Source organism: Camarhynchus parvulus, chromosome 12, assembly GCF_901933205.1.
Source record: "Camarhynchus parvulus chromosome 12, STF_HiC, whole genome shotgun sequence".
NCBI lineage: Eukaryota > Metazoa > Chordata > Aves > Passeriformes > Thraupidae > Camarhynchus > Camarhynchus parvulus.
The window spans coordinates 5,875,631-6,148,145 of NC_044582.1; the positions used below are offsets into that span (position 1 = coordinate 5,875,631).

Here is a 272,515-nt window from a genome sequence, read left to right on the forward strand (position 1 = left end):
GTGGTCAAACCTCAGCAAGTCCAAGGACTGTTAAAGCTCTGCACGTCCTTCAAACAGGCTGAATTATTTTGTGTGCATTTATTTTTGTCTGATTTAGTTAATTGTTTCTTTTCTCAGAGTCCTTGCCCTCGCTGTTTGCTTGCTGGAGCTCCCTCTTACATGTTTAAAGATCTCATACTTCTGTGAGTTTGGCTCTCAGAATGATTTACCTTTTTTACTTTGAAACAAAGTCAAGACTTTCACAGGGGAGTCCGGGGATACCAGAACACACCCTCATTCCTCCCGAGGGTCTCGGGGTCAGCTGCCCCTTTGTTAGGCCAGTTCAAAACCCACAACTGATTTATTTTCCTGTGATAAGAGGTTTTAGAAGAGCTGGGAATGTCGTGCCTCCTGCACACTCTAAATTGCAGGATCAGAGCCTGGATTATCTCCTGCAGGCCCGGAGGTGACTCACCAATAACATCATAAGACAATTTACTTCAAAACACCTACAATACTTAGCTAAGTTTTAGAGTTGTATAACACCGTGGGTTGTTGATTTGATATTTTGTCACTTCCTTTTTATTCTTCTGCCTTTCTTCCTAATCGTTGGAACTTAGTTTGTCAGTTTATACCAAGCTGGAATTTAGCTGGCAGGATAATTGGATCTCCTAGAAGAATGTCATATTAAGTAGGAATTATGGATAATGCCCCTGCAAAATTAGTTAATGGAAAAAATGTTTAATTGCTGCTTGAATAATATCGATCAAATGCAGTTATTCTACCTATGCATTTCTGTATTAGATACCATGGAACCTGCACAACACAGGCACTTGTGCTTGCTCAGCACCAAAATTCACACTTCTCCCTGCTGAGTGCCCTGAGGTTTCTGTGGGCCCCAACCTTGAGTTGATCCCAGTTCCTCTGGAAGGTGCCTCCATCGGCAGTACCCCAAACTCTGTGCTGCTCTCTGGGTCACTAATGAAGCTGTGGGCCAGCACAAACACCAGCAGAGTCCCTGTTGATTACCAGCTGTCAGCTGGACCCCGAGCCACTGCTTTCTGCCCTCTGAGCCCCGTGGTCAGGCTGCTTTCCAGCTGTGACTGCCCAGCCCACCCTCCAGCGTGCTCGCAGGAATGATGTCAAAAACCTCAGCAAAGTCCAGGCAGTTCACATCTGCTGCTTTCCACCTTCCCCACAGCCTCTTGTCTCAGCCCAGAGGGCAGCTCTAATTGTCATCCTGTGACTGATTAAGATTCCTGGCTCTTTCTCCTCTTATGTTATTTCCAGCTGAGGAGCTCATAATTTTCTGCTATTAATCCCAAAGACCATGACCTTGTATTTCGCAGCACTGAATTTCAACCCCTTTCTACTATTCCAGTCCTCAAGGCTCGCAGCTTTTCATCTTCTCTAGAATACTGTGATCCTTCCCTGGATTTTAAATGACTCTCATCTTTGATGGCAAGTTGACTCAGAATAGGGAGCTTGAGAAATTACAGCATGAAAGGAAGTAGACTTGGCATGGGCTTGGCTTCAGGGTAGTAATGTTCTGTGTTGAGCTACAGAAGAATTTTTACTGAAAATTTTTTCTTCCTTGCAATCCCCAGAGCATGGGAAAATCATTTCCAAAAGGTATATAGGGAGTGAAGGGAGTGTGACCTAGAAAAACTAGTAAGATGCATATGTCAAATCCAGTTAATTTTTTTTTGCTAATGATACTGATCTATATATATAAAATGCTGAATAGAACACTTATCTTCCCTGTGTTTGGCCTTAAGCCACATTCCCCATCAAAGGCAAAGAAACCCTGTTGACACTTTCCTGGTGAGTAAATCAGTCATGAGAGCAACATATTTCTTTTCCAAGCACCATATAGAAAGCCATGTACTGGAAACTAGGACTCCTGGGTTTCCCAGAGCTCAGCATATTCTTAAAACAAAGGTATCCAGGCTCCATCCTACTTTCTCCCTTGCCTGCCTGGCAAACCCTCTGGTCTCGTCATACTGCTGCTGACCACCCTGATACTGTTTCCCACTTCTGGATGCAGGAGCACTGCAGTGAGAGGGGGCAAAGGGCCCCTCACCCTGTCCCTGCACACCCACTCGTGCACTGGACCCTTCATAGCTGCCCATCCTTGCTGCAGACATTTTCTCTTTTGCCAAATGTGAATGAGGCAGTGCAGTAATTTTATGCAAATCCATGTGCAGATTAAAAAATTAATCAAATTCTGAAATTTTCATTTAAAGAGATTAGTCTTGAAAAATCCCCCATCTAATCCTCCCAGAATAGTCACTTGGAACAAGCCTTCAGTGTGTTGTTTCCCTCCTGGGTTTAGTGCATCTCCTGGAAAATTTTCTTGTAATGCTTTTGGGACCATGTGGAGCAGCAAGCTTGGGTTTGAGCAGGGCTCACCAGGCGAATTAAAGTTGATACATCAAATGATAGAGGAGATGTGTCAGTAGGTAGGAACGGGGGAGTTTAAGGCAGTGAAATCTCCACTTTGTTGTACTTCATAGGTAAATTCCCCTGGTGATGCAGGAGAAATAGAAGCAGGGAGCCTTGGTGAGTCTGTCAGTAATTTACATGCCGAGAGGCCAGAAAAAAGTCACGCAGCAAGAAAAACGAGGAACAAGAGACATTGCTAAAATTGCTGTGTCTGGGAGTTTACTACTGTAATCTATCTTTTAGAGCTTGAGCTCAAAATTATCCTCCAACAACTGGGGTTTGATCCAGTGCTATCTCAAATATTTTCCTAACCCCTCAGGGATTTTGAAGCTGACCCTGTACAAGGTGTGCCAGCCACCAGTCCTGGGGGAAATCCAGAGGCATCCTGACAGCATTGAAACTAAAGTAACTTAGGTCCCTAAAGTTCTCAGTTAAATCATGTATTCTGGCACAGCATCCTCTGATCTCACAGCACCTGAAATACTCAGGATGTCTGTATGGTTAGGTTGGCCTGCAATAAGCTCAATTGTCCCAAGTTCACAAAAACCACAAGCCCAAGATGCAAATCCTTGAACAAACCTCCAACCACAGCACCTGGAATAGCTCAGCTCTGCCCAGTGATGGCAGACTGGCCCCTAGAAAGGAGTATTTTTCTCGCTTTCAAGTACCTGCCATGGAGTGAGGTGCTGGCTCATTTTTCTCACTGCATGGGCATGGCCAGCTCATTTGTTCACTGTTTTCTTCCCCAGCATGCCTCCAAGTTTATGGCTCAGACTCTGCCCTGCTATGTCCATGCTTTTGGTCTCTTGCCACCATCCAATTTACTTGGCAGCTTTACCACATTTCTGCCCCTACTGCTGGATTCTTTCTGTCTCCCTCTGACTTTGGCTCCTTGCCTGCAGAATTGCTTTAATTAAAAAGTTAATGAAAGGTAATGCAAACGAGCGTTTTGCCTGTATTTTATCACAGTCCAGCTCCTTCCCCTCCCTCTTTCCCAGAGAAGGTGAAAATGAGAAGCTGGGGTTTTGCTGCAGTTTGGTGTGAGAGCTAACAGTGGAAATTTCTACAGGCTTAGGAGGAGCCCTCTGAAGAAAGAGCTTATAATAGTGTGTGTAGATTATTATAAGTGCGTAGATTATTCATGAATGAAAGCTGAGGAAGTTTTCATTTAAAGGGGATTAATATAAACCCCTTACAATCCTCCAGCTCTCTTTGGAACAGGCAATTCTTAGCATCATTTTCATCCTAAGCTTAGTACAAACTTACAGGAAACTTTTCAAAAGACTGTCTATATCCCAACTCCAAATTATCCCAACCAGGGACAAAGGGAAGGTGTGAAACCTGAACCTCACTTGTGCCTCTAGCTTGTCACCTTATATCCATATAGAAGAGGGTTCATTCATCCTTAAGTGATTTTCCTGAGAAACTGGGAAACTAAGATTAGTGCATGAAGTAATATGAGTCACATCATCAGCCCTTTCTCCCAGCCCAGATTCCTCACAGCCAGCAGTGGGAAGAGGAAAACGCAGGGATGTGAGGGTGTAATTTCCCCTCGTGCAATATGTAGCAGTTAACAGGCAATTACACCACTTCCAAACCCACCATCTGGGGAGGGAGCATGAGACCTGCCATTTGGGTTATTTTTCTTTCCGCTACTGCCTGTGTTTTGGGGTGATATTCAGTTCTCTTGATCTTGTTTTTAAAGCCTTAGTAAAATGAGTAGGAGTTTTATTTTTTGTTAATATCTACAGTGGATTTCATAGCACTGATTTATAGCTGTTCCCTGATGACATTTAGTACCCAGTGCCTGAGACTGTATAAATAAATTACATAAAAAGGGATTTGTGGTATCATTAACAGCACCCCCATTCCAAGGGGAGCCTCCAGTGAGCCTGTGTGTCTAATCAGAGCTGACAAGGAGCAGAGTCACACACTGAGACATCCAAAGCAAATGGATCTGTGCCAAATTCAGCTCTCTGTTGCACTGGTATGAAGTTGGATAACCTGAGTGCAAGGGGGTTTTACACTGTATTTACTCTGCCTTTACACCTGTGCTCTGAGATCAGTGTCAGGCAGCGAACCCCAAAATCCTGAGATGCAGTAGAAAGGCGCTTGCTGGCTCCCACAGACTCTGGATCAGGCCTCGATGGTTAAAATATAATCTGAGTTCAGAGTGCAGAAAACAGATTACATGCCTGCTATTGTACTGAAATGCTTTCCAGAGTAAGCATTAGCAGAATGTACACAAGTGCCAGATGAATTAAGCTGGCATTTAGTTTTTCCACATCCAGTAGGAGAGGATTGCCTTTAAAGAACTCCTGCCTGCTGTGTGGTATCTGGAGCTGGAGCTGCCAGGAGGGCACGTGTGACAGGAGCCACGGCTGCAGGTCTGCTTGTGCTCAATTTCCCCGGGCTTCAGGGTCAGCGGCGCACAGAAACATCAAGGCAGAGACAAAGCCTGTTAAAAACTTTGGGGCTTTATTTTCTTAAACTCTCCTGGCTCCCTTTAAGCTTTTCTTCTCCAGCCTTTCCTGCAAACCCTGTATTGCAGCTCAGACGAGGTGACCTGGGGTGTGATGCACCTCTGCTTTGTAGCACCTTCCTCTGATTGCACTGTGCCCAGGGCCAGGTGAATCAGGGACCTGCTGGGAGCAGAGACGCTTATCTCAGTTCCTGAGAGGTGCAGGGCTGACTTCCCTGCGGTCAGCACAGTTACTCTGGCCCTCATTGAAGTGGGGTCAGTGGCAGCATCAGCTGCCATGAAGTTTTAAGAGTCTAGTAACAAAGTGGTCAGAGCACCCTGTCTTTTGTTCTCCTGTCTGCTAGTGGTTGAAAAGCCAGTTCTTCTGACAGCACCTAGAGGGAGTACACATCGGTAGTTAATCTGCCTTGGCTTTTGGCTTTAAAATCTGTTCTCCTAAGCAATGAATCGTTTACTGCTAGCCTCGTTCTTAAGGGTCTTTTCCCACTTCAGTGGGAGATTCTTGGGGCTCTTTCTCTGACAAACTTTTGATTCTCTGTAGAGCCTTACCTATAAGTCCCTTGTCCCAATATATCAGTGTTCCCAAGTTTCAATGCCTAAGAAGGTGTGTAGAGGTTTTCTCTGTAGATCTTTTGGGTCCCTGCAGCAAAATAAGGCAGATTTAGACCCAGAGGAGCTGTTGAAAAGCTTGTCCAGCTTAATGATTAACACCTTGCAATGCTAGGGAGTGTCAGGACAAAGAGACCTCTGGACTCCTGAGCTCTCCTAAAAGAAGCCCTTGCACAAAACACATTCGTTTACTTGAGAGAGGATTAACTCTCTCTCAGGGAATTTCAATGGGTCTGTGATCAAGTGTGTTGCCCTTGCTGCTTCAGCCTCCTGGCACCCTGCCTTAAGTGCCATGAGCAGGAGAGATGCAGATCACAAGGATCTTTGATCCTCAGAAACCAGCAGTGAACTTGCTGCCAGTTAACAGAAGGAAGGAGAAATGCTGGGAGGGAATAGATGTGTGTGTGCTGGCAGGGGCCACCTTTCCTCTGTCAAGACAAGTATCTGCCCTTGAGCAGCTGAGATCTTTTGGTCCATGCACAGATCTGTTGCAGATAATGCTAATGCTCAGTGGAGAGCAGCTCAAATGGGCTTTCACAGACACGGCTTCCACAGACACTTTGCCTGGATATGAAGTCTTATTTGGGCTCTAAATGTGTTTTTAATGGATAATGAGGAGTGAAAGAGAAAGGTAAATTAAGCCTTGTGTTAATTTGCTGTTTGGTGAGGAAACCTCATTACTGGTCTCTCTGTGGCCACGAGCAGCAAGGGATGAGGCAGCCAGCAAGGCTTGTTTCTCCTCAGTCTGTGTCTGATGCTGCAGGGACACATGGGGCAATGCACAGCCAGAGGATGACATCAGCATTTGGCTGGCATGGGAAGGGAGTTAATGTAGTGAAAAGCTGTTCCACCCAGATGCCCTGCTCTCTCCAGGACAGAGAGCAGCTTCCACAGTTTGGAAAGGTGTCAAACGCTAAGCAAATAGAAATGATGGCTTGCCAGTGGCAAATCTACAGTGATGGAAAAGCTGGCTGGCAGAGATCACCTTCCCTGCAGGAGGTGATGAGATTGCAGGGGAATCACAAACTGACAGATAGTTTGAATGTGACACTGTCCTTCCCTTCCTCCTGCCTGGGGAAAAGTTAGAAAATGCTGCTTGGATGGCACCTTAATCTAGGGGAAACAGGAGCTAGAGTTCCACAGTTCATGTTTTGACCTCTCTGTTCTTTCTGTGACAGCCCTGTCTCTTCTACTAGCAAAAATGGTCACTTTCCCTTGCAGGTTGGAGGCTGCTGGCTGTTTCAGCCCTTGATGCCTTGCTAGTGCTGGCAGGGAGTGCAGAAGCCCCCCCACAAGGCAGAGTGGCTCAGCCCTGGCAGCCTGTGCACCATGTCCCTCCGCGAGCACGCGCTGTCCCTGTTCCGTGGCGCTCTGGGCACCGTCCGCCCAGCTCCCATGCTGAGGAGGGCTCTGAAGCTCCAGGGAGATGGGAGCCCTCAGCTGCTGGTGAAGGACCAGGCCTTTCCACTGAAGAGGGACCTGTACCTGGTGGGTTTTGGAAAAGCTGTGCTGGGGATGGCTGCAGCAGCAGAAGAGATCCTGGGAGACCACCTCACTCGGGGGATTGTCAATGTGCCGCTGGGGATCCAGGAGAGCCTGCAGCGAGCAGGAATGCAGTAAGGACTGTTTCTGGACAATTTTGGGGAGCAGGGAGGAAGGGTATAGGCTGCCAGATTTTTGTCTGTGGGATGTTGCTGTGAACTCCTTAAGTCCTTTTGAGCTGCCCATACTTTGCTGCCCACCCCATCCACCCCACTGTTCTCATCTTCAACCACCATCACATCCCAGTGACACCAGTGATGCAGCCCACCTCTTGTGCTGGGTGTGCTGCCTCCTTGGCTGTGGGGAAGAGACACTCAGCAAAGGCCATGTGCCTGTCCTGGTCACTCACTGTATGCCACTGGTACACCAGGGAGCTGCAGGTGACAGCCCGGCTGCCTGTGTGGGTGCACAGATCTGTGGTGTAATTGCCTCTCTTACCTCACCAGGGAGATGCTGCTGAAGCCACACAGCAGGATCAAGGTCATTGAAGGTGCCAAGAACAACCTCCCAGATGCAGAGGCTCTGAAGGGAGCAGTTGCCATCCAGGAGCTGGCTGAGGGTCTGACTGCAGATGACCTGCTCCTTGTGCTCATCTCAGGTAGTGTGGGGATCCCAGGGAATGGCATCTGCTGAGGGCCCCCAGCTGCCTGCCCACCCCTGACCCTGCAGCAAGGGAGTGCTGTGCTGTGCCAGCCCCTTCAGCACAGATACTTGCACCTCTGATTTTTTCCTCTCCCTTCTGCCATCCTTTCTCCAGGCATGCAGCAAGGGAGAGCACAGGGCTTCCTGCTGCTGCCTCCCAGCACTGGAAAGAGGCTGAGCTGCACAGGCTGGGTCCTGCAGCTGTGCCACCACAGTGAAGTGGCACCTCTGGGCACAGCCTGGCAGCTGCTCCCACCTCTTGACAAGGAGACACTTTCTTCCTGCCCCCTCCTTACCTTTGGGGACGCAGACTTGGAGAAGCAAGCACTTGGTAGATTTGCATGCTCAGCCTTTGTGCAGGAGCGTGAGTCTGAAAGCTGAGATCTGGGACTGACCTTTCCCAGGGCTTGGCTCCTTCCCAGCTAGTGGAAATGAGGCCTCCAGGTACCACACAGTAAGCTGCATGCCTTGCAGGGGCAGCCCTGCACACCCCCAGGGCCTGGCTGGTGGCCCCCAGGCTGTCCCCAGACCCAGGGCTGTGTAAGAAGATGCATCAGAAGGATGCAGTGACATCACCTCATCCTGAGCTCAGTGGGTGCCACAGGGCAGAAGCATGCAGGGGCTGGGAGCAGCTCTGCAGAACGGCCTTGTTCTCCTCTGCTCAGTGTTTATTCCTCTGTGGATGCTGAAGCCTGATCCAGTACAGAGAGAGCAGTGCCATTAGGCAAACACCCAAGTGACTGGAAGCTAGCTGTGCTTTCTGGGGATTCCCCTGGGCTTCCTCCTGTCTTTTGGCTCCAGGGATCTCCAAGAGACTCCTCAGCTCTTCAGGGAGCCTGTACAGGATCTCCCCGTGGCTGTGACTCCCTATGCATGTGCACTCCCACACAGCAGCCGGTCCCCAACTGCTCCTGCCTCTCAGCTAGATCCCTGGCTATTGACTGAAACACAGGCATTTGCATTTGTTTTTCTTGCTCATCATGTTTTATTGATGCTGATTTGTCTCAAACCTCTGAGCAGGCTTTGCATTTTGACAGTAGCATTCAGCTGTACTTCTGTGCACGTTCACTCTGTGCACAGACCTTGCTCTTTTCTCCTCTGTATTTTCAATCCATTCCACTTTTCCATTAGAACATGGCCTTCTTTTCCACATTTCTAGAATTCCCAGAAGTGAAGCTATCACCCTGGACTCAGAGTGTGCTTTGTCCTTTGCATTACTGTCCCCCCTTTTCTTTCCTCCCAGACCTAGATGAGTGCAGTTCAGCAGTTTCCAATCTTGCTGTATCCCTAGCCAGTGTTTTTGCACACTGTCCTGAATAAACAGAGCCACCAGAGCAGGCAGTGTCCCCATGTGCACAGCACTGGCTGCTGTGTGAGCCATGGAGGCCATGCTCCCTGCTCACCCAGCCAGGTAACCCCTGAATATCAGTGTGAGGAGCCAGCTGCAGCCCAGTGCAGAGGTGAGGGTGGCTGCTGTCCCTCTTCTGTCATCCCCACCACACTGCAGGCTTGTGGTGCCCCCATCCAGCCAGGCTCACACTGCCTGGGTGAAGTGTAGCTGACTGCAGAGAGTGCAGCACAGCAGTGATTCAAACCCATTGTTGAAGAGCACTGAATTCTCCAGAGATGTTAGCTTAGGTCCCCAATCACCCCTGCCCTCCCTCCAGACACCTGTGAGGGAAAAGGCTAAAGCCTTGCATCTTACATCCTTTGTCCTCCTTCTCCTGCTATCCTGATGTCCTTGCCATCTCTTCTGCATCCTAGGGGGTGGATCAGCCCTACTGCCTGCTCCCATCCCTCCCATCCTCCTCGAGGAGAAGGAGAAGCTCACAAAGCTGTTGGCTTCCCGAGGAGCTGCCATACAGGAGCTGAACATTGTCCGGAAGACTCTGTCCGTGCTGAAGGGTGGAGGGCTGGCCCAGCTGGCACATCCTGCACGGGTAACCAAGGGAAAGCTCCTGTTTGCCCAGAGAGCACCCATCTGCCCTCAAAACACAGGTTTAATCAACTTGCCAGGTTTTTGTCCAGACTGAGTGAACAGCTTTGCACACTGTTTTGGGGCTCTCTGGCTGAGATTTCACTTTGGACCAAAATTCTCAGGGAGACAGAGCTGGGAGAGTGGGAATTCAGACTTGGGAAACATCAGCCATCCCATCACGCCACTCTGCAGACCCTAGCCCACAGCCAGCAGGCACTTCCAGGTGTTGGTGCTTCAGCACAGTGCTTTCAAGGCTGGCCCTGACCCTTGGCTCCTCTGGGAGCTGTTCTCAGCGTGTCCCATTGCTGAACCCACACTAGGTTGGGCCTGACAAGTGCAGTGTCACAGGTTACATCTTCCAGCATGACAGTCCAGCTTCAAAGGGGACTGTAAATCTGTGGGTTTGAGAAGGGCAAGGTGACACTCACAGGTCCATAAATTGAAAATGGGTGACCTACCCTGTTTCCATCTGCTTTGATGTGGGGGTGGCACTCAGAGCAGTGCTTATGCCAGGGCTCTTTTGTGGTCACCAATCTTTGCCTCCTGCAATAATCTGTGGGCATTTCTTTCCATAGGTGGTGAGTCTCATCCTGTCTGATGTGATAGGTGACCCCCTGGACATCATAGCAAGTGGGCCCACTGCTCCCAGCTCCCACAGTGTCCAAGACTGCCTTCAGATACTCACCAAGTACAACCTGCTGCACAGCCTGCCCAAGTCAGTGGAAATGGTCCTCTCCAGCTCTCCCACCAAACCCACTGCTCCAGAAAACTACTCCCACGTTTCCAACATCATCCTTGGCTCCAACAGGCTGGCTTTGGAGGAGGCCAGGCGCCAGGCTGAGGGCCTGGGCTATGCAGCCCTGGTGCTGAGCGCAGCAGTGCAGGGGGAAGTGGGCCGTGTTGCCACCCTGTACTGCCAGCTGATCCAGCTGCTCTGCCTGGGCTTCAGCAGCCTCGCAGAAGGGCCCCTGGGGGACGAGCTGAGGGGCAATCTCCTGCAGCTGGCAGCAGAGCTGCAGATCCCAGGCTTGCACCTGGAGGAGTTTCTACAGGCCCTGCAAGGACTAGGGCCCGACAGACCAGTCTGCATCCTGGCTGGTGGAGAAACCACGGTCCAGCTCCAAGGAACGGGCAAGGGAGGGAGAAACCAGGAGCTGGCCCTGCGTGTGGGGCTGGGGCTGCACAGGGCCCAGGCCACAGGAGCCAGCAGCCCCCAAGGGAGGTGTGAGATCCTCTTCCTCAGCGGGGGAACAGATGGGCAGGATGGGCCAACGGAGGCAGCAGGAGCCTTCTGCAGCCCAGGGCTGGTGGCTGAGGCACTTCAGGAGGGCCTGGATGTGGAGGCCTTTCTCAGGAACAATGACTCCTACACGTTCTTCAGCCAGTTCCAAGGTGGGCATCACCTCCTGGTGACAGGCTTGACAGGCACCAATGTCATGGACATCCAGGCCATTTTAATTAGAGCCATGGAGAGATCATGAGACCTCCCTCTGCAGACACCCAGATGCTCTTAATTAAGAGCAGGAGTAAATGAAAGCACCAATGCTGTGGACAAATGCAAACTACTTAAAACAGGGCTCACTGTTGAGGCTGCTAGTGTCTTTGACAGAAAGAATCCACTAATTAGACACATGAGTGGACATCCACAGCAAAAACAAGCACTTGTAATTGGTGGGATCAGAGGAAGGTAAGAGGTCATATTACAGACAAGGAAACGATTTAAGGCTTGTGACTGCTCCAGCTATAGTTAATTTAAGGGATGTAGGGAAGTTGAGGCCATGGCAGGGCTACCACAGAGAGCCCCTTGCTGCACTGTTGCACTTCCAGTGCCCCCAGCTGAAGAGCAGCTCAGCAGAGGGGTTTTAGGGGTCCACTGGAGCAAATTACAGTGACTGAAGGATGTAAAGCAGTTACAGCAAGGCCTGCTCACCTGAAGCATGGAGCTGCTGAGGGGATGTGCTGGGAAGGGGACACCCAGCACCTGCTCCACAAGCCAGCACAGTGCCTGACAGCTCTTCCCACACCAGGGTACTGAGATGACAGAGACCCCAGGCCCAGCAGGATGCACACCCAGGAGTGTGGCTAAGAAGCACATTGGCTTCTTAGGTACTGGCTGGGTGACACAAGCAGTGCACAGTGACAAAGAGGACAACATACCTTCACTGTACAGTGTAAGGATGGGGATGGACGAAGTGCAGTGACAAGCCAGCTGCGTGGAGTCCTCCTCCAGCCTCCTTCCCTCCACAGCAACATCTTCCCCGCTGGTCCCTGTTGGGAGAGCCTGTGTGCCAGCAGCATGTATGCTGTGAGCTTTCATGGTGTTGTTTTCCAACTGTCTAGAAAACTGTCGTGCATCCAGCCTGAGCCACTGACCTTTCCTCTGCACTGAGGCAGAAGTTGCTGTCATTCTGATTAACTCTGCTAATTCCACAGAACAAAAGACAAGGAAACCTTCGTGCTCAGCTCTCCTGACCCATACTGCTGAGCTGATCAAAGGGCAGATCTGCCAGAGCTGTGCTCTGACAGGGAGCTGCTCCCCCAACATGCACGAGGACACTGGTTATCACATTTTTGTCACCTACTGCAGTGTGGTATGTGGGAGAGCAGAGATGAGCTTGGTTTCCCAGGATGTGGAGCTCACAGTGGGGCAGGATTTCAGGAGGGCTATGCCTGCAGCAACAGGCACACTGACGGTTTGGCTGGGTATTCAAAGGGCTTTAGCTCAGCAGCCAGTATGACCCAGCACGTCCAACTCCTTTTGAATATCCATCTGTTTGTTACAGAGCCTAAGTGGGAGCTGAGCTCCTTTGAAAATCCAGCTCTAATGTAATAGGACACGCTTGACTCAGACTCTTTCCAGACAGACCGACCTACTCCGTGTGGCTGATCTCATCTCGTGACATAAATACACCCTTGTGCCAACACCCTGTGGTGTCTCACTGAACAGTCACTTGTTCTGCACCCCACTTCAAGGTGGATCAGAGGGTGGGGTTTTGAGGAGGATGCAAAACCTTCTATTTTGGTTTTGAAGCCAGTATCTAACAAGTAGGGATATCAGCAGGACCATCGTGGGGCCTGGTGTCAATGCCAGGCTGGCAGCTGGACTGTTTGGGCTACAGCCCAGGCTCAGAATAAGGCACAACCCTGGGAATTTGAAAATCCCAGCCTTGTCCGGTGGTTTAAACTCATCCACGCATCTCATTTGTCCTCAGAGTCTGAAGGTCTTTTGTAACATGCCTGAACTTGCTCACAGTGGCAAACAGCTCCCAGATCTGCTGGGGAAAATCTGCCAAGCGTTACAGAGCTCGCTGTGCCCCCTGTAATGTCAGGGGGTGGTTGTGCAGGAGAAGCTGCTTTGTGCCCTGTGTTTTTCTCCAGAGGTCGCTGGCAGGTCGCCTGCTCCGTGCCCAGCAGGGCAGTTCCATGGGGCACTAACATGGGCAGCCACACAGCCACGAGTGTGGGCTGCAGCCAGGACAGCTGGGTGAGGCTGGCTCCACACTGCTGGGTGCTCCCTGGGCCATTCTGCTGGCTCCACACTGCTGGGTGCTCCCTGGGCCATTCTGCTGGCTCCACAGGGTGCTGGGTGCTCCCTGGGCCATTCTGCTGGCTCCACAGGGTGCTGGGTGCTCCCTGGGCCATTCTGCTGGCTCCACACTGCTGGGTGCTCCCTGGGCCATTCTGCTGGCTCCACAGGGTGCTGGGTGCTCCCTGGGCCATTCTGCTGGCTCCACACTGCTGGGTGCTCCCTGGGCCATTCTGCTGGCTCCACAGGGTGCTGGGTGCTCCCTGGGCCATTCTGCTCCAGCAGAATGCAGACTGACTCTGCCTTGGGGCTGGGGTGCCTGGCAGAAGGGTCACTTCAGCTGCAGACCAGTGTGCCAGCCTGGGCGCACTGCCACAGGGCCACCACAACCCCCTGCCCACAGCTCTGCCACACTGCTGAGCACCACCCTGGACTCGGAGCTGCTGCTTGTGCTGCCTCCCAGTCAATTCCAGAGGACCTTGGGCTACTGCTGGCTGGCTTCTCCTGGGAAATGCCTGCTCCAGGTAGCCTGAGCAGTGTCCTTGCTTCCTGAATGGTGGCTTTTCATAACGATTAAAGAGTGTGTGTTGGGGAGAAGTCTAATAAAAGGTTTGTTGAAAGGATGGAGCTGTTTGAAGTGCATTTCCCATCTACCTTTGCTTGGCTGCCATATATGGATTTTTGTTCTTGTCCTTTCTTTCCTAATGAGGAGATAACAGGCCAGGGGGAGGTTCAGCAAGAACACCCAGGCTACAGAAATACTTCTCTGGTGCTTCTACCTGAATAACTCAAAGCTCCATTTCCAAGGGGTTGCTTTGCAGGACCCTGTGCAACTGCCTAGGGACAAAAGGAGCATTGGAGTGTGCTCAGCCCTCACAGACAAAGCAGCATCTTATTTCTCTGGACAGTGCTCAGCAGGGAATTGTCTGCTATCACTCCAGCCCAAGGCCAGCTCCCTCTGACCTGCAGTGCCTTCACAAAAGGTCAAAAGGCCCCATGCATGAGCCAACATACCTTTGGGCCCCACTGGCCAGGTTTAACAGGATTTGTGAGATAACACAAATCTTACACACGGGAGAGAGCATCGCTTACCTGACTGGTAGTGATTTGCCTCTGGGCTGGCAGGGCTTGGCAGGAGCAATGACTTTCCCATTGGGAACTCAAGTGAGTCACCACAGCTGAGCAGGCTTTGCAGCTTGTCCTTGCTGTCCTGGATGGGATATTGGCCTCATGGGAGTAAAGCTGTGCAAATGAAGACAAGAGAGGGTGGCTGCAGTCACACCGAGCAACCCCAGTGTGTGGGCTGTGCTGGGACCAGCTCCACACCCCCTGGATCTGGGTGCTTGTGCCTAAGGAGAAAAGTCACAGAGAGAGTGAGACAGTAAGAGACACTGGGGCTTGATGCTCACAGTCCTTTCCCTTTTTATCAGAAAAGCAAAACTTTCTACACCAGCCAGCCTTCAGGAAGGAGTCAGGTGGGTGAAGATGGCCAGCAGCTCCCCGGCCATATCCCTACACATGGGCAGGGGACAGTGGGACAGTGGGTGGGGAAAACGTGCTCAGATGCTGTGTGAGGAGCAGGTGAGCAAAGTCTGGGTATGTTCAGGGTTGATTTGCTCTCCTAGGTCGGCAGCTCATAGCCAAACAGTGCTAACGGGCGGGGGAAGTAACAGCATTATTAACAGCACGAGCTTCTGGCAGTAAATTAAAAATCTTGGCTGCCGCCCTTGGCTCTGCTCTTGCCTCTTAGAAGACATTAATATCACAGCTCCCCAGCATTCCCATTATCACTTCATTAAGGATCCAATAATGATAAATGTGGATGGTTTTATTTTGCACAGAGCCTGATTAATGGCCAATAATTCACTAGGTGTTAATGGGGCCCTTCCTTTATGGAGGCATTGGAAGGGGCTGCCTTTCATCTCCTCCACAAGCCACAATTTTCACCATTTTCACTAATGTGACAGATATAACACAAACCTTGAAAGAATGGCTGAGGCCTCTTGAGAAACCTTGAAGAGCATCGTGCCTGGGGCAGCCCTTGCTGTTGTGGCCATTCCTCAGCATCTTTTTCCTCTTCTTCCTCCCCTGTGCTGCTGGCAGTGCCTGCACACAGATGCTGCATATCCCAGGATAGTTGGGGACAAAAGCAGAGCAGCAGATTCCCCAGGGAGGAGCCCACCAGTGCAGTCACTGGGGCTCTCCACACAGATGTGGTGCAGAACCAGGCCCACCCTTGCAAAGGGGTGCAATGCAAGGAGTGGGCTTGTGCCGGCCTCACCCCAAAGCAGCCTGGCACCCCTCACCTGCATCCCAAGAGGGCTGGGGAGCCTGGGATGCAGGATGGAGCCCAGGCTGAGGCCAGCAGTCCTCCTCCAGCCCCCGGGGGACAGCTCTGGTGGCTCCTCCAAGGCCGGCTCCCGGGGCACAGGGGCTGCTCTCTGCCGCAGGAGCCCGGCGTAGTGCACGGCTTCAATCCCTATATGAAGTGGGATGTATAATCACATAGGAATAAAAAGCCATACAAGACAGCAGGCTGGGAGATGCTCTGTGCTGGAGGATGATTGGACAGTCCCTCTGCCCGGGCTGCCACGGCCCTGCTGGGATGGAGCCGGACCCCAGGGAGCCCCCAGGATTCCCCCCAGCCCCTGTATGGGGTCTGTGGGGACACACAGGAGCCCTGCATCAAACAGAGGAGAGAGGCGATGTGTCAGCCAGGAGAAAGCTTGGGAGGCCCCAGAGCTGCTGCAAAGGGAGCCCCAGGAGGTGTCAGCACTTGCTCCCAGCTCTCCCAGCAAACAAGGGCCTCCCATCCCAGCTCCCTGCTAGGAGCTGCGACAAGACTTGCTCTGTGCAACACTCAGACCTCCTTCCCTCTCACAGTGCCCATCTGGGAGCACCACCCTGCAGGAGCTCCTCCAGCCTGGCATCCCTCTGCTTGTACCACCATTGTCCCCCAAGGCTTTACCAGCCCCACCAGGGCAGTGGGTACCACAACCCTCCAGCACCATCACAAACACCTGGTGAAGGGAGAAAAAGGAGCCAGCCTCCTCCCTGTGGTGGTTAGAGCATCCTTCTCCATCTTACCAGGGAGAGGAGCGCTCAGCAGCTGGAGCGAGCAGTTGCAGGGAGCTGTCAGCACCCAGCTGTCAGATCCCAAATCCCCTGGCAGCCCATTAGGAGCAGCTCCTGGCTGCCTGCAGGAGCTCTTGACAGGGGACCAGGCACTAACGTGAACAGTGTGGATCCTCCTCTCAGGAGGTGGATGTGGGTGGAGGGAAAGCAGGGAGCTGTTCCTCAGTGAACACTCAGAGCAGCACTGGCACAACCCCATGCTCAGGGGTGGGGGGCAACCAGGGCAGGCAGCCCACCCAAGCAGTGCTGGGGATGAAGCCAAGTGGTGGCCAGCAGAAAGGGCTGTTTGTGCCACCTCCTCTCCCCGTGCCTTTCTGCTCACATCCCAGCAGCGATTCTGGCATCCACGGCATGGGAGAGCTGGAGCAGCGCCTGGGGCAGGAGAGAATGGGTGGTGGGTGCAGGCTCATGCAGTAGAGCCCAGACTGAGAAGGGAAAGGTCTTCTAGCTAAAAAAAAAAAAAAAAAAGAAAAAAACTCCAAGCCAAACAAAAAACCCCCAAAACCAAACCAAACAAATAAAAAATCCACACCAACCCCCTGCAAAAAAACCAAACAACAAATCCCCCCCCAGCAAAGCACCAATACACTCTTTTGTTGCCATACAGCACCAAAAAACTCTTTGCTGGCCCAAGACAGCAGAGCCAGCCAGCAGCCTCCAGCTGAGCACTATGGTGTTGTCCTCAGCAGCTCCAGAGGGCCTCAGCCACTCCAGAGCCATCACCCTGGGCTCCCCTTAAGCCAGCAGGAGGAATTCCAAGCCTCAGGCTGCCTTTCCGTGCCACAGGGTAGCACTGGGAACATCCACACTCTTCAAAACACTCCCAGAAGCCCTCCTCCACCCCAGTGCCCTGGTTTCTCCAGGGGCTGGAGCTGTGCAGAAGGGTGAGCTCTGCACATCATCCCTCGTGGGATGTCCCTGCCCATGCTGGATGGGCAGAGTCCTGAGGCAAGGCTCTCCACCTGTCCTTTCCCTGGGCAGTGCAGGCAGAGGGCTGCCAGACCCCAAGGAAGGGGGAATCCATCCCCACAGAAGCTTTTTTCAGTGCAGCACCTGGGGGGTTTGGCTTTCCACATCAGTATTCCAAGGGTGTCACCAAGAGCTGTGAAGAGGTGAGAGTCAAACCACATCTGTGCCACTTTTTTGGAGGATGGACAGGTCATTCCCACTGCAGGGGGGACAGCCCTGGCTTTCCCTCGGCCAGGCTGTGCCACGGAATTTGCCAGATTAGACACTGTGACTCTTTCAAAAGCACAAATCCCACAGTTTGAGGGGCTTGGCCCAGCCAAAATGCCCAGCAAAACCCCTCCAGGAAGGGAATGGTGCCGGGCATTAGGGCAGCAGGGAGGGGACACTCCCAGGGGACCCAACACCGGAGGGAACCCAACACCTGGGGGCAGCGCCGGGTCCGCGACCGCTCCTTAACTGCTCCAAAGCGAGTCCGCAATTACGGGATCATCAGCTGATGAATTGTAGGAAAAGATGCGTTTGTGAATCACTGCACCCCGGCTGGGTACGAACACTGCCAGCGCTGTATTTGGGAGCAATTACTCTCCCCGAGCATGTGAATCATTAGGTATAATTACCCTAATAAATAAAAGGAAGATAACTCCAGTCTCTAGCCTAATCTAGAACAAGCGATTTTCGAGGAGAGCTGTATGAAATAAAAGCAGGAGCACGAGGCAGAGGGAAAGCAGGGAGAGGAGAGCTTCAAAACCTGGATGTGCTGTTACTCCTTCCCACAGGAACCAAAGCCAGCCGGCAGCAGTGGAGTCTCTCCCACAGGTCCTCCCTGGAGTTTGGTGGCAGAGAATTTGCCATAGAGGGCTCAGGTTTGGATGCAGCAGGGTTGTCCCTTCCCAAGGCAGCATCCCACCGGAGCACAACTTCTCTTGGCAAAAGTTTCCCTGCTACAAAAATGCAAACAGGTTAAAAAAAAAAATCCAAACATTTATTTTGGAAATGATGGGGGGCAACCGTTACTCAGTCTAATGAAACCATTTTGCTTTTCCCTTGGGAAACACCAGAATGAAAAAAAAGAAAAAAACCCAACAAAACTCTAAGCCCACCCCACTCAAAGTTGACATTTTGAAACGAAGCAGCAATTTTCTTCTCCACTTAAAATGTCATCACAGACTTTTGCTGTAAAAAAAGGCAGCTTTCCCTGAGTGACATTTTGAGGGGAAATGTTGACTTAAAACCAGAAGGAAACCCCTAGTCCATGCAATGAAATGTTTCAAGCTGAAGTGAGACTCCTTGCAGGGGAATTGATATTTTTTGCAGGGAAAAACAAAAAAAACCCACCCCCAGCTACACATATTTAGTGGTTTGAATTTCCCACAGGAAAAACCCATCTCAAGGAGGCAAGACTTTGGGAAAGGATGGAGCAACATCACTACCCTGATCTGGAAGAAACAGCAAACAGCATCCCTGATTCTGGGCAAGTTTCCTCAAAAGCTTTGCAAAGCAAAGTAAAAAACCAGCAGTAGAGTCTGTGTTTGTCTTAGCAGGTGCCAGGCAGGTGGAGCTGGCTCTGTCCTGTCCCTGCAAAATGCCAGTGCAGGAGCAGTGGGGAAGATGCCAAGGCCAGGGGGTTCTGCATTGGAGAGCCCTGGTGAGCAATAGCAGGGTTTACCCCACAGCCTTTGAGAGGAGCAATTAGATTTAGTCTGTGACTCATGGGAATCCTGCTTGTTCGCTAGGGAGAAAGAGGATTGTGGCTCACTCCTCCTGTGCTCGCAAGAGGGGCTGGGCTCTGCCTAGAGATGCTTCAGGAGATGGGGCTGGGCCTGCACTCTCCTGTTAGGTGGGGTTTGACCAGGAACAATCTGTGCTCAGGCTCTCCCTGGGGCCACAGTTATTGCTGCCTGGGTTCTGTTTTTTTTAATAAACCTGTAATATGAGAAGCCTGCCCAGGAGAGCACAGGGATTATTGGCAAATATCAGTTCCCATTTGCCAGGCTTGGAGGGGCTTTAGCCACACGGATTAGCCAGGAACAGAGGGAGGGACACAAAGCTCCAGGATGGGACAGAGCAGAACTGACTCCTTTGAACACAGGGCTGCAGCAAAATCCTGCAGACAAGTATCCTCCAGCCTCCAAAAGAGAGGGCTGGGTGGGAAGGGCTGTGGAATCCTAATTAGCTTTTTGATATTAATGACTTGGCACAGAAGCAAACAAGGCAGTAACAGTGCCTGGCACAGCTCCTGCTGCCACATCCCAGTCCCGGCACTGGGCAGCCTGCACGAGGAGCCTGGGTGGCACAGCCAGGGACATGGGCACCCAAAGAAACAGCGGCAGAGGGGGGCACATGCCACTGTGGGACAGGAACTGCTCTGGGATGATGGCACAGAGAGGGTGCAAAGCATGCAGGATGTGAGGGTACACAGCAGGACATGCCGTGGTTTCAGCCTCCATCACCACAGCTGACACCAGGACACACCACCACTTTCACAGGGTCACCTCTCCTGCCAGGGGCTTTCTGCAAGGCCAAGGCTGAGTCACTTCATCCCCAGCAGCCCAAGGACAGGGCACCCATCACCAGCTGTGCCAACAGGTGCCTGCTGCCTTGGAAACACAAGGTGTGCAAATAAGTCTTTATGCTGGATGTGTATGTCTGAGCCCCTTTTTAGGGGCTCCAAAAGCTTTTGGGGCAGCCAGCAGGCCAGCCAAGAGGAGCCATGGGGTGCAGGCCAAGGGCCCATGCCAGGGGTGCTGGGGACATTCTATTATATTATTGAGAGCTATTAATTTTTAAATGCTGCTGGGCAGGGAGGAGAAGGAGCCTCCCTCTTGCTCAGGAACAGTCAGTGACCAACAACTTCTTGTGTCCAAGGCTGACAGCTGCTCAAGGAGGTGAAGGGGCTCCCCACACATCACCTCCAGCACTCTGGGTGCAAACCTAAGAGCCATCCACCAGCAGCTGCTGAATGCACAACCCAGCCACAGTCCCACCACAAGCCACCCCTGAGCTCAGTGTGATGCCAAAAACAAGCAACACAAGCATTTCTGTGCTGAAGCGCCACTTCAAGCACAGCCTTTGAGTCCGGCTCACCTCTCCTCTGCCTTTACCACAATGTCCAGCAACAAGCCCAACTGGGAGGACGCAAGGTCTGCCCCCATACTTGACTAACTTAACTCTACTTATCAGCACAACCCCACAAACAACACCACACCCTCCCCTTTACTGCTTTAACCTCTTCTAAACCCTCCTGGAAAGGCAGGAATCACTGTGTGCTGTGCTGAGCCACCAGAAGTTGATTAAGCCCTAATTAATTGCATTAAGGTCAGCCAATGTACTCTGTTGAGGAAGAAAGCCAATAATTAAACTCCACGTGTGGTGTGCTTCTGCCATTAGCTCCCCAGGCTGCGGCAGCGGCGGCAGGCTCGGCGGGGTCACAGCCAGCGCCGCTCGCCAGCACATGGCCTGGCACTCGGGCAAATAATGAAGTGCTGGGCATAAAACCATCAGCACTTTAGCGGCCGGGTGACACAGCCCACCCAGCAGGGCTGGGGACAGCAGGGGGACACGGGCTGCACGGGGAGCATCCTCTGCGGGGCACCCAGGGGAGGAGGTGGCCGTGCCCGGCTGAGCCATTGCCCAGCAGGGCTGGGGCTGGCACGGGCCCTGCCCGGGGAGGGAAAATCTCGGGAAAGCCTCGGGAAAGCCGACAATGGGGTTTTGTGTAGTCCCGACAGGAGCACCTGCCCCGCGCTGGGAGCCGGCCAGGGGCGCCATATGGAGGGAGCTGGCCCTGGCTTGAGGCCAGGCCGGGTGGGACACAGCCCCCAAGCCCGGGATGGGACCCTGGGAGCCATCACCCCTCCGGCCTGGAAATGTGACCAGGGGCACAGAGATGGTGGGCACCAGGTGGGTGTGAGCACCACTTTGGTCCTGGCCACGCCAGCCCCAGGTGCAACGTGGCCTGAGACACTGCAGGAGAGCCCAGCCTTGAGGAAAAACCTTGCCTTGCCCTGGGGCTTGGCAGCAGAGCAGGGAGTGACCGGACAGCACGAGGGATGGGAAATGGGGTCCCGGCATCTGGGGAGAGGAAGGAGTGCAGGGCACTGGGGGCTCTGCCCCGTCAATCCCTCCCTGGCAGCAAGCTCATTTAAGGCTTTTCTTTGCTCCCAGCTGAAAAAATAAAGGCCAAGGTAATCTGCCTGCCTGTCCCTCTTTGTCTCGGGGATAATAGCAGCCAGCGCAGTGTGGAGCCCCCCAGGGCTTTGCAGATTAGAGCTTTCAGAGATGTCTACAGTGAGTGCCTGGACAAAAACGAGAGGTGGTGGAGCAGAGCAGGACGAAGGGGACCTCACAAGGTCACCCACTCCCTGCCTGACAGAGATCTCCCCTCTCCGTCCCCTGCCACTGGCCAGTGGGTGATGGGATGGTGGCCAGGAGATGGGACAGTGGCAGAGTGCTCCTCTGGGCCTCCCAGCTCCAAAGGCTGACCTCACTGAGGGCAGTTATGACCATGTCACAGCAGCTTTTTGTTTTATAATTTACATTTTGATGATCCTGATTGTTACACATCTGAACTGGTGAGGGGAGGAAATAGACAAAACCATGTAACCTGCCACAGAAACCACAACAGTGTGAGCTGCTGCTCCTGCACTCACAAGGACTTCTTTGCAAGCCACCTACAGACCCAAAATGACTGGCTGGAGACATGGGAATCTCAGTGCTGGGCTGAACTGCAGCTGGCTTTTCAATAACTCAAAGGGTCAAGACACCAGAGAAAAAATCCCAAACCAGTTCCCCTATTTCTCATGAGTTTCATCTGGCAGGAGGCGTTCCAGCCCCGGCAACGAATATCCACTCAGGAATGTCTCATGTCTAAAAGCACAAAAAAAAAAAAAATTGGGGGGAGGTGGGAGGAAACCCTACGCCCGGCCTTCTTTCCCTGTGGCCGAGTTCAAACGGCTTGGAGAGGGCAGGCCGGGGCAGGCAGGGGCTCGCAGCAGTGGTGCAGGGCCCAGCAGCGCGGAGGGCCGAGCAGAGCAGACGCCATGCCTTGCTCATCCCCCTCCCCACTCTCTGCTCGTGCTGTGGATGTCCACGCGAGCCCCAGGATGCGGCCAGGCTCCCGATCGTGCCCTGCTCGCCCTCCCTCTCTCCCTCCCGTCACCGCGCACGTCATTGCTCCAAACACAGCCCATGGAGCCGGCGCGGCCGTGCCGACACCGGGGAGCCGAGGGGCCCGGCCAGCGCTCCCCACGGGGCTCGGAGCCCTCACACTCCGCTCCCGCTCCGCCCGGGTTTATTCAGCTGATCAAAGCCCTCGGGTGCCCAAAGCCACGGCAGCATCCTGTACAAACTTCCTGGGGACAAGGGAGCGGGCGCTTTGTGCGCGTACCCCGAAACGCCCCGCATGCCCTCTGTGTGCTGCCCACCGAGCATCACCCCCTCCCTGCCTGCCAGAGGCAGCCTAGGGATGGAGAAGGAACCAGACAGAGCAGAGGGGAGACACAGACACCAGACAATAAATCCATAGCTAAACCCGTGGTCCTCAAGAGCCCAGCTCCGGGCTGAGCAGAGCCCATCGCTGCTCTGCCCCCTCGGGGTGCCCACACCTTCCCCCGGGCGCAGCACCCACGCCGGCTGCCGCCCGGGGTGATCCACGGCATCCCACTGAAATTTTAGCTCCGGCCTCCGTAGCAGATGGAGATAAGGACAAAACTACTCCCTCGCTTATAAACAAGGGGCCAGATTCTGCCGCCAGCATCCGGCAGGCGATACCCGAGCCGGCGAGGCCAAAGCCAGCCACAAAGCGGCTCCATGCCGGGATCGCAGCCGGATCCGGCAGCCTGCCCGCGGTACGGGCACAGAGCAGCCCTGGCTTCTCCCTTTACCTGGGGCTGCTCTGAATCCCAGCAGCGCAGGAGGAGCAAAGGCGGCTCGGGGAAATGGGATCCCCGCCTGGGGACGGTATCAAAGACACATGCAAAAGGGAAAATAAAAGACCAACCCCCCCCACCGCGTCCCTCATCCCCGTCCCTGCTCCAAACAAAGGCAAACCTGGGCATAGCAGCACACACCTGAAACACAAGCCCCTGAGACCCCAAGCCCCTTGAGACCCCAGGCCGGCTGAGGGGCCCCCAGCCCCACGGGACCGCCGGGGACCAGCAGCACACACAGACCTGAGTGACAGAGATGCCCAAACCGAGACACGGGGCCCGTGATCAAAATCATGCCGGGAGGAAAACCCGCCCTGGGGAAAGCAGCTCCGTGGAGGTACCTGTGTCAGACCGGCAGTGCCCCCCAACCGCGGGCCATCCCAACACCGCCCTGCCCGGGAGGTTGCAGGTATTTATTGGGGCGAGCGGCTGTCCCCCCGCGCTGGGCACCGCGGCTCCGGGGCGGCAGGGGCTGCCATTGGCTCCCGCGCCACCCGGGCAGCATCGCTCTCCAGGGGCTCGCTCTGCCAGGGCCAACTTTACAAGGGAAGCAATTTTTTTTTTCCCCCTGCTGAAACAAAGACGAGGGCTCCAGCAAGCGAGAGCACGGATGAGAAAACAGGAGAGGCGGGGGGGGGGGGGGGAGAGTGGGCTGGAAAAAAAAGTCCACACAAACCCACGGATCTTGAAACAAGAGGGAAGGATAAAAAAGAAACCAGAGGCTGCAGAGGTAGACGTGGAGATGGGAGGATGAAAAATTGCAGAGGGAAGAGGCGGCAGCCGGGAAAGGAGCAGGGAGCTCAGCCGTGTCACATGTATCACATCCCCGGAGAGCCACCGGCCACCCCGGCAGCCCACCGAGGCCACCCGGGACGATGCAGGGAACCTACAGGGAGTCAGTCTCTCGCGGGCCGGGGCTCTGCGGGGAGAGCAGACAAGGGCTCGGCCCCTCCGGACACGACTCCTGTCTCCTAGAGTGCTCCCCGCTCGAGTGGGCTCTCCCCCCGGCCCCACCGAGGTGGCCAGAGCAGTGACCGCTGGGGAAATGGGGGCCACAGCGAGCGGCCGAGGGGTCCCCCCGAGGTGTCCCTCCCCCGGATCCACCTGCCGCCAGGCAGCCGGAGCCGGAGCCCGACCCACGCCCACGCCAGCCCCTGCCATCCCCCGGCCTCGCTCTCCGGGGGCACCCGAGAAGCCCCATCACCCCGAGCGGTCCCCAGGACCACCGATCCTCCATCCCGGAGCATTTCCGCCCCGGCCGGCCAGGCAGCCGCCTCCCTCCCGGCAGGATCCAGCCCCGGCTCCGGCCCAGCGCCCCCGGGCAGCGGCAGCAGCGGGAACACCCCCGCGCCGCTCCCATCGCCGGGCCGGTACCGGCCGGGCAGCCCCCGGCGCCGCTCCCGCCGCTCCCGCCGAGCCGGGGCCGGCGCACCTGCCCCGCCGCCCGCTCCTGCCCCGCACCGAGCTCCCTCCCCCTGGAGCGGCCGCGCTGCCGCTGCCGCTGCCGGTCCTACCTGCGCGGCGCCGCCGTCCCCGTCTGCAGCCGCCGCCGACTCGCGCTGCCGCGGGGGCGGGCAGCGGGAAGGGGGGGCGAGCGCCCCCTCCCCGCCCCCCGGCCCTGCACGGCACCGGCCCCCAGTCCGGCCGGGGCTCCCCGCCCCCTCCGCAGCCTCCCCTGCCCGACATCCCCTCGGGACCCCCACGGGCTCTGAGCGCAGGAGGAGCCCAGCCCGGGATGGGGACACGGCCCGCCATGGAGGTCACGGCCCACATGTGGGCAGAGGGAGCCCGGGACAGGGATGCCCACCCTGGAGACAGACCAGAACATCCCGGGCAGGATGGAGCATCGCCACCGTCCTCTTTCCCACTGGCTTCCCACTGAGCAGCGGCAGGTGCAGGGAAGGGCTGTGACTGTCCCCACACACATGGCAGTGGGGTGCTGCAGGTGCATGCTGTGCTGATGATGCAGCTCTGGGCCCCAACACGCACTCAGTCCCACAATCCACACACACATGAACACCCCTCTGTCCTCCAGCTGGCTACTGCCACCCCTGCCAAATGCTCCCAGGCAAGGTGGCTGTCACCCACCATCCTGGGTGACACCAACTCAGAGGGGACATTGGGGATGGTGTTACACCCCATCCACATACACACATCCCCCTCTGATGCCTCGCAGCTGATTTGGCTCCCTCTTCATCTCTGAGGGCTGGCACCAAGAAAAATCCAAGGGGAAAGTGCAGGTGGCACCCAGGCTTGGTCCCATTCATCCCCTGCTCACTCCCAGCCCCACAGTGCTGCTGGCTGGAGCGTGGCACAGATGCCAGGCTCTGAACCATGGTGGCAGAGGTGGCCCTGGGGCTTGCCCTGGAAAAGGAGGGGATGGCAGTGTGTAGGAGCTGCATCCCACCAGTACCAACTCCCCGGGACAGCTTCAGGCTCTACCTTAGCAGCTTGGATTCACCCAAGCTCCCCTGCCCCTCATGCCCCCTGTCCCAAGCCATGCCATTCCTCTAGCATTAATTAAGCCATTAATTAGTAGATTGGAGATATGGCTCAGAAATGCCACTTTGGAGCAAGCTGGAAGTGCTGCAATTGGGATCACAGCGATAAGCAGGTTCAAGGAGGCAGAAGATAAGTTAATACCAGGGCCAGTGTTTAATACAGGCAGTTCCTCCCCAGGCCATTCTGGAGCCCCGAGCCCGCGAAGACGAGCAGGGCTGGGCTGGCCTGGGTCCCTCGGGAGAGCCGCCGGAGCGGGGAGAGCGGGGCCGCGGCTGCCGCGCCGAGCACGGAGCACCGACCACAGAGCACCGAGCACAGAGCACCGAGCACAGAGCACCGAGCACAGAGCCGCCTTTCATTACAAAGGGCCGGGAAGCGGCTCGGAGCTGCCAGCAGCACTGACACCGTGCAAGACGGGATTTTTCAGGCTGATGCAGCAACAAAGGCAGTTAAATCTAGCCAGGTAAGAGGCTTTCGAGGTTAGCTGGCTGTTCCCACAGCACAGGCTTTATTTTCTTTTTTTTTTTCCCCTTCCCGCCCCCCCTTTCCTCCCTCCTTTTCTAGGGGGAATTATTTTTGGTAATCCATGTGTTGCTGCTCGTTGGGCGCTGGAGCAGAAGTAAGCAGGTAAGCGGCACTTTTATCCCCAGCCCAGCTTCCCACCACGGCCAGGACTCCAGTGAGGGGCTCTGAGCTCAAAGAAAAGCAGCAAGGCTGGGCCAAGGCAGCTGGAGCGGAGCTAAGCTCACAGCAGCTGGGAATTCCTTCTCTTTTTTCCATTGAAATGATGGCAGGGGGAGGCTACCTGGAGAGGAGCAGTTTCCACAAGAAGCACCTGCTGCACTGCTGGAGCTGTGTGTGCTGAGGGGGGTTTGGGGTGCTGGCAGCCACCTGGAGTCCCTTTCTACCTGGCCCTCCTGGCAGGGCACAGGGGTGTTGGGCATGGAAAGGACCCATGACACCCACGTCCGTCCTAGGGCAGGAGGATGCTCCCATCACTGGCTCTGCAGGGAGTCCAGGAGGTTCAAGCATCTCAGTGGGACATTGTGGAGATAGATCAGGATGAAGCCCAGACCCTGGAGCCTGTTGAAAGCCGGGAGGGTGTTTCTGAAGGGATTTGTATTTCTGGAGACCTGCATGCCAGCCCCAGTGCTCCCTAGGGAAACACCCTGGGCTGCCCCGGGCAGCTGCCTTCCCACCAGCCCTGCCAGGTGGAGGATGCTCCAGTGGCCTGTGACTCATGCCCTCCTCCAGTGCCTCACACCAGCAGGTGGGATGTGACAGGACCCCGGAGGCTGCAGTGAGCCGTGGCAGTGATCAGTGAGCTGTGCTGCCATGCAGGGACCCACGGCCCCCTGCCATCCCCACCCGTGACAGGGTGGCCACAACTCACCTCCCTGATGGAGCTCATCATCTCATCCTCTTCTGGTGGCAGCTCCTCACACATCAGCCTGCTGAGCCCAGGAGCCCCTGTGTTGATCCAGCTGGGGCAATGGTGTTGCTCCATTCCCTCAGGATGCCTTTGCATCACCCTGGGCTGTGTGCCATGGTGGTGTCATGTAGTGCTGGCTGCCTCCTGAAGCTTGTGCCCACACTGTGCTCTGGTTAATGGTGCAGCCACCACCACCGAGGTGCCCAGCACCCTGCCCAGAGCTTGAACCCTGCCTTGGTGTGGGGTGAAGGCAGTTGAAAATCCCTCTTCCTCCCCATCATTCTCCTCTTCTCCCTGCCCAGCCAGCGTCCACCACTGCAACAAGATTAAACCAATTGCACCATTATTTGTTCCATATTTAATAAGGGTTTGAGGAGCAGATCTCCCAGCAAGGCCCTGCTATCAATCAAACCCGCACAGAGTCCCCCTTCGTGCCTGCCTTTCCAAGAAGAAAGAAAACAAAATTGGTCTAATTTATTATTCATTTGTTCATTAAGTCTGTATTAACCAGATATATTATAAAGGAAAACAGGATTGCGCCTTTTGATCAGCAAACCCTCTGCTCATGAATATCCATGAGGCTCCCCCCTGCCCCAGCACCTCTCCCGTGTGTGGAGCAGCCGATGGAGGGGGCAGTGGCGGGTGCTGGCACCGGGCTGGCTCCTGGCACTGCACAGGGCTGGGAAGCTGCTCTCAGCTCTCAGCTCTCAGCTCTCAGCTCGCTCTGCTTGCAGAGCACTGGGGATCAGCTGTGCCATCCCGGCACTGCAGAGCTCAGGCCACTCAGAGCATCCACAGCTGGGAGGGAGAGGCCAAGCCCTGCTGGGTGCAGGAGGCTGTGGGGACGTGCTGGGGGGCACTGGGGTGATGGGCTCCCCTCCCTCCCTGCCTGGGGCTGAGCAGGAAGCCGAGCAGGTGGTGTTTCCTCGGCGTGAAAAAGCAGCATATGTGCCTGGATCCCCGGCGCGTGGCGGCGGCGCCGATGCCCGCGACTCCCCCGGCGCTGGGGAGGCACACAGGGACCCCCAGTGCCAGCGATGCCCTGCAGGACCAGCACAGGACTGCAGCAGCACGTGCCCCTGCTCCCTGGGCCATCCTCCATGCACCTCTAGGGAGGATTGGAACCCCAGGAGATGTTGCAGGGACTGGCTGGCACCAGGTCATCAGCTCACGGTGACATTCACCCAGAGCCAGCAGCAGGGTGTGGAGAGCCATGTCCCAGCCCAGCAGGATGGTGGATCCCAGCCCTGCCCAGGAACTGTTGCACCCTGCAGCAGCAGTGGGCGTACACAGAGAAATGCCACATCCTCATGGATGTCCATGCACCCATGCAGTCCAGCCAGACCTGAAAATAGGTTGGTTTAAAAAATGCATCACTTTGAAGTTATGTAAATGAAAGGCAGCGGCAAACAGAGCTTGCTGGCAAAAGGGTTTCCAATTTTTTTTTCCTCCTCACCAGCTTCCTCCAGTTAAAATTGGGTTGCAATTCATTAATAAAGGAACAGTTGTACTGAATAAGCTCCCGTGCTTAAATCAGGACAGAGAAGCGTAATTAACCCAGCTCCAGTCTGATGTGATGGAAGAGGAAAATGCTCTTCTGTTTTGGTCCCTTCCCTTAAAAGCCCGCTGCGTTCTCCCGGCCTCTGGGGAACGGAGCTGAGCTTCTTATTTAAAAATGAAGCTCGCAGCCTGACAGAGCGGGTTCATGTATATATATATAAAAGCTGTCATGATGATATTTTATTCATACCCCTCTTCCCCTTCCCTTTGCTTGGAAAATCCAGGAGCAGCCAGCAGGCAGTGTGGAGAGAGAGAGAAAGCAAGAATCCCCTTTTAAAAGTAAATTACAGATGCAAGTCACATTAGTTGAAGCCCCACGAGGCGGCAGATTCCTGAGTACCAGGGCTGGCCCCGGCGGCTTGGCCAGCCCAGCCCTGGCACGGCAGCTTCCCACCGCGAACGCCACCCGTGAGAGAGCAGGAGGGCACGGGGGGGTGGCACCGGCTGCACTCCACTGATTTGTACAGGATTTGTCCTCGCTCCTCTAAACGGAGCGACCACCTAAATTACAGCCTCATTAAGGGCCACAAAGGGCTCCCGCTGGCAGTTCCTATAGGTGGGATTCAGCCCATTGTCCTGGGCTCAAGGTGAGAGGATTCCTTCTCCACCATTATTTCTGGGGCTGAATCGCCACCTTTCCCCACAGCAGTGTGTCTGGATGAGCCAGACGCTGTCCGGCCACCGCGGAACCGGCACGTGGCTCTGCATGTTGATGGAGCATCCCTGCGGCTCGGCTCGGCTCTGCCGGGCCCTGCTCCCCCCTTCCCCCGCCGCCGCTGCCTCACCTGCTGGAAAAATAGCTGGCTAGGGGCATGGGAAGGCAAACTGGATTTTGGGTGGTCTTTGGGTGGGGAAGAGCTGCCCACAACAAGGGTGCTGGGTTTGCTGTACAGGGCAGCGAGTCTGGTGCGGCAGAGCAGGACGGAGCGGTCCATTGAAACTGGGGGTGCTGCAGGACTGGCTTGAGGTGAGAGGCAGATGCTGAATTCCACCGGGGAACAGCCACAGACCCATCAGCACCTCCTGTGCCCCTGCTGAAGCCACACTGTGTCACCTGTCAGTGTTCCGGTGTCACCTGGGGTGGAGTGAGGTGAATGCCCAGAGGGACGCAGCCAGTGAGCACCAGGGCTGTGGGAGCGCCCCAGAGGAGCAGCCCTGAGATGGGCACAGGCAGAAGGAGCTCTGCCATGGGCAGGTGCAGCAGTACCCCTGTGCCACAGGGCTGCCCAATTACCCCTGGGTATGGAGCTGGGGCAGGGGTGGCATTGCTCCATGGCACCACTCCCCCCACTCCATCAGGGACCTTCTCCATATTCCTTCTGCTTCACTCCCAATGCCTGCCCATGTCCACCCCTTGTAACTCTACCCCAGGGGATTCTGAGGCTTTAATACTTTTATTAAAACTAACAGGTTGGTTCCCAGAGCCCGGGGATGCTGGGCCCTGCCATGAACCCCTCATACCCCCCCATGGGCACTGCCAGGGTTCATCCTGCCCTGCACACACCAGCATGCCTGGAAAGCCTTGATGGGGCAGACTGAATCCCTGGGGATGAAGATGTGGGTGATGCCAGCCAGCCCTTTTGTAGCAGATTTGCTTCTGGTGAGGAGAAAAAAAAAGAAAAATCAGTGTTTGTTTCTTTCTGAGAAGATTGCTCTCTGCGCGCTCCTTGTATTTAGTTATTATTAAAGGGTTGTTTTGCTGTCAGTGAAAGCCTGCAATTACGGACTCTCTCTTCTTTTCCTGGCTGTCACTATTCCCCATGAAAGCATTGCCCACAATTTTAGCATTTCTGCATTTCAATGTAAAGAAAAAGAAATTGGGATTTGGGCTGACACTTTCCATGTGCGCACGGCTGGTTTCAAACTCCTCTGATTGTCCCCCCACCAAAAACCATCATTCTGGGGGCTCAGACCAGAGCAGAATGTAGCTGTGCACTAGCAGAGGCTCTTTGGTCTTTACCCCCTTGCTTGTTCAACCCATATCCAGGCAAAAAGCTCACAGGAATCCTACCAATGCCGATGCTGTGGTCAGGAAGCCAACACCACCTCACACCCTTCTCCCATAAGTGTGCTGCGCAGGAAAAAATATACTATTTTCACTGAAGGTCCTTATAAATTTCTCTTGGTCAAATAATTCGTGGCTGATGGCTGGAAACACACTTGGTGCCCTGTATCTGTCTGTGCCAGCCCCACATTGTGCCTGCCACACCATAAATCCCTTCCCTGACCCCGTGAAACATGGGATATCCCCAGCCAGACCCAGCATCCTTGTGGAGCCAGCGATGCAGCAGATGGGGCAGACTTGGCTCTGCTGGACCCCAAATCCTCAACATTCCTAGAGGAATCCTCCTAAAGTTCATGGGGACGCTTCTCCTCTCTCTGAACCCTCCTCCCCGGCTGTATCACCACTAATCTAATGTGGCTAATTTTAAACGAAGCTGCCCTCCCTTGACATGCATCTCCCCGTGGCATTGAAATTAAATGTAGGCTGTAATTTGGCATTTGAGAAGCGAAAGGGATGGTGGCCCTAAGGGAAAAGATAACAGCTTGGCTGTTTGTGTTAAATAGCTGTCTGCGAGCTTCAAACTGCAGCCGGAGATTCAGCTCACGGCGGGCAGGCTGCCAGCGCCCGGCCTGCTTTGGCTGCAGCTCCTTCACAGCAGGAAGCTCAGAGGGGGGATCTCAGCCCCGACCCCCCCAGTGCATCTCACAGGGCATCTGCTGCTCCCCACCCTCCGTGGCTCCTGCTAGAACTGTCTGGCAGGCTCCTTGCTCCAGCTCCAGGGGCCACCGCGAGAGCAGCAGGGATGCATGCACAGCCACGGGGAGGGAGGAGTGCAGGGCTCTGGGCATTCTGAACCTGGCAGGGCCATCCCAAGTCCATGCTGCACCTTGTGAGGTGATGACATCCCTGCCAAGTGCAGTGCCAGTGTGGATTTGCAGCTGGCATGCTGGGATTTGGCCTCAGCATGGCACAGAGGTCTCTAGATTGGCTCCAGGCCCCAGCTCTCCTTGCAGGTGAAAGCTCTGTGCTACCCGGAGGACTTTGCTTTAAATAAAAGTTTGCTTCGCTCAAATCCAATGTTTCTCATGGCCTGAAACAGAAATTAATTTTAATTTCAAGCTCGCTTTTTTTTTGGTATTTTAATGGATGCTGTTAATAAAAGGGAGACTTTGAGATAGCAATTTCCAGCAGCAGAACATGCCTGTTTTGGGGGCAGTTTGTTTTAAACTGGAAAAATTTGCCAAGGCAGGGGGAATTTGCCTGTGCTCCTGGGTTCCCCCCAGTCACCTGTGCAGGGGGCACGGGGGCAGGCAGGGGATGGAAGGGGCAGATGTCCCCGTGGCCAGGGCCAGCTGCAGCCCAGGGATGGGGCTCCCCTGCGGGATGGTTACCTGGGGCACCCCCCAGCCCTTCTCCATCCCAGCCCACCCACCTCCATCCCTCTGCCCTCCTCCTTGCCCACACCCAGTTCCCATTTCCCAGGAGCTGCTCGTCTCTCCCAGCCCTTTGTACCGCTTGTCTCCATCCTCCCCTTTGTTTAGCATTTTAATTATTTTAATTACCTTGTTTGCCAGCTTATCGCGGCGCTCAAACCCATCTGTGTGCGAACGAGCAGACACAGACTTTTATCTGCAGCCCGCCGTCAGCCCCATTAGCATTTTTTACTCCGGCTTTGGTGGAGGAAAGGAGAAATTTGCATTTCTGCCTGGGCCGGTGGGGCTGGCACGGCCGTCCCTCGCCTCGCAGGGTCACCTCATTCTTCCCAGAAGAATGGGACTAATTTATCTCTCCCCCCTCCTTGTATCCATTTCAAATGAGAGATTAATACAATGACAAACATGGAGCCCGAGTGGGGGCGATGCCTGAGCCCTGCCATGGGGTTTTCCCTCTCCAGGGAGACAGGCAGTGGTGCTCAGGTGAGGTGGGTGCTGTCCCCAGGGAGCACCCTTGGCTCGCCAGGAGCAAGGTGTCTTTGGGAAAAAGCTTCTTTCTGTTGAGTTTGGGTGCTAAAATGCTGCTTGGTGGCAGGCACAGGGGTCAAAGGCAGGGATGCTGGATCGAGCTGCAAATGGGAGGGGATGGGGACACGGCTGGGGCTTCAGGCTGTGGTTAAACAGCAATGCTGCTGCAGTGGCAGCTGCCTTCCAGGTGGGCTGCATGGCTGGAGCCCCCCACTGTACTTTAGGGACAAATGAGAGATGTCACTGCTGGAAACCTTCTCCCAGCATCCTTTTAGCAGTACTTAAATGCCCTCCCAAAGAAGCCCAACCACCAATAAACCTGTATCAGCTCACCTTCAAACACACTTCGGTGCCCTATTTTCTCTGCACAACAACAAATTAACAGCTCCAGTTTTGGGAATGACTGCCAGTCCCCCAGCAGGGCTCCCCTGAGTGGCCCAAGACCCCTTTTTACTGCCCCAAAGCATTGCTGTAATCCAGCTGTGAGCTGCACCTGGAGCCCTGCCCGTGGGGAGGGCAAGGCTGGGTGAGCAGTGGTCCCCTAGGGAAAGCTGGGTGGCCAGGGGTGTTCATGGATACCCAGCTGTGCCATGGTGTGAGCAAGGTGGAAAACATCCCTTGGAGTTGGGCTGGGCAGCCAGGAGCTCCTCCTCAGACAGGACACCTCACGGAGAAAGAGCAGTGGAGACGAACTGTTCCATGGAACCAGAAACCCTTCTGGAGAGAGGACATGCACCCAGGTCAGGACAACCCTTGGGGACAGGATGATCCTTAGGCAGGGGACCTCAATTTAGGACAGGGTGTTCTTTGGGAACAGGACCCCATCCATGACAGGGCATCCCTTGGGAACAGGATCCCCTGTTCCAGGATAAGAATGTTTCTTTGGGACAAGAGTCCCATCCAGGGCAGGATGTTCCTTTGGGACAGAAATCCCCTTCAGGACAGACAGGATGCCCTCAGAGGACAGGCCAGGCCCTTTGCTGCCAGACCCTCAGATCCCCCTCAACATCTGCTTCTAAACTCTCCTTTAAACACTCAACACACTTCAGTGTATGAATAAAGGGTCTCACACTTCTGATTGGAGTCACCAGGAAAAATGGAGTGAATTCACCGAATTCCAGAGCAGAAGAATCTCCTCAAAGCCTGCACACCTTTCCTGAACCCAGCAAAGTCCTTTAAGACCCAGGAAAGCCAATAGAGGCCAATTCACTGGTTCCAAATCTGTTAAGCAAAGGAGTCAGAGACAAAAGGATCCATCAGCCCAGAGGGTCTTGTGGGAGACATGGAGGACAGTGACCCCAGCAGCCAGGAGCCCACCATGTCTCTCCACCACAGCCTGCCCTGGGAAAGCAACAGGCCAGTGTTTTACTGAGGTCTGGGCTGCTAAACTTAACAAGGAAGGAGCTCAAAAGAGAAACTTTACTAAAATAGCTTTAGGAAACCATCTCACCAAAGGGATGGGATGAAGAACAAAGGAAGGCAGAGGGACCAAACCCAAGGGAAGGGAATATCAGGACATGGCACCATTCACTGAGTCTGATAAGTTGATGAGGAGGAGGAGGAGAAGGAGGAAGGACTGCTCAGCTGCCTCAGCACAGCCCAGTGCCACTTGCTGGCAAGGCCAGGCTTGGCTGTGTGATGTTGATGGTGGTATTGAAAGGCAGGTGAGACAAGAGCAGCAGCCCCACAGTGCCAGCCACTGCTGCTCCACTGCTGCTGGAAAGCATGGCAGACTCCATCTATAATTTACAGGCATATCCATCTGGGAAGTGGCTTGACAGGCCTGGGAGAGCAGCACTGCTCTCCTGGCTCCTGCTCTTCTTTTAATTTAAAAATTCTTTACATTGAGGCATGGTATGAGTAAGGGCCAGTGGCAGGCACCATCCCCTCCCTCCCCTGTCACTGCCTCCTTGCCTTGCCACAGCAGGTCCCTGCAGCCTCCCCAGGACACAGTTTGGAGGTGAATCCCACACCTTTAACTCAGATGCTCGGGACAGGCTTCCTTGGGAAGCCCCCAGAGATGCTGCAGCTACAGGGCCGGGCTGGAGGATGCTGGTTGCTGTGGAAACAGCAGGGCCAGATCCAGGGACCGCAGCATTTCCCTGCACCTGGGACCAGCTCCTCTCACTGAGTTTGCAGCTGGAGAGCACAGGATGCAGGAGAGCTGTTCTGGTGGCACTGGGCTGTTCCCAGCCCCAGTCTGTCTGCTACCAGTCCCATTTTCCCTAGGGATCAATGGATTTACCCCCTGTCACCCTGTGTATGTCATGCACAGGGTGTTTCATTGCACAGGGGTGGAACAAAATGCTTTGGACCTGGGCCACCACGTCTCCTCCAGCCACCTGGGGGCCAGAGCCAGCCATCCCCCAGGAACTGCATGGCACAGCCTGGCAGCTGCAGGCCACCACAGGAAAGCCTTTTGCACCAGCACCACAACACCACTCAACCAGTGCACCACCCAGGCTCTCCTAAATGTCACCCAGACCTGCGGGAGCTGGGACACAGTGGGACAAGCCACACAGTGTAGCCAAACCCTGCCATCAGCCAGGCAGGGGCCACGGTGTGCAGGCTGCCAGGCACCCCAGGCTCATCCCTGCTCCACTCTGGGGCAGCTCAGCTCCTTGCAGGAATGCCGGGATGATGGAGTATCCTGCCGGAGTAGAGGAAGCCAGGTAAACCTCTCCATCCATCAGGGCCCCCACTTTCTGCTAAGCACATTAGGGGATAATTAAGTAAAAATAGGCCTTCCGACCAGTGTAGCTCATTAAGGGCTAATTAAGTTAATTAGTGCCAGGTGTGGATTGCAGCGCTTGCGCGTGTGGCTGTTGTTTGCTGTAATTGCATTTTCTCAGCAGCTTCCTCCGCCGGGCTGGAGCGCTGCCAACAAGGAAGGGATTCAGTGCCCGCTGTTGGTGCAACACGGGGCAGCTGATGGGCACCCAGCGATGGCACCGCACCAGGCACAGTTAACCCTTCTCTCCCCGTGCCCCCCGAGCGCCTCTCCCACCCCAAAGCCAGGCCCTGACCGTGCCTGTCCCTCTGGTGTGCTCCTCCTGCCTGCACGCAGGGGATGGACAAGAGCCTGTCCCACAGCAGCCCCCAAAAGCAGCCAGGAAGGCAGGGGACAGCCTCCCAGGGACCCAGCACTGAGACCAAGAGCTCTGAAGGTGTGTGAAGGTGATAGGCAGGGATGGAGCAGTGAACACAGCCACGTATGCTGGTCATTTTGGTGCTGAAAGATGAAAGAGGGATGGCGGAGAAAAGGGTGGGGAGGAAGAGAAAAAGGCAAGAGGGAAGCATGAGAGGGTGAGGAGAGATGCTGGGCTCTGATCTCTGCTTCCCGCACCTGGGAGCAATTAGAGCTCCTCTGCCTGTGCCCCGCAGAGACACTGGAGGGATGAAGATGTGACAAAGACCAGGCTATTTTTTGCTGAGGTTACTGTCACTAATAAATGGAAACTCTCCCTTGACACGTGTTCCTGTTCCTTCCAGCATCTGGGCATTTTGCATCCTCCTGCAAGCGCAGCCTTGGCGGTGGCAGCCTCACTTGGAGCTGACCCACACTCCCTCCAGGGAGGCAAGAATTGTAAACAATTCTGTGAAATACAGCTGAAAGGCGCTGAGGGGATGGAGAGGCTGTGCAGGCATCCCATCCTTCTCCCCACACTTTAATCCACCTCCAGTGAGGCAGGAGCAAGGCAGGGAGCTCCATCCATAACCCGGGATGGAGGCTGGGGAGCACAGCCAGCTGGGGCTGCCTTTCCTGCAGCCTCTATCCATGGAAAGTTCCTGCTGCCTGCACCACTGTGGCAAGGAGATGGGGAAAAGGGAGCTGAAGGGGAGGCAGGGAGAGAGCTGGGTCCTTGCATGCCCACGGTGATCTCTCAGCACTGAGATAATTGTCTGCTGGTGACAGCTGAGGTCAGGCATGACAGATACCTTGGGAAGAGCTCCTGAGGCCACCCTGCAGCAGCCCGGTTCAATACTGGGGCTGAGAGGTAATTTTCCCACTCTTCCCTAGCACAGGTGGATCCAGGTTCAGGTGGTGAATCTTCCATCATCCCTGCCTTCAAAGGGCACAGGGTCCCATCAAACAGCTCCACACGTGGGCTGTGATCCCTGGGGAGGGACAGGGAGTAGCTGGGTATCCAGCCTGAAGGCTTGGAGCTCCCATGGGGTGTGATGAGAGCACCCAGGCAGGAGCAGTGCCCACCTGGGGGTCAGTGGGGTGCAGCTGGATCTGCCTCTGCCCTCTATCCTCCATGACCAAAGGAGGCTTTTTCACCTTCCTCTGATGCACCAGGGATGCCTGGAGCACCAGGCAGCCCCACTTCATCTGCCATGGGAAAGGGGCTGGGGTGGGGGGTCCTGCAGCCCCTCGGATGGCTGGGAGGCCGGTGGGCACATCCTGGGGCTGGTAACTCATCCCCCATTCCCTCTGCACTGGCCTTGCTGCAGTGGGGCTTGGCTCACCTGACCCCTGCTGCAGTGCTGAGAGTGGGGCAGGGCAGGAGAGCTGAATGTTGGGCATGGAGAGGCCAGGATAAGACATGGAGCCTGATGCCACCGACTTGTCACCTGCAGCAGAGAGCTGTGGCCAGGCAGGGAGTGAGGCAGGGTAGGAAGCAGGTAGGCAGGCAGGGCAGCAGGCAGGGAAGGCAGCAGGCAGGCAGCGCACAGCGGCCGCTCTGCAGCACCCTCGGCTCCCGTCCCCGCGGTGCCGGGGCGGCTGACAGGATCATTACAGCCGCTATCTGGGCTCACGGGCTCATCCCTCTCCCTTTCGCCTTTTGCATAATGGATAGGCTGTGAGTAATGGGAAATGGCAGCCCAGCCGCGCTTGCTGGCAGCCCCTTAATGAAGAATATGGAAATCTCATCAGTCCAATCAGGCCAGCAAATGAAACTGCTTTCCCCCGCCGATGTGAGCAGAAGGCTAACGACCCGCGCTCCCCGGCTCCATCCCGCTCCCAGGAAGCCCCCCCTTCCCTTGTCCATGTTGACAAGTGAGCTGTGAACTTCATTTTTTCTGGCAAGCAGAGCCCCAGCTCATCTTCCCTGCTCCCCTTCCCCAGGCTTGGGCCAGCAGGTGTACCTGTCCTGAGCCTTCCTCTTGCTCCTCAAGGGCATCGCTCCTCACTCGTGGTGGAGTCACCAGCTGGGTAGAACCATCTGCAGGTGTCACCCATCCCCAGCTCCTGGTCCTCCCTTGCATCCTCCTGCTGTGCCCGAGCCTCTCAACACCAGCTTTGCCACAGGTGCAAGTCAGTATCCCGTGGTGGGGATGTGGGACATGGGTGGTCCCCCAGCTGCAGTCACCTGGTACCACTGTGTCCCTGCAAGCACTGAGGTCTGTTGGGCTCATGTCCATAGAATCCCAGCACAACTGAGCTTGGTGGACTTGTGTCTTCTCCTGGAGTGACACCTGCAAAGAGCTACAGTGTGAAGAAACCACTGTTTCCTCTCTTGTCTCCCTTGTCTGTCACCCACAGCCTTGGGCCTGGTATAGAGCACAGGTCCATCTCCACTCACCTCCTGCAGCATGCACCACCTCTGAGCAAGACCTTCAGTCATGGCACCTGCACAGTGACACCCCTGGTTGTGCCAGAACTGGTGCATCTTCTAAGGAACTCCAAGCCACAGTGACACAGGGGCCACCCTGCTGAGCTGGCACCAGCACCCTCCACTTTAGTGTCATCTGCAGACTTGATGATGTACCTTTTGTCTCCTCTTCCCCATAAGCACTGTCCTGGTCCTGAGCAACCTAGAAGTGCCTCCACTTCAGGTGCCACAGGTTTTGCTGTTGCTCTAGGCTTCTGAGCTGTTGTCTCCATGGAGCTATGAAACGCTGTCAACTTGGCTACCATGGTGGCCTAGAACTTTGAATTGTGTGTCTGAGAAAGCCTGACCTTGTCCATAGTGGGGCACAAGACATGGTCAGTGCTGGGCTCTCAGTCCACACTGGGATCTGTACAAGGATGGTCACCTTGGATAAGGACTTGAGGGATGCAGGTTCAGCTGTGCCTCAGACTCACTGCACAGGCTGTTTGCTCCAATCTGCAACAACACTTCATAGCTGGACTTGCCGAGTCCAAAATGCGGCAAAAGCTGGATGTTTGCACAGCAGGTCCTGACCTCCTGGGCAGCATCCTCTGGCCTTTGCAGTACTTCAGGCAGGGGAGAGCAGCAGCATCCTCCCCTGCATCTGTCTGCTCCGTGGGCAAAGGCAGGAGGCTGGCAGGGAACCGGCCGCTCGCTGGTTTGGGGGAATGTTTAATTATTGCTTTTCACAGGCAGTGTGTGGCTCCTAAACTGACGGTGTGAATTTGCCCAGAAACACCGAGGTGGGTTTAGGCTTTAATAAAATCCCCAGCTCTGTGTACACCCAGGGCATTCAGCCATGCATAAATACCTTCCGTAGCATATGCTTGTGCTACAGCAGAGGATGCTAGCTCAGGGCTGGAGGAAGCCATTCGTTTCCATGAGTTATAAGATCATATCTGGAAACAACTCTAGCAAGCCAAGATCAGCGCAGCAGCGGAGCTGGCGCTGGTCCCCGGCGCGGGCTGTTTGCACACACCAGTAATGATGTGAACGAGCGGCTGTTCAAGGGGCTGATCAACATCAAACCATTGAAATTAAAGGCTGAGGAGAAGCAGAGCCATAAACATTTATTGCAACACTCTGCATATCATCAGCTGCTGATTTGGAGGCAGTGGGAATGTGCGGCTGAAATAATAGGATTTATTGGAGTCTGAGATGAACTGTCCTTGATGGATGGTTGGAGAAGGGAAACAATGCGCCATCTCCAGCACAAGGCCATTCCTAAAATACAGCAAGGCGGGGGCGTTGCCTTTATTTACACCAATCTCTCTCCATTTTAGAGCCCACACCAGCCATCAGACCCAACTGCAGCTGAATGAGGAAGCCAGCTTGAAGACAATGCAGTGGAATATCCCAGAGGACTGGAAATCAGAGTTCTGGTCTCTGAATGCTGTGTGTGTAATTTGCTGGAAAGTTGACACCCTTTCTGCTTTGTCTTGATGCCTTTTCCATTTGTTTGATCCCTTTTACATTTTTGTCTCTGTTCTTCAGACAGAAAAAGCAAATCTAGGAATTTCTTCAGCTGTTCTCTCTTTGCTTCCCATTTTTTTTTCTGTTGCTTCGCTAACACAACTCAAGTCCATTAGTAATGACACCAACAGTTTGCCTTTTAAAGCAAACTCCATCTCCTGTCACCCACCAATGCAATGGAACCCCACCTTTGGAGGGGAAACACAGCTGCTGTGCTCCCCCCAAACAGCAGGGTAAGGCAGGAGCCGATGGCACTCAGAGCTCAGCTGCTGTAATCAAATCATCTCCTGTCACCTTGAGCACCCTGTAATGCTCCTACAGCTAACAGGCTGGGAGGAGGAGAGGGCTGAGAAAAGCAGTGTCAGAAGAATGTAGGAAGAGAATAATTTGATAGATTTTTTTTAGTTTAGTGCGGGTTTTTTTTTTGTTTGTTTTTTTTTTACATTGATCTGAAAATTGAAGTTATGGATTGTTTTTTAAAAGGGAACTTCAGAAAAAATCTCTCTTCCTCCCCCTCTCTTTCTCTCTCTCTCTTCTAGAAGTGATCCCAGGGAAGTATTTCCAGGCAAAATTCTCTGACTTACAGATCATTCAAGGTGTTTAGGCACATCAAAGTACCTAATATTTGAAACAGGAGAAAACCCCAACTTGACTTAATCAGATTTACAAACAAGTTAGCTTTGGCTGCATTGAACATCTGCTGCAGGCCCCATGGAGAGGAACTGTCTTGTACCTCTCCTGGGACCTTTTGGGCAAGGCTGGATGCAGAAAGTTTACTGCTGTGACAAACGGGCCCTAATTTGCCCTCTAAAAAGAGGGGGGCAGCATTACAGCTAACCTTTTGTCAACATTCTGTGGCACTGACAGGACAAACCCATCTGGATCAAGGCAAGAGGAAATGCAACGCTGTCACTGTCCCATCTGAGACATCCCTGAGAGCCCCAAATTTAGAGCACCATTCATACTTCACTGGTCTCTATACTACCCCCTCAGCACCAGCATCTCTGATAAAACAAGCCTCCCCAGGAGCCTCTAACTCATTTTTCTTGCTCAAATGGGTTGCAGAAGGGACTTGCTTTTGTTTCCACCAACACAAAGCCGAAAAAAACCCTCAAAGCTACATCCGTATGGAATGTGGGTGGTTGGAGAAAAATGGGTTTCCTGCTGCTTTGTATGTCCTAAAGCCTATTAACTGGTACTCTGTCTCTACCACTTCTTGTTTTGCCTGACAGGTTAAGGCCGCGTTGGCTTGATGAGACATTAGTGGCAGAACTTTTCCTGTGCCAGCCTGACACAATTCCCACTCCCACAGTTCCAGTGTCCCCCAGTAGCTGCTCTTGAAGGCACCATTTGAGGATGTTGCACCACATCTTCTCACTGAGACCTCGAAGGGAGCCTGTAGCCCTCTGAAGATTGCTGTGAACTGTGCAGAAACAGAACTGGTTTCCTCAGGGTTGGTGCAGCAAGTGAAGAAGGCGGAGTGGGGGAGCAGGGACACCTAAGCAGAGATTTTTCTCCCTGTTCAGCTGCTTTGGGCATTTGGCTTCTTGTTGCCCAAGTTCCTCTATCCTCAGTAGTGAGAACTGCAGTCCTCATTCCTGCTTGTGGTCCACAAGCAGCTTTCTTCTGCTGCGCCTCCTGACAGAGATTGTTTGTAAGTGCACCTAAGCCTGCTTCCCCTACCTGCACTCATCTTCTGTGTCCCATGGCACAGAAACATTAAAAACATGAATGCTAACACTCCTGCAAATGCAAGAAAAGGGACCTTTTCATGTGGCTTCACATCTCAGGGTTGCTCAGGAGCCATTTTCAGCACTTCAAGCTGGAGTGCGTTCGAAAAGGAAAATCAATGCTGAGGCAATGTGCCCAAAAATGAGGGGTCAGTAGGCTGGATTGGGGGAGGTGCAGGTGATGGAGGAGCAATGGGAGAGTGCCTCCAGTGTGTGATCCCTCATGGTGGCTGAATCACTAACCCTAAACACATAAATCAAGCCCAGCTTGGGGATCACGCCTGCAGGCACACTCTGTTTGATCCAGGAAGGCTCACTTCAGCAGCAGCTTTTGGAAAGACTGTGCCAAGGCTGCACAATGGGAAGGGCTGCTGTGTGTTTCTGTTAGCATTGACACATTTGCCCCATTATTCATGGCTGGTCTGCATTTTGCTTCCTCTTGGTTCCCAGCCTACTTTTTCACTGGGTTTTCATGCCTTTGAGGCAAGCAGCACTGAAATGGTGCCAGTCCTTTGTCAAGAGCCAACTGGGCATACCCCGGGCTTTAGTTTTTGCTGGCGACAGTCCCGGGAGAAGGTGTCTTGTGGTCCTCCATCACATGTGTCACCTCTCCTCTCTGCTGTCCAGCTCACTAATCAATTTTTAAATCTATTAGCTGATTTTATTTTATTTTTAAGTAGACATGATGGAAGAGTAGGGGTCTCAAAGACAAGTGTTAGGAAAACTGGTGTCTGGACCTTTTTCCTCCATCTTCTTGCAGCGCCAGCTGAAGTGAAAGGCTATGATGTATGAGCTCACTTTTAATCAGGTAATCCAGCTGGGAGAGAGCAATACCATAACAATCCGTTCAGGATTAAAGAAAAGCTTCTGGCAGTTCCCCTCACCATCCACAAGACATCCATTGTCTCTGCTACGAGCTGCAGGCTCTTCTCTGCTGGGCAGAGTCCCCCAGGATGGCCAAGCACTGGGACACTGCCCATAGCAGGAGCCACTCACTTCTCAAGGGGTCCTTATCCACTCAAACAACACCAATTTGGCCTTTATCTTCTGTTTATGCCCCCAGCAGAACTGAACAAAAGCCAGTGGCCATCCTTCCCAGCATCCCATCTCTGCCCATGCCTTTGGCTTTGCTCAGGTGCCCTGAAAGCAGAGCAGAGTGGGGCAGAGTGAGTGGGAAACACAACTGCCTTGCCAGGAACGGGTCCTCAGAGTCTTCTGCCCAAATTGTGGGTTGATTTGAGTTTTCCCAAGACACTATGAAGTCTGAAGGCCAGGAGGAGAGTGGTGCTATGGGGTTCTCCTCTGAAATGAGCTACCTGAACCCAGGCACACATCTAGTCGAGTCAGGCTAGAATTTCTCCAGGGTTGTTTGGCCACTGCTGAAGCTGCTAGCTGTGCAGGGGGACAAAGGGAAAGATTTGCTCGTCTTTCCTCCATAAAGGCACCACTTGGTCTGTGTCCACATTGCTTCTTCCCTGAAATGCAGTGCTAGGAAGGTGCTGCTGCCCTCCCAGTCACTGGCACGAGGAAAGCAAACTGGCTGTCCTTGGCATTTGATATAAGGCTTTCCACAAACACCAGCTAATGGGAATTCCTCACTGGTGTCCCTGGGAGTTTCAATATTGGATGTCAAGGCAGACTTTTGTCTTCTCAGCAGGCAGTTGGACCTGATGTGCTTAACCCTTTGCAGCCCAAAGCAGAGGGCGAGGTGCTGAGCCTGGCAGGGCCTCAGAGTGGGCTCCAGCTCCCTGCTGTGCTTGGCTGCTCCATGCCCTGGCCTCAGCTGCACAGCGCTCCTGCAAACTCAGTGCACGTCCAGCTTTGTTTTATTGTCAAGGTGCCTCGGAGGACAGGGATCCAGGAGGATTACTGAATGCCTTGCAACTCAGAGCTGGCAGGCACACGGGGAGCGCTGAAGGGTTTTGTTTGTGCCTGGTGAGAGCAGCTGTGGGCAGGAGTGGGTGAGCAGGGAAGTTACCAAAAGAGAAATAAGGAAACAAAAGGCGAGTTGGAGCAGGGGGGGTATGTTTGCATGGGGGAGGGCAGGAATTTCTTTTCTTTGTCGGAAAGTCTAAAGTGCCTTTCTTTAGTGCCTCGGTCGCTGCATGGGGCCTTGGTCAATAACATTCCTCCCTCACCCTGCGGAAGGAGACGGGCCAAGCAAGACACGGCTGAATGAAATTCCTCTCACCTCACCCCGTAAACATCCCAAGAGTCTGGCCCCATTATGGCTGGGTACAAAAGTCTGGGTCCGAGGCCGAACAAAAGGATGGGGAAGAAAGTGCAGGTTGCCAGGGCAACGCTGTCCAGGCTGCCTGGTTTTATCAGCAAGGGGCCTGGGTTTTCTGCCTGAGTTACGGGAATATGAGGCAATTTATTTCCACCGCAAGACAGAGGCTTTGGAGGGCAGCCTGGTGAGGTCTGGCTTTGCTTTTGGTGCTCGCAGCAGGGTAGGTGAGGTGGGAGCAGCCAGGGCAGTCTCCAGGGTACCCTGACAGCAAACAGCATCCTGGGAGCACAGCAACGCCCAGGGAGTGTCCTGCAAAGGTTAACACACAGTGGTGACCCTCCAGGGGCTCTGTCCAGGCTGCCCCTTACAGGGTGTGGGCTCTGTCCCAGCCTCCTCTACAACACAGGGGGTCTGCTCATGCCTCTGAGGATGGACTTCTCCCTACTTGGGAATCCCAGTAGCCTGGCAGGCTGCGTTAAATTGGGGGAAACTGGTTTTTTAGTAGCTTGACAGAGAAGGTTTTACAGTTTAATTCAGACAGGCTTTGCTATTTGCCTTCCAGATGAAGGCATGGAAAACATGCCTTATTTCTAGGCCTACTTGTCTGCACTAGAGAGGATCTGGTCCATGCCCAGAGAGCATCAAAGTTGCCTCTGACAGGTCTGGATTGCAGTGGGAATATCTGGACCCAGTGCCTGAGGGTCAGAGGAAGCAGAACTGCCAGGTCCCCCGGCACAGCATTTAGCAAAGCTAATGCAAAGCCTTGAAGCTCCCTGTGCCCATGAGGAATGGACCTGGGATGTGTTGGCCTCACGTTGAAAAGGATGAGTTCAGCTCTGGGAAATTCAGTTCTAACTGGATTCATGTCCTCCCCTACCAGTTTTGAAACAGAACACCCAAGAAAAAGAATACTCTAGAGACCAGGAAGCAGTGTGGACAACATAGCAAACTGGCTGACCTAAATCTTAACAAAGGGTGTTGTGACACTAGGGAAAATATAATTCAGGCATCCACTCATTACAGTGGCTCTATTGGATAGCAAAGGTGTTCCTGATGCGGCTCCCAGTCAGTCTGAAGAGGATGATAATGCTGGGTGTAGGGTCAACATGCAAGGTAATGACAGTACAAAGCCTGAACGGAATAACAAAATAAGATACAACAGTCAGACTCATTGATGTGTTACAGCCAGAACAAGCAGGTATTTGCTTGGTTTCCAAACAAACCAAAATGCCAAAATGCAGATGTGATGACAAGGTTTCCAGAGGCAGGACCTCTTGCAGAAGAGAAAACCACACTGAATGTTATGAACATAGTAGCCATTCCTGGTTTGCTTGATGTTTTTACTGTGGGGCTTGGGGAGTGTGTAGGATGGGTCAGCAGCATGCAAAGACCTGGAACAAAACTTGCAGGCCGGCTCGGTTAAAGGGCTGGAGCAGAACCAGCTCGGCAGGCCGTGGAAAGCATTCGGCCGAGACTGCCTGCTCATCTCAATTCATCTCGACAAATTTCTAGACAAATGCACCAAGCTGTGCTCAATGGAGTGACAGGGAAATTACTAATTAAACTGAAGATGATGGGATTAGTGGGAAGAAATAGAAGTCGGGCACAGAAGCTGTACCTCTGGACAGAGGCAGTAGCAGGCTGGACAGAGTTCACCACTGGAGTTTCTCCGGAATCGATCCTGGGATTGATCTTGTTTATTCTCTCCATGAATGATGTTGTCATAAGAAGTGGAAGCGCTTAGGTTAAGCCAGCTGATGACGCAGAAGGGGGAGGCATTGTGAATGCAGAGGAGACAGCAGATCAAACAGAAAGCAGCAGACAACCTTGAGCACGGAGACGCAGGAACGAATTGAAATTCAAGAGCACGAAATGCAAGACTAATCACAGGGTTGGGGTTTTTTGTGCTAGACAGGGAGTGTGTCAGTTGGACATGACTGAGGAGGAGGTGAACTTTGTTGTAGCAGTCATGGGTGATTATGAACCACCAATGAGCTAAAGGCACAAAAAGGCGAACGAGACCTGAGGGGTTTGGGATATTGCCAGTAGAAGCAGGAAATTATTAATAGCATTTGCAAAGTACTGACAAGACCTCATCTAGCATTGGGTAGGAGTCCTGGACAGGTAGGCTGAAATGTTGCCAGAAGCAGTGCAGAAAAATTCTCTGAATACGATCAAGAGAGTGGAGATCCTGTTTCACAAATAAAACAAAAGATGGAAGGAGTTATCTTCTCCATCAGTTTGCTAGTGATATCCAAGCACACCAGAAAACCTCAGCAATTAGAAAGCAAAGATCCTGACAACCCCAGACACGCCATGTCCCTGTGTGTCCTACCCATCTGAAACCACCTGAGCTCTTGCCTTCCATAGGATCTCTTTTGCAGAGAGACCCTTTGCACGCTGCTCCTTCCCCCTCCTCGCCTTCATGCCTGGAAACTGATCCCCACTTCAACTCTAAATAGGTAAAAAGAAAAGGAAAGCCAGCAGACTGGGGCTTTTGTACAGCAAGGCAGATTAGGGGCCTCCCAGGGACTTGCAGCTTGTAAGAGGGAAGGGCTGGGAAATGGAGGGAGGTAGGGGGGTGGCCCTGCTCTCCTCCACAGACAGCGAAACTCAGACCTGCCTTTGGTCTGCTCCTTGCAAAGTCTTTTTTGTCCACCTTCCTTCCTTTCCCCCCCTGCCTGACATTGTGGATCAGCTTTTGGAGGACTAGGATCTTTTCAGTTCCTGCAATGGATTTAATTCCTGAAACGTGTGTCCTGTTCCTCACTCCCACGCTGAATCAGCAAAGCATTCACCCAAACAAAAGCCAAATCTCCCTCCTAGGGGCAATCAGGAAAAGGGGTCCCTGCAGTGGTCTCTGGTTTGAAGACAAAAGGTTCCTTGGACTATAGACAAGCGGGTTAGTGCCACCATGGATTATAGAAACAGCTGTGGAAGAAGGATTAGCCACCACCTGTGTGACAAAGGCTACAGGTCTCCAGTCCTGGGCCAGCAGGACCCAGGCAGATGCTTTGTGCTACCTGTCTGCCTGAGCTTGACTCTCAAGGTGCTTTCTTTATTCTCAGCTTGCCCCTCTCGAATGCAAAGTGCTTAGGCTAGGATGAGCCAGACTTGCCTAGACCCAGGTTTGGACAATCTCAGCCGCTTTTAATTTGACTTGACCCATTCCCTCTTTCCTATAGCCCAAGGCCTCTTTCCCTGTGGGCTGTAGGAAATGCCTTGGTGTGCTGAGATCTATTAAAGCCTTTTGACCTGAAGGGAAGTTGCCACACCTTTTAAGTTCTCCGTAATGTCCTACCTGTTGGTGTGTCCATGCAGCACCCCATCCCTTCTGGGCTCGAGCTTTGTGCCCTGTAAAACATTGACCCATCCTCTGGTAGGGAACTTGCAAAGCTAAAATCATTACCAGTTTTGAAACATTCAGCTATTTCACTGAACTCAATTGAAAAGCTTTTTAGGAGACTAATAATCCTACCTCCCTAGCAGAGATTGAATAATGTGCAGTAAATCCTGCCTCAGGCTTCGTGCACTGAACAACACTGTGGAAAAGCCTTGTGAGACTTTTTGCTAACAGTGAAAAGTCTGTCCTGTGTGTGGGATGGACATGGGTCCTCTGGAAAATAGCTCAGCTGTGGAATTGACACTAAACTTGCTGCAACCAGATTGTTTTGGGCAATTTCATGTGTATATGCATGTTGTGTTCTATAACAGTCACTTATACAGTCCTTTTTGTCAAAGAGTGTTTGAGCTAAACTTTAAACAAAAAAACTTCACCAGAAGAGTAATCCAGCACTGGAACTGTCTGCCCAGGGAGGCTGAGAGGTCTCCATCCTTGGAGATACTCAAAACCTGATGAGATGTGGTACAAATCAACCTGCTTGAGCTGGCTCTGCTTTGAGCCAGGTGGTCGGATGAGGTCTCCAGAGGCTCCTGCCAACTTCAACTGTTCCTTAATTTTTAAAAAGAAGGATGATTTAGCCTCTAAATTTCAGGACACAAAGTTTGCCATGGGAACTGACCATCCAGATGCAAAAGCACAGAGCCTGCAACCCCTTGAGCTGAGGGCAAGGAGACACCCTACTACCCACAGAGCATGAAAAGCCCCTTCTCTTTGCTTCTTCCTTTCAGCCAAGAGAAAAAGACAGCAGTGGTGGCCTGAATTATGGCACTTGTGGGTTTTTCCTGTTGCTGACAATAATGAGGGGCAGCATTAGTTTCCAGGCAACTGATTTGGTGTCTTTCCAAAGGCCTCTGGCAGTGGGGTTTCTCACTGAGGACCCTGTTTTCTTCCCTTCCCTTTGTAAGTATTACACTTTCACCTAAATTGCACTCCTCTCTTCTGGTTGCAGGTTTTTTGACATCCTTGCCTTCAATTTTCAGATCCTCACAGTTCTTTTTTAAACACAGGCTCTCCTCGTGGAAACCCCCAAAGTGGGTGGATCTGCAAGGGCAGCAAGTGAGTGTGGCAGAGATGAAAAACTGGGCTGGTGAGGGTGGCAGAAGGCACAGTGGTAAGGCACAGCCACAGGGAAGGGCACATGAACTTGGTGCTTCTTGTAATCTGGAATGACAAGACTAAAGGAGAAAGACTGGGAAACTGGGATCAGCACACAACTTTGGCAGACCTTCATGTCTACAAACCTAAAAATGCTACAAACCACTCAAAACAGCTTTATCTGAACTTAACCAAGTCCTCACCTTGGATCATGGTGCTACTGCAGCAGGACCTAAGACAAGAGGCACCCATGAAGCTGCTAAATGCCACAGCATATTCCTTACTAAAAATGGGGCTACCTCACTGCTGAGCCTGAGACTCCTGAAGGAGAATAAAAACACTGGTCTTTACCAGATAAATCTCAATAAAGCTGGGTATTTCCAAGAACAAAGGAAATTAAATTCTCCAGACTGTACTGTAGAAGTGACCCCCAATGTTCTGTGGCCCAAACCCATGTAGAATCGTAGATATAATTATTTTAGGCATTGAGACTTGACTTTTTAGAATCAGAATATTTTTCCTGGAATTTTACTTTTCGTTTTTGAAATTGAATATCCCAGAAGAGAAGGAGAAGATACAGGTTTCTAGGAAAATCAGGGATCAACTGTTTTCTAGCAGAAGGCAAGCCAGGAGCCAAAGGTGACCCCAGTGCAGGCTCTGCCCTCATCAGCCAGGGGTTACATCCTGGGAAGAGGGGGAACTGGAGCTGGGAATCAGAAAGCTCAGACCAAAACAGGGAAGCAGCAAACATGCCATTTCATACAAAATGAAATGAGATCCAACAGGGAAGAGGAGAGGGAAGGTGGAGGGGGATCCATTATTCATGAAGGCAACAGTAGTACAACAGAGCTTGCACAGACCCATGCAGAGCTGGATAAGGTTACTGCAGAAACAAGGGTTGGTAATGGTATGCCAAAGCTCTGCTTCTTGGGTGTAGAAAGAGAGAGGCATTGAGTCCTTCCTTTTCCTCTCATTTCCCTCCCTTTCTCTTTCCCTTCCCTTCCTTTCCCAGCAGATAACGCTCTCCTGGGGTATATGACATCAGAAACAAGTTTCCTTGGAAAGCTCTACTCATGGTCCTTTGAGGAAGACTTGGGAAGTTAGAAACCTGTAGAGCACAGGAGGAGGGAGAAGCAGACGCCAGAGAGCTGGCAGGCAAGTGAGATCAAGGTTCTCTGCCTCCCCCCAAGGCTGATCCTGATTTCCTCAACGGGGAAACCTACCAGGGCTTGGTGCTTGTCTCAAATGACAGCACGTGTTTGCTATGGCTCTGTGGTTTCCCACAAAGCAACGATTTTTTTCTTTTTTTCCTGTTTGCTGCTTTTTCTTTTTTCTCCTTGCAACCAGAGCTGCTGGCTCCTGTCTGGCAGGCTGGCTGTGGGACACCATTTGCAGATGGATGGGTGAGCAGGTACCTGTGTCATGCTGACTTACAACATGGAGAACATATCCCAGCAGCTGTCCTGAGGAATTAAACATCCCTGGCTGGTTGGACAGGAAACTGGGCTCTGGCTTTGCTCTGCTTGCCTTGGAAGCATCCTGAGAGTGAAAAGGAGGGTGAGCCACAGGGCTGGATTGGTTTGCAGAGGAAGGGCTGTAGCCTTTATAGCTTGTAATGGCATCACCTGCACAGGTTTCTGGGGCTACTTAAACTGTGTATGATGGGCTAACTCTAGCCCTTCTTTCAGGCAACAGTGGTGGCTGTTACCTGCATCACTGTTACTGTTGGAACTCAATCAGGTGTGTGGGGCCAAGAGGGGATTGTTTCCTGGGCACTGGGTGGTGTGTATATACAACACAGGTGGTGGGTAGGACAAGCAATGGGGGCATTTTGCTTAAACTGGTATGTTCCTGCTCTCCTTTTGGTTGATGTGTAGGGGAGAGGCAATGGGGAGAGGATTGTCTATTAAAAACACAATCAGATGTGGAACGTGAATATGGACTGTGGGCTATGATCCAGGGGGAAAAAATCCACCACTCACTGCAATGCTTTTGTTTTGCCTTGAGTAGAAGCAGATCTGAAATCCTGGAGGTGGTAGAAAATTAAGTATTTCCTACCCTGGGCAGCTTGTGGAAGGCAGGAATGTGTGCAGCTTGTGCAGTGAAGGTGATGCCTCCACTCAGCAGCTGCGGAGGCAGCAGCAGCTGTAAGCTCCCACCAGCAGCGTGGTGGCCCCGGGATTGTGGCACCCTTGTAGGGGCCACCTTGACGGACTAGAGCATGGGCTGAATCAGGCCCTTGTGCAAAAAGAGCTCTTCCTCAGCTGAGGGAGGCTTTGCAGGATCAGACCCTGCCGGTGCTGCAGGAGGTGCTGACACCAAATCAGTGCATGTCATCACCAGGCTGTGCCTGGAGGGATGTATGGCTTGAGCACACTGCCTTGGATCGTGTCCCATGCATGGTACTAGGGCTGCCAGGCACTGCAGCCAGAACATTTAGTGCTCACCTGGAATACATTGCATGATATATTTAGAAAGCCTTTTTTTTTCCCCATTGTTTTTAATTGCATTCAGCTTTTTTGATATTTCTGCCGGTGGTCGGCCACATGGTTTTGCAAAAAAAAAAAAAAAACCACTGAGCAGCGTGTGGGCCCTGTGTCTGCCTGTGAGCCAGGTCCCATCTGGCTGTAATTACTAGCTTCACATCAGCAGAAGTGTGTAATATTTAAACACAAATGTTTGATGTTTGCATAGCAAACCTCAGGATGGAAAGCTCTTGATAATCAGCCTGCAGGGAGGAGGTGGGCTTGCTGCAGGTGAGCACTGAGGTGTGTGGGATGCAGCAAGGCTTTGTGGGGTTTTATGGCGATAGAGAGAAGAGCAGAATTGAATTCAGAAGCCCTTCATGCCTCACTCTGGGCAGAAGTTCCACACAGCATTGCACTCCTCGTTTCTAGGCCTTTGGGCTATGAGCCATGCGGAGCAGAGTGGTGCAGGGCAGATGACCCTGCCAGGGATCTCCCATCTCCATCCTCTCAGAACATGTCAGGAGGTTACTGAAGCCTGCAAAATGGTAGAAGAGCTCCTGAAATCAATACAGGCTCCTTGACCTGAGTAGAAGCCATCAGGATGGATAACAACCCTTGTTAGGTTTCAGCAGCTCAGGCACCAGCTATGCCTGGAGAGCAGGGAGCTGGAGCCAAACTCATAGAAACATGGACAATCTATTGCACTGGCCCCCAAAAATTAGGATTGAGACCACAGCAAGCATTAGCCACCTTCTCTGGCAGAGATAAGATCCAACCCACAGTACCCTTCCAAAGAACCTTCCTTCCCCTGCTTGTAGTGGACACAGCATGAGATCTCGTGTGTGTGGCACTTTGCTTCCCTGCCCTTCAATCCCAATCCCTGGGGAAGGAAAACAACAAGCTTGTACTTCACCCTGCTCCAACTGGGACGACAAGTGAGAAAACGGCTTCGTCTGCTCCCAGGCACCTCTGGAAGGTGACAGACACATGTGCTGCCTGCAGCATCCTCTGTTTAGCATTAAGGTCCAAGCACGACCGTGCACACCCAGCCAAATGAGAGTCCTGGAGCTGCTGGCCTCTGTGCCACCTCCTGTAGGGTACACAGCACCCTGGCTTTGTTCCTGACAGAGAAGAAAACCCATGCTTGCAGATGGCTTTCATCCATAATGCCATCGTGGGGCTAGCAGCTGGCTCTTCCTGAGCTTGTCCAGACAAGGTTCAACCTGTCACAACTTGTCATTTTATAAGTGCAGGAGGCTAGAGCCTAGGAGAACAGGTTAATAATAGGATAACAAATGCCTCCTCACTGTCTCAGGGGGTTTGGGGACCTATTCTCTGCAGCTTGCACACCCAAGGTGAGCCAGCCCTACTGTCGTCACTGCCTCCGAGGAGCATTGCTCATCTCAACAAACTTTAAAGCTGCATCCTGACAGACCAAAATAAATCAATCAATAAATAAATCGTCCGTCTCGTCTACTGGATCCTGCAGTTTATTTCCTCGGCGCTGATGAAAAATAGTTGGATGCTTAGTAGCTTCATGAGACTAATTATGATAAACGGCCCCATCGCTGCTAATATCCGGACATTAATTCCCAGATGGAGCTGCAGAAAATGTCAGGAATTGAAATGTCAGCTCTCTAAAAGGACCTGGCAGGTATTGAAGTGGGGACTGGAACGTCAGCAGAGGAGGGAGTAGGGGGAGATCTGGGAATTAGCAGGATGTCGGTACACATTTGGAAGCTATAATTCCTCTCACTTGGTTGCCCAGTTCCTCACAGCAATGCCACAACCGCAGCTTTCTTCACATTTTGCCTTCTCTGAGCCCTGCTCCCTGGATTGAGGCAAAAGATTGGCACTCACTAAGCAGGTGACAATTTCTTTGGGCAGAAGAAGCTCAGCCTTAAGCTTTAGGAATCTCCTTCCCACTGACATCCCCAGAAATGTCACCTGCTCTCTGTCTACCGGACACAGCAGTAATTCCCTTTACACTGGGTGCGGGGCAGGCAGGCTGAGAGGCAACGAAAGGTCACACCCAAACTCTGCTCCCATCCTCCTCTGGGTTTCATATCTGCATTCATATTTACATTTCTACAGTTATCAGTTGAATACAAAAAATGTGCTGGAAAAAAAGCAAAAAACTCTGTTGGTGTTTTTGTTCTGGTTTGGGGGTTTTTTTGTTTGTTTGTTTGTTTGTTTGTTTGGATAGAGTTTGTTTGTTTCTGGTTTTTTGTTCATTTTCCATGAACAGAAAATTGTTTCTTTTATTTAAAAGAGCTATTTATGGAGAATATTCCCTGCCAAGTGAGAGGTACTTCAAGGTAGATGGACCAGCCAGACAAATGGTATGAATGCTCAACTACTGACAAGCACTGTGTCAATGATGGCAGGAAGTCAGGCTGGCACCTGGTGCAATAAATCAGCTGATAAACAAGTTCAAGAAACTCTGTTTTGAAGCCATCTTAAATAAAAAAATGTTAGGTTATCCTCTCTTGGTGCAAAGACACGCACTGTTTTTGCTGCTCTGTTCAGCCTGCTGGCTCAGGCCCTGTTCTGTAGAGCATGTGAAACAGCAGTGTTCTCATGATGATCTATTCCAGCTTTTGGCACATGCTTCCTAGTGGAAAAAATCTGAACAGGTTGGGGATTCCTTGATCAGATGCCAGTTGGTTGAAAGAAAGGCTTTTCACAGGAGTCTGTTGCTGTTTGTCAGCAAAGGCTGGAATTTTTGCTCAAAGCCAGATCATTTCAACATTTACCTGCTGAGAGGAGATTTAACATTGAGCCTGACAGGTCTGGTTCAGACCACAGACTTGAACCAGAACTCTCCACAGCCTCCCAGCAAGTTCTCTTGAAGCCAAGATGCCTCTGTCTCTCATGAAAAGCTTGAAGTTCCTCTGGAAGCTTCAGGGAAATTTTCCTTTCTATAAAGAAAGCAAGTAATGGGGAAGTAGCTGCACCATATTTGCTGTGGAGCTACAGAGCTCCAAACCTCCTGAGTGTGTTCTGACAGATGACATCTGCATGAAACCTGGCCATTGGTCTGTTGGGACTCCTGAGGAATGTAAGGGTCTAGCTCCAGGGGGTTTGGGAGCCAGAGGGTGGGATACTTGGGAGCACTTTATACTATACTTTATAGGCATCTTTATTCCAGAGAGGGTCAGTGGCAGAGGTACTCCCAAGTATGGGCTCCTCTTGGAAAAATATCCCAGTTTACTAGGAGCTTCCTGCTGACAAGCTCTTTCTGTCAGCAGCCCCATGGAGAACAAGAGCATTGCATTCGAGGCACTTTGGCCAAATCAGCTGAGCCAATTGTGTGAAAATGGCTCCTGCAAGCTCCTCTGCCCACCACAGCTGAGATCTCATCACTGAGGCTTGTTTACCTTCTCCATCCCCACTGCTCCCTGCCTGCTCAGGCTTGGCCCTGATGATCTTCACTGTCATCTTCCTCCTTCTGGACAGCCCCGTGCTTTTTGCGTGTCTTTCCTGGGGCAGTAACCTCTGGCTGCAAATTCCCTGGGGAAGCCTTCTGGCTGGTTAATGGTGTGATCCCCAATGTGAGAGAACACACACTGCGGAGATGTTGTACTGTGGCACAGTGGTGGAGGGGAAGGATAAAGTTACCTAACAAGAATGTCACTATCAGAGGCAAAGTCTTGTTCACTTTCTAAAGCAAAAACTGGCTGGAAAGTACAGAACTTGCAGCTACAAACTGTTCCCTGGTCCCAGCCTGACTGAATTCAAGGTAACAGCCTTTTGTCAAGAGAGCTGTTGAAAGCAGCAGGAATATAAAGACAATCTGGGCTCAATATCACCGCCTCAGAATCAACCTGCCCCTTCAGGAGAAGTGCTGAGGCAACAAGAAGCCAGACCTTGTCCTGGCTCTCCCTGCTTTATGACTTTCTCAGGGGTTTGCGTCTTGAGGACTTTCTGTCAAATGCACTTGTTAGCATTGTCAACATGTGGTGCTTTACTCCACATTAATGCTGCACTTTGTGTGTGGGAACACATGTAGGTGTGGAGACAGAGAAATCTAGGGCCTTATTCTCTAGTGGCCTTGTGCTTTAAGGATCATTTACACCTTCAGCAAAATGTGTGTGGGGTGGGTATGGAAACACTGCTAAATCTGATGGGGCCTGCCACCCACGGCAGGGGGTAGGTGCAAGTGATGGAACAAAACAACCAGCACATCATCTCCAAGGTCCACAGAAGTCAGGATTTTTGCTATTTTATTCTTCCTCCCATAACTAAGGGAAGGCTGTTTGTAGAAGCGAGTTTTGGTGTAATATGGGGTTTTCTGGGCTACTGGATTGGGATAGATGCAGGAGAGCCAAATGAGTGAAAGTACAGAGCAGGAAAAGTGGCTCCAACAGCTCAGACCATGTACAAGAAAGGCTGGGCTCTTCAGTCAGAAAAGAGCCTCAGAGACAGAATGAGCCACTAGCATGTTCCTCATATTTCAGCTTACATCCTAGCACCTACTGAAACTGGTTTGACTCTCATATCTGGTGTGAGAGTTCTCTGCCTCCCTGTGAGTCCAGACTCTGCTAACCTTTGCTCATGCTTTCACTCCAGTGCTGTGACAGGAGACAGGGAGAACAGTGTATTCCTTGTCCCAGAACAGCCTTGCACTAAGGAAAATACTGGTAAGTCACTAACCAGTGTGTTTCAGCAGGGACTCAGGAACCTCTTCTTGGAGAACGGTTTTCTTGGGAACTCAGCATCTAATCTGTGGCCTCAAAAAAGCCCATGGAAGAAAAGGAGCACTAAGAGGAACTGTCAGAAGAAAGACAACACTAAACCTTTTGTGCAGAGCCAGCCAAGGACTGGATCTCAGCTCAGACTGATACGAGAAGGTGAAAGCACAGAGATGCTCAGCTGTGCCAGCCATCACCACTGCCACTTGGAACCTGCCCTTTGCAAGTGGGTAAGAAACACATGCCCCTGCCTGGTCTGCCTGGGCTAAAGGAGCACCCATGGAAGCAGCTCACAGTGCCAGCACATCCTGCAGCAAGGCTCTGAGAACCAGAAAGGCCTTGTGAAGGCAGGTCAGGTGGCAGCACACTGATGGAGAGCAGGTGGCTCACACACCTGCTTGCTTTCTGTTCTGGCCTGCGGGGTTTGTGAAGGCCCAGCCAGTCCAATCAGTGGGGCTTTCACCTCCTGATCTGCTGAAGCATTTTGTGGTGAACTTTGAAAGCCTGGTCCAAAATGAAGCCCAGCTGACCACAGGAAGGGCAAGACCTGCTGCGAATCCCAGCCCACTGCAGGGGGGTGAAGCCAGCACAAAATGGATGCATATTTTTCCATGCAAAGGGCAACGGGGCTCCACCATTGTTTCCTCTCAATCAGAGAAGCCATCTGGGATGTGACTCCAGGGAACTCCAGCAAGAGCTGTAATTATATCAAACATAATTGAGGCAAGCCAGCAGCGCTCCTTACTTAAGTAAAGCTATGAGGCCAGCAATATGACAGAGGACATGCACCTGGGAGTTCCTCCAGCATCCACTGCTTTCAGGGGGGTGGGAGCAGCTCAGCAGAGAGTGCAAAACCCCCAGAGACCTCCTTGCTGCATGGGGCTGATCCTGTGCATACCCTGCCAGCAGCTGAGCATTGCTGTGAGGGAGCTATCTGGAGAAGGTTGTGTTTCTTGCCTGAGGCTCTGCCTGCCCCACCTTTCTCTGTCCAAACCTCATATCCCCTCACTTGCAAATTTTTGGGTGGCACAAATGCCTCGCTACCCTCGACTACCAGGCCCTTTACCCCCAGCAGGTACCCAGGCAAGGAGAGGAGCCAATGCTCTTGGCCTGGCTCTGCTCCCTCCCATGGCATGCCCCCCATCCTGGTGCCTCTTTGCCTAATTTTCTGCCCAGCAGGCATCTCTTGGGCCAGCCTGCCAGCTGTGATGTCCTGCTCCTCTGGCCCTGCTTTCTAGGACTTGCACCTCTCCCAGGTGCCCAGCTGGGAAGCAGCAGGATTCACTGTCAGCCTGGACTGGACCAGCAGGCATTGGGGATCTCAAAGGAGCTATGAAGCAGCCCCTGCCCACCCGCCTGCCACAGTTCTCCTCCTGCAGGAGCCTCCACTCATCTCCTGCTTCATCCTTTCCTCCTCCTCCTCTGCCCTTTGTACTCCTTCACAGCAGATCTCTTATGGCTTGGGGTTTTTTTCTCTTTAAATCTTTTCCTCTCTGCTTTTCCACCTCCTTCCTCTCCCCCAAAATAATCCAAACCTGTTCCTCCTCACTCCCCCGCAGGGCTGGCACTGCTTGTCCCTTCCCCACCATTCCCTCTGTGCGGGACCAGCTTGTCAGGGCCTGTTCAACAGGACTCAGCGCCACTTTTCCTTCCGTAGGGATGACATGTTCTCCAGGGCCAGCAGTCCCCCATCCCCACCCAACATGATCTTTTAGCTCAAGACTTCCATGGGTACACAAAGCTGATTTAGACAAGCCAAGGTGCAGCTCTACATCAGCACCCTGCCTGCCTCCACTCATTCTGGGGATGAGACGGATCTGCTGGACCTTCCCGGTCAGTGGCCGGCAGGGTTGGCAGCCAGCTGGTGTGGGAGGTGGCACTGGGACAGCAGTCACCCTTCCTGGCACGGCGAAGGGGCTGTCCCCAGCGGCACTCGGTGACTCCTTGCCGGGGTGCCGAGCACCCTGGGGCTGGCAGGCACGGGCTGGTGGCGGCTCAGTGGCACTGCTCCACAGCCGTACCCTCTGCTGGCAGCTCCGCGTTGGCCCTAGTGTGGTGAGCCTGAAGCGGCACCGGCGGCTCGGTGGGGTCCCCGTGGTGGCAACTCGGGGACTCCACCACCACCTCCGTAGCGGTGACTCTTAGGTTGCTCCAGGGGCTCTGCGGTGTCCCTGCGGTGGCTCTGGGGTGGCACCGGGAGCTTTGCGGTGTCCCTGCGGTGGCACCGGGGGCTCCGCACAGCCCCGCGCTGGCAGCTGCAGCTCGCGCTGGCAGCTCCCGCTTCCCCAGGAGAGCGCTTTCCCCCCCCCGGCTCGGCCGTGGTGTGGCCCGCGGCTCGGGCCCGGGCTGCCCCGCGCCGCCTCCGGACCAGCCCAACGGCCCGCGCGGGGGGAGCGGCGGTCTCGGAGCCTCCTGCCCGCCCCTGCTCCCGTGGCAACGCGTGCGGCGTCGGGGCGGATTCGGGCCGGTCGGGGCGGATTCGGGCCGGTCGGGGCGGACTCGGGCCGGTCGGTGCGTACCGCCCACAGGCAGGGCCGGACAGGACCCCACCGGCCCCCCGAGCAGGGGGCTACGGGCTCCGAGGAGGGGCTCGGGGGCCGGGCCGGGAGGGCGGACGGACGGGCGGGCGCGCAGGTGTGGATCATGAGGGAGCCTCCCCGGTGCGTTCAGCACTTGGGAGCGGCGGGCAGGGCCGGAGCCCTGGGAGCGGCTGGTGCCCAGAGTGGGCGCTGGCAGCAGCTCCTGGCGCTGCCCCGTCCCCACACGCCGCACGTTAACAGCCCCTGCGCTGCTCCTCCCGCACCCACGGGCTCTCAGCAATGAAACCTACAGCAGCGTTTGTCTCACCCGCGTTGTGCCTGGTCAGTGACACAAACCGCGTTGGAGTGGCGGTGTAAATGCCTGGCGGGGTGTCCTGTGGGCCCAGGCCGTGCCCTGAGCCCCGGGGTAACGAGCGGCACCGGCCGCGCCCGCCCGCCCGCTCCCCCCGGGGCCGGTGTGCCTGCCTGGCGCTTCCCCGCGGAGAAAAGAACGCGTTTAAAAACCCAGAGGAAAATCAATTTTAAAACTCTGCAAATTGTTGGAGGGAATGGGCGGCTATAAAACTCGAAATTACTTTCAACTCTCTTTTTAGAGTGGAAGGGTTCTGAAGTACGGGATAATGTTTAAAGCAGTTTGTTGAGAGTGCATCACCTTGTCTGAGCTTATATTGTAGGGCTTAAATTATAGGAGGAGGGAATTTCTGCATGTTGGTGTCCAGATGGTCTAGTAGCTGGGATCCTGGCTATACACAGATAGATAGATTTTAGATAAATACTAGATTTCAATCTGCGGTTTTGCTTAGGGGTTAGATGATATTTAAAGTACTATTCTCTAGTTCTGTTGCAATTTTTAGCCATTTTAAACCTTATTTGAAAGAAAAGAGTACCATTTTGTCAAAGCTTTGGATCAAAGAATTGAAGTAGAGGCAACAGATCAAAAAGCTCATACCAGACGTTGAGCAAGACATGTGGGAGTTTGACTCTTGGATGTGTAAAGCCTGGATTTACTGAGAAATTGTAATTATAGTTTTGCCACAATGACACACAGACGCTGTAACTAATGTTGTGTCAGCAGTGCCATAAGAATATGCTCTCAATTTGAATAGTTCAATTTAGCATAATACCTCATACCTGGTATATCTAGGAAACATGCTTTTCAGGTGTGAGGGAGCATGACTAAACTAGTGCAGAGATAGGTGTTTCAGCAGTCAGGAAAAGATTTTATAGCTAAAGCTGGGACAGCTTGGTGCCAGCCTGATGTTTGCCAGCAAAGAACACGGAGATGCTCCCAGGTGTGCAAGGGGTAGAGAAGGGTTACTGAGGAGGGCAGAGAAGCTGCTTTCAGGAAGAAAAGATGAACTGGATTCTTATTTCCTCCACCTTTGTGCCCCTTCTTATCAAAGGAGAGCCTCAGTCCTGAGGAAAGTGCTCCAAGTAGGGAAGGACTGAAGGCTGTGAATGTGGCAGCTATCCAGCCCCCTGCTCCCAGCTCTGGAGTGTGAGGGGGCACTGGGCAGTTTCACTGTTCTTCTTCAGGATCCCTCAGGCAACCAGGGAATCCTTGAGCACAAGGATTGTGGTACCAGCAGCAATTGCTGGCTGAAAGCTTGAACTGCCGTTGTGTGCTCGCTGCAGGATGGAAGGTGTTCTCACCCTGGCTAATGCATGCCAAGCTCTGCTGCCCAGGGATGAGGGTCTGGGGTAACCCCTGGATGGAGGGAGGGGAGGACAGCCCTAGGTCTGCATGCTGCACAGTCTTTCAAGGCAGCTGGTGTTGGAAGCTTGGAAAGAGGGAACTGCTCTCCAGTAAACTTCTTGGCTCAGCAGTTAGGCTGAGTGAAAGAGAGAGGGTCTCTTCTCGTCTTTCAAACCAGCCTGGAGACCATTCCTGAGAGCTGGATGGGACCAGCCAAACCACCTAGCCGGAGGCTAGCACTGAAGTTAGCTCCCCCCATGCTCTGGGAACCTCCTTGTTAGAAATCCAGACACATCCCAGCAGCTGGGGTGGCAGGAAAGTAGGATTCCCTTTGTGCTTAGCAGTTCTCCCATATCCACATCAGCTTTAGTGCTCTCAGACAAGCTGTTTTAATTATTTCTTTGGGGAGTTGCTGGGAGAACTTTGGATGCCTGGATTTGTTCTTTATTTTAAGTGGTGTGTGTGAGGTTTTTTTGCAATTGGAATCACAGGGACCTTCCCTCTGGGCAGATGGGAGAGCATGATGGGTGTTTCTGATCTGGACACTGGGTAGGGGTTTGTTTTGTTTTGACATAAGTCCTCAGGATGGACTTTGCAGAGATGTGAGTGAGTACACAGTGAGCAAAGTAGCAAAGAATTAGGCTTGCTGTGGGCTGTCTTGGTACACTCTTCCCCAGTCATGGAAACTTGTCCATCATGGGCAGCAGCCACCTTATTTTGGTTCTAGGCAGAGATTGCCAGTCCTGCTAAATTGGGAATGGATTCAGTCCCTCACCCCTACTAAAGGTTCAGATGAACCTTGTGTCCTGGAGCTGGCTGCTTTAATTGGATGGTTTTAGGGTTCTGGTGGTAAGAGGCAAAAGTCCAGCGAGCCATGTTGGCGTGCTGGCCCTGCTGCCAAGGAGAGAGAGGATGCTCAGGTGCCACATCAGGAGAGGCCCACAGGGCCGTTCCGCCTCGCTGCTGTTCTCCCAGCCAGTGCAGCAGGAGCCAAAGAGTCCAGCAGTGATTCATCAGGAATCCTTGGATCTTGGCTGATTCCAATCAGTCCTGCTGGGCTGCTAAAATAGATATGGCCAGAGCATAAAATAGCTAATAAAAACAAAATCCTCCATGGAAAATTCATTCTTCAAGGTGTGAGGTTCCAGTTGCCATGCCAAAGCAAAGCTGAGAGGAGAGAGATTGGAGATTTTCTAGCTTGAAAGGAGGGGAGGGGGTATTATTGATCTCATCTCCCAGGTCTTTCCAATCTGTTCGTTTACTCCATTTCACTTAAAAGATTCGCGTCATGGTAACCTTGATTTATTATCTGATTTCTTTTTTGATTCAACCTCTCAAAATTGTGCACTGGCTTGAACCTGCAGTAATAAACCAGCACAGTTATTCCCTCTTATCTCTGGCATGCATGTAATGCTTTCTGTGCTGTACCCGGTTCATTCTCACAGACAGGCAGCAAGGTGAAATTCTGAAAAGATTGCCCTCTCTCATCAGGAGTATAGGGCAAACAGTTTTCACTCCATTCAAGAGCAGAGCAGAGAGGGCATGACAGGAAGGGTTATGATGGCGTTGTCTCCAGGTCAGGATGAGACTCCAGACAAGTACTGTGCCAGCTGTGGCCGTCTAGACCAGGCAAGGTCTTTCCAGAACTTAGCTGTGGAAAGCTGGAAGACTCCTGCTGCAGAGGCTTGGCTACCTAAGAAAGGTCCTAGCAAGGGTGCAGGAGGCAAACCACTAGTCAGGTAGGGCTGGATGAGGAGTCTGGGTCTAGCCCTGAGCAGGAATTGATCAGTTAGCTGTATTGGCCTGGAGTACCTTTGAGAGACGCCATGGAAAGCTTTGACTCATAATTTATAGGAATAAGCTACACAGGTATGTGTACACCATTATATCAGTGCATGCATGTGCAGGCTGGAGGGGTTTGTGTCACTTTAGCTGTTTTAATTAGTTACAATAGTCATCTCTGTGTTTAGACAAGCCTAAAACCAAGGGTTGCATTATCCTCCTGCCAGAAGTCTGAGAGCTGTTCTTAATTGGTATCTCTGAGTGCACAAAGGTTTTTATAAAATAAAGCTGTACAGCTGTGATATTTGCCTGGACTTGAGTCTCCCAAGGTGGAAGAGCAGAAATTATTTGTGAGCTGAGCAAAAATATCCCCTGCAGGAGGAGAAAGAGAGGAGCTTCTGGCAATATTTTAATATGTGTTAGGTGATGCTTAAACATCTGTCATGAATTATTTAAATGAAAGAGGCAGACTTACACCTGGGAGTAGCTGTGTTGGTATCCTAGGCTGTAGCCTACTCCCACTGGAGTCAAGTGTGACTAGGTTTTTAAGGGATTTGGGTGCAGCAAAAGTAGTACTTCTCTTGTAGTCCCAGTTTAGTCAAATTCTCCTGGCAGCCTTTTGAATGCTGCCACAGATCCGGGAAGCCCCTGCTGCTTAAGGAAAGCAGCTTTTCTTGTGTATTCTGCTGGTTTTCCCACTCCAAACTCCATCTGGAGTAATAAAGTGATCTGTTTCTCCAGGATTAGTGAGCCATTGAGGCAGCCACATGAGTCTGATGGCCCCCAGGTTGTGGATGGTGTGGAATCAGGGGATGGAACCCTCCGTGTTACCCACTCATTGTAGCAAGTCAAGGATATCCAGCACTGTGGGAGGGTGTGGAGGAGTGCCAAAGATACAGTGTGTGCCAGGCTCACTGTCTTTCCACTCACAGGAAGCCCAGGGTTACGTCGCAGCGTTGTTCTCCTGAGAAGATGGACAAAGCAAGGAAGGAATTGAGGAATTTTCTGAGTAGGAGCCAACCTAGCACCAGCAGTGGGGCTTCTGCCGATGTCCCTACTCCAGGACCCTCCAGTAGCTTGGGGGTAAGTGCAAAGAGCAGTTCTTTCTCCAGCACTGTCCTGAAAGGAAAAGCCTGATGGTACAGCTGGTGTGGACACATACAGGCTTCACCCCAGGTCCTAGCCCTTCCTTTGCACAAAGAGGCCTTTGTGCAAGACCCTGATCTTTACAAAGTGAAGCCATGAGGCTCATCCTGGCCAGAGTTGTGCTGCCTTCCTCTGTAGCCAGTGACAGCAGTGTCACGATTGCCTGGTTTGGGATGCCAGTATGGCAGGGCAGGCTGTGGTTGTGGTGATATATGGCAGTAAAAGCCTAATGACTGGCTGCCTAATCAGCCCCCATTCAATATCCTAAGCTGACATCAGGCCACATGCTGCTGGGAGATACCCAGCCCCTGTGCATTTGGCTGAACTTTTCAGGTAATTGTGTCTCTGAGCCTTTTCTGACCACTACTCACAGTCTCAGTTGTCCCTAAAGTGTGGTAAAGTCAGTCTTACAGTCACACTTTCTCTCTGTACCTCAATGATCCCCACTCACACTATGCCACAACTGTGCTCTGACACTTCGTCACATTCCAGGGTGCTTCTGGTGGCCCCCACACGTCCCAGTCTTTGGTGAACCAGGCAGAGCAGGAGCAGCACACTCCTAAAGGTAAATACACTGAGAGGGAGCAAGGTGGGCAGGAAACTGAGCCTTAACTGCTCAGGTCGCCTATAGTGGGCATGCTGGGAGTTAGGCTGCTGCCTCTGTGTTCCTGCTCTGCTTTCATTTTCAGTGCTCAGGAATGGTGCTGTGCTCTTTGAATATCCCTTGAAAAGTGAATTTCATTTAGAGGTGCAGCAAAGTGATCTGAGTGGGTGGTAAAACCCTGCTTCCTTTTCTCCTGGATAGATCCACTTCCCCCAGGGTTCAGGGTGGACTGTGCTGTGGGAGTTCTGGTCCTGCTGCCAGGAGAACACTGAATTTGCATGTGTTCTTACTGTGTATGGAGCCAGCAGTGTCCTTTTCCTGTGAAAATCATAGAATATTCTGAGTTAGAAGGGACCCACAAGGATCATCAAGTTAAACTGTTGGCCCAGCACATGACAACCCCAAAAATGGGACCTGCCTGTGAAAGCTGTATTTGGGATTTAGGTATAGCCAAAATCATGGCCTTCCCTCATTTATTTATTCTGCACCCAGCTGCACCCCAGAGCAGATTGTTCTCCCTAGATGCAAAGGCTCTCTGTGTGTACAGAGCTGCTGGTGCCACCTGCTTACAAAAACGTGTGTCATGGATGCTCAAATATAGGAACAGAGAATGGTTGAAGGTTTGCCAGCACTCTCCTGGCCCCTAGAGCACTCCTGGGGATATGGATCATAGACTGGCAGTGGGTGGGAAGAAAGTGTGTGTGTGAGAGGATTTTAGAGAAAGATGGGAACTGTATATACCACCCTCCTGTGCTTAGATGTGACATTTATTTTCATGAGTGAGGACAAATGACTGCTTCCTCAAGTGAATCTTGACAAGCTAGACTCATCTTTAACAAGTGGAGACAGAACTCTATTTATGATCTGCTGCTTCTTCAAGGGGGAAGAAGCCATCAGGTTGGAAATGTAAATGCAAATGAAACACTAAGTATTGACATAAATAGTTGATAGTGCACAAAGTGCCATAATGGATGGTGCCAGGATTTGGCAACAATAAAGTGACTAAATTGGAACAGCTGTGCTCCTTGACAAGAAATACAAATCAGGGCCATTCTGTAAAGACCCCAAGCAAGAGATGTACACGAGGCTAAAGAGCTGCATTTTAGGGATTCCTCAAAATTACTTTATGGACCATGCAAGTGTTTAAGAGCACATTCATGCCAGGCTAGCTGCCCTGCCTGAGGGAGGGAAGTAGAGAGAGAGGAGCCACTTAGAGGCTATTTCCTTTAGTCTCTAAGCAGACAACGTACAGCTACAAGGGTTGAGCCAGGGGCCATTTTAGAAGGACAAGGGAATGACCTCTTAGAGGACCCTTCCTGTACCTAACCATCCTGAAACATGTCTGGCTTTAGCATTATTGGCTGCTCTGCACAATTGCTTTGAAATCAAGGGTCACATCCACGACTCCAGAAGCACATGCAACACAGTGAACAATTGGGTTCAAAGCTTGACATTCAAAATACCCAATTCCAAACCAGAACCTTACATTTCTCCTTGATAGAGTGTGAAAGTTCATCAAAGGAAAATCTCTCTCACTCCACTAAAATCTATTTTTAGTTCAATGCTTAGCTCTGTCTAGGGAATAGTGCTTTTTAAAGCTTGCATGCAATTACTTAATTTAGGTTAAGCTTCAAATTCCCAGTTTGCTGCTGTTCTATTATTTGCAACTTGTTTAGCAATATAAACAGTTTGGTTTATTTATGGGGTAAATGACATGGTTTAATTTCTGCCAGTTCTTGGAAATGTATGCTTTTTCCTTAGTCCAAATTTCTGTTGAAAACGTTTGGCCAAATGGTAAGATTGTTGGCTGTTTAACTCAATTTTTTCTCACACCATTGCTGATGTGAGTGGGTGGTTTGATTGAGCAAAAGCTGAGAAGAGAGAGGTTTGTCCCAAGGTGTGAATAGGCACTTCAGGAGACAAAGATGACCTCTGCAGCTTCTTTTCCCCTGTAATATTCATAAACCCTTTCTCACCACCTTGACCAAGCTCCTCTCAGCTATGACTGACTCTTGGTCTCAGGGCCCCCCAGAGAGGCAGGAGGATCCTTTCTGAGGGTGATGGAAGCTGTGCATTAGAGACAGTAATTGCCCACTATCATGTAGAGAGTCTGTAGCAAAGCTGGGAGCAAAACAGAGCTCCTGAGAGCCAGGTCAGTGCCTTGGCTCCCAAAAATCTGCATGACAGTAATTCTCAGTGGAGTTTTCTTCTATGCCATTATTTTGATACTGGAAAACCATAATCACACCTTGTAGCAGGAAAAAAAAGGTCTTTCTTTCTGTTTCTAATTTGACGTCTGCTTGATTTCTCTTACAAATCTAATGAAGTGACTTCTGCAGACAACCCAGTAGACAGCAGAGTCCTCCTTTGTGTGTGAATGTAAGGCAAAGTGATGCCTGGTGGTTTCAGATGTGTCTCTCTTTGTTTCTTAGTCACAAAATTCAAGCTGCCCGCAAACTTTAAAGGTCTCATGGAGAATCAAATGGTTGGACCATCCACTGAGATCCTTGCTGAGTCAGATTTCCCTGAACAATCGTTTAAGCCCAAAGTGCAGATGCCTTTCAAACGTGTTCCAGGGCAAAACCCTCGGAAGGTTGAAGTAGAGAGGTAAGTAACCAGAAGGTAGCTAGAGGCACATCACTGTGGAATGGACACAGCAGATTAGAGTGTTGGCTTTTGCTTTCAAGACATAACATGTCAAAAATCCCTAAGAAAACCTTATTCTGTAAGGCAGTAGTCTCCAAAGTGGGGCGTGCATGAAATGCAGAGGATGCAGAAGACAATTGACTGGGATGCGAGAAGAAAACATTGTTTTTTAATAGTGTTTATGTCATCTTTTTGTCATTCTTTTTTTAATTTCTGGTTTTGTGTGTGCTCTATAATGTATTACTACCGTAGTACAGTATATAATTTATGGATTGGAGTAACTGATCTTTCTAGGTCACTTCCACTGAATTATTTTATGCTATAAATGAAGAAATAGATGTGGATGCGATGTGTACCAAAAATGTTTTTACCAATAGGGGTGCACAGTGAAAAAGTGGACTTGTAGGCATGGGAATGCCTATAGGCACATGAAGTGGTTATTTGCTCTTCTGATGTAATCCAGGAGGAGACGGCTGTATCTCACCTTTGACCTTGCTGAGCTCCTGGCCAGCAAGGGGATAGACTCCAATCAGCTGATGCCAAGGCACTATGACCCTGATGATATGCCACCTATTGAGGAGACAAAAGATTCTGTGTTTCCCATCTACCTCCCATTACAGGTAAGAGAGCACGTTTGGTACTTGTGATCTGTCTCATTGCTTATACCACAAGAGGTTTCTGAGATCACTTAGCCAGTATTGACACAACAAGCAACAAAACAAGGAAATGCTTTGGAGCTGGCTCGGGCACTGAAGGGTCTCTGCAAGATGCTGAGCATCTTCTGCAGGGTGCCCACAACTTCTATCAAAACTAATAGTCCTTGAGAGCGCTTCTCACTGGCTTTTGTGTGTCCAAAGGAAAGGTGTCTCCTGTTTCCTTCTGAATGCAGTAGTCAGCAGTATTGCTGCAAGAAACCTCTCCAGGTGTTGGTTTGTTCTCCCTAGGAAAGGGCTGGAGGTACAAATACTGCTGCCTGGGAAAAAATTGTCAGCCAAATATCAGCACAGATTTTGCACCTGGACTGATTTCCATATTTTGTAGCCTATTTAGGAACTGCATGTTAATGTTTTCCTCTCATGAAATTTTTTATTGGGTGTTTTCTTGTTTTTGGAGTAAATCCTAATTTCCCTCATGTCCTTGCTTTTTAGGTATTTGACAATGATGAATTTGACTGTCGAACTCCAGAAGAGTGGATGTCACTAGGGCTGGAGCCAGGATCTTCTGATAGAAAGCCAGTGCCTGGAAAAGCACTTTTACCCACAGATGATGTACTTGGACATGGTAAAACTTGAATCAGTTCCTGCTCAAGCAGGGCAACACTAATGGTTACAGGCCCTTTCAGCAGAAGGGAATGTGTAGATTCTGATGAGTGTAGCTCTGAAAAGCCATATCTCATTTTGGTCAGGCTCAGGCAGTCAGAGCCAGAGACCAGAGTTCTCACTGACTGCCAGTCCTGCCCTGGACCATTTGCACTTTGGTAAAAGTTGCCTTTGCCTTTTGACTTTCTGTCAGCACAGACAGAATTTCTCTTTATTGGTGCATAGCTATCTTCATGGAGTTAGGGCACAGTATGTTCTGCCTGCATTTCTCTGCAAGTGCAGGATCAGAAGACAAGTTCAGACTATAGTGAACATACAAGTAGTAAACCTGAGCCAAATTAAGTGATGTGGACATTGTTTTCCAGTCATTTGTAGCCTTCTCAATGGGAAGGCATTACTAGGTACAGTTGTACTGATGTCCAGCTGTGGCTGCAGCTCACATTAACACATCTGCAGTAGCTTTAAAGTCTGGGAACTGGCATCTGCAGCTCTGGAGCAGCCTCCAGAGGCTTGGCTGTCTGCAAAACTGAAGCATAAAACATAAGCTCTGTGTATCCTTGGACAGCCAGCGTGTGATGGCTGAGTTCTGTCTGCAGCTGTCTTGGGGATTACCACACCTGATCACTCCTCAGGTTGAATGAACAGCATAATGCTGTCCTGTCCTGTATCCATATTGATATCAATATAAATACATATCTGTCTGGTGTGTGCAAAATGCTGAAAATTATAAGCTGTAAGACCTAAATTAATTATTTAATTGGTCACAGCAGAAACTCTGTGAGATTGACTGAGATTCAAAGGAGCAAATGGCATCACCACTTGGATCAGGAAAGTCCATTTGCTGTAGACTCCAGGAGAGTGGACTAACCCTGTTTTAATCCTTGGCTCTCTCAGAGGACCCCAAAAGCCAGGAGTTGATCTACAAGTGGATTGATGTTGGTGTTCTGGATTATGACAAGGAGACAGACCTCTACTTGGTCCATAAAACAGATGAGAAAGGTCTGGTGCGTGACGAAGAAGGGAGACCCATCATCAATGGAGGAAGAACTCCAGAAGGTGTGTTTCAAATAAGGTCTTTTGGGACCTGTCATGTAGTCTGAGAGCCAGTTTATTACCCACACTTGTCCTAGCTGGACATGGGAAGGACACCAAGTCATTTAATCCCTTTCACTGTTATCTCTCTTGATATGTGTCTGTTAAACTTATCTGAAAAAACCTCCAGGGAAGAGAACTCCACATCTTAATTTGATCCCATTTGAGGTTTTCCCTTTGTAGACACCTTTCTTTTTATTCCTTCTCCCATCCTTCCTGCCTTCAAGGAAAGTAAAATGTTGGGCTTTCTGGGTCGATGCCATTTTGAAAGGGAATGTGGACAGATTAAAATGATGTACTCTTCTCCTGAAAGGTTTAGAGATGCTCCTTATATCTTGCTGTCCTCAGCTTTGGTCCCTCATTTTGATCTCCCAGAAGCAGCTCAATTATCCTGTCCATCGAAAAGCTGCTGTCAGCACTGCAAGCCATTCTGAGTTTTGTTTTCCCTGCAGCCTCTGGTAAGCTGTGCTTTGATTTCCCAGGAAGAGCTCCACTGTTGCCATGTCAGTACTGGGTGCCTCGGGTGTGCCTGCAGTTCCTGGCCGAGGACCCGCAGGTGTTTGCGGAGCGCGTGGCCTGCGCCGACAGCCTGCGGAAGAGGACGCAGGGGCTGCTCATGTACCACCTGTACGTGGACTGCATGCCCACAGAGGGGCTGGACACCATCAATGAGAAAAGCCTGCAGAGGATGAAGCGCTTGGCTGTACAGACTCCCAAAATGAAGGATGAGAAGAGGTAAAGTTTTGGGTTTTTGTGGTTGAGATGACTTTTGAGGTATTAGAAAGTTTCTTTTTTCCCAGCCCCGCGACCAAAGAAGAACTCGCGATTCGTTGGTTCTGCTTTTCAAGGTTGTTTATTTTTTCTTATTTATTACATTCTTTCTCCAACCTGCTGAGATTTGTCCAGCAGGTTGGGTTGTGGCACAGCCTCCACCCTTGGGGTGGTGTTAACTTTTTATACTAAAAACTATTTACTGTGTACTTTATTTACAATAATTTTTCAATATCTATCACCTATGTTAGACAGTGTGTTTCTACTCTAAACCAACCAAAAAGTGTCACCATCTTAGCAGAAGATGGAGGACAAGAAGAAGGAGAAGAAGGACAGGACACACCTAGATTCTTCCATCTTGCTTCTTGAACTCCCATTCTAAAACCCCAGAATTCTGCCTTTTCACCCTGTGATAAATTAACTATTATTCTACTCAAACTCTTGTAGCTTGTAAATCCTCACATAAAGTTGGTAATTTTTTCCATGGAGTAAAATTGAAGGCACAGGTGGTTTTGACCCTGTGCCAAGGTCTCTGAGCCCCTTGCCAGGATCTGAAGTCACCCAGGGCAGCCAGAGGAATGTCCTGGGTCCCAAGAGTAAAACATCATATACTTGTCTGGGGACTCAGCCTTCCATCCATAAACATTGTGGGACTTCATAGGGCTACAAAACGAGTGTCTGTAGAGGCAGGTCCTGAGCAGCCAACTCACAGACCATGGGTCTCACCTGCCTTCTGTTCTGTGCATGAGCACGCCACTCAGTTGCCCAGAGTGGCATCAGAAGGAGGCAGAGCAGCCCCAGGGGACACCTGTACAGGATGGGTGGGCTCTCAGTGTTTCCAGCTGAAGGAGTTTCCATATGCAGACCCACCAAGCCATGCTTACCCCTGCAGTTAAGTGGCCTTCAACAGCAAGAAAGTTGACAAAAATGGGATGGCTGACCTTGCTGTCCCCCTGTGCTTTTGAGGAACAGATCAGTCATTGTTGTACTGATCTGCAGACCACCCGTTGTCTCCAGAGACCTGGCTGTTGTCTGCTGGTGATCCTTCTACCTATTAACAGCTGCTAAACAATTCAAAGGAAGATCTGCACAGGGGAAGGCAAACAGAACAGGAGATCTCCACCTGAATATAATGGAGTATCTCTTTGTGATGCAGTTCATATTGGGGAGGCATTTTAATGTCCCTGGGCTGATGAATCATGAGCCACTGATGGTGTTGCTGGGAATCAGCCGTGACTGATTGCCTTGCTCAGAAATAGGAAGGTGTGAGGAGCTGCATGGTCTGCCAGCCTGAACTGGAAAGTAGGAGAGCAATTAGTCTCTGTGAGCAGAACTACAGGGATAAAGAAAAGTACTCTGCCTGCTCGAGGTAAAGGATGATGATTTCCTAAGGCAAATGGAGCAGGGTTTCAGCACTTATGTGAGTGTTCTGGCTGAGGAAATGGACAACAGGAGGCAAATGGGAGGCCAGCTTGGATAGCCCAACTTTTCCAGAACTGCCAGCTACTTTCTTTAGTTGGTGGTTATTTCTCCTTCTCTCTGTAATGTTTCTACCCAGTGAAGATGTTGCTTTGAACTGAAAAGACACTTACAGAGGCTACAGTCCTAGTCCTCACTCCCTGCGTGCCTCTGTCATTAAAAGTCCAGTTGATACCTTTGCTGGCTGCTTCATTGTCTGCACAATTCTCCTGATGTGTTGAGTGGTAGGGGGGCTTCTGGGTTAGCACATTTGGGAGGGAAGGAGAGAGGGGTGGAATTTGCAGTGAAGCTACAGACATACACATGCTCAAATGCCATGGGTTCTCAGTGTTTCTGTGTCTTGCAACAACAGCATGTTAGACCAAATAAGCACCCTGGAGAAAGAAGTGAAATTAGACTATAAACACACCATGAACATGATCAGCTTTGACAGAGTCGTCGCTTCCAAACCAGAGATGTTTTCTTTTGTTACCCTTCCAGACAAAGAGCAGAAGGAAGCACCAGAGAAAGGTAGGGGACGCAGTGAAGCAGTTTGCATTCTTGTCTTTGATAGGATTCGTGGTTGGTTGTAGGAACTCTCAGGTTCATGGTAATGATTAGAGTTCCAAGGGGCAGCAACAAGAGATTATGTGAGACTTTTGAGTATGTCTCCTCTTTTTTAGGGTATGTTTCCATGCTCATGTTCCCTCAGTATAATTAGAACTCATCAGCTAAGCTGCAGTAATTCTGCAAGTGTACCCTTAATGGCACCAAATGTTTGGCAGTGTAATTGGCTTACCACTGTGCTAGGGCTGACTGCCTTGCCTTTGCTGTGCCCAGCTGGGAAATGCCTCAGGTGTGGAAGAGGGCTCAGGCTCCTTCAGAGTCCCTAACAGGAGGAAAATGGCCCCACTAAAAGATAAGGGTGGGGGGGGGGGGTTGGGAGGGGAGCATATTTTGTGCACTTCAATCTTTCAAAAGCAGGGAGGCCTTGAGGTGCTTCACAAGTGGCCTCTCACAGATGAGATGACTCAACTGTGCCTTGGAGCCTCAGCAGGAAGTTTCTCAAATTCCAGTGTTCTATCACATGGGGACTTCATGAGCCAAAGCCTTGGGAAGGTCAGGCACCAAGACAGCACCTCAGCCCCTAATGGGAGGCTGCAGAAGGTCTCTGCAGCACAGCAGACTCCCTCTTTCATCCAGCCCTCTGCTGAAGCTGCTGCATGATAAGGCCTGTGCATTAGGGCAGAGTCCTTTTCACAAGTGCTTCCCAAAGGGACCTGTACTCTAAAAACAGAAGCTGAAATGGCTGTTGTAGAAAATGACATTATTTCTTTCTTTGGTGCTAGGGATCGTTCCTGTCCCAGACTATCCTTTCCATAAACGACAGAGAGAATTCAACTTCCTCTCACTCCTGACCAGGCCAGAAGCCATCCATCTCCTTGCACAGGTACAAGATGAGTGCAACAAGGCAGCTGTCCTGTCTCTGTTTAACACAACTGTAACCAAACTTGTCTCTCTGGAGGAATTTGAAGAGATCCAGACTCAGGCCTTCACTCAGGTGAGCAGAGGAGGTGTGAGGGATGAACACATGGAGCAGGCAGCAATGCTGTCAGTATGCATTAGACAGATGCAGCAGCTGCAGATTGATCTTCTGGAAACTGATGAGCTGTCAAAGGAAACATCATGTTTGGTGCAGGGAGGAATTTGCATGTGCCTGTCAAATTTATTGGGATATGGGGAGAATGGGCTGAAAGAGTCATGGTGCCCTGGTTAGGATCAGCCAATGCTGACCATGCTCTTAGTGTGTTAAACAGGTGGCCATAAAGGGCTGCAGCCCTTCTTTCCTCCACCTGGTTTATACACAGATAGGAGTCCTGGTTGGCACTCAGGTTTCTTTTTAATTTTTTTTCCTTTTGTTTCTTTTTCATTATTTCCCCATCTGTCCAGCTGCAAGGCACAAGATCCTTGATTCCTCCTGAAACACTCATAGGGATAATGCTTTTCTACACTCTATGTTCTTTATATACTTAATTAAATTACTATGTTTGCAATGCCAGTAGAGAGAGTAGGACAAAAATTTGCAGCTCTGTGGTAATTCCCACCAGAGGATCTTCATGTCCTCTGACTAAGGGCAGCACATTGCACCCTGGATGTGGTCACATGGAGTAACTTGCACAGGGTTGCACACTAAATCAGTGGCAGAGAATGTGCTGGTCCTTCCCAGTCCTGTGCTGTTTCAGCTAGGCAGTGTTGTCATCCACTCAGTGACTAAGGTTCTTTTAGTACATACAAACAGCAAGCTGCCTGTGGAGCAGAAGTGACACTTGGTGGTATTTTAATAAATTAAAATACTGCAAACTGCTGCTGCCCTTGGTTTCTTCTGCTCTTCTCACTTGTCAAGAGAAGACAACATTCTGTCCTTTCCATGCTCATCACACTGTCTACACAACTTTTTGTGAGGGACCCTGACACAGGCAGCTCCAGGGATGCCACTCTATAGAATATAAAGAGGAAGGAAACGGCGAGCAAAACAGAGAATAGAGCACTCCCACTTTTTAATATCAGTCTTTCTTCTTGTAGGTCTTTTATCAGTGCAGGAGATATATGACCAGGTTCAGATATCATATGTGTGGGGGGGAGGTTGAGAGCTGCTTTTAGCTACCACAGCTCTGAGAGAAGAGTTTCCTTTCACAGCAGAGACAGCTCCAACAGCCCCTGTTAGTAGCTCACCTTGCCATACTGCTTTCCCATCAGCCCTCAGAGGATTACTCAGCTTGCTCTTTTCTTTGCCCTAGGTTCAGGAGTTTCTCAAGGGTACTTGGATCGATTCCATAAAGACTGCGATTAAGAGCAGCCTTGAAGATGCAGGCAAATGGTTCAACCTGGAGGAGAGTGACTGGGATGCCTACCAGAGCTCCAAGCTGTGTAAGCTGATGGAGCGCATCAGGTTCATGCTCCAGGACTCTCTGCGCTACCTGGTGCAGAACTCGCTCATCAGCTTCACCCAGTTTGTGCTGGATGCTTGCCAGAGTGTCCTGGACTGCTCAGAGGACATGGAATGGGGACCTGACATCACCAACAGTCCCTATGTGTAAGAAAGAAAGAAAAATAAGGGATAGAAAGAGCAGAAAAGTGCAGTGTTGTTGTTTTTTTAACTACTGCTCTGCAAGCAAGCTTTGCTCTGTGTGGGGCCTTTAAGCTGGGCAGTTTTCCCTAATCCTCCACCTGACATGTTCACTGGAGTATGGAAGAAGGACACAGAGCTGGCTGCTCTGTTAGCACAGCTTTCCAGCTGCAGTTAGTGATATGGAGCAGCCCGTCAGAACCAAAGTCTGCTGTTCTGATGTACTGTTTTTTAAAGATCAGTCACCTCCACCATTCTTGGGGGAGCAAACTGTTAATGCTAATTTTTTTTGGATGCCAGGAAGAATACCAGGAGCATGGCTGCTTAATTCCATTCTTAGATGAAACCTCAGAATTGGAATCTGGCCTGGGATCTCTAAAGAATACCAAATTTAGGTTATCACAGTGCCTAAAATTTTATTCCACTGGATTTTTACTTTTTGTGGTATTAAAGAAGGAACATTTATAAATGGAAAACCAGAAGAAAAGAAAAAAAAACCTCTGCCACTCACATGAGACCTCTTACTTTTAAATCAGTGGAAGTCTTGACACTGACTTCAGCTAATCCTGAGCTAGGCTGGTCACATGCAAGATTAGAAATACTAGTATAACTTCCAGAAGGTGCTTTTTAGGAGTATAATTTAGATACTGAATTTGAAAAACACCTCCAGTTTTTCTGTAAAGCAGCTCCAATTCTCCAGATAAGGTTATGACTTTTGGGGATCCTGATATGTCATGATTGATGGTTCCTTCACCTTTGATTAAAAAGAGTTCTCAGTGTCTTTACTGTTAAATTGAGAACACAGTGTTTTATATCTTCATCTGCATGAGACAGTCCTCTTCTCCTCTGCTTTCCTTTCCTGTCCAGGAGGCATTTCAGTATCAGTACCACAGCAATACAGTTGTGTATCATATTCTCAAAAAGCATCCCTGTTCTTTCTTATCTCTTCCCACCACAGGTCTCAAAGGAATCCTCTCTTTGTAACAGACATTGAGCTAGACATCAGTGGTGTCCTCTTCAGCCCCTCTGTGGAGAGCGTTGAGACATCTCTCATTTCTCTGTTTGACAACGGGATCCTGGCGACCCACATCATCCCACAGCTGGAGCAGGTGAACACTTCTGCATCACCAGGGATACAGCTGTGCACATGCCAGTGCATTGCAGCTCAGCACAGACACCCCTGAGCTTGTACTGAGGGAGGGAGGGAGGGAGGGAGGGAAGTGCACAAGTGGGTTCTTGGGAATTCAGTTAAATTACTCTGGGCACAGCACTGTGCTAATGCAGTTCTATTCTGACAGGATTTCTTCAGTCTCCCCAGCCTTGTAGCTCTTTTGTCTGGTGGTTGTTTCTGCTTTGGTGCTGCAGGTTCTGTGGATACACGGACACTCTGGTTGCCCTGAGTGTGTGGTGGCTGGTAAAAGCAGACTCATAAAGGAGTCTTTCCTTCGTAAAGGAAATAGCACTCTTTCCAGTTCTGTTTGATGCAAGTCCCTTCTGCATATGCATCCTTCTGTCTGCTACTGTGAAAGCCCTGTCTCCCTAGATCCTCACTCTTTGGGGAGGAGGGCACATAAAACTGATCAAACAATTCCTGACACAATGTAGAAATGTGGACTGCGAGAGTTCCTGAAGGTGCCACCAGGGATTGCCTTGCCCTTCACCTGAGGAGGCACAGTTAGCTCTGTTTGTCCTGAAAGACCTCTCCCCTTCCTCTTGCAGTATGTGTTGGAGAACATGGAAATCCCAGGCACCCCCATGCTGGAATCAGTGGGTTTGCAAGAACCAAAAGTAGAAGAGCTACGTGAGGCTCTGCGCTCTGCCATTCAAAAGACTCGGATCCCTCTCCAAGCCTACGGCAAGAAATACGAGAAGTTCTTAGAGATAAATAACAATGACATCAAGTACTTCCTAAAGTAAGTGGCTTCTGACAAAACCCCTGTGACCCCAATGACAAGGCTTTGTGGAAGCTGTTGTGTGGATGTGCTGATGTGAGAGTGTGGGGCTGTTCTGAGACCACGTGCCTCAGATGTGAGATCAGGCCCCTGTCAGAGGCTGCCTTCAGTCATGGGTGACAGTCCATGCTTTTAGAGGACATTGGTGGTGGCACTGGGAATTTCTTCCTGCCTCTGACAGCAGTCACATTCCTGTCATGCTCGTCAGTGTAATTGGAGATATTAATGGCCCTAAAATGAATCATCCTGTTTGAGAATCCAGTTAGCATACTTGACTCTGACCTCCTTCCTATAGTGTCTGCTAAGGCTGATAGCATTCTGTAGAAAGTAATGTTTTCTTTTTTTTCAACCTCATTGTTTTCATTGCCAAAACTCTTTCCACCTAGCCTGTTCTTTAGCCTTTGTTACTATAATGGACTTCTGTTTAGGTCTTATATTTTCTCCAAACAGTGAGAATGAAGCCCTTTTCTTTTTTCTTATTCCAGCTTAATCAATTTACAAATCCCATCTGACAAATTCCTGTCTCTCCCCAGAATACACTGAAATGCCTACCCTCCCCTGAAGTGCCTCCTGATCTTGCCCTGTTTACACTAGTGCATTTATTTTGTCCTCCCTCTCTTCTTGCCATATTTCCTCTTTCATCTCTTTTTTCTACTCCTTTTCTGCAGCTAGAATAACTGTGCTCTTATTCCACTCTGCCCCTATTGTGTCAATGTATGCCTTATTAATTTCATGTCTTGATCCTTTGAGTGGACACATAGCCTGGATGCACAAATATTCTTAAGGTCTACACAGCCATATTTTGTTGGTGTTTTCATTTACAGAGACTATGAAGAGCAATTTCCACCTACTCAGGAGGTGACAAAGATAGTAGACACATATTTGTCTGAAAAGGAGACCCTGGACCACCTTCTACCTAGTTCTATTATCATTGGCCCCTTTCAAGTCAAGATAGAACATATTAGGCTTAGTCTGTCTGATAAACACAAAGCCCTTGCCACTGCCATGCTGGACATGCTGGCTAAAACTCTCCATGCACAGGTGCAGAAAGTAAGTTAACTGGTTCAATGTATTATCTGTCTCTGTCTTGTCTTGTTCTGCTTTTGAAGTTGCTGTGTTTTTGTGAAATGACTAGAAGGCCACATTAATGAGAATATTTTAAAGATCACACTGGGCTGATTACTTAAAATTGAAATTATCGAGGACATATGCAAACCCAACCAAATGAAGAATTAAATATATTTAATAAATTACATGCCTGAAAGCTGTAGCTCTTGAGATTAAATTCTTCAAGACCTTGCCATTTTACAAAAGTATGTTGGTGAATTGAAAAGATCTGTCTAGTAGACAACTGAAAAGTCCTTCTGCTTCCTCTGAGGATAACTGGAATATAGGCAACTGCCTCTGCCAGCTGATTGTATAAATCTGTTATTATCATCATTTTCACTACGTACCTGCAGTTCCGCTTCCTCTTTTTTTGGTAGTCTCATTCAGTTTGAGCTGCAGTGGGTGAGATGGATGGGAAAAGAAAAAAACAAAACAGGACTGTGTACTCATCCTTAGACACCTTCAGAATGGGAAGTGGGTGGACTGGGGCAGGTTTCCCTGTTTGTCTGTTAGCAATTGGTGACTCTCTGATGGTGTTTGCTGTGTCCTGCTGCAGATCTGTGAGGCATATGAAGCCATCAGCACCAAAATGCACGAGAGACCAACGAACATCGAGGAGCTGGTTGAGCTGAGGGACTGGCTGAAGGGGGTGCCCGAGCAGCTGGCAGTGCAGGAGGTAGGGCAGCCTCCCCTTGGGACAACGGAAGCAAGGAGGAAATTTGTCAATGCAATGTGTGGTGTCTCAGAAGCAGAACTCCAGTTTTTTTACTTGCATGTCTTTGTGTGTAATGCCGCCAGATTCCTGGCTTTGTATTTTTATAATTCCTAAGATTTGTATTTTTAAACATACATATAATATATTTAAATCTCTTTGCAAAACAAAATAGCTGTTTAAAATCTTGCCTAAAATACTTACGTACGCGTTTTGCTGCATTCATGATCCATTCTGCATTTGTGTATTGAATGGCTATCTTCTAAAAATGAATCCTCTTTTCAAGAAAATCTTTCAGTTACCCAGTGCTCAAATTGCTGTTAATATATTTTTCTAATAGGACATTTTAGCACTGAGTTATTTCAAAGTTATTTGAAGTGTAAGTCTTTTCCCAGCTGAACAAATGGGGAACAAAGGCATCAAGCTGTAAGCTGACTTGTCCATGCCAATGAGGGAACCTGGAGGATAACCTAAAACACTCAATTTCTGTCCAGCACTTTATCCACTAGGTCACACTTCTTTTCATTCCCATAGAACAGAGGGTGATGATGGCGTGTTCATTCACAGAACAAGGGGCTGTAAATCCATTCCCACTGTTCACATGGCACAGAAGCAGCCCACATCACTTTAAGCTTGTGTGACTAACGCTCTTCAAAGGCACCTCATGAAAATGAGGTGTACACCAGAGACTTGGAATCAGCATGGTCTAAAGGTGTCTACTTTTTTTCCTCTTTCTCTCACCCTGTGCAGCAACTGATTGAGGAAGTCATGGAAGATTACAAGGTCATGGAAGACTTCCTTTACAATCTTACCGAAGAAGATTTCACTGACAAGTGAGCACAAGGCATTTCTCCCACTGTCAAAGTGGGACTCTTCAGCAATTACCATTCTCAGTGCTTCAGGGGCCGTGTGTCTATCAAGGGCTCCTGCAGAACTTTTAAGTGTCTCTCAGGCTATATGAGCCCTGAATTCTTGAAATGAAGTTTGTAGACAAGAAGTGTGAGTTCATGCTGCCTTCTGGCCTGGGGCAAGGCAAACTGGTAGCTATTAACCTGTTTAACATAGTAAAGCCCTTTTCTCTGGGTGATTTTTTTTGGGTTTTTGGGTTTTTTTGAGATACTTGTAAAGTTTCAAAGTGCACAGTTTAATCTGTGCCTGAAACTAAATGAACACTTCCAAGATAGGAAGACTCCCGGGGTTTTCTTAAGACTAGGAAGAAATTTGAACCCCTTGTTGTTACTGCAGCTCCTCTCCAAGCATCTTCCTCTTAGTTTTATTATTCCAGTTATGGCCTAACTATGCCCCAATAGCAGAGTCAGCTCACAAACACAGCTACAAGGCTTCTAAAGCTTGCTCAGCCCAGGAAGCACTTCTCTTATGACATGTACTTGGTCCAGTATGTCTGCAACCTGAATGAGCCTGTGCAGAGTGCTCCTGAAACTAGAAACATGGGGTGCAAGGTGCAAAAACCCCACAGAAGCTGCAGGAAAGCAGCTCAGCCCCAGGCCAGCTTGGAACAGGCGTGGCTGTATTCCCACTACCCAGACCTTCCCCAGGCAAGACTGGTAGGAGATGGCTGCATCCCCAGGTGCTGGAGGGGTGTGACCTCCTGTGAGTGTAGTGTGCAAACCTTGTACTGGCACTGCACACAGGCTGAGGGTCCAAACGGAGGCAGTAATGGGTGGGCTGTGGCTGAGCAAGAACCAAGAAACCTGCCTTGGCGTGAGCAGCCAATTTCTGCAGCCTTTCCTGGATCTACAATGCTCTCCCCAGGGCACTCTGCAGAATCCAGGGCTTCCCTGTATCTGGGTTACGCTGGCCCCTCACTGCCCTGCTTAACAGGAGACTGGCTTTTTCAGTAGTCCTGAAAAGCCATAAGCCGAGACTCTGACCCCATTTTTTTCAGTTCCTTGCAAATACATTCAAAGACAGACATTCCCTCTGGATGCCAACTGTTATTTTGCTGTCTCCTAGCTTTTCAGCAGTGTAGTGGATTTGTTCCTTTTAAAAAGGCCCTCCACTTCTCCCCAGCTCTCTCCAGCTGAATAGCCTAGTCACAAGGACTGCATATCAACAAGACAAGCTGGAAAAAAATGTTTTGTTGAAACCACATGTGTTTCTGTTGTTGTAAAGCCTCCTTGTTTGGTGGGATTTGGCTTTCTCATTCTGTGAATTTCAGCATTTCAAACATATGCTCAAAAAGCTTGTCTCTTTGTATCATGTGGGTGCAGGTGGACTGCCAGTTACTGGCCAGTGAAAATGTCCGTGGACTCAGAGTCCGTTCGGCTCCAGCACATAGATGATGAGGAAAGATTTCGCAAAACGCAGATTTCGGATCAGAAGACATTTCAAGAGAAACTGGAGGAAATGCAGGTATTAAGCCCCTGACAATTAACTGTCCATAGAAGGGCATCTTGAAGCTCTTGTCATCAGCCAGGAGAGAAACTTTCAGATGAGATTTTACTCAGATGAGTTTTGAGGTGAATGAGTTGTTAGACCAAATATTAACATGCCCTCCCTTGGTTTTTTGTTGGCTTTTGATTAAGAGTTTCCTTTTTGTGTGAAAGACAAGACTGTGCAGAAATACTCATTTTTCATTGAGAAGGTGTTTATACAGTGCTCCAGTTCTTGGTGCTCAGGCAACATGGGCACCTCCTTTCTCTTTTTTGTGTACTCAGTTCCCTGCAGAGCATCTACTGTGATGCGCTGCCATCAAGGGGGAAAACACAGCATTCAGCCATGGAACTCATCTTGTGGGAAAAGACCCTGAAATAATTGCAGAGTGTTGGAGCTGAGATATCTCTGGTGTCTGCTAAAACAGTCTGCATTTTATTTTTTCCTCAGAAACTCTTAAATTCAGGGGGAAAAAAGCCATTTTAGAAAGGTGGAATCACTGACCTAGATTTTCTTGGAAGAAGGTTCCCAAAATGATAATACCCCAACACTGGATCAAAAAACCCAAACAAATAAAAAACAAACCCACACAAAATACCAAAGCAAAATCTAAACCAAACAAACAAACCCAAGGCACCAAAACAAAACACAAAATTTATTAGAGAAGCTCTAGATATGTGTTGTTAAACAATTCTTGGAAACAAACTGAGTGACTAGTAGAGCTATCATTTGCACTTTACTGGTTCTGTAGCAAATATCAGTGTAAATTCAGCATCAAATTTGGGCACAGACTTATTGTTCCTATTTCTTGGGGATTAACTGTTTTCACAAAGAGGACAAGCAGCTGGTCATTGCATTTGCAGTTTCTTCCACCTGACCAATGGTTATTGCTTCTCCTCACCACTTTCATCACAGTCTAAACAGAAGTGAAATTGGTTTGGGGAAGGTGAAATCAAGACCATAAAAATCTGTCCTTTGAATGAAACGAAGAGCACACCAGGAAGCTGTTATCTCTAGAAGCAGCACTCAGCTTCAGAGTCCCAACTTGTGCCTGCCTTTTCTCTTCCAGCTGACTGTAGGTGGATTTTCTGTCCAGTCAGATGTTAACCAAGCCCATGAGCTGGCTGAAGATGCAAGGGATGTCCGGAAGCAGCTGAAGGAACTCCAGGAGTTGGCAGTTCTCTACAACAACAGGGAGAGACTCTTTGGCATCAAAGTTACAGATGTAAGTGTCAGGTCCTGTACCCACAGGACTCTGATCTTTGCTGGGATTTCTAGGTGGTAGGTAGAGCAAATAATGAGACATAGTTCCTCAGGGAGGAATCCTTCATGCTGCTTTGGTTTATCTGGAGAACTGCTCCTCAGTCCTGTAGATTGGCTACACTGCTTCATCGCTCCGCTGGGCTGCAGAAGAGCCAATCCCAGGCAAATGTGGAAGGTTGCTCAGGGTCTGATATTTCCACTATTTATGTGAGAGATTTTGGATGCCCACAGTGAGATCTGAGAGATGTTCATGGTTGAGAAGGTCTTGAAGCAGCACTTAGGATGCATCCATTTCTGTAAGGCTGTTGCTGCAGGTCTATGGGTGTGAATGCAAGTGGTTGCAGAGTGGGTGCTGGCAGCTGGCTGAGCTTGGAGCGTGGTGTTCTCCTAAGGCAACAGTTTATATAGTTGTAAACACTCATTTTGGTTGTAGCTGCTCAGCTGCCAGTGAGTCATTGTCATCCACATCCAGCCAAGTCTGGCTGCAGACCAGAAGTGGAGTTCACATGATGATCCTTTCCTCCCCTTCAGTCTCTTGTTACTTCTCCTTCCCTGTAAGGAGCCAAGTTTTAATATGATAATGGTGTGTGCTTTCACTGATGGTGTGTGGCCTGTCCATCAAAATCTCCTCGTGGAAAGAGTGCTTTCCATGCCTTACACATGGTGCAGGCACAGCTCCACTGGATGTATGTTGGCCTGAATGTGTCAAGCCCAGCTCTGCTGGTTGCTCTCCCTTGAAATACACATTGTTGGCCCAGGAGAAGGTAGTCTGACATATCCTCTTGGAATACATGTTTTCTCATTGCTGGCTTCAGATTCAAAAAAGAGGCGGGTTTTTTTGGCCTTTTGACATGTAGCTGTTGTTTGGAGGTGAATACACTTGTTGTTTACGTTGTTTTTAATTTCTTTCTAAAGTACAGTGGTCTGAACAAGATGCTTAAGGACTTCCAGCCATACTATGATCTCTGGACTACAGTATCAGACTGGATAAAGTGGAATGTGAGCTGGATGAATGATTCTCTCCTTAAGATTGAGGCAGAGGAGCTAGAAAAGAATGTCAATGACTCTGTTAAGACCATGCAGAGATGTGTGAAGCAGTTCAAGGATTCACCAGGTAGGTGCACAGTCTGGGGAAAGGAAGTTGGTGCATATCAGCATTTTGATGTGAAGCATGTCACAGAGTGCTCTAAGCAGGGATTATCAGGAAGTCACATGTGTATTAGAGACAGCTGGGAAAATGCTAACAAAGTTATTTTCCGCTTTTTTTTCCTGAAACTATGATGATTCACATCTAGATACTAGTTACAGGCTTGAAGTACCAGCCACCCTCTGATGTTGCAGTTAGTATTTACTAAGTATATATATATATATATATATATATATATATATATGTATTTTTATATATAGATATAAAGTGCAATAATCCAGGCTAGTCACAGAGAGTTACTATTTAGCCCACTGGCTAGACATGTGGGTTTAAGCCCTCGTGCAAAGTCAGGCAGCAAGGGAACTTGAATCTGGGTCTTGCAGGTGCTGTTTTCTTGGCCAATCTTATTTTCTTTATTGGCCAATGCATTTAATGGAAAGCCAGAAGAGGTCTTGATTTTGTTATGAATAAAATGAAATTGCAAAATCTGGAAATTATCTCTGCAATATAATAACAACTTTCCTACTTGCCTGAATGTGTATGAAGTTGAGATGATTGCACTCAGCCCTTGCAATTCACATGGAAGTCTTTTGACCATTTCTCCTAATAAAGCTGAAATTGAGGCTTCAGTTGTAGCTGAACTTGCCATTCCCTGGTTCTCAGAGATGTGTTGGTCATTCTTTAGAGCTAATTATAAAATCTCCTGCCAGATGGCTTAGATTGAAATATATTTCGCTGTGGGTGATTTTTGATTCATCCTTTTTAACTTGAACTTGCTCTTAAACAATGCCATGAATCAGCCCCAATGGAGGAGGTGATGAGTGGATGCATGAGTAACTCTGAATCATTATGATAAACAGAAATACTAAGAATACCTGCTTATGTTCATTGCAATATTCTCTGGTACCTGGATATTGGTTCTGTCCTTTGCATATCCCCAGCAGGGAGCACGAGGTGATCACATCTTTGCTGTGAGAACACAGTGCAACCATGCAGGGTGCAATAAAAGGAGGCACATGCTATAGCCAGATTTTGGAAGGGAAGCAAGTCCCATGTTCTTTACCTACCCATTGTTTTATTCACAGTAGCACCAGCCAAAAAAAAAAAAAAAAGGCATGATGTGAAGAGTGCAGAGGCTTTCTAGGATGCCCGCAGAGAGAAAAGCCCTTTCCCTCACTTTGTCCTTCCTATGAAGCAGCAGTACATTTGTCTCTAGCATGGCCATAGGCTGGCAGGGCCTCTCCTGCACGCTTTCTATTTCCAGGCTGGGATCCCAGCCTGCTTTTAGCTCCTTAGTGTTCATCTTCTATTGAGGGTGACCTGAGCTGTGCTGTGAGATAACTAAAAATGCAGGTTTGTTAAGAAGTGAATGTCTTGAAATGATGACTGTAACTTCCGAAATATCTACTGGCAGATGATCATGCTTCAGTCCATATCAAGGAGTTAAATTTGTCCGCCTCTCTTCTTCTGGTGAGCTCTAGCCTAAGGCACACTTCAGCTTAGCATGGGCTTGCCTCTATCAGCCTTTTGGTAATAGGCAGATCTGCTTTTTGGGAGCAGGCTTGAATCCTGGCTTAGTGGCCATGCAGAGAGCCTTCATATCCTCCTTACTTCAACCTGCATTGTCCAGTGCTCTCACCTGCTGCTTACCCTATACCATGTGACTACATGCACATCAGGCTTTAGACAGCTTCTAGAAGTTCCTTAAGGCAACTTCCTCACACGCTGTTGTTGCTGATTTTCTCCCTGTTGTTCTGATTCTCTCCCTGAAAGACTGCCAGAGTGTGGCCAAGGAGTTTCGAGACAAGATGGATGATTTCAAGCAGTATGTGCCCTTAATCCAGGGGCTGCGCAACCCCGGCATGAGGAGCCGGCACTGGGAGATGCTGTCCAGCCAGGTCAAGGCTGACGTGGAGCTGGAGCCCAGCATGACATTTGGTCGCTGCTTGGAGCTGAACCTGCAGGACCACATGGAGACTGTTCTCAAAGTGGCTGAGACAGCCAGCAAGGAATACGCCATCGAAAACGTGAGAGGAGAGGACTTGTTGTGTCTCTGCTTGCTTCTCAAATGGGTTTCTGCTGAGGAGGCAGTCATTGCCTTGGGTGATGTTCCTGAGTGTCCCAGAGTGTTAGACACATTCTGCAGCACGAGTAAAAAGGTTGCTGTCCTTACAGGAGGGAGTGATGACCACACAACTTCCACACAGTAGAAGAACTTATTCTGTCTTGTGCAGAATTTCAATTGTGGCATTAACAGCATTGCCTTATGGTTATGTTGATCCACTGCTAGGGTCTCACTCATCACTGTGGGATTAGTGACTGGTTAAGTTAAAATAAATTGATTGTCTGCACTCTGCCATTCAAATGTTATGTCAGAAGGATTAGCTGTGACTGGAAACAGAGATGGCAAATCCTTTAAACCAGTAAACGTGCAGGGAAACCTTTCTAGCTCTGGAGATTCATAGATTAAATAGTCTTTCAGCTTCAGTTCATCAGTTCAGATGTGATCTAAGATGGTCTTGACCTTCTGGCAGCTCTTGTTCTCCAAAATCTCAGGCAAGTTCCCAATGGATAGTTCCCCTTTTGTCAAAGCTGTCATTAATCATAGTCATTAATAAGCCCTTTGCTGGCAGCCTCTGTGCATCTAGAGCATAAACAGGCCTGGAGGTGAAATTGCAATTTTTTCCCCTCAAGGTATTTGTTTCAGCACTGGTGTAGAGGTGTTGAACCTGTGGGCAGTGCAGAGGAAATGTGCTGCTGCTGATTGTGTCATGCATAAAATACAGAGCTGCAGTTTCCAGTGGATTCCAGGAGTGAAAATCTGTCGTTTTCTAGAGAGTGGCATTAAGAGAGTTGTGGAAGCTGGGATAACCATTTGCAGAAGTTGTATCTGAAAATTAAATTGCTTGTCCCTCTGTTCCAGGCACTCAACAAGATAGAGGCTGAATGGAAATCTGTTTCATTCAGTGTGGTGCTTTACAAAAACACCAATACCTATATACTGAAAAGCACCGATGACATTTCTCAGCTCCTAGATGATCATATTGTCCTGGTTCAGAGCATGTCTTTCTCACCCTTCAAGAAACCTTTTGAGGAGAGGATGAACTTGTGGGAAACTAAGCTGAAGATAACACAGGTACTGGTTTTTACCCACACACGTGGGAGGCAGGCAGCTGGGCTGTGCTGCCATGGTTGGACGTGGACACTGTGCAGTTGCTGCTGGGAACTGGGAGGGCAGTTATCAAGAGAGTATCAGTCTTTAGGGAAGAATAGGGCCTGTGAAAGCCCTCTGACTCTAAGAAAGTAATGCAGCCCTTTTGCTGCTTATTACAACACGTTTTGGTGGAGCCAGAGCTTGCCTATTGCTGTGAGTAGTGTTACTGGTCTCTCTAATCACACTGTACTAAGTGGACCTTACAGATTCTTTCAGACCCTGTGAAATCCATGCTAATCATCTACATCTCAGTGTAGGAAAGCACATGGGAGACTGCTGTTTAAGCAGGATCTGCCAGACTGTGCCAGCACTTGCTCATCAAACCAGGAGCACCCAGCAGGACTCTGACAGCAAAATAGCAGTGCTGCAGGAGAAAAGTTCCTAAACTTTTGGAAAGGGGAGTGCTAGGAACTTGTTAATTATTTGTAAAGGAAATTCCATCTCCTGACCCTGTAGGTAGATTTTAGAAATATGGAAGGTGTAAGTGCTGCATCACCTTTTTTCCTTTCTTTCTTGTTTTTTTAAACATGTTCTGGTGCACAGTTTGAATGGTTTTGTTGAACAGGTTCATAGCATGGTGTCCTGATATGCTTTTCTTGCTTCCCACTAGGATGTCCTAGAGGAGTGGCTGAACTGTCAGCGCTCTTGGCTCTACTTGGAGCCAATCTTTAGCTCAGAGGACATCAAAAGACAGCTCCCACTGGAAAGCCAGCGCTACAACATGGTGGATAAGGATTGGAGGGAAGTCATGAAGAAGGCTAATGCAAACCCTGAGGTATGTGCCTTGATGAAAGCCAGTGCAGGTATCTCAAACACCTTGGAGCTGTGCTCACACAAGGACTGTGTCTTTGAGTCATTGTTTTCATAATGGTGTGGACATGAGCAGCACTGTGTTAACTGCATAGCCTTGCCCAGGGCATTGTGCTGAGTCTCTTCTCTTGGAACTTGGCCTTTTTTTCTAGTGTCTGAATGGACAGATCCATTCTCTGTAGTGCCTTCCACCAAAGTCTCCACCCCAGCAGTTTCCTCCTCCTCAACACAAAGAACCCCTGCCTCTTAATGACTCTTGTAACCTGCAGTGGTTGTAATCCATAAGGTAACTCCTTCAATTCCTCCTCAAGACTGATTCTCTAAGTTTTTTAGAACCATTGTTTTTGCCTATTTTTGTGTCCTGGTGGCAGTGCTCTGCTCTCTTCTATTCTCCAGTCTCCACTTCCCAGGACTCCTTCACTGCTTGTATTCCATATTACAAATGTTGGTATTTAGGGGAAGCCAGAAATGCTTGTCTCCATAAGGGCTGTTTACCCTCCTTACCCACAAAGCTTACACCTCTCCAGATCCCTGAGAATTCCTGTGAATGAGTGATTTAAACATCACTGGGCAACCCAATTATCTCCATTGCCTTATCTCTCACATGCTCAGAATACTGATGCTTCCTCTGTTACACATTCTGTTGTAGGTGATTTCTTTGTGCCCTCATCTAGAGCTACTGAAGAAGCTGCAAAATTGTAACGAACTACTTGAACTTGTGCAGAAAGGGCTGAGTGAATATCTGGAGACAAAGAGAGCCGCTTTTCCCAGGTAACCCCTAATTTCACTGGGCTAGATTGCACTCCTTCTTTCAGAAAATATGAAAGGAGAGGCTCACTGCAGTTCATTCTGCCAAGAAAGAGCAAAACCACCTAAGCTTAGGATTTATGCATGGCCTGCAAACATAAGCGAAGCTGTGCCTTTCAATGCTGCCATCTCATGGGGAGAAAACAGGCACACACAAATGTGGTGAGTTAAGGGCAGTCTGGTAGCATTGTTGCATATCTGTGCCTCAGGATTTATGTAGAAAGGGTGGGGTAAAATTAAAATCTCCAAGTAACTTTTTCTCTAATTCCCTGAAGGAAGACTTCTATTCTTTGATACTCATATAAACCCTCTTTGCTAGGAAATAACTGACTTCTGCAGAGGCAGAAGTCTGGCTCTACAGAAAGGGAGAGGGCTGGATAGTGGCTGCTCACCTACACAAATACAAAGAGATCAGTGAGCAGTCAGCAGCTGTGTCTTTAGCAAAAGGCTTGTTCCCCATCATGCCAGCACTTAGCTCTTGCTGCTGCAGTAAACAGAGCCTTTCCTCATACTTCTCTCTGTGTTTGTAGGTTCTACTTCCTTTCAGATGATGAGCTGCTGGAAATCCTGTCCCAGACAAAAGACCCCACTGCTGTACAGCCTCACCTGCACAAGTGCTTTGAGAACATTGCACGGGTAGGCACAGCCAGCACACGAGTGGCTTGGCCCCCCTTTGGGAAGCTGTGTTGTGGGAGTTGGAGGTGTTCTGAGGTCTGAAGGAATGTTCACATTCTGCTCTATGGAAATGTGACTCCTGGGAACCTGTACCTGTACATAGGCATTGGAAGGTGCTGCCTGTCCTGAAGTGGGATTCCAGCAACCTCACTTTAGACACTTCAAAGCCAGGCATCTGCCCATGAGCTGGGTACCCTTGGTTGTCCTTCAGACAATGGGGGAAAATAGGCATCTGCAAAGGGTGACTTAGGGAAATTCACTTAGATAACCATCCTGGGAAGGGAGGACGCTCCCTCTGGAGATATGTGTCCATCTCACCATGAAGGCCAGGAGAAATAGCTCTGGCTTAGCTTTCTACTCACAGGCACCTTGTTAGGATTGAATCCCACTCCTGCTGACAGCCCCAGAAGGGACAAGGACTGAACAAGCCTGAGCTGAATTAAGTTTCTGCCTTCATCCCTACTTAGGAGCTGGAGTTAACCTGGCTATTTTTCCTCTTTGTTATTCCTAATGGACTTCAGACTCCATAGCTAGTCACAGCTCGAACCACCACAATACTCAGACAGCAAAACCAATCTCCTAGTCATTAGTTTGGAAAAATAGAAAGGAAATTGAACTGGAAACATGGTGCAAAGCCATTGGAATAAATAAGGGGACTTTCAGTGATATGCTGGGGCACCGGAGAAGCTGTTAAAATTTTACTCTTAAAACCAGGCACTGTGACATCAAGGGAAATTATTTGAATCTACAGAATTGAGCAGGAGTCAAGGGTCTGAATCCTAGACAGGCAATGAGAAATGTTCATCCTACCTATAATTTCATTTGCTTCACTCAAGTCACACCAGCAATGTGAATCTCTTGTTTTCATACAATCGTTTTCCATTATTTGGAGAGGTCATTTTACACGTCTGTCTCACGCTTTATTATCACTACTGGCAACCAAGTTTGGCACCAGGTTTATAATGAGCAAACACTGGTGTAGGCTGGCTGTCCCCCAGGGGCAGGAAGGCAGGGATAGAAAAGAAATTCTTCACTCATGTCTCCTGTTGTGTTTCTTCCATTAGCTGAAATTCCAGGAAGACCTACAGATCACACACATGTACTCTGGTGAAGGGGAAGAGGTGAAGCTGTCTTCTGCCATCACTCCCACTGAGAATGTGGAGGACTGGCTGGTGGAAGTGGAGAAATCCATGAGGGCCAGTGTTCGGGACAACATAGAAAAATCAATTGGTGTTTATCCAGAGGTAAGGGTTTTATCACAGACTGCCAGGTCTCTGATGTGTTGGTTCCAGGCTTGCCATGGAGGTCACCAGAGGTGGGGCTGATGAACCTGGGATCTGATCTATTCTATTCTATCCTATCCTATCCTATCCTATCCTATCCTATCCTATCCTATCCTATCCTATCCTATCCTTCCTATTCTATTCTATTCTATTCTATTCCACTTTCAAAACACAGTCTTTAATACAGTTGTGTGACTGTAAGTGCAGAATGGGCAGCTGGGCAAAAAGCTAATGGTCCAGCAGAATGCAAACCCTGCACGCTCCCTCACAGGATCCCTACAGCATGGAACAACCCTGTATGAATCCATATCTATTAATCTCTCCAGACTACTTCCTCTTTGTAAGGATCTTCTGCTTCAGCTCTCGTGTCTCACACAGTGTGCTAGGGGCTGGTAAAAGTAATCAAGGCACATGAGCTGTTGGTTTCAGTCAGTGCATAGGGGATGCATCATGGCTCTGGTTTCTGTGTAAAAGCTATGCTGGTGTAAAATTGAAATTTCTAATCTAGGTAATCTATTTCTAATCTATTTTTCAGAAAGGCTGAAAAATAAAGAGGCCTCAGATGTTTTTGTTACTCTTTCTTATTTAGACTGAAAATTTCAAAGTAGGAAAGTTAGAATAGGCCAGAGGAGGGGAAACATTCTTTTGGGTCTCACAGATTCCTGCTCTTCACCTGCTAATGGCTACTTGTACCTGGTTACTGCAAGTGGCATAGTGGAGAGAAGGTACCTGCTGTACCCAGTGCCTGAGGGTGATTTCTTCACAGCAAGTGGAATGGAAAGAAAAGGAAAGCCTCTTACACAAGAATTCAGTGCTAATTTGTCAAGCATGCCTCTCAGAGCAAGAGGACATAGAAATAAATAAATAAACAGTCTTTGCACCTTTTTTCCCCCTTTCTCATGCCTATTTTTTTTTTCTGTTTTAAGACTCCACGTACCTCATGGGTCTTGGAATGGCCTGGCCAAGTGGTCATTGCTGGCTGCCAGATCTTCTGGACAAAGGAAGTGTCTGAAGCTCTGGAGGCTGGAGATTTATCCAGCAGGCTTTACCCACAGTTGAGTGCTCAGGTATGAAAATGAATGTAAGGGTGAGATTTTGCCAGATGGAGGCTTTTCAGTCATCAGACCTCAGACAAGTTATAAATACAGCCAGGACAATACTGGTGGGGAAACAGACACACAGTTTTGCATAGCACTGTTAAAAACAAGTGATAAAACTGGTTGTCTTCTTAATTATTAGGGTATTTGTCATAATAAACCTCAAATAATATACAGGATTTATAATGTGATCACCACCTGAACACTATAACAGGGTGAAAGATAACTTCTCCAGGGTTACCCAAGAAGCCAAAGGTGAAGAACTGAAGTGATGGACAGTGGAGGAAACTGCATCCTACGTATCAGTTCTGTGCATCTAATCACACCTAATACCTGAGAGTTATTAGCTCTGGACTTCATAGTGGCTCTAACTCGTTCTTTTCACCTGAACATGGTAATGGTGTAGGCAAAACTCAGCTCTGAGCCAGCCCTGAGTAGTATTTGCTTTCTGAGCAACCATTTGTACTTCTGAAAAGAGAAGAGGCAGAAGTAGCCTGAGCACAGCATATGATCTGAGGCTCAGCATGCCCTGAGTTTGATTGCATTGTGTTGGTACAGAGTGCATTGCTTCAGGGTACTTTCCTTTTGTTCCCAGCTGGGAGATTTGGTGGCCCTGGTCCGTGGGAAGCTGTCCAAGATGCAGAGAGCAGTGCTGTCAGCTCTCATTGTCATCGAGGTGCATGCCAAGGACGTTGCAGCAAAGCTGGTTGAGGAGAATGTAACGAGCATGAATGATTTTGAGTGGATCTCCCAGCTCAGGTTAGAGAGCACAGCTGTTGAATCTCACCTGGCTTCCCTGGCCAGTCTCCATTCTCCTTACCCATCAGCTGTGTCCATGGCAAATGGAAACAGAAGTATGGGACAGATCTTGCTTTGGTGGCATCCTCTTTGGCAATAGAAACTAACCCATACCATGATGTTTAACTGTTAAAGGGTGTGCTCTTGCCCAAGGGGTGCAATGCTTGATCCCAGGTCCTGTGAGACCTCCTGTCCACTTTGTTGTGCTACTTTATCCTTTCTGCTCTCAAGAGGGAAATCCCTTGACAATCAGCTCTCCAAACCTGCAGGCTGTAATCTTGTGAGCTGCTGCTTTGTCTGCCAGGCAGTGTTTATCTTTCTGATGCTATGTTCACTCACCATTAGATACTACTGGACAAGGGGAGACCTGTACATCAGAGCAGTCAACGCTGAGTTTCTCTATGGCTATGAGTATCTGGGCAACACTGGCCGTCTGGTTATCACACCCCTCACTGACAGGTAAAGACATTGTTTTCTGGGTAACAAATGCACTTTTTTTTTTCTCTTTTCTTTATTTTTTTTGTTCTGGATGAAGAGGATTAAACCAAGGATCTGACCATTCAGGTCCTACATCTTAATGTATGTAAATAGAATCCATTTGTACAGTAAAGGACCACTTCAGACAAGTGCACAGGAGCACCCTGGCATTGGTTGCTACTGTACTCCGAGTGGGCAGTGCTCAGACTGATTGCTTCCACTCTCCTAATTCTTAATGTAGTGCTCTCATATAAAATGCCCACCTGATAGCTAAGGAGCTCTTCTAGAAACCAGCTAGTGCTCTAGAATATGCAGCAGAAATAATAGTTTTACCCTTTTGTAACTGTCCTTTTTCTGCAGAATGAATTTGTAGCCAGTGGCAGAAGGATTTATCCATGCAGGCCCCCATGAATACTAATCAAGGCCACATAGCTCTAACTCCTTTGCAGAATGCTGCATATCTAAGCAGTTTTGTAGAATAATGAATGATGGATTCCTCCTTGTCTCCAGTTGTATAGATCATATGTCTCCTTGCTGAAATCAGTGGTACAAATGCTTTTTTTCTTCATCTGGTCTCTTCTTTGTTGTAGGTGTTATCTGACACTTACAGGAGCTCTGCACCTGAAATTTGGAGGAGCACCTGCAGGACCAGCAGGAACAGGCAAAACAGAAACAACAAAAGACCTGGGCAAAGCACTGGCAATCCAAACTGTAGTGTTCAACTGCTCTGACCAACTTGACTTTATGGCAATGGGCAAGTTTTTTAAGGGACTAGCCAGGTACAGTGAAATGCTGAGTGTCATTATTGAGGGGTGCTGCACACTGGGAGTTGGTGGGTATTTTTCATAGCAGCCCAAAAGAACAAGAAAAGCCCTAGCAAGGGGGTTACTGACTTCCAGAATGAGCAAGGTTACAAAATTCCAGCCAGAAAGGAGGAACAGTTGATCCAGTTATAAAAAGAAGAGATAAAAAGAGATCCTTGTTCATTTAAGGCAAAATTAAAATGCTTTGCACTAATCCACAATGCACTAATCCACCTGTGCAAATGTTTGCAGCTTTGGCCTTTATTTTAATATCATCCATGTTGGACTGAGATTCAGCCCACAAGCTGCTTAATCTTAAGAAGAAGAGAATCTGCTGAGAGTATTCAAAATTGAGCAGCCAAGAGAGACTGCTCTAAGCCCTGAGGGATCCTCTCAGAGAGGCTTCTCTCCTCTCTACATTTCAAACAGAGCTGGTCCAATTAGTCTGTTGCACACTGGTGAATCTGAATTAGTTAGTCCAACAAAAGCTGATATTCTTTTCTCAGATGTTTTCTTTGTAAGTAATTTAACTTCTTTCTTAAGCCATGCCTTGTGGGAAGATCACCTTCCTCATATGCATGCTGCCAGCTTTATATATAGTTTTCCAAATTCTGAAAAATGTACTTAAGTGTTGTCTAAACTGTATCTGCTACACTTACAGCTCAGGTACCAACCAGGAATTCAACATTGCACCTCTTTAAAGCTCAAATGTGTAACATGGAGAATTTGTCCCAGGCTCTAGGATTGGATACTGCCATGGGCACTCCTCACATGGCCTGGGATGCACAGCTGGGGTGTCCCCTGAACCAGGGCACAGTGGCTGTGTCACTGTTTGCCATGGGACATCAGGGCCCTTTTGTGTTCACTTCCAGTCTCTGTTGTGCCCACCCAGTATGTGGATATATAACTTCTAGAACTTTTGACTGCAAGTTTGCTCCTGTGTGGTGTTGCTGACTCCCTCCATTCTTCCTTCCCTGCCCAGCTCTGGTGCCTGGGCTTGCTTCGATGAGTTCAACCGCATCGATATCGAGGTGCTGTCTGTGGTGGCCCAGCAGATCACAACCATCCAGAAAGCACAGCAGCAGAGGGTATGTAAGGCACATGTGGATGCAAAGGCAGGCAAAAACATCTCCACTTGAGCTAGTTCAGGCAAGTCCTTGTCTCTGCACACACCTTCAAGCTTCACTTCTCAGGGGCAACTCTTAACAGACATCCTTGAGGAGAGGTTTGAACAATGTCCTAACTATGGCACATCACATCAGTCCATTACAGTCAACATCCTCAGGGGAATTTTTAACTTCACCTTAGTCTATGCTGCCAGAGTTGCCCACACTCTCACAGGCTGAAGTACCTCTCAGCTTGAGCTGTAGTGCTAGGAGGCTTTGGTGTGGGAGACACTCTGATACAGATCCACTGAGCTGATCAAAATTGGAGCTGTGATAAAGGCAGTCAGTGCTCTGACATGAGTTGCTCAGCACCAAATTTGTCTAAATGTGTTAACCAAGCTTTGGTGGATTCACAAAACCCAGTATGTGCAGAAAAACACATATTGGTGCACACAGAGTTGCATTGTAAAGTGAATTGTTGTGAACTGTTGCTTTTAATGGAGATTCAGCTGTCAGCCAGTCTAGCAGCCAGCCTCTGCTTTGTTCTCTGGAGGTCCAGAAGGGTTAAGACCTGAATCTCCTTGACTCTGGCTTGGAATTAGAAACTTGGTCTTCGTAAATTCTTCTGCATTACTTTATCCCCCATCTGAAATTACTACCTACACAGCTTTAAAAAGGATTTAGGTTTCTCTTTGCCCTCTTTGCCATGAATTAATTCAGGTCTGATCTCTAGTGCAAAATAAATGGGAAGACGTTTGTTTACAGCTGAAGGGATAGAAGTCTGTTCAAGAGTTTAAAGGAAAAAAAAGGAAAATTTAACCTATCAGTAAATCTTCCACAAGCCCAATCTTTTATACAGGGAAAAATATTGCTGGTAATACTGGTTTCCTGCAGTGGGACCAGATTGAGTCACTACTGTTGTGGGCAGCTGTGTGTGTTTGTGCTTTATTATTTAACAACTAAAAGCTATTGTTCTCCTCTTGGAAGATTCTGCTGCGCTATTTAGTTTGCAGGTCAGGCTCTGTTCCTGGAGGGTGATCATATTTTTAATTTTCCAGGTGGAAACCTTCATATTTGAAGGCACAGAGATCCCACTGGTGCCGTCCTGTGCAGTCTTCATCACAATGAACCCAGGGTACGCTGGGCGCACTGAGCTGCCCGATAACCTGAAGGTAAGGAGGGCAGGCTGCACAGACAGAAAGAAGAGGGGCCATGAAGATGCTGGGTGCTACCTGGACCCACCAGTGTGTCCATCACAAGAGTTAGGGTGTGATGCTTATGGAGAGTCTCCAGGATCACTTTGAGATTTGAACCACATGTGTAAGGAAATGGCATTGTTCAGATTGCAGTCTGCAGGAATGCTGCAGTGACAGCTGCCAGGCACACTCATCTTGTGTCCTCTAAACAGTCTGGAATGGATACTCAGCCTTTTCAGTTTGCTGGGGAAAAAAACAAGAAACAACAGTGTTTTGAACATTGTGTTGGATCTGTGTGTTCCAGGCTCTCTTTCGTCCTGTGGCTATGATGGTCCCAGATTACTCCATGATTGCTGAGATTTCACTCTACTCCTTTGGGTTTAATGAAGCCAAAGTCCTTGCAAAAAAGATAACCACAACATTCAAACTATTGTCAGAACAGCTCAGCTCCCAGGTAGATGCCTTAATGTCCAAAACTGTTTTTTAAATGTGAGATTTTCTCAGCCTAGGCATGAAGTATCCAGAGGGTTTTCTTGGTGCCTTGTGACAGCATATCTCAGAAAGGTCACTACACCCATTCTTCATCTTCCTTCTTTCTTTCTTTCTTTCTAATTCTCATTTCTGCTCCTGTGGCTGGACTTGGATTCACCTTAAATCCTATTTAGGATTACAGTGGCAGGACAGTTGAGCTAAACAGCCCTGCCTGCTTTTCCTTCCACCTAGGATTTTTCATTGTGTACTTATTCTCACCTTCCTCATTCATAGACTGTACAGCTGAGGACTAATTAGTTGTTTGAAGGATACTGAGACTAGGGTTGGATGAAGGAGGAATTGTTTTGAAGGCATAACTCTCTCATTTTTCTTTTCTCGCCTGCTAGCTGAGTGCATGCCTAAGTTTACTTTTTTAGATGGTGCTCCTCTATCTGATGATATTGTTTCCTCTGCGCCTTTTTCAGGATCACTATGACTTTGGGATGAGAGCTGTGAAGACTGTCATCTCAACAGCTGGCAATCTCAAAAGAGAGAATCCTGATATGGATGAGGTAAATGTGCTTGTATTTCTCACTGCCATAGATTATGGGGCCTTTTCTGCAGCCTCATAGAAGAGGAAAGATCTCTGAAGTCCTGAATTCTCAAACCCTTGCAGGAGCTGATCTGCCTGCGAGCTATTAGGGATGCCAACGTACCCAAATTCCTGCAGGATGACCTCAAGCTCTTCAATGGTATTGTCTCAGATTTGTTTCCTAATATCAAAGAAACACCTGTTGATTATGGCATCCTGGAAGAAGCTATCCGCAAATCCTGCATCCAGGCAAATCTGAAGGATGTTGATGGTGAGGGGAAAGGCTCTCCACAAGCTCCCTCTGGACCTGGGCTTTTAGTCCAGCATGCTGCCCTAGGAAAGAGCTGTGTGCCCAGGCCCACTCTGCATCATCTTCCTGTACAGGTTTTGTGACTAAATGCATCCAGCTGTACGAGACCACCGTAGTTCGTCATGGCCTGATGCTGGTGGGACCAACAGGTTCCGGGAAGACAAAGGTATGGGTGAGACATTGTGCTGGCCCCAGCAAACCATCACCTACCCAGTGATGCAGTGGGTTAAGTTTCACAGAAGACCCATGCTGACATTTAAAGCTTCTATCAGATAGAAGTCAGGACACAAAGATGCTGCCTGTTAGTAATAATTTATAGCCATGGGGAGGTATATTACTGGTTTGCTTTTGAGCTGTGAGATTAGACTGAGGCTCATTAGTTCTGCTGCACATTTCTAAGGCTGAGACATACTTTGACCTCTCTAGGTGCTTTAGGCCTCTTCCACAGATCTAACTTTCTCCTCCACTGCATATAGAGTGCTTAATTTCTGTGCTTTTATTTCAGCCAGGCATCTCCATACTATGATACTACCCTTCACTATGTGTCTTTTCTCACTGCATTTGAATGCAGTTGCTGTGAGAGCAAGTGGCTTTGTTGCTCTGGAGCCATGGCAGTTAAGTCTCTGGCTGTCCTGCTTTTGCAGAGTTATGAAGTCCTGGCAGCTGCAATGACATCACTGAAAGGTCAGCCTGCAGCGGGTGGTGGGAATTACGAAGCAGTCCACTACTTTGTACTGAATCCCAAATCCATCACAATGGGCCAGCTTTATGGAGAGTTCAACTTGCTAACGCATGAATGGTAAAGTACAAAACCTTCTTTCCTTTCTTCCAGACAGAAAACACTTTTCTGGTCTTGAGTGTCTTCTCTCCAAGGCTGAGAACCGTTTGGGGTGGTGGCATAAAACCAGAAGCGATCAAGTCCTTATCCCCACCAAGCTACAATAGCCAGTCACGGCGATTTAAGCTGACATCCCTCATTGTGCACTTGGCCCGACTGCCAGCACATGCCCAGACAGTTCCTGCAGCTCAGCTCGCAGCATTAACTGCAGAACAATAATGCAATAGCTTTGGAGCACATGCCCCTGCTCCTAAGATACAGCAGCTTAAAACCACTTGCTTTGCTTCTGAAGAAAAGTGACCTGTGTACTGCGCACTTGAATTGTTCTGTATAAATACTCTGGTATCCTTGAGTGATGAGGAATGACTTTGAGGCATAAAGAGAAATTTCATTCCTGTTGCCAGGGCTCCTGCTTGCTTACATGGTTTGGAAACAAGAACCAATAGCCCACTTGCTCTCTTTATAGCCAGGTCCTACTGCTTATGTTTCCTTGTGTGACCTGAGGTTGACTTTGCAGCTCACTTTATCCATAAGCTAGGATGTGAGAAGCAGTGTGAATCTCCCTGTGGCCCTGTCAGCCAGCACTTGTCTCAGGGCAAAACTAAAGACTGTGTTCTGTAAAATGAGGGAAATTAAACATATATAAAACTAACTACCTCTAGGAAAACTGCAAGCCATTAAACATTACTGATTCTGTGACCAGAGCTTCCCAGCTTAGGATGTGGTACATATTTACTGAAGGACATTTTATAGGAGCTCCAATTAAGCTCAACAGTTTATTTATGATGTGACTCTACATGGGCATGTCAATGTGACAAAAAAGAAAAATACAGCAATTGTGTAAAATATATTTACAGACAAATCCATCTGCTTTAATCAGCTGAGCTTTAGAACAGACTGTTTTGCCTTGATCTCAATAACAATACCCTGGAATTCACTAGTACTATAAAAATAACAAATAATTATTTAATAGCAGGAATCGAGTCCAGGGTCTGAATGGAAACTGTGCTCGAGGTTTCCATGTACAGATTAAATTCTTGCTGTCAACAGCCAGCATTCCTTGTGTCTGCTCCCCTGGTCACCAGCTCCAACACCACCTGGGTTCACAGGCAGCTAAGGATGGGGAACTTCAGTTATGAAGAGGGTAGGGTCAGGATCTTTAGCCTGGATTTATCCTTTTAACCTTGAGAAAAAGTGAGAAGAGGCACCTCCAGAGAGCAGATGATCTGCCTGTAACCTGAACTGGATGCTAGTAAGGCCTCTTTACTCTTCACTGAGGACAGAGATGTTAAAGGGAAGCTTGACATCTTGTAGTTAAATGACATGAATTCCAGATCCTGATGCCCAAAGAAATGGTTTTGTGGTGTCACGCAGGCTGAGATGTGTCTCAGTAAAAAAAAGAATGAGGTGGACCTTTCTGCAACTCATGGATAAGGGAGACACATGAAGCAGGATAAGATTGCCTTTTGTGGAGGGAACTTTGGCATTTATTTCAGCAAAACCAGAATGGGCCAAGCCCTGCCTTCCTCCTGCCTTTCAGGACAGATGGGATCTTCTCCACACTCATGCGTCGGGGAACCGTGGCCGCTGACTCCAGCAAGAAGTGGTACATGTTTGATGGGCCAGTGGATGCTTTGTGGATTGAGAACATGAACACAGTACTTGATGACAATAAGAAGCTGTGCCTCAGCTCAGGGGAAATCATCAAGATGACAGAGGTAACTCATCCCTCCCACTTTTGCTGCATGTAGTCTGTACTCCTTCCTCCCTGCACTGAAATACATATCAAAACTGAGCATGTCCTTATCTTTTCTTTTCTTTTCTAATTTCTAGGGCATGACCATGATGTTTGAAGTCCAGGATTTGGCTGTTGCTTCCCCTGCCACAGTCTCCCGCTGTGGTATGGTTTACCTGGAACCCAGCATTTTGGGGCTGGACCCTTTCATTGAATGCTGGCTGAAAAATGTGCCAGAAATCATGCAACGCTTTGCACCCCAGCTGGCATCTCTCTTCAGGAGATTCCTTCAGGTGAGCTTCTGTTCTGTTCCAGCCTTTCCATGTCATCTTGATTATCAACCAGCCCAGATATGTCAAGGCCTGTATTTAAATAATATTGTGGGAACATTTCCTACCATAATATCTATAATGGAAACTTCTCTGTGAATTTTGTGGCTTTAATGGAGGTTACTCACTGATCTCTGTAGATGTGACTAAGTCTTATTGGTCATTATAGTTGGTTTTATTTCATTTTAAAATTATCTTCTGGACAAAACCATCCCTAGTGCAGTTCCATAGCTTAGAGTGGAGTCCCTCCAGGGAGAAGGTTGTACAAACAAGTCTTGTTATTTTTACTCTGCTGATAAGCCATTATTTTAATGAAGAACCTGGAGCTACAAAGGAAGGCTCTAAAGGGAGCAAATGATTTAACAGCACTGATAGCACAAGATGCATGTAACTGTTGCACAGAACCAAAAGGGAAGCCCAGAAGTTTCTTGGTGTTGAGACTGAACCAAGGGGCTTGTCTTGCTTTTCTCCAGTAAAAATGGTGGTACCTGGGATGCAGTTGGGAATGGCAGCATTCTCAGTCACAGTCTCCCTGCTAAACATAACATGATGGAGGTGAACAAGAAGGTAAAACCAAAGACAGCTGTGCTGGATGGTGACACTGAGCTGTCCCTGCCTGTCTTTCCAGGAGGCCATCGACTTTTTACGAAGCTCTGTGAAGGAAATAATTACTTCTACAGATGGTAACCTCACAATGAGTCTCCTCGTGCTCTTGGAATGTTTGTATCAGCCTTTCATTCCCATTAAGGTAGATTTTGGTACCTCTATCGCTGTTCCTTGTGTCTGTCACTCTTAAGGACGCTAAGTCATGGGAAGGGTTAGTCACCAGAGAACAAGATGTTGGTGCAGAAAGGTCATGCTGTAGCTCATCTATGTGGCAGAAGGTAATACAGCATCCAGCAAATCACAGGTAAACCTGGAAGGATTATGCTCTGCCCACTCAAGGAACACAAGATAAGCTCTGTGCCTACCAGGCTGGAGGGTAGAGGTTCACTTTTATTTATAGCAGAGGGAATTGGAGAATGAGGGGAAAGTAGAGATCAGAGCTGAGCAGTGATGCACTTCAGATTGCAGGTCCTTTGAGAATTAGTATTGAAGAAGGCTTACAATTTTCAAATTAAAAACTTAAGACTAAATTCTTCTCCTATCTCCTGTTGAGTGACGTTAGTTCAGCAAAGGGAGTCTCTCAAGTACACCAATGAAACAACAAATTTTAATCCACATAATATATTAACAAGGCCTCTGAAAAACTGGCTAGGAAAAACTACATAGAAGCTGAATTATGGGCAAATTAAGAAGAGTCTGGGGTTTGTGTGCCATAATTATACCTGAGAATTTTTCTTCTGCTTGTCTCTGGTTCTTAGGGACTTAAGACGATTCCCCGGGAGAAGATTGCTCGTATGGGAGAGCTGATTGAACCTTGGTTTATATTTGCCTTGATCTGGAGTGTGGGAGCTACTGGAGATTCCCTAGGTCGTGAGGCCTTTAGCTCATGGCTCAGGAAGAAGATGGCAAAGGAAAGGGTGAGTAAAGGAAAAGCAGATCTTCTCTCATTTTAGAGAAATTAGTAGTGAGGAATGGGGATCAGAGCTGAGTGCCTGGATATTGCAATGCTGCGAGGGCCCCAGTGATGGAGGAATGATGAGGAGGATTCCATTGATATCAGAAGGCTAATTAATTACTTTATTATACTATATTATTCTATACATATAAAACAGGATCTGCCAAGCACTCAACCCTGCATACAACTCTCACACTGCACAGAATCTCATGACTGTCACTGACACACACACACTCTTGGCTCTGATAGGCCAAGGAAACAAAACACCATCACTTTGGGTAAACAATCTCCATATTGCATTCCACTTTTGCACAAACACAGGCACAGCAAATGATAAGAATTGTGTTTTCTTTCTCTGAGGTTCAGAGAATGTGAATCCCAGAAGTATTCTTGGGAAGAATTGTGCCTTGCTTTTCTCTATGAAGAGAAATGTGGGGCTAAACCTGGAGGCTTTGGATGGACTTCTTGTGGGCATCTGGTATGCCACTCTCTCACTGGGACCCCTGGAGCTGGAAGTTCTGGGAGAGACCTGAGCCCCCTGGCCTGGGTAGCATCCCGTTAGTAAAGCGTTCCTTGAAGTAGTGCAAATCCTTCTGTGAATTCAGCTGAGTGGCAGCCAGGCTCATAACAGCTTTATTCTCACAGATGCGCTTACTCTTCCCAGAAGAAGGACTGGTTTATGACTATAAACTGGATGATGCTGGGCTTAGCAGTACTGAAGAAGATGATGAGGACGTCCATAAAGAGGTAAAATATTTAACTTTTAATTCCAAGTTGAGTAATTTAGGAGGAGGGACCAGGAAGTAACACAGTCCTACAGGATTTGGTAGGATTTTCTCATTAAGGGCAAAGAAGAAAGGCCTATAGGAAGCAAACAGGAATGTTTAAATCAAAATTAAGCTTTTCATTGAATCAAGAAGACAATTTCTTGCCTTCAGAGTTGTGAACCAGATCTTTCAAAGCTGAGCTGAGAGCTGGTCAGTTGAGACCTGTGTGTCTCTGTCAGTGCTCAGAAAAGTGAGGGGTGGCACAGGTGTGGCTGCTGGAGGACAGGACGGAGCTCATATGCGTAGATCTGTCTGTTTTAGAAAGCAGTGAACAACAGCAGAAGAGCTGTGTGCAGCAGAGTCTGGAATGGCAGCAAGGCAGATAAATATTCCATCTTTTTCACAAGAGACAGCAGTATAGGACATGTCAGGGTCATCTTGACTGACAGTCACCAGACTCTGGGCTAAAAGGAATTTAAGGAGGGAAAATGCTTCCCCTTCCTGAAATGAAACAAAGAACCCTACATGACTGTCATGTGCTTAACAGAAGGTGCCAGTGTGGTCACTGTGGGAAGGCCACATGGGGTGGTCAGGAATGCAGATTTTCTCCTGTATTGTCCAGCACTGTCCTGGCAGAAGCTCTATCTCATTTGTATAGTGGCCTCTGGGAGGCTCATCTGCAGCTTCAATCTAGCACAAGAGATCCATATCTTGTACAAGTAGAAAACCTCATGTGCCTCTGAGTGTGACATGGGTGATAGCACGGAACAGGAAGACAGGAGCCCAGATAAGCCCCCTTTGGCCCTCTGCCATGGGCAGAATCCCTGTTCTTGCAGATATCACAAGTGCTCCATCCTGCTTTGATCCCAATTCTCAGAAGGGAGGGCAGGTGTGTTGCTGCTGGGGCAATGACCTCTAAGTCTTGGGCTTTGTCCCTCCCAAAAGTAATGAGTCAAACACTCCCAGCATTTCCATACAGAAAGGTAAGGGTGGCAAGGCTCTACAGAGGGACTGGAAACCTGAATTTCTCATCAGAATCTGAGCTATTACACAAGGAGCAGTGACAGGGAAAATAGGAGAAATAGTTTTCCTTTTCTTAGAAGGGATAGTTGCCCCCTCTAAGCAGACTCCAATCTTTCAGGTGCACTGGGAGGTGTGGCTGGATGCTACAGCAAAGTTCACCATGGTTCCAGACACCAACTTCTGTGACGTTATTGTGCCCACAATGAACACAGTCCGAATGGCCTATCTGCTGGAGCTGCTGCTCACCAACCATAAGCCAGTACGTGCCCAGCCTTGTTTTTGAATTTTTGATTCAGTCTCTTCTTCTCCCAGTACAGTCAGAACTTAACAGCTGCCTAATACTTTGAGATTATTTCCCACTTCCATGGATTTGTATTTCTCTACACCAAATCTGTGCTTAAGCACTGAGAGTTATCCATTCCGTCCCCAGGTACCATGTCAGCACCCCAAAGGGATATCAACACGCAGTTGTTCAATGAAAATGCAGCAATTGCTGGATAGCCCATCACCATCCCTTTTTACCTGTTTCCTGCAGCTCCATTTCATACTTCTCTGGTTGGATTCTATCCACACCAAGAGATTTTGGTGTTAGGCAGCTGACCTTATTGAAGAAGCAAGTCCAAGAGTCCTCTCCCAACCTTCAAATGCCTAAAAGAGCAGTAACCTCTTTTCTGGCTGCATTTCCTCCAACCAGTGTCAGAGTTCTGAGAAACACAGGCTGCTTGTCTATGAGTATGCTAATTGTGCTTCTAGGTTCTTTGCATTGGTCCCACTGGCACAGGGAAGACTCTCACAATTGCTGACAAGCTCTTGAAGAACTTGCCTAACAAATACATCGCCCACTTCCTGATGTTTTCAGCACGCACCTCTTCTAACCAAACCCAGGATCTCATCGACAGCAAACTGGATAAGAGGCAAGATTCCTTTCTGTGTGTGCAAAGGCAGTATCCCTGAGCTGAGTGTTTCTATCACCTTGGCTCTTTAGTTTCACCCCGAGATGTGAAGGGGCCCTGAGCACGTATAGCTGTGGACAACATGTAGGACACACAGTACATCTGAGCTGGGATTGTGAGAGCCAATAATAGCTTGTTATAATGGCAAGAAAGTGAGAAGGATTAGTGAGGGTCGGTAAAAGTTGCTCCAATTATAGTTATTCCAGAAATACTACATTTCACAGCACAGGTGTTTGCAAACCCTGGTGTGGGATCTTTACAGAAAGTGATGAAGGGAGAAAATGTGGCTGCCCACCCGCAATCCCACTCCCCACAGTAAACAGCTTCCATTTCACCTCCCTGGTCAGCCACTGGTTTGAAGTTTCCAACAGATTCATGGACTCAAGCTTCGCTTTTATTTGCACCCATTTACTCCTTGGCATTGAGCATAAGTAGACAAAATTTCACTTGGAGAGAAGCCAGTGCCTCGAACATTGCTCCAGATCTTTTCGATGCGAAGGCCCTTACAAAGGAGTGTATCAAGTGTAAAAAATAGCTGAAACTGTTGACTCAGAAAGCATACAGAGAAAAAAAAATGCTTTTGAATCAAGTTAGAAGTACCTTTCCTGTGTCCTGACACGGGTTCTGTCCTTGCAGGCGGAAGGGAGTATTCGGGCCTCCAGTTGGTCGGTATTTCATATTTTTTATTGATGACTTGAACATGCCCATGCTGGAGCAGTATGGAGCTCAGCCTCCCATCGAGCTGCTGCGGCAGTGGATGGACCACCACGGCTGGTACGACCGCAAACAGATCGGTACGACCCGGATCCCTGGCCAGAGCTCTTGGCCTGTTAGAGATGTGTACCTGCCCTGGAGATCTGTGGTGAGGGATTTTAGCCACAACTCAGCACTCATTCCTGTTTTTGCACTCTCAAAGGTACTTTTAAGAAGCTGGTAGATATTAATTTTGTCTGTGCCATGGGACCTCCTGGAGGGGGAAGGAATCCTGTCACTCCTCGCCTCACTCGCCATTTCAACTACCTCTCCTTCACCGAGATGGATGATAGCAGCAAGAGGAAGATCTTCTCCACCATCCTTGGCAGCTGGATGGGTAAGTCCTGCAGAAAACTGCCACCTTCTCCTCATGTTGAAAGTCACCTTGATGACAATGGAGTTTGGAAGGGGAGCAATCAATACTGATGATCTGATCAAAGTGTTGAAAGCTGGAACTTGCAGTAGTCACTCAAAGGTGCTTTAGGGAAAGTGTTTTATGAGGCTTAGCAAACAGAGAGTTCATACCCTATTTAGTCTCAGGGCCAAACCCTGCTGGTGCAAATCAGCAAACTTCAGCTTTGCCTTTCACAGTTTCAATATGTTATCCTATAGCCTGGGCCTTTCAAAGAGGATTTTATTTGTGATGGGTGATGCAGATATTCTTAACCTCAGCAGGTAAAGCTGGAACTAATTTTTTTTGGTCTTTTTTTAGATGGATTCCTAGGAGAAAAAAGTTACAGAAATCCAGTGCGTAAGTAAAAGCAGAAAGATGAGAGAGACTGTGAACAGAACGAGCTGGTGAGCACAGCATGGCACAGCTTACCTGTGCATTCAGCAGACAGACACTTGTCCAGACAACAGCCTTCTGTGGAAGCAGAGCCTTCTGTTACTCTCCATCTGCTGCAGCCTGTGGACAGCTGAGCAGGGTGGATCAAGCATGGTGCTACAGCCACCATGAAAAAAGTGTTCATTTGGAGTGAAATGAGTCCTCTTATACTTGACAGGGTGGGAATTGAGGATCATCTTTGCAGATATGCCCTCATCTGCAAATCTGCCAGTAGAAAGGAGTGAGAATAGTCAGCTATGGGAGAAGCAAAGCAGAGCTCTCTGAGTGCTTGCAATATTCTGAAGCACAGTACCTGACTGTGATCTCAGGGGCACACTGAAACATCTAGCGGTGATTTAGAAAGAAATTAAAGGATTTTTGAAAACATGCAAAAAAGTGCAAAATGCTGGGATGTTACAGGGCTCTACTTCTCCAGGAGTGTTTGTAATAAACTTCATTGGGAGAAAAAAATAATTATGCTCTAAAACTGGCAGCTGTGTTTAAATCTTGCCAGACTATTGCCTAAGAAATTATTCCTCAGTGGCTTTGCATTTGCTGAGCATAATGAATTGCAGGGGGTTTAGCTAAGAGGGCACTCACACCTTCTAGCTTAAAAGTAGCTGAGATTTCACTGCGGGAGTGCAGGGAAGGAGAAGGAAAACCTGTCTGGAATATTTCAGGTAGGCATCAATTACCTGTCTGGCAGTGCCTCCTCTGTTCCTGGGGGGCATGAAGTCTTCACACCACAGAGTGGCTGTAAAGCATTCTTCCACCCCCAAATCTGCTTCACATTAGTTGATAAACCCATTAGCAGCTGTCCACTGCAGTGAGCAGGTGCTTGGACAAGTCCCTCACTGTCTCTCAGAAAAAAGCAGAAAAAAGTATGTTCCTGCCCAAGTGCTAGCCAGCGCCTCTGCCACTCAGTGCCACCTTCCTGCACTACAAACACCTTCTCAGCCCAGAGCTACCATCTTCACATCCTCTCTGACTACTTCTGTCTCTGCAGCGGGAGCAGATGCAGTGAAGGACTTGAACGAGCCCTTAGTCAATGCCACGATCTCCGTGTATATGACCATTACATCCCAGCTGCTGCCCACACCAGCAAAGTCACATTACACCTTCAACCTGAGAGACCTCTCCAAGGTGTTCCAGGGCATGCTCATGGCTGAGCCTGGCAAGGTCGAGGTGAGTCCTCCCATCAGCACAGCCCTGCCACCCAGGGCAAGACCAGAAATCACAGAATGACCAGGTTGGAAGAGACCTTTAAGGTCATCAAGTCCAACTCCTGCCCCAACACCTCAACTAAACCATGGCACCCAGTGCCACATCCAATGTTTTTTTAAACACATCCAGGGATGGGGACTCCACCACCTCCCTGGGCAAACCATTCCAGCACTTTATCACTCCTTCTGTAAAAAACTTTTTCCTAATATCCAACCTATATTTCCCTTGGCACAGCTTAAGACTGTGTCCTCTGGTTCTGTCAGTGCTGCCTGGAGAAAGAGACCAATCCCACCTGACTACAGCCACCTTTCAGGGAGCTGTGGACTGATAAAGTCACCCCTGAGTCTCCTTTTCTCCAGGCTGAGCACCCCCAGCTCCCTCAGTGGTTCCTCACAGGGTTTGTGTTCCCAGCCCCTCTCCAGCCTCATTGCCCCCTCTGGATGTGCTTGAGCGTCTCAATGTCCTTCCCAAACTGAGGGGCCAGAGCTGGACACAGCACTCGAGGTGTGGCCTCAGTGCTGAGTACAGGGAAAGAATGACCTCCCTGCTCCTGCTGGCCACACCATTCTTGATCCAGGCCAGGAGCCTTCTTGGCCACCAGGGCACTCTGCTGGCTCATGTTCAGTCAGTTGTTGACCAGTACCCCCACGTCCCTTTCTGCCTGGGCACTGTCCAGCCACACCATCCCCAGCCTATAATGTTGCAGGGGGTTATTGTGGCCGAATAAAAGGATCTTTCAAAAAACACACAGGAAAACCATACAAATTAAATCAAACTAGTGAAAGATAGGAACAAAGAACATAAAATTTAAATCTCTCAAAGAAAGCCTTACATATGGACAAATAGAGGGAGATAAACTGATGCTGTAATGAGCTCTCTGCAAAGCAGCTGTTTTAACAAGAGTTGCTTTTGAGAGGAGAAGGGAAGCAGCTTCCTCCGCCCAGTTCTTTCTCTGCTCCTGTTGCCTTGTAATGGGAGTGGAGCTGGCCACATGCTGGGCAGGAACCAGCTTTGCTGACAGCAATGCTCATAACAGTTCTCTGCTTTTCTCATGGGGGCTGTTTTGCTGGGATTTCCTACCAGGACAAAGAGCACCTGCTGAGATTGTGGTACCACGAGAGCTGCCGGGTCTTCCGTGACCGCTTGGTCAGTGACGAGGACCGGACCTGGTTTGACAACCTAATGACAGAGAAGATGGTGGAGTTTGGCACCACTTTTGAGGAGGTCATTCCCACCCAGCCAGTTCTGTTTGGAGACTTCATGGAGCCAGGTGCCAATGTCAAAGTGTACCAAGCAATCGAGAGCCAGGATAAGGTAAGGACCCTGGGAATCACGTTGGGAACTACGTTCACATCTTCCCAGTCTTCTACAAACAAAGGAAAACAGTAATAGTAACAATAGTGGTGCTTTAATTAGAGGTGTCTGAAACTACAAACCATCCCAGGGGTCTCCTGTGGAATCCTACCACATTTATGAATAGTGGCTGTATTAGTTGTGATGGGCAGTTGAGGTGGAACAAGCTGTCTCTGCACTGCAATCCTGGAGGCAGCCTGCTATGCCAAATCTCCCAAATGAGTCACACTTGGGACTGAAAAGTGAAATTTGCTGGAAAGAAATGGCACATTACCCCCAAACAATACTACTTTTGCCATTAAAGACTTCACAATTGACCTTTACAAGTAATTAATGTTACTGCCAGACTCCCTGTTGGAGAAGATACTGGGAGTACTTGGATAGTGGTAATTAAGCAAAGGCAATGAGTGGTGCGTTTTGCACTCATTATCAGAAACAGATGATTATTCTGTTGTCTCTCCTCTTGTGATAGCTGTGTGACAAGGGCTGGTAATTAACTGAGCTTTCCAACCCCTTTTGCAAAGTAGGTAGGCCTGTCCCCCACTGAGGTGAGCACAGCTGGGACAGCCAGACATAGAGGCAGCTGCACAGTCCCCACTGATGCACACGGGACTTTGGCATCTAGGCAGGGATCTCAGCACTGTATGAATTCCAGCTGGTGTTACTTTCCCAGCTTCACAGTGAGATTGCTGACGATCCAATCCCAGATGTCTTCATGCTTCATCTCCTTCTCTGGCCTGAGGGTGCTGTTGAGGGGAGCCCTGGGAAGGGCAAGAGAAACTGCTCCTGCAGCTATTCCATGTGATGGCTGGACTGGGAGAGGAGTGTGCTCTCCTACTCATCTACAGCCAGTGTTGTTTTCTTCCCCAGCACCTGCGCTTTCCAGCCAGAATCCTAACCACAGGATTCAGCAGCAGGCAGTGGTCAGCTGTAGAGCAAGGAAACTAACCCAGAGGGAGGCCCTGGAGCAGTATGGATCAGGCAGCCATAAGCTCTTTTATTTTGAACTACACCCTGCTGTTTCTCGAGGCAAACAGCACAGTTGGGAACAGCAGACTGTAGTCACTTGCCTGAGTTAGTTTAAGGTCACCATTGAGCATCTGCTGCCACCACCACTAACTAAATTCAGCACATCCAATGGCAGCTCCTTAGGAGCCCAGAGGAGAGCTGCTCCCAGACTCTGTTAAGCCCCAGGCTCTGCCCTCCCCTACTCCTGGCTGTGCCAGCAGACAGAACCCCAACACACACACACAATTGCTTTTATCTGGTAGCCACAACTGAGTGTTTCTGCCCACAGCTGAAGGTGGTGATTGAGGACTACCTGGAGGAGTACAATCAGAGCCACAACCCAGAGCTGAAGCTGGTGCTGTTCATGGATGCCATTCAGCACATCTGCCGCATCAGCCGGATCCTGCGGCAGGCTCCGGGGAATGCCCTTCTCCTGGGGGTTGGGGGAAGTGGGAGACAGTCTCTCACCAGACTGGCATCTCACATGTAAGTAATGCACTCCCACCTATGCATGGAATGGGGAGCAGCTCCACTGGGGCTGCATTCAGAGAATCTCTTTTTCTGCCCTTCCCACTGCCAGTTGCATGTTTTTCTGGCTGCTGACTCCTCAAATGAGTCAAGAGTTAGGACTCAGTTAACATGCACATCTGCACTGGGTTTCTGGCAAGCTCAGGTATCTCTGCCTTGTGTAAAACATGCTCCTGGGTTGGTGGCTGTCCTTGGTGCACAAGGACAAGCATGTGCTCAGGACTCACTGTAGGAGAACAACTTGCTTGAGTCCTTTCACCCTGAGTCCACAAAGAGAAGAGAATGGTTTAATTTGGTGTAACTCCACAGGCTTCTTTTTCCATTAGGGCAGATAATGAATGTTTCCAGATTGAACTGTCCAAAAATTATGGCATGGCTGAATGGCGAGAGGATGTGAGGAAGATCATGATGAAGGCAGGCCTTCAAAGTCTACCCAAGACCTTCCTCTTTGTAGACACACAGGTACAGGACTATTGGCATGGTGGATTCCATCTCAAAAGGAGTCAGAAACACATCTCTAAGCTCAATAAATTCCCCTACAGGGTATTAAGGAACTTGACAAAACCAGACACAACCTGTATTTCTTCAGTAGCCCATATTCATCATCTTATAAAATAGCCCCAGGGAAACCAGAGGTGGTGCATTTATTGCTAGAGGGTCTGTAGAGCTGTGTGTGAGTGGGTGGATTCTTCTCTTGCTCAAGGAAGCTTCTTTCAGCTCCATCCAAAGGTTTGGTGGGTACATAGATTTCAGCTGTCTGAAACTAAGCACTACTGGCCACTGATATTAGAAGTCCTAAGTAAAATTATTCTTTCCCTTTTCAAAAAGAGAGTAGATTTAGGACCTTACGCCTGCTGGTTCCACAGGATAATGCTGGCTGTAAACTGTAACTTGCTAATGAGTAGGCCAATTTCCACTTCTGGAATCACAGTTATGTTCCCCATAGGCTTTTTTACTGCCTTCATTATCATAGGAACCATTCCCTTGTGGCAGAGCCCTAAGCAGTGAGATGAGCATCAGTCAAATGCTACTTGTTCTTGCAGCCTTTTCCCTGCAGTGAGAAGCATATGTGGGAGCAAAGGGGCCCAGGAGGATGCATTTAGTCAAGGAGATGGATGCTGTGTATTTCTGATGTAGCAAAGGTGGAGAGGTGAATGTAGCACTGGAGGAAGATCGTCCCACAGCCTGTGACACATCCCTACAATTACTCTGTCTCCCACATTGATAAGCTTTATTCTAATAATGAAGTGTTCTGTGCTGGAAGAACAAAGACCTGGAGCAACCAAGGTGTCTGGGGTCTGGCTGCAGAAGCAGGGAAAAAGAGCCTGAGCTCAGTTTGTCTGTAAGGAGACAGGGAATGGGCAGAAGGATGGTTGTTCTCAAACACACCCTCCCACCCCTGAAATGGCTGAAACATGGCTGTTTAATTGGAAGTGCTGGACAAGAATCAGGGTGTGCCTTTCTGGAGCCAAATCATCACAAAAATTGTTTCTTATAACTGAGGCTGAGGGCTGTATTTATGCAGAAATTATCTCCATGGCATGTGAGACATGAGCGTCTTCTGACTTAAGAAATTGCCTTTTTTTTTTTTTTTTTCCCATCTACTTAGATTAAAAGTGAATCCTTCCTGGAGGATATCAATAACTTGCTCAACTCTGGTGACATTCCCAACATTTACAGTCCTGAGGAACAAGACCAGATCATGACAGCTATGAAGCCCATTGTTCGAGACCTGGGCCAGCAGCCCACCAAAGCCAATTTGATGGCTGCATACGTAGCCCGGGTCCGCAGCAATATCCACATGGTCCTGTGCATGAGGTACGCTTCAGGCCTACACCTCCATGCTTTGAGTGCTAATTATTCCCTCCTTATCCTTTGCCTTTCATCACTGTGTAATGGGATCTTTATTTCCAAGCCCCAGCTTTTGGAGAAGGAGGAAGAATAGGAGTATGGTTTGCATAACACCTTCCCCCAGGACTAGAATTTTACTTTTTTTTTACACTTTGCTGGTCTCAAGACGAAGTTTGAATTTTTCAAGAGTATGATTATGTGTGATTCAGATGAAACATAAGGTGCCTCCTCCTCTCTGCACCATTGAATTTGGGGCTCAGTTGCACTATGTTTACTCATTAATTCAATGCATAGTCCATAACCAGCTTGCTCCTTTGCAGGAGGGATACCAGAAGGTACAGGGCATTCTCAGTGCAAGAACAAGTAGAAAAATCAGGGCCATGGTTATGGTTTGGTGATGGGATCTCTGCATTCACCTGCTTGAAATAAACTTCAGAACACATTTATTTTTTTATCCCTTAAGTTTGTCCCTAGAGAGCCACCCATAAAAAAACATCACCCTACTACCATCTTAATACTTCCAGAATATCCTGAGCCAAGGAATGAGCTCAGACATGCACCTTTGGGCATGCAGCTCACTGCCTGAACTGTCATTCCTCTTTTCCTTCCCTGGGTGTATTCCTGTCCCTCTTGCTCCACAAAGTATCAGGGTGGTTCCATGGAAGGAAAGATATTTTGTCCTGTATGTAGAGCCAGCTGTAACACATCTTCTCTGCACGCCTTGCCCTCAGCCCCATCGGAGAAGTGTTCCGTGCACGCTTGAGGCAGTTCCCCTCCCTTGTGAACTGCTGCACCATTGACTGGTTCAATGAGTGGCCTGCTGAAGCCCTGCAGAGCGTGGCCTCCTCCTTCCTGAATGAGCTCCCACTCCTTGGCAGTGGCAATGAGGATACCAGCGGGATGGTACGTGCCACACATGAGATACTCTGCTCCCATGAGTTCCGTGCGCTGTGTCTCTGCATCCACCAAGGCAACAGATGCAGGGCACCTTCAGAATTGTCCTACCCTGCAGCAGAAATGTTCCATGGCAGGATCATTCAAATGCAGAGCTGCATAGCTTTTGTATGCCTTGAAAGGGGCTTAGCCATTTGTCAGCCCTCTGTGGCACTAAAGCCCCCACACACAAATAAGCTCAGCTATGACTGTATGGTTTGGTTTGTTTCTTCATAAGCTCCTTTTGTTCTCTCTGGGCATCACACAGATTTGCCTTTCACATCTTCAGTACTGAATGTTTCTTTCCTTTGTTTCCTTTCCTTTCCTCGTTTCTTTCCTTTCTACTCATAGATTCAAGTATGTGTAGCAATCCACCAGAGTGTGGCAAAGAAGTGCCAGTTGTTCCTAGCAGAATTGGGCAGACACAATTATATCACTCCCAAAAGCTACCTGGAGTTCCTCAGCATCTTCAGTTCCCTCATTGGAAAGAAGCAACAGGAACTGAAGACAGCCAAGAACAGGATGCAAAGTGGCCTAGACAAGGTTTGTCCCTCATAGCCAGGAAGGTTTTGGGGCCACCCCTTACACCCTCTGAGCAGTGTATTTACAGCTGCAGAGATGCAGAGAGATGTCCAACACATGTCCTGTGTAACGGGAAAAAGGTCAGGCTAAAGCAAGGGAGAACTCTGCCTTCTGCCAGGGCCAGGCTTTCTGAAGGACTGAGTCTGTAACAGCTCTAAAGAATAATGATCCCCAGTCTTTGGGGACCACAGACCTCTGTGTAGCTCAGCTCTCAGGATGTTCCTTATTAACCTTGTAATTGAAAGCTCTCTAACAGAAACATTGTTCTGCTGCCTCATTGCCGCGAGCTTTATGAAGCAATGCCTAGCATGTGCAGGTAACATTAGGCAGTGCTGGTTGTAAGCACACCACAGTGTCAGATTGTTGCTTAAGCAGGAGCCAGGGCAAGACCTGTGCTTTGCACAGCCCAGCACCTGGCAGGGAGCACCCTCCAGAGCAGCACAGCCCTTTCCTAGGGCTTTTCCTCAGGGCTTTGCTCTGAGCTCTGCTTTGCTCCCACAGCTCCTGCGAACAGCAGAGGATGTAGCCAAGATGCAGGAGGAGCTGGAGTCCTCCCGCCCTCTCCTGGCACAAGCAGCCAAGGACACCGAGGCAACCATCGAACAGATAAAGGTACTGCTGCAGGCAGTAGCTGACTGGACACAGACTGGAGGGGCCTGGCAGGGATTGTGCAAAATCCTGCTTGATCAGAGGTAAAAACGCCTCAGATTGGCACGGCAGATATTTGTGCAGAGCTGCAGTGACAGCACCAACTGCCTCCTGCTGGGGTCCTGCTCTGCTGCTGGTGAGCAGCGGCTGTTGCAGAAGCAATGGCTCCCGTGCTCCTGTCTGAAAGCACCACCCAGGGTCAGTCAGCCAAGCGCCCAGGCCCTTGCAAGCACAGTCTAGCAACACTGACACAATCCCGAGGTGGCCTGAGCAGCTCTAAGCCACACTCGTTGAACAGGATCATTCCTCCACATCCCATCCCCAGGGAGCTGCCCCAGCTGCATCCTGCCCCCCCAGTCCTCAAAGACCGTCACACAGCCACTCATGCCACTTCAGAAGAGGGAACTGTTCTGTGTTGGCTGTCACTGCCTTCTCTCCTTGTGTTCCCCCTTGCTGTCTCCTGCTGTGGGGTGGCCACACTGGGACAGCGAACAGGGACACTAACATAACACAGCACTGCATGCAGAGTGGAAAGACTCTGCAATCACCTCAATTCCCCCACAGCAGATCTATATTCCACATTGTGCCTCCTGGTGGTGTTTTAACCCTTGGAGTATGCAGAAGTGGCAGTTTTAGAAACAAACCCCTAAGCATCTCTTCCTATTCCTCCATCTCCCTACAAATTTGCAACCCTATGCATCCTCTACTTGTGCCAATAGGAAAATGGGCAGAGCAGCTAATTCCTGCAAGACTAACATCATTTCAGGCTGACAAACACTTTTCCCAGTATGGTGCAGGAAGGGCATCCCCTGCAGCAGTTAGGGCCCTGAGGTCTGCTGGAAGAAGACACACAAGCTGCCAGGACAGCTGTGATCCTTTCCTAGCAGTGCCCAGCCAAGCTCTGCCTCCAGCATGTTCCTGAGGCTGTCTCTGTTGCAGGTGGACACAGCTGTGGCTGAAAAGACAAGAAGTGCTGTGCAGGCTGAGGAGGCAAAGGCCAATGAGAAAGCTCAGACAGCCCAAGCCATTGCAGATGATGCTCAGAAGGACTTGGCTGAAGCCCTGCCAGCCCTGGATGCTGCTCTTGCCAGTCTGAAGAACCTCAACAGAAATGATGTTACAGAGGTAACTGTGTCAAGGGAGAGGGTGGCAGAGCTGGGTCTGCTCAAGGACACCATCTCCTTTGCAGCAATTCCCTTTCAATAGGCTTGCAACATCCCCAGCCTTTTCCTCCATCCATCCCTCCATCCCCCTGGGCTCACCCTGGGCAGCTGCCCATGCAGCTTCTCACCCTCCCTCCTTCAGATGAAAATTGAAGGGCAGAAAGGCAGTGAGTGGCCCCTGGGTGTTTCTAGCATGTCCTGGAGAGGCTGTCGAGGAGGGCTCACCTCACATGCCTGTCCACAGGGGTAGGTACCGCCAAGCAACCCCAAGTACTGACTGAAACAAAGGGACAGAGCTGGCAGCACCCTGAACCTGCAGAGTCTTTGTAAGGGGATCCACCACAGGCAGAGAAGAGGCAGCAGGCTGAATTCAAGGAATACTGGCTTGAAATAGGCTCGTGAGAGAAAGAAGGGTGATTCTGAACCTGCAAGCATCACAGCCAAGACAGCACACTCAATAAGTACAGATTTCACCACACAGGGACTGCAGCTGCTCTGCAGTTGTGAGTAACAGACCTTTTTATTCTCCCAAAAACACACAAAACCCCTTTCCTCAGAAAGCGGGGAAAGACACAGACAGTGTTGGTCCACTTGCCCTCAGCACCCATCCTCTTGTAGAGCTGGCACAAGAAGTGTCTTGTCTGTCCAAGGTTTCCAATGCCACAAGAGGTATCAATTTCTTACAGGTCATCTTAACCAGCCCCCAGAAACTCTGTATTTAAGGATTAAGCTTCTAGTTTCTTATAGATCCAGCTGCCAGGTCATGACACCAGAGCAGAGACCACCAGAGTTCTCTCCCAGTCTAGAATTAGGGACCCAGCCCAACCAAAAGAGGACACCACTACTGTGGCAGGGAGCAAGGATCCCTTTGACCTACTCCCTTCCATAGGGCAGCTCCCTCGGGGGTCCCTTGGAAGAGGCTGATGCCTGCTTCTCCAGCTCCTCCACCTCCTGCCTCAGCCTGTCCTCGTTGCAGTAAAAATGCACGTAAAGGCTGCGCTCTGCCTGCAGGATGGGATCCTCCAGAGACTGGCGCTTCAGCTCCAAGTCACTCAGGAGGTCTGCCAGCTTTTGGTAGAGGTCATCCTCCATGATGATCAATTGCTCCATCAGCTCAGAGATTTCCTAAGGAACAGAGCCCAAACTCATCTGAACATGGAGAAATAAGGGGATTTTGGTAATGCCTGTGGAACAGCTCAGCCCCCCAGAAACAAACTACCCACCCAGCTCTGGCCTCCAAACCCTCCCAGTCCAAGGAGCAGAGGTGGCTTACTGGGGACACCTTAGCTAAGGCACCCCAATCACAGTGAGAATCACCTTTGTCCCATAGCCAGACACTGCCTCACTGGAGGGTTTTTGGAACAAGGCAAGGCTCAGGCCAAGCTCCCCTCCCTCTGTGGCTGAGAGGCAGCCAGGTGTCCGCCCTGCACCCAGGAAGGATGGCAGAGGGCCCCAGGGCTGGCCCTGCCACCCAGCAGGGCCCAGGGGAGGGGCAGTGCTGCCTTACCGGCGAGGAGAGCTGCAGCTGGTTGGAGCTGCTGTACAGCTGGTGATAGAGCACTTCCATGGAGGACTCCAGGGCAGACACCTGGGGCAGAGGAGCTTCCAGCTGGGCTTCCAGTGCCCTCTTGTCCTGAACCAGCTGGGAGCATTTGGCTGCCAAGGCCGCATAGCTGCGGAAGGGCTGCTGCTTCTTCTGATCCTTCCCCATCAGCATGTCCCAGAGCCTGTGAGAGGGGACAGCCAGCCAGAGCTGTGAGTGCAGCACCAGTACTGAGCAGGAACAGGGCTCTGAGGTTGTTGTGCACTGTAAGACTGGGATGCAAGCTGATGTGTGTCAGCAATGAGAAGACAGCCACTCCTGGTGAGCATCCCATGTCACAGAGCTCTGGGGAGAGCTCCATAGCTCCATTAAGGAGCAGGCTGGCTCAAGAGCCAGTTTGTGATTTCTTTTTGGCAGACACCAGCACCAGCTGCTCCAAAACTGTGTGGGGAAGACTGAGAAGACCCAGTCAATGCAGGAGAAAGGTCTTGCTCTAAGCAGCTTGTGGTTTCTTGTGGCCCAGTACCCCTTCTCCATGGCTGAGGACTTGCCTCTACACTCTCTACCTTAATAATCTAGAAAAAACTTCTGTTCTCTGTACTCATCCCATTCTCCAAGCCCATACTTTGTTTCATCAGTCCAAGCCAGCCAGAAAGAAGCAGATCTGGGGCATTTCACACCACCATGGAGTCACAGTGGCTCTGCACCAGCAGAAGAGCACTGCTAGTCTGTCTGGTAGCTTGGGTCTGCTGCCTGTCTCAGCCATTCCCACACCCAGTTTGTTCTTCAAGCTCAGACCCCCCCAGGCCCTTACCGTACAGCAGTGAGGTCTTTGGGGTCTATCCATTTGTGTGGATGACCCTTCTGGGAGGGCTTGGCACCTCTGAAGTCGATCTGCTGCTTTGGCAGCCTGGTCTGGGATTCCCTCATGATGGTTTCAATCTTCTCCAACCAAGCAGCCTTGTGCTCCAGCTCCTTTCTCTCCCGTTTCAGCTGCAGCTCCAGCAGCTCCAGGCGGCTGTGCTGGCTCAACAGCCACGCAGCCGCCTCCTCCTGCCTCCTGGCAGTGTCCTGGAGCCGGGCCACTCGCAGGCTGAGGTGCCTGTGCAGGATGGGCAGGCGGAGGCGGCGTGCCTCTGCCCGCAGCAGGGCCGGCAGCCGCTGTGCCAGCGTGTGCGCGATGTCGGAGCGCAGGGCGCGGAGCTGGCTCTGCAGCTCGGCCTGCACGGCCTGCTGGGCAGGGGACACAAACACAGCCCGGTGACACTGCGCTGCCTGCCCCTGCCACCCCCTCCCAGCTCGTCAGCACAGGCAGACCCTGCCGCAGAGCATGGTGCAGGAATGGGGGCACTGGCCTACCTGGTTATCCTCAAGAGCGTCCAGAGTCCTCTGGGCCCACTCCAGCGCAGCACGGGCGCCTTCCACTTTTGCTGCTGTGACTATAACCTCCCTCCGGGCACAGACATGAGCTGTCTCTATTTGGCTCAGCTCCTTCCAGAAACTCTTTTGGTCCTCCAGCAGCTTATCTTCATCAGTCCCAAGACTTTTTGGCCTTGATGTTTCCTTGGTGTCCCTTCTCTCTGTGACTTCCTGGCTGCCATCTCTCTCCTCACTCTCCACACTCAACATATCTCTCTCATTCCCTCCTCCCTCTGCTAGGAGCTCTGACTTTGAGCCTTGGACCAATTTTCCCCAGCTTGCTGATGCCCCCCCACACAGTGTTTTTGTGCATTCTTGATAAGGAGCTCCTCTTCTTTCTTCTGGTATTTCACAGTAAGAGTCCATTTGTGTCTCAGCCTCCAGACCTTCCTTCAGGCTGCTCTCTCCCTGTGCACTTTCTTCCCAAACATCTGAAGCCTGAACACACTCTGGTAGGACCTGCTGGATGAAGCTCTCAAATGCATCAGTGGCCTGTTGTTCTTGCTCCAGGTAAGGAGCAAGATCCATCTGGCACAGCAGTGTCAGCAGCTGGTCCATCCCCGTGTTCTCAGGACACTCTGACACCTGCTTTGCAGCCTCGCTGACCTGGCTCAAGAAAGCTCTGGTTTTGAAGATCTTTGCTTTCAAGTCCATATGAGCCACCCTCAACTTCTGCTTCACCAATTTCTCCTCCTCCTCCAAATACTTCTGCTCCTGCTGCAGCTTGTTTGTCCAAGCCAACAGCTTCCTGTACCTCCAGAGCTGGCGGTCACGGTGGTGCTTCAGCTCCTGAAGCTCCTGCTGCAGGGCCTCTTGAGAGGGCCCCTCAGCCACTATGGAGCCTGGGAGCTGCAGGACCTGGCAGCACATCTGCAGGGCCTCCTCCAAGGCATCACCTTCCAGGATGGGTTTGCCTGCAGCCAGCAGGGCCTCATAGGCCTCCACCTCCGCTGGGCTCAACACATTCTCCTCACCCACCGTGCTGCAGAACCACTCGAGGAACTGCTTTGTCTCAGGGCAGTCAAAGAGCCACTCAAAGTCCTTCTCACAGAGGGTGTCTGCATGGGGGTAGATCAGTCTCAGCTTTGCCATAAAGTCTGCTGCTCTGTTGACAGTGTCCAGTGGGAAGGCCTGGGAATACCTCCAGCTGAACATGGCAAGGACAGTCAGCACTAGAAGGGAAAAAGCAGGAGTCATCCTCAGAGGTCCTGACACCCACAGTCATCCCAAGGGTGCTGCAGCAGCACTGCTAGGTGCCTGCTGGAGGGGAGGCTCAAGCAGTCCCTCCACAGGTGCTGAAGACTGGCTCATTGCTGTGGTGGGGTACAAGACAAATAAGAGCCCACAGAACAGGGGGAAAGCCTGCCTGTGTCCCATTTCCATACAGCCTTCTCCCTAGGACCATACAGATTTATCTCCTTTGCCAAGACATATTCAGCCCATAGGGACTCACCTATTAGAGTAGCAGAGCAGGCTTTTTCAGCCTATGTTTAGTTTGCTCCATGCCCTTTCTGATTACCAGCTTTCCCTTCAAATGCCTCTGTCTTTCCTGCCTCTGGTCCCAGTCTCCTCTGGCCCAGCTGAGGGAGGGATGAACACCCCCTCTCCCAGAGAATCAGGTTAACCCCCTGTTTCCCATTTGGGTTTTTACAGGTACGAGCCCTGCAGCGGCCTCCCCCTGGTGTGAAGATTGTGATTGAAGCTGTCTGCATTATGCATGGAAAAAAGCCCAAAAAGGTGGCAGGAGAAAAGATAGGCACCAAGGTGGATGATTACTGGGAGCCAGGCAGGGCCCTTCTCCAGGACCCAGTGCAGTTCCTGAACAGCCTGTATGATTATGATAAGGTAAGCAATGGCAGAAGGAAGCTGTGGCTGGGATCAGATATTGCCTCACACACATCTTCTCACAGCAGTAACAAACTGAGCTCCTTGTGGGCAACACCCTTCAGCATGACCAAGGATGAGGGTGTATTTGGCCTGGAAGCCCTTATGTGAGTTGGGTACACTTCACTGCCCTGGGCAATGGGACCCAGACACAAAAGTCTTCACATTCTGTCCCCCTGCTCTTTTGTGGGAAGGAGCTAGATAGAAGTGGTATGGGAAGAGATTTACCCAATCCCACAGTTGTGTCTCCCAGACCTCAACATGCAGTCATTTGATTCCTCTTGCTCCAGCACGATGCCTTGACCATCCTGTCATGTCCTGGGGTGCTGCTGCCTCTGGGGGAAACCCTTAGGAGATCAGTGATGAGCATGCTAGAGATCTGACTGAGGAGAGTCTCCTCCTCTCCCACTGTTCCTTGCAGGACAACATTCCAGACAGTGTGATCAAGGCCATCCAGCCCTACATTGACAATGATGAGTTCCAGCCAGCTGCCATTGCCAAGGTGTCCAAAGCCTGCACCTCCATCTGCCAGTGGGTGCGTGCCATGCACAAGTACCACTTTGTGGCCAAGGTCGTGGAGCCCAAGCGGGTAAGAAACTGTGACCCAGTTACCTTTGCTGTTCAGGAACACAGCACTGGCAGCTCCCTCCTGCAGAAGCTGCTGGGAATCACTACATTCTGCAGGTCAGGATGCAATGCCTTCATCATCCAGGGATTGGTTGACTGGGATATTGAGATATCAGTAGCTAGCACTTATCAGCAAGAGCTTTTATGGAAAACCAACTCTTGCTTCAAGATCTCCGGCTTTTGGGGGAAGAGCCTGACCACATTCCCACCGTTTCCTTGTGCATGTCCCCAGCAAGCCTTGCGGGAGGCAGAGGAGGACCTGCGTGCCACCCAGCTGGTCCTTGACGGAGCCAAGCAACGCCTGAAGGAGGTTGAAGATGGCATTGCTGCCCTGCAAGACAAGTACGAGACCTGCAAAGCCAATAAGGAGGAGTTGGAGAGGAAGTGTGAGCAGTGTCTGGAGAGATTGGCCCGTGCTGACGTGGTAAGGGACAGAACTAGCTTCTGCCTGCTTATGTGAGGCAACTCAATTCCAGATCAAGCAGCACAGTGGTGAAAACATCCGTGTGCCTGCAGCTCATGACAATCCTAGGCTGAAGCTACCTGGCCTGATCCCAGCAGCTCAACAGGACTGGAAAGCTAAGCTAGCCAGGCACTGATGTAAAAAGCTGCTGTCCTCCTGTGCACAGCTTCCTCAGTTAACAGCAGGTCTTTCAGAACATCTGAAAGCAGCCCAGTAATCCCAGGATTGAGTGCTTAAAGCCAAACAGAATTTAGAATATGTCAGGGGTCACCCCAACCTCTGGTCACCTGCAGAGAGCAGCAGGTCCAGGACACAAGGATAGACCTCAGAGCAACTCTCACATGTGCAACTTATCCCACAGCTCATCAACAGCTTGGCTGATGAGAAGGTGCGCTGGCAGGACACTGTGGAGAGCCTGGATGACAAAATCACCAACAGCTCTGGGGATGTGCTGGTTGCAGCTGGCTTTGTGGCCTACCTGGGCCCTTTCACAGTAAGTGTGCAGTGGTCAGGGAGAAAGGACACAAGGGTGCGAGATCCCTCCAGGATCTCTGTCCACTTGTGCAAGAGGCTGCACAGGGCCCATTTGAATGGGAACAGGAAGGTTTACATACTCACACAGACTAGCTGCAACTTAAAGAAAGGCTGAGATGGTGTTTCTCATGGCAGGGAGACTACCGTGCAGCACTGTCCAAGGAGTGGATGGAGGAGCTGGCCAACAATGACATTCCCCACAGCGAGGATGCAAGCCTCATCAACACCCTTGGAGACCCCGTGGAAATCCGCTCCTGGCAGGCAAGTTTCAAAAAAAAACCCAAACCAAACAATACTTGAGGAAGAAGGGGCCTGAGGTAACGGCCAAAACTGTCAGCTCAGCACTCACCAGGATCCCCTGGACCAAAGGACAGGCCCCCACACCAAGCAGCTGGATAATGGCCACACTGCAGAACTGGAATTGCTGCCAGGCCTGGGCAGCAGCAAAAAGGGGATCAGCCTTGCCCTGTAAGGCTTGTCCTTTTCCATTGCCAGGCCCAGAGCCAAGCTCTGGCCATAGCCTGCCCAAGCCTGACCCCACTGCACAGCCCCACCCCAGGGCTTGGCTGCTGGCAGCGGTACCTTCACCACCATGCCCTGTCCACCCTCTGGGAGCACTCAGGGGCCAGGGCAGCAAGGGCTTCTCTCTGGTAACCCATGTGCACTACCAGGTGTGCCAACAACTTTTTCTACCCTGCTAGATTGCTGGTTTACCCAACGATGCCCTGTCTGTGGAGAATGGGGTGATAACCCGATTCTCCCTGCGCTGGAATCACTACATAGACCCACAAGGACAAGCAAACAAGTGGATCAAGAATCTGGTAAGAGCTGTGGGGAGGAAAGCCAGATCTGCCAGGACAGGGGAAACAGCTTTCTGTCAGGAGCTGTGCAGAGCAACCTCAGGCTTTGGGCTCTAGAGCTGCAATGCCCCATGCTGTGCCAGCCCAACCCAACCAGCACCAGACAGTCTCCACATCCACATTCATCCCAGGTGGATTTCCCTTCCCAGGGAAAGCAGCACAGGGCAAAAAGAGCCCTCATATAAGCAAGCAAATCCTATTCCCACTCTGATGGGTGTCCACTAACATTCTGGGAGGCTTCACCTCACAAAACAACACCAGCATCTCCCATAATGGTTTTCAGTTTTCTAGCACAGAAGGATTAGGGTAGCTTTACCTGGCTGCTCAGTGCATTCCCTACTGCCAAAGTGCTGAAAACACTAACTAGCACCTCTTCTGCCCTTTTGAAGGATCAGGCAGGAAGCTGAGGCAGCTGCTCCTGCTTTGCTCCCTGAGAGCTTTTCCCACCCACCTGCTCTCACTTTGTAGGCTCTGCCCTTAATTAGCAGTGTGGGGCTCCAGAGGGATATGGCTCTGTGAAGGAGATGGTCCCTATTTCCCCCTTTTCTGCTGTGTCATTCAGCTCTCTCTAGTTCCTGATGGTGTGGGATAAGCTGGCCAAAATAGCTAAAGTCTAGCTGAGCAAGAAAAACTATTATTTCTGCTGCCCCAGAGAGCTAAATCAGGCCAATAAGAGGTGTACTGTGCATCAGAGCTGGATATGAAGGTGGCAGGACAGCACAGAAACCCTGCCCTCCCCTGCTGCCTTCCAGGAGAGAGAAAACAGCCTGGAGGTGGCCAAGCTGAGTGACCGGGACTTCCTCTCCACTCTGGAGAACACTATTAGCTTTGGGAAGCCCTTCCTGCTGGAGAACGTCGGCGAGGAGCTGGATCCAGTCCTTGAGCCTGTCCTGCTGAAAGAGGTCTGGTGTCTCCCCTTGGCAAGGGAGGCAGGGAGTGCCTGGCTGAGCTGTAAGGGCCCAGCTGGCCAGGGTGCCATGGGGTGGGGTGTGTTTGTAGGTCTCCGTGGGCAGGCAGAACTTGCATGGATGAGTGAGTCCCATGCCTTGGCCAGGGCTCCAACACCCTGACAGCCTCCTGCACACGCTGGTGCTCTGCCAGCAGGCATCTCTGCCTGGGAGGCAGGGCCATGAAACACAGCTGCTGTCTTCACATTTAGGGTCTAGTCTCACAGGGAATCTTGGAGCTCCTCTGTCCTGAGAGCCTTCTGACTCTCCTGACTGCAAAGCCTGGGGCAGAGCAGGATGCCTTCCCTCACAAGAGGGAGCCATCCCAGCCTTCCTGTGTTTGTCCTTCTCTGGTACAGACCTTCAAACAGCAAGGCAGCACCGTGCTGAAGCTGGGGGATACAGTGATCCCCTACCATGACGATTTCAAGATGTACATCACCACCAAGCTGCCCAACCCTCACTACAGCCCTGAGGTCTCCACAAAGCTCACCCTCATCAACTTCACCCTCTCACCCAGGTACCTGCTTTTACCCCATTAGTTGCCCATGCTGCTCAGCCTCATTTTGCAGTCCTCAGCCCCTCGGGCATGTTGCCCCCTCACCTGCCACCCTCACTTACATGGCTTTTGTTTTAGTGGCTTGGAGGACCAGCTGTTGGGAGAAGTGGTGGCTGCAGAGCGGCCTGACTTAGAAGAAGACAGAAACCAGCTAATTATTAGCAACGCCCAGATGCGTCAGGAGCTAAAGGTGATAGAAGACCAGATCCTCTATCGGCTCAGCACCTCTGAAGGAAACCCTGTAGATGACTTGGAGCTCATCAAAGTGTTGGAGGCATCCAAGCTGAAGGCAGGAGAGATCCAGGTCAGAAGTGAAAGGTGCTGTCCCCCCTGCAGCTGTGCATCCCCTGCCAGCACTCCACTAACCATGACTTGGCTTCTGTCCTCCAGGCCAAGGTGGCGGTGGCAGAGCAGACAGAGAAGGACATCAACATCACCCGCATGCAGTATGTGCCTGTGGCTGTCCGCTCGCAGATCCTCTACTTCTGTGTCTCAGACCTGTCCAACGTGGACCCCATGTACCAGTATTCCCTCGAGTGGTTCCTCAACATCTTCCTCCTGGGGATCCGTAACTCTGAGAAAGCAGGTGCCTGCCCAGAGCAGCCCTCTCCTCTCCTCTCCTCTCCTCTCCTCTCCTCTCCTCTCCTCTCCTCTCCTCTCCTCTCCTCTCCTCTCCTCTCCTCTCCTCTCCTCTCCTCTCCTCTCCTCTCCTCTCCCTCAGCCCACATCTGCACCCGGTCTGTGTGTGAGAGCAGCATCTGTCCTTCCCGTGCAGGGTGTGTGTGTGCCTCCGTGACCAGGAGCCCAGAGGTGACATGGAGGGCACCCTCCACATCCCCCATGGCACCTGCCATCCTTGTCTGGTCGTTGCCTTTTTTCCAGACGAGCTGACGGAGCGGGTGAAGAACATCAACAACTACATCACCTTCAGTCTGTACTGCAACGTGTGCCGCAGCCTCTTCGAGAAGCACAAGCTCATGTTTGCCTTCCTGGTCAGCGCCCGCATCCTGATGAATGAGGGCAAGATCGATATGGTGAGCAAGTCACCTCAGTCCTTGAGGGGATCCCATCAGGGCAGCTCAGGCACAGTCTGTTCAGCCCCTAGAACTGTGTGCTGGGTGGGAAAGGAGCCTTGTTCCCTGGGGTTAGCGACAGGCTTGGCAGCCTGCTGGACAAACATGGGGCCTCTGTCTTTATTCAGCTTTCCAACTGTTCTCTGTGTTACATGCAGAGCTGCCTGAATCCCCTGCAGCTTTTGCCAGTTTGCTGCCTGACTGCTGCAAAGGTTAATGAGTTCAGAGGGAGCAGGCAGGGGTTAGCAGGGAGTGGCAGCTGAGCAGTCACTGTGTTGATCTCACCAGACCCTCCAGCTCAGCTACTCCTTGACACACACACCTGGCAGGAGAGGAGCCAGAAGGATACTACAGGATTTTAATTGGATATGGCACCCTGTGCTGTGGGCTCAGGTGGGTAGGCTATTATCCATGACCAAATGCTACCCTGTTCCCAGGATGAGTGGCGGTACCTGCTGTCAGGAGGGGCCATAAAGGAAATGAAGGAAAACCCAGCTCCATCCTGGCTGAACGAGAGAGCATGGGGAGACATCCTGGCCTTGAGCAGCTTGAAGAATTTCTCTGGCTTTGACAATGATTTTGCAGGCAGCCTTGAAGGGTTCAGGACCATTTTTGACAGCCAGAGCCCTCACAGGCAAGTGTCCCCTGCTTTGTCAGCTTAGGTCTACTGCACATGACATCCCTGGGAGAGCAAGAGGAGCTGATACAGCCACAGTGCCACCTCTGCTCCCAGTGCAGTGCCATGCAAGGGAAAGGATGAGGCACTGCCTTGCCTCCTCAGGGGTGACCACTGCCCAAGGCAGAGCCTTATCCCAGTGCCTTATCCAGCAGTATTTGCTGCTTCCCCAGTGGAAGCAGTTCTGGCTTACCTGCTGATGCTTTCAGAGCTACAGACAATAACAACAGAAAACAACAACCTCAGCCAAGGGACTGGAAGGTCCTTGTCCCTTATGAAGCCCCAATGGCTGCTGCAGACAACTTGGATACTTCTCATGGAGTGTGGGATCTGGCACATCCCCCCAAAATGCACCTAATTGCTTTGCAGAGAGCCTTTGCCTGGGAAGTGGGAAGATGAGCTTGATGCCTTCCAGAAGCTGCTGGTGCTGCGGTGTCTGCGTGGAGACAAGGTCACCAACGCCATGCAGGACTTCGTGGTGCGGAACCTGGACCAGCGCTTCATCGAGCCACAGGTAACCAGCCAGGAGCAGGTGCTAGTGGGGACAGGAAGGGAGCAGGAGGCCTCAGGCTTGTGATAAATGGGCCACCAATTGCAGTGAGGTGGCCCTCTACAGCCACAGTGTTCCTCCCACAGCTGGGGAAATACCTGTGTCTCAGATGAGGGATAGCCTTTCTGATGCCCACCAGTTAAACCACACTAGGAGGGGGCAGATACTGCAGGTGTACAAGGGAGGAGTTTGAATGACAGATGGGAAAGTAGTGCATGGCCTGACCCTAATGCAGCCAGAGGAGAGCTGTAGGTGGTTCTCACTGATCATGTTCCTGGCCTTGGCACCCAAGAGGACACTGGAGCCTTGGAGGAGAGCTGGAGGCCAGGAAGGTTGAGGAGGTGCTGAGGTGTGTTCCACTACAGCCTCTCCACTCTAACCAACTTTCAATTGCAGACCACTGACCTCTCAGTCGTGTTTAAGGAGTCCACTGCCACCACCCCCCTGGTGTTCGTGCTGTCCCCAGGCACTGACCCCGCTGCCGACCTCTACAAGTTTGCTGAAGAAATGAAGTTCACACAAAAGCTCTCTGCCATTTCTCTGGGCCAAGGACAGGTAGGCTGTCAGTGTATACCTGGAACAGCAGTGTCCTGGCACTCGTATCAACCTCACCAAGCTCCACGTAGGTCAAACACTTGCAGCACTATGAAAATACCCTCATGCCCCAGGGCCCTTACTCACCAACCTTCTGCTTCCACCCCCTTGGGGTGGACGCTGAAGCAGCTTGCACTACAGTGCCTTCTAACTTCCCAAATCCATCTGCAGTCCTTCTATTCCCTCATAGACTTGTAAAAGCTGTAAAAAAATGTTGCTGTGCCATTAAACAGCAAAGATCCAGCTGAGCCATGGGGGCAAAGCCAGGCCATAGCTCTGGACAGAGGTCCTTCCAGCCAGCTCCAGGGAGCTGCCTCCCTGTCCTGCTCAGCAGAGCACAGCATGCCATGGGAAGGGTCTCTGAGCTCTCCCTTTGTGCCTCTGCAGGGCCCCCGTGCTGAAGCCATGTTGCACAGTGCCATGGAGCAGGGCAACTGGGTCTTCTTCCAGAACTGCCACCTGGCCCCCAGCTGGATGCCTTCACTGGAGAGACTCATCGAGGCCATTGACCCCAGCAAGGTGAGATGTTTTATAGCAGGCAGGAGGCTGGAGCCGGGAGGAGCCCAGCTCTAGTTCAAACCCATCCATAGGCTCCTTATAGAACCAGAGGGTCAGTGCACGAGCAGCTGCAGGGGCTGTGCCTGCACCCTCTGAGCACTTGCTGCCTTCTGGACCTCCAGGTGCATCCAGACTTTCGCCTGTGGCTCACCAGTCTACCAAGCACCCACTTCCCTGTGTCCATTCTCCAGAATGGCTCCAAGATGACCATCGAGCCCCCCCGGGGGGTCAAGGCCAACCTGCTCAAGTCCTACATTAGTTTTAGTGATGACTTCTTGAATTCTTGCTCCAAGGTAAGACACAGATTGTGCTTTGGCTTGCTGTCCCCATTCTCTGCCTGCTCCAATGTATCCTTTCCACCTGGAAAGCTCCTCTCCAGGCACAGATCCTCCTCCCCATTAGAGAATCCATGTGCTAAAGGAGGTGTTTCTCATAAACTCACATCTGTGAAGAGCCACTTAGTAGTTTATTTTGAGAAACAGAAGCAACAGTATTTTGGAGGCCTGGCATAAGGACTTGCAGCTCTCTTTAAGCAAGGAGTGAGCCATGGCCTTCCCCAGCACAGCACCAGTGACAGAGGTTTCCCCCTCTCCAAGCTCCAGCTGGCACTCCTGAACTGGCACATTTGCTCTGCCAGGTCCCAGCAGGACCCAACTCCCTCCAAGGATGTCTCCTCCCAAGCTGAGCAACTCTCCCTGTTTCCCACAGGTCACAGAGTTTAAATCCTTGTTGCTGTCACTTTGCTTCTTCCATGGGAACATGCTGGAGAGGAGAAAGTTTGGGCCTCTGGGGTTCAATATCCCCTATGAGTTCACAGACGGAGACCTCCGCATCTGCATCAGTCAGCTGCAAATGTTCTTGAATGAATATGCAGAAATTCCCTACAAGGTGAGAGCTGCCCCTCCTGCAAGGGAACAGGTTCAAGATGCAGACATGGATCAGAACCATGGATCAGGACCATGGTGGGGTCTCTTGCAGGTTCTGAAATACACAGCTGGGGAGATCAACTACGGTGGCCGCGTGACCGACGACTGGGACCGGCGCTGCATCATGAGCATTTTGGAAGATTTCTACAAACCTGAGGTTTTAAGTCCTGACTTTGCCTATTCAGAATCAGGTGTCTACAAGCAGATCAGTACCTCTTCTGACCTCAATGTAAGTACTCAAGTCACAAATTGCAGCTCATAGATCCAGGGGGATTGTCACAGTGCAAAGGGGATCTCTCCTCTCTGAAACCCACTGCATTTTCAGGTCCCTGGGGGAATATAAGTTTGTAAGAACCTAGGTATTTTCAGCTGGTGTTGGTCTCAGAGTCTTTGTGGATTCCTCTCCAGGGCTACCTCCAATATGTCAAGGGCCTGCCTCTCAATGACAGCCCGGAGCTCTTTGGTTTACATGACAATGCTGACATCACCTTCGCTCAGAACGAGACCTTTGCACTGCTGGGGGCCCTTTCACAGCTGCAGCCCAAGACCATCTCACTGGGAGGCCGCAGCAGGGAAGAGGTGGGTGCCCCAGTCCTGACAGTGCTCTGGCAGCCAGTGCCCAGTGTGGGCAGTGAGCACAAGCACCAGCTCTGAGCAGGTGCCGCCCTGCCTGCTGGGTGCCAGCGATGGCACTGCTGTGCCAGCATTAGCTCTCCCCCTTCTCAGCAGCCATGGGGCTGGATTAGAAGGATGCTGCCACTTGCTGTTTTCCTTCCAGATTGTGGAGGAGGTCTCCAAGGACATCCTGGCAAAGCTGCCTGACACCATGAATGTGCAGGAAGTGATTGAGAAATACCCACTGCTCTATGAAGAATCCATGAACACAGTGCTGGTGCAGGAGGTGATCAGGTAAAACTCCTGTGGGATCACATCCTAGGGAACAGCAGAGATGTGCAGGCCCCTGCTGCCACCCACCTTTGGGGAACCTCAGTACTGAGCACAACAGTGGGGTTGGCAGTCACACTAACAACTGTGTTGTCCCAGCCAGGACCTTTGGCTGATTCTGTCTCCATCTGTAACAGTCAGCAGTTTAGGGCTGGGGGAGCAACTGTGAGACCCTGTTGAAGAGGACTGGGGCTGGGAGTTACATGGAGGAAGTTCACTTGTGTATAAAGATCCACACCCCCTCTGGGCAGGCAGTGGGTGATAAACCACTGCACAGAGTCACTCTGCTCCCTCTGCCCTTTCTCTGTAGGTACAACAAGCTCCTGGAGGAGGTTGCCTTAAGTCTGAAGGATTTGCTGAAAGCTCTTAAGGGCCTGGTTGTGATGTCTTCTCGGCTGGAGCTGATGGCCAGCAGTTTGTACAACAACACCGTTCCTGAAATATGGAATGCCAAGGTATGTGCCCCAGCCAGCCCAGCTGCCTGCCAGAGCTCACCCAAACCAGAGGAATGGATTATCAGCTGCTGCTGGACTGGGCTGTCTCCCATGGAGCTGGCTCTTGCTCCCCTGGCGCGGAGGTGTCTCCTGCCTAGTGCAGCTCCCAGTTGTTCCCAGCCCCTGGGCTCTGTGCAGCTCTCAGAGGCACAAGGTCTAGGCTGTCCTTGACTGCATTCAGCACCTCCCTCTGTGGTGCCCCACAGGCCTATCCGTCCCTGAAGCCATTGGCATCATGGGTGAACGACTTGGTGCAGCGGATTGAATTCCTGCAGAACTGGATCAGCCATGGGATCCCCTCTGTGTTCTGGATCAGTGGATTCTTCTTCCCCCAAGCCTTCCTCACTGGGACACTGCAGAACTTTGCCAGGAAGTCTGTCATCTCCATCGACACCATCTCATTTAGCTTCCAGGTCAGTAAATCAGGTGGAGAGTCTGAATTTATTTGGAATCTCCTGCTAGAAAGCCACAAGGGCCCTGACCTGCCCAAGAGGTGAAGCCACCAGGCTACCCAGCTGCCTATGGCTCCATCATCCTCTTTGTGCTTGGATACACCCACCCACCCACATTGTCAGACACCTCCCCAAGGCTGGCAGAGGCTTCCAGACCCGCTCACACGCCCCTGTCCCAGGCTGCCCCTCTGAGAGCTGTGGCACGCTCTCTTTTAGCAGCGCTGGCTTAACTAAGAGCTGCTTAAGAGGCTTGTTGGGGCTGAGCTGCCAGGGACACGCCTTGAGCCAGGGCCTGGCGGCCCCTCCCCGTGGCAGGTCATGAAGGAGTCGGTGAAGGAGCTGACGCAGCAGCCCAAATTTGGCTGCTACATCCACGGCTTGTTCCTGGAGGGCGCCCGCTGGGACGCGGCCGCGGGTAAGCTGGCGGAGTCCCGCCCCAAGGAGCTGTACACGGACATGGCTGTCATCTGGCTGCTGCCTGTCGCCAACCGCAAGCCTCCAGAATCCGGCTCCTACCTGTGCCCCATCTATAAGACTCTCACTCGCGCAGGTAGGTGCCCCAAAGGCAGACGTGCAGAAGCAGGGGAGCTGCAGGAGCAGCTAGGAGGGGCAGTAGGGAGCTCCTCCTGCCACACGTGGGCATAGAGAAGGCAGTGCTGGCAGTGGCCAGCCAGGGAGAAAAGGTTTCTCCTGCTGTGGTTGAGATGGAGCAGCCGGACATGCTGGCTCTGCAGCAGTGCCCATGGCCAGGCTGTGCTCAAGGCCACAAGCCTGAATTCCCCCAGCCCTGCTCAGCCAGTCACCGGGCTTAGGGTGGGGACAAGGGCTCCTGGATGGGGTCAGTGTGCAGCAGCACCACCCTCTCACCCTTGCTTCCCCCATTACAGGCACGTTGTCAACAACGGGCCACTCCACCAACTACGTGATTGCTGTGGAGATCCCTACGGACAAGCCAGAGAAGCACTGGATCAAACGGGGCACGGCCTTGATCTGTGCCCTGGACTTTTAGCCAGAAAATGCAGTGAGCCAGCCCAGGAACCCACTGCAGCTGAGGGCCTGAGGTGGGCTGCTGCCCTCTTCTCCTCCTGCCCTCCTTCTGCTGAGGTGAGTCCTGCCCTTCCCCTGTTGAGTTGTGTCAATAAATGGAGCCTGCTATTGTTGCACTCCCCACAATTACTTCAAATCTCTACACCAGAGAAGAGCTGCCAGCAGGGATAACAGGGCCTGGAGCTGGCACGTGGTGCTCCCAGCCCCCCTGCCCCCCACCCCCTTCCCTGACACACCTCTTCCATGGCTGGCCATTACAGGATAGCTTTATTCCTTCAGACAGATCCATTATTTACAGCACTTGATATTAGACACAGCAAGAGACAGAAGGATTTTCTTTCCTTCAACAAATACCAAAAGAACTGTTTCATAGTCAAGATCTGCACACATATTGAAAAAACTCAGTCCTCTCCTGTGGCAGCTGCACCTCAGGACAGTGCTGGGGAGCAGTGCTCACCTCTGATATCTGCCAGGCTCCTGGGGGCTGGTAGGAGGCAGCCAGGCTGTACCAGCAAGCTCTGGTTAGCACCCAGCCAGGGGGAAGAGATGTGGGGGGGTCCCTCTGCTGCTGCCCCCATCCCACCTCCACCATTGCAGCAACCAGCCACATCTTCCCCTGCCAAGAGGGTTTACCAGGCCACAACCAGAGTCCACCCTTGTGCCATGCCCAGCACCTCCAAGGCCACCATCTGCACCTGGTCTGTTCACAATTCACGGGGTTTCTCTGGGGCTTGCTGCAATGCTGTGTGACCCATAGGCATTGCCAGGGCCACAGAGCTGGTGCCAAGGAGAGCAGCCAGGGCAGCAAGAGGCACAGGCCACCCCCAGCACCGCCACAGAGGGCTGGGGACAAGGCCCAGCTCCACAGATGAGTCTACCCACCCTCATCCAGCAACAGAGCTGCCATGGCCCTCTGGGGAGCCAGGCTACATGGGGAAGGTGTCACCATCCCCAGGAGCTCAGCCAGCACCGGGCACTGGGCAGTGCAGTGTGGGGGGTGCAGAAGCGGCTCTGTCCTGGAGCCACCTTGCTAATAATGGCCAGAGTCTGGGTTAGGACCAAAAATCAGTTTGGGGAAAGGAGGGAGAAGGATAGAAAACATGAACATCATGAAAACATGAACATCCCAGGGAAGCACAGAGCTGAAGGCCCGGACACAGGAGGACACAAGCCACAGCCAGCTGCGGCCAGCACAGCCTCACATGGGCATTGCCAGCGTTCCCACAAGGCCAGACCCATCCCCAGCTGGGTAGGCTCTTTCCCTCGGTCACAGTCCTCAGCGAGGGTGCTGAGACAGAGGTGACAACGTCTGGCTGCTGCCATGGCATGGTCAGGCAGCTGAGCACTCCAGACTCCCTTCTGCTCCAGGGCGTACTCCAGACAGGTTCTTGCTTTTCACAGCTTAGGCGCAGAGAAAAACCCAATTTCCCTTTGTCCCCAGGCTCCACCTGGGCAGAGGGCTTGTCACTGTGGTCCCTCTTCCTTGGGCAAAAGGTAACATAGATGCCAGTGCCAGTGCCCAAAGCCACAAAGCCCAACTGCTGTTTGCCAGCCTTGGCTACTGGCGCTTGGCCTTGTAGGGGCGGGAGCGTTTCCGGCGGTCCGGCTTCCTCTGCTTGTGCAGGCGGCCGATGCTGACTCCCTGCCGCCGGCGCACCGAGATGTTCTGCTCCACCAGGCTGGCCAGCATGCCTGCAGGGAGAGCACACACAGGGCCTGGAGGGCTGGCATTGCCCATGCCACAGGGCAGCCCTGCCTCTCTCACACAAAAGCCATCACTGGGCACCTCTTGGGAGTATAAAGTGGAAGGAGAAAGCAGAGATCTGTGGCTCCCCAGATGGAGCCTGTGCCCCAGGCCTGGCCTGAACAGGGAGCCAGGCAAGGTGAGCAGCCCGGGCTCCCAGCTGCTGCTCCATCACGCTCCGTGCCCCAAACCCTCTGCCCCATGAGCACAGCTCACCTTCCTGGGCCAGCATGGATATGAAGGTACAGATGAACTCATCATAGTTGTGGGTTCTCCTCTGGTCATCAATCTACAAAGAGACAAATCCACAAATAATCCACAAGCAGGAGGCAGGGAGAAAGGAGAGTTCAAGGTTAACAGGGGACAAAGAACTGGCATGCCTGGCCCAGCCCACAGACTAGGGAGATTGAAGTAGGAAGGGACCCACCTCCCAGCCTCTCTTGGGCCAGTGCACAACTGGGACTGTCTCCATCCCAGTTCAGGTGCCAGCATGTTCCACAAAGAGCAGCTGGGAAGAGGTGAAGGTGGGCAGGGGAGGTATCTCTGCTGACTCTCCTCTGCCTCCTGTCAGAGCTGATGTTCATCCCAGCACTGTATCACCCTCCCCCAGGCTGCCAGTGCTGGCCCAGGACTGTAGCCCTGGTAACAGCTCTGCCCCACTGGGCTGTTTGGTAACAGGGTAGAGACTGTGAATGCTCCTCATCGCCATTCTCAGCTGAACCACTCTCCCTCTATTTTTACGTAAAACCACCCCAGACAAAAGCCTTTGGGCAGCTAAATCAGCAGTGCAAACAGGCCAGCAGCACACCTTGAATTTCTTCCTCTTCTCTACCTCCTCCTTCAGGCAGGCCTCGTAGTTTGCAATCTCTGCTTCCACACACTTGAGCAGCGCCAGCAGCTCCTACCAGGATCAAGCAGACCAAACATGAGCACAGACCCAGCCACAGCCCAGGAGCCAGCAGGGTGAGCTGGCAGGTGCTCATCTCTGTGTTAGGAGAGGGATGATTCATCAAAGGAAAAACATTCGCCAGGGGAAAACAAGGAGATCAGTTCATTGAAAAGAATTCACTATGGCTAACCCCAGGGGAGGTGGGTTCTGCCCCAGCCCCAAGGTTTTGGGACAGGGGAAGGGCTGCCTGTAACCCAGAATCCACCCCCTCACCCTCCACCCCCAGGGCCTGCTTCCCCTCAAAAACAAAATCTGAAGACTTCCCTTTGGAAGAGCAGTTCCTACCCAGCTGTCCTCCAGGCAGCCCTTGGTGCCCTTGTGCTGCCTGACCCTGGCGGTGCCCCTAGCTGGAGGGCACAGACAGGCTGTGAGTTACCAGCAGGCTGGGACTTGGGGTGCAGGGTCTCACCAGCTCGTGGCCCAGAAGAGAGCACAGCAAGCTGAACATCTCAGCTGCAGAGACAGGGTCTGTGCCCACTACCAAGGCAAAGGTCCCCGAGATGACGCAAGGCACAAAACCTGCACTGCCCTGTGCCTTGAGGCATGGCTGCGACGACACGCGAGGGGACACCGTGCACATGCAGTTCAGTCACTGCCAGCGCTGCTGCGCCTCCGGGTGAGCTCCACGTTCCCAGGGCTGTCGCAGCACAAAACTCACCTTGGGAGAATACTTTTCCCCCCCAGGGTGATCACTGGTCCTGCCAAGTCCCACCTTCTCTTTGCTGTCACTGGCCTCACTGCCCTCCTTCTCCTCCAGTTTGATCGCAACCGGGGCCTCTTCACCGGGCTTGATGGAAGAGGGGGAGTTTTTCCCATCTACACACAGGGGAAGGAAGGAGGCATTAGGAACCACCACAAAGAACTGGTATCCACCCCTGAAGTCAAAGGACACTGTCCTGTCACCCCAGGCAAGACACCACCCCCTACAGCAGGCACTGACCTGCAGCAGCCAGTGGGCAGAAGACGCCGTCCTCGGTGAGGTGCAGCAGGCCGGAGCTGACGATGGGCCCCAGGTCCCTGACAGCACGGTTGTAGCGCAGGCAGTCGAGGCGCAGCAGCCCGTCCTCCTCGCCAAACAGCACCTTGGAGATGTGTGAGGTGACGGGGCTGGAGGGGCGCGTGGGGTTGGCCGAGCGGATGGGGGAGCGCAGCGGGGAGTTGAAGGCGCTGCCGATCTCGGAGGCCGTGTCCGTGCTCTCGTTGCTGGGCGTGGGGGACGGCTGGGAGTGCGTGACCACGGCCACGGCGGCGCCCCCACCACTCGTCTTGATGGACAGGGGAATGGAAAGGTCCTTCTGAGATTCCTTCAGCTTCTCAGCCAGGACGTTGATGGTGTTGGGCTGCAGGACGGAGAGCTGGCCATCTGCGGCCCCTGCCACGTGCTCTTGCTTCACTTGCCCTTTCCTCTTGTACCTGCCCAGAAACACAGCAGGGAAGATGTGTAGCTGGTGGAAAGAGGTGGAGACCCACCATGGACACTGCCAGCTCTGTGCGCAGCAGTCCAGGCTGCCTGCTGGGATGAAACAAGGCCTGAAACACTTCCAGATCACCCCCAGTGCCACCAGCTTCTCTTGGAGCACCTCAGCACCACTGAGACACTCAGCCCCAGGGATCCCTACACTGCTGGGTGCACAGGGTCCTGTGTACCTCCTGCTCTTCTTCCAAAGCCCCCCAAAGCTCCCTTGCTGTGACCCAAACTTCCTGGCCTCAGCAGCAGTCCAAGCCCACCAACACTGTCACCAGGAGCTGAACTGGCAATCAGCACTGTGGAACCAAGGTTCCTTAAAGCCCCAAAGCCTGCTGCCAATACACAGTTACTCTCAGGGCAGCTGAAATTCAGAGTTGGCTGTAAAGAGCTACAGAAGGACTTTACAAAACCCAGTGAGTGGAAAGTAAAATGTCAAGTGAAGAGAAGAACAGAACTATCAAGATCTAAGGAAAGAAGTTAGGGAAGTCCTCATTGACGGGTCTGCAAATGTCAGCTCCCAGCCCCCCACTCAAGCTGTCACCTGATGGCTGAGTTGGTGTTACGAACTTCCTCCTCATCATCATCATCATAGTCATCCTCATCATCCGAGTACTGCTGGTGCTGTCGGACTGGGACCCGGTTGCGACCCACTCCTGCTGCAAGGTCTTCCTCCTCCTGCAACATACCACTGCTGAAGGCCTGCTGGCAGCAGGGCAAGGAGGAAGAGCCCAGTGGACTCATCCCTGGTCCAGCCCAACACCAGGACTTGGCTCTTTTGAGAGGAAACAGGAACCCTTCCCCATTTTTGTTCAGTTTACCCACATTAAGGTAAACCTCCTTTGTCAGGTCAGTCTTTATTTACCCTCTCCCCTCCCAGCCTGCGTTAGTGCTGGGCCAGGCTGGCTGCAAGGCAGGGCCAGGCTCAGGCCAGCTGACAGCTGTGGTCCCACAGAGGGGAGGGAGTACAGGCAAAGAGCGCAGCTTGAACCAGCTGTGCTGCTAGCCTGGCACTCCAGCCTACCTGCATGGGGGACTTGGCATAGTTGTGGTTATCCAGGAAGGCTGGCAGTCTCTGCACAATGGGGTTGGGGTTTGCTGGAGGGGCCCCATTGATGCCACTCGCTGCTGTCTTTGGCACCGGTTTGGATTTGCTGGGTGGGCTCTGCGTGGCCGTGGGGTGGCCCTGGCTGGTGGCTTCATCAGTGCCATCTGTCACACAAGCACAGCACAGCCTTTCATCACCAGCACTGTCACCTTTTACTCCTTTACCACCCCTTACTCACCCAGGTGAGAGAAGAGCTCTTGCACTCTCAGAGACCACCACAACCACCTCCATCTGTCACTGGTGTCCCCAAACTCCAGCCCTCCCACTTTCAAGATTCGCACCCTCCAACACACTCCCAGACACACAGGCATCACCATACCCCAGCACAGTGCACATGGAGCAGGGCTCACAGAAAAGAAAGTGAAGCTGACAATAAAACTGCCCCAAGCCCCAGGTCAGCCAACTGTTGTCACCATCCTGTGCTCACTCCATGGCAGGCCAGGCTGGCAACACTGCTGGTACAAGCCCCTACCTGGATGAGTGCTCTCTGGAGTCACGGTCTTGCTGCTGGCTGGCTTTGCCTCTTCACCAGGCTGAGACTCCTGAGACTTCTGGGTCTGGATCAGCTCAGGCTGAGTTACTCGGATAAGCTTTAAAGCAAATGACAGAGAAACCGCATGCTGGATCAGCATGACCCAAATGACATCCTTTCCACTCAAGCACTGCAGAGCTCATGGGAGTGAGCAAACACCAAGTGCCCAGGCACACAAAAGACACAGGTGAACCACCTCCCAGGTGAGCAGCAATGGCCAAGCAGTGAGGCTGGCTATGTCCTCTTCCCACAAGATTTTTCCCAAGGCCAAACCAAACCCCTAAAACCAGGGCCCTGGCGGCATAGGTAGATGCTCTGAAAAAGCCTATTCGCCCCAGCAGCCTTGCCCCCCCTCAGGCTGGGCTGTCCTACCTGCTGCAAGGCCTCCAGCACAGTCTGGCGGTTCATCTTCAGGATGTGCAGCTTGGACTCGTACTTCATCCTCCGGTCAGGCACCACGGCCATCAGGTTGAAGCGGATGTCGTGGTACGGCTCCCTGCAGGAAGGGCAGCAGCCCTCAGCCACAGGATCATGGTGACAGCCCCATCCCCACCTCCTGCCCAGGCACTGAACACCAACACACCCACGGCTTCTCCCCAGACCAGGTCAACCTCACAGTGGCTGATAAGCCGTACAACGTTTTTTCAGCTGCCACACAAAACACACTCAGAGTCACAGGTTAGCTGAGGTGGGAAGAGACCTATGATAGTCATCTGCTCCAGTCCCTGCTCCAGCAGGATCACCCAGAGCTGGTCACAGGACAACATCCAGACAGCTTCTGAATAGCTCCAGAGATGGAGATTCCATCTTTGGGTAACCTATGCCAGTACTGTCACCCTCATGCCCAAGCATCCAAGAGGCCCAGCTCAAGACCAGAAGCACCACTCCTTCTCCTATGGACTTGAGCTAACATGGACCTAACCAGGCCACTCCTAAGGCTGTGCAGCATTTGCAGGGACTCTGCATCACACAGGGAATGCATGCTCTGCAGGCAAGAGAAGGCAAGGGGCAGAGCACCTACACCTCTCCATAGACAACCTCCACTTCCACAACCTGCCACTCAGAAACCCCAGGACAAATAATCCAGGGGAATATGGCAAGGGGCCAGTGTTTGCCCCATGGGCCAGGACATTACCCTGCAGTGGCCAGGCCAATGCGCTCCATGATCACTCTCCTGGCTTTGTCCGTCCATTCCTCGTCATCTGCCCACGGCCCTGTGTAACAACACACAGCTGCACTTAGCAAAGCAGGCCATGCTGAAGTAAACCAGGTACAGGAAATGGGTACCTTACCAAAGGGACTGACAGACAGAAACCTGGCAGGGATAAATAACTGCCTGAATGACAGAACTCAGGGGTCAAGTTGTAAGAGAAGGGAGTAACTGGGCACCCAGTGGGATCTGTTTGGACCAGCTGTCTCAACACACAGTGGTTATTTGGCACAAGGAGAGAGCGAGGAGATAAATTCTCCTTGCTATATGAAGTTATTTCAGAGCTGAAGGACCTTATGGCCATGAGCAACTGGGAGGAAAATGGGAAAACAAAAGCAGTACATTTAGAAATAACTGCTTTCTAGGCACAGTCCCCAGCACACAGGCTCCAAAATTAGCTGTCAAAACTCAGGACAAATCTGGGAGCCATTGGAGTGATTCTCCACCAACACCAGTTAACACTAAGAGGCAAGAAAAAACAATACACTTGGACACCCCAGGGTGCTATTCCCCTGTGTCAGCAGGCAGGGACAGGTGCCTCTTACCGTGGTCAATGGGATAGACCTTCAGCCCGTCGAGCTCAAAGAGCCGTCCCTTGATGGGCACGTAGCTGACAAAGTGAAAAGCCTCCATGGTCCGCACGGCGCTGATCCCGTTCTGCTTCTCCGGCAAGTGCCGTGGCTCTGGCCTGCGAGGGACAGGGCCCATGGAGAGCCTGCCTCCTCCAGAAGGAGGCACTGCAGGCACCTCACTCACCTGGCATGGCTGTTGTGGGCCTTGGCCAGCTCCGGGGCGTTGCCGATGGCATAGCCTTTGCTCTGCAGCCAACAGCAAGAGAGGACAACAGCTGAGAAGCGACACGGAACAAATAAAATGCTTCATCTTCCCACTCCCTCCCTCCATCTACCCACAGGAGGAGGACAGAAACCCTCAGGCACATCCTCTACTCTTCTGAGTTACAGGTAAAGTCCAAGATGGAAAAAGCACACAATTCCTACTGAATAAATTACAGCTGGAGAAAAACAGACTTCACAATAGGTCTGAAGGGAGGAGGACTTTTGATTACAGGGAGTAAATGACAGAAGGCTCAGAACTGCACCCAGCCTAAAGGGGACCAAGGCTCTGAGCAAGGTGAGGCAGGAATATGAGAGAGAAGAGGCAGTCCTGCTGCAGTGTGCAGCCACAGAGGACAAGGAAGGAGCCAGCTCATGAAGAGCATCACCCCACGAGGGGAGCAAGAGGCAGAGCCACCTGTGCCACCCCTGCACAGCCCTGCCCGACCCTGCCCCTACCTCAGGGCTAAAGCCTTTGGTGAAATCCTTCATGCGGCTCAGCGTGGGGCCCAGGTCAACATTGTTGCAGTTCAGGAGGACGCTCAGCAGGGCATGGGTGGCACAGGAATTGGGGATCAGCTAGAGGGTAACACAAAGACCAACTTCACCAGCAGGAACAAGGCAGCCTTTCAACAACCCCTGTGTTGACAATAATGAACTGAAAGCACTGATGCAAGAACCATCAGCACTTGTGAGAGCAGCGACCTGACCTCTCATAGGAAGGAGGGAAGTCAGTATCACTTAGTGAGCCTCACCATGCCCCACGAGCATCTGCTCACAGTGCAGGCCACAGCCTCCCAGCCCTCACTGGATTCCCTCCAACCTGGAGCTCAGGGAAGAGGAGCTGCCCTCGTGAGCAGCAAGATCAGTGCAGCCTGTCAGTGGCACACTGCTTCCCCAAGCTGTCACAGGGGACACCCCACACACACCTTTCCCCTGCCTGGAGCCTACCTGGTGAGCAAAGAACATGTTATTGACGATGTCATCGTCGATCACCGACGTCTCATCCACCAGCGTGGAGACCTTGCGGCGGGAGCGGCGCTCCTCAATCCACTTGAACAGGAAGATGAACCCATACACGGGGCTGCACAGAGAAAGCAGCAGAGCTCTGCACCAGCCACACCACTGGGGCTGCTCTGCCCAGCACCAGAAACCCTCTGGTTCACAGCACAGCAAAGAGAGAGGAAAAGCAGAACAACCAATGCCATCTTTCTGGCAGTGACCATCCCTGCCACAATCCCCCAGCCCAACACTACTGAGGACACTCCTGAGCTGATGCTCCTGGCTCAGCCTCCAATCAAGCTTGAAAACTCTGGGGATTGAGAAGTCTTAAGAGGCTGAAGACAAAGAAATGGGAAAATCCCCTCTGGACAGTGCCTGGCCACTGAATGACCCTCCTTTTACACTTACCTTGGATTCATTTCTGAGAGGCATTCAGCAATGGCTTTTAAGAAGCAACAGCCTCAAAGCCTTCTCACAGCACCAGGACAGGGAGAAAGCCCACACTGCAACCACACCACCCCTCCATGGTGACAGGGAGTTGAATCCCTTGGAGGATGTCCCCCAGCTGCCCCAAACCTGAGGAAGCCCTCCTGGTCCATCACTCGCAGCTCTGATCTCCGTGCCAGACAAGCTCACACAGCTCCTCTGGACACCTGGCCATGAGTTCCCAGGCCCACAGACCACTCTGCTCAGCACAACTCACACTCTCAGGCCTCTGACTCACCCTTGGCATTTGCTCTGCAGATCATAAATCTCCTCTACCTGCACTCCCTTGACCCCTGCAGACAAAGGAGAGGAGCTGGTGTAAGGCCACCAGGAAGGACAGGCTAATGTCAGGCACTAAACTGACTTCTCAGAAAGGTTTCTAGGACTTACCAAAATCTTCAACCAGGAGTGTGAAAAGACCTGAAAGGAACAAAACCAACAGGTTACTTCTGGCTGAAGAGAGCAGAGAGGAAATCCACTGCCATCATCCCCTGAGAGTCCCACATGGTCCCAGGCCAAGGCACAGCCAGAGAACCCACAGCAGAGAGGCACCAGGATCACACCCAGTCCCAGCAGTGAGGCTGCTGAGCCCAGAGTGCTCCAACAACCTTCACCCCTCCATCCCCACTGACCATCCTCTTCCTCAAGGGAACCTGAACCAACTCTTTCCTGACAGAGCCCACTGCAACTGGCAAAGTGAGCAGCAGGGAGCACCTCAATGACACACGCACACTTGTAACCAGAGAAATAAATGACTGAAGATATCACAAGATACTTAAAAAAAAAAAATCATTTCTGTTCATGTTAGAGAAAATCAGTGAGGGGAATCCAGATCACAGCAACAGGGCTGCAGGGAAGTCCAAGGGCTGAAAGAAGCTCATCTTCATCTCCCTGTCCCTTTGGGGGAACCAAATCCAACAGCCTGTCTCTAACGGTTACAAAATTCAGGAGGACATAACCAGGGACACAGAGACAACCACAAGAAAACCAGGATTATCAGATATCTGAGCAGCAGCTGCCACTCTGATGCTGGAGCAAGGGCAGTCAGCCCAATTCTCAGGCAGTCACTCTGCATGTGGAGGAAGCGAGTTCGAGACTGGAATAACAAATCTGCTTTTTTAGCTCCCTTAGAAAGGCTGCTGAAAGCCTGGGAGGAAGTCCAGGGAATACCAATAAGAAGGACTAAATCCAGAGAAACATCCCTGTAAGCAATGGATTTAAGGACCCTGATGTATGTGGCTCAATTAAGAAGAGCCCAAGGGGCTTCCACACCAAAGCTGAATGGATTTAAACAGGGAAGAAACACCTGGGAGCAAAAAGTCTTCATTAATTTAGCAGAAAACATTGTATTTCTTACAAAATGGTCAGTGAGAAGAAATATGCTGTGGAAATAACATGCTTCAAACCAGTGGGAGGCCAGGCCATTACACCAAACCCCTTCACCTTCCCGGTCCCTTCCAACCCTGCTTTTTTCTCTGGCACATTTCAGTGTTTCATTTTACCTCAGCACCCACAGGAGGCACAGCCCTGCTGCTGACAGCTCTCCTGGAACACCCACACCACGTTATATGGCTTGGCTGGACACATCCTGGCGTCCACAAGCTCACATAACACTGTGCCAGCAGCCTGCATGTCCCCAGGGCTCTCCTCTCCACCCAAACCTGGATCCAGCGACCCTTCCTGACCAGTGAAGCACCCACAGATTCCACCCGAGCCCCAATCAGAACCAGTGGGGAGAAATTCAGCTACTGGGATGTGCTGAGAGCAGCACATGGGTCACTCCTAACATCTGTCCCAGCTGCCACCCCTGCATCCAAACTGCCACATAGCCAAAAACCTGCCTCTGCCCAGACACTGTCCCCCAAGCAAATAACCTTCCCTCCCAGCTGTGGGAATCCAAACCATGTCCTGGGACTTTCTGCCATGATGAAGGCCAGGAGGGGAATGATTTCAGCCTTTTCCAAGCACCAGTAAAGAGAATAAAGAGCAGCAAAACTGGGGGTGACTGGGACACCAACACCAGACAGAATCCTTTGCTGAGTGCAAGAGACAAGGACAATTCCAGAGGTCACATTTCCTCACCCACAGCCCCAAAAACTCACCACCCCATCCCAGAGAGCAGATCCCAGCCTTGCATAGGACGACCCCATTCCACACTACAGCGACCCAGAGGGTTAAAACAACATTTCAGACAACACCAGCGCTGGCCCTGAAATCCCAACCCCTGAAACAACTCCATCACTCACGGCATCCACCCCAGGGCAGCGGGACGGGGACACCCGTGACCGTCCTGATGCCAGTTTCTCCCTGCCGGTCTCTTCATCCCCCGCCCTGCCCTCCTGCAGGCCTGCACCCCACATCTGACTCCCCAAACTCCACTTGTGCACCCGCACCACCCCAAACTCCACCGGTGCTCCCGCACCACCCCAGCCTCACCGCTGCTCCCGCAGCCCCCCAAAACTTCACCGCACACCCCGCACCCGCAGCCCCCCAAACTTTACCAGCTCACCTCCCATCCCCAGCCCTCCCAAAACTCCATTCCTGCACCCCAAGTCCCACCGCTACACCCCACCCGTGCCCCCACACCCCCGGCCCGCCCCTGCAGCCTCCCTGGCCCGTCCGCCACGTCCCCCCCACCCAGGCCCCGCCGCCCGCGTCTCCCTCAGAGCCCCTTCGCCGCCCCGAGCTGTGCCTCGGCCCGCCCGCAGCCGCGCCCGCTGCGCGGTGCCGTGGTCCGGCTCACCGGGGTCGCTCTCCAGCTCCAGCCAGCCCTTATTCATCTTCCCGCGGGCCGGGCCGCGCCGCCATGTCCGGCCCCCACTGCGGGCCCCGCCGGCGCTCGCCGCTCTGCGTCATCGCGCGCCGTGACGTCACACGGCCGCGACACGCGGCCATGTTGGGGCCGAGAGGTGCGGATGCGCGCAGGCCCGGGAACGGCTGGGAACGGCCCGGGAACGGCCCGGGAATGGCTGGGAACGGCCCGGGAACGCCTGGGAACGGTCTGGGAATGGCCCGGGAATGCCTGGGAATGGCCCGGGAATTGCCCGGGAATGGCCCGGGAATTGCCCGGGAACGGCCCAGGAAAGCTTGGGAACGGTCCGGGAATGGCCCAGGAACGGCCCGGGAATGCCTGGGAATGGCCCGGCTTTGTCTGGAAACTGCTGGGAGCCAGAGGAGGTCCCGGAGCTCTTATTGCTACCGATCCATCCTGTAATGTTGGCTTTTCGCGAATATTAAAATGGATTTTATATGTGTGGTGTTAAAGCAACTTTGTTGTAAAGATAGAGTTTTTATTTCTGTTGTTAATTGAGCTTGGTGAAACAGCTGATGTAAGTGTGCCTGTGTTGAACTCGCTGCTGGGATGGGATAACATCCCATGGACACAGGATGAGGACACCTGGGCAGGTGTGCCAGCCATCAGCACTCCCCATCTGATGGCACTGTGGGCCACAACTGCAGGTGGTGATAAAAGGGACTAAAACCACAGCCAAGGAATACACGTGCTCTGTAAGGGTGGAACCGAGGAGGAGCCATGCTAAACAGTTCCTGGAATATGTAAAATAGTTTGGGGAAAAGTTTAATATGCATAATTGTTTATGAATACATAATAGTGATGCCATAGAAATGGTACATGAAGGGTGTTTCCAAAAGAGCAGGTGTGCTCTTGGCTGAGACACACCTGGCCATAATAATCTTTGCTTTACTGGCCTTTATTAAACTGTTTAAAGTTTCACAAGACCGTGAACGTGTTTTTCACATTCTTTCTGGCATCGGGTGTGCAGGAAGGATGGATGTCTGGAGCTCATTGCCTCCAAAGCAGTAGGGTTTGTCACATCTCTCTGTTCCTGGTGACTGATTTCCAGCCTCTCTTCTCTCCCTTTCCTCAGTGTATGCTGCTACTTCCCTTTATTGTCTGGGGAGTTTAGCTACTGGCACATGCTCGTCAACTTTATGCCTGCAATTCTCCAGACACTGTGGTACTCGATGCTTGTTCAGTTCTGCCGTGTGCCTCAGGGACCCTCTGCTCACTGTGACACCCCACAGCACTGCTGGGGGACAGGCCTTCCTCAGAACAGCAACCTCCAGGGCTGCAGGATGGAGCCCATGCCCTGTGCAACCTCCAGGGCTGCAGGACGGAGCCCGTGCCCAGTGCTCATAGCAGGGGCTCTGGAAATGTACATGTTGGGAGGAAAGAAATAGCAAGAATAATAATGTGGGTGCATCTGCCTGGTGGGGCTGTGGTGTTTTGTTTGTCTGTGGGGTTGTTTGGGCATGATGATGATGATGATGATGATGATGATGATGATGATGATGATGATGATGAGGCACACTCAGGCTCAGCAGCCAGGGCTGCCCTGTTGATGAGGGCTGCACTGCCCAGCCTCTCCTCCTGAGCAGCTAAAGAAGGATGAGTGGGACACAGTCTTAAGCTGCACCAGGGGAGGTGTTGGACATCAGGAAGAATTTCTTGACAGCACAGGTGATCAGACCTTGGAACAGGCTGCTCAGGGAGGTGTGGGGTCACTGTCCCTGGGGGCGTTCAAGGCAAGGCTGGCTGTGGCACTCGGTGCCATGGTCTGGTGACGCAGCAGTGTCGGGTCACAGGTTGGACTCAGCCCAGCAGGTGCTGTGATTGTGTGCCGAAGGTGCGAGGGCTGCTGGTGAGCCTGGGGCCAGCCCTGGCCTGGCCAGCAGCTCCACCGTGGCTGCCTGGGAGGCCGGCAGGCTGCCAGCACTTCCTTGGGAAGCGGGATAAAAATAGGAGTGGCTTTGTTCTTGGGCCGTTCCCACGCCTGCCCGGCCCCAAGGATCCCCTCACCCCACCCTGCCCCGGGACAGTGCTGAGCCCAGGTGGGACTGCTCCCCCTGCAGAAACCGGAGTGCCTGGGGTGCTGGACCTGCCCAGGGTGCTGGACCTGCCCGGGGTGCTGCCGCCTCCCAGCCCCAGGTGCATTGTACTGCATGTGTGTTTATTGCACACGGATTCTTACACTTGTGTGTGCCCATGGCTGCTCAGCCCCTCCCTGGAAGTTCTTAGGGTCACAGGTTGCCTCAGCTGGCCGGTGATCACCAGAGACAAGGCTGCAGAAGGCAGCCCTGACAAAATCTCTCCTGTTCCAGCCTTAGTGGTAAATCCACCCAGGAGGACCAGGCTGAGCCACCCCAGGATTTACTGGGAGCAGGGACAAAGCACCCCGAAAAGGGGGGAATATTTAGGGACTGCTCCTGCTCAATCTGAAGCATTGCTGGCCCTGCTGCCACCTCCAGCCTGTCACAGTTCACCTCAGGCCAGCTCCCAAAGGCAGCAGAGACCTCAGGGCCCCTCCTGCTGCCTCCCCCAGCGTGGGCAGCCCAGCCCTGCTCCGTGGGGCACAGGGGTCACTGGGGGCAGAGGGGTGCACAGGTCAGGGCAGGCAGTGCAGAGCTCTGCAATCCAGGCCCTGGGGAATCACACTCCTGTCTCATTCCAGGCTTTTCACCCCGGTCCCTCCCTGTCTCTGCTTGCTGGCTGTTGTTCACCTGTGCCCCCCAGGCCTGCAATTATCCAGGTTCACGTGCTTGGCTCCATAAACCGGCACCACCTGCACCACTCCCCTCCCTGCAGAAAATGTCCCAGCCTGCCAGCCCCACCACAGCTCTCCCATCCCAGGAGAGCCAGGAGGTTGCAGGAGAGGTGGGACAGGGAGCAGGAGAAGAGGGCCAGGACCCCCAGCCCGTCTCCATGGGACGAGGCAGTGCTGCTCCCAGGGAGCCACTGCTGCAGCACAAACACACACGGGGAGGAGAGATGATATCACGACCTGGCTTTGTGGGAGCTATTTAGGGCCTTTTAATTATTATTATTATTATTATTTTTCTTTCCCGTTCCTGCAGCTCTGAACAATGCCGGTCCCGGCGGGGCTGCAGTTCACACCATTGTGTGGAGCTGCCCTGCCTCAGGAAGGGGCAGATCTTTATCACCCCGGGCTCAGTGAGTGAGCTCATGTCGGCTGAGGAAAGCAAGGAACACCTTGCTGGCAGCCTGGAGGTGCCCTGCATGCACCTACCCCCAGCCCCTGCGTTTGGGGGAGGCCCTGGGTGCTGCTTTAGCTCTGCCAGGCAGCAGGAGCCCACCCAAACCAGCCCTGCAGGGCCACCCACCAGCAGAAACCACCCCAGGTGTGGTGCAGCCCCCCAAACTCTGCTGGGGCTGCCCTCTGCCTGTCCCTGCTCCCACCTGGGCACAGTGACAGTGGTGGCATTAGTGCCTCTCCCAGTGTTTACCCAGGAACAGGTCTAACCTGCCCACAGCCGTTTGCTTTTCTCCCCAGCCCTAAAACTGTGTCTGTGGGGCGGAGAGAGGGGAAGTGGGAAGCTGCACCCAGGAACAGCTGGCACTGCTGAGTGTGTCCCAGTGCCAAGGGAAGGTGGGAAGGAGCCCTGTCCCCCAGGACATACCCTGGGTGGCACAGCACAGCTCTGGCTCCCCAGGCACAGCAGGTGACAGAGCTCCTCCTGCACACAGAGGCTTTTTGGGATGATGCTGGCTTTCCCCCATACGAGCAGGCATCATCTTCCCCAGGCTCTGTGCTGGTGTGGAAAGAGCCTGGAGCCATCAGCCGCTCCCCACGGCACCACACATGGCCCCAGTATTCACAGAGGGATCCAGGCAGCACCTGGGTGACAGCAGGGCCTGGGTGGCACCATGACACTGTGCCCCAGCCCACCCAGGCACCACGGCCCCCACCTGCTGCATCACCTGCATGAGCAAGGGTGGGGGGCCAACGTGTTCCACCTCACTGCCTGTTTGTGAGGTGACCCTGCAGCCCCTGAGGGTGACAGGGACCTGGCCATCCACTCCAGCCAGGCTGGCAGCGCAGCAAGCCACCCAGCAGCAGGTGAAGAGGCCCCAGCAGCAGCACAGGGAGCTGGTCCCTGCCCACGGCTGCCCCACGTCCACCCCCTGCCCTCCCTAAGTGGCCGGTGCGTGCCGGGGCACACGGTTCCTCTCGCTGTGGGCTTTGCCTGTCCGTCCCTTCTTGGCCACGTCCACACCAGCCAGGACCAGCTTGGCCTGGGCCAGCTTGCTCTTGCGGTGCTGAGGGCGGCTGCTGCACCAGAGGCGGGCGCAGTACTCCTCCACCCGCCGCGGGTTTGGGGAGCTGACCAGGTGCATGATGTCCTTGAACCAGCTCTTGGGAGCCTGTGGCAGCAGCCGGGGTTCGGGGCACAGCAGGGGTGGCAAATCGTCCCCCAGGCCCCGGGGCAAGGAGTGTGCCAGCTGCTGGCTGGGGATCACCCGCAGGGCTGTCTTGGCCACGGTCTGGGTGAAGCCGTGCTCCAGCGTTTTGCAGTAGTAGGTGCCGGCGTCGTGCTGGTGCAGCCTGCGGAACAGCAGCCCCTGCTCCGTCTGCAGGATCCGCTCGTCCGTCTTCACCTGCGGGGCACCGGCGGGTTGGGAGGGTCCGGGTGTGCCCCCACGTCCCTCCCGTGTCCCCACAACGGGAGCAGGGCAGGGGAGCCTCACCTCGTCCCGCTGCTCGTCTGGGGGCCTCTGGACAAACCACTGCACGCTGGCCTGCGGGGAGCGGGGCACGCACTCCAGGAAGGTGCTGTTGTCCTCTGCCCCGTAAAGCACCTTCTCCTCAACGCTCTCAAAATCGTCCACTAGGGCAAAGACAGGCACGGGCTCGCACGGAGGGCAGAGCCACGCTTCCACCTGCCCAGGTGCCAGCCCCCTTGGCCACTGTGTGGCTTCATCCCCTTCTCTCCCCGTGGCCAGCCCCAGCCCCAGCAGCATCCACCTCTCTTGGGGCATGCCCTGCTCTCTGAGATGGGCAGATGAGGGTGCCCACATGGCACCCTCTGTGTGCTAGGGCTGTGCATGTCAGGCCATCCTGGGGCTCTGGGAGGAGCCCCCCAGCCCCAGGGCCCCCAGACTCTCACCGGTCAGGTTCTGGTCCAGGCACTGGTGGGCAGGGTTGGCCTGGTGCACGTCCTGGCGGCGCTGGCGGCGCTTGCCCGAGGGCTGGTAGTGGGTGCAGGCAGTGCCATCCCAGGCACAGTAGGGATCCCTGGCCAGGCAGCACTCGGCACACGCAGTGCCATAGGACTCACACTGGTGCAGCCGCACCTGGGCCACGCCCAGGCTGGAGCCCACGTAGAGCGTTTGCTGAGGGAACAGCACCAGGGTGGTGAGGTTGGCAACCCCCATGGGCTTGGCGCCTGGGGGCCCAGCCAGGACACCCCAGGGCACACATGACATGGCTTTAGGAGGCTGGTGACCACAGCTGGACACCTGCCTGGTCCCCAGCCCCGTGGCTGAGCCGTGTCTGTACTCACACGTTTGACAGAGATCTCCATCTGGGTGATGGGCACAGGCATCTGTAGGGGAGGGGGGTGGACATCAGGCTGGCATAATCCTCAGGGCTTGGCAGAGCATCAGGAATGTTTTCGGGAGGGTGAAAATACCCCCAGCCAGCCTCTGCCCTCACAACCCTGAGACCTTCCAGTGACCAACAATGCAGTGACAGCCCTGACCCTCCATCCCCCAACCTGAGCCCACCCTACTGCCCCCTCCCTGCAAGTGGGGCAGTAAATGTCACCTTAAAAACCTGCAGCTCCTCCAGGATGACTTCTTCAGTCACAGCTGAGTTTGCCTTTTGTATGACCACCACCTTCAGCACCGAGCCAGCATCTGGGGGCCGAGGAGGATGGAGGTGTGAGCACCCTGCATCTCACAGCCTGGGGGGTGCCCACTGGGACCCCCAGCTCTGCGGCTCCTTCCTGCACTCTGCCCCTACTGCTCACCTGTGCCGAGGAAGAGGATGTCGTGCTGCCCGTCCTCGGCCTCCACCCTGTCCACCACGAGCTGGCGCAGCCGCTGGGGCAGGTCTGTCTTCACCAGGAGGGGCCGGCGGTGCCGGGGCAGCACGGGCTGGAACATGAGGGGGTGGGCACGGGCAAAGTGCAGCACCTCGTCGGGGAAGTCCTTGGTGGTGCCGTACTGCCGCCGGGGCTGGTTGGTGGTCTTGCTGGGACACTGCAGGGACAGGAGGGGACCAGCTCAGCCCAGACACCCCAGCACCCATCACTCCTTCCCCCTCCATCGCCCCTCAGAGATGTCTTGGGTCCCTCTCTGCCTTCCAGTTTGGTGTCCATCTCTTCCACCCCTTTGCCAGACCTCGGCAAAGCACCAGCTGACCTTTTCAGCAGGTGAGAAGATGGGCATGGCTCCATCACCACCCCAGAAGAGCAGCTGGAGGAGGGGAGGGACCTGGAGCTCCAGGGAGTCACTCACCACGCCCGGCCGTGGGTAGGGCACCCTGCCCTCGTAGGCAGCCCACTGGTGATGGGGGCTCTCCCGGTGGGCAAAGGGCCCGTTGAACACCTCCCTGATGTCGGCCATGCGGTACACACAGACAGCAGAGCCCCGGAAAACGTGGCTGCAAGGGGACAGAGAGGGGGTTGAGCAGAGCCATGCTTGGCACTGCTGGCAGCAGGGGCACCAACATCCCTGAAAGACCAGGGGAGCAGCCAGCAACCCTTGGTGACAGTGACAGGGCAGGTCATGGGCAGCTGCAGCTGGACTTCCCCAGAGGCTGGAGCTGGAGCACCCACCTGACAGTGCTGAAAAGGGCATAGATCTCTGGGCTCTTCCTATCCTTCGTCCTCAGCAAGAAGACATCCTCTGGAAATGAAAGCATGGGCTTTTTCCTGAAATCCAACTAAGTGACTAGCCCCAGTGAGACACAGCTCCATCTGTACAGAGCTGTATCTCACTTACCCAGCTCACACCTTACCCAGCTCATCAAAGTAGGTGTCAATGCCACCAGGGCCGGGGACTGAGCACACCAGCCGGGCCTTGTTGAAGGTGCTCCACTTGTTGACCAGCACCCTCTGGCCACCAGCATCGTTCTGCAGGGACAGGGAGTATCAGGGCCACTGCTGTGACTGGTGCATCCCTGTCCCCCATGGTCCCCACCAGCATCCTACCACGCAGACACGCCCCACACGGCTGACAATGGCGTGCTCCTTGCTGTCTGCCTCCACCACCTTCTCCGTGAAGAAGAAATAGGCTTTGTCATTGTCCCGGTCATCGTTGTCTGGGATCAAGTGGGCTGCCACAAACTTGGGATCTGCAAGCAAGAGCCGGTCATGTCAGGTGGGGAGAGAGAGCACAGCCACCACCTCCAGAGCCCCAGTCCCTGCTGGGGCTGCATGCCAGCCAGCACCACCCCCAGACCTGGCTGTCCTGGTGCCTGTCCCTGCTCCTAGCTGCCATGGGGGATGCTGCAGCATGGCCACAGATGCTCTGGCCGCCACAAGGTTGTGGTCCCTGGCTGGGGGAGAGGGAGGGGCAGAGGGCAGCTGTTACCGTGCAGTAAGCGCTGGTCCACCTCCGTGCGCAGGGCGGAGCGGGTCCCCATGCTGCGGAACACACCGGGGTCACGCCCCAGGAAATCTGCTGTGAGGCCAGCGTACAGCTCCCCTCCTGCAAACACACCCAGCTGCTGCCACGGGGACCATCCCTGGGACACCCCCAGAAGCCCCCACATCCCCAGGAGGACAACCCACCGATGACGGTGCTGGCAAAGGCGCGGCTGGGCTCGTGCGGGCACCGGCCCCGGCCGCTCTCCACGCTGGCACGGTCCAGGCTGAAGGTGTGCTGGGGAGGGAGCAGGCAGGTGAGCCCTGGGCCAGGCAGGGGCCACCTCTGGCCCCTGCCCAACCTGCACCTCACTCAGGGCACCCAAAGGACCATCTGGAAGCAGCATCCACGCTTTTTGAGGCAAGACTGATCCCATGAGGGTGCACGGCAGCTGAAGGGGACCTGCCAGCCCCATTGCTTGCCCGCCTGCCTGGTCAGAGTGATCATGGTACAGACAGGGCTCCTGCTGCCCATACAGGGCCAGGCTGTGGGGGGGAGCTCTGAGGGGTGTCCTGCCATTCCACCCAAGCCAACCTGATTTATAAGCAAAATGCCACCCCCACCTCAGCCCCTGGCAGGACACCAGCCCCTGGGGACACGTCTATAAAGGAGATCCCAGGCCAGACAGGTGGGAAAGCTGGACAGGGAGTAGCAGAAGGACAAAAGGACAACAGGGAGCTGGTTCCTGACACTCCCCCCCCACCAGCATTCAGATAAGAGCAAACTGCACATCCAGCATCCCCATGCAGTCCCAAGGCCCCTCAGGAGAGAGGCAGGCAATGGGGACCTACATTCCAGGGCTGTCCTGCTGGGGATGCTGCCCTACCTCGCCACGGTACCCCACGTAGACGAAGGTGCACATGGGGTGGAAGGCGCCTGTCCCGCAGGCCAGCAGGTGTGTCCGGTTGTAGGGATGCAGCACACGGACATAGTTGGCACAGTCAGTCTGGGGGGACAGCAGGACAGGAAGGGTCACTGGGAATTGGTGCTGTGCCCACCCAGGCTCCCTGCCTCTGCCTGGGGCCCTGCCACAGTGGCTGAGCCCCAGCCCTGGCTCTCTGGGTTCCACCCAGGCTCCCTGCCTCCAGCCTGGTGCCAGGGATCGGGGGTGGCAGCTTGTGCCCACTGACAGGGCTTGAATGGGCTTCATCTGGGTGAGCCCCAGCCCACTGCAATACAACAGGGCTTTTTACTGGTCCTCCTGCTGCCCAGAGCATCCCAGGGGAACCACACAGGATCCCCCTGCCACCTCCTGCCCACAGGCACCTGTGCACTCACCTGTGGCACAGTCCACACTGCCCAGGGCACCAACATCACCTGCTCTGCAAGCTGCAAACCCTCCCCAAACCCCTGGCGCCCAGGACGTGACCAGATGCAGGGACATCCTTCCCCCTCACGTTCCTGCTTACGCCAGGGATGAAACAAAAGGAGGAAACAGTGGAGACAGAGACCCACAGGCATCCTGGGCTGCCTCCAGAACAGCTCTGGTCGCTGCCGTCTGGAATTGTCCCCTTCTCTGAGGGACGGCAGCAATGGCATTCCCAGGGCTGGAGACCTGCCACCTCTGACTTTGTGCATTTTCTCCTGGCAGTTCCCATTGGAAAAGGGCTCCCATCCTTCTCCACCATTAGCTTGGCAGCTCCCCGGGCCAGCACCAGCCCTGCCTGCCCTCCATTGTCCCCTCCACAGCGGGATGCGAGCTCCTCCTCTGCTGGGAACACCGCTGCCCAGCCGCCCCGGGGGCTCCCAGCCTCCTGCTGTTTATTTTCCCTTTGCAAAGAGCCTCTAAAATAGCAAGGGAAAAAAAACATACGTTCAAGAAAAATAAAAAGTTGAGCCTGCCCTGGCTTGGATCTGTCGGTGAGAGCTGGTAAAATAAACACAGAGAGCAGAACAGGGACTCCTGGGAGCAATTTGTCTGGGCCAGGGGAGCCTTGGGGACTTTCTCCCCGCCACAGTCCTGTTTCATATCGGGCGGGGGGATGCAAAGAGGGGTAAGGTTTAGGGAACAAGGTCACCAAACCTGAGCCAGTTACAGATTTCCCACCATCAGGGACAGCCAGGATGGGGCAGGCAGTGTTGCTGGGGTCTGGAGCACAGCATGGGGGTTTGGGTCCCTCCAAGTTCCAGTCCCAGAGCCCAGCTGTCCTGCCTGCTCGTGCAGCCACACTGGGACACACTGGCCACCACCCTATGGCCACAGGGCTGAGCAGAGCAACTAAGACATGTTTTCCAGAGCCTGGAGCAAGCCTCTTGCATGGCCAGGATTAGCCACAGATTCCCTGCCTCAGTTTCCCTCTTGCACCAGGATTAACCGGCCCCTGAGCCCCAGGGCCATCCCTGGCAGGTGACATGGCACAGCCCCAACATGGGAGGAACCATCTGTCACAAGGGGACCCATCTGGCACCCCCCAGCTCACAGCAGAGCACACATGGGGAGAGACTCACCCCTGGGTCCTTCCCCTTCTGCAAGCACTCCTCCGTCTGCCCAGGGCGGGGTGGCCAATAGATCTGCAACACAAAGGCTCTGTTGGAGCAGGGACGGGGGACAGCAGGGACCCAGCCTTGCAAAGCCACATCCCAGGCTGACAATGGCAAGGGGATAGAGAGAGGGACAGAGAGAGGGACCACAGCTCCCCGGAGCCCACCCAGCCCAGGACTCACACCCTACAACCCCGAGCAGGACCCTTCCTCCTGGGCAGATGCAGCCTGGCAGTCACAGCCCCCAGCTGGGCTGGATTTGGGTGGTCATGCTGGGAATGGCTGGAGCTGCCCTGAAAGGGGGTGGGCTTGCGGGTGGCCTGGGGAAAAGGTGCCCAAGGGACAGCAGGAGTGAGGGAGTCCCTGTCCCCCACAGCCTTTAGCAGCTCTTGGACCAAGGGCAGCTTAGGTACACAAGCCCTTGACCCCACCGCAGTGACCCAGCTCACTGAGGGGCACTTCATTTCCTCCTCCTCTCTCTTCAGCTAGAAACAGCCCAGAGCCGTGTTTGGAAAACAAAAAGTCAAAGTGGAGAGGGTGAAAGAGGAGGGGAGCCACCACCCAGCACCATCATTCTGGTCCATCACCTCTCCCACCAAGGAACCAGGAGAGATTTGCGGGCTTTGCCAGGTGAACCCTGGCACAATTTTTTGCAGCGATGGATCCCTTCAGCTCCTTGTCTCTGCAGGCTTTCAGCTGAATATTTGGCCTGTGAAGGGGATGCCCAGATGGGGATGGGCATCACTCCATCTCCCAATGGCAGTTTTTTAGTAGAGTGAGGTCCGAAACAATGCTCAGTGCCCAGGAATCAGTGGTGAGCTGCACCACCAGTCTCCTAGGCTGATGATCACAACTAATTGCCGGCTAATTTCCCTCCAGCCACCACAGCCAGCCTGCCCTTGCCAGGCACTACAAGTTTACAGAATAATTTCGAGGCACTTGAGATGAGGCCATCCCCAGGGCAGGCCTTGTTGCAGTGACTTTGCCCGGCTCAGCTGGACACTGACAGGCCCACAGGGGGCCAGGGTGGGGACAGACACCCCAGATGCTCAGCAGCACCCAGCTCACCTCCTTGGCATCTGCAGTGGCCCCGTCCAGGAGCAGGGAGTAGAGCACATCCTTGCCCCCGAGGAAGAGCCGGTCGCGGTACTCGTCCAGGTAGAGGCAGCGGAAGCCCAGGGAGCCGCGGTGGCCAAAGAACAGCACGGAGCGGTTGGAGCCTAAAAGCTCTGCCAGGAAGAGATGAAAGCATCAGCAGGAGCCATCCCAGCCCCAAGGGTTCCTCTGAGCTGCTGCTGAGTATCATGGAGCTGTGCTGGAGTCAGCAGAGCTGGTCACAGCCACTCCAGCCTGCAGCATCTGTCTCATGGGCATCCCAGCCTCAACCTGGCTGGAGTGCTGCTCTCCCTGCCAGCCAAGGACAAAGCTGCAGAGCCAGCAATTGGCAGCAGGGTCCCAGGAGAGGCTGCCACCCCCAGCAAGGTTTGGCTGAACCACCCCAGACTCCCACTGTGGCCGTGCCACAGCAAGCTGGGCCGTGCCATCAGCCCCGGGCTGGGCTCACACAGAGCTGGGATGTGGCGACACCGGACACGGGGTGGGTGCAAAGCAGGTCCTGTCCCTGCTGGGTGCCAGCCAAGGACACAATAGCAGGCACCCAGCCAGTGCCATGGGGAAACTGCCACACAAAGCCCACTGCTGCCACCAGAACTCACTGACAGGATGGCTTCCTCCATGGCACACACAAGGCACTTGGGGAGAGGCTGCATCCCTGGGATGGACATCACATCCCAAACAACAGGGTCTGACAGTCAAAGCCCCCAGAGCAAGTCCAAGCCTGAATCTCGTGCAATGCCTTACAGTGATGACAACACGGGGGCAGTGGCTCAACTAGTTTCCAGTAGGAAATTACTTTCAGGGTCATCGAGCCGGCACAGTGGTGCCCACAGAGGCCACAGCTGCCAGAGGGAGAGGGCCAGAGGGAATGGCTCAGCTTCTCAGAGAGAGAACCCACCCCGACCCCAGGCCAGGCCGCTGTGCCTGCCAGACAGAGAAGGAGAGGACAAAGCACCATTGATGAGCACAGCTCTGTCCCCAAACACCCTCCAGCCCGGAAGACTGCCAGCCACTGCAGCTGACCCCAGGGAAAAACCCAGCCCCAGCATCTCCCACACATGTCCCCAGAAGAGGGGAGGCGGTGCTGGGACAAACCCAGTCACCACTTGGGCTACCAAGTCCTGCTCTTGCTGGGGGAACATTTGTCACTTCCAGCAAGGAGGAGGCCAGTGACATAATGCCCATTCTGGTGGGAAATGCCTCTTCCAGGCCCTGCAAGGGAGGCCTAGAAGGTCCATCCCCAGCAGGGGACAGCAGACACCTTCACCCCACCACACACCCTATCCCTGCTCAGGGGCAGTCCCAGTGCCCCAGCTGGTGATGCCAGGGGCACGGGGGATACAGCCCCAGCAGCTCCATCCCCATTGGAAAGAGCCCTGTGCCTGCAAGCAGAGCTGGCTCCAGGCAGTGGTGGTTCCCCCACCCAGTCTGGCACCCTCCTCCCTGTGTCCTCCCAGCACCAGGTCCTCCCATATCGCCGGGTCCAGCCCAGGAAAACGCTTTGTCTCCTTCTATTCTTGCCCAGCAATAATATTTTCCCAGCTCAAAACAACACTGGCAAAGTCGGCAGGCTCCTTTTATTGTTTCAGGCAAGGCTTCCCCCAGACCTGGAGAATTCCTCCTGCGCCTCGGGTTACACTGGCCCAGGGCGCCTTCCCCTCCAATCCCCAGGGACCAGCCCTTTGCCATGCCCCATCCATCCCTGGGACACCTTCACCCCAGCGTGGGGGTCCCTGGGCAGGGACAGCAAAGAGCACAGGGCAATGCTGCTGGTCCTCACAACAGCAAAATGCGCTTTCCCCTCTCACATGAGCCACTGCTGGAAGTTGAAACAAAAGGGAAAGAGTGGCTGGAAGTGTGAGGGAGAGCTGGGTACACGGCCACCCCTGCACCCACAGCACAGCTCCTGTCCCTGTCACCCCACAGAGTCACCTCAGCCATGCAGAGCCCAGGTCGAGGAGCTCTGCACAAACAGCCTCAGCTCACCACGGTTTTAATTTCAGAGACTCTAATGTCTTTAATTGAAATTTTCTTTTTTTTTTTCCTTCCCCCGGGGAGAAGGCAGTGGCAGAATTTGTTTCATGGGAAATTTCAGTTGCTGTTTCCAATTTGGAAAACGAATGGAATATTCAGCTTAAGAGGGGAAAAAAAGAAAAAAAAAAAGCAAAGAAAAAAAAAAAAAAAAAAGCTTTTCCAAAGGTGGCTCACTTCCCGCGGGAGGCTGAGGAGCTTCCACCCCGCCCCAGGCAGCTCCTCGCACCTGGGAAATGGACTTTGTGCTGGAGTGGATCAGACACTGAGCCAGACACTGAGCCCCACGATTCACCCCTGCTGAGACCCCAGATCTCCTCACCCTGTGCCAAGGCCAGCCTGAGGACACCGGGTCGCATCCCGGGGCAGAGCCATGAGCCATCCCGGGCTCCCAGGATGAGGGGATGGGGGCACTGCGTGCCTCAGTTTCCCGTTCCACAGAGAGGCAGCCCTGGGGTCACCTGCTGTGCCCCAGGACAGAGCAAGGGATGCAAAAACCCGGGAACCCCCAGCCCCGGCAGCAGAGGAGCAACTCTCCCTGGCACTGCAGCTCCCGAGGCTCTGGAAGTGCTGGGCTGCCCAGGTCTTTCCCCTTCTGGGAAGGAAGGGGGAAGATATACATGATGTAATTTATTTTATGTTGAATTCTTTAGAGCAGGTTCATTGCTTTGAGGCCGCGAGGAGATCGGGGCGCCCCAGGCTCCGTCAGGTTTGGCTGGAGCAGCCCGTGGATTAGGCTGGCAGAGCGGGGGATGCGGCGAGGCAGAGCAGGATCACAGGGAGAGTTTTAATTAAACCCGAGCGCTGCCCCCGCAGCCCCGAGGGGCCCCGGCACCCGCACCCCAGCGCGGCGGGGCTCCGAGGGTGCGCCGGGACCCCCCATCCACCCAGCCGGGGGCAGGATGCTGAGCACCCACCCGGCACAGGAGCCAAAGCGTGCGGGGCCAGAACGCCGCCGTGCCTCAGTTTCCCCGCACGCCGCGGGGGAGATGATCCCCATGGCAGCGGCGGGGCTGGCGCGCAGCCCGGCGGAGCGGCACATCCCCTGTCCCCGACACCCCGCTCCTCTCTTCCTCCTCCTCGGGGGGCCCCTACGTCCCGGTGGGGAGCGGAGGGTGCAGAGCAGCCACCCACGAAACCCCAGCCAGCCCGAGCCCCCAGCACAATTTGCCCGCAAACAGCACAAAAATCCCGCACTTGGCTGCAGCTCCCGCAGCTGAGGCTCCCCGGGTCCCATCCTGTCCCCGAGGGGACACCCTGAAGACCCCCTGAGGACCCCCTGAGGACCCCCTCCCCGGCCAGCCCCTGCCCGTCCCGCAGCAGGTGCCCCCGGCCCGGCTCACCGCGGTAGGACAGGCGCAGCCGGGGCAGGCTGAGCCCCGCCGCCCAGAGCCAGCACAGCGACAGCGACACCGCCACCGCCGCCCGCATCCCGCCGCCGCGCCCTCGGCCCGCGGGGGCACCGAGCTTTTATGGGGCCGCCATCCGACCGCCCCCGGCCCGCCCCGGCCCGCCCCGCCAAACCCCAGCGCTGGGCGGCCGGGATGCGCCGAGGGACGGCCCCATCTCCCGGGGGGAGCCGAGAGCTCCGCACACCCCGAAGTGTCCCTGCCAGCAACGCTTTAGTGCAATACAACAGCTTTGGGCCTTACTGCAGTCCCCTTCCCCTGAAGTGACCCTGGCAGCACCCCTGGCTCATCCCCGAGGATGGGGAGCAAGGCAGGGAAGCTCTGGTCCCCCAGCCTTGCACTGCTGGAGTAGGAGAGGGAATACAGACCTGCCCCCCGGGAGGATGCTCAGCGTGCTGTGATCTCCCAGCATCAGCGAGCACACAGCTGTCAGCCCCATCTCAGTGCCAGGCAGGCTGGGGACAGCAGGGCAGCTGGGGAGGGGGCTGAGTAGGGTTGAGGGGGGCATAGGGCGCCACAGGTAGCCCTGGCACACCCACAGGGCAGGGGAAAGCGAAGGTGCCAACACCCTGGGCAAGGATCCTGGCCAGCAAGGATCCCACAGTACCCACACCACTCCCCCAGGGCTGCTGGGTCACGGTGTGGTTGTATGAGACATCAGAGAATCCACGCTGGCTTCCCCTGGGAGCCTCATCACACAGCAAGTGTGTCCTGCACCCAAAGACGTTGGACTTCCCCCTGCACTGGATGGAGGGGAAGGAGAGGAGGAGCTGGTGGCTTCTCCCTCAGTGCTTCATCACCACCAGCCTCATCTCTTCTCCCAGCCCAGCACGGGGCACCCTCATTACCCCCAGCCCCCCAAGGGTTCCAGCAGCTTTCTTAATTAAAACAGAGGCCAGGAGGCTGGGGAGCCCTGGCTCACCCCCACCTTTTGTAATGGAGCAGCTCTGGCAGCCTCCTGAGCAGTGTAAAACCACCCCAATTCGCTCAGAGAGCCCTTGGTTTCCCCAGGAAGCCGCACGGCCAGGACAGATCCCACACCCCGGGGCACTGGGAGCCACACAGGGCTGGGAACGAGCAGGGAGGAGGAGGAGCAGCAGCCAATGCAGCTCTGGCAGGTGAGCAGAGATGCCTGCCCAGACCCGCACGCTGCCTGCCCTGACCAGAGGGTCTGTGGAAGCGGCAGAAGCTCAGGAGGGAGGGAGGGAGGGAGCAGGATGAGCCCCAGCACCTGTCCCCCGAGGCTGATCGGGAGCAGAGGCCCTCAGCCTGCCCGGGCAGGATCCTGCCTGCACGGCTGTCATGCAGGCAATGAGCCCAGGGCAGGAGAACCACCGCAGCAAACTGCACTGCACCAGGAAATCCACAGTGCCTCGGTGAGACCCCATGGGTAGCACCAGCATGGACAGACAGACACTGCCCCGCTCCAGGCTGTGCTTACCAAGGAGATTTATTGATAGGGAGAGAGGGCAGCACTGGCCCCAGCTGCCCCAGCAAGCGGGCAGAGAGGCAGGACAAGGCATGGGGAGGCAGAGTGGGGCACTGGCCAGCCCCTCACCACCCAGCCAGTGCAGCCAGAGATGGCACAGGGAGAGGGGGAGGCACTGACACCACCAGGAAAGGCTGGAGGCACCTGGGTATGAGGCTCTGCTGGCACCTGACCAAGGGGGACACAACCCCATGGGTGTCCCCATCAGGCCAGCCCTGAACACAGCCAACATGGCACGATGCCATCTACATCCCCAGCACCATAGCAGGTATTTTCTGTGCCCAGAGCCCCAGCCCCTCTTTTTAAAGCCTTGTGTCTCTGCTTGGCACTCCCTGCCCCTTGCCAGGCGCTCAGCCCTCGGCGGGCAGCGGGGGCACTGAGGCCAGGGCAGTCAGGAGGCGGGCGTAGATCTCGATGCCCCGCAGGAAGATTTGCTCGTTCAGGAACTCGTTGTGGTCATGGAGCAGCACCGGCGTGCGGTTCATGGGGGAAAAGCCAATAGCAGGGTGTCCTGCCTGGAGATGGGGACACACAGAGTGAGGCCACAGCTGGCACGGGCACCACATGCCCCCTTTCACCTGGACACAGCTGCTGCTCGGGGCTGTGGTCTCAGCCCGGGGAGGCCCTGTGGCAGGCTGGCAGCACACTCACCGCACGGATGTAGCGGCTGTCGGTGGCCGCTGGGAAGATCTCGAGCTTGAGCTGCAGCTTCCTGTCAAGACAGACCCTGTGTCAGCCTGGACACACAGCCAGCAGAGTCTCCCGTCCTACTCACACCCCGTGGGCAAATAGACTGTGCCAGGACATCCCTCAGCCCTGCAGGACACTCAATCCCACCCCTTTTGGGAGGCAACAGGGAGATGCTTCGGCAAACCTCCATCCCAGCCCCTGACACGACCTCAGAGACCCCCAGGGACCACCTGGCTTCCACCAGAGGAAGTCCCTGCCAGGGTCCTGCCCTTCCTGGTGACACTACTTACATGTCCCTGCAGACCCCACTGAAGGCCTTCCACCATGGGTCTGACTCCTCAGTGGAGGTGATGTGTTGGTCCATGCATTTCTGACAAAAGGCAGAGGGCAGATGAAGGGGCGAGGGGGTGGCATTTGGCAGGGGAGGGACAGGGGAGGCCAGGTAGCTGAGATCCCTCACCTGGTGGAACTCACAGGTGACACCTTCCCCAGCATCACGGCACCACGTGGCCACCTGCTTTTCGAAGGCCTGGGGCAGAGACCAGAGGGGTGTGAGCAGGGTACCCTCATCCCACTCCTCTACTGGGTGGGGCTGGCATGGCGCCCACCTTCAGGTCCACGGTGGGTGGGATGCGGATGTCAAAGCTGGCAGCCATCTCGGAGGGCACCACGTTGAAGGAGACACCCCCCTCCAGCATGGTCATGTTGAGAGAGGTGACATCCCCCAGGGTCAGGCTTGAGTCGGACTTGAGCCTTGGGGGATGCAGGGGACACTCACTGTCTGCCACCTGGGGAGATGTGCTTCCCTAGCCTGCCGTCACCCAAAATGGGGAAACTGAGGCACAGGGCAGCAGCACCAGATCACAGCTTGGCTTGGGATCCCAAAGGGCTGAAATAACCCTGCTGCCCATCTCCTACCTCTGCTTCTCGCTCTCCCTGAAGGCCAGGAAGGAGTTGATGACTTTGTGCTGGGGAGGGAAGAGCAGCGGGTGAGGACCAGCCCCATGGGCAGGGGCCTGGCAGCCCAGGGCAGGCATGGGGTGCACAGGGGGTACCCCCTCTCTCACCATCTTCTCAGCTGCCGTGTTGCTGATGAAGCGGGACCCATGCCCGGGGCTACCCGTGCACTTCACCTTTATCCCTGCAGCAGCAGGCGTAGAGGGAAGGGTTGAGGAGAAAGCCTGGGATAGCATGAGTGCCCCAGCACCCAGGAGAGCCAAGGACAGGGCAGTGGGCACACAGATACTCACACCATGGGCTCCTCTCACCATAGAAGACACTGAAGGTGTCAGATGGGCTGGCCAGGCCTGTGGTGGGCACAGACAGAGAGTCAGTGGGACATGGAGGTACCAAAATGCTGCTCTGTCCTAGCAGCATTTTCCTCCAGACTGGCACCTGCCCCAGGGGAAGGATCCCCCAAGGGGGTCCCTGGAAGCATGTGGGATGCTGGTGCCTGGGGAGTGATGCCAAGAGGAGACACGTCCCAGTGCCAGCACTACCAATACTCACCCTCATCCATGGCAAAGCCCACATTGAGGGCCTTAAACTCAGGGCGCTGCACGAACATCTCCATGCCCTTGTGTCCGCCCACCTCCTCATCTGTGGGGGAGAGCCTGGCATGGAGGGAGGAACTGGGGCATCCCCCAGCCCACCACCTCTAGTCCTCCTTCCATGCCAGCCTGGATGCCACCAGCACAGCTGATGTCCTTGGACATGGAAACCTCTCCAGACTTGAGCTAGGGGAGGTCAAAACCTGGGGAGCCTGGCTGGGTGGTGTCTGGCTGCCATGGGAGACTCCACAGCACCACCCAGCTGCCAGCCCCCTGTACCTCCTGAGACAGGACAGCCTGGGGACTCACCAGGCACAAAGGTGAGGTGGATGGTGCGGGCAAAAGACTTCCCTTCTGTCTTCAGCCTCCGGATGGCCTCAAGGTACCTTGCAAGGGAAGGTAGTGTAGGGTCATTGTGGAGGAGAGGAGCTTGTGTGCTCTGAGCCACCTCAGGGCAGAGGTGGCACCTCTGGCCCCAGGGACCCTGGGGATAGTGGCATCCTGTCCTGCATCACTCAGGGACACCACCAGCACCGTGCTCACCCAGCAGGTGCAGAGCCCTCCACTCACTGGATGGAGACGCACTTCATGTCCTGGGCACCCCGGGCGTAGATGTTGCCTTGAGAGTCTTTAACCGCCTCGAAGGGTGGGTAGGTCCAGTGCTCCTGCAGGGAACAGCATCCACGATGGCAGAAGGGCACAGAAGGCACCAGCTCCCATCCACCCTGCCCTCCTCTCCGTGCCCTTCCCACCCCTCTGTTCCAGCACCTCGAAGACAGGCACAACGTCAGTGTGGGAGTTGAGGAGGATGGAGCGCAGGCGGGGGTTCGTGCCCTGCCAGGTCAGGATCAGCACCACACGGCCCTGGCACACCTGTGGGACAGAGGCAGGATGTCACCAGGGTCCAGGATGGGGACAGAAAGGCTTAGACCGTCAAGCTGGAGCCAAAAAGCATCAGCTTGGGAAAAGTTTCTGGATGCCACCTGCCACCCCTTTCTCCACTGGGACAGGAACAGGCCTGCCTGAACCCCCCCAGCCAGACAGAGCCTGGCTGCAGGTGCCAAACACGGCTGAAAACTCAGAGGAGGGAAGACAAACCCAGCATCTTGCCCTGGTGCCCAGGACAGTCAGTGCCCAGCAGGAAGGATGGCCCCAGCCAAGGTGACGCTGCCAGGTCCCCTGCTAATCATAGCACAGGCAGCTGCAAAGGTCAGCAGGGAGCAGCCGGAATACCGGCTCAAGGAAGGGCTCAGGTCAGCAGGGGATTACAGGCAGAGGGGATTCACTCCTGTCTAGCTCTGGGTGCAGGCAGAGGAACATCTTGGTCACTGAGGACCCAGGCACAGATGGATAGATGGACAGATGGGTGGGTGGACAGACTGAAGGCTGCTTCTCAGCTTGCTCACCTCCACTTTTTGGCAGGCCAAGCCCAGCTCGGTGCCGACACGTTCCAGAAACTGGACAGCCGCATCTGGGGAAGAGTGGGGATGCCCACAGTTACACTGGGGTCTCTCATTGCAAACACCCAGGCACCCCAAGGCTCTGTGGGGTTCCCAGAGCAAGGAAAGAGGTGACAAAAGAGGACAGGTGCTGCAGGTCCTGGACACAAGAAGTGGCCGTGAACAGGGACGGGAGCAACTCATCACCATCCCTTTGGGGTGAGGACTTGGGAAATATGAAAAGAATAAAAATTGAATGGGGGTGGGTTCACAAGGAATGTTTCTCCAGTGGAGTTTAGGGAGCTTCTCAACAAAAAAATGTACTTTAGTGGGAAGACATCAATCTTAATAGGAGGAGATCTACACAGAAGGAGATCACCCATCCCAAACCCAGGGCAGCACAGAAAGGGGAGCAAGGGGCACGGGCCTAGAAAAAGCATACAGCGGCTCTGAGGGTACTTGAGATGTCCCTGCCCCAACCAAAGGCACCAGCAGAGATAAGGCACAAGGAGTTCACTCCTTAACACCACGATCAAAACAGCCCCAGTACAGGACTTGGGCTCCTGGGTCTAAAGATCAGAGCTGCAAAGCTGCATTACCCAGTCCCCACATGGCTCCCTGTCCTGTCCCCCCATCCTCACCGTAGTCAGGTTTAGGGTGGACAGTGTCAATCCTCAGGTACTCCCGGAAAAGCGTAACCGAGGGGTTCTCTGAGGCCCCCGTGCTCTTCCCAGGCTTCCCAGGTGCCATGTCTGGGAGCAGGGCTGCAAAGCTCTGGGGAAAGAGCTGCAAGATGGTTAATCACCCACCAGCCCCTCCAAAGTCCACCTGCACGCTTGGTTGTCACAGAAACCGAAGGGAGAGGGGGCAAAGGTCTCCCCAGTGAGACTCCTGGGACACTGCCACCGTGGGAGAAATCCCCCCCACTTGGGTACAGGGCAGGATGGGGTGTGCCCATCATTCATTCTTCCCCCAAAACACATGTTCCTGCCCCAAACACAGTGCCAGGACAGGCTATGATGCCCCGGCAAGGGGTGAACGGGGGGCATGGCAGCAGGGGGTGCAGAGAGGCCATGAGGGGTGCAGTGGGACTGTGGTTAGGGGGGCAGGGCTATGGTGGCTGGGGGTGCCAAGGGGCACAGGTGGGGTCCAGGGGTACCATGGCTGGGGGCAGGCAGGGGACACAGTGGGGTGCAGAGGCACTGCAGCTGGAATCCAGGGACACCATGGTTAGAGCTGTGGGCAGCACAGAGGCACGGGCAGGGCTGCAGGGGTACTGTGGCCAGGGGGGTACGGGGGGAAGCAGAGGGCAGGCAGGACACCGTGGTTAGGGCTGAAGAGCTGCATTCCTGGGGTGCAGGCATAGAAGTTACTGGGGTGCACGGGCAGAAGGGCAGAGGGGTGCTGGATAGCGTGGTTAGGAGTGCAGGGGGTGCAGGATACCGTGGCTAGAGGTGCAGAACAGCGCGGCAAGGGAGTGCAGGACAGAGAGGAGGGGTGCAAGGGTGGGGGGTGCAGAGTACCTCGGCCCGGGTTTAAGGGGGGCCAAGGCACCGGGGCACCCACCCGCGGGGTGCCCGGCCCCGCTGCCCGGCCCGCGCCGCCCCGGCCCTACCTCCGCGCTGCCGCCGCCGGCGCTGCCCGCCCGGCCCCGCTCCGCCCGCCGCGCTCCGCCCCGCCCCGCCCCGCCCCGCCCCGCCGGCAGCAGCGGGCAGGAGGCGGGCAGGGGCGGGCCGGGAGCGCAGGAGGGGCAGGGTGTACGCAAGGGGCACGGGGCACCCTCCTGGCCCCACACTAGCGGCAGGGAGATGGGGCTGGAGCTCGAGGAGCCCCGCGGCGCTTGGGGACACACGCAGAAACCAGAGCAGCATCAGTTTATTGGCCTCGCGACAGACGACACCCTGTCCCGCCAGCAAGGGACACCTCCAGTCCCACCCCCTGCCCCCACCCCAGGAGGAACAGCATCCCTCATGCCAGCTGTCGGTGCCTCCCAGCCCCCGGAGGCCCCTCTGTTGGCTCGGAGGAGGCAGTGCTCACTTCAGCTGGCGCAGGAAGCCCAGCAGGGCCCGGTGGAAGTCTTCTGGCTTGTCCAGGTAGCAGGCATGGCCAGCACCAGACAGCACGGCCACACGGTGCTTAGGGAGGTGCTGGAGGTTCTGCAGGGCCTGGGGAGCCAGGCCAGTGTCACGGTCACCATACAGGATCAGGGTGGGCGTCTTGGTAAGGGGGGAGAGAAAACAAGAGCAGCTGTCAGAGGGGTAAATGGCCACCACACTCCCCCTGGGCTGTGCCCACCTCCATCCATCATCACAGGGGCTGCAAAGCTGAGGGGAGGCAGGTGCCAGCACCCCCATGAGCTGGGGGTCACAGGTCCCCCTCACTCACCCCAAAACAGTGCCACCCTCCTCATCACCCTGCAGCCAGCTGGCCCACAAGGCTCACAAGTACCCAGGGCAGCCCCCAAGAGCCCAAAAACCCACCTGGACGGTGCGGTACTGCTCAGCAGTGAAGTCCTTGGTGCCCACGGGTGCGATGGGCACAAAGCCGGCCAGCCGGTCCCCGTGTGCCAGGAGGAAGGGCAGGGCAAAGCGGCCGCTCATGGAGGGGCTGATGAGAACAGGCCTCTGCATGCCCAGCTCCTGCAGGACACGGTCCAGGAAAGCCCTCCGGCCCTGTGCTGTCAGCGCCATCTCCACTGGGGGCGAATCCCCATAGCCTGGTACGGGGAAGAGGGCATGGGGTGGTCAGGGGGCATTGTGCGGCCTGCAATGGTCTCTCCTCACCAGGGTTCAATGGCTTGGCAAAAAATGGACCCTCGATCATGCTCCAGGGTTCTACAGTCGCAGCCATCAATGGCGCAGGACACAGACAAATCCCAGGCACAGTGCCCCAGGGATCACCAGCAGCTACCCAGAGCCCTCCCTGAAGAGATCCAGAGCCCAGCAGTGACTAAGGCAAGGGGCGGGAGCTGCTCAAAGAGATCAGCTAAGCACAGTGCCATGCTCCTACCAGGCAGATCTATGGCAACCGCACGGTAGCCCTCTCCAGCGAGCAGTGCCAGTGTGCCCAAGGCCTCCCACGTCTTGGAGGTGAACGCCTGGCCATGCAGGAACAGGACATCAGGCCTGCGGGGGGAAGACAGGCGGGAAGGGGTTCAGGAAGGCCGCCGTGCCTGCAGCGTCCAGCGACCACGGGGGCTGGTGAGGAGCGGCCCGAGGGCCTCCAGCCCCAGCTGCCGGCGGGCTGACCCACCTCCCGGGGCCCGCAGCTGCTGCGGGAGCCTCCCTGTAGAACACGGGGGGCTCTCCCGCAGCCATCCCCGTCCGCACGGTGCCGTTGGCCGCCCGCCAGGCCCGCTTCCCCTCGTCAGGCCGTGAGCGCCGGGCGGCCGGGAGCAGGAGGTAAAGGAGGAGAGTGAGGAGCGCCCCGAGGAGCAGCAGCCCCAGCCGGCTGCGGGCAAGCAGCATCTCCGCTCCCGCTGGAGCAGAGCGGCTGCGTGGGGCTGCGGAACCCCAGCCCCGCTGCTGCGGGGAAACAGGTCCCGGTGCCCGCTGCTCTGCTCAGCTCCGGCCAGCCCCAGCCCCCTCCCGGCTCTGCCGGCCGCGCTCGGCCCCGGCCCTGCCGCCCCCGGCCCGCCGCGCACGGCGCCGCCGCGCCCTCGGGCCCCGCCTGGCGGCAGCCCGCGACACTGCAGCCCCGAAGGACACAACGGCCGGGGCCCGTAGCGGAGCTTGGCAGAGCTCGGCAGAACTCGGCTATATTCGTCAAGAGCTCGGCGGCTCTCGCCACAGCTCGGGCAGGGCTCGGGTTGGGCTCAGTACTGCAGGGCAGAGCTCGGGCTCTGGTCTGCAGCGCTCGGCCTGGCTCGGTAAAGTTCGGGTAGGGCTCGGTTTCGCTCGGCAATACTCGGCTCCGCTCGGGAAAGCTCGGCTTCGCCTGGCGGGGCAGGGCCCGGCCCGGCGCGGCCCCAGCGGTTCCCGGGGCCGCCCCGGACCTTGCGCTCCATGACGCGGTGCCGCCGTTCTCTCGCCCGCCCCGCCGTTCTTTGGCCCTGGGGCGCGGCACCCCCAGTCCCGTGGTGCGGCGGGGAGGAGGCGAGCGGCGGCCGGCCCCGTGTGCGGAGCAGCAGGTAAGGGCTGCAGGCCCAGCGATGGACGGGGAAACTGAGGCAGGGGCGGGCCCGTGAGGCCGCTTGGCTTATCAGTGACACCAGTGGTGCCACCTCAGTGAAGATGATGCCGGTGTGACCCTTCACAGCCCTTTTGCCTCCCTGCCACCACTGTCAGCCGTCCCGTTCCCACCTCTCACCCCGGTTAACAGCGCCCGGGCCCCCAGGCATGGCCGCCCCGCGGGTCACCGAGAGCACCGTCACGGTGCAAGGACAGAGCCTCTTCTACCGCCGAGCTGAGCCAGCCCAGGCGGTGCCCAGGCTGACCGTGCTGCTGCTGCATGGCATCCGCTTCTCCTCCGAAACCTGGCTGCAGGTGGGGACACTGGCCACGCTGGCCGAGAATGGCTACCGAGCCGTGGCCATCGACCTGCCGGGTAAGGTGTGCTGAGCACAGCCCTAGGCAGGCGGGGTAGCCACCGGTTTGTGGTGGCAGGATGGCAACCCTGGTGTCCTGCTCTGCTGTGATGGCTTCTCCCTGTCGTTGAGGCAGTGTGGAGCCTGACAGGGCCACTTGTGTCTCGCACGATTCAGGGCTGGGGCGCTCGAAGGATGCTGTGGCCCCAGCACCCGTGGGCCAGCCAGCACCAGCAGCGTTCCTGAAGGCAGTTTCAGAGGCTCTGGACCTGGGTCCAGCTGTGGTGATCAGCCCATCGCTCAGTGGCATGTACTCGCTGCCCTGCCTCTTAGAGCACAGCCAGCTGTTCAAGGCCTATGTACCTGTGGCACCCATCTGCACTGAGAAATTCACGGCACAGCAGTATGCCCAGATCAAAGTACGGCCTGGAAGGGCACTGGGGAAGGCAGGGAACTGGGAGGAGATGGTGCAGAGGGGACCCTGGCACCGGGGTTGAGCAGGGGAAAGGCCAAACAGGCCAGAAACCCTGTTGCCACTGAAAGAGGAGACTCTGATGATGAAGGAATGTAAATGTAGGGTAGTGGGAGGTAAAGAAGGGACAACTGGAGACCCAGGAGTCTGAGCTTCAGTTTCCCTTTGTCATACTGGGTGGGGGAGAAGGGCAAGTGACTCCCCTCCAGGGTGTCCCTGGCAAGGAGGAGCAAGTGCCTGGGTGACACTTGCAGGCTCAGGGTGCTTTCCCTCTCTACAGACCCCCACGCTGATCGTGTATGGGGACCAGGATGCAGAGCTGGGGCAGACCAGTCTGAACAACCTGCAGCACCTCCCTGAGCACCAGGTGCTGGTGCTGCAGGGTGCAGGACACGCCTGCTACCTGGACAAGCCCGATGAGTGGCACCGTGGACTCCTGGCCTTCCTGCAGCAGCTGAAGTGAGCAGGATGGGACCACAGAGCAGGAGGATGTTACCAGCCCACCCACCCCTCTGCCTGCACATGCACCCTTGTGCCAACCCAGGCACTCACACTGCACTGACCCATACCAGCACCCACCTCTCTTGAGACCAAATAAAACCCCAAGCTCTGCCACTGCTTTCCTGCCACCTCCATCCTGCTTCTTTTCCACCTTTCCCACCTCCTTCCCCCATCCCTACCTCCATGGCTGCTGTTGCACATAGGTTTGGGGGGTGACAGCAGGGAAGATGCGGCCACTGAGGGATGGTACATTTGGGGATTGTGGATGGGTGAGTGCCAACCTTGCTGGAGCCCACCTATCATTCCTGATGGGACCCCCGTGAACCTCAGAGGGTGCCCAGGGAGCCTGGGGGCTGTGTTCAGGGACAGGTAAGTCCCCCAAGGTAGTGACATCCGTGTCCCCAGCTGGCCAGCCTCCTCTTCATCCTCCTCTTCCTCCTCCTACCCCTCCTGGCATGCACCCAAGTCCAGGGTAATCCACAGGGGCTTAAAAGGGAGCTGCCAGCTCCTGCCCACTCCCAGCACCCAGGGGAGGTGGGGGGTGATTTACCAAAGAGTGGCTGCCATGAACAGATGAGGGGGCGGGCAGGGAGGCCTGACAGACAGGGGACAAGACCCCTGCCTGCCCCCTGCCTGCCCTGCCTTTGGTGCTGCTGCACCGGGCACTCGGGGGCACAGATGGAGCCGGCAGCAGGGTGCCCCCCCAGTGCCCCCCCTTCCCCAAGCTTGCCTGGCTTTAGCTGCTTACGCCAGGGCCCAGGAGGATTTAGTGGGGGAGGTAAGGGGGGGGGGGCACTTTTCTGTGGGTGCAGGATGCCTGTGTGCTGTGTGGGGGACACAAGGCAGTGCCAGGGGTGCAGGAGCTGGTCTCTGCCCTGGCAGTCTGGCAGGACCCGTGTCTGGAGCATCCCTGACCCCCCAGATGGCTCAGGTCCCCTGTTGCTGTCCTGCCCCCCCCATTCACGGGTGCCTCCTGCCCCTCCAGGCACCACCCACAGCAGCAGCCCGGGGTGCCAGCGGGCCTTGGGGTGCCAGCTGCCCCATCCCTGCCCGCTCCGGTGTCCTTGAGCCCTCGAGCCCTGCCAGCTGATCGGCTTCCAGGAAAAAAAACACGCAATTACAAAGAGGGGCGATGTGTGAGCCAAAGGGAGGGGGGCCGGGGGGACCAGGAATGTCCCCAGCGGTGGCAGATGGCCTTACCCAGGGTGCATTGTTCCTTTTAGTGTCTCTTATCCGCTGTAATAGGATCCCGGAGGGAGGGATGTGGGAGAGGGGAAGAGCGAGGGGGGCCCCGGCGTGGACCGGGGTGGGGGCCGGGGCTGCCAGCTTGGCCCTGGCCTGTCAAGCGGCTCATTGTTCCTGCCCCGGGTGTCACTGGGCGCCGCCGGGGACAATGTGGCACTGAGAGGGGCGGCCGGCGGTGGAGGGACGAGGCGCACGGAAAGGTACCCGCCAGGCCCCACTCCCGCGGGGACCAGGGGGCTTGGGGCAGCCGGGAGGGCGAGAAGAGAGAGGTTTCCCCAGGGACGGGGTGGGGGCTTCCTCCTGTGGTCCCCCCTCCCTTTGTCACCCGAAGGTGCCCCGAAGGACGGGCGGTGCCCAGCTTGGTGGCTGTCCCAGTGCCAGCCATGGCAGGTGGCCTGTGCCCATCACCGGGGCCTTTGCCATCCCTGCCAGCCTGCCTCACCTGGGGGAGAGCCCCCGTGTCCGCAGACCCCCCAGGCGCTGTCTGTGGCACTGGGGGGACACCCGTGGCCCTGCTGCGTTCTCCCGTCCCATCGCCAGCCTCATCCCTCTTCCCGCGGCGGGGTCTTTGTCCCTGGCGGATTCCTGCTGCCATTCATCCCAGCGGGACTGGGACCCTGGCGGCCGCGCCTCCCTGCCGGCACCCCACTCATCTCCGGCTGCCGCGGGCAGGGTGCATCCCTGCCTCCCCCTCCGCCCCCCTTCGGGCTCCCCTGCACCAGGATCGGCAATATTCCCCCTCTCCAGTCTCTCCACCTTTCCCCGGCCCGCGGTAACAGGGGGGTGCAGACGGGGCGCTCAAACCCCTCCGGGATGCGGGGCACAGCGCTTGGGGGCTGCGCCCCCCCGTTCCCCTGATGCAGGAGATGTGCTGTAGCGGTGACGAGTCCTGCCAGCACCTAAAATAGCCGCCCCCGCCATGCCCGCGGCCGCGGCCCCAGCCTCAACACGGGTGCTTTGTTTCAAAGCTGCTTGGCATCGCCCAGCTCGCCGGGAGCCAGCGGTGCCGCAGCCGCCCACCCGGGCCTGCACACACACTGATTGTCCGGCTCCCAGGGGCCCTGGCCGCCCACGGCTACCCGGGCACAGGGCCCGAGGGGCCCTGGGGTGCTCCAGGAGGGGACACGGTGCAGCGTGTCAGCAGGCATCATGCTGTGCTTTGGTTGGGGTGGTCCCAGTCTGGGAGCTTGCCTCAGTGTCCCCTGGGGCTTTGTGCATGGACACGGGGAAGGGAGGAGGAGAAAGAAGGTGGCTTGCATAGCTTGTGAGACCACCCAGGCCACCTCTATTCTCCCCACTGCAGCAAGCGTTTAGAAACAGAACCCTATCCCACAGCCACGCTCCACATGCCTTGCCTCCTCCCCCTGTATCCATCCATCCATCCATCCATCCATCCATCCATCCATCCATCCATCCATCCATCCATCCATCCATCCATCCATCCATCCATCCATCCAGTTCCTGACTTTGTGCAGGACAGCCTGGAGGCAACTCAGGCACACACATAGCAGCGGGTCCCTTTTGGGGGTGCAGGGTGCCTGTGGGGTGCCATGGGGCCATGTGAGCCTCGCCTGCCAGAGGAGGGCACAGTGCTGCCTCTGCCTCAGTTTGCCCATTCCCCAGCCATAGGATATTGAAGCTGCAGATCTGGGGGTGGGGGTTAGCTGGGGCATGCCCCCTTTCTGAAGACCCCTGTGTCCCACAGGCTCATCTCGCCCTTCCGCCATGGCATCGCCGGACGGAGCCAGTGGCGTGGGCGGCAGTCCCGAGGAGACAGAGCTCAGCATCACCCTGACCCTCCGCATGCTCATGCACGGCAAGGTAATGGCAGGGGGCTCAGTGCCACTGAGGGGACAGCGATGCCTGGGCTGAGGGGCCATGCTGGAGCCCCAGCTCCTCACCATGCCCTGTTTTCTGTACTCTATTTTCTTCCCATGCTCCTAGTCTCCCCTGGGAATAGCATTCCCAGAAGGATTTCTTTCCCCATCCTAAGCCAGGGAGGGGCACATTCCCATGCCCCAGTGTCACTAGTTAAGTCACCAGTGTCCCTGGGGCACGGTCTGCCTGTTGCCAGGCTGTGGGCAGAGGAGGGATGTGGCATGCAGGGAGCCACCTCCTGACAGTGCCACTGTTCTCTGCCTTTTCAGGAGATTGGCAGCATCATCGGCAAGGTAAGATTTGGGGTCCTGTGTGTTGCCAGCACTTGGCTCCCCTGGACCTGACCACCCACCCTGTTCCTTTACCTGCAGAAAGGAGAGACTGTTAAGAGGATACGAGAACAGGTAAGGGCATGCTGGTGGGCTACCAGGTCCTGCTGCCTGTCATGCCTGTACCTGGTGGCTCCCATGTGCCTGCCCCCCTAAATCCCAGGTGGAACCAGGGAAAACAAAGCAGCACCCTAGGGTAAGCTGCCTGGGGCAGGTGGGAAGGGCAAGGCTCAGGCTCGAAGGCATCAGTATCCCCCTGTGAGGCTATCCCTGGGGGAAGTCATGAAGCACAGGGCTGGTGACGTCCCTAACGGGGTGTAACACTGTCCCCAGAGCACTGCACGCATCACTATCTCGGAAGGGTCCTGCCCCGAGCGCATCACCACCATCACCGGCTCCACCGACGCCGTCTTCCGCGCTGTCTCCATGATCGCCTTCAAGCTGGAGGAGGTAGACAGCCCTCCTAAATCCCCGCCAGGTGCCCCTGCACCCGTGGGATCCTGGGCTCTGACGCTGCATCCCACATCCCTCACAGGACCTGGGAGCAGGGGGCGATGGGGTGTCAGCAGGCAGAGCCCCGGTGACCCTGCGCCTTGTCATCCCCGCCAGCCAGTGCGGCTCCCTCATCGGCAAGGCGGGAGCCAAGATCCGGGAGATCCGGGAGGTGAGCCTGAGGGGAGCCTGGAGGGGGGATCCCCTTTTCACCCTGGGGGCACAGAGCCCTGGCTGTGGGGGCTGACACAGTCCCACAGGGGCTGGGACAGGTGATGCAGGAGAGGGAGCATCGCCCTGCAGGTGCTGCAATGGTCCCTGGGGGCTCAGGAGGGGGACAGGGGAGGTGTGAGGTGCTGAGCCCTGGCAGGGAGTGGCTGGGGAATGCCAGCATCTCTCTGCTTCCTGCAGAGCACAGGGGCACAGGTGCAGGTGGCTGGTGACTTGCTGCCCAACTCCACTGAACGGGCTGTCACGGTCTCGGGGGTGCCAGACACCATCATCCAGTGCGTGAGGCAGATCTGCGCTGTCATCCTGGAGGTACCTGCCAGCCCAGGGGGCATCTGCTACCCACCTCCCCATCCCCAAGGCTTCCCATGCCCATCTGGACCCAAACACCAGGGTTTCTCTGTGTGGAAATCCATAGGAGCACCCTGCCTTTGTAGTGCTGGGGGCTGTGCCCAGCTTCCTGGGGGCATAAGGGGGCAGAGGGTCCTTGGGGCTACAGGGGCATTCAGCTTCATCTCTCATCTCCTCCACCTCCTTCCTTCTGTCTCCAGTCGCCTCCGAAGGGGGCCACCATACCCTACCACCCCGGTCTCTCCCTGGGCACCATCCTGCTCTCTGCCAATCAGGTAAGAGGCCACAGCATCTCCGAGGGCATGAGGTGGTCAGGAGGGAACTCTACCAGCAAGGGGCAACTCTGGTGGGCTCAGGGTAATCTCTCTGCTCCAGGAGGGAGTGACCTGAGACAATGGTCCTCACCTGGCTCCCCAATGATGCCCCTTTTTTCTCTCCCCAGGGCTTCTCCATGCAGGGCCAGTACAGCGGTGTCTCTCCTGCAGAGGTGAGTTGGTCCATGTGGCAATGGGGTCTGTGCCCACCAGGATGGGTGCTGCTGGGAATGCCTGCCTTGGGAGGCACTGGGGCACAGCTGACTCTGCCATCACCCCTAACACCACCTTCCTCCTCTTGGCACTGTCTGGGCAGGTGACGAAGCTGCAGCAGCTGTCAGGGCATGCGCTTCCCTTCGCCCCCCTCGGCCATGCACCCACCATGGTGCCAGGTGAGCATCTCCCATGCTCCCCCGAGGCTGGGTGTGCCCCTCCTGATCCACCCTGACACCTGGCCCTGATGAAGGGATTTCCCTCCTCTGCACCCTTTCCAATCCCAGCCCCCCCAGCATGTCTACCTCCCCCTCCAGCACAACCTTGTCATTGTTTTCCTGGGGTCACTGCACCCACCAGTGCTCCCCAGTCCTGCAGTGGGAGAGCACCAGCACCAAATCATGACTTGTATCTATGTCCTGTCCTGCCTTCCTTTCCCCAGCAATCCTTCAGGTTTGTCCTCAGGGCCACTCATCATCCCAGTATGGGGCTGGGGTAGGGGCACAGAGCTACTGGAGAGCTGCCCCTTCATTGCTGAGATCCCTGTCTCTCTCTCCAGGTCTGGATGCCAGCTCCCAGAGCAGCTCCCAGGAGTTCCTGGTGCCCAATGACGTATGTATTGATGTGGGAATGATGAGGGGGACCACAGCTTGTCCCCACCCATGTGGCACTTTGCAGAGACCAGCACCCACTGATGCACACAGTGTAGGCTCTGCCAGAGCTTAGGAGCAGGAGGGAGTAGCTGGGGCAGAAGAAAGGGGAAACTGAAACATGGGACAGGGGAAAGAAGAGTTTGCCAAGGAAAGGCCTTGGCATGTGGCACAATGCCAGCAAGAGTGAGACCAAAAAGCGAGGTTTGCCCAATGAAAGCAGTGTCCTGCCCTCCCAGTGCCTTCCACAGTTTCACCTCTGAGCTGTAGGTGGTGTCTGGGTGAGCCCCTCGGAGCTCCCTGCTTGGCAAGATTCCCTGGCTTCTCCTGGCTCAGCCCATCCCATCCCATCCCATCCCTGCCCTTTCAGCTCATCGGCTGCATCATCGGCCGGCACGGCAGCAAGATCAGCGAGATCAGGCAGATGTCAGGTGCCCACATCAAGATTGGCAACCAGACTGAGGGCTCCAGTGAGCGGCACGTGACCATCACAGGGACCCCTGTCAGCATCACCCTGGCTCAGTACCTCATCACAGCCTGGTAGGTGCCAGCCTGGGGGGACTCGTGCTGGGTGCTAGTGAGGGGTGGCTCTTCACCAGCACCCCAAGGCAGCTTTTGGAGGATCCACAGCATCCTCAGGAACAATGAGCTGGGTGGTGCTTTGAGATCCTGAGGTGGCAGGACCCGTGACCCACCAGATTTGAGGCCCAGTTTTTTTAACCCAGGATGTGCCATGGATATGTGTGCCAGAAGGGATGGGGTGCACAGCTCCTGCACCCCAAGCTTGTGGTGGGAGAACCACTCTGTCACCATGGTACTCACAATCATCCTACTCGCTTTCTTCCCCAGCTTAGAGACTGCTAAATCTACCTCCCAGGTGCCACCAGGCCCTGGCTCCATGGACCTCGGCATGGGCTTCTCCCAGCCCCTCGCCCCAGGCTCTGGTGCAGCTCTTCCCACCGTCACCCCAGCGCCCCCGGCCCTGCTGGGCACCCCCTACGCCATCTCCCTCTCCAACTTCATCGGCCTCAAGCCCGTGTCCTTCCTGGCACTGTCCCCATCCTCCGTGGCAGGTCCCAATGGTGGCACCACCACCTACACGACCAAGATCTCAGCAGCCAACGGCACCAAGAAAGCTGACCGGCAGAAGTTCTCGCCCTACTGAACCCCACTGGTGGGTGGGCCAGGGGGTCCAGGGTGCTACTCAGTAGCAGGGACACCTTCCTGCCACCCACCCTGATCTCAGCCTCTGCCAGGCGCCCCATGTCCCCCACCCCAGGGAAGGGAAGGGTCCTTCCTGGTGGTGATGCCTGTTGGAGGAAGGGGCAGTTTTGTTGCCTGCTGTCCGTCCCAGCAGCACTGTGCCCCCCTCCCTGGTTTTCTGCACAGAGACCATGTGTCCTAGTATTGGGTGGGGGGGCTGTCCCTGCTGGCCTGGGGTCCCTTCTCCCAGTGCCCTGTGCTGGTGTGGGACCCCTACTTCCTGCTCCTCACCCTGCCTCCCCTGCCATCCTGCTCATGCCCACACTCCATCTGGCACCCAAAAGCCAGGTCCCACTGGATGAGGAGGGCCTGGCCTCTCCAGGAGTCCCACTTCCACTGGCTCTGGTGGGGGTCCCTCCCTGGGCCACCCTGGGGCAATCGCCTCCCAGCAACCCCATCCAAGAGCCAGTCCCTGCTGGCTTGGAAATGCTGTATATATATGAGTCTATATTTTTCCTCCTTTGTAACTTATCAATGGTTTAATAAAAAGATAAAATTTACAAGAAAATAACAATAATAATAATAATAATATTTCCCACCCTGGGTGGAGACTTCCCCCAGAGCAGGGGTGGCCCCAGCTCCTGGGTACTTGGGTGGTGGCTGGAAGGGCATCCCTGTGTCTAGGGGGGATGCTGGCCTTCAGCCCCATCTCTCTGAGGGTCTTCCTGGAGCCCCTCCCTGCCACAGGGCAGTTAGAGAGGCCATAGGGCAGTTTTCCCTCAGGCCTTCAGTTACTACTGGAGTAGGACATCTCCAACCCACCATGCCAACACCATCCCTGGGACCTTTGTGGGCAGGCAGAGACTGATATACCCCTGCAGCATTCCCCAGGAGGGTCCAGTCCCCTTTCCAGCAGTGGGGACCCTATGAGAGTCCCCAAGCCCTTCAAAAGCAATGAGACTGAAGAGGAACAGCAAGCCCTGATCCCCTCTGGCTGCTGCTGCCCTGGGGCAGCCCACACAGCCACCCCCACCACCCTGTGTCACCAAGTCCAACCCAGCGTGCCCTTGGCTGGCAGCCCAAGTTGGCACGTGGCACTGCTGACCAGGCTTCAAACTGGGCAGCTGTGTCCATAAACAGTCCGGTATGGACCCCCAGACAGGCAGTTCCCCCCCAGGGGGATCCCTGCCAGCTGAGAGGGACAGAGGGCATGGCCAGGCGTGGCCGCGGGCATTGCATGCTGCCATGCCAGCAGGACAAACAGGGACACAGCCAGAGCCAGCCCTGTGGGCGTGTTCCCCGATCAGTGTCACAGGGAGCAGGAGCTCCTCCACACAGACATTAGTTTTGGGTTAAGCAGCCAAGGATGGGAGTCTCCGTGTCTGCCATCCAGGCTCAGCAGGGGCTGGGCCCTGGTGTTACTGGTGTTAGTGGCATTAGCCGGAATGTTGCCCCTGGATAGAGTGCAAGGGACATCAGCCCTTTCCCACCAGCCATGGCGCGCTCCTGCCGGGGCAGTGGAGATGGAGGTGTCCCATCCCCGGCCCCTGTGCAGGAGCCCCCTGGCACCCCATGTCTTGAGGAGAGCCCATCCCTGGAACTGGGCTGTGCTGGTGGAGCCAGGGACAATTCCAGCCTGCAGGAGAGAAATGTGACTTCCTCAGATCTGCTACCTTCTCCCAGCAGAGAAAACATCTTTTAACATAAGCTCAGAGAGGAGGCAAAACCTGCACAAGGACTCCTCCAAATCCAAGAGATTGGGTCCAAGCAGGTCTCACGGGTCCCTGGCAGGTCTCCTGCCCAGCACAGTGGGACAGATCCTCCTTCTCAGCTGCTCTCTTCGGGAACTTGACCTGGGGTAGGGAAGCTTGTTGTGGTCTGGTCTAGCCTGTTCCTGGGGCTGGGGCTGATGCAGCTGCTGTGGGTCTCCAGCGTGCAAGTTGCTCTCTGGAGGAACTGCAAGAAGTTTTCCTGAACAGAAGCCTCTGAGATGGAAAGACAGAGCTCCTGACCAAGTGGATGGTTAAGACAGCTGCGCCGGAGCCGGGCCAGCTCCTCACGGATTTGGCGGTTCAGCAACCCGTAGAAGAAAGGATTAACGGCAAAGGAGGAGTAGGCAATCCAGGTGACCACCATCTCCCCGTGCCCACCACCCATAGTGGCAAGAGGGACAGAGGAGTGCAAGTGGAAAGCAAAGAAAGGCAGCCAGCAGCACAAGAACTGTCCCACAATGAGGACCAAGGTGAGGATGGCCTTGTTGCTTCCCAGCAGGCGGTCTGGGATCAGCCTGGGCAGCATCAGGATCCTGGCAGTGAGGATGGTCAACTGGCTGGCGATGGAGTCACATCGGTGTCTGGGTGCCACTGCCTGCGCTGGCACGGGTGCCTGCTGCAGGGACGCAGTCCGGGCCACGCGGTAGATGCTGGAGTAGACAGCAAGGATAATGATGGTGGGCAGAATAAAGCAGGTGATGCTGAAGAGGATCACAAAAACCTTCTTGTGGGCCCCAGGGCTCCAGTAGACCGTGCAGCGGCTGGCACTGGTGGCCCCATTGCCATGAGGCCATGCCACTAGTGCCAAGACAGTGATGAGAACAGACTTGACCCAAATGAAAACCACTCCAGCCACGGCCAGCCTGATGGTCATCTTGACCTCATACCTCAGGGGGTGGACGATGTAGTAGTACCGCTCCACGCTGATGATGCAGATGGTGAGAATAGAGGCACTGATGAAGCAGATGTTCAGGAATATCACGGCCTTGCACTCAGCAATGCTGTAGATAACCCAGTTGAAACAGGAGGAGCTGGAGATGATCCCCAGGGGCATGAGGAAAATGGCTGAAAGGAGATTGACCACGCAGAGGTGGCAGACAAAGATGAACTTCCTGAAAAGGGGCGTTTTGAGGATGATGACCATCACTACGATGTTGGCCACCAGGGCGGTGAGGGTGAGCAGGATCATGCAGAAGAGGCCCACCACCTCCTGGCCAATGGAGTGCTCGGGGATGGAGAGCAGCTCTAGGCTGTCCGTGGTGTTTGACCCCGTCCAGCTCGGCATCCCTCTCCAGGGCTAAGCCAGCAGCTCTGGTGCCTGGGCAGCAAGGGCTCTTCTCCTGTGTCCCAGAGAGGGTAACCCCACCACAACCATGGCTGCTACCTTCTCCTTACCTGTTGGGATCAGGAGCCAGGTGTGAAGGGAATGAACCAAAATGGAGAAGAGCCACAGAGAAACACAGAGACAACCAGCACACTTCCAAGGTGCTGGAGGAGGGAGAGGCAGCCAGTGAAGCCATATCACCCCAGGTCTCCCAGAGCTGCCACCCAGGCTGCCCCCAACCTGGCCAGGGATAGCATAGCTAGGTCCTGTGGGCACCCATGCCAGGCTGACACCCCATCCCCCCTCTCCAATGGCAGCAATATGTCCTGAGGTGGGACAGCACAACTCGCCTGTCCCAACCCTTTTGCTCTGGCCGCAGGGGACCCCAGGGTGGGTGGGATTCAGCGCACCTTTGCTCCTGGGGAGATGGGCGATGCTCCTCTCCTCACTGGGGTCCCGCTTGCTGGTGTTGCTGGTGGTGTTGCTCCCGCAGCAGAGAGGGGCTGCCGGCCCTGTGTGAGGCCACGCTCGCCCGTCCCCGCTCCCGTCGCCGCTCGTCATCCTGTTTGCCTGCAGCCCGCCAGCTGCGGATGGCACCAGCTGTCACTCCCGGCACTGCCTGCACTGCCTGCACCCGTGGCAGTCCCACGGGCACAGCTGCTGGGTCCTAGCAGCCGGCAAGGGCTCAGGAAGGGGGGATCGGGGTTCCTGAGCCCTGTGCCCCCCCAGAATGGCCACCCACTGCACCATGCCTGGTCCTTCCACGGGAACACCTTCGGCTCAAGGGACAGAGCTACAGGCAGGTCTGCAGCAAATCATCTCCACTGGCACAGGGTATCACAGGGTAACTGATACCCAGGGGCATCAGGGTGACACAGCTGGGAGCTGTCCTTCCCTGGCAGCCTGAGCACCTGGACATGTGCTCAAGGGGCACAATGAGCACAGAGAAGGGCTTGGCATGGGAGTCAGGCTGGGGCAGGACAGCAGACATGGCATGAGGCATGGCACTAGGGGGAGGGCAGGCACTCACCCTCAGGATGGATGGAGGAATTCCTCCATGCCCAGGCAGGGTAGCAGATCTTGCTCATCCTCTGTAGCTCTGATGCCACAGGGTGGGCATGAGCCATGTGCCTTGCTAAGGTGATGAGAACAGCTGGCTCTTAAAAACACCAGCTTTCATCTGAAGGCTTCAGCCCCTCAAGAGCCACCCATGCCATCCCTTCAGGGACCCACTGACACCCCTCCCTACAGCACACATGCCTCGTTGGGCAGGAAAGCGAGAGCAGCACCCGGTGCAAGGCACAGTGCTTTTATTGACAGTCAAAGCAAGCTCAGTGCCCATGCCAGCCTGTCCCTCGCCGAGCCCCAGGTGGGGTGGCCAGGGAGTCCAGATCACTGTGCTCTGGGCTGATGGGTGTCACCTCCTGGCGCTGGGCCAGGGCCAGGGTGCTCCCAGGCACCCTCAGAAGCGGAGCTGGACAAGGTAGCGGAGCCGGCACTGGCTTTCCTTGTAGATGAGGTACTCGCTCTGGCTGAAGGAGGAGTCCTTGTAGGCAGGCATGGGGATGGGCTTGCCCTGGCACACCAGCACCTTCTTGCCGTCCAGCAGCACCTCCTCATCCTGTGCAGGATCTGGGCCAAAGACACCCCAGCACCACGTGAATCCTGAGATCTGGCCTCTCTCCCCACTGCCCTGTGTGCAGCACAGCCCCAGAGCTGCCAGAGCGCTCCTGCCCCCGGCTCACCCGGCTCTGTCCGGCCGCAGGCCAGGACACTGTCATAGCCAGCGGGTGGCTCACGCAGCGTGGGGTCATCACGCGTGATGCGGTAGGGCTTGCCCAGGGCCACCTCCGTCAGGAACATGATGCCAACTTTCTTAGATGTACAGCCCACTGCCATGGGAGGAAAGGATGGGAATGATAGCACCGTCCCTGGCACTCCCATCTGGTTGTGCCCAGGCCACGCTGGGCCACAGGGACCAATCACCATGGCAGGGAAGGGGCTTGGTGAGCCCACAGCTGCCTGCCAGGGGGTATGCAAGGGCAGTCAGGCTTACACAGACCCTGTGGGCATCACAGGCAGCGCAGCCCATGCCAGGACCCTCACCATAGCCGGCTGACTTGCTGTTCTCAGAGGCAAAGTAGATGCCCCTGCCCACGCGGCCGCCGGAGTGGGGCATGATGCGCAGCCCGCTCCTCAGGATGGCTGCCACCACCGCCACGCTGGTGCCATGCCACAGCAGCCGCCGGTGCTCCAGCAGCTCGTGGGCCTTGAAACGCTCATCCTGCAGAGACACAGACATAAAGGCTGTCCACAGAGGGACACATGGGGGCCCAGGGGTGGAGGATTGCCACCCATCTCCCCAGTCCAGCTCCAATGCCTGGCTGGAGGGGCAGGAGAGTGGGTGCCTGTTCAGCCCCAGTCAGCTGGGTTGAATCCCCTCCTGGGTGGAGAAGCCCTAAAGCAATCCTGGGGTGCAACCATGGCTTCCCCACTGTGACATGGGAGAGTCACCTCCTCCTCACCTCGCCATCTCGGGCCACCTGCCAGATGTTGAGGATGTGGAGTTTGTGCCCAGTCTGCATCACATAGGTCTGGATCAGCTGCCAAGGGGGAGGCAAAAAAGCTGTGTCACTCCAGACAGCCATCTCAGCAATGCCCACAGTCCCCCTGGGACAGTAGGAACCTTTGGGGTGCCCACAGGCCTGACATAATTGTTTCCCATTATGGGACAGTGTGGCACAAGCAGCACCTGGTATTCCCGGGAAGCTGGGTCAAGCAGGGAGAGCTGGCAGCAGAGCAGGGCGTAATCCTGATCCAATGGATGGGCAACTTCTTTCTCCTCCTCTTCCTCCTTCTCTTTCTGAGCCTGCAGGCTCTGTGCAAGCTCAATGTCAGCCAGCACCTGGCAGGGACAGAGCAGGGACATCCTGAGCACCAGTGCTGGGCACTGTGCCGGGGGACCGGGGCAAGCCCAGCCTCCTGCCAGCAGCTCCTGCCCCACCAGGAAGGGATGTCAGGCACTGTGTGCTCTGGCATCTCACCAGCAGCATGTCCTTCTTGGCACGCAGCAGCTCAGGGGAGTTGATGGTGGGGGGCCGTGCCCGTCCAAAGTTGTGTGGGACGATGGTGTAGAAGCGTGAGGAGAGTTCCTCCAGGTGGGTGGCCTGGGGGGGCTGCTCCCTCAGAGCTGCCTCCAGCTCCTCCAGTGCCTCAAAGCCCCTCGCGATCTGCTGCTTGCTCAGCTTCCCCAGAGGCATCTTCTTCACATCTGCAGGGGAGGACAAGGTGAACCCATCCACCCCACTCGCCCTGCAGCTACCTCCAAGAACCCCCAGTATCACCATGGGCAAGTGTGGGCACCCAGCACGGCGTGTCCACAGTCCCATCAGGTGCCAGGATATCAGAGGGGGTGCTCTAAAATCCATCAGCACCTCTACTCCATTCACTTCCCCACCTGCACCCCCAGACAGAGCCCATGCCACCCATCGGCCACCAGCTCCTACCGATGTCCATGGTCTGCATGGCGTCCCGGAACATGTCACTGCTGAAGATGAGGGACACCAGGTCCTGTGTGGCTCTGTCCAAGGTGCAGGGCAGCACCCGCCGCTTGCACACCTTGTCCCCATCCACGGCATCCCCCTGCAGACACCCCACATCAGCTGTGGGCCTGCAGGAGGCTGTGGGAGCACAGCACCAGAGCTGCTCACTCTGTGAGGAGAGCCTGGTCCTGGGGCAGCAGAGCAATGGGCAGGTGCTGCCTCCACTTTGCATGGCTGATGCCACCCACAAGGCCATGTTTCTCATTCAGGATGCCGTCCCACTCCATTTTAACCCATTAGCCCCAAATCTCTACCAGCAAGCTGCTTCAGCAAGCACCCAGACCTCCCTCAAAACCCATCCCATCCTGCTGACCCTCTTGGATGTCCTGGAGTTCAGTGGGCCAGGAGTGCAATGAGGACCATCCCACCATGGTGACAAGCTCTCAGTACTCACCCTGAGTGTAGCCTCCACTTCCTGCCCAGCCCCTGGCTGCACCTCAATGAGCGTGTACTTCCCTGGGTAGGCAATAAAGTTCTCCCTTGTTGCCCAGCTGTTCTTGGTCTTCTCTCGAAACTTCTTCTCAAAGCCCCTCTTGGCAGCTTCCAGGGAGGCACAGGGCATGAGCTTGGTCTGGCCTGGCTCTCCCTGGCAGTGGAGAGCAGTGGTCAGGACCTCCCCTGCATCCCTGCTCCACCAGCCCCGTGCCAGTGGAAGCAGCAGGCAGGAGCAAGGGGATAGCAAGGAGCAGTGAGCAGGAATGTGCTGAGCCACCAGCTCAGGAAGACACCCCAGGACCCCTTGCTGGGCTGTCACACTCACATTCACTGCAGGGACAGATGCCACGTGCCCCAGACAGGCAGGCTATGTTGTGTGGGGAAAACCTCTCGAAGCCCCCCCATTAAAATGCTATAGCAGGACACTTGGGTGCTCACTTTGGGACCAGGGACCACCGGGTTCACCCTCAGTTTCTGGGGCTCTGAAGGCAGGCTGGGGCCAGCTGAGGTGCAGGGGATAAGCCATGCCCAGGTGGACTCACCACGCGGCCCCAGCGGCTGCAGACGCTGTAGGCACCATGGTGCTCCAGGAGCTGGAGGATGTAGAACTTGTTGTTGTTGGCACTGATGTTGGTCTGGTTCAGGGTGCAGTCATAGTCCTCATAGACCTACAGTAAGTGACATGGCCTGGGCTGGCACCTGGGAGCGTTTGGGGAAGGAGAGGGGCCAGAAATGTCCCAGTGGGAACACACAGGGTCTGCAAGGGAAATTGGGGCTGCCCCTGTGTCAGCAGGGCAGGGGCTGCTCTGAGACTGCCCCAAGCCTCCCACCCTGCCCCTGTGAGCAGCTCAGCCCTGCTCTCACCCGGGCACCCAGTGCTGAGCTCAGGGGGCACAGCCCATCAATGGTGGCAGGTGGCTTCTCCTTGGGAGCAGTTTTCAGGGTTGCCAAGGTGGAGCTCCAGGTGTCGTCCTCCTCTTCCACTTTCTGTTTCTTTTCCCTGCTGTCTGGCTGCTTCGAGGAGGAAGCCTGGCGCTTGGAAGCCATGACTGAGCCCCCCCTGCTGTCACCGGTCAGCACAGCCTTAATCCCCCAGAAAAATCCTTGGAGACAGCAGAGGGAGAGGTGAGAGATGCCATGCAGCCCTTCCAGGAAAGTCCAGTGGGCTGTGCCTTGCTTTCCCTGTGCCTTCAGCCCACAGCAGGGCTGGAGGAGGGTATGGGACCTCTGCCCACAATCCTGTCCCTGTGTTCAGGGTGGGTGGAAGAGCCTCTCAGCACCCTTCAGCCCTTGAGGGGCCCCAAAGTGGAAAGAGCCCAGTGACACAAAGCCAAGGGGAGCACAGGGGAGCTGTGACCCCACTTCCCCTCACCAGGAACTCCCAATCCACACAAGTGTGTCCCCAAGGCTCAGCCAGCTCTGTGCCCCCAGGGACATGCAAGAGGGGAAACAATGCAACCACACACCACCAGACACGAAATGCCATCCCCCCAGTCGCTCTCAAGAGCAGTGAAATGCTTTGATTTGGGCAGGAGGGGGCTCGGACAGCCCCTGTGTGCTGTGCCCCTGCCAGTCCCAGCTGAGGAGGACAGCAGTGGGGACAGGGGTACAGGCAGCAGCCGTGTCCTACCTGCTCCTGCTGCCCAGGGCTGCCTGCCGAGAGCTGCCGAGAGCCTGCAGGCTGGCCAGGCAGCCTGCCCAGAGGAGAAACTTTTTCCTTAGGCAGCACCCAGGGATGACAGCGGAAACAGCTGAGACGCCTCCGGGCAGCGCATGCACCCTGTGACAGAGCTGCCTGCTGCTCGGCTCCACGGCCTGCTTGTACTGCCTGTACTGTCTGTCTGTCTGTCTGTCTGCCGTGCCTGCACTGTCTGTCTGTACTGGCTGTCTGCCTGTACTGACTGCACTGTCTTTGTACTGCCTGCACTGTCTGTCTGTCTGCAGTGCCTGCACTGTCTGTCTGTACCAGCTGTCTGCCTGTACCGACTGCACTGTTTGTGTACTGCCTGCACTGTGTCTGTCTGCAGTGCCTGCAATGCCTGCACTGGCTGTCTGTCTGTACTGGCTGCACTGGCTGTCTGTCTGCAGTGCCTGCAATGCCTGCACTGTCTGTGTACTGCCTGTACTGCCTGCACTGTCTGTCTGTCTGCAGTGCCTGCAATGCCTGCACTGGCTGTGTACTGCCTGCACTGCCTGCACTATCTGTACTGCCTGCACTGCCTGTCTGTCTACACTGCCTGTCTGCACTGTCTGTACTGCCTGTCTGCCTGGACTGACTGCACTGTCTGTCTGTACTGCCTGCTCTGCCAAGCAGTCCCTGGATGAGGTGTCACCCTGACCCCACCGTGCCCTCCAGCCAGCCCCACTCCTCCATGCTCTTAGACTAACAAAACTGTCTTGAAAAAGATTAAAGATGGCACCATTTTGTGTATAATTTTTAAATCTATTTTGTTGGGTCCCAAGCAAACTCTCAGGGCTAAGGGCCAGGCAGTGAGGAGGACCTGACTGCATTGAATGTGGTTTGTAGGGTTCTCAGCAGCCTCTGCCCGCTCCTGCCAGCACCGGCCGCGCTCCTTTCTAACACAACACATATAATATCCATTTTAATATTTGCAAAAAGCCAATCATAAAATACACATTTTTCACAATGGGAAGGGGGCAGAGGGGCCCTTGGTGCTGGGAATATGGAGAGGATGACATTGCTGGGGTCAGTCTTGTTGGCTTTGCAGCTCCTGGGCTTGGCCATGTGAGCCGAAGCAGTGCAGGCAGGGATACAGCCCCACATCCTCCCTTGGGGGCTGAAATTATTCACTTTGAACTGAGGCAGGGGCTCCCCAAAGGGACCCTAGGCCATGACAACTATTTAGCTATTGACAGAGGGAAGGAGCTCGGGTTTCTCACTCTGGAGAAGAGATGACTACAGGGGGAGCTTAAGAGCCCCTCCCAGTCCCCAAAGCGGCTCCAAGTCGGCTGGAGAGGGGCTTTGGATGAGGCACACAGTGATAGCACAAGGGATAACAGCTTTAAACTGACAGCAGTTTTGGATTGGACATGAGGAAGAAATGCACTGTGGCGAGGCACTGGGACCTGTTTCACAGAGCAGTTGCGGCTGCCCCATTCCTGGCTGGACGGGCCAGGCTGGACGGGCCCCTGAGCATCCCGCTCCCATGGCGGGGGTGGGGGGGGGAGGCCGCACCGCAGGGCCCTTAATGGCGTCAGCGCCCCTCCCCAACTACATTTCCCAGCGTGCCGCGCGGCCGCTGCGCCTGCGCTCCGATTGGAAGCTTCCAGTCGGGGCGCGAGGTGGCTGCTGGGTACAAGACGGGCGGTCCCTTAGGCGCCATTTTGTGGCGAGGCAGTGAGAGGGACTGCGCGGGTGTGCTTGGTGTGTGGTGCCGGATCGTGCTGTGCCGGGTGCCTGCGGATCCTGGGCGGCGGCATGGGCTCGGACAAGCGGTAAGCGGCGGCGGGAGGGCGAGGGGAGACGGGAGGAGGCGGGCAGTGGTGGGGGTCGCGGCGGGCGCTTCACGCCCTGAGCTCGGCCCGCTGTGCCCCGCAGGGTGAGCCGGACGGAGCGGAGCGGCCGCTACGGCTCCATCGTGGAGAGGGAGGACCGCGACGAGCGGGAGTCCCGCAGCCGGCGGAGGGATGACTACAAGAGGTCCAGTGAAGAGCGCCGCGGTGACCGCTATGATGATTATCGCGACTACGATAGCAGAGACTACGATAGCCGAGACTACGACAGCCGCGATAGCCGAGACTGCCGCGACTACGACAGTCGGGACTACGACAGTCGAGACAGCCGGGTCTGCCGAGACTACGATAGTCGCGACAGCCGCGATTGCCGAGACTACGATAGCCGAGATTGCCGCGACTACGACAGCCGGGACAGCAGGGACTACGATTGCCGGGACTACGATAGTCGGGATTGCCGAGATTACGACAGTCGCGATAGCCGAGACTATGATAGAGACTACGACAGCCGCGATTACGATAGCCCCGAGGTGAGCGGGGCCGGGGGCCGGGGCCGGCACTGCGGGGCGGAGGGCACCGGGAGCGGGTTGGAGCCTGGAGCGCTGCCCGGGGCCGTGCGGAGCAGCCTCGGGCCGGCGGGCGGTGTCGGTGTCGCCGTCCGTTCGTGTGGCACTGTGGGGACACTGCGGGGAATCGCGGTGCCTAACCCCGGGCGCTGGCTTCCAGAGGGAGCGGGAGCGCAGGAACAGCGACAAGTCGGAGGACGGCTACCATTCCGATGGCGACTACGGCGAGCACGACTACAGGAACGATATTAACGATGAAAAAGAAAGCAAGACCATCATGTTGCGTGGGCTCCCCATCACGGTCACGGAGAACGATGTGAGTAGCCGGGCAGGGCTGTGCCTGCCTTGCCCCCAGGCAGGGCCGTGCCGGAGCGGCTGCTGCCATTTTGTTGAGCGCTGCATCATGGTGGCCTCTCTCCAGCGCTGTCGCGCTGCCATTTTGAGTCCTGAAAGCATTTAAACTCCCAGTGTTAAGTAATAGAGGTCAGTTCAATGTTAATCAGTCCCTTTCAGACGGAACGAGCTGTGAATACTCCTTTTTTCACGGATGCTTTCCCTAAGAGTGGATTTTAAACTATCTGCTCTTTGCTGCTTTTTTGTATGGGAGGGAAGAGGTAGATTTTTTTTTTTACTGCTTCGCCCCACTGCCGGGAAAGGGGAGGGGGGAGGGGGACAGAGACAAAGAGGTGGCAATCACCAGTTTTTCTACTCTTTATCGAGGCCAGAACTTGTGACCGATGGGGTCACACACAGTCACCGAGCTCCTTAGCCGAGCACAGCCTCGCACAAAGCTGCTTTGTGTGGGCACAGCTGTGGGAGTCAAAATGGCTGCTGCCGAGCTAAGGGAGCAAGTACTGCCGAGCTTGGTGCTTGCTTGTCTGACGTATTTATTAAAAAGATGTTAAAGCTTTAAGGTTTTCTTATCTATGGCTACTTTTTAGGGTTTTTTTTCTTACTGGGTTATTTTGGTTACCAAGCTATAAGCACGCAATTGTTATTTGAGGGGTAAAAGCTGAGCTGTCCCAGTTTGTTTTCAGTCAAGACTCCGCCTCTGCCTTCAATGTGTATATGCCTTAATTCCTAACCCTGAGAATACGTTTGAACCATTTCTACAATGGAGATTTTTTTCCTTTGCTTTTTCGTTGATTACTTGTTATTCTCCTGATACTGAGGGTTCCTGATCACCATACACTGCTCTAACATTTTCATCAGTGTTTGAAATCAAGTGTAGGTTCCTGCATACAAATGAGACAGCCCGGTCAGGCATTACGCAGAACACTTTAGAACAGTTCTAGTTTGAGATAATGGTGTACTTCTACAGTTGTGCAATAACTGTAATATAATTTATAGGCATGTTTAATTCTGGACTCAGAGTGTAGACAATTAATCTTGGAACGTAGAGTTGAATTTTCAAGTTAACATTACGTCTGGTTGTGTACACAAATCTAATTTTTTTCTACGTTTTTCTTAAGAAAAATTCACTTGCATATCTGATATTATTTCCAGTCAGCATATAAATGGGCAGCTTTAGATAAGTTTTGGTTCTGCTAAGCAGCCGTTGCATGTAACGTACTTTGAATTCTGTGAAAGCTGCTGAAAAAACCTTGTGTCTTCTGCTCTACATTTAAAACCATTTGTTACTGTTTGCTTTTCCTCCATGCCTGTGCACAGTGGCTGAGGCTGCCTGTGCCACAGCAGCTTTGGTACACTGCAAGAACTGACATTTCTTCAGCTTTTTTATGGGATGACACATTCTTCACAAATCTGCTTTATCCTGAAAAACCGATGGGAGTCAGCTAGATGATGAGATCTTTAGCATGAGGCTTTGGAATACATTCATCATGGAGCCTTGCAGTGCAGGCTTCTTGTTTTTCATTGCTAGGAGCAAAGGGTTTCTAGACATGCAGGGAGAGGGATACCAGTTGTGTTCTTTTTAGAATCTTGGGGTCATGCACAGTCTTTGCCATATATATATATATGGCAAAGATATATGACCAAATACTGAGAACACTGACCAGTAATCTGTTCTGTGCCTGAGAACACACAATCGTAGGAATTCAGGTTCTGGATGATTCAGTGTCCTGAGTGAGGATTACAGGTATGGACTTGGATGCTCATCAGTCCACTGTTGGGTTCTCAGTAAATGTCTTCTTTGTCTTTGAGATAGTGTTAAAAACATTGTTTTGTGTATCTCTTTCATGGTACTGCAAGGTAGGTGGTTTCTGTGATTTCTTTCTGCCAAGCTATGAAAATTTTAACTGTTGGATCAAAATCTCCTGCAGATTCGTGAGCTTATTGAGTCCTTTGAAGGTCCTCAGCCTGCAGACGTGAGGCTGATGAAGAGAAAGACAGGTGAGAGCTCTTAATCCAGTTTTTGACATCACCTTCCTCTTCCCCAGCCCAAAAGAGTATCCAGAATTGTCCCCAAACTGCAAGCACATGCATTAAAAAAAAAAGGTTTGCCATGGCTAAGGAATGTGGCTTTTTGGAAGACTTAGATAGCTGGTCAACATGTTAAAAGAAGTCTGTCTACAGGGGGTTTTGTTAACAGGTATTGGTAAGTAATAATAGTGTAAACCCATTTAATAGTATGTAGTGTGTTGCATGGTTACCCTTAAACATGGATTCAGATGGAGTGAAATGTAGCCAGTTAAGGCAGCTTGGTTCCTTGCCATGGCAAAATAACGAGCAGATCCCAGCAGTTGACGTCGCATTTGTAAAGCTGCTTTGTCATGAAGTAATGAAGCAGTTGGAGAGAGATTCACCTGTTTTAAAGGAACTGACTAACACAAGTATCCCGTCTATATCTGAATGCTGTCTCTAGGTGTAAGCCGTGGTTTCGCCTTCGTGGAGTTTTATCACTTTCAAGATGCTACCAGCTGGATGGAAGCCAATCAGGTTGCTTCACTCACCAAGTCTAGATATTCCTGAAAATGGAACAAGTCTGTACAGTTTCATGAGAAAAAAAAAAAGGAAAAAATAGAGGTGGAAGGAGTGGTTTGTTCCATAACAGTGATTTAAAGAATAAAAGCTTTGTATATATTAAAATTTGTAACATAGAAGATAAAATTAGGAGAGAAAGTTTTACTTTGGTAAAAGGTGCCATTGTATTAAATGACTTGGTTTCCATTTAATTGGCTTATGAAGATTTGGCTAGTATTTGTTAAAAAATACTAGCTTATTTCCACTTGATGTTTCCTTCTCTGTTGTCAGAGAAAGCACCACATCTCTGTGTTGCATTGGTATCAACCCTGAAAGAGAAGTGTCAGTGGCAATAATCTGTTACCCCAGTTAAAGAGGGGGAACTGGCTCTTCTAGAGAAGAAGCATATTCATTTCAACTAAATTAGACAGACAGTGAGATCTCACATCTGTTAGGCTCTGTATTTTGGCTTTTTTGTTACTATGACTTGATAAAGAGCCAAAATGCAGTAAGAATCCTCTGGTTTGTTTTCCTGTGAGATTGTCCTGTAGCACTGCAAACAGTTTCACTTGCTTTCGCTACTTTGAGATTCATAACCTATTTTAACAACAGAACTTAAAAATACTCTCAAAGTGAGCAAAGTGTCAAATCACAGATATTTTTTCTTGTAACTGAATATTTGATGCAGCGGTCCTATGACAACATTGACTGGTTTTCTGCTCTGTTGATGTTACAATAAAGAAGTGGCACCATCAGGGGATTCATGGCAGTTCCAGAAGATGGAAGTTGTCATATGCCTTGTGCTGGAATATTGTTTTATAGGTCCCACACTATGGGCAAGATCCCCAGCCAGAGAGCAGCTTTCAAATTCTGTTTTCCTGACACGCTGCTCAGTAGGGCTGGTGGCTACAGGGGAAAGGCCAATACCAAGAAATTTATGCTAGGCATATTTTCAGAATTTAATTTTTTTTAATATATACAAAGCTGTACTGATGCATAATTTATTGAAATATATTCAAATTCACTCCAGTAAGCAACCACCTTAGTAGTAGGGAAAACATAGCCTGTCCCCAGCAGCCGGGTTGCTGCCTGTTAGATGACAGAATGATGTATTGCAACTATGCCAGCAGCCTTGTTTCTATGTGTGCACATCCAGTGAGTGCTGGGCCCTCCAACCCTCCCTCCTGCCGGTAGGAGCAATGGCTTTGCCCTGTTCAGTCGTGCAGAATGTGCGAGCCTTATTCATGCTACGTGCTAGATCTGTGTCAGACCCTGTTATCAGAAAAGCCACTGGTCCTGACACTGGTACCTCTGCAGAAAGCCAACCTGCTATAAAAATGATTCTGCCGTTGCAGTGTCTGGGGTGTGGCCTCTAATATGCACTTCCTCACATGTGCTTCCACCTGTTTGACCAAAATATGTTGAGAGCCATATTTTGAAAGGTCATTCTGCATACCCACGCTTGGCAAAGCGTGAGGCTGAGAGTCAAGGCTTCTTAATAGCTGTAAATTCCTAACTCCTCTGAAGTCAGAGTGAGAGGACATGCTGAAAGCATTATGAACTTTTCCTACTCCTGGAGAAGCTTCACGTGCAATCTAGTTACTCATTTTGGAGAGCTCTTGCCTGAATGAAGAACACAAACCTCTTGTGGTGCAGGCTTCCAATTGAACTGATGCAGTAGTCAGATGAAACCACTCTTGAGTTATGTTTCAGTTGATGGCACTTGTAATCCAGCCTTCAAGAAGTCTAAGCAGGGTCCCTTTGGGAGGAATTACTGTATTTTCAAGGGGACATTTCTGAAGTGTGCTTGGAAAAGTAAATCCAAATGTGGTTAAAAGGTCTGGGGTGTTTGGACTAGGGGACGAAGTGAAGCAGTCACCTAAGGACATGTTTAAAAAGTGTCTCAGTGCTATACCAGAAGTGAATAGAAATGTGGGGGCAAAGAGACTCCTAAAAATGTGTTAATCTGAATGCAGCAGATTAGGACTCTGTCTCCTTCGAGACACTTTCTGGTTCCATGTCAGCGTTTAGTGTTTGGCAGCTTTTTCTACACTCCCTGATTCTGTTTATCTTTGCTCCACATCCCATTCTCTTACTGCCCTCGTCCTCCTCTCTGCAGGATTGGATGGGCAGGGTGTAGGTGGCGGTGGTTGTCCTCCACATCCTCCCCATATGTTGTCCATTTAATTCAGGAGCACTGATTCCTCCGAAGGGTGCTCTGCCATGGGAAAATGGACATGTGTGTCTTGATACAGGAATAATTGAAACCACTTTTTTTGCAGAAAAAGCTGGTGATCCAAGGGAAGCAGATTGCAATGCACTACAGCAACCCAAGGCCTAAATTTGAGGATTGGCTCTGCAACAAGGTACAACACATGTTTCTCTGTGAGAGTTTGTCTTGCTCTAGAGCTCACTGCTTACTCAGTGGTTTAAAGAAAGCGGCAGCTAAATCAAACCTGCTCCTGTTCCCCATAAAATTAAATTATTCCCTAGCATGTGTTCCCTTCTAACACTGCTTTTAGTGACTATGTTGTGACTGCACTTGGGATTGTAAGCCAAAGACTACTCAGTTAACTAATTTGGGATGACGAGGGAGAAAGTAGCTGGGATGTACTGAAAAGCAGCTGCGGTGCAGATAAGGGTGACTTTTCATGTTCTGGATTATTCTGGTGGGTTTAGCTTTGTTCTGTTATTTTGTGTAAATGTCTGGGTTTTGTTAGTGTACAGCAAATGCAGTGTTACTAAAGTTACCTAAGTTCTTACTGGGCTTCTCTTGTTTGTCACAGTGCTGCCTTTACAACTTCAGGAGGAGGCTCAAATGCTTCCGCTGTGGAGCAGACAAATTTGGTATGTTACCATAATCTCTTTCACGCTCAGTTTGTGGGAAACTTTCTGGCCTATGTGGGAACCAGAGTTCCATGTAGGTTCTAGACTGGCTTATGAAATGCTGAGCTTGAAGTGAGTGAACCATGTCCTGACTGAAATATTTTCTCTTCATACAAAGATTCAGAACAGGAGGTACCACCTGGGGCAGCAGAAGCCGTTCAGTCTGTGGATTATTACTGTGATAGTAAGTGATCTTTGACTTACTCTAGAATGTGAAATGTAAACACACATACTAAAAATCCTTTCTGTACCTCAGCCTGCCAGCTGAAGGACTTGAAACACTCTGCAAAGCCATGGTGTGCACTGCTAATGTCATCCTTTTCCTCCTCAGCCATCATTCTTCGAAACATTGCTCCTCACACAGTGGTGGAATCCATCATGACTGCCTTGTCTCCGTATGCATCTCTGGCAGTCAATAATATTCGTCTCATCAAAGACAAGCAGACTCAGCAGAACAGAGGCTTTGCGTTTGTGCAGCTGTCTTCTGCCATGGTGAGGACTTTACTGGTGTTCTGGAGAGAAACAGCTGGTTAACCTCCTTCTCTCCCTTGCAGCATTTAGAGCCCTGAGCTGTCTGAAGGACTGTCCCCCTTCAAGGAGTGTTGATGGATGCAGTGTGTCAAAGCTGATAATATGTAGCTGCATTTTGAAAGGTGGTGGGATGTTGGGAGCAGGTTGAAGATCTATTTTAGTGGCACAGTTCTTCTGTTCTGGATTGCAGCCTTCATGCTTTGATTGCAGAAGTACTGGTGTGGGATCATACTTTGTTGGCAGATTCTAAGATCTGGGGCATACAGTGTGGGAACACGTGCACAGAGTTAGGCTTCTTCCACCTTGAGAAGAGTGGAGGAGGCAGATGTTGCTCTTCTTAGCAGCATCCACTGGGAAGGTGTAAGGACCTTCCCAGCAGAAACATTCTCAAGGAGAGGACAAAAGGGAGTAGCCATAAATTGAAACACAGGAAATTGCAGAGGTAGGAGAAAAGCCTCCTAAGTTCCCGGGAGGTCGTGTGCTGGCATGGGGTCTATGAAGGGCAGTGAATCTCTGTTCCTGGATGTGACTCTGCGGGATGTGACGTAGTGGTGGCTGGGTTAACCATTGGACTCAATTTGGAAGGTCCTTTCCAACCTCAATGATTCATTGAGTCTGTACATCAAACTCAAGCAGCAGTGTGATCTGTTTGGACCTGTTTTAGTCAGAGGAAAGGTGGTTGGATTAAAACAGGTGCCTAATCTCAGTTTTTGCTGTTGTCCCCTTTGGAGTAGTTCGTGTCTTGATGAACCTAAGCTTCTGGAACATACTTAGTACTATGTGACCCAGGGAAAGGCTCAGTATTTTCACATGGGCTGTTAGGGGTCTCACTATGCTCTTCTGCATGTGTGTAATGTGAGGAGATGGAGCTGTTTTTACATATTTAGTTCTTTTCAGTGGCTCTACATGAAAAGGTGGAGTTTGAGGGACTTGTGGATTCCCCTCAGTAAACTGCCCTTCATAATAATGAGTATTTTTTGTTGTAGGATGCTTCTCAACTGCTACAGATTTTACAAAGTCTTCAGCCGCCGCTAAAAATTGATGGCAAAACAATTGGTGTTGACTTTGCAAAGAGTGCCAGAAAGTGAGTGTGATATCAGTCAATTGCATTTTTGGTTTTTGCTTTCTTTTTATTCACATACCCACCCCTTCCCTTTATATTGGATGGTTTCTTCTTGTCACCCACGCTTTTATAAGCTTATTCTAACTCCAAAGTTTTGCTTCCCATAAGTCACTTGTGTTGCGTGCATCCTGCTCTTTACTGTGTACCAGGAGAGTGAAGGCAGTGTTCACCACACCCCTGCTTCCATCCTCTGCAGATAACACTGTAACTGTTTGTGTGCACAGCACGTTTGTTTCCTTGGAGACCTTCTGACTTGTTACTTACTGACTACAACAATGAACCTGAAGTTCCTTTACTTGCCAAGCAATGTTTTGGCTCATGTTATAAAACATTCCGAATATTTTATAACTGCCAAGAAATCCATGTGTGAGGGCAGACTCCACCTCCTTGCATAGGGAGACACTTCAGTAAAAAGCAGAACTTCCTCAGGTGCCTGATTTTTGTGATTGCAGAGACCTGCTTCTCCCAGACGGTAACAGAGTCAGCGCCTTCTCTGTGGCAAGTACAGCCATTGCTGCAGCTCAGTGGTCATCCACTCAGGTATGATTTGGAGACTCTTACTCATAGTCCTGCTTTCCTGAAAATTAAAATGCAGACCATGTAATTGCCCTGCTGGCCACCTGCTTGGTTCAAGTGTTTGATGGCAGATTCAGCCATGACAGATCTGGTCCACACACAATCGGTTTGGAGCCTAGGCAGTGGGGTGCATTAAATTATTTAATAAAGTTGTTTACCCCTCCCTGACAAATACTATCTTCTTGAATTTCAGCCACAGACTGGAGAGGGCAGCACCCTTGACTACAGCTATCTCCAGTCAGGACAGGATGGATACTCACAGTATGCTCAGGTTAGTAGTAGAGATGGTGCTCTAAGCAGTAGGTTGTCGTAATTGGGTATGCAGATTACTCACCTTGTGTTGTCATTCATTTCCCTTTACAGTATTCCCAGGATTATCAGCAGTACTACCAAAATCAAGGAGGAGTGTTGGACACAGACACAGCTACCATATCAGGTAGTGCTTCCAGCATCTTAGAAGCAGTTGTTTGTAATTATACTTTTGCGTAGTATTTTGCCTATTTTTGTTGTTTTGCTGTGCAGAAGATGACTTGGCTCATTTTGCTCTCAGGATGTCTGAGTGAGGATGCATTACTAGAGAGCTGTAGCAGACTTGTTGAAGTGGAATCTCTCGTGCAAGATGAGAGAGAAGCCTTAGTTTCAGACTATTGACAAAGGCCTTGAACTTCTGCTAGCAGTGTAAGCAGCTCTAGCAAACATTCAGCACTAAGAGCTGTAGAAGCCAGGAGTTGCTGACTTTGGGAGCAGAATGTTTCCTCCTGAAAAGGAAACTATTCCTTGTCTGGGTAGAAGATACCAAGTGTGTATCTGTCTCCTTTAGAACGTTTATTGCCTTGTTTGGCTGCTGGAGCTGGAATTAGTAGCTGAAACTATAAACAAAGTAATTTTAGCCCTAGGATGCAGTAGTTTTACAAATTAGTTCACTTATGCATTGCTGTTCTCTTTTGGCAGGAGCTCCGGTCACTACAACAACAGCTGCAGTCGTGTCCCAGAGTCCTCAGCTGTATAATCAGCAGACAAACTCACCTGACTCTCCGGTAATTACAGCACTGATGAGTCCTTGCTTTCAAAGCCTGGCATATGTGGCTTAGCTGTAGCCTTTGATTTTTTAAGTGGGTGGTACAGCAAAGCTTCTGAGTGTCCGTGGGTTAGTCACAGTGCTTGTGGTCATAAGTCACCTGCCACTTCTTGTCTGGGATGGTTTTGTTCTTTGCTAAAGGTGAGTGCCAAGCATGCTGGTGAGGAGGAGTTAGCTGTCGTACGCGTAGGGTGCGCTGCTCGCGCCTTGGCTCGCTGTCCTTGTTTTCTTGGTGACAGATTTTCTAATTGAGGTTTGTGGTTTGGGTTTTTTTCAGACACAATCAGCACCACCTACCACTAGCACTCAGGCACAGGCAGCTCCTCCGACTGGCGTAGTGCCTGGAACAAAGTACGGTAAGTGCTCGGGAGCTGCTCTTGGGGACAGGTTTCTGTCACTGTAGCAATAAAGCTCAGCTTTGGCCAAGTGCTCCATCACCCTGGCATGGTGAAGCTGCCCCTGGAGAGCGTTGGCTGCATGAGCCCTTTACAGACGTGTCTGCCGTTGTGGCTGCTATAATCTCCGAATTTTACCTGAAATGTAGAAAGATACCTGTCTGAATTCGTCTGGAACGACCATGTCCCACGCTTTAATTTTTTTACAGCTGTCCCTGATACTTCCACCTACCAATATGATGAATCTTCAGGATATTATTATGATCCTATAACAGGGCTCTACTATGATCCTAATTCCCAGGTAAACACAAGTTCTTCCCACATGTCTTAACTGTTAAGGTCCATTAGTTTCCTATCTCTCATCATACGAGTGACATTTGAAGTGCACAACATACCAAATGTTGCAGATAACTCTCAGCAGTGTGTATAGGGCTGGGACTTGATTTCCCTCTGCTATAGCCCTGCATTTTTCTCTCCTTTTCCTTAATTTTCCTCCACATTTGGCCCATATAGGATTAGCACTTGTCACAGCCACTGTAACTGAGCTATTTCGTTGCGGAGTGCCCAGCAAAGTGCACCCAGCTCTGGGCTCTGGTGGGTCGTCTCTTGGGAGAAGCAAAAGATTCTCCATAGTGCTGTTGGGCAGAACCACCTGTGTTTGGGGACAGAGGCTTCAGCCACTTCCTGCCTTTCGACTCCTCTGTGGAGTCTGCAAAACTTGTTTGGACTCTACAAAACGCCTTCCCGTGTGGTGCAGTAGTGTGAATCAGCTTGTTTGGGTTTTCCCATGGACATTGAGCTTGTGTGAGGTGTTTAACTGTCTGCTTCTCCTTTCCTCTGGCAGTATTACTACAATGCCTTAACCCAGCAGTACCTGTACTGGGATGGCGAAAAGGAGACCTACATGCCTGCAGCAGAAGGTGTCACGTACCAACAGACCGCTACCACAACCACCACCAAAGAAGTGAAAGAGAAGAAAGAGAAGCCTAAAAGTAAAACAGCCCAACAGGTAATGGGATCATAACTGGGATAAAGTCTTCTCTGTGGAATGGGATATTTCTCCTTTCTCATGAGAAAGGAAATCTATTCAGTGGGGTGCATGCCTTCAATTTGCAGGCACTGTGGGGGGCTGAGGAGAGGTGGAGTTGGCAAGGCTTCAGTGCAGAAATAAGCTTTGCATAGGAGGAGTGCTTATGGAATCCTGCCAGGATCAGTGGGAGTATAACTGAGCCATCACATAGAGGATTAGCTTGATAAGAAGGGTTTGTACAGTAAAAGCAGCAAGCTGTGTTATCTTTGAACGCTGTATACAGGGAAACACCTGCACTGCATCCAGTGTTCTGTGGTTTAAAAATAAAAGTTAGTGGGTTGACTTGTTCTGAAACTGCATATGAGATTGAATGGGTGTCATAAGAGATTGATAGCTTTGAGAGGAGCTGTGTGAGCAAACCACTCTGCATTTCAGATTGCTAAAGATATGGAGCGCTGGGCAAAGAGTTTGAACAAGCAGAAAGAGAACTTCAAGAACAGCTTCCAGCCACTGAGTACCAGGGAGGAGGAACGGAAGGAGTCAGCAGCTGCAGATGCAGGCTTTGCCCTCTTTGAGAAAAAGGTGAAGGTGCTGGCAGTGGTGTGTGGTGGGGTTCCTGTGACAGAGAGCTCAGTGCTCATGGCATTCTTGTCTCATCCAGGGAGCTCTGTCTGAGCGACAGCAGATCTTGCCAGAGGTGTTGAAAAATGGAGATGATGAAAATCCACTAAAGGTGAGTATGGTAAAGGAGCTCTAGCCAAAACTTGCTTTCAAACCTGGATTTCCATGGCATTACTTGTAAAAAGTGGTGCTGATGATTGCAGTGATGTGGTGCAAGTGCAGTAGGTTGGGTGAATGAGATACACTGAGGACAATGGTGATTCTTCTTAGCCTTGAGCTCAGTTGGGGTTTTGAGGCTTCTACATAGGCTGTACTTAGAAGTATTGTTTGGCTAATGGGTACTGTCTTGCAGCTCTGTGGTATGTACTTCTTGTGAGTTGCAGTACTTCGAAGTGTGGGCCCAGTACTTAATAGAAAAGAGACCCTGCAACAGAGGTGGCAGAGAAGCCTGAACTACTTAACACCTTTGTTTCAGTCTTCACTGCCAAGGCCAGCCCTTAGGAATCCCTGACCAAGGGGAACATGAGAAAAAGAGCTAGCACTGTGAGAGTGCCTGAGCACTGGAAGGTTTCCTAGAGAGACTCTGGAGTCTCCTTCCCTAGAGATGCTCAGAGGTCATCAGGACACAATCCTGAGCAGTATGTGCTAGGGGTGGACCTTGCTTAATCAGGAGGGTTGGACTGCATGACCTCCAGTGGTCCTGTCCAACCTCAGGCAATCTGTGATTTCATCCTTAGTAATGGGAGCATGCTGTTCCTCCTGTGATACACATCTGCAGCCTTTGTTCCCTCTTTGTGCTCTCGGAACTGTGGCACTGTTGCACTCCCCTAATGCTCTCTTTGCTTTTCAGCGTGGTCTTGTGGCTGCCTACAGTGGTGACAGCGATAATGATGAGGACTTGCTGGAAAGAATGGAGAATGAGGAGGAGAAGCTGACTGACTGGAAGAAGATGGCTTGTCTGCTGTGTAGAAGGCAGTTCCCAAACAAAGATGCTCTGATTCGTCACCAGCAGCTGTCTGACTTGCACAAGGTAGTTATACTATGTAGTGAGGAAAACACTTGGGGTTGTCATAATTTGGTGTGTAAACCGAAACCTCGATGCATGGTGCTGTTTGGAAAACTCTTTTTCTTAAAGCAAAAATCTGCAGTTGGATTTTTGCTCTCCCAAAAGTCAACTACTTCATTTAAGAAGAACTGTTGTGCATTTCATGTTGTTAAAGTGAATCTCCTTGTTTCAGCAAAACATGGATATCTACAGGAGATCAAAGCTTTCCGAGCAGGAACTTGAAGCCTTGGAGCTGCGTGAGAGAGAGGTCAGTGTTGAGATGAGCAGATGAGTAGCTAATGGAAAACCTGTGCAGGTGATCTGTTGAGCTCTCCTTATCCTGACACACGTCACTTGAGATAATCCTTGTAAGCCAACCCCTTTTCCAGTCAAGGTTCAGAGCTGCCCTGTTAGGTGGAGAGAAGTGTCCTGTGTCCCACAGATCTGGCTTAGCATGGATGGCTCATTCCATGAGCCACTCGAGCTCAGGGGTGCCAGGCTGGGACTAGAAACCTGCAAGTGTCTTCCTGCCCCAGTGCTGGTTCAGATGGTGCTCCAGGGACTTGGGTCTTGGGCTCTGCCATTGGTGGTGCTATAATTAGTGGGCTGCAGTCTACAGCATTCAGTAGTAGCAGGCATTCATCTGACTCCCATAGCTCAAAGCTGAACAAGAGTGTCTTGCAATCCATGCTAATTGTAGTTGCTTTGTGTAGATGAAATACAGAGACAGAGCAGCTGAGAGGCGGGAAAAGTACGGCATCCCCGAGCGGCCGGAGCCCAAGCGCAAGAAGGTGTACGATGCAGGCACAGTGTACGTATCTGAGAGCTTCTCAGCAACTGCCTCAGTGCACCATGAGCAGTGGGGGTGGCTTCTTAACTCAGCTCTTCTTCCTGCAGGAATTACGAGCAGCCCACCAAAGATGGCCTTGACAACAGTAATATCGGGAACAAGATGCTGCAGGCCATGGGCTGGAGGGAAGGTTCGGGCTTGGGAAGAAAGTGCCAGGGCATCACAGCACCCATTGAGGTAAGTAAAGAGCGATGTCTTCTTGAGGAGGTTTGGTGCCTTTGTTTTTTTCTTGTTTAACCAGAAGCACTTGCTGCTGAAGAGCTCTGAAGGAATAAACTGCCAGCCACTGCAAAGCTGCCTCTGTTTATGTTGGCTCTGGCTCATGTTTGTCCCATTGCTTGCTGAAACAGAGGCATGGCTGTGCCTTCCTCCCTTTGGCATTTGACTCCTGAGGTGCTGTGGCCCCAGTACACCAGGAAGGGGCTGCCCTCCCTCCAGTTGTTGCCTTTCCTGGCTTTGCCTATGCTCCAGCTTGTGCTATTAGGAACTGTTCTGCACAGTTAGACTGGGGCCAGAGTAGTGTGAGGCTATGGGGCATTACGTGTGCTCTGGCTCCTGGTGTCCATGGTGGTATTTATGGCTGTAGAGATCCCCAGGGAAGCTTGGGAAGCTGGGTGGATTGATGGGATTTTTGGTGGTGCCCGCGTGGTGGTTTGGCCACTCACTGCAGAGCTGAAGTGTCTCTCTTCCCTTGCAGGCCCAGGTACGAATGAGAGGAGCTGGCTTGGGAGCCAAGGGCAGCTCCTACGGCGTCTCCACGGCGGATTCGTACAAAGACGCAGTGCGGAAAGCCATGTTCGCTCGCTTCACGGAGATGGAGTGACCCCTCTGGCTGCAGAGCACTTCTTGTTAGCAAGAACTGACTGTTAAACTCCGTAGCCTTGGTGACCTGGCTGTATCCTGGCTTTGGTTTAGAGTTGACCATTTCATTCCCTTGGACGTTGTTCCCTGCTCAGCATGTAACAAACACTTCATGAGCAGATTGTTTGAACTGACTCAACTTCATGCTGGAGAGCTCCTGGTTAGACCAAAGGGGATGGCTGATGTTTATATGGTCGTGTATATAGTGTAATGTATTCTGTGTTCTAGCATGTTGTCCAGGTGCTGCTCCTGCCCCCTGGAGCAGCAGCAGGACCTGTTAGCTGTGCTTTCAAACTGTCTCTGCTCTCCTTTTGTTGTATTGTCTGTCTGTGTTTTTTTGGAGAATTTTCCTGTACATTTTGTATGATACATCTTTGTATAGACTTTTTGAAGACTTTGATTCTAGTTGCCAATTTGGCTCATTTCCAAATGAAATACATCCAAAAATTATCCTATTTCTGTTTCTCGGTGGGTGAATGAAGAATTAAGTTGCCAATGCTACTTGTCCTTTCTGTCATTCTGCTTCTTCCTTGATGAGACTTCATCCTGGAGTCTCCGTTCCATGCAGCTCTCCACTCGCCTCCCTCCTTTCATCCCTGTGCTGTGCCTTGTTCTCAGCATCTTTGTCACAGCTCCAGCATGGATGGTGGCTGGTGGAGCATCAGATCTCTCTGTAGCCCTTCTTGCCATCACTGTTGGAGCAGGAGAGGTGCAGCAGCAGTGTCTGCACTTGCCCAGAGCCCTGGGTGTTACCTGCTGGCCTTCGGTGGGGAGGGAGGGGAGTGACGTGTGGCACTTCTGGGATGGTTTGTGTGCTCTGCCTCGGCTTCTTCTGGGCTGCCTCGGTGCTGTGGGGGAGCTGCAGGCTGGGTGATGGGAGGATGAGGTTTCCCAGGGTGTCCTGCAGCTGTCCCGTTACTGCCTTTCTGTTCTCTGCTGTGCTGTGCCTTGTTCGCCCTCCTCTTCACAAGAGCCAGGATAATCAGAGCCCATCTCAGCCCTGAGCTCTGCCTTTACTGCTGCTGTTGGCTGCGTGTCTTGCTCAGCCTTCACACACAGCTGAGCCAGCAGTGGGCTTTCCTGCTGTCCAGGTGGGAATAGGAAGGGGTAGGATGAAGCGGGAGCAGCTTCACCATCTGTGCTTGGTGCAAAGCCCTTCTGGGGGTCAAGGCCAGCATCCTCTGGCTGATTTTTGGAATGGGTGAATCCTGCTTTACCGGCAGCTGCACCTCTGCCCTTGTTGTCCCTGTTGCACTGTCAGGCTGCTGCCTGATTTTTGAGGGGTGCCTGGCTTGGGGTGAGCCAAGCTGGGGAATGCCTCCACACTGCATCAGGACCGGGACTGCAGGGCTTGGGGACCCTGCCGGAGTGGCCGGGCCGTTCCACCAGGTGGCAGGCGTGGCCCAGCTTGATAATCTGTCTGTGCCGGGCTGCCGAGCATGGCTGGGGCTCCAGGGCTTCTCCCTAGCCTGTGACATTCCCTCTTCGGCTCCGCTGAGGAAGCCGGGTGGCTTGAAACAGCCTAAAAGTGACGTCTCCGTGCCCCAGCTTCCCCCTGGGGGCTGACAGGGAAGGCAGCCCTGGTGCACTGCAGTGGGGCCCCGTGTACCCTTGGCAGCCTCCCCCCACTCCCTGTGTGGCCCACTGGCCACACTGAAGTGCTCTGCTGCTCTGGGCTGTAAATGGGGGGGGGGTTGTTTCCCAGCAGGTGGGTTCAATGGATCGATAAAGTGCATTTGTGTAGCTCAGCTTCTTCCCAGCCCATCGATCCCTGTCCCAGTGCATCCTCCTGACGAGGGGTGATGCTGCGGGCACGGGGGGAGGGCCTGCAGTGGGCACAGCAGTGTTCTGTCAGATTCGCTCCTTCCTTGCTGCAGCCAAGTGCTGCCCCAGAGCTGAGCTAGCCCCAGCTGGTACCTCCTGCAGAACAGTTGCAGTGGGGAGCCAGGAGCATGCCCTGGGAGCACAGGGATCTGCTGCTGGGGATAACTGCTAGAAGGGGATGCCCAAAGAAGGATCCTTTCCTGGGGCAAGGCTTTAATGGGGTCCTGGGCTTGCAGCCACCCACTCTTGTTAGATGGGTTAAAGCCCACCTTCCTGGGTTTAGGGCACTGCTGCTGGGTGCCCAGGGAACAAGAGAAGCTGGGGAGAGGGGGGTTTGCAGCCCCCCCACTCCCAGGCATGCTCTGAACCCCATGCCAGGCACTGGAGCAGGGCATGGAGGCACCACCGCTTGCCAGCACCCGCGCCTCCAATTTAGGCAGTGCAGTGCAGCTGTTCGTGACTGAATGCACCGTGGCCCACAGCCTCCAGAGGGACATGGTGTCCCTGCCTCCCCGGGGACCGACCTCTGGGGGCGGGAGGAGAAGCCCTGGGATGGGGCCAGCCCCAGAAGTGTGCGGTGACAAGGCAGGATCCCCCTCGGAGCAAGGGGGGAGCTGCCTTGGGCATGGCTCGCAGGGCTGCCAGTGCGCCAGTCCCACTGGGGCTGAGCCTGAGCCAGGATGCCCCAAAAAGGTGCTGGGCCACTATCAAAGTGCTGGAGGGCTGAAGCTGGTCCCACCAGGAATGCAGAGGGACACAGCATACTGGAGAGAGGCTTGTGTAGCCTGGCAGGGGCAGGAGGAGATGCAGCTCAGTCCCTGGATGGGCAGAGCTTCGCTGCACTCCTACGCTTCAGTTTCCCTGTGGCTGAGCAGCCTCAAGGTCTCTCTGTGGCTGACAATGGAAAAGTGAAGGCACCAAGCCCCAGAGCAGGTGGAGACTCCAGGCTAGGGAGGAAGGGGGGACACTCAAAGGGACCCTGTGCCTTTTGCCATGGGCAATAGGGACATGGGTACAGGACTGCAGCCAGGGGCTGCTTCCAGGCACAGGGCGGCTGCAGGGTGACTTTTAGGGGATTGGCTCCAACAGGCCTGCAGCTCCTTCCAGCACCTACAATATGCAGAATCTAAGGCCCCTGTTGGAGTAGTTACAAAGTTTGGGATTTTTCTGGCTGGCTTTCAGCATTATTAATATTAAACTCCCAAGCCTGCTATGCCCTGGCTTTCCGGGAGGCCTTTGGAGCTCCTGCGTGCTAATTGAAGCGAGGAATGCAGCCAAACCACCAGTGTGAACAGCTTTCCTCCTGAGTGTTCCCTAATCACTGGAGTTACCAACCCACGGCAGAGCTCAGCACTCTGCATGGCCAGCCCCAAGCCTGCCTGGCTCTCCTGCACTGTCACTGAAATTCTGCTTGCAGGCAGAAACACATCCTTGTGCCACTGTTGGGGCTGCCAGAGGCTCCAGGGCTCGGTGGATTGGGTTGGCTTTCCTGCATTCCCCCGGGCAAAAAGCCTCCTGTGCCCAGCAGGACAGGCATGGAGAGAGCTGGGACTGCAGGCTGTGCTCATGCTGTCAGTCAAAGCCGGCACCCACAGCTCCATGGGGTTTGTGTCCTGGTGCCAAAGGGGCATCTGAAGGGGGAGGTGGTGTTTGCTGCCGTGGGAGAGCCTGGGGCAGGGGGCACAGATGTGTGTGATGTTATGCACCTGTGTGTCTGTGTGTGCTCCTGCTCCTCTCCAGTACCTTTCCCCACTCTGCCTCAGGCTGCCTCCCTTTCTCTTCCCCATCATGTTGGTCCATCCTCTCCTGAGTACTAAATGTGTCCTAACTGCTTTGGAATTGCCCTGGAACAGTTTTCCCTATTTTATCCAAATGCCCACAACCACCTGGCTCTGGTTTCAGCTGTGGGGCTCTGGTGGGAGGATGGGCAGGGCCGTGGTGCAGCATCCTGCCAGCACACCATGGGTGCTGCTGTGGCACCCTGCCTGTGTGGGATGCTCAAAGGGCAGGAAAAGGACAGCTGAGGGGGAGAGTGCACAGATAAAGGGGGTTGGGAGGAGTGTGGGCACTCACTACACCAGCACCCCTCCTGCCCCTCGGCATGGAACACCTGTGGCCCTGCACCAGTGGCCGTGTCATCCTGGACACTCTTCCTCCCCAGCCCCACAGCACCAGGGTGGGTGAGGAAGGGGAGGTGTGTCCCTTATCCTTTGGCTACTCTACTTGGATGCTGTTTTGACCGGTTCTGGCTTGGGAACTGCATGGTCCAGGATTCTCCGCTGGGGTGGAAAAAAAGGATGGTTTTAATTGACTCGCCATCTGCAGCAACGTGGACACCATTTGCAGCCCTGGGGGTGGAGTGTGGGGGCTCTTGTTGTTGGGAAAAAACTAAAAACAGATGGGGGCTGGGATCCTGAAGCCTGGGACCTGTGGCTACATCCAGCATGCTTATCCCCTATCCAGGCAGCTCACACTGTCCTGAGCCCTTGGGCATCTTCCAATGCCAGGCTCTCCCAGGGGAGATGATCCAGCCTTGCAGAAATGCTGGAACGTGCAGATTCGGAGGGTAAAGAAACGGTTTTCCCAGCAGAGACTCTTCCCTGCCTGCGGCAGTGAGCCGTCCATCAGCAGGCAGGCAGCCCCGGAGCCGCAATGAGCCCCGGGCTGGGCTGGAGCTGCGCTGAGCCCCGGGCAGCGGAGAGGACGAGGGGGCTGGGCGGGGGCACCGAGGGGCTGCGGGCAGGCCGGTGCCAGCCTCGCTGCAGGCAGCCCTGGGGATCCAGGGAGAGAGCCAGAGCCTGGCCATGGGGAAAGCCTGAACCCCCGTGAGCCTCATAAAGCCCGGCGGGCTGACAGGGGGAGCAGCTCAGGCCCTTCGCCAGGTATGGGAGTGGGGGAGGGAGGGAGGGGAGCTTGAATGCGAGACGATTTCATGTCAAAAACGTTTTCACAGGAATTTGTCACCACCTACAAAAATCTCTTTACCTCCACCCATTTTTTTTCTGTTTAGCAGCAACCAGACCTGAGAGGTGTGTGCATGCAGGTGCAATTGAGAAACAGAGACTGGGCCTTTTTTGCTCCCGTTCCCAAGAAAAATTATTTGGTGCTTGTTCCCCTCCTCCAAAGCCTAGTTTGGAGAGAGAAAAACTGCTTCCTGCAGCACCAAAAAACAGGCAAGAGAGGGACTGCATTTTTCCCCGCATATCCCACTGTAGTCCTCCCAGGACCCTGTCCTGGGCACCCCAAAACATCTGTCGGCTCTGGAGGCTGCTTAAACCCCACCGCCCCAGCCCCAGCCGTCTCCCCGGCGGGATGTGCCCGCAGCATCATTAGCGCTCGTCTGGCCGCCGCCGCGGCGGTTTGAACCTGTTTGAAATGCACTTGAAAAGGGTGGATTTGATGGGAGGAATGTGACGGGTTTTTGTTCTCCGAGCCCCCCGGTTGAAGCTGTGCGTAATGAAGAGCTGTGACTTTCACTCGGGTTATTTTGGGATGGACTACTTTTTTTTCCGAGCTGGTGGAAGACCATCAAAGCGGCGCTTTGAAAAATGTCCCAGTGTATAAATAACTCTGCTGAGAGCAGAATATCGCGGGCTCCCGCGCGCGGCGCGCCGAGGCAGACGGCATCTGCCGTGCGACGTTGCATTATAAAAAGGAATTATTCATCCCTTCCTCTAATTAACTGGGTACAGCTCCCCCGCGCAGCAGCAGCCATGGCCCGGCATGGGGAGCACTCCCGGCCATGCCAGCAGAGCGGATGCTGCTGCCGAGGTCCCTCCGTGTGTCCCCCCACGCTCCCAGCACCGGCAGCGGGTGGGAGTAGCAAGCTGGTGCTGCCCTCCATGGTGGAACAGCGAGGTGGGCGAGATGGTGCGGGAAAACCCGGGTGGCTGCGAGACTCACTGGGGCTGGAAAACACCTGATCTGCTGCCTCGGCATCCCTCCCACCGAAACCCGAGCAAAGGGAGCAGGATGGGCGCGAGTGCTTGGTACCCTGCTGGCTCACACCTTCCAAGGCTGGGGGTTTTTGGTGCCTGCATCTTGCCGGGTGTGTGCGAGTGTTACATGGGGCATCCCCCGAGAAACAGCCTGCAGCCACAGGAGCCACATAGCTGTGACAGAGACTCAGAGATACACGGCTCAGTCACACCCAGGGGTGGGTTTTCAGGAGATATGGGAGGGATAGGACCAGCAAAGGGAGCCCTGTGCCCCAGAGGGAAGTGGCCATGGTGGCAGCAGCCAGGCAGGCTCAGCACCACGGCTGTGCCCTGGCAAGGACACAGTACTTGGGACCTCCCGGGAGGGAAACTAATTTTAGGAGTGCTCCGGAGGGGCTATTTTGGACCCTTTGCTCTGCGTGAGTCACCTGCTATTTTTCAACCCCACTGGGGCTATTTCCGTGGCAGAGTGATTTACACGGACTGGGACAATGCTGCTGGCACTCTCCTGGGGTCTTGGAGCCCAAGGCAATGCTGGGTGCACTATCCACTCCCCAAACAGGCTGCAGAGATGTCCCCAGGCCGCCTGCTGGGGCTCCCAGCAATTCCTGCAGTGCCAGGAATGCCCACAGCAGAGTGGACCAACCTGGAGCCCATCCCACCACCCTGCCACCTTCTCAAAGGACTGCATGGTCGGGCTTGGAGCTCCTTATTCCTCTTGCTCCATTGTTTCCGAGGAGAGATGGACGGGGCGAGGTTGGAAATTGTGGTGGGGTAGCGATGCAGCTGCTGGTTATGGGGAGGGAGACATCTCTGCCTCGGGTGCTCGGGGCTGAACACCCCTGCTCCCCAGCGCACTGGGCTCCTCCCTCCCCAAAACCTGCCGCTTCCGAGCCCGCCAGGCAAAAACCTGTCTGTTTCGGGGTTGTCAGAGCAACGTGATGCACCTTTCAGTTACCACGGCAACCTCGGCGAGAAGTTTTTAAAATTCAGGCAAGGTAATTTCTCCTCGCGCTGCGATTTCGTTATCGCCTGGCTTGCCATTCCCCAGGGGAGCAGCGTCCTGCCTCACTCCTCCGCCAGCAAGGTGGGATCTCGGAGATAAGAAAGGCAGAGCTGAGGAGGGGGAGAGAGCGGGTGCTCTCCCTGCTCCCTGCTAACAGCTCTGGCCCCAGAGATGTAGGCTGGTAATTAATGAGATTTGAGGGGGGCAGGTGATGAGCTTAGGGAGAGCAGGGAGATGGGCGAGAGAGAGGAGGAGGAGGAATGAAGGCAAGGGCGGGTGGTGAGGGTTGGTAGGACAGAAGAAGGAGTGAAGGCAAGGGTTGGTGTCTGGTGGATAGGTAGGGGAGCAGGAGGGATGCAGACAAGGATAGATGGTGGGGAGGATGCCTGGGTGAGCCATGCCAGGGTACCCTGCTGGCACCCTGCTCTGCCTGTGGGGATGGATGGATGGATGGATGGATGGATGGATGGATGGATGGATGGATGGATGGATGGATGGATATCTCCAGCTACCATCAGATAGTTGACAAAGAAACCATCCTGGAGTGGGTCACCAGGCCTGTGTAACCCCAAGAGTTTGCACTGCTGTCCCATCATTTCTTCCTGTGAGGAGCAGAGCTGCTGTTCTCTATCCTGCCTTCATCTCCCAGCCCTCAGCAGACTGCAGGTCTCTCGAGTGCTGCCCCAGACCCTGTAGGAGTAGGAAAGGGATCCTGCAGCACTGGCAAAGCCTCGACAGCCTTGTCCAGCCCAGCCCCCTCCTGCTTACCCCAGTCCAGAGGAGAAGCCCAGGGCTAATATTATGGTTTGAAGGGTCAGCGAAGCCATAGGGTTGAAGGTTCATTTTGTGAAGGGGAGGGAGAGGCAGGCACGAACACAGGGCTGCTTGTTTTCTGCCTGCACTGCCCCACGGGCTGCATGGCTGCCAGAGAGCACACGGGCCTGAGGAGCACGCTGCCCCAGCCCATATGTTGTTTATCATAAAGAGCTAACAAGCTTAATTAGGGATGTGTCTGTGATAAGGTTATCAACTCGTAAACACTCAGGTCCCCCTGACAGGAGCCCAGCAGTTGCTGGCTGAGCCCCTCATCAGGGAGCAGAGCAAATCTGGTCAGGGGGATGCTCACTGTGGAAGGTTTTATTCTGCCTGTGGCACTGGGGGCTGGGGGAGGGCATGCAGGGCTGCACTGATGGGAGGGAAGAGGCACAGGACAGAGGGCTGGGTTCTGCTCCAGCAGGATCACATCCTGCCTGCAGGACAGGCTCTTGGCCCACTGTTATGTTCCAGAGGGATCACCCACTGGAAGGGACAGAAGGGGCATTCCCAGCCCTCCAGATGGAGATGCCCACAGGAGCAGCCAGGTTCCAGGGGGGAGCTGTGGGCACATCTTGTGAGGACATGGCCCCCAGGGAGAGGCATGGCCAGCCAGGGAGCCGCAGGGGGAGGGAGGCAGAGTGTGGGAGCTCCTGGCTATGAAGGCGGGGAAGGCTCCTTTCCAGTTCTCTGAGTTTCTTGAGCGAGAATCTGACAGCCCTGAGCAAGGCTCCCCGTCCTTGTGGGCTGTTGGCACAGTCTCACCACGCTGCTGGGAGCCGGCTGTTCTGTCCCCTCTGCTGCATGCTCACTCTAGAACCTAATGGTGGGAGCTGAGGGGGCAGCTCTGACAGCCAGAGCCAGCGGGCACCAGCAGGGACCTGCTCCTGCTGGAGGGTGCTGGGGACAGGATGCAAACAGGGCTGTGCACAAGCCACCATCTCCAGGGCTGGGTACCCACTGTAAAGTCTGGCAGATTCATTCCTCCATGCCAGCAACAGCAATTCCCACTCCCTGGCTGCTTTTGCTAATGGAGCTGGCCCTGGGCGAGGGCTACAGCACGTGGGATGCTCATCTCCAGCCATCTTTCCTGGCGGCTCAGGCTGTCACTGTCCCCTACAGGGGCTGCCATCAGCCTGGGGGGACAAGGCAGCATCTTGTCACCGGTACCTGCTGCAGTGCCTTCCTTAATGACGAGCTCTGCTTGCCTGTCCCCCAATTAACTCTGCTGTGCCGGCTCATTAGGCTGCACACGCTGAGAAACGCTGCAGCAAGAGGGATGCTGCAGTCTCACAGGCGTGCAGTGCCCGCTCAGGGATGCACAGGAGGTCTCTGTGTGTGTGTCTGCCCTCGCTCCTGGTCACATTCATGTGCTGGCACCCGTACCCGTGTGCCTGGGCACGCACACCCTGCTGACCCCGTGTGCTCCACACCCCTCCGCCTGCTGCCCACTCCGCCCGCCGATTGCAGCAATGAAAGGCGGTGGAAACTTTACAGGGAAAGCGCCTGGAGCTGCTGTCTCTGGGCTGGGGCTCTGCCGGGTCCCTGCCCTGCCCACCCCGAGACGAGGAGCTGCCGTGGGGCAGGATCCATGGGGCAGGGTCCATGGGGCAGGATCCATGGGGCAGGATGCATGGGGCAGGATGGATCCATGGGGCAGGATGCATGGGGCAGGATGGATCCATGGGGCAGGATGCATGGGGCAGGATCCATGGGGCAGGATGGATCCATGGGGCAGGATCCATGGGGCAGGATGCATGGGGCAGGATCCATGGTGCAGGATGGATCCATGGGGCAGGGTCCATGGGGCAGGATGCATGGGGCAGGATCCATGGGGCAGGATGGATCCATGGGGCAGGGTCCATGGGGCAGGATGCATGGGGCAGGATCCATGGGGCAGGGTCCATGGGGCAGGGTCCATGGGGCAGGATGCATGGGGCAGGGTCCATGGGGCAGGGTCCATGGGGCAGGATCCATGGGGCAGGATGCATGGGGCAGGGTCCATGGGGCAGGGTCCATGGGGCAGGATGCTGCCGATGCTGCCTCGGGCGCCCCGGTGCCCCCCCTCGGGCCGGAGGACGTGCGGGCCGAGCGGCCACGTCTGGCGCATGGGCCCTGCCCGCGGCTCTTGGCCTCGGTCCGGGAGGGCAGCAGGTGACGGAAAGCGAGCCCCGGCCTGGCAGGGGATGAAAGGCGGCTCAGCTGCGGACACCCGACGCCACCTGCCCGGGCGGCGGGAAGGATCCGGGATGTCCTTGCTCCCACGGGCACATCGCCATCCGGCGGAGGCGGTGAGGGCTCTCCGAACGCTGGGTGCCCATCAGGCGGCACAGGAACCGCCTGATCCCACCAGCTCCCGGGGCCCCAGATGAGCTGGGGCTGGGAATCGCCACGTCCTGATCCATGAAACGGGGCCAGGCAACCCCCACCCTGCCTCAGTTTACCCCCTGCCAAGGGCCTCTCCTCCCTGATGTCTCCTCTGGTTGATGCCTGGGCTGTAGGAGGAGAGGGGAAATCTGTCCAGACAGCCCCCAGTGAGGACGTACCCTGCTCCCTCCCTGCCGCTGAGCACCAGGCAGACCTGCCCCAAGCCCCCTACCGCCCGGCGGGGCCATCCCCATCGCCACGGGGTACATCCGAGCTCGGGGGAAGGCTGAGGAATTTCCATGCTGGCCACCTGGGACTCACCCCGTCCTGCTCGGGCAGCCTTTTCCCCTCCGTCAGCGCCTGCCATGTGTGTCCCGCTGCCGCCGCCTCCTCCCGCCTAATCCCCCACTCCATAAATCACACACAGCCCCCGCCCCGCGCCGTCCCGCGGGTCTGGGGTCTGCCAGCTTGTTTGAGGTAGCCAAGGCATCCTCTGAACGAGCTGCCCCCGGCCCTCCAAGCCACGGAGCCCCCCCGGCTGAAGCAGCGCTGTCTGGTGCACCCTGCGTCGGTGTCTCCCCACTCCAGTAGCAGCAGCGGCTCTGTCACCTCCCTGTTTCTCACACCTCCATCCCAGGGCGCCAGTAAATCCCCTGACCCACAGCTGCCCTGGAAATTTTTTCCTACTGTGTCTCCTGCCTTCTCAACACGTTTGACTCCGAGGTCTCCCCTCCCAGCCCGTCTCCTGCCCGCCCTCAGCCCTGCAGGAGCCGGGGATCGCTCCTGCCTGCGGGCCCCGGCTCCGGCATCCCGCTGCCGGCTCGCCATCTCCGGAGGAGAGCCCTGGCTGGCCATACCCCCGCGCCGAGACATCCTGCTGCAGCATTCCCGTGCTTGAGGGGGCGAGCAAGGGGGGCGGGAAGAAATAGTAAGCCAGTTTTGAAGTCTGTCACCTTCCTTCAAAGCTGGACGAGTCTTAAGATAGCAGTGCTGAGAGCTGGGAAATGTGTTTTCTCCGAATTTGTGGCAGGTTTGTGGCTCAGGTGAATGCTCCCGGCTCTGGGTGATTCATCCCAATTTAATTTCCCAGCTGGCTTTGGCACCGCTAGGTGCCTCTCAGCCCCTGACACCATCTCCCCAAGACATGGAACCCCCGGGATGTTTTTCTCCTCCATCCCTCCTTTGGTTGGAGGAGGATATTCGGTAAATCACATCCTTCCTTTGCCAGGCCGCCCACGTTCCCCCACGCTCCATCCCGGAGCTGCCGGCCCTGCTTTGATCCGTGCCCTGCGGGGTCACGTCCCCTCGGGGAGCCGGGACATCCCGCCCCCGCTGCCTGGGCATCCCCGGGATCCCCCAGCTCCCCGGGGAACAGCCGGGACAGATGGATCTGTGCCTGCCCCCTCCGCTGAGTGCCTGGTCGCACCAAGTCCTGAGCAGGCTCTGCCTCCCAACTCGGCTGCTGCCTCCCAGGCATGCCCAGCACGCTGGGGGCAAAGCCCTGAACCCCGGCCTGAGCAAAGGGGGCCTCTGGGGCAGGAGCCCTCCCTAAGGTGCTGGGGAGCACCTGCATTTCCCTCCAGTGGCTCTTCCACCCAGTCTGGCGCTCACCTTCGGTGCAGCAGCAGCTCCCCCCACCAGCCCTCCCTGGTGGGTTGCATATTTTTAGCTGACAAAGACAAGGGGAAAAAAAAGAGAGAGAGAGAAGAGAAACAAAGAGGAAAAAGGCTCCTTTTTTGTGGGATTTTGAAAAAAATGGAAATTACCCTGCAGAGGAGGGGAGAAGGGCCAGGGGGTTTCAAAGCATCTTCTTCTCCCTGGAAGTGATATGGAGAAGATGCTCCAGGCCATGTGGCCTTTAGTGGCTTTGAAGTTCAGGCAGCAGCTGGGGAGGGACGTGGTGAAGGGCAAGGCAGGGAGACAGCTTCCCACAAGGCACGTGCCGGCATCAGCTGCCTGAGCCTCCCCTGACCCTCAGCTGGAGCCTGACCCTGGAGAGGTGGCAGCCCCCTGGCAAGGAGCCAGCCCGAGGGTGAGGGAGCTGTGGGAGTGCTGGGAAGGGTCCCGGGTGCGGGAGGGATGGGGCTCAGATCCTGCATCCCGCTCCTGTTGGGCCTGCCGGTTGCCACGGCGACCCAGGAGCAGGAGCATCATTTCCACGGGATATTGCTGGGAAAGGCAGAGGCAGGTTGTGTTTCTGGGAGAGGGCTGGGGAGTCAGCATGGGGCTCTCCCAGTTCCTTCAGTCTCCGCAGAGAGCCCTTTCACCAGTGTTCCCACCACAAACCCGGGCTGGGCTGGGCTCACCCTCCCTCCTCCACCCCAGAGGGAGTTGGGGTTGGCTGGGCCATGCCAGGTTGGGACCATCCATCCATCTGTCCTTGCTGGAATGGGGCAGCCACCACTGGACACTCCCAGGGCAGGATCCTGGAGCTGAGCAATCGCTGAGTCACGCAGCCAAAAATCCTCTCCAAGTGCCTGGTGCTCTGTTATCCCTGTGAGCTGATCCAGCTCCCGGACCAACTTCTCTGGGAGGACCCACGTGCATGGACGTGTCCCAGTTTCTTCCAGCCCTTGAGCCATTCCAGCTGCCTCTGTCCTGTCCTTTGCAGCTCCTGTGCGCACACCAATGCCCACGGCAGCACCGCTGACCCACTTACGTGGCACACGGGCACGTCAGGGCTGTGCCACAGAGCTGCTGGCCCCCACCCTCTGCCCACATTCCCCCCCCCATGTCAGGAAAGCCCCTGGACACCCCAGAAAATTGGGAAGTTATCTAAAAACTATTGAGTTATTCAGTTATCCTTCTCACACAGACAACATTGAGCATTGCCCTATATCTGTGGGGGCTGGAAATGGCTCCAGGCAGCAGTGAAGCTCAGTCCAGGCACTCTGGATGCAGCCCTTGATCTGAGGATGCTGCTCCTCCTGGCCCAGTGGCCTGGCTCCTGGTGCCACCCCCTGCATGGCCACTGCAGCCACAGGACAGTGACCTCAGCCTCTCCCTAAAACAGGAAAATGGTCTTGTAGCCCTCCAAAATAGTGATATTCATAAATTTGGTGTGCATGGGGATGTGTTGGAGGGGACACAGCCACACTGTGACACATCCCTGCCATCCTGTGCACAGCCCTGTGCCCCAATGTCCCTCCACATCAGCCCCCCAGCACAGAGCACCCCATGGCAATGTGGGGGTGTTGGGACTGGCTCATTGGGAGCCAGAGCCCCCAGTGCAGGGCTGTTTGCCATTGGCACAGCTCCTGCCCGTTTCCATGGCAGCCTGTGGGGTCGACACAGGTGTGGTCCCACACCAAGCTTTGGTCCCATGTGAGCCAGAGGGCACCAGGAACCCTCAGGCGTGGCCAGGCATGGGCTCCATGCTGCTGCTCCTGCTGCAGAGCCTGGGGCTGTGCCTGTGGGGCCAGGCTGGGGGATGGTGAGGTGGGGCTGGCTTCACCCAAAGGCAGGTGATGGCTCCTTTCTGTGGAGCATGGAGAGCTGTGAGGATGGGTGACCTCAGCACTGCCAGCCAGGCTGCAGGGGTGCTCGGAGTGGGCCTCCCACCTGTCCCTCTGGGTTAGAACCATCATGGGGGCAGAGCAGGGTGGGTTCCACGGTTAGGCTTGGTGCAGGCAGCACCAGCCACCCTCTGCCCACGGTCCTGGGAAGGGCTTGTGTGTCAGCACTGTCATCCCAGGCGTCCTGATCGCAGCTGGGAAGTGAAAAGCCTCAGTCCTGGGGCAGTGCTTGCTGCAGCAGCTCCGTTTCAGGAGTCTCAGCCTTCCCCAGCCCCATGCCCACCGGTACATCACACTGCAGACACTACCAGCACTCATCTCCCCCCTCACGGGCTCCTGTTGTGCCTGGGGACCCCAGCAGGACGCGAGCCCGCACTTGCAGGCGGCTATCGACCGCCCAGCTCCTCGCTGCCATCAGCAGGAGCTGCTCTTCAAACGCCTTTGCCGCCGGCGCTGGGCAGGACATCGATCGGCAGCCACCTCTCATGTCCCCCTGCACCTTTCCCGGCAGAGAGCTCCCGCCGGGCTGCTCTGCCCCAGAGGCTGCTGTTCCCAGCGCCCGCCATACTCACGGCCCCTCAGCCCCCTGTCCCACGGCCCTGCTGCCAGCTGCCCTCCTGCCTCAGTTTCCCCAGCAGCAGAGCTCACAGCTTGGTGACCCTGCGGGCAGCCCCACCTCAGCGCCCGGGCCGGGGGCAGCTCTGCCGGGTGCAGGGCACACCTGGATGGCCAAAGCTGCTCTGCCAGGGGTTAACAGGCTCTGTTTGTCCCCATGTCCCCCTCGACACACCCGCTGGGTGCCTCTGCCTGGCCTCTCACCCCACTGGGACCTCCCTGTGCCCCTCGGGGTCAGACCCCTCTGCTGCTGCCAGGGGTCCCGCTGGGGCACCGCTCCGGCACAGCCCCCCGGGGCTTTTCCCAGCTCGTCACGGTGCGAGGCAGAGGAGATGACATCCCTGCTCCTGCCAAGACAAACACGGCGCCTTCCAAACACGCAGGGCTTGGCAAGTCCCCGCCTCGGCCATCGATCACCGAGCCCGCCGAGCTGCAGCCCACAGCATCCCATCCGTGGGCAGGGCAGGGCAGAGGGGGCTTGGGGAGTCTCAACAAACCCCCACCCCTCTCCCCGCGCTGCCAGCTGAGGGGTGCAGAACCCACACTCGTACCCTGCCGGGGCTGGGGCTTTCCCGGGCTCCTGATGCCCCCGGGGTGCTGGGCAATGCCAGGGGTCGGTGCCAGCCCTGGGCACGCAGAGAGTGTCCGGGCAGGGCCAGCCGGTCCCCGGGGAGGCTGTGCCGGAGGGTGCCCTGCAGCTGCTGGCTTAGCCCCAGGCAGAAAGTTGGCCAGAGCCAGCTCCAGGCTCTTACAATAATAAACCGAGCTCAGGCAAGCATTTGTCACTGGGCTGGAGCGGGAAAGGACCAGATATCCCAAACATCTGGGGGAGGGAGCGTGGGAGGCAGAGGGCAGCCAGGGAGGTCCTGGAGGGGCCGGAGAGGGTCTGTCCTCTCCACAGTGTCCTAACATGGTGGCAGCAGAGCGCGGCATCACCACGTCAGCCCCTCCAGAGGGCTCAGTTCAGCCTGGAGGGGCAAATCCTGCTCCTCCCTCGCATCCCGTCCCCTGCAGCGGTTCCCGAGCTGGGAGCTGCTGAGGTTTCGTGCGAAGCTGGTGTCTCTGAGAGCTGTGGAGGGGGGTTCAGGCAGCTGGGGGGGACTGGGGGATGGAGGCTGCTCTCGTGGCATTGCCAGGCTAAGCCAGACTGGAAGAGGGGGCTGTGGTACTGCTGTCTCTGTGCACAGAGGTGTGCCCATCTCAGGAGCCACCCTGGGGGAATCCCGGGGCCGCTGTGCCCTCCTGCCTCCTTTACTGTGCCACATCTGCAGGGGACATCTGCAGCTGGAGCTCTCCCGGGGGCTGGGGCATCCCCAGAATTGCTTCCTACAGTGGGGTGGGACGGGCAGAGGCGTCATGGGGGTGGAAAGGGCAGAACGTGATGGGTCAGGGAAGGTCCAGCCCCTCATCTCTCACCCCTCTGCCAGCCCTGCAGCCCTTGCAGCATCCCTGCCCTGCAGTACAGCTCCTCTCTTTTCCCATCCTGCATCCACCATTCCTACATCCCCCTGCCTGCATCCCCCTGCCTGTATCCCAGAGCCTGCATCCCCCTGCCTGCATCCCCCTGCCTGTATCCCAGAGCCTGCATCCCCCTGCCTGCATCCCCTTGCCCTGCCCAGCCCCAGCTCCCAGCTCTCCTCAGGGTGGGTGCCCAGGGTGGGTGCCCAGGATGGTGCCAGGCTGCGGGCACCCTGGGGACCTCTGTGGCCACCACCGCTGCCCAGCCGGCCCCGGGGGCTCTGGCAGTGCGGGGGTCGCTGCTGGCAGCCAAACCCGCGGCGGGCAGCGAGGGGCAGAGCCTCTTCCCTTCTGCTGCTGCTGCTGCTGCTGCGGGACGAGGAGCGGGGCAGCAGAGGGTTAAGCAGCGTCTGGCGGCGGGAAGGGGACCGGGAGGAGGGGGGAGATGGAGGAGTTTGTTTAATAGCTGGAGACAAGCTATGCAGCTGTGCAGGTCGGACGGGCCCTGCAGCCCCCGGCCCCGCCAGCCCTCCCCGGCCGTGCCCGGGCAGGCAGCACAGGCAGCAGTGCAGGCAGGGCAGGCAGTGCAGGCAGCAGGGCAGGCAGGCTGGCACGGGGCTGGCAGCTGGGGAACCTCAGCAGGGTTATAAAAAGAAGGAATGCTTCCCCCAGAGCAGCACAGGGCAGGCGATGCCTGCCAGCCCGGCAGGGGATAGCAGCACTGCCCAGGGGTTACACTGAGGGCACACGGGGTGCTGGGGACACTCTGGTGCTGGGGCAGGACCCAAAGGGCTGAGCAGCTCCTCAGGTCCTTGCAGGCTCCCTGCGGTGGGTGGCAGCGGGCTGGCCCCCAGGCTGGGCACCAAATCCAGTCCGGGCACCTCTGCAGTGCTCTGCCACCAGCAGTGCCAGCTCCCTCCTGGCATCGTGGCACTCCCTGGGGACACCCACCCCGCTGCTCCCAGCATCCCCGGCTGGGGCAGGCGGGACAGGGACCCCTGGCCCCGAGGAGGAGGCGTGAGACGACAGGCAGGTGGGGCACAGATGGCCAGAGCATGGAGCTGGCACGGGCTGAGCCCAGGCATCCGAGAGCTGCCAGGGCCTCTGCACCACCGTGCAGCAGGGCCAGGAGAGGGACAGGCTGGGAATGGGGATGGGCACAGGAACAGGGACGAGGACAAGGATAGGGAGGAGAATGGAAATTGGGACAGGAAAAGGGATGGGAATGGGGACAGGAATCATGGTGAGGACAGGAAAAGGGACAGAGATGGGGATGAGGGCAGGGATAGGGATGGGAGTGGGGACAGGAAAAGGGATACAAATGAGAATGGGAACAGGTATAGGGATGAGAATGGGGTGGGGATGGAGATAAAGATGGGGATAGGAATTGGGACAGGAACAGGAATGAAAACAGGGATAGGGTGCTGGGTAGGTAGTGGCTATCCACCCTGGGCCTGGCAGGGGCTGAGGAGGCAAAAAGCAGCTTGCAGGAGCTGGAATAGGCAGGTAGTCATCCTCAACCACGGCATGGATGTGGCCACATCAGCACTTCCCATCCCTGGTGCTGGGGGAAGAGCTCATGGAGTGGGGAAGGGTCCAAGGGTCAATGCACGAACAGAGGATGCAGTGACCCACCCCTCAGAGAGGCTTGGAAGTGTAAAGAAGCTGGGGGCCAATTAACCTCACTGGCTAATTAGGACAGGAAGGCACAGGCTTAAACTGCAGCAGGGGAGAAGGAAGTTACGGGAAGGCTGATTTATAACTATGGGGACTTGGGAGAGTTAATGGCTCAGTTCTGGGTTAATGATACACAGGGACGTCCAGGACCCTTTCTGTGCCAGCAAGCCATGGACCATGGGGATGAGAGGGGATGGTGGGGACCCAGCTGCTCCTTTCTGGGTCTCCCCACACCTGTTCTGGGGGCCAGGTCTCGGGAGGGTGGCCGGGGTGGGCGCTCCCTCTCCTGCCTGGCATCGCACCAAGGCAGCTTGGGGGAGCAGCCACAGCCCCCCCAGCACCAGGCAGGGAGTGCAGGGGCGCTGAGAGCCTCCGGCTGTGGCTGCCCCACTTTAATTCACTGCCAAATGTGTGTCACCACCCCCAGAACTGAAACTGGAGGCTGCACCGGAGCCCAGTGGCCCTGGAGTGCCTGGGGGGGCCAGGTGATCTGCCACCACCACAGCCCGGTGTGTGAGGTGCCAGCACAGAGGACAAGGTGCCCCAAAGCATCACCCAGCTCACCAGCTGCCAGGAGAGAAAGTGAGACTGGAAATTCAGGACAGCCTTTGTGTTTGGACCAGATCACGAGAGACTGGGGCTCCGAGGGGAAAATAAAACCTCTTCTTAGAAATTCTTTTATCCCAGGGAGCTCCCGCGTATCGTGTTTCGGGCCATTTATTTGTGCTGCTGACTGGGGCCGTTGCTGCTGCCCTCCCGCACACAGAGTGGCTGGTGATGAGAATCTGGTGACAAACTCCTCATTTTTCAGAGGAAGACAGAGCAGATGTGTGAGGGTGAAGGACGGCGCCAGCTTATTTCTGCGGAGCCTTCCCTGGGAAAAGCAGAGGCAGCAGGGGGCAGATCACAGAGGGGCTGGGAGCAGACACCCTCTCTGCCTCCTCCTCAAGCAGCAGCAGTGTCTGGGTGACAAGGTGACCCTGCCGGGGTGGAAACCCTGCCCTGCAAATTTCCTCTCTTCCTGTGGGGTACCTAGGGGAATGGAGGGGCGCTGGGACAGGGCAGGGGTCTGTGCTCAGGGGAGGAGTTTTTCCGGCAGCAATGCCTGCTTGTGGGTGGCAGCTGCTCTCCATTCCCTGGTCTTTGTGCTGGAATGCCTTGGCTCACCCTGCCCTGCTCCTATCCAAGAAGCCTTGGCTCAGAGGAAATGATGGGTCTTAGATCAGGGCACCTTCTGCTCCAGCAGGCGTTGATGTAGTTTTTCAGCATCCTTAACGCCTCATTACCCCATTTGGGAGCAGGTAAGCAGAAGGAGAGGCTGCAAACCTCTGCATGGATCCTCTTAGGCCAAGGGGGAAGGTCCTGTTGGGATTGAGGGGCATGGGGCCAAGCCCTGTAGTGCTTGCAAGGGGCTGTACCCACATCTGGGTGAGGAGGCCCTGACAGAGGCCGCCAGCTTGGCAGAAACAGAGCAAGGGAACTGAGACACACGCCTGGCTCTTGGGGGACTCCAAGGTGTCCCCTTCAGGCAGGAAGGACCAGAGCAGAGCTACAGAGCTCAGCCGCACAGCACCTGCCCGTCATTGCCTTGGGTGTGCAGGGGGGACGGTGCTGGGCAGGGATCACCAGTGCCAGCCCAGGAGGGAACGGTCCCAGGAAGGGACACCCAGGAGCCAGCAGATCCTGGATGCCAGGCACAGGTACGGAGCAGGTCCCAGGGCGGCGGGATGCCGTGAAACCAGAGCGGGCAGGGGTCACCCGCCTGCCCCGGGCTGAGGGCTGGGGTCGCCCGTGGGGGTACCCGGGGTGGGGGCGGCAGAATGGGCAAGGTGGGGCTGGGGACGGCGCCCCACTCCCCGCATTTGGAGATGCCGTGTCTGGGAGACGGTTTTGGTTTCTCAGCGGAGCCGGAGCTCTCACAAAGCCGCCGACTCGCCGGGGCTCGGCTCCCCGCAGACCCCGCCGCCCCGGGCCGCCCCCCGCCGCGGCAGACAAAGGAGGGACGGCACTTATTTATCCGCCTCCTTCCCGGGACCGGCGGGAGGCTGCTGGGCTGCGGAGGTGCGGCGAGGCACCGGCGGGCGGGTAGGGCGCAGCGGGGCACCGCCTGCACCCCGCAACAAAGGGCCGGAGCAGGAGGTGAGCGGCGGGGGCGGCGCCGGGGCTCGAACCTGCGGCCCGGGGCGGTGGGAGGGGCCGGGGGAGGGCCGTGCGAGGGACGCCCCCCGCGGCGGGCCCAGAACGGGGCCCAGTGGGGGCCGGCCCCGCCCGGTGCCCGCCCCGCCCCGCCCGGCGCTCACGGGCCGGGGCCGCGGCGGCAGTGCGGCCGAGAGATGGCGGGGGGCCGCGGGACCCCGGCGCGGCGCTGAGCCCCGCCGCCCTCCCAGCGCCCGGCCGCCGCCGGGACCCCGCGGAGGTAAGAGCGGCGGCGGAGCGGATGCCCGGCGCGGGGGGCGCCCCGGGAAAACTTTCCGCCGCTCGGAACTCGCGCGTGTGGGTCCCCCCCGCCGCAAGTTGCCGGTGAGGCGGGCAGGTGGGGCTTGGGCTGCTGCCGCCGGTGCGGTGCCGGGACCCCATCCCCGAGCCGGCGGCGGCACCGGGCGCGCTGAGGACCCCCGCTCCCCGCCTCGCACGGGGTTATACCGAGGTGGGGGGACCCTGCCGGTCCCCCTGCTCCCAGGAGCCGCGGCTGGGCGGGCGCGCCCCGGTCCCGCTCGGGGCGGGGGGACTGCCGCAGGGGACGGGGGCTGGTGGGGAGCTCCTGGGGCAATGGGGCTTGCGGCAGGGCTCGGCGGGTGCCCGCGGAGGGGGTGCCGGGGGAGGCACACACGCCGGAGAACGCCCGGCAGCCGGAGCAGGCTGGCGGAGCCCGCCCCGGTGGGACGCCGAGCCCCGGCAGGAGCCCGCGCCCCGGCGCGCTGGGGCTGCGCGGAGGGCGCCCGGGCGGGGGGCGCAGGGGACAGCCGGCGCTCCCTGGGGACAGGCCAGGCGTGCCAGAGCGCAAAGTTGTGCAAAGTTATTTCCCGTGTGTGCGGGGCCGCGCTGGGCATTTGGCGTTATTGTATTATGTTATGTTATTTTTTTTCCCTATTTTCCCCCCTTCCCACTGATGGCATCGCGCGCCGTGGCCGGAGGTGGGCCAGGCTCCCCTCCCACTGCCTATCCTGCCTCTATTGCTTTTCCCTCCCAAAATGTTTCCTGCTCTCTCCCGAGGCCGCGGGGAGCAGGCGTGCAGGCAGCCCTACCCCTGGGTCCCCCCAGGCTTCTCCCGAGGCATCCCCTCAGCCTTCTTTGGGGCTTCGATCCCCAAAAGGAGTCCCTGTTCCAGACGATAAAACCTTTCCCTAATTGCTTGGGCTCGGCGGCGCTGGGCTGACCAGCCTGGAGAAGGGGGGATAAAGCCGAGTGGGATTTTGATCTTCCTGCGGCAGCACAAGCAATGGCCAAACTTTAATTGCTAAAAAACTCCTCCAAGCCCAGACAGCCCGGGGGCTGGAGGGCAGGAATGTGGCCGCTCTCCCCTGGAGTTCTCCGTTTCCCCCGAGTGCAGATGACCCTGGAAATGGACATTTCCTGGCCAAGGTGCACTCCAGCGGCCCGTTTCCCTTTTTGCTTCCTTGGAATTTGCCTTTCCCAGCCGGGTCTGTGTGCTCCCCACTCACCGCCGGCCCTTTCCCCTCTCCTCGCCCTGCGCTCGCTGCGCTCCCCTCCTCTCCCTCTTTTCCTTTGTTTGCCATCTCGCTCCCTGTCTCTGACGCGTACGCCGCTCCATCCAAATGCAATAGTAGGATTTGCCAGAATTATTTCCTAAAGCTGCCGGGGAGAGGGGGGAGGTTTGGATGGAGGGGGGTTATTTAACTGCAACCAACTGGAGTTTTGGCTGGTGGAGGAATTGGGGGTGCAGGCTGTCCCGGCCTGGCGCTGATGGGAAGGGCAGAGCCTGGGAATGGGTGGGAGAAGGGGGAAGGCAGCCTGAAAAGGGACCGAATACCAGTACAATGGAGCAGAGCTGGGTGTGCTCAGGGACAGAGGAGCAAATTGAAATATTTACTGACCCCAAAGGCAAGAAGGAGAAAAAAAATACACAGCCCCAGGGAGCAGCGGTGCCACCGCACTCGGGGTCTTGCCCTGCTGCTGGTGACAGTGCTGCTGCCCTTGCCCTGCTGGGGGCTGGGGCTGGCGGTGTGGGTGCTGCGCCCTGCAGGAGAGGCCAGCCAGACCACCCGGGTGGGGTGTGGGATTGCTCCCCTTGCGGCTCAGCATCTCTCTCCGGGGTGCCCCAAAGGGTTCCCACCGTCCATCCAGCTCTTTGGGTGTGCCTGTCCCCCATGGGGCTGTGTGGAGGCAGCTGGCAGAGCCCTGGAGGGCATGGCTTCACTGGGGTGTTGCAGTGGGGACCCCTGTTCCCACAGAGCTGCCCCCTTTTGGCTGGGCTGGCTGGGTGCTCCCCACATGCCGGAGCGCAGCCGGGTGCTGCGGCGCAGTGCATCCCACCCCGGCGTGCGGCTCCCTGGGGACACCAGGGGCTTCCCACCACCCAAATCCTGCCTGAGGTGCCCTGGACTCCCCCAGGAGGGTGCTGCCTCGGGAGAGGGGCCTGACCCAGGGCATGGTGTGTCCAGGAGGGGCCGTGGGGCACCGTGCCCCGTGCCGGGGTGCGTGTGTGGCTTGCTGGAGGCAGCTTGGCGGACTCCGCTCAGTGCCGGAGCCCCAGGGAGTCCAGCTGCCTGGCACACAGGCAGGGCTTTTTTTTTTTTCTTCTTTTCTTCCTCTTTTATTTATGAAAAAAAAATCCTTTTTTTTTTTTTTTACGTTCTTGGAATAATGAAGTCCAGATTTCCTTCATGTTGGAAAGATTTGATCCCAGCTCTGCTTGCTGTGGCTTTGCTGGGGGCTGGGAGGAGAGGTGGGGAGGCAAGGGCTGGCAGTGGGAGCCCTTTGGGTGCCGGGGCAGGGAAAGCCAGCCCGGTGGGGGGCTGGGGATGCTGCAGCTGAGGGGTGTGTGAGCAGGGATGGAGGGATGCTCCTCACCTGGCCAGCTGGGCTGGAGGAGGGTGCTGCAGCAGCTCTCGCCGTGCTTGCCTCGCCCTGTGTGCTCACCGGGGAGGTGAGGCTGTGGTCCCCCGATTTGTGCAGTCTGCAGAGCGGGGTTCAGCCTCCCAGGCTGGCCTCCACTCCTCCCCAGAGGATGCTGCGGGTGATGGAGAGCGGGATGAGGGGCTTGTACCCCCCAGGGGGTGGCGGGTGCAGTGCACTGACCTCCCTCCCACGTGTGCCCTCCTTGGCAGGCTCGGCTCCCCCAGGCTGCCCTCGGTGCCGGCGCCCCGGCGCGTGCCCACCATGCCCGTGGTCGGAGTCCTGCTCTGGGCCACCCTGCTGACTCTGGGCTGGCGGGCTGCCCATCCCAAAGACCACGGCCTCGCTACCCCCAGGGTGCAGCTCTCCTTCAAAGGTAAGAGTCTGGTCGTTGGACTGGGGGGCTGGGTGGGACCCCAAGGCGGAGGAAACCACGGGCACCCCAGCAGAGGCTCCTCCTCCTCCTTGCTCGGGGGGCACCAGTGATGTGCACCCTCAGAAATCTCCTCGGGGATCCATATTCAGGTGTGGCTGAGCTCCCGATCTGCACCAGCACGTGGTGCACTTGGGGGGCTGGTAGCCTGCCTAGTCCCCCAGTGTGCTCCCTGTTGTGGGTGGGTGGCTCCCTCCATCTGGCCAGGCTGGGTGCTGAGGTGCAGCAGCCCCCCCGGCAGCACCCCGGTTCCAGACAGCAGCTTGACGCCGCCCCGACCCCCCCAGCTGGTATTAACGCCTGGGAGCTGGCAGGGAGCCGGGAGAGGCAGCAGGGGAGGGTGCTGGGTGGGGGGAAGGGGCTTAACCCTTTCATTCCGGGGCTGCTTAGCCCACCCAGCCGCTCTCGGAGCTGTGGGGGGACCCCTGGGTCAGCTCTGGGGTGCACGCTGGCGGAGGGGTTTGTCTTGAGCTCCTGTGTTGAGGTTGCTGAGCAGGGCAGGCTGAGGCTGATGAGGCAGGTCCCAGCGCTGCAAACCTTGAGGAGAGGAATGGAAAATGTTCCTGCTGGGGGCTTGCCTGCTTGGATGTGTGTCAGGAGGTGACAGACACGAGGAGTCTCATGTCTGCCTCCCCTTGGGGTCTGTGGGAGAGCTGGGGCTGTGCTGCCTGTGCCCTTCCTTTGCTGTCCCACTGTGCCTTTGCCCTCTGGTCACCTGCTGAAGGTGTGAGCCCAGGGATGTGGTGGTGAGCACAGCAGAGCCAGGCAGGAGGGGCTGGGGGGCTGACAGCAAATGCAGCGAAGCAGCAATAGCCATGGGTGTTACCGGCTGGTCTTGACAGAAAAAATGGCTGGTATGAAGAGTCTGGGGACAAGTCCAGGCTGGAAAGCAGTGAGCAAGTTCCTCCCCAGAGGCAGGCGCCACTTTCCTCTCCGAACAGCGTTTCTGGAGGGTTTTGGGGGCTGCTGGGGCACTTTAGCTGCTGTACAGATGCTTCTCCACCTTGGCTTAAAACACCTCTTCCTCACAGCTGTGGGGAGGCGAGGCTCCAGCAAAGTCCCAGCTGGACCTGATGCCCACTGCCATGGTGTGCTCCAGGAGTGAGATTAATTCTGGATAGGCATGGTTAAGCTTGCTGTGCCACAAGTTAGGGGCTGGTTTGGGATTGTTTTTTTTCGGCCCCAGCTGGTTGGAGCAATGGTTCCTGGCTGTGCTCAGGATCTGCAGTCCTTCTCCCTCCTGCCGGAGGTGGTGTGGCAGGGCTCCCCCTGCCCTTGCTGCCTAGAGGGGGATTTGTGGTGGGAGAAGGGCTGATTTGCACTGGCACATGGAGAAGAAATGCCAGTGGTGTGCTGGATCCAAGCACATTGGGGTTGGGAAGAGGTGCCCCTCGCCTCTTTCCTGCCTGTGCTCTGACAAGGGTGGCAGTGGTGGAGGATTCTCCCAGGGTTTTCCTCGAGGGCCAGCTGGGAGCCCCACACCAAACTGCTGGTGAGCAGCTTCCTGAGTTGATCATCCGTGTGCAGCCTCCCTGAAGCCAGAGACCCACGAGATATGGGGTGACAGTGGCACTTGGTGGATGGTCCAGCCCCTTCTCTTGCCTGTAGAGGCAGGGGTGATACCCAAATGCCCAGCCCCAAACCTCCCAGTGCAGCTGCAGACACTGGGGTGGGGTGTGATGGGTCTGGGCTGGGGGACATTGCTGTGGTGAGCTGGGCTGGGCTCTGCTGTCAGGGATGGCTGTGCTGCCACAGGGGACCAGGGGGCCGTTTGTGCACCCACAGCTGCTGGGTTGGGGTGTGGGTCTCTGGCACAGCATCCCTCTGGCTAAAGCATCCCAGTGCAGGGTGGGATCGGGGTGGCCTTGTGGCCAGGCTGCTGGGGAAGGAGCAGCCGTGTCCCCAGGGGTGTCCCCCGGCGCCGTGGCCGGGTGGCTGCGCTGCCTGGAGCGCTGCCAGCCGTGGGAGCGTCTCTGGGTTTGTTTGCCTTCGCTGTTATCGCGCGCCAGGGGTTTGTCGCAGCTCCCCGGGGCCTGCGTCATCCTCCACGGAGCCCCGGCGTCTGAGAGCAGGAAAAAAATACAGCTGTAAAATACTGAAGTGATAGGAAAGGGGTGGGAGCTGAGCTGCAGTGCCCTGGTGCAGGGTGATGGGCCGGGCAGGGTCAGTCCTCCCCCCATCCCGTCACCCCCGTGGTCTCTTTACGTCTGTCCTCCTCTCAAGGCTTTCCTGTCCGTGTGTCGGCAGGAGGAAGGTGACCAGCATGGAAAGAACAGTGCTGGGAGCGGCTCCGGCACAGCTCCCTTTTGCCAACAGCTCTTCCCAGATCCCAGCCCAGTGCTGGCCAGAAATAGGGTGGATATTTTTAATCATCTCCGTGCTAACAATCCACTCACTCCCCACACTGCTGTACACATCCTGCGCTCCCCTCTGCTCTGGGCCTTCCTCCGGGCCGGGGGCTCGGGCACCAGAGAGGCTGGCCCGTTCCCTATGAGGATGCAGGAGTGATGATGATGATGGTGATTCATCGCTCCGTGTCCTGCTCCCTGTCCAGCGTGGGAAAAGCGTGCGGGAAGGAAGGGTGGGCTCTGGCCCCGCATCAGGGCGGGAAGCCCTCGAGGTCAGGGCTCTCCGTGGGGCTTCCAAACGGGAGCTGCTCGTGCAGCGAGGGGAGCAGCCCTGCTGGCACCTCTCGGAAAAGCTGTGGCTGAGCTCCAGCCGGGGGCAGCCCGGTGGGGAGGGGCGGGGTGAGAGGCTGGGCAGTTCCTGCAGGGGAAAAAAATTACTTTACAAAGAATGAATTGAGCATGGAATCTCCGCTAGGCTCCACTGCCAGCCCCCTGGCCTGGCCTCGCTCCTGCCTGCCTCGTGCCTCAGTTTCCCCTCCCACCCCGCTGGCATCTCTGCTGGTGGCCAGGAGATACCAGCACGCTTGATCCGGGCCAGGGGGGTGGCAGATGGCTGGAGAGGAGCCCGGACAGGGGACCATGTCCTGGGGGCCACCCAGGCGCCCTCCTAAGCTGCTGCAGCTGTGGGCACTGCTTGGTGACAGCAGGATGGGATAAACAGGGAGTGCGAGCAGGGCCAAGGGCTTAGGGACAGCCAGTGCTGGGAACGTGCTGGGAACACTGGCACTGTTGGTCCCTACCCTGGCCTGAGTGCCCCATGCTGCTCCTCAGACCCCGTAAAGGTCAGGGGGATGCCACAGTCGCCTTTGGCGTGCCCGAAGGGGCGGGGACATGGGGCTGAACCCTGTGACCCCTAAGAGGATTTCCCTGGCTGGGACAGTGGGGGGCTGCGGCAGAGCCCCTCCACCCGCTGGGACCGGCTGCTGCTGGGGCTGAGCTCCCTGGCTCCGGCTGCGAAGCTCCATAAGCTCCTTAAACCTTCCTCCCCCAAAAACCCTGCGCAATTTCAGCCCCCCCAAGCCTATCTCTAATAAGCTAGTTATCCCTCAAATTAACAATGCTCCTTGTGGAACAGCATGGCCCTTCCCGGGGTCCTGGCAGGGGTGTTCTCCCCACCCCAGAGCTGCTGGGGCACAGAGCAGAGGGCCTGGAGCAGCCGCAGCTCCCACCCGGCACCGTGCCCTCCCCTCGGGGGCCGCGGAAAGAAATCACGTCCAACAAAGGAGCCCAAAGAGCAGTGGGTTGGGGCACCTCCGCTCAGCACTTTGCTTTTGGGGCGATTAAAGTCTTTTTTTCTGAAGCCAGGCTCTTTCCTGCAGGGGATTTCGTGCTGCTGGAGCGTCCCCCGACCCAGGCAAGAGCCCGATCTCCACTGCTCGGGGATGCTCGGTGGGGACGGGGTCCCCCTCGCAGCGCTGCTCCTTGGGGCACAGGCACACACCAGCGCTTGGGGCAGGCTGGCCCGGGCATGAATCAGCGGTTTCCGCTGAAAAAATGTGGGTTTTCTTTTTATTTTTTTTCAGTTGTTTTTTGGCTTGCGCCCAAGCGGGCGGGCTGCGGTGGCTGCGGGGAGCACCCGGCCGGCACCTCTTTCATCCCGGGGGATCTGAGCCGGGCGGCGGCAGCACCTGTCTGTCTGTCTGTCCTCTGCCGCGGGTGCCAGCACGGGGCGATGCTCCAGGGGGCTGGAGATGGCCGGGGCTGGAAGGCAGCAAGCGGGAACAGGAGTTATTTCATCTCCCGAGCCCCTGCAAGGCAGCTTCGGTTTCCTCCCACCTGTGAATCGGTTAAATGGGAAAAGAGCTTGGCTGGGGGCCACGGAAACTCTCTTATTACATGTAATTAGCTTAATTACATCATAAATAACCCATCAAGGGGTAGCGGAGTGACGCTCAAACAAATAAGCAATTCTGCTTTCATCGGACGACCCACCCAGCTCTTTGATCAGCCCCAATAACAACAAATGCTTTAACCACGAGAGGGGACACATCCAGCCCCCCATCCCTCTCCTGGCATTGCTCCCCATCCTGCCTCTCTGACGCATACCCAAAAAGCTGCATCTCAAATTCCGAGTAGGGAAAAAAAATTAGTAGGGAACATAATCAAAATTTGGGGCACGCTTTTAAATTTGTGGGATGAAACGCTGCAGGATGGAGATGGGATTTATCCCTGCTGTGCCAGGCTCCCTTGGGATCAGTGCTGGGCTTCTCCATCGGCATTTAAAGTGAATTCATTCTTCCCCGTGCAAAGAAAGGGCTCCCGAAAGGCGCTGGCTCCGCCAGCCGGGGTGGGGGGGGCGGGAGTGCGGTTATTGAATATAAACACGCCGTGTAATTTACATGCTAATTATGTTGAATGCGCTACAAGCCCATAATTAGAATCTAATTAGGTGAGAGCGCCTGTAATTGGTTTTGGGGAATGCGGTGATGGTGCACCTGGGGAGGTGACCCGCGCGGGTCGTAATGGCATTAGCTCTTCATGCGGGTGCCCTGGTGATGTTTGGGGGAGTCGAGAGGGTTTGGGGGACTGGGGTAGGGTTAGGAGTCCCAGGGGGTGTGCGGTTTATCGAGAACCCCCAAAATTTCCCTTTTGCTTTGGAGATCAGCGCCGGTCTCCGTGCCAGTGGGGGATGAATAGGGACCACTCACCCCTGCCCGATGGGGGCCAGTGCTGACAGCCAGCGATGGTGGACAGCTGCCGGAGCCGGGAACGCAGCCCGAAATTGGCATTGCAGGGGGAATTTGGGTTTGCAGAGCTCGCAGCGGGGCGGCGGTGCCGCGGGCAAAGCAGAGCATCGCGCCTTGCTGCCAGCCCCGCGGCTCCTGGCTGCCGGCATCACTCGGGGGCGCGGGGTAATTACAGCTCAGCGCCCGAGGACACGAAACCATCGCGGGCTGGCCAGTCCCGGGGGGCTCGGTGGGGGCTCCGCGGAATGCTGTGAGGGGACGGTCCCCACGGAGGCCACCCTGGCTGTGATGCCGAGCGGCTCCTGGCTCCGGTGCTCGGCAATTAAAATAGGATTAGGCTCCCGGCCAGCCGGGGAAGCTCTGCCGGTGCTGGGGCTGGCAATGGCGAAGCAGGAGGGAATTTGCTCGTTGGGGCGCATCGGCCGGGAGCGGGCTTCTGCAGCCCGGCCGGGGCCCCTGCCCCACTGCATCCCCAGGGACACCCCATGGCTGCTGGGGCGGCTCTGGGGGCACAGGGACACCGTGGATAGGCATGGCGGTGGCGGTTTGGGAGGTCAGAGGTTGTGGCAGGGTCTCGGCTGCCCCACCATTGTCTGTGGAGAGGGCGTTCCGGGGCAGCGGGTCCGGCACCGCCCTACTTCAGGAGCGCCCCTCTGATCGCTGGGCCGTGGGGGCTGAATGCAGCCACCGGCGGGGGGCCAAGGCCCTTTGTGCTGCTGGCCCTGTCCTCTGGAAAGCCCTGAGACGCCCGTCGGAATGGATGTGGGGTATTTGGGGCTGTCACTGACATGGAAGCCTCCACCACCCAGTGTCCCGGCGCTCCAAGACCCCGGGGCTGTTGGTGCTGGTGTTCCGAGGCTTGGCAGGGATCACAGATGATGGGCTGTCCTGGAATGGGGGTTCCTGTCCAGTTTAATTGCCATCCCTGTCTCTGCCTGCTCCAGGTGTCTCTGTCCTGAGTGGGAAGCCTGGGCGTGCAGTTCCATCATTGGCAGCTGGGGACGAGCTCTTCTGCTCTGCCTGTGTCACTCACTGCCGGAGCCACCCTGCCTTTCCTGCCTCCCGAGCTCTGTGACACCAGCATCGCACTGAGGGAGGCACCTGTACACACCCAGAGTGTGGGGCACATACCTGTACACTCACACAGTGTGGGGCACACACCTGCACACACCTGTACACACACACACCCAGTGTGGGGCACACACCTGTACACACCTGTACACACACACACCCAGTGTGGGGCACACACCTGTACACACCTGCACACACACAATGCATGGGCCGGTGGGGCAGCTTCAGGCCAGAGGACGGGCAGGGAGCAGCCCCAGTGTGCCATGGCACAGTCAGGACCAGCACAGGACAGGCTGGGGACGCCATGGGTGGCATGTGAGCCAGCAACAGGGAGCATCTGGAGCCCAGATGGGGCTGGCAGGAGGAGGAGCTGCCGTGGGTGGGTGGGTGAGCTGGCCCCCCGTCCTTGGCACTGTTCCACTGCAGCGCTTCTGCCATGGCTCCCTTGCCTGCAGCCCAAATTCCAGCCCTTGCTCATGCCCACTGTGCTCATCCCACCCTCCAGCCCTGGCAGACCCCAAGGCCCCAAGCCAGGAGGGGTTCCTGTCGCAGCTGTGACGCCGTTCCCACAGCCAGCCCCCACGGTTCCCACTCCGTCTGTGTGCTCTGGCCTCGCTGCCGCGGCTGAGCGTGTCCTGATCTGCGCAGGGACAGCACTGGGAACCATCAACAGCTGCCAGCCTGGGACAGAGGGGCTGCCCTGCATGGGGAGGGACCCTGGGGGCACCTGTGGGACATTCCAGTCCCTTGTGCAGCCGGGAGGTCAGGGGATCTGCAGGCGCTTGGCCTCGTGCTGGGAATGGAAGCTGGCTGCTGGAGCCCTGCCCGGTGCTGCCTGGAAGCCAGGGTGATGCTTCCTGACACTGACCTGCAGGACCCTGCTCTGCTCCTCCCCAGGAAGGGTCCCCAGAGCTGCTCCCTGTCCCTGCACAGGGCACCCCTCTGCACGGAGGGACACGCTCCTCCGGGTGAGGGTGCTCATTGGATCAGTGTACTGTGGATGTGGCACCCGATGGCTGTTGGTGGCATCCAAAGAGGATGACAACGCCAAAAAGTGTGGCATCTGGGGCAGATGGCATCCCATGAGGGTGACATCCAATGGCTGAGGATGGCATCTGATTGTTGTGTATGGCATCCAGAGAGGGTGAGACCTTTTAAAAGCATGGTGTCTCCAAAGTGGTTGGCTTCAGAGGCTGATGGCATCACGTGGAGGTGGCATCCAATGGCTGTTGATGGCATCCCAAGAGAGCAGCACCTCCGAAAGGAAGCATATGGGGAGGATGACATCCCATGGGGATGGCATCTGATGGCTTGGAGTGATATCCAAAGGGGTGACATCCAGGGCAGATGTCATCCCATGGAGGTGGCATCTGATATTTGGGGGTGGTAGCCAAAGGGGGTGACACCTCCAAGGAGTGTGGCGCCTCCAAAGAGTGGCATCTCCAAAGAGGCGGCCTCCAGGACAGATTGTATCCTGTTGGGGCAGGGTGCTCTGTCTTACTCGTGCCCTGGTGCCTGCCGCGTGGTTCTTGGCACTGGCCCACATCATCTGCAGCACTTCTGCCTTCCATCTGGCTGCCTCGTTGCACTTGTGAATATTCATGACCCTCATTATCCTCTTTCACTCCTTGCTCCCACACTTAGACTAAAAATAACTTTCCAAGGGGGGATGGGGTGTGCGGGGCGGGGGAGAGGCTCATCACCTCCCCTGGAGCTGGTTCCCAGGGGTCCCAGCTCTCCCATCCTAGGAGCCAGAGGCTTGGCTGGAACATGGGGTCACAGGGCAGGAGGGGGATGATGCTGGAAATTTTGGGAGCTGTGGTCTCTGGGCTGAGGTGGCAGAGAGCTCCAGCCTCCTGCCCCATCTCAATGGCAACTTCCACTCCCTGCTGTGGGGTGCTGGATCTCCTGAGCCCAGGTTCTGGTGATTTCTCTTCTGGCCACTCTTGGTTGTCCCAGCTGGCCACAAGCATCTCTGTCATTGTCCCTTGTCCCACATAGAGGTGGCAGGATCATGGTGCTCATGGAATGGAAAGTGGGCACCTCCTCTCACGGGCTGTCCTCCAGCTGGGCCCAGGCTTGGACTCAGGGATGACCCTGGGGTCCCTGGGGTACTCACACCTTCCCTTTCCCCCTGTAGAGCTGAAGGCCACGGGCACAGCACACTTCTTCAACTTCCTCCTCAACTCCAGTGACTACCGCATCCTGCTGAAGGATGAGGACCACGACCGCATGTACGTGGGCAGCAAGGACTACGTGCTGTCGCTGGACCTGCACGACATCAACCGCGAGCCCCTCATCGTAAGGGCAGGGCAGGGCAGGGGGAGACGGTGCAAGGGGTAATGGGGCACTTTGGGGACCTTCTGGGTGCCAGGGCAGGAGCTCGATGGGCATAATTGGTGCTGGTGGGGCCAGGTGGGAGTCCTGGTCTCCCCTGGGTTGGTGTTTCCACAGATCCATTGGCCCGCGTCCCAGCAGAGGATCGAGGAGTGCATCCTGTCAGGCAAGAACAGTAATGTGAGTAACCACCATGAACCCCCTTCTGGTAGTGGAGTGGGGCTGGTGCCTGGCACTGGAGTGGGATTCGTGTCCCGCTATCCTACTCTGGAAAAGCCATCCCCTAGCACGTACAGCTATGTCGAGAGGGGGTGGCACTCCAGGGTGTTACTGTCACCCATTCTGTTCCAGTCAGGCAGGTCCTGAAGAGCTTTGTGGGCAAGTAAGAGGCCAAGCTCCCCATGCTGCTTCCTCCTACCAGCCAGGGCTGGGCCCTCCAGTTTGCCAGCTTGTGGCCCATGCCATCCCCTGATCCATGCTGTCCCATGCCACATGCCATCCAATGACCTGTTCCATCCCATGCCCACACCAATACGGCCCCACGTGCTTGGGTTGATGTGTTCTCCTCTGCTTCCCAGGGGGAGTGTGGCAACTTCATCCGCCTGATCCAGCCCTGGAACCGGACACACCTCTACGTGTGTGGCACTGGCGCCTACAACCCCATCTGCGCCTTCGTCAACCGCGGGCGCAAAGCCCAGGTGAGGGGCAGGAGGGATGGGCTGCTGGGCTGGTGTGTGCCAGGGGCTGCTGGGCTGCTGTCTGCCAGGGGCTGCTGAGATGCTGTCTGCCACAGGGCTGCTGAGATGCTGTCTGCCACAGGGGTGCTGGGCTGGTGTCTGCCATGGGGCTGCTGAGCTGGTGTCTGCCACAGGGGTGCTGGGCTGGTGTCTGCCATGGGGCTGCTGAGCTGGTGTCTGCCACAGGGGTGCTGGGATGCTGGCTGGCACAGGGGTGCTGGGCTGCTGTCTGGCACGGGGGTGCTGGCACAGCCACCAGGAGGCTGCAGTGGGGTGGATGCTTGGCTCAGCTCTGCTGGCTGCTGGGGGAGGTGAAGGTTGTGGGCAAGGGCAGTCTGGGCATGACCATGGCTAACAGTGTTGTGCTGCTGAGAGGGGCCAAGCCATCTCCACAGACCAAGGACTTCTCTTCATGCTGGAACTTGGCTGTACTCCGATGGCAGCTTCCACACAACGTGCCCTCCCACCCTGCTGGCTGCAGCCACTGCTGGATCTCCACTGGGACGAGGGACATGTCAACCCAGCTTCCCACTTGCTGCCAGGTTGCTGAGCCCCTCACCGTAGATTCCAAGGATTCCAGCACCGGTGCTGCACAGGGAGAGCCGTGCAGAGACTGTGCCAGCTCGTGTGGCCGTGTCAGGAACATCCCCGGATGGATGTCACCCAGCACCAAGGACCGCAGCATGCAGTGAGAGGGTGGCATCAGAGCTGCATGCCACCAGGCAGGAGATGTGGCAGAGAGAGGAGCATTTTCAGGACAGCCTTGGGAGGGAGCTGATCTGTGCAAGCAGCAGCATGAAAATCCCAGGGGTCCCAAGCCCTGTGAGGTGTCTGTCCCCTCTGCGCTGGAGTGGCAGGTCCCAGGCTGTGTCTTCTCCTGAGGCTGGAGAGGGAGTCACCAGCCCCAAGTGATGGAGGATCACGGCGCTGGATATGAAAGATGGGCATCTGCCTCAGAGCCCCCAAACCTGGCATGGGCACTGCGAGAGGGGGATGCTGCTCAGACATCCCAAATTGGGATTGGACTGGGACTGAACTGGAGAGTGGCAGCATATGGGGAGGACCTGGGGTGCCAGTGCAGTTGAGGACAGCACTAGTTGGCCAGCAGGGTCAGTGGCAGTGTGGAAGTGTTCAGTGACCCCGTGGTGCTTGTAGCTTTGATGCTGAGGCATTGCTCATCAGCGCACGAGGAACAAAGTGGCAGGTGCCATTTTTGAGCCCCCAGGTGTGAGCCCAGCCTGGCTGGCTGTGGGAAACCATCTCTCCACTTTCTCCTACTCCATGCTAAGGGCACCCCAGTTCTGTGGCAGAGAGTAGGATCCATCCTGGTAAAGCTCCTGTTGGAGGCCAGCCCAGCCTGGAGCATGAAGGAGCCCAGGGGGACAGCAGTGCTGCTGCTCAATGGGCATCCATCACCCGAGCTCCTGGGGTCCCCTGCTCACCCCTGCCCTGGGGGTCCTTCCCCTGCTGGTGCTAACTCTCTGCCCTGCTCCTTTTCCCCAGGGGTTCCCGCCGAGCCAGCCGGGAGGCCGGGAAAGCAGCTCCACCGACAGCCCCCTCAGCCCGAGACCAGCACAGAGCAAGGTGGGAACGGGTCTGGGAGCCCGCCTGGCACAGGGGCACGCCAGAGCCGCGGGCTCCTCATCCCACTGGCATGCTTCGACCCTGGGCATGGCCGGCGCCACCCCCTTCCCTCCCAGCACAGCATCTCCGGCCCCCGGCCTGGCGGCGGCTCTCCTCCTCTCACTAACTCCTTCCTCCCAGCCCATGTAGGATCCCCCCGTGGGGGACACTGTCAGGGATGGTGGCTCTCCACCCACCGCTGGCTTTGCCCACTCCAGGCTTGCTGTGTCCCTTGGAAGTGGGACCGCGTGTCGGCAGAGCCACGGCGCTTGGAATGATTCAGGGGGGATGCCCAAGTAATGTGCAGATGGTGTTTGGGTAGGGCCTACAGAAACTTTACTGGGCAGCTGCTTCACCTTGCCCCAAGAGGGGCTTGTGTCATCCTGGCTGTCAAGTGCACTCAGGGAGGTGACAGCATCCCCAGCTCCTGGGAGCGCCCCAGTGTGCAGCCCACCCTGACAGTGTCACCCCAGCCTCTCCCCTCCGGACTAACACGGGGCAGTGCATGGGCTGGGGAGCATGGGGGACATGGGCACCCTGGTGCAGCCTGGGGCTCCCCCAGCTCCTTAGGTGGTTGGGGGCAAAGGGTGATGCTTGGCAGTGGGCATCTCCCAGACTGTGGGCAGCTCCTGCTCCCAATTCCCCAGTGCCAGCTGGGAAAAGGCTGTGTCCATTTTAGCCCCCTCAGGTCACCCCTGCTAGGCAGAGGGTGTGTGTCCCAGCAGGACCTCCCAGGGGCTGCCAGCACGTGCTTCCTGGCAGCTCTGGTGCATTTCAAGGTGCGTTAGCTGATCAGCAGTGCCAGCACCACAATGGCTCCTGTGTTGCCTGACCAGGAGGGTGAGATGGTGCAGCCAGGCCTGTGCTGGAGAGAGAGAGGTTGTCCATGTGAGGTGTTTGCCCACTTCAGGAGCGGGGCCAGCATTGGGCAGAGGTGTTTGTGATGGTGATGGTGGCACAGACTGCACCGTGCAGTGGTGGGGATGGTGAAACATGGCTGTGCCCATCTCTGGGCCTGGGTGCTGCCAGAGGAGCTGGTGTGAGCAAACCCTCCGTGGGAAATGCCCATGGTGAGATCCCAGCCCCACACCCTCTCTTGTTCTTCCCAGAGCCTGGGCTCCACCAGGACCCTGCTGGCCTCTCAATGGAGGGTGGCTGTCACCGTATCTGTCACCCATGTGCCAAAGCCAGGGCACAGGGCCAGTGGACATCTGCCCAATTTGGTTGCTTAAGGTCCCCCCCTTGCCCAGGCTCCCCGTGGGTGCTCTGTGCTCCTGCTTTGTGTCAGCTGAAGGTGGTCCCTCTGCCAGGGTGAGGAGTGACCTGGCTGGGCCAGCCTGTCCCTGTGTGCCCCCAGCCAGCCCTGGCAGAAGACTTTGGATGTGCCTCCAGAGGCAGTGTGGGTCTCACTCCTGGCTGGGAATGTGTGATGGTGCCAGGGATGGCCATGGGAAGGCAGAAGCGACAGTAGGGAGGCATCCCATGGAGCAGACACAGCATCTCACCACGTGAAGAAAAGCACTGGAAAATGGCCCCTGGCAAGAGAAGTGCAGTGGGTCCAGCAGCCAAGCTGTGCTGAGCTGTGCTGCAGGCCAGACCCTGCCTGCTGAAGCTGCTGGAACTGTGTGGCCTTGCTGGGCAAGAGGCAATGTGCAGCACAGCCAGCTGGAGTGAAGAGGCAGTCAGAGGGGGATGTTTTTCCAGACCTGGGGGATGGATGCCCCACTTCAGCCTGATGGCTCAGCCAAGTCTCCAAGTGGTGGAGGGCATGGAGAAGAAGCCAGCATCTTTGGAGGAGTCGCTCACAGGAGCTTCAGCTTCTCAGGACACCTGCAGACCCCTTCCACATCTGTCCTCGCTGCTGTGCACCATCCTGGAGGAGGCTGCCTCTCCTGGGGGGCTTTGGGAGCTGTCACATGAGTGGAGGGGTGAAAGTCTAACCAGCTGCTCTGTTTGCTTCCTTCTCCAGGATTATATCTTCTACCTGGAGCCAGACAAGCTGGAGTCGGGCAAGGGGAAATGTTCCTACGACCCCAAAGTAGACACTGTCTCTGCATTAATAAGTGAGTCCTGTGGCTCCCTGGAGCCAGTGCGTCCTGCTCTGGGCAGAGCAGGTGGGATGAAACAGCTGCTCCCACCAGGAACAGGGTTGCTGCTCTGCCACCCCTGCCTGCCTCAGCTGGCCAGGCACCTGGCCCAGCAGAGGAGGGGATCGTGGTTAGAGACCAGTGCCAGCCTCCAGAGCTGTCTGGGATGGTCACAGGCAGTGGCTCTTGGTTGCCTGCTGGCTACTGGCCTGGTCTGGGGCTGGCAGTTGAAGAAGGTGGGTGGATGGGATGAGGGGGGCACTCCTGGCTGACCTCTGCCCTCTGCAGATGAAGAGCTTTATGCTGGCGTCTACATCGACTTCATGGGCACGGACGCAGCCATCTTCCGCACCATGGGCAAGCAGACAGCCATGAGGACAGACCAGTACAACTCCCGCTGGCTCAACGGTGAGTGCAGGGGACACTGGCCCAGGTGCCCTGGGGGCCTCAGGGCTCCAGGCCTAGAGGTGAGACCTGACACGTGGTACTGCCTCCTTCTCCAGAACAGAGATATGGGGGGGTGGATGGGTGGATGGATGGATGGATGGATGGATGGATGATGGATGAATTGATCATGGATGGATGCATGGATGGGTGGATTGATGATAGATAGATGAAGTGATGATGGATGGATGGATGATGGATGAATTGTACATGGGTGGGTGGATTGATGATGGATAGATGAATTGATGGATGGATGGATGGATGAATTGATCATGGATGGATGGATTGATGATGGATGGATGGATGATGGATGAATTGATCATGGATAGATGATGGATGAATTGATCATGGATGGATGGATGGGAAGGCACACAGAAGCAGGGATAGCTGTGTGGGGCAGTGACAGACGTGCCTGGAGCTTTGCTGGGCGGCGGGAGCAGACTGGTGAGAGATGGGGCTGGCCCTGTCAGTGTCAGTGCATGGGTTTGTGCAGCGCTGCGATGTCACCCGTGTCGCCTGCTGTCGCTGACCCCGAACGTCCATTCTGCCCCCCTCGGAGCACCCCTGCCTGCGGGGCAGCAGCTGAGTAAACACAGCAGAGCAGATGGGATGATCCTGCCGGGCTGGGGAGCCAGCGGGGTGGTAACCCGAAGAGGGGGAGCTGTCAGCACAGGCTGGGCACTGGCTGATGGATGGCAGGGAGAAGCTTCCTGAGAAGCTTCCGTGCTGTGTGGTTCCTTCCTGGGGAAGACTGGTTCCCACCACCTTGCTCGTAGAGCTGATGTATCTCTTCAACCTGTGGACCTCAGGAATGCTCCCAGGGGCCCCAGAGATGCTTCAAGCCTCTCCTGGTGCTTTAGAGATCACAAGAGACTCTCAGAGATGTAGCTCTCACTCTGTGAGAGTGTGAGAGAGGTGATGCTTCAGCAGAGGGGGGCTCAGCATCCTGCTATGGCATGGAGCAGGGGTGCCACTGGGCTGATGGTGCCATGCTGTGCTGTGTCATTCCAGACCCAGCCTTTGTCCGTGCCCAGCTCATCCCTGACAGCAGCGAGAGGAATGATGACAAGCTCTACTTCTTCTTCCGGGAGAAGTCGGCTGATGCCCCACTGAGCCCTGGGGTCTATTCCCGCATCGGGCGCATCTGCCTGGTAGGTGTAGCGGAGGAGAGGCGGGGAAGCAGGCCAGGAGGTGGGCAGGGGGACAGCTCAGCACAGGGGTCTCACTGTTGCAGAATGACGACGGGGGCCACTGCTGCCTTGTGAACAAGTGGAGCACCTTCCTGAAGGCCCGGCTGGTCTGCTCTGTGCCGGGACCCGATGGAATTGAAACGCACTTCGACGAGCTCCGTGAGTGTGCCAGGAAAGGGATGGGAGCCTTCTCTACCCCTGCAGGCTTGGGGGGCACCCTGGGCAGAGCTGGGGACACCCCTGCTGCCCCCTGCCTCTTGCTCTTCCATGGGTAACTGCTCTGCCTGTACCCTGGTGTCCCTGCCTACCTTCCCTATGGTGACGCCTCCATCTTTCTGTCCCAAGAGGACGTCTTCATCCAGCAGACTCAGGACACCAAGAACCCTGTTATCTACGCTGTGTTCTCAGCTTCGGGGTGAGTGCTGACCCTCCTGGCACAGTGCAGGACAGGAGGGGGTCGCAGCTGGGTGGCTGTCCTGACAATGCCATGACAAAGGGTGGCAGCAGGTCCTTGCCCCCAGGTCGGTCTTCAAAGGCTCTGCTGTGTGTGTCTACTCGATGGCTGACATCCGCATGGTCTTCAACGGGCCCTTTGCCCACAAGGAGGGACCCAACTACCAGTGGATGCCCTACACAGGAAAAATGCCCTACCCCCGTCCAGGCACCGTAAGTACCCCTGGGCACCACGGGCTGGTGAGCCAGTGCCTGCCAGGCAGCCAGCACCCTCTGACCTGTGCTCAGGCACCAACTCACCAAGTCCTGGTGATGTTTGTGCCGCAGTGCCCTGGGGGGACCTTCACCCCATCCATGAAGTCGACCAAGGACTACCCCGACGAGGTGATCAACTTCATGCGCGCGCACCCGCTGATGTTCCACGCCGTGTACCCCACGCACCGCCGGCCGCTGGTGCTGCGCACCAACGTCAACTACCGCTTCACCACCGTGGCTGTGGACCAGGTGGACGCGGCAGACGGGCGCTATGAGGTGCTTTTCCTGGGCACAGGTACCCACGCCGCGCACCGCGAGAACGCAGCATGCTCCGCCGCGGCCCCAGAGGGCACGGGCACCACCAGGGCTGGCCAGAGCACGGTGCCCTCCACCGCTAGGGCGGGGTGCGGGGCTGAGAATGCCCCCTGAGAGCCCTGCCCCTCCTCCAGGCTCCAGGCTGTTCTTTCCCTGGCCCGGTGCCATCCCACAGACCCTACTGTCCTGCCTGGTCCTTCCCTTAGTCCGGCTCCCATCCCTGAAGCCAGTGATCCGGCTTGATCTTCCCATCCTTGGGATTCTACCATGCAGCCTGGTCCTCCCCCTATCCTGGTGCCTGTTCCAAGGGCCTCATCATCCAGACTTAGCCTTCCCTGACTTTAGCACCCACCCATTCCTATTGCCCATACTAAGCCCATCATCATCCAGCCTCGTCCCTTTACTGCCCAGTTGCCCATCCCAGAGGCACTGACATCCAGCCCTGTCCTTCCCAGACCTCAATGCCCATCCTAGGGCCACTACCATCCAGGCCAGTGCTTCTCCTGCATCCCAAAGCACCCATGATCCATCCTGGTCCTTCTCTTGCCCTGGTGCATGTCTGCATGCTGCTCTGGGCACTGTCTGGCACTCTGGTGGCTCTCTCTAGACACAGCTGGTTACCTGAGCTGGCACACTCCACCCCAGACATAGCTAGCTGCCACAGCAGGAGAGAGTTGGGGATAGGCCTGGGGGATCCTTCCTTTCCACAGGCCCAGCAGGGACACTCTTCACAGACAGGGAGGGCATGGGTGCCCAGGGTAGCACTGAGCACCTGGGCACTGTGGTGTCTTGCAGATCGGGGCACCGTGCAGAAGGTCATTGTGCTCCCCCGGGATGACATGGAGACAGAGGAGCTCATGCTGGAGGAGATTGAAGTGTTCAAGGTAAGGACTGGCATGTCCTCCACCCTCTGCTGAGTGTTCTTGACGCAGCCAACCAACCCCTTGGGACACCAGCCAGCCCCTTGAGTTACCAGTCGCTCCCTGGGACAGCAGCCAGCCCCTTGAGACATCAGCCAGTCCCTTGGGACACTAGCTACCTCTTGGCCAGCTAGGAGGGACTCCAGGCTTTGGTCCTCCTGCTTGCTGCTCACTCACATCTCCCCCTGCCGGCTCTGCCTGCTCCAGCTGCCTGTGGGGGGTCTGGAGTGCCCACCCCAGGGCTGTAGCATCAGTCCAAGCAGTCATCCCTCCATCTTCTTCATTCCTGCTCTCATCCAGGTGCCAGCCCCCATCAAGACAATGACCATCTCCTCCAAGAGGGTGAGTCCCAGCAGAGGCTGGGTGGGCAGATCCCATCCTGATCCCAGTGGTGGCATTGCCCAGCATCACCACAGCACCTGAACAGGGTGTTTGCAGGGGCCCTAATGTAGTGGGGATGAGGCGGTATCTCAGCCTGTCCTCCTTGTTCCCAACAGCAACAGCTGTATGTGTCCTCGGCCGTAGGCGTGACGCACCTGGCGCTGCACCGCTGTGACGTGTACGGGGAGGCCTGTGCTGACTGCTGCCTGGCCCGGGACCCCTACTGTGCCTGGGACGGCAGCGCCTGCACCCGCTACTCCGCCTCCTCCAAGAGGTACAGCATGGCCAGGGAGGGCAGGGAGGCACCCCCAGCCACGGGCTGCCCCTCTCAGCTCCCGCTTCCCCGAAGGCGCAGCCGGCGGCAGGACGTGCGGCACGGCAACCCCATCCGGCAGTGCCGCGGCTACAACTCCAACGGTGAGCCGGGCTGGGGCAAGGCTTCAGCATGGGACACCTGGGAGGGGAGGCTGAGGGCACAGGGTGGAGCTGGGGACACAGGGATTCCTTGGCGGGGGGATGGTTTGGTGGGTGGATGTGTGCGAAGATACATGGATGAATGGGTGGGTGGGTGGGTGGATGAGCGGGTGGTTGTAGGGAGGAAGATGAGCATTGATGAGTGGAAACATTGGGGATGAGAACAAGCACAGATGAATGGGTTGGTTCATGGATGGATGGATACTTTGGAAAGTAGAATGAACATGGATGGGTAGATGGATACATTGGGGATGGATGGATGGATGGATGGATGGATGGATGGATGGATGGATGGATGGATGGATGGATGGATGGATGGATGGATGGATGGAGGGATGGATGGATGGAGGGATGGATGGATACGTTGGGGAGGAGATTGAATATACTTGGATGGATGGATGGATGGATGGATGGATGGATGGATGGATGGACGGATGGATATGTTGGGGAGGAGTTTGAACATACTTGGATGGGTGGATGGATGGATGCATGGATGGACAGACAGACACCCACCCTTGGAGACAGAGGGGGCAGGGCAGAAGTGCAGTGGGGTGGGGGTGACCTGGCTGCCCATGGCCCCCCTGCAGCTAACAAGAACACGGTGGAGGCCGTGCAGTACGGGGTGGAGGGCAGCACAGCCTTCCTGGAGTGCCAGCCCCGCTCGCCCCAGGCCAGCATCAAGTGGCTGCTGCAGAAGGACAACAGCGACCGGCGGAAGGAGGTAGGGCAGGGCAGCACTGGGGCACAGGGGTGCTGAGTGCCAGCTCTGAGCCGTGCCCCTGTGCCCCCAGCTGTGTGGGGTGCTGAGTGCCAGCTCTGAGCCGTGCCCCTGTGCCCCCAGCTGTGTGGGGTGCTGAGTGCCAGCTCTGAGCCGTGCCCCTGTGCCCCCAGCTGTGTGGGGTGCCGGGTGCCAGTGCTGAGCTGTGCCCCTGTGCCCCCAGGTGCGCGTGGAGGGCCGGGTGCTGCGCACGGAGCAGGGCCTGCTGCTGCGCGCCCTGCAGCTCAGCGACAGCGGCCTCTACTCCTGCACCGCCACCGAGAACAACTTCAAGCACACGGTGACCAGGGTGCAGCTCCGCGTCCTCAGCAGCCGCGCCGTGCACACCGTGCTGGTCCAGGCAGAGACCCCCCCCGGCCTGCCAGGTGCCCCCACTCCCCGCTACCAGGACCTGCTGCAGCTCCTCAGCCAGCCCGAAATGGGACTCCTGGACCAGTACTGCCAGGGCTACTGGAGGCACACGGCCGCCAGCCCCCCACAGCCGCTGGCTGGCCTCAAAGCCAAGGAGCAGCAGGAGCAGAAGAAGCCTCGGAACCGCCGGAATCACCAGCCAGAGACCTATGGGCATACATGAAACCATCATCAGGGACTTTGCTAGCACAGTGGTCTATTTTTCCCCCCTTTTAATATTAAAAATATCTATAAATAAATATATATATATATATATATATATATATACATCCACGCACACACACACACACGCACACACACGCGCTCCCCCCTCCCACGGGAGGTGGTATTTATTTGTAGGCTGTACATAGGCACTGGGGTGGTGCTGCCCCCACCTCCCAGCTCCAGGGAGGAGCAGGGACCCCTGAGGTGGCTGCAGCCACCATTGCTGTCTTCCCCCCTGCCGAGGAACCCCAGTTCCTGTTGTGCAGGGACCATGGGTCACCACAGCCCCTCTGCCGCACAGCTTTGACACCGTGCTGGGGGATGGGTGTCCTTGTGTGGGAGGGGATGTTGCCCTGGGGAGGGCAGGGTGTGAGGCAGTGCCAGACAAGGGCTGCCCACTGCAAGCTGGGCATGGCCATCATAGTTTTGTGCCTCAGTTTCCCCACAGGGTTATGGAGGAGCAAGTGCTTTCTGTGGGGAAGCTGTGGACCACCAGGCAAGCTGAGGAGGAGGGGCAAGGGTACACAGCTCTGTCCCCTCCCTGGGGGCTTGGCAGGGGTGAGATGGGACCTCAAGGTGGGACCGAGGTGTTCAGGCAGTGGTGGGGGCTTGGCCCCAGGGTCGTTGGATGGGGAAGGGAAGGAGAAGGGGCCACGCTGGTGTAAAACTTTGAGCAGCTGCTGGAGCTTGGTGACAGTGGCACCCGGAGGGGTTTGGGGCACCCAGCCCATCAGCCACCCTGGTGGGTGTGGAGGGCTGTCCATAGCTGTACATGGGAACACAGGGGTGGCCAGGGCTGAGGAAGTGTCCCCTGCTGCCGGGGACACTCCCAAATAAACGCTGGCTTTGGGACAGACACGGGCGCCTGGTGTGCTCTGTAGGGAACGGGCCTGGCCCCACCACGACACCCCCTGAGCCCTGCCAGGGCTGCCCTGGGGGTCACTGTGCTGGGGGCAGCACGGGGGCTCTGGGCAGGTGCCACTAGTGGGGGGCACTGCTGGGTGTCGGGGTACACCGGGCTGGTGCCACCACCGGGTGTTGCTGAAGGCACAGGGAGCACTCAGAGTCACTGCTGGGGGCACGGGGAAGTGCTGGGGGCCCTGAGGAAAGTTCTGGAGCACCAGGATACGGTACTGGGAGCTGGTACTGGCAGCATGGAGCAGGTGAGGAACTTAGCAGAGGGCACTGAGGGTGGTAGTGGGAGATACTGGGAGCACCGTGATTGACCCAGGGGTGGTACCAAGCTCCTCTGGGTAGCTCCAGGAGGCACTGGGGGCACTTCTGAAGGGCCTGGGCTGTACTGGGGGTAGTACTGGGCACACTGGAGGTGGGTACTGGGGGGTCTAGGAGAACTACTGAGGCATTAGGGTTTGGTAGTAGGAGCTGGTGGTACTGGGCAGTGCTGGCAGCAGCGGTAGGGAAGTGGTGATGGTTCTCTAGGGTGGCTGGAGGTTGCAGTGGGCAGTACTGGGCTGTGGCAGGGCACTCTGGTCAGTACTGGGCAATGGAGGTGGTGCTGTGCTCCTCTGGCCAGTCCTGAGATGCGCTGGTGCTGTACTGGGGGTGCTGGGGCTACGCTGGGGTCGGTACTGGGCATACTGGTGGGGTGCAGAGATGTACTGGGAGGGCTGGGCTGTACTGAGAGCTGCACTGGGAGCTGCCCTGGGCTGTACTGGGAGCTGCACTGGGCTGTACTGGGAGCGCTGGGCTGTACTGGGAGCACTGGGCTGTACTGGGAGCACTGGGCTGTACTGGGAGCTGCGCTGGGTTGTACTGGGAGCTGCGCTGGGCTGTACTGGGAGCTGCACTGGGCTGTACTGGGAGCGCTGGGCTGTACTGGGAGCTGCGCTGGGCTGTACTGGGAGCTGCGCTGGGTTGTACTGGGAGCTGCGCTGGGCGCTCGCGCCCTCTGGCGGCCGATCGGGGCACTGCAGGAGAGCCGCGGCGCGGGGACGGGGCGCGCTGGGGACAAAGGGGGGGACAGAGGGGAACTGGGCTGTACTGGGGTCACTGGGGCAGCCCTGGCAAGGCCTGGAGTCACCGGAGGTGGGGGAGCACTGGGGAGTTCCTTGGGATACTCAGTTTTGCTGCGGTGCCCGCATGGTGGTGGCAATGGGGGGCACTGGGGACGTAAGAGGCGGGCACTGGGAAGGCACACTGAGGGACCCAGAGACATTGTGGGGGCTCACTGAGTTTGGGGTGGTGACACAGAGGTGGCACTGCAGTGTCCCTGGGCGTTGGACAGGGTTTTTTTGGACTGGGGAGGGGGACACGGTCCTCACACAGGAACTGGAATTGCCTGGGAGCACTGGGGTTTCTTCCATAGTCACTGGGGAGTGTTACTGGAGAGGGCTTTGGGAACCCTGCGGAGGGTGTGTGGGTATCCCTGAGGACATGGTGCAGGTGTTGCTGGAGGGCCTGGGGACGTTGTGCAGGTGACACTGAGCTGGCCTGGTGGCACTGGGTGGTGCAGGCAGGTGGGTGGCCGGGCAGGCACACTAAGAAGTGCACCCAGAGGGCATGGGGATGTTAGTGGAGGGTTCTGGAAGGGTCCCTGGGGACACAGGGTGTGGTGACTGAGGCTGACATTCTGTCACTGTGGGGAGTGCCCATGGGGACACTGGTATGACTTACTGGGGTGGGACAGCGGGCACTGCTCCAGAGCAGGGGGTTTGACCAGGTGAGATGGGGACAATGGGGACATTAGCTCCCACTCTGGCCAGATCCCGGCATACACACCATCCCACCCCCAATTCCAAACCCCTGGGGTCCACAGCAGAGCTGGAGATGGGCAGGGGTCCCACTTCCCCCAGGGTGGCCGGGTCACTGCCCCAGCCCCCGGGGGGAGGCAAAGCTGAGGCTGGTGTGGCCGGGGCACCCTCCCGGCAGAAGTGCTGACTCCGGGAACCTCGGGATTGCTGAGCTCAGCCCGCTGCAGATTGCAGGGGGTTTATCGGGGGGGCCCAGCTTAAGCCCCGGGTGCTGAGCGCAGCCCCCCGGCAGGCGGCCCCGCGGGACCTTGGCCCCGTCCTTGTCGCACACGGGCGGGCGGCGGCGGCGGCGGCGGCAGCTGCGGCGGCGGGCGCGGGAGCGAGCGCTGGAGGCGGCGGGAGGCTGGAGCTCGCTGCCCATCCTGGTGCTGACCTCCAAGGAGCGGGTGCTGAACCGCAGGGCTGCGGGGCTGACCATGGGAGCCGGGGCCAGTGCCGAGGAGAAGCATTCCCGAGAGCTGGAGAAGAAGCTCAAGGAAGATGCTGAGAAGGATGCCAGGACTGTGAAGCTGCTGCTGCTGGGTAAGGGGGACACAACACCCAGGGGGGACATACCCATCCCTTGAGCATCTCACCCTAACAGCCCACCCAATGCTCCCCTGAAACCTACCAGTGCCCCTCAACCCAACCAGCACCCCTCAACACAACCAGCACCCCCTCAACCCAACCAACACCTCTCAACCCAACCAAAACCTCTCAACCCAACCAGCACCCCTCGACCCAATCAGCACCTCTCAATCAAACCAGCACCTCTCAACCCAGCCAGCACCGCTCAACCCAACCAGAATTCCTCAACTCAACCAGCACCCCCAAACCCAACCAGCACCCTTCAACCCAACCAGCACACCCCACAGCTGCCCCCAACCCAACCAGCCAATCCAACATTCCTCTGGCCCCCAGATGGACCCCAAACCCAAGCAACCCACCCTCACAGTTCATTCAACTTTCTCCTGACTCACCCAGGACCCTTAAAACCAAGCAGCCCACCCCAACATCAACCCCATTCCCAGCAGCCCTAAACCAAACCTCCCCTTCTCAAGAGCCCACCCAGTGTTTCCCTGATGCCTTTAAACACCTTTAAACAAAACCAGCACAACCCAGGAGTGTCCCCAACAGCTTCCCACTCCCAGACATCCCTAAAACCAACGAACCCCTCCCCAATAAAACACCCAAAGTTTTCCTGACCCCACTCTAAACCCAATCAGTTCAACAGTCCCCAGGCCTCTGCTCCTCTGCTCCTAAGCACCCCTAAACCCAGTCAGCCCACTCTAGCAGTCCTTTGACACCCACAGCACGCCTAAAGCCAACCAGTCAACCCAAAAGCCCACCCAATGTTTCCTTTCTCCCTCGGCACCCCTAAACCCAACCAGCCACCCCAACAGCCCCCCATTCCCAGGATCCCCTAAACCAGCTCATCCCAACTTGCTCAGCACCCCTTACCAGGCGCCCCAAACACAACAGACCATCTCAACAAGAAGATGAGATCCTGAGATCCTAAGGTCCTACAATCCACCCTAAGATCCCCTGGCTTCCATACATCCCTCAACTCAACCAGCCCACCTAACATCCCCCCACTCCCAGATCCCCCAGCCAACCCATCTTGAGTCTTCACCCACACAACCTACCACCACTCCAGCCTGTCAGCACCCCTGCCCCATGCTCCTAGGGACCCCCATGCAGCCCATTCCACCACCCCATGTGTGTCCCTGGAGCCCCCTTGTGCTGTGTGTCCCTCCCAGTCCTTCCCAGTCCCCCAGTGGTGCCTGAGGATTGGGGTGCTGTGTATGTGTTGGGGCCGTGGGTGGCATCACTGTCCTCATAGCTTGGCCCAGGACACATCTCCCTGCACAGCCACAAGTTTGGGGCATTGGGTGGTGGGTGGCAGGGTTGCGATGTCACCATGTCCCCACCCCTCCCCTGGGCTCCTGAGAGTGTCCTGGTTGAGCTGCTTCAGATCCCATTAGACACAGCGGCTCAGGCTAACCTTAATGCCACTGGCACCAGGCTGTTAATCCCCCTGCACACCCTGAGCCATGGACACAGCACAGCCAGCAGTGCCCGCAGCCACGTCAGGCACCAAGGCTCTCAGTGAGCCAGCACGGGGCTCAGCTGGGAGTGCCCATGGCACCACCATGACCCTGTTTTGTCCCCTTAGGAGCAGGGGAGTCGGGGAAGAGCACCATTGTCAAGCAGATGAAGTAAGTGCCAAGGCGAGGGTCACTTGATGGTGCCCACCATGCCCAGTGTCTGTCCCACACTGCAGCCATGGGGTGCCCTATCCCACTGTGCCTGACTCCCTGTGCCACTGCCATGGGGTGCATCCATCGTGTGGCTCAGCTCCACGGCACCCAGCTCAGCCCCACGCTGTGACCTTCCCTGGCCAGGATCATCCACCAGGACGGTTACTCGCTGGAGGAATGCCTGGAGTTCATTGCCATCATTTACAGCAACACGCTCCAGTCCATGCTGGCCATCGTGCGGGCCATGACCACCCTCAACATCCAGTACGGGGACACGGCTCGCCAGGTGAGGAGCATTCCATGTGGGGCAGGGGTTCCCCGCAGTCCCCAGGCCCCACTGACCCCCTGTCCCTCACAGGACGATGCCCGTAAGCTGCTGCACCTCTCGGACACCATCGAGGAGGGGACCATGCCTAAGGAGATGTCAGAAATCATCGGGAGGCTCTGGAAGGACTCGGGCATCCAAGCCTGCTTTGACCGCGCCTCCGAGTACCAGCTCAACGACTCTGCGGGCTAGTACGTGCTGGGCTCAGGGAGCGTGGCTGGGGGAGGCATCAGGGGGGTTCCAACCCGTGTCTCATGCCCACCGCGTGCCTGGCCAGCTACCTGTCAGACCTGGAGCGCCTGGTGACCCCCGGCTACGTCCCCACAGAGCAGGACGTGCTGCGTTCCCGCGTCAAGACAACCGGCATCATCGAGACCCAGTTCTCCTTCAAAGACCTCAACTTCAGGTGGGGGCCAGGCCCCAGTGAGGGCTGGTGCCAGGGGTGGGCAGGGAGGGGGGTGCTGACCCTCCTTTGTCCTGCCCAGGATGTTCGATGTGGGCGGACAGCGGTCAGAGAGGAAGAAGTGGATCCACTGCTTTGAGGGCGTGACCTGCATCATCTTCATCGCGGCTCTCAGTGCCTACGACATGGTCCTGGTGGAGGATGATGAAGTGGTGAGGAACGCTCACCACCTCACAGCCCCTCTGCTTTGCCCCAGCCGTGACTTGGGTGTCACCACGGGGCTGTGTCCCTCCGCAGAACCGCATGCACGAGAGCCTGCACCTCTTCAACAGCATCTGCAACCACCGCTACTTCGCCACCACCTCCATCGTCCTCTTCCTCAACAAGAAGGACGTTTTCCTGGAGAAGATCAAGAAGGCCCACCTCAGCATCTGCTTCCCCGACTATGACGGTGAGTATGGCGGTGGCTGGTGGTGGTGGGGTGCTGCTGGAGGGCTGGGTGCCACCGCCCCCGCAGGAGTCCCCCACAAGGTGTCCTCAGCACCCCATGCAAGCGGTGCTGCATGAGCCTTGCTGAGGGAGAGTACAAGATTTATCCACCTGAGGGAGCACTGGGTAATCCCGGGCCGGCATTTTGGCGGGGGACCAGCCCAGGAAGGGATCTTGCTCACTGCCTCACCACCAGGTCCCAACACCTACGACGATGCGGGCAACTACATCAAGCTGCAGTTCCTGGAGCTGAACATGCGGCGGGACGTGAAGGAGATCTACTCCCACATGACCTGCGCCACCGATACCGAGAACGTCAAGTTCGTCTTTGACGCCGTCACTGACATCATCATCAAGGAGAACCTCAAGGACTGCGGGCTGTTCTGAGCCCCAGCCGAGCACCCCCTCCCCTGGGAGCAGCCCCACCGCTGACCCCATTCCACCTCCACAACCATCTCCACTTGCCCCACACCCCTGGGATTTGACCTGCCCAGCTCTAAAGCCACCCCTGGTGAAGTGGGGGGGCTGGGGGGGCGGGGGGCACAATCTCACTCCCCCTCCCCAACAACTCTCCCACTGTGGGACCCCCAGTTCTGCTGGAAGTCTCTGGGGCTCCAGGTCCAAGGGGCACCTGGATGACCCTGGATACTACAGGGTGCTGCAGGTCCCTGGGTAACCCTCAGAGCTCCGGGGGACGGGGGTTCCCTTGGGTGCTAAGGGTCATTGAGCACCCCTTGGAGCAGAGGGGTGTTTGGGGGTCCTGGGTGTCCCTAGGTATTTGAGGGATCCTGGGGTGTCCCTGCATTCCCTTTAGAGCTGAGGTGCTGGGGTTCCCAGATGACCTTTGGCATTGGGGAGACTGGGGGGTTTTGGGTGGCCCTTGGTGCTGGGAGTCCCTGGTACCCCTTGGAGCTGAGGGGTGTTAGGGGTTCCCTTGGGTGCTGGGGGGTCCAGGTGCCCTCTGAAGCTCTGGCTGCTGGGGTGGTCCCTCGGGTGCTGCTGGGTGTCCATGGGTGCCCCCCTGGAGCTGGGGGTCTCCACAAACCCCTCAGAGCTGGGGGCCCTTTGGGTGTGGGGTGTCCATGGGTGATCCCTGGGGCTGGGGGTTCCTGTGGGCTGCTGGGTGCAAGGGGTGCTACAGATCATTGGGTGTTCCTGGGCGTCCCCAGGGACTGTGATACTGGAGCTCCCTTGGTGCCACCATGTCACCGCTGCAGAGCCAGGGGGTAGTCATGTGTTTGTTCCCCCCCACCCCACAGCCCCTCGGGGTAGGGCTCAGCCCTGCAGCAGCATCCCAGCTACACCCCCAAGGGTCCCACCACTGCCCTCACCTCCCACAACCAGGGGCTTCTCCTGACCCCAGGGGGATGCCAACCCACCTTGTGTCCCTCTCCCACCCCTGGGGCCCACCCCCCACCCTCCCACAGAGGTGAAGCCCCCCTGCCCACTCCCCTGTCACACAGGGTGTTTCAGTATATATAACGTTTCTCTCTCTTTTTTTTTTCCTTTCTACATTTTATTATTTCAAACCATGTGAACAGTTTGGTAAAACATCCTGTGGGAAAAGCGAGGCCGCAGGCACCGGCTGGAGGGTCCCCCTGGGCTGGGGGGACAGCGGGGGCCGCTCTGTACAGCGGGCTCTCCTCGCCCAACGCAACAGCTAGCCCTAAAAACTAGGCTTAGAAAGAGGGGGGGGATAGAGGCAGTGGGCAGCACCCCCTGCCCACCCTCCTGCCTGAGCTGCCCATGGGGATGGGGGCAGCAAGGCAGGGTGGGGTGCACACCCTCCCCCCCAAAGGCACACGGTTGGGGGGTGGGCTGGCCACGGAGGATGCCACCACCACGTAGCACTTGATGCTTTTAAATAGTTTGGTAAAAAGGTTTCTTTAAAAAGTAACCTGTGCCCAACCGGTGTGGTGTGGTTTTTTTTTGCATGGTTTTGGGTTTGGTTTTGTTTTTCCTTTTTTTTTTTTTTTCTTTTTTTCTTTCTTCTTTCTTTTCTGGTTACTAAAAGGAATGTCATCGGTCGTGTTTGTGGCTGGGTGGGCATGCCTGAGGGGACCCTGTGCCCCCCATGCCAGCAACACTTGCAATGTAAACAGTGAGAGCACCAGGGCTCGGAGTGAATGAAATGGGGGCTGGAAGGGCTGAGGGGGTACAAACCAAGATTAAAACCTTGTCTTCCCTGGAAGGGCAATGCCGGCGAGGAGGAGGACAATGGTGGGGGGCAAACACGGCCAGCAGGGGGTACATGGGCCCTGCCACCATGCTGACACTCAAAAAGTCTCTTTACGTGGTGGGCAGAGGAATGAATCTGAAGAGAAGCAGGAGTGGGAGATGGTGTGGTCCTTCCTTTGCAGCTCCTAGGAGAGAGAGGTGGTGAGCAGGGGAGGGTCTGGGGACAGGGCAGCCTGCAGCTGAAGGATGGTCCATGACCACCACCCACCTGAGCCTCAGAAGAGACCGCAGTCCTTCAGGTTGTTTTTGATGATGACGTCGGTGACGGCGTCGAAGACGAACTGCACGTTCTTGGTGTCCGTGGCACAGGTGAAGTGGGTGTAGATCTCCTTGGTGTCCTTCCTCTTGTTCAGGTCCTCAAACTTGCTCTGGATGTAGCTGGCTGCCTCGTCATACTTGTTGGCCCCTGGGCAAGAAGAGACACTGGGCTGCCCCACAGTTGCCCACAGCCACCAAAGGGTTTGGGCTTGGCTTGGCCCTCCACAGCCACTGTCCAATTGCCAAACTGAGGCTCCGGAGGCAGAATGACCCTCAGATAACCCACCTTCAGGACAGCTGCCCCTTGGGTTGGGTCCCTCACATCCCCCATCTCCTGGGGCAACCCAAAAACCCATCACACCCCACTTGCTGCCCCAACTCACTGCTCCTGCCAGGAAGGCAGGGGGCACAGAGGGTCCCAATGGTACCTGTGTACTCAGGGAAGCAGATGGTGAGGGAGCTGTGCACAATCTTCTCCTCAAAGAGGTCCTTCTTGTTGAGGAAGAGGATGATGGATGTGTCTGTGAACCACTTGTTATTGCAGATGCTGTCAAACAGCTTCATGCTCTCATGCATCCGGTTCTGGCAGGGAAGATGGCGGCATGAGCCAGGCAGGGACCCCCAGGCAGCACCCACCCCACTGCTCCCCAAACTGCCACCCCTCATGCTCCTGCCTGCCTGGGCAGGGGATGCCAATGGCCCTGCAAGGCTTGGGCCACACTGGCCAGGGCACTGGTGGCCACCAGAGGAGGGGCTGCTCCCCCAGCCCCCCACGAGGGGACGGCTCATGGCACTGGTTCCATGCCCATGACTCACCATCTCCTCATCTTCAGCCAGCACCAGGTCATAGGCACTCAGGGCCACACAGAAAATGATGGCTGTCACCCCCTCAAAGCAGTGGATCCACTTCTTCCGCTCCGAGCGCTGGCCTCCCACATCGAACATCCTGCAGCAGGGGGGTGACACGGGATGGATGGCAGCTCCCAGCCCCACCAGCCTCACCCCATGCCCTGCCTCAGTGTCCCCAGCTGCTGGAGCAGGAGCAGCACTGGTGCAGGCAGAGCACAGGGCCTCTGCCCCAGGGATTTTGCCAGTACTGAGGATCGGCCCCGGCTCCTGCTGCCAGGACAGTGCCCAGGCTCATTTCCCAGCCAAAGCAAATCCCTGACGTGAGCTGGGGCAGGATCAGGCCACTTTCCCAGGGAGTGTCAGTGTCATGCTCTCCAGAGACCTGCTCCAGAGCAGGCACAGCAGGGCTTTGCCAGAGACCTTGGACCAAGGGGAGCCAAGTCAGTGTGGGCTCAGCAGGATTGTGGCAGCAGCAGGGCTCGGGGATGATACCAATGCACCATGTGCCTCTCCCTCCACGGGCAGCAGAGGATGCCCTGCCTCCATGGAGAAGAGCCCAGCAGCAGCATTCCACATCCCCTGCCATGCCCAGTGCCAACTGCTTGGCTGGCAGGAAGGCTTCCCCACTGGGACACACTGCATTGCCCCAGACCACCCTCACTGCCACCCCCAAAGTGCTGTCCTGCAATGCACAACCAAGTGTCTCCATTCTACCAGGGTGGCATCGGGGTCCCTGCGAGCCCCTGCATTCAGAGAGGACCCCAGCAGATCTTTCTGACATCAGCTCTGTTGCCATGGGACCAAATCCCCTGGGGATGTGCACAATGGCAGCTTTTTGCCTCTGAAACTGGAGCCCTTATTATTTCCCATGAGTTTTCAGTGGAAAGCAACCACGGGGTGCCAGCAGGCCGCGCTGCCACTGCCTGACCCCGAGACCCCAGCTCCTGCCCAGCGCCCTTCCTGCAGTGGAAGCAGCGTCACAGCAGCAGGAGGAGGGACACCTTCCCCCTCCCCTCCTCGCCAGAGCCTGGATCCGCCCCCAGGCTCAGTTCTGTGAAGTGTTTTTGAGGCTGTTCCAGCTATTTCAGCGGTTTCCGCTCTCTGAGGCAGCAGTTCCCGCCATGAGCAAACCAGGAGGCGGGGAGAGCTGAGTGCACACAGTGTGCACCCATGCTCCATCTGAACTTGAGGAGGAAGGGGTTTTTTTGCTTTCAAAAAGGCAAAAAGGAAAGATGTCAGACATACTTGAAATGTAGGTCCTTAAAGGTGAAGTGAGTCTCTACGATGCCCGTGGTCTTCACCCTGGTGCGCAGCACATCCTGCTGGGTGGGGATGTAGTCAGCACGGGCTATCCTCTCCAGGTCGTTCAGGTAGCTGGGGACAAAGAGGAAAGGTGCTGTGAGAGCTGGACCTTGGGGCACGACCCACCCAGATCCCATGGCACATCCCCATCCCCTGTCCATCTCCCAGCATTGTTCAGTTGGGGCGGGCACTGCCAAGCTGGGACGCACAGCAGGGTCCCCAAGTGCATCCCGGGGTAACTGCATGTCCCTGCCAGACACAGACAGGGCAGGACACCAGTGGCCAGGGACACACAGGACCGAGGGACTGGGGGCAGTGTGCTGGCACTGGGAGCCCAGCAAAGGATGCAGCTGGGGCTGAGGGGCTCACCCCGTTTCCCTGGCCGTTTGCACGGGGGGAAATGGCAAGAGGAAAATATTCAGTGCTATGGCAACCAGCCGCAGTGCTGGCGGAAACAATCGATGGCGCCATGCCATTTATAGTCAAAAACACAAAGGGACGGCGTCCTGGGAGGAAGCAGGAGGCGGGAGGCAGGAGAGACAGGGAGCAGCGCCGTGGGGGGCTGCAGGAGTACCGAGCCCCCGGGAGCATCGCCCGCCTTGCTGCCTGCACGGCCACAGGGGGTGGCTGGGTCCCCAGTGTGCAACACCCACCAGGACTGATGAGGGCTGCCAGGGGGATCAAGGCAGGTTTTGATTTCTCCAGCTCACATTGCTTTAATTGGGTTACTACAAACGGGCTCCTTTAAGCAAATTAGGCTTGTCTTAATTAAGGCATTTGTGGCCCTGTAATCTGGTGAAAGCCAGATTACAGCCCGCGAGGCCATAGGGATCCGTGGCTCTGACTGCAGCACGGCCACTCGCCAGCTCCTGGGAAACCCTGCAGCGTGTCAGGGCAAGGCCAGGGCTGGAGGTGCCCCAGAAGCCTGCTGTGGGTGTGAGGGTGGGGGACCTGCACGTTACTGCTGCAGAGCAGCTCAAAAACAGCCGGAAACACACTTGGCCTCTGGCTACGAAAAACAGGAAACGCCACAGCAGGGCCCTGCGCAGCACCACAGGCTCTTGGACATTGCATCAAGCCCCAGGGTGCTGGTGAGCACCATCCCGGCACTGTTGGAACTCCCAGAGGCAGAGGAGGAACAGGATGGGAGCTACTGTGCTGCAGAGGGCTGGGGTACACGTGGGCTGCGTGCTGGGCACAGCACAGGGCTCCTCATCCCCACACTGTCCTGTTCCAGCAGCACCGTGGGCACATCATCCCTGTGAGATGGGCAAGGGATTGGCCACTGCACAGGCATCTCTCACAGGGCTGGAAAAAGGCTGGAGCAACAGCTTGAAGGTGCTCCTAATTAATGGTTGTCCAACCCCCACCATGTGCTAAACACTCCATAATGGCACTGACAGCGACAGGCACTTGGCAGACACTGTGCAGATACACCTGCTCCAAGTGTGTGTGCAAGCTCCTTGGCACCTGATGGGTGTTCTGTGCTTCCACACCAGCACCCACTGCCAGGGAAATGCCAGGGCTGGCTGGGGAGTGATGGGGCTGAGCAGACAGGGGCTGGGGGAGGTGGGTGTGTGCCCATCAGGAGGAAGTGAAAGCTGCGGGTGCAGGGGGAAAGAGCTGACAGGAGCTTCTCCAGGTTTGGGGCTTGCCAGGAGCTTTCCTGCAGTCTCTTCCCCATGGTGACCTCAGTGCAAAAGAAGGACCTGACACTGCTGTGAATGAGGGGACAGCTGGGGAAACCACCTGCCCTGGGATGGCAGTGAGTCCCAAACGTGCAGGATCCCAGGCAAGACCAGGCTTGGTGAGGTGTTCCTGGCACACCACGAGCTCCCCCCACACTGCTTTGCCATAAGGGGTCTGGGTGGAGAGAGTAGGAGGGCACTGTGCAAGCTGAACACAGACTCAGCTGTGTTACTCTCTCCAGCAATGGTACATTAGGCAGATTAACTTTATTTATTAATCTCTTCAAAAATAAACCCAACCAGCTGCAGCAATCTACCTAAACACCAATTTGCTGGGTAATGCACAAGCATAATGCCAAGTCTGTCTGTATAAAAACAGTTAAAAGAAAAAGAGAAGCCTCTTGAGCATCCTACTCATCCTCTTCAGACCTAAGCGTCCCCAGGTTTTTCCTTGGGAATTTTTCCTGCCTCGACAGCCCATGAAGGATGATGAGGATGGGCTGTGCTCATGAGCGGGCACCAGTGGAGAGCATCTCCTGGGGAAGGAGTGGGGACAGAGCAGCGGCAGGAGGGGGATGCCCCGGTGCCCCCCTCCCAGGGTACACAGCACCCCGCCAGAGAAGGAAACAGCTTTCGAAACATCCGCCTTCCCAGTTCCGCTCGGGCTCAGCCCCAGCACCATGCGGGAAGTGGCAGCACCGGCTCCTAAGCCTGGTGAGGGTGAACAGCAGCCCCTGGGGGGATTTTGTGCTGCTTGATAAAAGCACTGTGGCTCCCAGGGCTCAGCTGAGCTGGGCAGAGGAGGGGGCACTCACTAGGCAGCAGAGTCGTTCAGCTGGTACTCTCGGGAGCGGTTGAAGCAAGCCTGCACCCCGTTGTCAGCCCACAGTCTCCGGATGACGTTGGCCAGGTCCTCAGGCATGATGCCCTGCTCCTCAGCAGTGGAGGAGAGTGCAAACAGCTGCCGAGCATCATCCTGCAGGGATAAAACAGCTTGAGCATTGGCACGGACTTATTGAAGCTCACTCACTCAAAGGACCTGATGGGAGCCCACCAGGGAACAGCAGGGCTTGGGCTGAGCCACCTTTAATCCTAGTCCAGTTTTGGGCACATCTGTTTTAGCCACCAAGAACTCCCCTCCTTGCCAGGCACAGTAGGAGAAGGACGGCACTCACCGCTCTGGAGGAGTCTCCAAAGTCAATCTGCAGGTTCCCCATCGCCTTGATGATAGCCATAATGGACTGGATGGTGTTGCTGTAGACCACAGCTTTGTACTGCCGGCACTCCTCCTCTGAATAGCCATCCTCATGGATGATCCTGGGGCAGGGGAGAGACACAGACAAGGTCAGCCCTTTGTGGGGTACCCCAGGATGCTGCTCCCCACCCATGCTCGGTGGCAACACCGACTGGGAGCTTTCCCTGTCAGCCACTGGTTTTGGAGCTTGTGGCCAAGGCCTGAGCAGTGCCAGCCACAGAGACAGTGCAGGGACCACTCACTTCATCTGTTTGACGATGGTGCTCTTCCCAGACTCGCCAGCACCTGTGGAGAAAGGAGAAGGGATGAGGTCCTGTGCAAAGCCAGGAACCCTTACCCTACTGGGACACCCGCCCAGCCCAGGGACGGAATGCAGCAGGTGTTTCAGCCATTGGAGAAGCAGCATTAGCCAGAGCACATGACTGGATCTACACTGGAAGTGTCAGGACCAAAAAAAGAGGGAACAAAAGCAGAGCTTGGAGGGCCCTCACAATAGGTCCCAAGGGAAAAAATAACACCTGCTCTGGGCCAGGAAAATGGCATAAACACACTAACATTTTCCCCACAATCCTAACATGCCACAGCTGATGGGCAATCCTGGCTTTGGTTGAATGTGGGGACTCCCTGTGACAAGGGGACCAAACTCTGTCCATCACCTGCCATCCCATCTCCAGGCAGAACTTGAGATGCTGCATCCCACGTCCCCTCTGTGCTGAGGAACAATGGAGCACCAGCCCCAGCACATATCCACAGCTGGAGGCAGCAGCAGTCAGGATGCAGGGATGCTTGTGCCACAAGGTACAGGCAGGGAACTCAGGAATAAGTTGCCACCTCCAGCAGCCAGCTGAAGCGATCCCAGCGGGCTCAGCCGCCCCCAGGCTGGTTCTTAAATAGTGCGCACTTCCCAGCCTGCCGTGCACTTCCCAGCCTGCCAGGTCCTGAGCCCCAGCCTGCTGCGGAGGCGGCTGCCAGCAGGGAGAGCTGATGGCTTTTGGGGTCGTTTTGTTTTTCAGCATCCAAACGCAGGGTTCTGTGAGTTCAGTGAGACAGCCAGGGTGCCTAAGGTTCTCCTTCCCCCACCCTGTCCCCCCTAGGGACGTCACCCCACGCAGGCAATGTGCAGCTCAGCCCAGCCCTCCCTCCACTGGCTGAGAGCAGGGAAGAAGCAAAGTCACCCTGGCTGCAAGAAAGGGGAAGCCAAAAGGGGAAGCTGAAAGAAAGAGGCATGTCCCTTGTCCCCTCTCTGTGCAGGGAGTGTCACGAGATGGATGAGTGCCTGGCTCGTCTTGCCCCAGGACCCCCAGCAGGATGAGGCCCCTTTGGCCAGGGACAAGTGCAGTCCCTGCCTCTGGGTGCAAATCCCAGAGGATCTCCCAAGTGAAGTCCATCCCGGTGTCCTCTCAGAGCCCTTTTTGTGGGTCCCCCAATGCTGCCCTTGGCCATGGAGCTGCCCTTACAGGGGGCCCCAAGCAGGATGGTGCCAGCATGACTGCAGAGGGGGCAGAGATTACAGAGGAGGTTAAAAAAAATCAGAAAAAAAAAGCAGCAGATTATGCTAAAATTAACTGGGAAAAACAGGGCCCATCGTGCCAGCTGAGACATGGTAGCAGGGAACAAACTCCTTCTATGCTTGTCACCAGCCTGAACACCACCAGGTGACAGGCATGCACCCCCAGGGACATCACTGTGGGCAGTGCTCAGGGCATGGAGCGCCCTGATGCCGGGGCCATACTGAGGCTACAGAGACCCTGCATTTACCACTCAAGCACCTTGCTGCGTGGTTCCCATGCTGTGTGTGCCAAGGGAGGGGCTCTGCTCAGCTCAGAGGTCACTGCCCAGCACAGCGGGGGCTCTCAGCACTGCTGACCCATCCTCCCCCAGGATGCTGACGCGGCACCCGGCGCAGCCCGGCCAGCGCTCATGGTCAGTGCTGGCAGCTCCTGCCTGGAGCTGGGAGCAGGGGGGAAGGACTCAGCATAGCCCTTCATTTTTCCCATTAAATATCTCTAGTTTCTAACACCATCCCATAGCACTGGGTCTGGTAGCCAGTGGCATTCACTCAATCCTTGCTCAGCGGGTGCCTGGACAGGGAAACTGAGGCACATGGCAAGCAAGAACCTGGATTATCAGCATCTCTGAGGTGAGGCGCCAGACAGCCATCCCCAGCTCCTCCTCCCTCTGACCCTGCCTGACATTTTCTCTCTGCCAGGAGAGAACAACCCTGCCGGGGCCTCCTGCTTTCTCTGGGCTGGGTGACAGTCACAGGGTGACCGTCACCAAGGCTGGCTATTTCCCTGCAAACTTCCTCCACATCTCCCAGCTCCTTCCCAGCCCCCTGAGGAAGGCAGCCATGTTCCAAGTCAGCACCTCTGCTTGCCCAGCACAGGAGATTGTACACTTGCAGTGAGCAGGAATTTGGATGTGAATTAACAGCCCCCCCTCCCCAGGCGGGGGACCCTCCCCAGTCCCCTCCATGAGTGCAGCAGAGGGGAAGGATTTCCAATCCCCGGAAAACCCCAGCTGCCGCCCATTCAGCCCCAAAACAATTCCTGGGCTGGATGCCAACTGCCAGTTCCCACCCTCCAGCCCAGCCCGGGCAGGATGAGGCAGTGTCAGAGGAGCTCTGGACTCCTGTGCCTGCATATCAGGGGGAGGGGATGGAGACCCCCCAGTAGCATGGGCTGACCCCAGGGCTGTGCTTCCTCCAGCCCTGCCTCTCTGCAGCCAGTGCTTGTTCCCAGGGCAGCGCCTGGCAAAAACAGGACGAGAGCTCTCTCTTGGGCTCATTTCCTCCTTTCTTTGTTAAAAATAATCTCCAAAAATTTAAAATAAGCAAGCAGCTGCCTGGCTGCAGAACTCCCTGCTAATCCACTGGCAAAAACTTTATTGAGCCAACATATATATTCTGCAGCCCATGATTTATGGTGCTTTCTGGGCAGCAGATATTTAGTGCAATATATGCACATACTTCTGGGCAGCACCTACATAATCCCTGTATTTTAGGAGCTGGCCACAGGTTTCAGGATCCACCTCACCCCCCATCACTGACAGCGGATTTTCCATTTTTCCACACGGCACCATCCTTTCAAATATTCAGGCATAGATGGAAGCAATGCATAGCTGGAAAATTCTCATTATGGGGGAAAAGCTGAAATTCAATCCACCAGCAGGTCCAGAGCCATCCCCATCCCCAGCACCCAGAGGCCCATTCCCTGCTGCTGTCCCGGCAAGCTTTCCGAACCTGGCAAACAGCAGCTATTATTTGAGTATGGATTTACAGATGGGTTTTAGCTCTGGACAAACCCACCAATTCCTTTCCCTGCAGGACAGACAGACAGCAGGACAGAGAGACAGCCGCAGAGCCCACCTCCCTTGGCACCTGCAGGGTCCCCACCATCAAATGGGACGGACAAAGGGGTGTGTTAAAAGCAGAGTTACCCTAAAGACTCTAATAACAAAAAGAGATTCCCCTCGACATTTTCTTTCCTACCCAAAATAGATGGAAAATTGCTGTAAAAATAATCACATTTTTTTAAAACCCCACAGTGACACAGGGCGTTTTTCCCAAGGGCCATCCCATTCCAGCACAGGGCTGGCTGCTTCCCAGAAGGAGCTGTGCATCGTTGGCTGGTGGAATGCCACGTCCTCAGGCAGGACCTCAAAAAATTGGGGGGGTGCAAACCCCCTGTCCAAGGCAGCTGATAAAGATGCAAAAAAAACCCCCACAAAAATAAATAAAACAGGAATAAATTGGCAGCACGAAGGATGCTCAGGGCACACAGGAGGAGGTGGGCTAGGGATGGTTTCCCAGGGGGAGCACGGAAAATGCACCCCGGTGCCAACAAGGGCTGCCGGTGTCCACAAGCTGGACAAAACTATCCTTGTGCTGGGCTTTTTCCAGGAATCCTGAAACTTTGCTGCTCTGTTTCTGCCCCTGCCATGGCCAGAGTGCTCCCTCTCCCCCTGCACCACTGCTGCCATGTGCCCCCAGGCCTGGGTGCTATTATCCTGCCCACCCTGCCCTGACAGGATGGGGTCTCACCCTCTGGCACAGCCGGGATGCTGTCGGCACCCAAATCCCCCTAGCTGGGTTTTCCACACCCAAATCCCCCCGGCTGGGTTTTCCACCAGGGATGGAGAATTACTCAGCTCCCCTGGCTCCGGTGATTCAAGCAGTCTCCGGGCCGGAAAGCCGCACTCCGGCCTGGAGCAGGAAACCCGGTGGCTGCGGAAAGGCCAGGCCAGCCCTGGCTGTAGCAACAGTGCCTGGGGACACTGTGATCCCAGCCCTGGGCAGGCTCAGACCAGGGGACACCATAAAGCTACACATATATATAGGTGAAGATAGATATATATATTTATATGTGCTTTAAATCAATGTATACGTTGCTCCACAAAAAAAGTAAGATTGTGTGTGTGTGTGTATATATACACAAACACACAAAACAGTTAAAATAGAAAATGCATTTCTAATGTACATCTGTAAAAATATATGTTAAACATATACATATAAACCAGCTGCTTCCCCTGGGCAAAGTCTAAGTGCTCATCTTGGAGCAGAGGGCAGCTGCCAGCCCCTAGGACATCACCACTGGGGGCACTGTAGTGACCCACCCCACCCCAACCTATCCCAAGCCGATACACCAGCTTCAGGGGTTGGATGTCAGATCCCTCTGGGTCTCTAAGCACTGAGTTCTTCCCTGGTCCCCCTCACTGTGACACCTCCTAGTCCATCACAAAAACAGCATTAGGGCTCCCAGTGTCCCCACTGAAGGGATGACCCAACCCCTCCAACAGCCAGGACTGAGGAAGGAGTGGAGTCAGAAACAACCCCCAACACAGGACCAAGCACAGCAAAGCAGGCAGCTCACACAGAGCCCAGGGCAATTCTGGAGCCACACCACCTCTGAAAGTCACAGCTGGTCCCTCCCTTCCTCTATTTTTATGCAAGCCCCAAAAAAAAAAAAAAAAAAAAAAGCTGCTTCCGAGCCCTGCCCGGCCACTGTGTGTCCCAGGTAGGATCTGGTACAGGCAGTTCCTACATGACGTTCCCTGGTGCCACCATGCCAGCAAGGGCAGTGTCCTCATCCCTGGTCTGCACCCAGAGCAGACCCCTGGGGATTAACATCATCACCCCACCATGCCTTCTCCACCTCTAACACAGCTGAGAAATCCTTCACTTTCCTAATCCTCCAAAGATAAGGAATGAGGGGCTTTGAGCACAGCAATCACTTGCCTGCTGCCAACCCTGAATCCCCCTGGAGTATCCCAGCTCCCACAGGCAAGGAGGTGGGTTGGTCAGAACACTGCTGCCCAGCAGAAACAGCCACTGACTGCAGGGCTTTGTGTCCCAGCCATGCTGAGGAGCTGACAGTGGCACCAGGAGGTGTTGGAAGTATAGGGAAGATGCTCCAGGTGCTTTTAGACGTCAGTGATGGCTCCTGGCCCCTCCCAGCACCAAAACCGTGGGAGACTGGTGGTTTCCAGTAGCAGGAAGGGACACATTCTTTGTTTGGGGGGAATTGCTTTGCCTGGGGGATATTGCTTCATCCATCAGAGACTGGAGCTTCAAACTACCTGGCAGACACTCACTTTGCCCAAGCAAACAGCAGAGGAAAACCTGAAGGCATGGACAGGTGCCACAGCAGGAGCAGCGCTGCGCCCACACCTGCAGAGCTGTGTGCCACAGGGGGGTCCTGGCTGTCCCCACTGCCCTGACAGTGTGCCACAGGGGGGTCCTGGCTGTCCCCACTGCCCTGACAGCATGTCCATGCCTCTCCAGCTCACCCACCACGGCAGAGGAAAGGCAGGAGGCAGCTCATGGCCACATGCAGAGCACAGCACAGACCTGAGGCACCTGCAGCAGTCAGCCCCAAGCCCTCTCTGCTCCTACACTGCTGATGCCATCACCACACATCGAGACTGGTGCCTTCCACTCACACCCTGCCCTGCCTGGCTGTGGTGCCCCAGCTCCAAAGCTCAGCTGCGGGACACCATGAGTTGACACCAAAAAACATGCCACACTTGGAAGAGACATTTCCTCTTCATGCCGTAGGTTGATGCAGCACAAAGGGTGAAGCTGTTTTTCTCTTTAGTTTTTGCCTCCCTTTTTCTGGAGGAGGCAGGAGGGCTGCAGCCCCCACAGAGGACCCTGGAGCTCTGCCCTGCTGAGAGTGATGAGGAGCTGTGGCGCTCACCAAAAAGCATGTGAGGCCTCAGCTCTCCTCAAAGCTTCCCCTGGCCATGGGGAAAAAAAAATAAGCCATACGAAGGGTGAGCAGCAGGGAGGTGAGAGCATCCCCCCAGCACTGCGGTCCCACCCCACAGAGGGGACATGTCACAAGCCCCAGGGGGACAGTGCTGGCCACACCTGCCCAGCTGCTCCCTGCCGGCCTGGGAGGATTTTCCGGCCAAGGCTCAGCTCGGAAATGGCAGTGCTGACCCAAGGCTGCGGTGCTATTGACACCTGAGCAGCTGCAAGGGGAAGAAAAGGCCATTTTTTTAATGTACAAAAAGAGCCATTTTGCTCTATTTTTGGCTTTAGAAAGCAGCTGAGATCAGAAATGCCGCTCGTAAACACCAGCCCCAGCAGAAGGGAGTGAGGACATCCTCTTCCTCCTCCTGCCTCCACTTCAGGACAGAGCAAGACCCAGGAAAGGGATGTCAGCCAGTCAGCCTACAGCATAATCCTGCTCCTTGGTGACGCTCAGCACCAACAGGATGGGCCCTCCCTACCCGGGCACCCAGAGCTCACAGCACCAGGGTGATACTGCCTGGACAGTCCCAGGAGCCTCCCGAAGCTGGAGGTGCCAAACCCCCTTGGCCAGCGACCTCCCCATTGCTCCCCACCAGGCCCTGGGCTGAGAGGAGCAGACCTGGCAGCAAAGCCAGCATGGGAGCAGCTCAGGGCAAAGAGCCACCACGTGCTCCTCACTATCCCACATATCCCACGGGGTTCCACTCCCCTCACTCTCCTTTCCACAGAAAAAAAGTGGGGCAGCGAGTGTGCCCAACCATCGAGCCCCCCAGACAGCACAGACCCCCTCCCAATATCCCCAGGATGGGTTTTGTTGGCAGCACTGCTCATGCCAAGGCAAAAAGAATCAAAATAAAACAAAACAAAAAAGAGCCGCACTCTGATAAAGGAGCATTTTAAGGCGTTAATTACGTATTTCTCAAGGCAGGCAGGGGTTGAGCAAATAAAGGCCTGCCGGATTTCAGCGTGACTTCCTGCTGCTGGCAGCTTCCTCTGCAGACAGCAGATGAGTCCAAAGACATTTTCTGTCAGGGTTCGCTCTGTCCCGCTGCCCCACGGCGCCATGGGAGCCTCGCAGCTCCCGCACCTGGAGGGAGGCCCTCCCTGGGAATTTCGCAAAGGGAATAAAAAGCCCAGCTGGGAGTCATTAAGAGAAATAATGAATTAAAATAACGAAGTGCTGCCTTGCCCGCAGGCACAGGGCAGGGCTGTGAACGCCCATGGGAGCATCACCAGGATGCTTTGAAGAGGAAAGCGGCCCGTTATCAGTACCCAAATCGAGTGTCCGTGAGGCACAGAGCCCGTGGGCTGGGGGGGCCCTGCCCAGGGCAGGCAATGGCCCAAGCCCCCCAAACCCCCACGGAGAGGGCAGGGTGGTGGAGAGGCTCGGGCCTGTCCCAGGGCTCCAGCAGGGAAGGCACGGGGCAATGGGCGCCTGTCAGCCCCGTTACCTCCACCAGAGCCAGAGCCCAGGCTAAGGGCAGCCCATGGAGGAGTCCCAGGATCCTGGGCAGGTGGGACGGGGTGCCCGAGCCTGCAGGACCTTTGCTGGGGGGGGACATCCAACAGGTGAGTGGGGATGCCCCCACCTTTGTCCCAAAGGGATATGTCCAGACTGGACACTGATTGGTTGGGGGGACAGTACCATAATAGGGTGGCATCTACTTCTGGGGGGATCCCCACAGCCCAGAGTGGGGTGGCAGCCTCTCTGAGGGGCACCCAAGGTTTGCTGTAGGGCCAGCACCCCACTGCCAGGGGGATCCCCAAAGCCTGGAATGGGGCTGGCATCCCACTCACAGAGGGGTGGGGAAAGAACCCCAATGTGGAGGGGACCCAGGATCTGCTGTGGGTATCGGGCTCCATTCCTGTAGGGAAACCCTGGGAAGTGGGATGGGGTCAACACCCCACTCCTGGGGGGAATCGAATGGGGTAAACATCCCAATCCTGTGGGGAGAGACACTGGGAGCTGGGATGGGGCCAACATCCCATTCCTGGGGAGGGGGGGAATCATGGAAACTGGGATAAGATCAATAACCCACTCCTGGAGGGAATCCCTAGGATCTCGGATTAGATCAACATCTCACTCCTCGGGCGGATGCCTGGGACCTGGGATGGGATCAACACCCGACTCCTGGGGGGATCCCTCGGAACTGGGGTGGAATCAACACCCGACTCCTGGGGGGGATCCTTCAGACCTGGGATGGGATCAACACCCGACTCCTGGGGGAAACCCTAAGGCCTGCTGCTCCATCGGTGGGGGGGAACCCGGAAGCCTGGGGCGGGGCAGGCCCCGGTTCCCGGGGACATCCCCGCGGCCCGAGATGGAGCCCGCAGCTCACCGTGGGGAGAGCCCGAGGCCTGGGCTGGGGCCAGCATCCCACAGACGGGGGATCCCCGGGGCGGGGCGGGGCACTCCGGGCGCTGGTACCCAGGATCGCCCCGGGGCAGCGGGGGGCGGAGGCGGCGAGGCCGCCCGGTTCCGGCAGGGCTGGGCCGAGCCGGGCGAAGAAGCCAAGATGGGGGGCCCGGGGGTGGGGCCCGGGGGGTCTTACCCAGCAGCAGCAGTTTCACCTCCCGCGCCGCCTTCTCGCCGTCCTCCCGCAGGTTCTTGTCGATCATGCGAGAGCGCTCGGCGGCCGCCTTGTCCTCGGCGCTCACGGTGCAGCCCATGGCGGCGGCGGCGGCGGCTGCTGCGCGCCCGCGGCTCTGCCGGCCCGGCCCGGCCCGCCCCGACAGGCCCCGCCCCCGGGCGCGCAGGGCGGGGCCTGCCGGGGCGGGGCAACGGGCGGGGCCAATGGGCGGGGCGCTGTCGGGGCGGGGCTGGTGGGCGGGGCTTGCGGGGCGGGGCCGCTCGCTGTCGGCGCGCGGGCCCTCAGGCGGCGGCGGCCGGTAACGGCGGGGGAGGGGCGGGGGGACACGGGCTGTGAGGGACGGGAGGGAGCAGGGACACGGTGTGTCCTGGGATAGGCGTGTGCGTGGGACACGGTGTGTCCCGGGATAGGCGTGTGCGTGGGACACGGGGTGTCCCGGGATAGACATGAGAGGGACACGGTGTGTCCCGGGATAGACGTGCGCGTGGGACACAGTGTGTCCTGGGATAGACGTGTGGGAGCGACACGGTGTGTCCCGGGACACACATGGACACGGTATGTCCTGGGATAGAGGTGTGCGTGGGACACAGTGTGTCCCGGGACACACACGGGGAGGGAGATGGAGTCTGGGTGTGGGGTTTTGGGGCCCTTTGGGTGCAGAGCAGTGGGTGCAGCCCTGGGAGCAGTGGTTTGGGTGATGCTGTGTTTCAGGGCTACCTTCAAACAGCGGTTTGGGTGATGCTGTGTTTCAGGGCTACCTTCTGTGGAGTCTCGGTGTCACAGGGTGGTGGCTCAGAGCTTGGGCATCTCTCACTCCTCCGTGTCCCCTGCCCGCAGCAGGAGGGAGCCCCTTGGCAAGTGACGGGGCTGGGCGTGTCTGTGACAGGGAATGGGTCAGGCTGGGAATGGACAGGATGGGGCATCTCCAGGTTTCTCCCAGAACAGGGGCTCCCTCAGGCACTTGCCCTATCCCCCATCTCCCAGGGCTGATCCCTTAGGAACCGAATCCCCCACAGTTCCTGAGGAGGGGGCCAGGTGTGCCCTCTGGCCCAGGGGGCTGGCCCGTGCCCAGGTAGCCACCCTCACTCCATGCTAGCCCCACAGCATTGCCTCGTGCCTGCCCAGTCCCTGCAGCCCCTCCACACACCCCACTGGCACCAGCTGAGCAGGATGAGGGCAGCCAGGGATGCTTTCCACTCAGAATGCCAGGGGAAGGGGTACAGCATCCCCCGTGGGGTCTGCAGGCCTGTGCCCGCGGGCCTGGTGTGGGGGAGCAGGGCTGTTCCCGTGGGAGCGGGCTGCCATGCTAATAAGGCTTTGCTAACGAGCTGGCACTGAGCCCAGAGCTGGGGCCAGCTGAGGGGAGCAAGGGGCCAGGGCCGGGGGGGCTCACCCCCACTCCACACTGTGCCATGGGCGAGGGCTGGGGGCTGGCCCTCAGGGCACTGGGGACACCTACTGCCCTGGCACCTGGCACGAGATGCCCCAGCACCGCTTCCCTGGAGCCCTGCTTCCAGAGCAGCCCCAATCTCCAGGGATACTACTGCCATGGCACTTGCTGGGCTCCTGCTCCCATGTATCCCACTCCTCAGGAGTCCCACTCCCCAGGGCCGTGCTCCCACTCATGTCCCATTGTCCTGGGGATCCTGCTCTCACAGGTGTCCTGCTCCCCAGAGATCCCATTCCCTCACAGTCCAGTTTCCCCAGGGTCTAACTCCCACAGAGGCCCTGCTCCCATCGGGGTCCCTGCACATCCATGTCCGTGTGTCTGTGCTGTCCTGCTGTATGTCCACGCTGTCTGTCCTGCTGTTCATCCATGTGCACTGACCCTGCACGTCCGTGTCCATATATCCCTGCTGTCCTCACGCACATCTGTGCACCTGTGTGGCTCGTGTCCGTCTGTCCGTGCCACCTCAGGATGCCGTGTGTGAGGTGCCAGCCTGCGTGCCAATGCCTCACCCACCCCAGTGATGCCCGAGACCTGGGCACATTCACATCTTTATTCTCACCTCTGGCGTCCTGCCACCGCCAGCATCACCCCCAGCAATAATTTACAGGTGTCACAGGTGGCCCTGGGGCAGCCAGGCTGGTGACAGAAACAGCGGGGCCACGCTGCAAATGGTGAGAGTCCAGTGCCCCCCCGTGTGATATGTACATTATACAGAGCTACCCAGAGCAACACAACACATTAAAAAAGATCTACTCTTATGTACAGTATTTATAAAAAGCATCCCAGCCTCCACCACCTCATAAAAAAATACGTCTCTTATGTACTTTGCCGCAGGACAGACCCCCCCCAGCCCTGTGCTGCCCACCCTGCCGGGCTGCCCTCCGTACTGGGAGGGGACGTGGGGGGTGGGAGAGCCACTCTCCGGGTTTTGGCATGGTTTGGATAGATGGATCCCAGCGGCATGGATGGATGGATGCGTGGGTGTGGGCTGTAGGGGTCTGAGTGCTGGCCCAGGGTGCAGGGTGAGCAGGGACAGCTTGTGTTGCTGGGGTGCCCATCACCCTGGCATCTGGGCATGCAGACAAGGGTGCCTCCAGAGCCCTGAGCTTGCCCCCAGTGAGTGCTGCCCCCAGCCCGCCCCCAAATCCCCCTCATGCCCCTTGGGTGCACCAGGCCCCAGCAGCCCAGCCGCAGCATGGGCAGGATGCCAGTGGATGCCAAGCCCATGGCATGTGTGCCACCTCCCTGGAGCAATGCAGCTGGTCCCCCGTACATGGCCCAGGGGTCAGCAGGGTCCCATCCACAGGCACCCGAGCCAACAGGTCCCCTGGCAGGCTCAGGAGCAGCAGGCTGAGCACCACCAGCCACAGCATGAGGGCCACGCCTGTCCACAGGGAGCGGGGTGCCCCGTGATACCAGGGCAGCGGGTGGCATCTCTCTGGGGATGGGGGCATGGCAGGGGAGAGGGCGGGTGGCTTGGGCACAGGTGCTGTCACAGGTCCGACCGCCCCGCTGGATTCCAGCCCCCACGGACGCTGTTCATCAGGCTCTTGATGCTATCTGGGGGAGGCCAGGGAAGTGCCCAGCCTTGGTCCCCACGGCAGGCAGTGCCCTGCGCCCCTGGCAGTGCCTGCTGCTGGTGGCTCTTGGGGTGCAGAAGAGCTCCACGTGACAGCCAGCTCCGGGTGAGGTAGGGCAGTGTTACTGTCCCCATTTTACAGATGGGGAAACTGAGGCGCAGAGCAGGGAAGGTGCCTGCTGGAGTGGCTGGAGGGCACAGGACCTGCCCCGGGCTCACTGCCCCATCCCGGACACAGGTCAAGGAGTCTCCCTGCCTGCCATGGCTCGTGCCCTCTCACCATCACCACAGGTGACGGGCAGCAACAGCAGAAGTCCCCAGGGAATCCTGGTGGGGCTGCAGCATGGGGGCTGAGCCCAGGGTGGGCTCTCCCTGGGGCACCGGGTGGGCGGGGGCGAGGTTGGCTTGGGCACCGGCAGTGGCTAGTGGCTGCCGCCGCTCTTCCCCCCACCCGTGGCCCAGTCGATGATGATGAAGCTCAAGCTCATAATCATGAAGACCACCCCGAGGAGGGCAAAGCAGGCAGCCTGTGGGGACAAGGAAGGGACTCAGGGATGGCCAGGGCAACAGGGTTCCCAGCCGGGCTCAGAACCCCATGCCTGTCCCCATCCTTGTACCCCTGCCCACGCTTACCAATATTTTGGGGGTGGAGCGCAGTGGCTCCTTGTCCTTGGGCATGATGCGGATGTAGAAGATGGCAGGGAAGATGAAGATGAGGCAGGGAGCGGAGGTGGCACCTGGAGAAGACAGGGACAGAGTGGGCAGGGGCCTCCCACCCTGCAGCTCAGCCCTGCCAGCCACACTGCCAGCACAGGTCCTGTCCACCCCCACCCCCTCCTTGCCCTCCCCAGTCCTGGCAAAGCCTTCCAGGAACCCAGGGACGCAGTGTGCTGGCACTGTCCCCACACCCCTCCTGCAGCCCGGGCCCTGGCACCGAGCGGAGTGCTGAGCGGGGGGAGCCTGGCTGGGGGATCAAGGCAAACACGCAGGGAAGAGCAGGGCAGGCACTGTGCTGTGGGAACTGGCCCGCCAGGACAGCCATGGGATGGGTGAGCCACCCAACCACCTGGTCCTGGCAGGGTGACGGGGGAAACTGAGGCACGGCAGGGTCAGTCACAGCTGAGCACCAGTCAGGACAGGGGGTGGCATGCTGCTGCAGCACCCCATGATCAAGGAGGGACAGGAGCAGGGCACTGCCACCCACCAATCAAGCCGAAGATGCCGAGAATGGAGGGGGCAAAGATGACGAGGAGGTTGATGAAGGTCAGCAGGATCACAGCAATGGCGATGTGGCGGATCCAGCTGAAGTCTTTCCCTTGGAACAGCATCTGCTGGATGGCCCGACGCACCTGGGGACAGGGACAGGGTGTCACATTCCATCCTTGGAGCCAGGACCCATATCCTGTCCCTGCAGTCCTGCTGGTCCCCATCACCCCTACTCTAGCCCTGTCCCTATGGCTCTGCAGGTCACCATAACCCCTTTCACTTCCCAAGCTCTCACCCTAATGCCCCACTGGTTCCTGTCACCCCTTCACCCCTGAGCCTCTGTCTCATCACCCCTGCCTCTGCCCCAGCCCTGCTCCTGGCACCCAGAATGTCCTGTTCCCCAATCCCTGTCTTCATCACTGCCTCAGTTTCCCTTCTCAAAGCCTGGTGCTGAAGCCACCTGGGGGGTCACTCACCGGGAAGAGGACGATGGGGACGGTGAGGGTGACAGCCGTCAGCACAGCCACACGCACACACAGGATAAGCACATCAAAGGGGTCCACCTTGTTGTAAGTGTGCAGCAGCTCTGACTCCACACGGTCTGTGAACACCATCAAGGAGCCCCTGGGTGAGCCCCAGCAGCATCACCCCCCTGGCACAGGTGTGCCAGCCCCAGTCCCCTCCCCAAGGGCTCACCGTAAAACGTGAGGTAGCCAAAGAGGGCAGCCAAGAAGTACATGAGGTACATGACCGTGATGGAGATGTTGGAGATGCACTGCATCTTCTTCTTGGAGGGGCTGCAGGACACGGTGGGCTCAGCACAGCCCCGTGGCACCCAGTGACACCAAGCACCCACCCAGTGAGGAGGGGTGATGCCAAAACACTCTGGGGTGTGTGGGGCATGTGCGGAGAGGGGCTGTGTCCCCCTTCCTGGGCAGGGTGGCACCAACCAGCCACCCACCCTCTCTGGGTCACAGCACCCACCTCCCAGGGGTCCCACCACCACCCCTGGATCATGGCACCCACCTCCCAGGGGTCCCACCACCAGCCCTGGATCATGGCACCCACCTCCCAGGGGTCATACCATCCCTGCACCCATTCTGAGTCATATCACACACCTCCCAGGGGTGACAGCGCCCACCCAGGGTTATATCACCAGTCTCCCAGGTGTGATATGGCCTACCAGCCACCTGCCCACCTACCCCAGGTTGTATTACCCACCTCCTGAGACTGATATCACCCATCCCAGGTCCTATCAGCCAGCATGCACCCACCCACTGCCCCACCCAGGGTCATATCACCCACCTCCCCACGCTGCCCCGGCACAGGTCCCACACATGGATGTCACTGCCTTTGGGTGGGTGCCCGATGAAGCCCACCCCTCCCTGTGGGTGCCCCCACCCAGGACTCACTCCTTCAGCTCGGTGTAGATGGGCAGGACCTCGGGGTGGCAGACGAAGGCAAAGGCCATGATGGGGATGGTGTAGGCTGTCTGTGCAAGAGGAGCACGACTGACTGCTGGGGGCCAGAGGGACGTGCTGCCAGCACCAGGACCACCCATCTTCATTGGGTGCATGGGGTGGGGGCTCACCCAGAGCCTCAGGTCCTTACCTGTGAGTTCAGGGTGAAAAAGCTGGGTGTGCAAGTGTCCTGCTCGGGGGCCTGGAGGACTGTGTAGCCATTCTGGTAGTCACTGGTGCTGACAGTGGTGACGTTGAGGATGCCCGTGGTGTTCCCCTCCTGCTCCGGAAGTGGGCAGGGGATCTGGAACTTCTTGTAGATGACCTGGGGTTGGGGGGAGATGGAGCCAGTCAGTTCTTGGTGCCCCCAGCTCCCAGCACACATTGGCCACATGCCCAGCAGGAGAGTGACCCTGCTGGGAGCCCTCCTAGGGACACCCTTTGCTAGGGTTGCCCTGTGGTGATGCTGCTCCCCCAGCCTGTCCCTGTGGGGGTGGGCAGCAGGACAGAGCCAGGCAGCAGCACGTGGAGGGGCCACATGTGCAGATGCCCCTCCAGCACCTTCCCCCCTTTCCCTTTCCACAACATTCGGTTCCTTCAGCCGAAAATAACCCAGCAGCTTGACAGCCCTGCCACAGTGTCTCTGCAGCCCCGAGCACCCGCTGTCCCTGCTGCCTCTGCTGTCCCCACAGCAAGCAGCCCAGCCTCACACCCCAGCAGGAGGGATGCTTGGCACCCCAAGGGCACTGCCAGTGCCAGCGGGTGCTCACCGAGATCAGGAAGAAGACCATACAGCTGAGGGAGAAGCCGCTGGCGTAGCCAAGGTAGCCTGGGGAGGGAGGAGAGTGGCTGCTGGGTGCGGGCGGGACCCTTGCACTGGCTCAGTGTCCCCTCCTTGCCCAGCACATCCAGGCTGGCACCATCGCCCCGTGGGAGACCCAGGGTGCCAGACCCCAGTGCCATGGGTAGCATCTCCCTGACTTACCCAGCTGCTTCATGAGGGCCAGGGGCAGGATAATGGTGACAGAAACCAGGATCACCAGGTAGTTCCCATTCATGTACCAGTCCCTGGAAGCAGAGGGCCTGCTCACCACCTCAGTCTGCCGGGCCACAGCAGGCAGAGGCAGCCACTGTGGGGGCTGTCTGCCATTCCTAGGGACCCTTAAGCTGCCATATCCCAGGGGCACTGGTGTCCCCTGAGGCTGGCATTCCTGCTCTGCTAACATCCCTGGGGACCCCTGAGACAGCATCTTTGGGGACCCCTGAGGCCAGCATCCCTGGGGGCCCTTGAGCTAGGGCTCTGCCTATCCCCACAGTGATGCACCCACAAGGGCTCGTGAGTTGCTAGTGGGGATGTGGGCATGGGGTGGGGGGACCTATACCCAACCAGACCCCCACCCTGCAGCCCAAAGTTCTGCTCAAGGAGGAAAGCCTGATCCCAAGAGGATGTGAGGAGCAGGGATTGGAAGTTCAGCTCGGTTTAATCTCACCCAGGGGCTTATTCAGCACTGACAGTTATCAAAAATAGTAGTGGCTTAATGATAGTAAATCCCTGCCACGGGCTGCACAGCTGGAGCCAGAGCCCCGGCGCCTGCCCGGGGAAGGCACGCAGGCAGCGTGGGCAGGAGGCACTCACGTGGTCTTCTCCTCCAGGTTCAGGAAGGTCTGGATGACCAGAGGCACTTCAGATTTGACAATGTACAGGTAGCTGGACATGGCTGCAGGGCAGAAGGAGGTCTTGGTGCCCTGGTGTTCTGTGGTCCCACCCCCTGTCCCCAGCCCCGGCGGGTCCCCCAGCTCACCCCCGATGTTCTGCAGCGTGATGGCGATGGCCGCCGCCAGCTTCCCCGGCGTGCCGAACGCTCGGTAGCCCAGCTGCTCATAGGCACGGATGCCTGTGGGACAGGGAGCAGTGGTGGTGGGTGGGAGTCAGGGTGGGACCCCCAGCACGGCCCTGCTGAGGACTTGGCACTCACCCACAATGCCTGAGGACTTGAGCAGCAGGTGGATGGAGTAGCTGGAGAGCAGGGCCACTGCTGTCAGGAGGAAGCTGCAGGAGGACAGCGCACACAGTTACCAGTGGGTCACAGCACAGGGCTCAGACACGGCTGTGGGGCAAACCCCATGCAGATGTGCTCTGCCTGTGGGCAGCTGGCCTGGCAGGATACCACGCCCCTCCCTCGGCACCAGTTGGGTGTTCATGGGGCAGATTCAGTCCATGTCTCCACACCCAAAAGGAGCCATCACTCATGTCCTTCAAGCTACTTTTGAAAATCTGACTTTGTAGGAAGGAAGGCAAACCTTCACCCTCCCCCTCCTCCCCCCGAGCGGGACACAGCACTTAGGCAGACTTTTTGGGCATTGCTCAGCCAGCAGGACACTGGTCCCTGCATCACCCCAAGCCAGAGACTTCTTTCTTGCCTGCACCCACCAATCCCCTTGGAGGAGCCCCCCAGACCTGGACATCCCCCCCATGCCCCCATGGCACTCACAGGAAGAGGATGATGCCGGTGTTGGCCATGGCATAGGCCAGCCCCAGGATGCCGCTGCCCATGATGGCATTGCTCAGATTGAAGACGGACATCCCGAAAGACGTCTTCCCTTCAAACTGTTCACAGGACACAACAGGGAGGGGATGCACCAGTCACACTGGGAGCTTGCCCCATCCCACCCCCACCACTGCGCCCGTGCTGCTACTCACATCAGTGAAGTGTGTCTGCTTCTTCTCGGCACCATGGGGCAGGAACTCCTCCATCTCTGCCACGCCAGTCTGGTTCTCTTCAAATCTGTCCATGGAGGGAGAGGAGTGAAGCCAAAGCAGAGGCAGGGACCATCAGCACTGGCTGGTATCTCAAGGGCAGGGAGCAGCTCAGAGACCCCCCAGGTCCCTGCACCGCCACTTGCCCTGAGGCCCCTACCTGTCACCCGCCAGTGAGGGGACAGCGGAGGCGGTGAGTGCGGCCGTGTGCTTCCCGTTGGGCACCAGCTCCACCATCTCGGCCTGGAGGGGCACGTCCGTGGTATCCATGGCTGGGAGACAGCTGGGCTTGCTATGGGCTCTACTCAGGCTCTGCAAGAGGGAGGCAACAGTGGTCCAGCTCTGGGCAGGAGCAGCGGAGGGGCTGGCCTGGAGCCTCACAAGTCCTGCCTCCACCAGGGACACTGAAGCTGGGCTCAGCACCAGCGCTGGTGGCACGGCAGGGACAGGTGCCT

The 272,515-nt window shown here is 55.0% G+C and overlaps 14 protein-coding genes and 1 long non-coding RNA gene across 23 annotated transcripts in view; 6 read left to right on the forward strand and 9 right to left on the reverse strand.

The window, feature by feature from the left end:
* Positions 1-8,660: 8,660 nt before the first annotated feature.
* On the reverse strand, positions 8,661-16,649 carry LOC115908136. Of its 3 annotated transcripts, XR_004061101.1 has the most exons (4): positions 15,184-16,649; positions 14,296-14,445; positions 11,835-11,945; positions 8,661-11,222 (listed from the first exon to the last, which is right to left on the reverse strand). It is a non-coding gene; the product is annotated as an uncharacterized LOC115908136 (long non-coding RNA). The 3 variants fall into 3 exon arrangements; XR_004061100.1 differs by having other exon boundaries at positions 11,835-14,445; XR_004061099.1 differs by having other exon boundaries at positions 8,661-14,445.
* Positions 16,650-62,358: 45,709 nt separating this feature from the next.
* Positions 62,359-129,988, forward strand: DNAH1 (dynein axonemal heavy chain 1). The gene is made up of 78 exons (XM_030956580.1): positions 62,359-62,488; positions 63,044-63,116; positions 65,588-65,762; positions 66,265-66,421; positions 66,950-67,082; positions 68,015-68,176; positions 68,695-68,947; positions 70,815-70,972; positions 71,791-72,002; positions 73,240-73,535; positions 74,527-74,677; positions 75,288-75,481; positions 76,345-76,570; positions 77,184-77,303; positions 78,090-78,172; positions 79,571-79,712; positions 80,803-80,958; positions 81,912-82,110; positions 83,917-84,170; positions 85,067-85,279; positions 85,968-86,132; positions 86,817-86,938; positions 87,505-87,610; positions 88,714-88,893; positions 89,859-89,999; positions 90,625-90,788; positions 91,173-91,286; positions 91,895-92,083; positions 93,090-93,195; positions 94,272-94,385; positions 94,714-94,863; positions 95,366-95,452; positions 95,557-95,743; positions 95,857-95,948; positions 96,427-96,581; positions 98,161-98,338; positions 98,454-98,648; positions 99,313-99,432; positions 100,049-100,207; positions 100,891-100,992; positions 102,154-102,294; positions 102,789-102,949; positions 103,625-103,782; positions 103,905-104,078; positions 104,454-104,492; positions 105,574-105,752; positions 106,875-107,105; positions 108,442-108,638; positions 109,007-109,142; positions 110,290-110,498; positions 111,263-111,434; positions 111,816-112,007; positions 112,548-112,658; positions 113,634-113,819; positions 118,473-118,664; positions 119,125-119,292; positions 119,563-119,754; positions 120,155-120,286; positions 120,463-120,588; positions 121,029-121,148; positions 121,940-122,089; positions 122,494-122,654; positions 122,772-122,997; positions 123,084-123,279; positions 123,576-123,727; positions 124,204-124,404; positions 124,816-124,956; positions 125,389-125,547; positions 125,974-126,105; positions 126,267-126,437; positions 126,853-127,032; positions 127,123-127,299; positions 127,479-127,649; positions 127,849-127,979; positions 128,326-128,470; positions 128,716-128,922; positions 129,277-129,511; positions 129,849-129,988. The coding sequence occupies exons 1-78, from the start codon at positions 62,378-62,380 to the stop codon at positions 129,968-129,970; spliced, it is 12,567 nt and encodes a 4,188-aa protein (XP_030812440.1). The 5' UTR covers positions 62,359-62,377; the 3' UTR covers positions 129,971-129,988.
* Positions 129,989-130,256: 268 nt separating this feature from the next.
* Positions 130,257-142,175, reverse strand: BAP1 (BRCA1 associated protein 1). 2 transcript variants are annotated; one of them, XM_030956998.1, is made up of 17 exons: positions 142,081-142,175; positions 139,728-139,757; positions 139,576-139,630; positions 138,801-138,933; positions 138,309-138,428; positions 137,773-137,834; positions 137,562-137,704; positions 136,942-137,020; positions 136,179-136,302; positions 135,747-135,864; positions 135,191-135,378; positions 134,711-134,844; positions 133,642-134,114; positions 133,414-133,517; positions 132,561-132,653; positions 131,969-132,041; positions 130,257-131,700 (listed from the first exon to the last, which is right to left on the reverse strand). In XM_030956998.1, the coding sequence occupies exons 1-17, from the start codon at positions 142,115-142,117 to the stop codon at positions 131,567-131,569; spliced, it is 2,100 nt and encodes a 699-aa protein (XP_030812858.1). In that variant the 5' UTR covers positions 142,118-142,175; the 3' UTR covers positions 130,257-131,566. The 2 variants fall into 2 exon arrangements, with proteins under 2 accessions (XP_030812858.1, XP_030812857.1); XM_030956997.1 differs by having other exon boundaries at positions 133,360-133,517.
* A 2,991-nt stretch (positions 142,176-145,166) lies between these two features.
* On the reverse strand, positions 145,167-156,827 carry SEMA3G (semaphorin 3G). The gene is made up of 16 exons (XM_030956919.1): positions 156,720-156,827; positions 153,298-153,458; positions 152,197-152,259; positions 150,575-150,694; positions 149,895-149,985; positions 149,695-149,811; positions 149,313-149,455; positions 149,120-149,234; positions 148,938-149,007; positions 148,618-148,762; positions 148,128-148,359; positions 147,923-148,014; positions 147,660-147,701; positions 147,264-147,489; positions 146,845-146,984; positions 145,167-146,754 (listed from the first exon to the last, which is right to left on the reverse strand). Exons 1-16 carry the CDS (start codon positions 156,805-156,807, stop codon positions 146,290-146,292), a joined length of 2,310 nt encoding a protein of 769 aa, XP_030812779.1. The 5' UTR covers positions 156,808-156,827; the 3' UTR covers positions 145,167-146,289.
* Positions 156,828-158,174: 1,347 nt separating this feature from the next.
* On the reverse strand, positions 158,175-163,613 carry LOC115908222 (aminoacylase-1-like). 2 transcript variants are annotated; one of them, XM_030956657.1, is made up of 15 exons: positions 163,569-163,613; positions 162,595-162,727; positions 161,921-161,985; positions 161,283-161,387; positions 161,085-161,179; positions 160,824-160,900; positions 160,474-160,563; positions 160,215-160,271; positions 160,032-160,105; positions 159,883-159,932; positions 159,573-159,717; positions 159,425-159,493; positions 159,255-159,334; positions 158,926-158,986; positions 158,175-158,789 (listed from the first exon to the last, which is right to left on the reverse strand). In XM_030956657.1, the coding sequence occupies exons 2-15, from the start codon at positions 162,701-162,703 to the stop codon at positions 158,625-158,627; spliced, it is 1,242 nt and encodes a 413-aa protein (XP_030812517.1). In that variant the 5' UTR covers positions 162,704-162,727; positions 163,569-163,613; the 3' UTR covers positions 158,175-158,624. The 2 variants fall into 2 exon arrangements, with proteins under 2 accessions (XP_030812517.1, XP_030812516.1); XM_030956656.1 differs by having other exon boundaries at positions 162,595-162,739.
* A 144-nt stretch (positions 163,614-163,757) lies between these two features.
* ABHD14A (abhydrolase domain containing 14A) lies at positions 163,758-165,571 on the reverse strand. The gene is made up of 4 exons (XM_030956798.1): positions 165,206-165,571; positions 164,963-165,078; positions 164,434-164,669; positions 163,758-164,169 (listed from the first exon to the last, which is right to left on the reverse strand). Exons 1-4 carry the CDS (start codon positions 165,418-165,420, stop codon positions 163,987-163,989), a joined length of 750 nt encoding a protein of 249 aa, XP_030812658.1. The 5' UTR covers positions 165,421-165,571; the 3' UTR covers positions 163,758-163,986.
* A 213-nt stretch (positions 165,572-165,784) lies between these two features.
* Positions 165,785-167,567, forward strand: ABHD14B (abhydrolase domain containing 14B). 2 transcript variants are annotated; one of them, XM_030956800.1, is made up of 4 exons: positions 165,785-166,082; positions 166,274-166,498; positions 166,656-166,897; positions 167,231-167,567. In XM_030956800.1, exons 2-4 carry the CDS (start codon positions 166,291-166,293, stop codon positions 167,411-167,413), a joined length of 633 nt encoding a protein of 210 aa, XP_030812660.1. In that variant the 5' UTR covers positions 165,785-166,082; positions 166,274-166,290; the 3' UTR covers positions 167,414-167,567. The 2 variants fall into 2 exon arrangements, with proteins under 2 accessions (XP_030812660.1, XP_030812659.1); XM_030956799.1 differs by having other exon boundaries at positions 165,789-166,082; positions 166,211-166,498.
* A 1,159-nt stretch (positions 167,568-168,726) lies between these two features.
* PCBP4 (poly(rC) binding protein 4) lies at positions 168,727-174,870 on the forward strand. The gene is made up of 13 exons (XM_030956797.1): positions 168,727-168,896; positions 170,402-170,517; positions 170,844-170,867; positions 170,946-170,978; positions 171,237-171,353; positions 171,439-171,567; positions 171,807-171,935; positions 172,175-172,249; positions 172,417-172,461; positions 172,605-172,680; positions 173,061-173,113; positions 173,522-173,691; positions 174,001-174,870. Exons 2-13 carry the CDS (start codon positions 170,422-170,424, stop codon positions 174,314-174,316), a joined length of 1,263 nt encoding a protein of 420 aa, XP_030812657.1. The 5' UTR covers positions 168,727-168,896; positions 170,402-170,421; the 3' UTR covers positions 174,317-174,870.
* A 1,311-nt stretch (positions 174,871-176,181) lies between these two features.
* LOC115908420 (probable G-protein coupled receptor) lies at positions 176,182-178,045 on the reverse strand. The gene is made up of 2 exons (XM_030956963.1): positions 177,861-178,045; positions 176,182-177,521 (listed from the first exon to the last, which is right to left on the reverse strand). The coding sequence occupies exon 2, from the start codon at positions 177,409-177,411 to the stop codon at positions 176,182-176,184; it is 1,230 nt and encodes a 409-aa protein (XP_030812823.1). The 5' UTR covers positions 177,412-177,521; positions 177,861-178,045.
* An 867-nt stretch (positions 178,046-178,912) lies between these two features.
* PARP3 (poly(ADP-ribose) polymerase family member 3) lies at positions 178,913-182,534 on the reverse strand. The gene is made up of 10 exons (XM_030956837.1): positions 182,352-182,534; positions 182,030-182,155; positions 181,447-181,638; positions 180,957-181,092; positions 180,495-180,721; positions 180,203-180,355; positions 179,976-180,053; positions 179,557-179,734; positions 179,196-179,342; positions 178,913-179,082 (listed from the first exon to the last, which is right to left on the reverse strand). Exons 1-10 carry the CDS (start codon positions 182,532-182,534, stop codon positions 178,913-178,915), a joined length of 1,590 nt encoding a protein of 529 aa, XP_030812697.1.
* Positions 182,535-184,802: 2,268 nt separating this feature from the next.
* Positions 184,803-199,941, forward strand: RBM5 (RNA binding motif protein 5). Its single transcript, XM_030956547.1, has 24 exons — positions 184,803-184,943; positions 185,047-185,491; positions 185,688-185,843; positions 187,810-187,879; positions 188,352-188,425; positions 190,732-190,815; positions 191,236-191,296; positions 191,454-191,519; positions 191,667-191,827; positions 192,853-192,950; positions 193,442-193,529; positions 193,759-193,836; positions 193,929-194,001; positions 194,517-194,602; positions 194,921-194,999; positions 195,248-195,339; positions 195,883-196,047; positions 196,504-196,650; positions 196,730-196,801; positions 197,540-197,719; positions 197,928-198,002; positions 198,448-198,545; positions 198,632-198,761; positions 199,282-199,941. Exons 1-24 carry the CDS (start codon positions 184,927-184,929, stop codon positions 199,405-199,407), a joined length of 2,721 nt encoding a protein of 906 aa, XP_030812407.1. The 5' UTR covers positions 184,803-184,926; the 3' UTR covers positions 199,408-199,941.
* Positions 199,942-218,687: 18,746 nt separating this feature from the next.
* On the forward strand, positions 218,688-240,965 carry LOC115908238 (semaphorin-3F-like). 4 transcript variants are annotated; one of them, XM_030956692.1, is made up of 19 exons: positions 218,688-218,797; positions 221,947-222,110; positions 230,474-230,634; positions 230,788-230,850; positions 231,249-231,368; positions 232,911-232,991; positions 235,000-235,093; positions 235,406-235,525; positions 236,573-236,712; positions 236,796-236,910; positions 237,097-237,166; positions 237,273-237,417; positions 237,532-237,754; positions 238,570-238,658; positions 238,995-239,036; positions 239,192-239,349; positions 239,425-239,492; positions 240,137-240,270; positions 240,491-240,965. In XM_030956692.1, the coding sequence occupies exons 2-19, from the start codon at positions 221,999-222,001 to the stop codon at positions 240,899-240,901; spliced, it is 2,346 nt and encodes a 781-aa protein (XP_030812552.1). In that variant the 5' UTR covers positions 218,688-218,797; positions 221,947-221,998; the 3' UTR covers positions 240,902-240,965. The 4 variants fall into 4 exon arrangements, with proteins under 4 accessions (XP_030812552.1, XP_030812551.1, XP_030812554.1 ...); XM_030956691.1 differs by lacking the exon at positions 218,688-218,797 and adding an exon at positions 218,926-219,074; XM_030956693.1 differs by lacking the exon at positions 218,688-218,797 and adding an exon at positions 220,063-220,442.
* A 3,042-nt stretch (positions 240,966-244,007) lies between these two features.
* On the forward strand, positions 244,008-247,566 carry GNAT1 (G protein subunit alpha transducin 1). Its single transcript, XM_030956582.1, has 8 exons — positions 244,008-244,235; positions 245,869-245,911; positions 246,098-246,239; positions 246,312-246,469; positions 246,556-246,684; positions 246,764-246,893; positions 246,979-247,132; positions 247,367-247,566. Exons 1-8 carry the CDS (start codon positions 244,130-244,132, stop codon positions 247,555-247,557), a joined length of 1,053 nt encoding a protein of 350 aa, XP_030812442.1. The 5' UTR covers positions 244,008-244,129; the 3' UTR covers positions 247,558-247,566.
* Positions 247,567-248,643: 1,077 nt separating this feature from the next.
* On the reverse strand, positions 248,644-263,735 carry GNAI2 (G protein subunit alpha i2). Its single transcript, XM_030956767.1, has 9 exons — positions 263,569-263,735; positions 255,003-255,045; positions 254,681-254,822; positions 254,321-254,481; positions 251,761-251,889; positions 250,483-250,612; positions 250,095-250,248; positions 249,617-249,814; positions 248,644-249,533 (listed from the first exon to the last, which is right to left on the reverse strand). The coding sequence occupies exons 1-8, from the start codon at positions 263,684-263,686 to the stop codon at positions 249,624-249,626; spliced, it is 1,068 nt and encodes a 355-aa protein (XP_030812627.1). The 5' UTR covers positions 263,687-263,735; the 3' UTR covers positions 248,644-249,533; positions 249,617-249,623.
* A 2,490-nt stretch (positions 263,736-266,225) lies between these two features.
* The window catches only part of SLC38A3 (solute carrier family 38 member 3), a 13,491-nt gene continuing 7,201 nt past the window's right edge, over positions 266,226-272,515 (reverse strand). The window contains exons 2-16 of the mRNA XM_030956675.1: positions 272,221-272,372; positions 272,004-272,088; positions 271,795-271,910; positions 271,279-271,352; positions 271,105-271,197; positions 270,939-271,020; positions 270,288-270,370; positions 270,073-270,131; positions 269,454-269,627; positions 269,255-269,334; positions 268,539-268,639; positions 268,319-268,443; positions 267,841-267,985; positions 267,270-267,373; positions 266,226-267,163 (exon numbers count right to left, since the gene is read on the reverse strand). Of these exons, the coding sequence (XP_030812535.1) occupies positions 267,059-267,163; positions 267,270-267,373; positions 267,841-267,985; positions 268,319-268,443; positions 268,539-268,639; positions 269,255-269,334; positions 269,454-269,627; positions 270,073-270,131; positions 270,288-270,370; positions 270,939-271,020; positions 271,105-271,197; positions 271,279-271,352; positions 271,795-271,910; positions 272,004-272,088; positions 272,221-272,330 (1,536 nt within the window). The 5' untranslated portion in view covers positions 272,331-272,372 and the 3' untranslated portion in view covers positions 266,226-267,058. The remainder of the gene's footprint in view (positions 267,164-267,269; positions 267,374-267,840; positions 267,986-268,318; positions 268,444-268,538; positions 268,640-269,254; positions 269,335-269,453; positions 269,628-270,072; positions 270,132-270,287; positions 270,371-270,938; positions 271,021-271,104; positions 271,198-271,278; positions 271,353-271,794; positions 271,911-272,003; positions 272,089-272,220; positions 272,373-272,515) is intronic.

What these genes read in the sequence shown, in the direction of transcription:
- LOC115908420 (XM_030956963.1), bottom strand. Translation starts at nt 177,411, where the DNA reads ATGCCGAGCTGGACGGGGTCAAACACCACGGACAGCCTAGAGCTGCTC.
- PARP3 (XM_030956837.1), bottom strand. Translation starts at nt 182,534, where the DNA reads ATGGCTTCCAAGCGCCAGGCTTCCTCCTCGAAGCAGCCAGACAGCAGG. An exon ending in CATGCAGACCATGGACATCG is followed by an intron (nt 180,722 to 180,956) that starts GTAGGAGCTGGT and finishes CCTCCCCTGCAG; the next exon opens with ATGTGAAGAAGATGCCTCTG. An exon ending in CAGCAAGTCAGCCGGCTATG is followed by an intron (nt 179,343 to 179,556) that starts GTGAGGGTCCTG and finishes CTCCCATGGCAG; the next exon opens with TGGGCTGTACATCTAAGAAA.
- GNAT1 (XM_030956582.1), top strand. Translation starts at nt 244,130, where the DNA reads ATGGGAGCCGGGGCCAGTGCCGAGGAGAAGCATTCCCGAGAGCTGGAG. An exon ending in TGTGAAGCTGCTGCTGCTGG is followed by an intron (nt 244,236 to 245,868) that starts GTAAGGGGGACA and finishes TTGTCCCCTTAG; the next exon opens with GAGCAGGGGAGTCGGGGAAG. An exon ending in ACCATTGTCAAGCAGATGAA is followed by an intron (nt 245,912 to 246,097) that starts GTAAGTGCCAAG and finishes TTCCCTGGCCAG; the next exon opens with GATCATCCACCAGGACGGTT.
- ABHD14A (XM_030956798.1), bottom strand. Translation starts at nt 165,420, where the DNA reads ATGCTGCTTGCCCGCAGCCGGCTGGGGCTGCTGCTCCTCGGGGCGCTC. An exon ending in GCAGCTGCGGGCCCCGGGAG is followed by an intron (nt 165,079 to 165,205) that starts GTGGGTCAGCCC and finishes TTCCCCCCGCAG; the next exon opens with GCCTGATGTCCTGTTCCTGC. An exon ending in GGTTGCCATAGATCTGCCTG is followed by an intron (nt 164,670 to 164,962) that starts GTAGGAGCATGG and finishes TCCCCGTACCAG; the next exon opens with GCTATGGGGATTCGCCCCCA.
- PCBP4 (XM_030956797.1), top strand. Translation starts at nt 170,422, where the DNA reads ATGGCATCGCCGGACGGAGCCAGTGGCGTGGGCGGCAGTCCCGAGGAG. An exon ending in TTGGCAGCATCATCGGCAAG is followed by an intron (nt 170,868 to 170,945) that starts GTAAGATTTGGG and finishes CTTTACCTGCAG; the next exon opens with AAAGGAGAGACTGTTAAGAG. An exon ending in AGATCCGGGAGATCCGGGAG is followed by an intron (nt 171,568 to 171,806) that starts GTGAGCCTGAGG and finishes TGCTTCCTGCAG; the next exon opens with AGCACAGGGGCACAGGTGCA.
- LOC115908222 (XM_030956657.1), bottom strand. Translation starts at nt 162,703, where the DNA reads ATGGCACCTGGGAAGCCTGGGAAGAGCACGGGGGCCTCAGAGAACCCC. An exon ending in CCACCCTAAACCTGACTACG is followed by an intron (nt 161,986 to 162,594) that starts GTGAGGATGGGG and finishes ACTCTTCCCCAG; the next exon opens with ATGCGGCTGTCCAGTTTCTG. An exon ending in TGGTGAGAGGAGCCCATGGT is followed by an intron (nt 160,106 to 160,214) that starts GTGAGTATCTGT and finishes CTGCTGCTGCAG; the next exon opens with GGATAAAGGTGAAGTGCACG.
- ABHD14B (XM_030956800.1), top strand. Translation starts at nt 166,291, where the DNA reads ATGGCCGCCCCGCGGGTCACCGAGAGCACCGTCACGGTGCAAGGACAG. An exon ending in CGTGGCCATCGACCTGCCGG is followed by an intron (nt 166,499 to 166,655) that starts GTAAGGTGTGCT and finishes CGCACGATTCAG; the next exon opens with GGCTGGGGCGCTCGAAGGAT. An exon ending in AGCAGTATGCCCAGATCAAA is followed by an intron (nt 166,898 to 167,230) that starts GTACGGCCTGGA and finishes CCCTCTCTACAG; the next exon opens with ACCCCCACGCTGATCGTGTA.
- DNAH1 (XM_030956580.1), top strand. Translation starts at nt 62,378, where the DNA reads ATGGACAAAGCAAGGAAGGAATTGAGGAATTTTCTGAGTAGGAGCCAA. An exon ending in AGCTGCCCGATAACCTGAAG is followed by an intron (nt 94,386 to 94,713) that starts GTAAGGAGGGCA and finishes TGTGTGTTCCAG; the next exon opens with GCTCTCTTTCGTCCTGTGGC. An exon ending in TGAAGGCAGGAGAGATCCAG is followed by an intron (nt 122,998 to 123,083) that starts GTCAGAAGTGAA and finishes TCTGTCCTCCAG; the next exon opens with GCCAAGGTGGCGGTGGCAGA.
- LOC115908238 (XM_030956692.1), top strand. Translation starts at nt 221,999, where the DNA reads ATGCCCGTGGTCGGAGTCCTGCTCTGGGCCACCCTGCTGACTCTGGGC. An exon ending in GCTGTGTTCTCAGCTTCGGG is followed by an intron (nt 237,167 to 237,272) that starts GTGAGTGCTGAC and finishes CCTTGCCCCCAG; the next exon opens with GTCGGTCTTCAAAGGCTCTG. An exon ending in AGGAGATTGAAGTGTTCAAG is followed by an intron (nt 238,659 to 238,994) that starts GTAAGGACTGGC and finishes GCTCTCATCCAG; the next exon opens with GTGCCAGCCCCCATCAAGAC.
- BAP1 (XM_030956997.1), bottom strand. Translation starts at nt 142,117, where the DNA reads ATGAATAAGGGCTGGCTGGAGCTGGAGAGCGACCCCG. An exon ending in CCAAAGGCTTTAGCCCTGAG is followed by an intron (nt 137,835 to 138,308) that starts GTAGGGGCAGGG and finishes TGTTGGCTGCAG; the next exon opens with AGCAAAGGCTATGCCATCGG. An exon ending in AACACCAACTCAGCCATCAG is followed by an intron (nt 134,115 to 134,710) that starts GTGACAGCTTGA and finishes GTTTCTGGGCAG; the next exon opens with GTACAAGAGGAAAGGGCAAG.
- RBM5 (XM_030956547.1), top strand. An exon ending in AGTGCCTGGAACAAAGTACG is followed by an intron (nt 195,000 to 195,247) that starts GTAAGTGCTCGG and finishes ATTTTTTTACAG; the next exon opens with CTGTCCCTGATACTTCCACC. An exon ending in AAAGTAAAACAGCCCAACAG is followed by an intron (nt 196,048 to 196,503) that starts GTAATGGGATCA and finishes TCTGCATTTCAG; the next exon opens with ATTGCTAAAGATATGGAGCG.
- SEMA3G (XM_030956919.1), bottom strand. Translation starts at nt 156,807, where the DNA reads ATGCGGGCGGCGGTGGCGGTGTCGCTGTCGCTGTGCTGGCTCTGGGCG. An exon ending in CACCTACTTTGATGAGCTGG is followed by an intron (nt 149,008 to 149,119) that starts GTAAGGTGTGAG and finishes TTTCATTTCCAG; the next exon opens with AGGATGTCTTCTTGCTGAGG. An exon ending in CCTACCCACGGCCGGGCGTG is followed by an intron (nt 148,360 to 148,617) that starts GTGAGTGACTCC and finishes CTGTCCCTGCAG; the next exon opens with TGTCCCAGCAAGACCACCAA.
- GNAI2 (XM_030956767.1), bottom strand. Translation starts at nt 263,686, where the DNA reads ATGGGCTGCACCGTGAGCGCCGAGGACAAGGCGGCCGCCGAGCGCTCT. An exon ending in TTGGAGACTCCTCCAGAGCG is followed by an intron (nt 254,482 to 254,680) that starts GTGAGTGCCGTC and finishes TTATCCCTGCAG; the next exon opens with GATGATGCTCGGCAGCTGTT. An exon ending in TTTAAGGACCTACATTTCAA is followed by an intron (nt 250,613 to 251,760) that starts GTATGTCTGACA and finishes CCCCTGCTGCAG; the next exon opens with GATGTTCGATGTGGGAGGCC.